Source organism: Kogia breviceps, chromosome 10 (assembly GCF_026419965.1).
Source record: "Kogia breviceps isolate mKogBre1 chromosome 10, mKogBre1 haplotype 1, whole genome shotgun sequence".
In the NCBI taxonomy this organism is placed as follows: Eukaryota; Metazoa; Chordata; class Mammalia; order Artiodactyla; family Physeteridae; genus Kogia; species Kogia breviceps.
In genome coordinates this window covers 4,060,583-4,304,272 of record NC_081319.1, presented here as the reverse complement: position 1 = coordinate 4,304,272, position 243,690 = coordinate 4,060,583, and the positions used below count along the sequence as shown (strand labels likewise).

At 48.7% G+C, this 243,690-nt stretch overlaps 3 protein-coding genes, 1 long non-coding RNA gene and 1 other non-coding gene across 10 annotated transcripts; 3 read left to right on the top strand and 2 right to left on the bottom strand.

Moving 5' to 3' along the window:
• The first annotated feature begins 6,516 nt into the window (after positions 1-6,516).
• MRPS25 (mitochondrial ribosomal protein S25) lies at positions 6,517-29,290 on the top strand. Its single transcript, XM_059076897.2, has 4 exons — positions 6,517-6,791; positions 12,600-12,706; positions 28,296-28,383; positions 29,026-29,290. The coding sequence occupies exons 1-4, from the start codon at positions 6,658-6,660 to the stop codon at positions 29,216-29,218; spliced, it is 522 nt and encodes a 173-aa protein (XP_058932880.1). The 5' UTR covers positions 6,517-6,657; the 3' UTR covers positions 29,219-29,290.
• Positions 29,291-30,976: 1,686 nt separating this feature from the next.
• On the top strand, positions 30,977-32,709 carry LOC136794964 (uncharacterized). The gene is made up of 2 exons (XR_010842457.1): positions 30,977-31,371; positions 32,532-32,709. It is a non-coding gene; the product is annotated as an uncharacterized lncRNA (long non-coding RNA).
• A 4,547-nt stretch (positions 32,710-37,256) lies between these two features.
• NR2C2 (nuclear receptor subfamily 2 group C member 2) lies at positions 37,257-113,446 on the bottom strand. 4 transcript variants are annotated; one of them, XM_059076892.2, is made up of 15 exons: positions 113,093-113,442; positions 99,573-99,656; positions 63,756-63,866; positions 56,358-56,558; positions 54,169-54,271; positions 51,558-51,737; positions 50,526-50,673; positions 49,681-49,774; positions 46,565-46,698; positions 45,434-45,611; positions 44,230-44,351; positions 43,407-43,546; positions 41,997-42,134; positions 40,519-40,624; positions 37,257-37,521 (listed from the first exon to the last, which is right to left on the bottom strand). In XM_059076892.2, exons 2-15 carry the CDS (start codon positions 99,630-99,632, stop codon positions 37,347-37,349), a joined length of 1,890 nt encoding a protein of 629 aa, XP_058932875.1. In that variant the 5' UTR covers positions 99,633-99,656; positions 113,093-113,442; the 3' UTR covers positions 37,257-37,346. The 4 variants fall into 4 exon arrangements, with proteins under 4 accessions (XP_058932875.1, XP_066899472.1, XP_066899473.1 ...); XM_067043371.1 differs by lacking the exon at positions 113,093-113,442 and adding an exon at positions 80,121-80,206 and having other exon boundaries at positions 99,573-99,632; XM_067043372.1 differs by lacking the exon at positions 99,573-99,656 and having other exon boundaries at positions 113,093-113,446.
• Positions 113,447-125,201: 11,755 nt separating this feature from the next.
• Positions 125,202-243,101, bottom strand: FGD5 (FYVE, RhoGEF and PH domain containing 5). Of its 3 annotated transcripts, none has more exons than XR_010842461.1 (21): positions 242,973-243,061; positions 231,629-234,332; positions 192,070-192,202; positions 176,238-176,296; positions 176,095-176,125; positions 157,590-157,750; positions 157,177-157,333; positions 156,469-156,556; positions 154,797-154,847; positions 154,153-154,211; positions 147,229-147,300; positions 145,897-145,965; positions 142,287-142,370; positions 140,695-140,774; positions 138,358-138,470; positions 137,896-138,033; positions 136,511-136,640; positions 135,637-135,767; positions 132,971-133,099; positions 127,240-127,394; positions 125,202-126,400 (listed from the first exon to the last, which is right to left on the bottom strand). XR_010842461.1 is itself a non-coding variant. In XM_059076853.2 (21 exons), exons 1-21 carry the CDS (start codon positions 242,983-242,985, stop codon positions 126,364-126,366), a joined length of 4,581 nt encoding a protein of 1,526 aa, XP_058932836.1. In that variant the 5' UTR covers positions 242,986-243,101; the 3' UTR covers positions 125,202-126,363. The 3 variants fall into 3 exon arrangements, 2 of the variants coding, with proteins under 2 accessions (XP_058932836.1, XP_066899509.1); XM_059076853.2 differs by having other exon boundaries at positions 138,358-138,457; positions 242,973-243,101; XM_067043408.1 differs by having other exon boundaries at positions 138,358-138,457; positions 156,469-156,553.
• Positions 128,462-128,568, top strand: LOC131764733 (U6 spliceosomal RNA). Its single transcript, XR_009337934.1, has one exon. It is a non-coding gene; the product is annotated as a U6 spliceosomal RNA (small nuclear RNA).
• Positions 243,102-243,690: the final 589 nt, after the last annotated feature.

Genomic DNA, 243,690 nt, shown 5'->3' with positions numbered 1-243,690 from the left:
AAATTTTACTCGGCTCTGGAGGAAGTCTGTCCCCATTAGGGTATTATGTTCCTTTTACCTGGGACTTCCATTGCCCTACTGGACACATTCTGCCTCTGCAATGGGAGGGGGGAGGTTTTGCTATGGAGGCAATAGTTTAGACGCAGGAAAGCCCAGCACCTCTTCTTAAGAGTGGGTAATGGTGGTGAGGAAACAGACTCACCAGAGTCTGTTTCCCTCTTTGACTTCTTGTTTGTCTCTTTCAGGAAGTTAAACTCCCAGTGCAGGGGTGTCACTGTGAGTCTGATCATGAGCTTTTTACAAAACAGGACTGGGTAACGTTTTGGTTGATGGAGGTCGTATAATTTGGGAGAAGAATCTGTATCCAGGTGTGGCTCTGTGGAACTGAATGACCGCTGGGACAATTGTCTGTCCCCAGGGAAAGCTTCCTCTAGAGCTTTGGCAAAATAACTCTGAGCTGGGCTTTTTCAGACTTTTTCATAGTTTAGGAATTGGTGACCAGGAAGCTCTCGTGGAACATTGTCAGAAGAGTTAAAGCTCCCCTGAGTCAGAAGGTCAGTTAAAATAACCTACGAGGCTAGTTGATGAGCCGTCTTCCCTTTTGGTTCATCTTGTGCTGATCGTGGGCACTGGTGAGATATTTTTTTACCAATGTTTAGTATTAAGAAACTGAAGTGGGGAATTCCCTGATGGTTCAGTGGTTAGGACTCAGCGCTTTCATTGCTGAGGGCATGGCTTCAATCCCTGATCAGGGAACTAAGATCCTGCACAGTGTGCCGCATGGCTGGGAAAAAAGAAAAAAAGAAACTGAAATGTTTGAAAGAGGCACAACCCAGGGTCATTTTGGTAGAATTGCAGTACTTGAACTCTTCACCAATTAAGGGCAAAAAGGGAAATTGTTAATTTAGCTCTGGTGCTTAGGTTTACAGGAACATAACCCTTAACTGACATCTGCCGTCTTGATACCCAAGTGTGCTCAGCTCTGGGTAGAGTTCCTGCAATTATGCTTGTTAACTACTGAACAATAACTGACCACTAGTCACTTTATACCCCTTAACTAACTCTGGGTCATACTCTCAATGGTTAATGGTGTGAGAGTTGAAATTCACTTTGTTACATTCTGGGAAGACCTCTCTTGATCTTGGGAAGGTCTGAAAAACGTTGTGGTGTAAAGGTAATCTGTTTTTGTATTGACACTATTCATATTTCTTTAGCACCTGCTGGATCTTTGGGCTGAATGAGGAGGTCCTGTACGGGGGCATGGGAATGGGGAGTGGGTGGGTAGAGGGTGTGTGCAGGACCCCTCGAGTTTGGGTTCTCTTCACAAAGGAATGTGAGTGGGTTTGAGGTCAGCCAGTTACCAACCTTGCTGATTGTCATAGTTTTGGGAAGTTGGCCGTCAAGCATATAAAATGTTGCCTAGTACAGGCGTTTTTTCTTCCTCAAGGTCATTGCCCTTCATACTGTTACTCTGGAGGGATTTATGGATGGCTGCATGCTCCTCCCTGCTCAGTCTGTCTTTTCTCTTTGACTGAAGAGGAGGAAGGTCTTTGTGCCGAAAAGCAGGTAGTTCCAAAAGCTAAATGCTGCTCTCCCTCATGATTACTTTTCTAATGAGAATATATCTCTTTTAGTTACCTGGTGGTTTCAATTAAGACTAGTTTACCAAACATACCCTTTCTCTGAAATCAATTGCAGGTGGCAATCTATAAGTAACTAAGAGCATTGAGAGCCACTATTATAAGAAACATGTTTTTAAGCTAAAAAAAAAAAAGAAAAAAATATTTTTTAACTGAATATACTAAATCAAACTAAAACGCTCTGATGTGATTGAATTCTTCCACGACTGTATTTTTCCATTTAATTCTTCCATGGCTATATTCTCCTATAATCACAGACGTGACCGGAGTTAGAATTCTCTATCCCTCGGAATTCACATGGGCACGAAGTTGGATCTACAGGGATGGGTTAACGTCAGGGAAGAGATGGCCTATGAATTGCAACCACAACTTCAGGTTTTTACCTCGTGTGAATTCCCGTTCCCCCATCCTGCAGTCCTTCATCCCAAACAGTCCATCTCATCGGAAAATGGGCAAGTCCTTGATACGGCGTTGGCAGATGTCCCTAGACACAGATCCTGTATGCAAGAGACTTTGCGGATTCAGGCATCACATGAAGCTGGCTTTTCCCTTTTATGCCTTGTCTGTATTTTCCCTTGTCTAATACACTAAGGATGCTCACTGCTCAATGTGTCTCTTCTGTTCAGATACTAAAATGTACCTGAATCAATCAAGAGCCATGTGGTAGGTAGGTTGGACGTTGGCATAGGTGATGGGACTCAAGGTGAGAAACTGGTCTCTTTACCACGTCACAGACTGTGGTAGTAGTAGATTGTGCTGGTCATCTGACAGTGACAGTTTGAAGGTCATTGATTTGCATGCACTACTCTGAGGCCTTGTACTGGAACCTTTTTTAAAAAAATAAAATAACATGTTAGTGGTTGGGTGTGTGTGTGAGTATGTGCACACATGTTGCGAGTGAGAATTACCAGGTAACATCTCTCCCCTCCTTTCTTAATAACTTCTGAGTATCAGAAGACAGCCCAGCTCCTGTGTTACCTGTGTGGTTAAGGCCTCCGGACAAAATCAAGGTCACTGGTCTCTGAACAGGGGATAAGTATGGGTTCAAGTTCTGTCCTTATCTTTAGTTATTCCTGCAGTGTTGATTAAATGAACTTAGACAGGTGTCGTGCAAAACCCTTTGAGGTGGTTAATCAGGTGTTCAGCTGACAGATGAAGAAACTGGTTGAGAGAGGTGAGCCTGGCTGGAGTCACAAAGCCAGTCAGTGGTGGAAGGAGGATTTAAAGCCCAGTCTGCCTCACTCACTTGCCCTAAGTAGCAAGGAGGGTTCCACGTGGGTCAGGTAGGGTGGGAGCGCTCAAGCAAGGTTTGTGGCCCACAGGTAGCAGAAGTGGGCAACAGGGAAAGAGATTGGAAGCTGCTGAGTGGATCTCTGATATTGCCATCACTTGGACCTTTGAGACCTCCCAGGACTAACCCAGGAGGAGGTAATATTTAGCGCTCACTGTGGGTCAGACAGAATGCCAAGTATTATGTATGCATGTGCCTCATTTAATCCTCCCGACAGCTCCAGTTTACAGATGAAAAAATGAGTGTGGTGAGGCTAAGCCTGCTCAGGGTTACCCCGCTGGGATTCCAGCCCAGGTCTGTCTGCCTCCAAAACCCAAGCTTCCCTGGCCTGCTTCGTGCATGGACACTCAGGTTTCTCACGTGAGGTAGGCTATTTCATCCATAGGAAGCACCTCCTCTGAACTTTAAGGTCAAAAGCTCTTCTGCCTAAAACTCATCAGTAGCCTAGCATAGTTTTAAAAAATACTTCAGAAAGGACTTCTGGCTTCAGCTCAGGCATACAAAGAGTTTGGCAGTTGTCACTCCTGTCCTTACCACAAGGAAAAGCTGGGCAAACTGAAAGTCACTGACTCTTTGGATCCATCAGAGAACTGAGTTTGCAGGGCCTACTGCCACCTAGAAATGTGGAGAGGTGAGTGCAGAGTCGCAGCCAAGATCTGCTTACCTGAAGCAGAAGCTACTGGAGCCAGAGCTGCTAGGAATACTTGCTGAATTGCTGGCGGCGGAGTGTGGACAAGCATGGGAGTGAGAAACCCCTGGGGGTCGGCGTAAAGACACCCCACACTCTCAGGGGTTTTAGGTCCAGGAACCCCACCTGGTTTTCATAGCTAATTGCTTTGGCAGGGTAAGGGGGAAGAGTTACCTTTGTAAAATAAACTCAGAGCATTCTCCATAACAAAGGCCTCTTGGGGGGCTGGGAGGTTTACCAGAGTCTAACCCCACCTGGGGAAGGGCATTTCACACCAGTCCCCTCTAGCCGTCCTGTCTCATCCAAGTGTGGGGAGGGTAGAATTGAAAACTCATGTTTTTCTATACATTCTACTCACACACTCTTCTGACACTAAATATGGGGTGGGGGTGGGGGGTTCCACACTGACCGATTCTCCAACACCAGCTGGGCGTCAGACAATTCAATTCCATTCTGACACTGTTTACCTGGAGTTACCATCAGATCCCACACGTTAAGGGCGTCGTCCACCAAGACTGCCGCAGCACTTCAGACGCCAGCCACACGTGCGGGCCTCTGGTACTTCTGACCGGCTGTGAATCAGGGGTTTCTACAACTCCTTGGTTTCGAGAATTTGCTGTAATGGCTCACAGAACTCAGGGAGACAGTTCACTTACTGGATTATTGGTTTATTGTAGAAAGACAATTTAGGAACAGCCAAGACGGAAGAGATGCATAGGGCAAGGTATGGGAAGGGGTGTGGAGCTCCCATGCCCCCCTCTGGGCACATCACTCTCCAGCACCATGGTGTGTTCACCAACTCGGAAGCTCTCCAACTCCCTAAATTAGGGTTTTTATAATGAAGGCTTTATTACATAGGCGTGATTGATTGAGTCTTCAACTCTTAGCCCCTGTTACCTTCCTGGAGGTCAGAGGTTGAAAGGGCCTTGTTATGAATAACAAAAGCTACTCCTCTCACCTTCATCATTCCAGAGCTATTTCAGGAACGGGGACAAAAATTAGATATGACAAAAGAAGCTCCTAAAAAAAAAAAAAAAAAAAAAAGAAGCTCCTATCACTGTTTTTTTTTTTTTTTAAAAGCATCGGCACGCGGACTCTCAACCACTGCGCCACCAGGGAAGCCCCCTATCACTCTTATCATTAAGGAAATTACAAAAGAGTTTTAGGAGCTCTGGCCAGGAGCTGGGAACAAAGACCAAACATATTTCTTATTCAGTATCACAGAGGGGGATTAAGAAACAGGAAGGTCACAGCCCAAGGACACAGGCCCACTAAAATACTGAAATTTCACCATAAAATTACAGAATACTTCCCTGCTGCCACACGTTACCACCACACCTACAGGACTCCAGTATAAGGATGCATTACAGCTAAAAGAGCTACAAAGCAGACTCTAGGGAAGCCTAAAGTCAAGAGAGACAAAAACAGACACTAGAGGAATTTGAAGCCTACAGCTACAGCAAACAAACACAGCTCTACTTCTAGCCAGAATAACATAACCCCTCGTAGTAGAGGCTTATTTGCCTCAGTTCCTATTACCTAATACAGCCAATAATGTGTCACTTTCAACAAAAATTTTTAAGTGTGCTAAAAAAGGTAAGGGAAAACCCCACAGTCAGATAAGACAAAGCACATATCAGAACCAGATTCAGATATTACAGAGATGTTGGTGTTATCAGATAGGAAACTTAAATGATTAATATGTTAAAGAGTTTAGTGGTAAAAGTAAATAATATGCAAAAACAGATGGGTAATGTCAGCAGAGATAAGGAAACTCTAAGAAAGATTGAAGAAATGCTAGAAATAAAAAAGATTAACAAACAGTGCCTCTGATGAGCTCATCAGTTGACACAGCCAAGGAAAGAATCAGTGAGTCTGGAGATAGGTCAATAGAAACTTCCCTACTGCAAAGCAGAGGGAAAAAAGAATGAAAAACAACAAAAACACTGAATAGAACATCCAAGAACTATGGGACAATTTCAGAAGAGGTAAAACATGCATAATTGGAATACCAGAAGGAGAAAAAAAATGAGAGAATAAAGAAAAATATTTGAAGTAATAATGGTCAAGGACTTTCCAAAATTAATGACAGTCACTACACTACAGGTCCAGGAAGCTCAGAGAACACCAAGCAGGATAAATACCAAAAATATACACCTAGGTATATATCTTATTCAAACTCTATAAACCAAAGACAAAGAGAAAATCTTGAAAGAAACCAGAAGAAAGAACCATCTTACCTATAGTGGAAAAAAGAGAGCTGACTACTCATCAGAAACCATGCAAGAGGAGAGTGAAGTGAAATAAAGTGTTGAAAGATAACTCCCAACCTAGAATTCTATATCTGGCAAAATTATCCTTCAAAAGTGAAGGAGAACGTTCTCAGATCAATAGGAAATGCATCTCATCCACCTTTTGCTTTTCAAGAAATTGAGGTCCGGAGCTCTCCAGTGGCTAAACTAGAAAGGAGTAGATCCCAAAATCTATTTTTTCCCCCTTTTGCAAGTCAGGTTTTTAATTTTTTTTAAGTCAATGTTAGAAATTGCGCAGTTCTAACCCTTCACTTTAAAACTAGAGAAGTTGAGAGAGCAAAACTGACATTTGAGGTTGAACAGAAAGTTACTAGCCGACTTGGTGTTCAAAGTCAGCTCTCCTGAATTATTTCCTACTGTAAGTTTGTTGTCTGAATGATTGAGTTTGAGCCTATATAAAATATTTTCCCTTGGCGGAGAGGAGAAAGACTTGATTCATAAATCGTGAAAACCTTAAATTTCCAACAGGAGCTTTAACGCTTAGGCGTCTGTGCTGGCTCCCACCGCCGCCTAAGGAAAACTCTGCCAGCCAGTACTACAAGTCCCAGGCTGCTCCGCGGTGTGCGCGCTGCCCGCCGGGAGGCGTCTGCTGTGAGTCTGCGCGGGAAGTGGAAACCGCCGCCGAGAAGAAGCGGCGAGAAGGCCGCTCGGGCGGCTTCAGCTTAGCTGGTTTCTCCGCGCTGGTGGGCTCGCGGCCGGCGGGCCGGCCCCTCCGCCGCAGCCGCCATGTCCATGAAGGGCCGCTTCCCGATACGCCGCACCCTGCAGTACCTGGGCCAGGGGGACGTAGTGTTCAAGGAGTCGGTGAAGGTCATGACGGTGAACTACAACACGCACGGGGAGCTGGGCGAGGGCGCCAGGTCAGTCCGAGCCGCCGGGTCCCACCAATAACTTGCGAGTCGTTGAGACCTGGCGCTGCGCTGGCGCCTGAGACCCTACTGCACGGACGGGCAGCTTGCCCCGGGTTCCACAGCAGAAGAGGACCTCAGGGCCGCGTCGCGCCGGGTGGGGGCCGCGCTGACGGGGAGGCCGAAGCCTCCTCAGCCACCCGTGCCCCGCGGGCGGCGCGCGGTCCGGGTGGAGCCCAGCCCGGGGCGACCGACCCTTTGGGGTCCGGGCTCTTCCACCTGCTGGCTTTGGGAGAGTTGCTTTTCCTCAGTGTTGCGACCGGCGGGATACCTATGTCCCAGGGCCGACATGGGGCTGCAGTGGGAGGGGTAACAGCTGCTGGCATTTATTGAGTCCTCGTACGTGCAGCGCGTTTCTGAGTGCTCCTCGTGCACTAGCTCGTTTGATTTCTACAGAAACCCCACTGCTCTCTTCACTCCAGGTATGAAGGAACGCAGGAGGTTAAGGAACTTGCTTGTCCAGGGTACCATAGTCAGCTGGTGAGCGGGCGGTTCTGAAAGGGGGCTTCGTTCTCGAAGGGACTGTCTCTGAGCTGCGCAGCGGCCCCCGTCCCAACTCCTTAATGCTTTTCAGCCCGCCGCAGAGTCGGGACTCATTGAATGGAACTTGAAAGTGAAAGGTTTGAACTGAACCTTGAGGCAGCAGCAGTGCTTTGGGCTTTTCAGGTGTTAGGCATAAATTTACTGAGTGCCTGCTCATGCGGGGCCCCGTGCTGTGGCTGGGAATTCAAGTCCTGTCTTTCAGAAACTTTGGGATTGGGTGTGTGGGATGGATCAGAGTGAGACTGGAGAGCCCTCTCCCTTGGAGGGTGGTCCCCCCATGGCGGGGCCTTCAGTGCAAGGCTGTTCAGGAGAGCCAGCAGCTACCCTCTAGCCGTATGCTTTCCACAGGTCAACGCAAGAACTTGGACCTACTTGCGTGGGGTCAGCTGGGATGAGGGCTTCCTAGAAGACTCAGTCATAGGGCTGAATGGGCACCCAGATACTCCTGCATAACCAACTTTGCACCCATCCATCCATCCATCCATCCATCCGCACCAGGAGTCACGGCAGAGGCCAGGCAGGTACAGACAAAGGAGGGAGAGTCTGGATGGGCCTGCAGTAAACTGAAAACGTCCGCTGCCTCACGGGGCCATTCACTGCTTGGCTACGTCTTAGCTATTTGGGCTCCATGGAGAATTTCTGACTTGTCAAGGAGCCAGAAATTCAGATTTTTATGTAAATCTCTGGTTTTTAAATGGTCAGCCAATCAAAATAGGCCTGCACATACTCGCATGCTCAAGTATTTTGATACTCTCTGAGTAAATAGGAGCCAAACAGCCATTCTGTGTTTCATTGTTCCTAGTGATAAGGACTTGGCTGTCCCACCGGTGCCCTTTGGGTTTGAGCCTGTCAGACTTGCTCTTTGTAGCCCCACCGGCCTTTCTTTGCTTGTTCATGTGCCCTCAGCACTTCATCTGGCCCTCCATTCCAAGTGCCAGTGGCCAGTACAGCACTGGGCTAGCAAGTCTTAGGGTATTTGCTGGGTGTGTGGGGAGCTGCCTTATTCAGAGTCTGACAGCTAAGTTCCTTCTCACCTCTGCCAGGTGTTCTTGCCCTTAAGATGTAATGGGAGAAGTAACAGCTGCTGGAATTTGAGTTCTGTGTCCAGCCTTGCACCTCAGGATCCAGGTGAATTTGATAGTGATGGAGCCCAATGCTCACAGCCCTGATACTTTGACTTACTGGTCATGTGACCCAGGGCAGTTTACTTTTCTGACCGTTTTTTTAAAAAAATTAATTAAATTTATTTATTTTTGGCTGCGTTAGGTCTTGGTAGCTGCACATGGGCTTTCTCTAGTTGTGAAGCCCTGCATGTGTCTTTTTGAATTATGGTTTTCTCTTGGTATATGCCCAGTAGTGGGATTGCTGGGTCATATGGTAATTATTTTTAGTTTTTTAAGGAACCTCCATACTGTTCTCCATAGTGGCTGTATCAATTTACATTCCCACCAACAGTGCAAGAGGGTTCCCTTTTCTCCACACCCTCTCCAGCATTTATTGTTTGTAGATTTTTTGATGATGCCCATTCTAACCCGTGTGAGGTGATACCTCATTGTTTTTTAAAAATTTATTTATTTATTTTTGGCTACGTTGGGTCTTCGTTGCTGTGCGTGGGCTTTCTCTAGCTCTGGGGAGCGGGGGCTACTCTCCGTTGCGGTGCGCGGGCTTCTCACTGCGGTGGCTTCTCTTGTTGCGGAGCACGGGCTCTAGGCGCGCAGACTCAGTAGTTGTGGTTCGCGGGCTCTAGAGCGCAGGCTCAGTAGTTGTGGTGCACAGGCTTAGTTGCTCTGCGGCATGTGGGATCTTCCAGGGCGTGGGATCTTCCCGGGCTCGAATCCGTGTCGCCTGCTTTGGCAGGTGGATTCTTAACCACTGTGCCGTCAGGGGAAGCCCCCTCATCGTAGTTTTGATTTGCATTTCTTTAATAATTAGTGATGTTGAGTATCTTTTCGTGTGCTTCTTGGCCATCTGTATGTCGTCTTTGGAGAAATGTCTACTTAGGTCTTTTGCCCATTCTTTGATTGTTTTTTTTTTTTTCCTTAATATATTGAGCTGCATGAGCTGTTTGTCTGTTTTGGAGATGAATCCTTTGTCCATTGATTCGTTTGCAAATATTTTCTCCCATTCTGAGGGTTTTCTTTTCGTCTTGTTTATGGTTTCCTTTGCTGTGCAAAAGCTTTTAAGTTTTATTAGGTCCCATTTGTTTTTATTTCCATTTCTCTAGGAGGTGTGTCAAAAAAGATCTTGCTGTGTTTTATGTCCAAGAGTGTTCTTCCTATGTTTTCCTCTAAGAGTTTTATAGTGCCTAGTCTTACATTTAGGTCTTTAATCCATTTGGAATTTATTTTTGTGTATGGTGTTAGGGAGTGTTCTAATTTCATTCTTTTTTAATATATAAATTTATTTATTTTAAATTTTTGGCTGCGTTGGGTCTTCGTTGCAGCACGTGGGCTTTCTCTGGTTGTGGTGAGCGGGGGCTACTCTCCGTTGCTGTGCACCGGCTTCTCGTTGCAGTGGCTTCTCTTGTTGTGGAGCATGGGCTCTAGGCACACGGGCTTCAGTAGTTGTGGCACGCGGGCTCAGTAGTTGTGGTACGTGAGCTCTAGAGCGCAGGCTCAGTAGTTGTGGTGCACGGGCTTAGTTGCTCCGCGGCATGCGGGAATCTTCCCGGGTCAGGGCTCGAACCCGTGTCCCCTGCATTGGCAGGCAGATTCTTAACCACTGCGCTACCTGGGAATCCCTAATTTCATTCTTTTACATGTAGCTGTCCAGTTTTCCCAGCACCACTTATTGAAGAGGCTTTCTTTTCTCCATTGTATATCCTCCAGAGGCAACAACTTTCAACTTTAACCATTTGATTAGAGTTTTACTCCCATATAGTTAAATACCATAGTTAGAGAGCTCCTCCTTACTTTCTTAGCTTTAGGCTTTATCTGTTGACTTGCCACTGTGGAAGGCAAGGATTTAGCTCTTCCAGAAGCATTGCCGTTCCCTACCGCAGCACATGCGTACTACTCGACCCCCCCCCATCCTCCCAATTTAGTCATTTAAGAATTTTGGATAAATCAGTATTCACTGTTAAATTATGACTTTGTAAACACTGTACACAGTTGAGTCAAACATTTTGATTATTTTTCCTTTTTGTTTTTGCAGTTTTTTGTTTTCCCTGGGGTTATTGTCATTGCTTTTGTTTTAACTGCAGATTCTGCCCCAATTATGGATGTCTCCCCAAGCAAATGTCACACAATCAGACCTTCTGTTGATCCTGTCTTTTTCTTCTTGAGAATAAACTACAAGCTGCTATCTGGACTGGTTGTCCTGCATTGCCATCATGTTGGCATAAACACTGAGGCACACAGCAGTAACTTGCTCTGGGTCATACACAGCTGGGAAGTGGTGAAGCCAGGCAACCACGCTTTTACCCGTGTACCCCTTGCACCTTTCCATCGTCTGGTGTGGGGAGCAGGGTCGCAGCAGGAAGCAGAGAATGCATTTAAATTCGGGTCATTGGGGGGGCTTTAATCAAGAGACTAATTGCAAAGGTGTGGCAAGGATGGGAAAAGAAACCACAAGGAACAGTGCAAGACCCCGGGTCTAGGCTGCAGAAGTGAGGAGGAGAATGTTTGTTGGGACCTGGAGATGAAGAGGGCTGCCTGACAGGATCCTGTGGAGCTGGGACTGAGCCTGGGGTCGAGCCAGGGAGATAAATACCTTGACTCTCCTCCTCCTTCATTCTTTTGCCAGTGCTCCCTGTGGGCTGAAGCCAACACAAAGCCAGAGGGCAGGAAAGCCCATTTCCTAGCCCATATCTGTTAGCTACTCTGGATGGAGAGCAGGTGGAGAGGGATCCAGGCATACAGCTGTGTCATAGTTTATATAATCAGGCATTTGTTTCTGTTCCTTTGCTGTAACAAATAATGCTGCAGTAAACCTCACATATGTCTTTGTATTCAAGTGTGAAAATACCTAAGGCAGAGGTGAAAACATCGAGTCAAGATCTGTGCTAGTTCCAAACTGACCTCCAAGGAGGTTAGACCAATTAATATATTTAAGGAAACATTTCCTCACTTATAACTTAAAACTATTTATTTTAGCAATCTAAGAGGTAAAAAAGGACTATTTTAATTTATGACTTTGTTGGGAAGATACTGAGGATCCTTCCTTTGATAGGCCATGTGGGTTTCTGCCTGTCTGTGGCCTTTGCCTCTAGTGTTGGATTATAAATGGTGTTAATGATGTGCAGAACTCTGTATCAAGGGAATTAACCTTTAGTTTTGTGTTTTGCAAACATTTTTCTTGTTTGGCAAATGTTGATTTTGTTTTTGGTAAAGTTTGCCTCGTAGAGGTTTTATTTATTTATTTATGGCTGCGTTGGGTCTTTGTTGCTGCGCGCGGGCTTTCTCTAGTTGCAGCGAGCGGGGGCTACTCTGTTGTGGTGCGTGGGCTTCTCATTGCAGTGGCTTCTCTTGTTGCAGCACACAGGCTCTAGGCGCATGGGCTCAGTAGTTGTGGCTCGCGGGCTCTAGAACGCAGGCTCAGTAGTTGTGGCTCGCGGGCTCTAGAACGCAGGCTCAGTAGTTGTGGTGCACGGGCTTAATTGCTTCGCGGCATGTGGGATCTTTCCCGAGCAGGGCTCAAACCCGTGTCCCCTGCAGTGGCAGGCAGAATCTTAACCACTACACCACCAGGGAAGTCCCTTGCAAAGGTTTTAATGTAATCAAATTTATCTGTGTTTTAAACCTTCTGAGTTTAGAGGTTTCTCCACTCCTATACTGTAAAAGTATTCCCCATGTTTGTTTTTATGGTTTCATTTATTTTAAAATTGTGGTATAATTTACATAAAGTGCTCACCTGTAGACACACAGCTTCTCATATGAGTACACGGTGCAGCTGTCACACCAGTCAGGACTGAGGACATTTCATGGTTTCATTTTTATATTTATACTTCTGTTTTGGTGAGTTTTAGGCTAACATGCAACGTGAGGTAGGGGTATAGATTTCTTTTCCCTAAAATGACAAACCAAGTGTCCCAACACCCACATTCAGACAACACGTTAGTGGATTCCTGAGACCTGCTTTTCCTACCTCCACTTTTTCGCGGGGGACAGGGTCCTCTTAGAGTCTGATGAGAGTTCTGGACTTTCTCTTTAGAAGAATACACAGGTGCATACAATTTTAGGTTAAAAACTCATGGGTTTAATTTCTTCTGTTTTGCAGGAAATTTGTGTTTTTCAACATACCTCAGATCCAGTACAAGAACCCCTGGGTACAGATCATGATGTTTAAGAACATGACGCCAACACCCTTCCTGCGGTTCTATTTAGGTGAGTGCAGGGCCCTCTGCCGTGGCCCAGGCCTGACTTTCCTCCCGTGTTCTTCCCGTGTGGCAGTCAGCGGGGGCTGAGATGGGACCGCTTGTAAACCTACGATGGTCCTGTCACCTTGGCTCCTATACCTGGCACACAATGACCGCACAGATCTGGTCTTTCCTTCTCCAGCCGCATCTCCTGTTGCTGCCACATCTCCTACATATGCCTCATGTCATATGGGCTAGTCTTTCCAAATTCCCTTGCCGCACTGTGCTTTGATGCCTTTGCTCATGTCGGTTCCTTTGCTGGAAATCCCCTTTCTACTTTTCTTTGCTTAATTAAAAAATAAATCCTTTGGGACTCAGCTTGGGCACCATTTAACTCAGGAAACCTTACCTGCACTTTATTTTTTTATTTTTATTTTTTTTTGCGATACGCGGGCCTCTCACCGTTGTGGCCTCTCCCATTGCGGAGCACTGGCTCCGGACGTGCAGGCTCAGCGGCCATGGCTCACGAGCCCAGCCGCTCCGCGGCATGTGGGATCTTCCCGGACCGGGGCACGAACCCATGTCCCCTGCATCGGCAGGCGGACTCTCAACCACTGCGCCACCAGGGAAGCCCGCTTACCTGCACTTTAGATTGGCCTCTCCCTTCTCTCAGGGCACGTCTCTCAGTGCTGGCCACATTCTCTTGAACAGTGTATGTGTTTGCATGTGTCCTCTATGGACCATATGCATTTATGTGATGCCCTCCTGTCCCTGCGAGGAGCAAACATGAAGATTTATTCAGTTAAATTGGGCTCAGTGCCTGGAAGTCAGAAGACCATATGTTCTAACCCAACTCTCTACTCAGTCATTCTGATCCTGAGTGAGTAATGTTCCCACTTAACATATTTCTAGGGGAAGGCAAAACATCTTTCTTACACGGTTACGAGAATCAAATGAAGTATAGACTGGGAAATTTGTCAGGAAAGAAAATGATTGTTGTTTTTTCATTCATTCAGCAAATATGTATCAAGTTCCTGTTAGGACACAGGCACTGTTCCAGGTGCTTGGGGTGTCAGGGAGCCATACAAACAGAGATCTCTAGCCTTGTAGAGATGATATTCCAGCAGGAGGAGATAGAATGAACAAGAAGCTCAATAACATGGTTCGTTAGAAGATGAGTGCTATGGAGAAAAGAAAAATAGAGCAAGGTGGAGGTGAGGAGAATGGTGGTGGTTGGCAATTTCGTGTATGTATTTCGTGTTGGTGTTTTAAAAAATTAACTTTATTGAGGTATAATTTACCCATAATAAAATGGACAGGTCTTACGTGCATGGAGTGATGAGTTCTGATAGATGTGACGGGTCTGTGTCACTGTTTCCCAGTGAAGACCCAAAAAGTCTCCCGGTACTGCTTTCCAGTTACCAATTCCCACTCCCAAGAGGGGCAACCACTTGTTAGCAGTTCTTTTTTTTTTTTTTTTTTTTTTTTTTTTGGCCGCACTGTACAGCTTGTGGAATCTTAGTTCCCCGACCAGGGATCAAACCCGGGCCCTCAGCAGTGGGCACAGAGTCCTAACCACTGGGGCCGCCAGGGAATTCCCTCTGTTAGCAGTTCTTTCACCATAGACTAGTTAGTTTTATTTGTTTCAGAACCTAATATAGAATCTCACAGTATGTTCTTTTGTGTCTGGTTTTCACTTGTCTTTTTGAGATTCATTCACGTTATGTGTATCAGTAGCTTATTCATTTTTACTGCTGCACTGTGCTCCATTATCAGAACATACCACAGTTTATCCATTCCCTTGTTGATGAACATTTGGGTTTTCTGTAGATGCCAAGACAGAGTTACAAGTATGAGGTTTATTGGAGATGGGGGCAGGCAGGGAGAGTCACCAGATGGCAAAGCACGTTTGACATCTCTGGAAGGAGGTCTGGCCGGGAGATGCCTCAGATGAGAAAGTCGGGGCCAGTCGGTAGGAAGCTCTGGCTGCGTGTTGGAAGCGGCAGGTCCTGCACGGGGACCTGGGAGAGCCGGGTGGGCTTGGCTCTGCCGCTGCAGCGGGTCCCAGAGACTCCTCCAAGGAGGGTCTCGCTCGAGGCGGGTGTTAGCGGCTGCCTGCCGAGGGTGGTTTGGGAAGGTGCACGTCTCTGTGGACCCAGGTGTTCGGTTCTCCTGGGCACAGGCTCAGGATGGGCTTGCTGGGCCACAGAATAGGCATGTGACCCTCTTAGAAACCACCCAGACAGGCCTCCAAAATGGTTATGCCATTTGTCCCTGCAGTCCGCAGGGTGAGGGGTCCTGCTGGCCCCCCATCCTCACCCAAACTGGTCCTATTGCTCATCTGCATTTCCTGTGGCTGCTATAAGATCACCACGAGGTTGGTGGCTTAAAGCAATACAGATTTCTCATCTTAGTTTTGTAGGTTTGAAGTCCAACATGGGCTAAAATCAAGGTGTTTGCGGGGCCTTCCTTCCTGGAGGAGCTAGGGGTGCCTTTTCCAGCTTCTAGAGGCCCCCACATTCTTTCTTTATTTTTAAATTCTTTCTTTCTTTCTGTTTTATTTTTGGCTGTGTTGGGTCTAAGTTGCTGCCCGTGGGCTTTCTCTAGTTCCGGCGAGTGGGGGCTGCTTTTCTTTGCGGTGCGCGGGCTTCTCATTGTGGTAGTTTCTCTTGTTGCAGAGCACGGGCTCTAGGCGTGCGGGCTTCAGTAGTTGTGGCTCGCGGGCTGTAGAGCGTAGGCTCAGTAGTTGTGGTGCATGGGCTTAGTTGCTCCGCGGCATGTGGGATCTTCCTGGACCAGGGCTTCAACCTGTGTCCCCTGCACTGGCAGGCGGATCCTTAATCCCTGTGCCACTAGGGAAGCCCGAGACCCCCACATTCTTTGGCTCGTGGTCCCTTCCTCCATCCTTGAAGCCAGCTGTGTTCATTTCTGGCCCTCTCCAACAGTCACACGTCCCTCTGACCACAACCCAGGAGGGTCTCCAACTTTAAGGACCTTGTGATTAATGGGGCTGCCAGATTATCCAGGAGAATCTCCCCATTTCTGGGTCCTTAGGTTTAATTTCATCTGCAGAGGCCCCTTGGCCACGTCAGGTGTCATATTCATAAGTTCTGGGGGACTAGGAGTGGGCATCTTTGGGCGCCATTCTTCTCATCACATAAGTCTTTTCAGCCATTCCAGTGCCTGTATATCTCCTTGACATTTTAATATGCATTTCCCTGTATCTTTCCATGTGCTTATTGGCCATTCATTTCTTTCTTTCTTTCTTTTTTTTTTTTTTTAATAAATTTTATTTATTTATTTATTTTTAGCTGTGTTGGGTCTTTGTTTCTGTGCAAGGGCTTTCTCCAGTTGTGGCAAGCGGGGGCCACTCTTCATCACTGTGCATGAGCCTCTCACTACCGCGCCTCTCTTGTGGCGGAGCACAGGCTCCAGACGCGCAGGCTCAGTAATTGTGGCTCATGGGCCCAGTTGCTCCGCGGCATGTGGGATCTTCCCAGACCAGGGCTCGAACCCGTGTCCCTTGCATTGGCAGGTGGATTCTCAGCCACTGCGTCACCAGGGAAGCCCCCATTAATTTTTTTGGAAAGAGTCTGGATCTTTTGTCCATTAAAAAAAAAAGTGGGGGCTCTTTTCTTCTTGAGTTGTTTATATATTCTGTATTCAGTTCCTTTGTCAGATGTATTGTGAATATTTTTTGTCTGTGGCTCCCTTTTCATTTTCTTAATGGTGTCTTTTGAAGAGCAGAAGTTTTAATTTTGATGAATTCCAGCTTATCAGTTGTTTTATGTTTAGTACTTTTTGTGCCCTGTCCAAGAAATCTCTGCCTACACCAAAATCAAAAAGATTTTTCTCCTGTGTTTCAAAACTGGGAGAGTCCTAGATTTACATTTAGGTCTGTGATCTCGTTATTTGTGTTTTAAGTGAGATAAGGATTGAGGTTCATTTTAGGTTTTTTAGATTTGGGATATAGCACCATTTGTTGAAAGACAATCCTTTCCCTTATTTAATTTCCTTGGCATCTTTGTCAAAAAAATCGACCATGAATGGATAAACGAAATCCGTATATTCATCCAGTGGAATATTATTCAGCCGTGAAAAGGAATGAAGTACTGGCATATGCTACAACACGGATGAACCTTGAAAACATGCCAATGGAAAGAAGGCAGATGCAAAAGGCCACATAGTGTGTGACTCCATTTGTGTGAGGTGTCCAGAACAGACAAAGCCATAGGGACAGGAAGTGGTTGTCAGGGGCTGGGGCTGGGGTGGTGTGGGGAATAGGGAGTGACTGCTTAATGGGTACAGGGTTTCTGTTTGGGGTCATGAGAAAGTGCTGGAACCTAGATAGTGGTGATGGATGCACAACATTGTGAAGGCACTAAAAACCACCAAATTTTACACTTTAAGCTGGTTAAAATGGGAGAATTCCCTTGAGGTCCAGTGGTTAGGATTCCGTGCTTTCACTGCCAAGGGAGCGGGGTTTTTAAAAATTTTTTTTTAAACATCTTTATTTGAGTATAACTGTTTTACAATAGTGTGTTAGTTTCTCCTTTACAACAAAGTGAATCAGTTATAAATATACATATGTTCCCATATCTCTTCCCTCTTGCATCACCCTCCCTCCCACCCTCCCTATCCCACCCCTCTCGGTGGTCACAAAGCACAGAGGTGAACTCCCTGTGCTATGCAGCAGCTTCCCACTAGCTATCTAATTTACATTTGGTAGTGTGTATATGTCCCTGCCACTCTCTTACATCGTCACCGCTTACCCTTCCCCCTCCCCATATCCTCAAGTCCATGCTCTAGTAGGTCTGTGTTTTATTCCTGTCCTAACCACTAATCTCTTCATGACATTTCTTTTTTCTCAGATTCCATATATATGTGTTAGCATACGGTATTTGTTTTTCTCTTTCTGGCTCACTTCACTCTGTATGACAGACTCCAGGTCCATCCACCTCATTACAAATAACTCAGTTTCATTTCTTTTTATGGCTGAGTAATATTCCATTGTATATTATATATGTGCCACATCTTCTTTATCTATTCATCTGTTGATGGACATTTAGGTTGCTTCCATGTCCTGGCTATCGTAAATAGAGCTGCAATAAACATTTTGGTACATGACTCTTTTTGAATTATGGTTTTCTCAGGGTATATGCCTAGTAGTGGGATTATGGGGTCATATGGTAGTTCTATTTGTAGTTTTTTAAGGAACCTCCATACTGTTCTCCATAGTGGCTGTATCAATTTACATTCCCACCAGCAGTGCAAGAGTGTTCCCTTTTCTCCACACCCTCTCCAGCATTTATTGTTTCTAGAGTTTTTGATGATGGCCAATCTGACCGGTGTGAGATGATAATCTCATTGTAGTTTTGATTTGCATTTCTCTAATGATTAATGATGTTGAGCATTCTTTCATGTGTTTGTTGGCAATCTGTATATCTTCTTTGGAGAAATGTCTATTTAGTTCTTCTGCCTATTTTTGGATTGGGTTGTTTGTTTTTTTGTTATTGAGCTGCCTGAGTTGCTTATAAATTTTGGAGATTAATCCTTTGTCAGTTGCTTCATTTGCAACTATTTTCTCCCATTCTGAGGGTTGTCTTTTGGTCTTGTTATGGTATCCTTTGCTGTGCAAAAGCTTTTAAGTTTCATTAGATCCCATTTGTTTATTTTTGTTTTTATTTCCATTTCTCTAGGAGATGGGTCAAAAAGGATCTTGCTGTGATTTATGTCATAGAATGTTTTGCCTATGTTTTCCTCTAAGAGTTTGATAGTGTCTGGCCTTACATTTAGGTCTTTAACCCATTTTGAGTTTATTTTTGTGTGTGGTGTTAGGGAGTGTTCTAATTTCATACTTTTACAGGTAGCTGTCCAGTTTTCCCAGCACCACTTATTGAAGAGGCTGTCTTTTCTCCACTGTATATCCTTCCCTCCTTTATCAAAGATAAGGTGACCATATGTGTGTGAGTTTATCTCTGGGCTTTCTTTCCTGTTCCATTGATCTATATTTCTGTTTTTGTGCCAGAACCATACTGTCTTGATTACTGTAGCCTTGTAGTAGAGTCTGAAGTCAGGGAGCCTGATTCCTCCAGCTCCATTTTTCGGTCTCAAGATTGCTTTGGCTATTCGGGGTCTTTTGTGTTTCCATACAAATTGTGAAATTTTTTGTTCTAGTTCTGTAAAAAATGCCAGTGGTAATTTGATAGGGATTGCATTGAATCTGTAGATTGCTTTGGGTAATAGAGTCATTTTCACAATGTTGATTCTTCCAATCCAAGAACATGGTATATCTCTCCATCTATTTGTATCATCTTAATTTCTTTCATTAGTGTCTTATAGTTTTCTGCATACAGGTCTTTTGTCTCCTTAGGTAGGTTTATTCCTAGATATTTTATTCTTTTTGTTGCAATGGTAAATGGGAGTGTTTTCTTAATTTCACTGTCAGATTTTTCATCATTAGTGTATAAGAATGCCAGAGATTTCTGTGCATTAATTTTGTATCCTGCTACTTTACCAAATTCATTGATTAGTTCTAGTAGTTTTCTGGTAGCATCCTTAGTATTCTCTATGTATAGTATCATGTCATCTGCAAACAGTGACAGCTTTACTTCTTCTTTTCCTATTTGGATTCCTTTTATTTCTTTCTTTTCTCTGATTGCTGTGGCTAGAACTTCCAAAACTAGGTTGAATAAGAGTGGTGAGAGTGGGCAACCTTGTCTTGTTCCTGATCTTAGTGGAAATGGTTTCAGTTTTTCACCATTGAGAACAATGCTGGCTGTGGGTTTGTCATATATGGCCTTTATTATGTTGAGGAAAGTTCCCTCGATGCCTACTTTCTGCAGGGTTTTTATCATAAATGGGTGTTGAATTTTGTCAAAAGCTTTCTCTGCATCTATTGAGATGATCATATGGTTTTTCTCCTTCAGTTTGTTGATATGGTGTATCACGTTGATTGATATGCGTATATTGAAGAATCCTTGCATTCCTGGGTTAAACCCCACTTGATCGTGGTGTATGATCCTTTTAATGTGCTGTTTGATTCTGTTTGCTAGTATTTTGTTGAGGATTTTTGCATCTATGTTCATCAGTGATATTGGCCTGTAGTTTTCTTTCTTTGTGACGTCTTTGTCTGGTTTTGGTATCAGGGTGATGGTGGCCTCATAGAATGAGTTTGGGAGTGTTCCTCCCTCTGCTATGTTTTGGAAGAGTTTGAGAAGGATAGGTGTTAGCGCTTCTCTAAATATTTGATAGAATTCACCTGTGAAGCCATCTGGTCCTGGGCTTTTGTTTGTTGGAAGATTTTTAATCACAGTTTCAATTTCAGTGCTTGTGATTGGTCTGTTCATATTTTCTATTTCTTCCTGGTTCAGTCTCGGCATCTTGTGCATTTCTAAGAATTTGTTCATTTCTTCCAGGTTGTCCATTTTATTGGCATACAGTTGCTTGAGTAATCTCTAATAATCTTTTGTATTTCTGCAGTGTCAGTTGTTACATCTCCTTTTTCATTTCTAATTCTACTGATTTGAGTCTTCTCCCTTTTTTTCTTGATGAGTCTGGCTAATGGTTTATCAATTTTATTTATCTTCTCAAAAAACCAGCTTTTACTTTTATTGATCTTTGCTATTGTTTCCTTCATTTCTTTTTCATTTATTTCTGATCTGATCTTTATGATTTCTTTCCTTCTGCTAAATTTGGGGTTTTTTTGTTCTTCCTTCTCTAATTGCTTTAGGTGCAAAGTTAGGTTGTTTATTCTAGATGTTTCCTGTTTCTTAAGGTATGATTGTATTGCTATAAACTTCCCTCTTAGAACTGCTTTTACTGTATCCCATAGGTTTTGGGTCGTCGTGTCTCCATTGTCATTTGTTTCTAAGTACTTTTTGATTTCCTCTTTGATTTCTTCAGTGATCACTTCGTTATTAAGTAGTGTATTGTTTAGCCTCCATGTGTTTGTATTTTTTACAGATCTTTTACTGTAATTGATATCTAGTCTCATAGCGTTGTGGTCAGAAAAGATACTTGATACGATTTCAATTTTCTTAAATTTGCCAAGGCTAGATTTGTGACCCAAGATATGATCTATCCTGGAGAATGTTCCATGAGCACTTGAGAAAAATGTGTATTCTGTTGTTTTTGGGTGGAATGTCCTATAAATATCAAGTAAATCTATCTTTTGCATTGTATCATTTAAAGCTTGTGTTTCCTTATTTATTTTCATTTTGGATGATCTGTCCATTGGTGACAGTGGGGTGTTAAAGTCCCCTACTATGATTGTGTTACTGTCGATTTCCCCTTTTATGGCTGTTAGTATTTGCCTTATGTATTGAGGTGCTCCTATGTTGGGTGCATAAATATTTACAATTGTTATATCTTCTTCATGGATCAATCCCTTGATCATTATGTAGTGTCCTTCTTTGTCTCTTGTAATAGTTTTTATTTTAAAGTCTATTTTGTCTGATATGAGAATTGCTACTCCAGCTTTCTTCTGATTTCCATTTGCATGGAATATCTTTTTCCATCCCCTCACTTTCAGTCTGTAAGTGTCCCTAGGTCTGAAGTGGATCTCTTGTAGACAGTGTATATATGGGTCCTGTTTTTGTAGCCATTCAGCCAGTCTGTGTCTTTTGGTGGGAGCATTTAATCCATTTACATTTAAGGAAATTATTGATATGTATGTTCCTATTACCATTTACTTAATTGTTTCGGGTTGTTCTTGTAGGTCTTTTCCTTCTCTTGTGTTTCTTGCTTAGAGAAGTCCCTTTAGCATTTGTTGTAAAGCTGGTTTGGTGGTGCTGAACTCTCTCAGCTTTTGCTTGTCTGTAAAGGTTTAAATTTCTCCATCAAATCTGAATGAGATCCTTGCTGGGTAGAGTAATCTTGGTTGTAGGTTTTTTTCCTTCATCACTTTAAATATGTCCTGCCACTCCCTTCTGGCTTGTGTAGTTTCTGCTGAAAGATCAGATGTTAACCTTATGGGGATTCCTTTGTGTGTTATTTGTTGTTTTTCCCTTGCTGCTTTTAATGTTTTCTTTGTATTTAATTTTTGACAGTTTGATTATTATGTGTCTTGGTGTGTTTATCCTTGGGTTTATCCTGTATGGGACTCTCTGTGCTTCCTGGACTTGATTGAGTATTTCCTTTCCTATATTAGGGAAGTTTTCAACTATAATCTCTTCAAATATTTTCTCAGTCCCTTTCTTTTTCTCTTCTTCTTCTGGGACCCCTATAATTCGAATGTTGGTGCGTTTAATGTTGTCCCAGAGGTCTCTGAGACTGTCCTCAGTTCTTTTCATTCTTTTTTCTTTCTTCTGCTCTGCAGTAGTTATTTCCACTATTTTATCTTCCAGGTCACTTACCCGTCCTTCTGCCTCAGTTATTCTATTGATCCCATCTAGAGTATTTTTCATTTCATTTATTGTGTTGCTCATTGTTACTTGCTTCCTCTTTATTTCTTCTAGGTCCTTGTTAACTGTTTCTTGGAATTTGTCTATTCTATTTCCAAGATTTTGAATCATCTTTACTATCATTATTCTGAATTCTTTTTCAGGTAGACTGGCTATTACCTCTTCATTTGTTAGGTCTGGTGTGTTTTTATCTTGCTCCTTCATCTGCTGTGTGTTTTTCTGTCTTCTCATTTTGCTTATCTTACTGTGTTTGGGGTCTCCTTTTTGCAGGCTGCAGGTTCGTAGTTCCCTCTTTTTGGTGGCTGTCCCCAGTGGCTGAGGTTGGTTCAGTGGGTTGAGCAGGTTTCCTGGTTGGGGGGACTAGTGCCTCTGTTCTGGTGGATGAGGCTGGATCTTGTCTTTCTGGTGGGCAGGTCCACATCTGGTGGTTTGTTTGGGGATGTTGGTAGCCTTATTATGATTTTAGGCAGCCTCTCTGCTAATGGATGGGGCTGTAGACCTGTCTTGCTCTTTGTTGGGCATAGGGTGTCCAGCACTGTTCGTTGCTGGTCGTTGAATGAAGCTGGGTCTTGGTGTTGAGATGGAGCTCCCTCTGGGAGATTTTCGCCATTTGATATTACGTGGAGTTGGGAGGTCTCTTGTGGACCAGTGTCCTGAGGTTGGTTCTCCCACCTCAGAGACACAGCCTTGACACCTGGCTGGAGTGCCAAGAGCCTTTAATCCACACAGCTCAAAATAAAAGGGAGAAAAAAATAGAAAGGAAAGAAAGGAAGGAAGGAAGAAAGGAAGGGAGGGAGGAAGAAAAGAAGGGAGGAAGGAAGGAACGAAGGAGGGAAGTAGGAAAAAAGGAGGGAAGAAAGGAAGAAAGAAAGGGAGAAGACAAAATAAAGTAGGATAAAATATAGTTATTAAAATAAAAAATAATTATTAAGAAGAAAAATTTCTATTAAAGAAAAAACAAAAAAAACAAAAACAAAAACAACCAGGTCGGTCTAACCCTACGACAAATGGTGAAAACAAAGCTATACAGACAAAATCTCACACAGCAGCACCCACATACACACTCACAAAAAGAAAAAAGGGGAAAATAATAGTATATCTTGCTCCCAAAGTCCACCTCCTCAACTTGGGATATTTTGCTGTCTATTCAGGTTTTCCACAGATGCAGGGCACTTCAAGTTGACTGTGGAGCTTTAATCCGCTGCTTTTGAGGCTGCTGGGAGAGACCTCCCCCTCTCTTTGTTCGCACAGCTCCTGGGGCTCAGCCCTGGACCTGGCCCCGCCTCTGCGCGCAGGTCGTCCGAGGGCGTCTGCCCTTCGCTCAGACAGGACGATGTTAAAGGAGCAGTTGATTCGGGGGCTCCGGCTCACTCAGGCCAGGGGGAGGGAGGGGCACAGGTGCGGGGCAAGTCCACGATGTCAGAGGCCGGCGTGACGCTGCACCGGCCCGAGGTGCACCGTGCGTTTTCCCGGGGAAGCTGTCCCAGGATCCCAGGACCCTGGCGGTGGCGGGCTGCACAGGCTCCCGGGAGGGGCGGTGTGGAGAGTGACCTGCGCTCCCACACAGACCTCTTGGTGGCTGCGGTAGCAACCCTAGCGTCCCACACCCGTCTCTGTTGTCTGTGCGGACAGCCGCGGCTCGCGCCCGTTTCTGGAGCTCCTTTACGCGGTGCCCTTAATACCCTCTCCTCGCGCCCCAGGAAGCGAAGATGCAAGAAAAAGTCTCTTGTCTCTTCGGCAGCTCCGCGCCCGTTTCTGGGGCTCCTTTAAGCGGTGCGCTTAGTCCCCTCTCCTCGCGCCCAGGAAGCAAAGAGGGAAGAAAAGGTCTCTTGTCTCTTCGGCAGCTCCAGACTTTTCCTGGACTCCCTCCCGGCCAGCTGTGGTGCACTAACCGCTTCAGGCTGTTTTCACTCTGCCAACTCCAGACCTTTCCATGGGATCCGCCCGAGGCTCAGCTCCCAGCCCCGCCCGCCCCGGCAGGTGAGCAGACAAGGCTCTCGGGCTGGTGAGTGCTGGTCGGCAATGATCCTCTGCGGAATCTCTCTGCTTTGCCCTCCGCACCCTGTTGGTCTGCTCTCCTCCGCGGCTCCAAAGCTTCCCCCTCTGCCACCCGCAGTCTCTGCCCGCGAAGGGGCTCCTAGTGTGTGGGAACCTTTCCTCCTTCACGGCTCCCTCCCACTGGTGCAGGTCCCGTCCCTATTCTTTTGTCTCTGTTTATTCTTTTTTCTTTTGCCCTACCCAGGTACGTGGGGGAGTTTCTTGCCTTTTGGGAGGTCTGAGGTCTTCTGCCAGCGTTCGGTGGGTGTTCTATAGGAGAAGTTCCACGTGTAGATGTATTTCTGGTGTATCTGTGAGGAGGAAGGTGATCCCCGCGTCTTACTCTTCTGCCGTCTTATCGCTCCCTGGGAGCTAAGATCCTGCAAGTCACATGGCACAGTAAAAAAAAAAGTATAATTGATGTACAGTAATAGTATGTAAGTTACAGGTGTACAATATAGTGATTCACAATTTTTAAAGGTTATACTCCATTTATAGTTATAAAATATTGGCTGTATTCCCTGTGTTGTACAGTATATCTTTGTAATTTATTTTATATATATTAGTTTGTACCTCTTACTCCCCTACCCCTATGTTGCTCCTCCCTCCTTCCCTCTCCCCACTGGTAACCACTAGTTCTATCTGTGAGTCTGCTTCTTTTTTGTTATATTCACCAGTCTGTTGTATTTTTTAGATTCCACAAATAAGTGCTGTCATACAGTATTTGTCTTTCTCTGTCTGACTTAATTTCACTTAGCATAATGCCCTCCAAGTCCATCTATGTTGCTGCAGATGGCAAAATTTCATTCTTTTTTATGGCTAAGTAATATCCCATTGTGTGTGTGTGTATAGTACATCTTTATCCATTCATCTGTTGATGGGCATTTAGAATGCTTCCATATCTTGGCAATTATAAATAATGCTGCTATAAATATTGGGGTGCATGTATCTTTTTCAATTAGTGTAGTTTTTTTTTCGGGTATATACTCAGGAGTGGAATTGCCGGGTCATGTGGTGGTTCTATTTTTAGTTTTTTGAGAAACCTCCATACTGTTTTCCATAGTAGCTGTACTGTTTTACATTCCCACCAACAGTGTACAAGGGTCCCCTTTTCTCCTTATTTATGGTCTTTTTGATGAATGCCATTCTGACAGGTGTGAGGTGATATGTCATTGTGGTTTTGAGTTGCATTTCCCTGATGATTAGGTATTTTGAGCATGTTTTAATGTGCTTGTTGGCCATCTGCATTTCCTTTTGGAAAAATGTCTGTGCGGTTCTTCTGCCCGTTTTTTAATCAGGTTAAGTATTTATTTTTTACTTGGCTGTGCTGGGTGTTTGTTGCCACATGCGGGATCTTTTAGTTGTGGCATACGAACTCTTAGTTGCAGCATGTGGGATCTAGTTCCCTGAGTAGGGATCGATTCTGGGCCCCCTGCATTGGGAGTGCAGAGTCTTAATCACTGGACCACCAGGGAAGTCCCTCATTTTGTTTTATGTTTTCCTTTGCTGTACAGAAGCTTTTAAATTTAATTAGGTCCCATTTGTTTATTTTTGCTTTCATTTCCTTTGTTTTAGGAGACAGATCCCCCAAAAATATTGCTACAATTTATTTCAACGAGTGTTCTATGTTTTTTCTAAGAATTTTATGGTAGCTAGTGTTTATATTTAGGTCTTTAATCCATATTAAGTTTATTTTTGTAGATGGTGTTAGAAAATGTTTTAATTTCATTCTTTTACATGTAGGTGTCCAGTTTTCTCAGCACCACTTATTGAAGAGAGTGTCTTTTCTCCATTGTATAGTCTCGCCTCCTTTCTGGTAGATTAACTGACCATAAATGTGTGGGTTTATTTCTAGGCTCCCTGTTCTGTTCCACTGGTCTATGTGTCGGTTTTTTTTGTTGTTGTTCTGTTTTTTTTTTTTGCGGTACACAGGCCTCTCCCGTTGCAGAGCACAGGCTCTGGATGCGCAGGCTCAGCAGCCATGGCTCACGGGCCCAGCTGCTCCGCGGCACGTGGGATCCTCCCGGACCGGAGCACGAACCCGTGTCCCCTGCATCGGCAGGTGGACTCTCAACCACTGCGCCACCAGGGAAGCCCTATGTGTCTGTTTTTTTGTGCCAGTACTTTGCAGTTTTGAATACTGTAGCTTTCTGGTGTAGTCTGAAGTCAGCATGATTCCTCCAGCTCTGTTCTTGTTTCTTAAGATTGTTTTGGCTATTCGAGTTTATTTCTGAACTCATCCTCTTTAACTGATCTATATGTCTGTCCTTATGCTAATAGCACACTGTCTTGGTTTTTGTAATTCATAGTATATCTTAAGATCAGGAAGTGTAAATCCAACTTTGTTCCCCCCCCCTTTTTTTTCCCAAGATTAATTTGGCCCTTGTAGGTTCTTTGCATTTCCATATTGACTTTAAAATCTGCTTGCCAGTTTCTAGAAAAAAAGCTTGCTGGGATTTTGTTCGGAATTATAGATCACTGAGAATAATGAACGTTAAAAAAATTTATTTATTTTTGGCTGCATTGGGTCTTTGTTGCTGTGCGCTGGCTTTCTCTAGTTGCGGCGAGAGGGGGCTACTCCTTGTTGCGGTGCGTGGGCTTCTCATTGCAGTGGCTTCTCTTGTTGGCGGAGCATGGGCTCTAGGTGCGCAGGCTCAGTAGTTGTGGTGCACAGGCTTAGTTGCTCTGTGGCATGTGGGATCTTCCTGGACCAGGGCTCGAACCTGTGTCCCCTGCATTGGCAGGTGGATTCTTAATCACTGCGCTGCCAGGGAAGTCCCTGGACATTTTAATAATATTGAGTATGTTTTGTGACTGTTGTATAGGTATTTTTAAAATTTTCATTTTTCAGTTCTTTGGTTAGCACCAAACAACTTTGTAGAAGTACAGCTGATTTTGTACATGGGCCTTATGTCTTGCAATCTTGGTAATTCATATTTCTAGAAGTCTTTATTTTCTGAATTCCTTAGGATTTTCTACATACACAATCATTACATCTGCAAATAAAGTTCTTCCTTTCCAATCATTTAGTTTCTTTTTTGTGTGTCTTAATTCACTAGCTGATGTGGCTGTAAGATTGTGCATTTTTACCAGTAATTTAGGAAAGTTCCAGTTACTCTGCATCCTCACTAGCACTTGGTATTGTGTTTAAAAAATTTTTAGCCACCTTAATATCTCACTGTAGTTTTATTTTGTATCTAATGGCTGATGATAGAGTATCTTTTCATGTGCTTATTATTATCCATTTTTGTTGTTGTTAAATGTTTATTCAGATATTTTGCCCAGTTTTTCTTTGGATTGTCTTTTTTTTTTTTTTTTTTTTTGCGGTACGCAGGCCTCTCACTGTTGTGGCCTCTCCCGTTGCGGAGCACAGGCTCCGGATGCGCAGGCTCAGCGGCCATGGTTCATGGGCCCAGCCACTCCGCGGCATGTGGGATCTTCCGGGACCCATGCATGAACCCGTGTCCCCTGCATCGGCAGGCGGACTCTCAACCAGTGCGCCACTAGGGAAGCCCTGGATTGTCTTTTTGACATTGAATTGTGAGAGTTCTTTAGTCAGGATACAAGTCCTTTATCAGATATATGCTCTTCTTCCTGAGTTGTCTTGTCATCTTTGCTGAAAATAAGTTGACCATAAATTTAATAAGAGTTTATTTCTAGACTCAGTTCAGTTCCATTTCTATAGGCTGTTCTTTTGCTCAGTACCACAGTGACTTGATTACTGTAGCCTGTGGTAAAATTGAAATTGGAAAGTGAATGTTCTCCCATTTTCTTGTTTGTCAAGGTGGTTTTGGCTGTTTTGGGTCCTCTGCATGAATTTTAGGCTTAATTTTTCAGTTTCTACCAAAACACCTGCTAGGATTTTTGATAGGGATTGACTGAATCCATAGACTGATTTGGGGAGGATTGCCATCTTAACAATACTAAATCTTTCTATCCGTGAACATGGAGTTTCTATTTAAAATAGTATGTATGCTTTTGTACATACCTAAAGTTTATGTGTGCTCACATCTAAAGAAATACGGAAAAGGGGCAGCATAATGGTTTACATAAACACTTATTTGACCGTTAAAATGTTTCTCCTCTAAAAGCAAATCCCAGATCACCACCATTTGAGGCCAGGGAGTGCCTTGCTGTGTTCTCAGCTTTCTTCCCCCCTTTTCCTCTTGTTTCCAGATTCTGGGGAGCAAGTCCTTGTGGACGTGGAGACCAAGAGCAATAAGGAGATCATGGAGCACATCAAAAAGATTCTGGGCAAGAATGAGTGAGTTCTTGGGCTTGACCTGGAGGGGTGCAGATGTCTTGGCCCAGAGATTTGAGAGGGAGGAGGTGGGCGTGCTGGGAGGGGGCGGTGTTGAGAGGGCAGACTCTGGCAGGAGACTCGGATGCTGACCAGAGAGTGGGCGGAGTCTGTGCGCCTGAACCTCTGAGCTGCAGCTCCCTGCACCGTGAAGATAAAGATGGTCCTTTCCTCCTGGGTCCATGGGAGGCTGAGAGGCATCTGAAATGCATGCCCTTGTGGCTGTGACCATGTCCCTCTTGGGGAATCTCAGCTTGGAGCTAGTGGGTGACCAACCCCAGGGCCTGCTGTGACACATTCCTTTTCTTCCCATGAATGGAGGGAGGGAGGGAGGGAGGGGAAGGAGGGAAGATGGGAAAGTCGGTCTTGAGAAAGCGCACGAAGGCACTTCCAGGCCCCTTGGTCCCGATTGCCTATCCTCAGAGCTGGGGTCACCTCTTGCTACCCTGCACCGGGCCCCAGCCCCGGAGGCCCGGGGGGAGTAGGGAGCAGCGTAGGAGGTCTCCCTGGCAGATGCTGGGGCTCACTCGGCTGAGCAGTCCCCCACTTCCCAGCGGCTTGGAGCCGTGTCACCCACACCTTGTTGCTGTCTGTGTTCTTTGGCAGGGAAACCCTCAAGAAAGAGGAGCAGGAGAAAAAACAGCTTTCTCACCCAGCCCACTTCGGCCCCCGAAAGTATTGCCTGCGGGAGTGCATCTGTGAGGTGGAGGGGCAGGTGCCCTGCCCGGGCCTGGTGCCGTTGCCCAGGGAAATGACAGGGAAGTACAAAGCAGCTCTGAAAGCCAGTGCCCAAGACTGAGGCCCCAGAAAAGCCCCTGCTCCTATTCCCCGAGAGACTGAAAATCTCTTTGCAATAAAAGGGTCTCCTTTACACACTTGTGTAAAAGTGCATGGGGGGAGGGGAGGAGGTGGGCTGCAGCCAAGCTGCGCAGCGAGCACCCTGCGCCGTCAGGGCAAGAAATGCTTCAGAATCACGGAGCAGTGCGGCGTGAATCCGGCCTGATAGGCCTTTGTAGGCATAGGGCTTCGGGGTCGGGAAGGTGTACGGCCGCAGCCTGGTGACATCTCGTGTCAGTCCTGCGGCCCTTTCCTGGTCTCTGCTAGCTTTGACTCTTCTTCCAGGCCTTGCTCTGGAGAATAATGAAGAACGGCTGCGTGGGGGTCTGGCCGGAGCTGTCTAGCTGGTGGTATAGACGTCCTCTCCAGTCAGGCTTTTTGGGATTTTTCAGAAATCCCAGGGCAAGCCTGTGTGCAGCACTTGCTTTTTCAACTAAAGCCAACTGACCACTGGAGCGAGGCTGTGCCAGAGGCCAAGAGGTCCCAGTAGAGGCCCAGACCTGCCTCCCTGGTAAGGAGAGGGCGCCCCCTGGTGGAGGGCACTACCCTCTGGCTCGGTCGGCCTTCACTTACTGAGGTTTGGAAGAGGGTGTGGGGTGTGACTGGGGGTCTGCCTGGGAGCTCTTTCCTCACAGGACACGGATGTTGCTGTCACTTCGGTTGTGTTGGTTTCAGTCCTCAGGAGACACCAGGGCCCTCTAGGGTCACCTTAAGATTAGGTTTACTTGGTCAAGAGTGAAGGACTGGGGCTGAAGCCGAAAGCTCCCTGTGAGATGGGAAGAAAGGCGGTCCTTATCCCAATGTGCGACTGGGATGTTTTATATAAATGTTGCAGATCACCTCAGTAAGTTGCGGGAAGTTTGGCTCCTTTCACATACGGTGTTCAGGTTATGGTTTACTGTGACTTTGTACCAGACCTGTGTTCAGGGTGATGGTGTAAAACGTCAGGGTTGGGGGGAGGTGGGCATGTGGGTCTGATGTGTAATGGGTAGCTGTCCTGAGTGACCACAGGCTTATGAGGGTTGTTTACCTGAAATTCAACACTTTGGTGCTCTCTCCCCCATCACCATTTCTGAGGGTGGCTAGAAAAACCTGTCCCCCATTCTAATCCCTCCCTGGGAGCTGGTCTCAGTTCCTGCCATGTTTCTGATACTGCTCCCCGTTGGTGGCAGCTGTGGCCTTCACAGTGGCTGACGGGGCTTTTCAGAAAGAGTTGCTTCCTCTGGCCTTGTCTCCAGAGCTAGTGAGACAGAAGGACTTACGGAAGTGGCCCTTCCCTCCGTGGTCCACAGGGGCGCCCCCAGGGTTGCGAAGTAGGAGGCTCGCCCTAAACTAAGCTCGTTTTTGACCCCCCTTTAGAGAGAGAATAAATGTCCAGTGCGTGACACGATGGTGCTGCGGTTACTCTTGGCGTGGACTATTTTATAGGTAGCAGGTGACATGCATGGAGATAAGCACCACTGGCGGGCATTATTCCTTTGTCATCTATTTCCTACTTTATCAGTGGTGAAAAGATGGGAAGAAATTAGTAGAGAAGACTGCTGTGAGGATCTTTTTTTTGGAATTTTATTTTTTTATACAGCAGGTTATTAGTTACCATTTTATATATATTAGTGTCTATGTCAATCCCAATCCTCTCATATGAGCATCTTGTAATTGACACATTTTCTTAATTTTATCTGCATAAGCAGTGTTCACCAGATGGTTTTTGGCCTTGGCCTTGGCCTTGTTCTACTGAAGTGACCAATTTTCTTCTCATTTTGAGTTCTACTTGGCAAAGCCACTTAAAGCTATCTGGCTGCCTGCTGGTTCTGCCATGAATCTGACTTTGGACCTTAGAATCCTCATCAGATGACATAATGAGCAAGTTCTAAACTTCTGAAACTTTAAGAAGACATTTTTACCCTGGATAGCAAATATCCTTACAGGAAGCATCTGCTGGTTCGAGGCCTGGCTCTGTGCACGTCTGCCTGTGCCAGTGATCTGTGTGTCCGGTGGCCCAAGCTGTGCTCTGCTCCGCTCCAGAAAAGTCTGCGTGGCTTCTGGACACCACACCAAGGAGTGGCTCCACGGGAGGATGCGGAGGGGATGGTCCCGCCAACGTTTTCGTTGAAGGTATTTACAATCCAGCGGACCATCAAATGGACCATCAAGGGCTAAGTCACTTTGGGGCAAGGCTAAGGTGGGGTGCGAGCTGTAGGGGTCTGACGACCAGGGTGCCTCCTTGCCACCTACCTGGGGTTCAGGTAGAGCATTCTGGGTGCCTCTGGGGGTCAGGCATTACCGATGTTACTATTACGAGAAGTGAGGAGCAGGATGCACATTATTAGTTTTTAATTCACTTTAATAGTATAAACCTCTTTTAGGTAGTAGTATTAAGCCACAACAATAATGCCACATTGAAACAGCATTTAATAAAATGCATAAAGCTAATTCATGCACTGCAATACTCTATATACAAACACAACAATGCAAATTCTTCGAGACTGAAGACATTGATTAGATATAAAATTCAGTTTAAAAAGAACATGCTGTTTTTTAAATGCCATCGCATAAACAAAGCTGATTTCAAGCTATACGGCTTTCAACAGATTTTAAACCTGTAATTAAAATGTGATGGCATAAACAATATTTTCTATATTGTGAAGGGCAGAGGTTACAGAACGGTCCCAAAAATCTAACACCCAAATTTTCCTTTAACACACTTTTTTTAAAAGGGCTGGTAGTGCAGCTACATTTTAACAGACAGCTCCAAACTACAGGTAAAAACTATGGTTTGTACTATGAAAAATGTGCAGTTTTCAGTTATAAAACTAGTCGAACACCGGTTACAAGATAAATGGGAGACGGAGAGAGTGTAGAAAAATACTCCAGCACTTGAGTTGTGTGTGGCAGCAGCATTTGAATCCATGAGTGACTACACTTTCCTAAAGAAAAGCAATTTTTAAATGTAAAGACTACCATTTTCTAAATGTTATCCAAGTGTTAAGCTTTATCACAGTCTGTCAATCGATAAATATTGCTGAGCCTTTTTTCCCAGCATTTCAGAGTATTGGCTTCTTAACTGAAAGTATAGCTGGGCATTAAAAATATCTCAGACATTCCTCACCCCCAAGATACTTTCTTTAAACTCACAGTTTAATTATTCTTAGATTACAGTCAGTTAAGGTAAATAGCCCCAAAGGAAAACTTTTAAAGATTCATTTAGAGACTGTCAGGCTTCTACTTGTGTTTTAACTGGAGAGCCACGTTCAATAGTGTGATTGTCACGACAGGCAAGGACATGGGAAAGGTCGAACAATCACTGTGGGATGAGGCCACTGAAGTAGCAGGAGCTTTCATCACGTCAAAGCTATGGGAAGCTGAAGGCTAAACGACCCACCATCTCACAAAAGGCACCGAGTACTGTGGTCTCAATGAAGTATTTTCAAACATTTCAGTAAGCTTTTTTTTTTTTTTTTTTTAAAAAGTAACCTGTGGATTACGTTGAGTTTTTGCAGTTATCCAGTGATTTCTTTCAGCAGGCCAGCTTTCAACCTTCCCATCGTTCAGCTCTTTGCTTACCAGGTGCATGAGCAACTATTGCTGGGCTGGGCCCTGGCTCCTACGTGCTGTATCTCAGTTTAAAGCCCGATTAATGGGGAAAACTCCTCAGAATAGACCTGGACAAGGAAAATCTGGCATTTGTAGCTTTAAGGGTATACATCTGTATAAAAATGCAATTTTTATCTGAAATTAAAAATTTTTAGAATCAATTTATAGAAAGGAATAAGGTCAGTAGATTTCATTCACAGGCTATATACAGTTAGAGAGATAATTTAAGATTTGTAATTTGTATACCATAGAAATCAGCTGTCAACATTCATGCTTCCTAGAGAATAGAAAGCAGTGTTATCCTGCCAGGGCCTTTCTGTCTGGAACTTGCCCTGGTGCAGAGTGGACATTGACCTCAGGGCCTTTCCCAGCCAGGCTCACCCAAAGGAAAATGGAGTTAAAAGTCTCAGCAAATCCATCCTGCTGAGGGACCATGGAACACCCACATCAATTTACTGTAGAAACTCTATCATAGATTCTCTGTAAAACAAAAGGAAAGTCTGGATACGTGGCTACATGTCTGTATACATAATATACATCTATGTACACATACGCTATATACACTGTACATATAGAGAAGATATAAACACATGTACATTCAGTCAGTCACACAAGCCTATAAATCTGCACACACACAAGGCCGCCGAAGGGACCCCAGGGCTGAACACAGAAGTGCCCGCTGGTGGGAGGCACAGGTGAGGAGGCCCAGGACTCTGTGTACAAAAGACTCATCCCACTCTGTCACGATGAGGGGCTAGCTTTGCAAATTTACCTCAAAGTTAAGACATTTTCCAAGAGCCGCACAAGCTACAGAGAATGGAAGTGGGACAGTGAAGGATGTGGGTGTGTGCCCTGCTTTCTCCCCGGCCTTTCCAGGCTTTGAAGGGCACCATCCTCCAAAATAAAGGTGAGCATCAGCAGATGCCGCCTTTCGTGACCTGGACTCAGAAGAACTGTAATGTCACCTTCAGCCCCATTGCACATAAGGTCACTTCCACTGGAAAGTGGGAAACGCGCTTCCAGGCTCTAATCTGATCAGGCCCTGGAACCTGGATCCCCATCCAAAGGCCACAGGCTGCTTGTCAGCCATAGGGCAGGGCTGGGAGCAAGGCCGCTCTGCTTGGTGTTCCCTCAAAGCATCAGGAGAAGAGCACTAGGTACACCGCGAGCCCTTCTCGTTCTTGGCTCCCTGCCGTGGCTACCCCCAATCGAGCGAGAGAGCCGCTATGCAGTGTGGCTACAGCCCCGTGCCCCAGCGAGGCTGCCGCTGCCACACTCATCGGGGAGCCTGTTGGTAGCGGTGTCCATTGCCACCACCTCGGGAGAGAGTCTGCATTTAATACTGACGCCGACAGGCTAGAAAACGATCCCTCTTAAGGGCAATTACATAACATCTTACAAGTGACTACACCTGAAATTAAATATAAAAACCCAAACAACAAAAGAACCCTGACCACAGCCTCATGGCAGAGGTTAGACAATAAATAAGGTAGCCTCCCCGCCCCCACCCCCAAACACACACACACACACACACACACATCAGAAAGGTGGTAACATACTTCCTTAAAAATACTTTCAAGGAATAACATGGAAAATATTTGCTTAAGTAATTTGGTCTTTTTCTACATCTCTTCCGGTCCTGTTTTATGATTATATGTAATGAACTCCACAAATTTCAATACATAACTGTCCCACATTATCTGAAATACTGATGGAAAAGAGCCCACTTCATCAAGAAGTGGTGTACGTCTGTCCCCACCTCCCTTAGGTACTCTCCTCACGGAGGGAGGGGTGGCTGGGCCAAGATTCTCGTGGCAGAGAATCCTGATCCTGGCTTATTTCACTCAGATGCAGACTACTCGGGGCTGGTCTCACTTCACTAAATCAGACTTTCACAAACTACTAACAAGGGTTAAAAGCCTGGTGAAAGTTGAGCCCAAATATTTACTTGCAATCTCTTTAAATAATTCTTGACTCTGGGCTGCTTTTAACCAATCTGACAAGAGAGAATGGACCTGCTGTCAAAAGCTTGAGATGATCTGGAGCAGTGAGAATTCAGGTAGTGTGGAGCTGATTTTTAAGGAAAAGGCCACTTCAAAGTAAGGCCAAGGGGATCTAGGAAACTAATGAGGAGTGTTCAAAGCCCAAAATGGTCCACTAGAATCAGCCATCAGCAGCGAAGGGACTCGGGGAGCAGGACCGGCTTAGAATTGGCTTTTCTCCCGGGCTGTCCTGCTGGAGTGGGGCATGTACTTATCCAGGTGTTCACTGTCTCCCTGCTGGTACCACCTTCTGTTCCCAGCATAGACTTCAGTCTAGGTCTTGGCTGAGTGTAAAAGCCTCACAGACACGGGACGCCCAGGGCCCAGGGCAGCCAGCCAGTGCGGACCTTTTCACCATCACCGAGAACTCAGACCTGAAAGATGTGACACAATACGTGTTCCCAGAGAGCTGCTACAGGATCAACAGACATGCTTACATCCAAAGTCAAAAGAACTGAGAAATAGGCAACTTGCTACGTAAGATGCACACAAGTGCTACAAAATGCCCTCTGCGAAAATCCTTAGCCACTAAATCACTTCAAAGTTAGAAAACCAAAAATTTAAGCTGTCAAAATTAAAGCCTTCCCATTATTTTATAACAGGTACCCCCGCTGTTCTCCAAAATTTGCTCCCAAGGCATGAACGATAAATGATATAATCAGATCCAAACAGGAATTTCCAAGTTGGAGACACTGTTCCCACTAATTCCCACTAATGACTTCCATAAGTTCCACCAACAACTTCGGAATAGAGTCCCGTCTTGCCGTGAGCCCGTGGTGGTGGCCCAGCACCCACGCGCAGCACACGAGGCACCCACCTTGCTCTCCTCAGCTTTACACGGCCGTGGATGCCTGGAGGCAGGGGAGTGAGTGCACTGGGGTCTTTTGGGGTATCATCTGATCAAAAGGTTCAAGAAATAAAAGTTTAGCCTCACACTGTATTTTCTTAATCTGGGCTACACAGAAAGAAAGTACAGGTACCTGATGCAGCTTTGCTACTTTTCCCAAATGGAAATGTGTGCTGCTTCTTCACAACCAGGGGAACTATGGGCGCTTTCCTCCGGCTAAACTTCCCAATAACCGCATTCTGTTCTCGTAAACGATGGTCGCTATCACGTGCAAGGAGAAAGAAGATGATACCTTTGGGGATTAAAGGTGGTTTTTAGGGAGCAGGCAGCCCGTTCCTGCAGCCATCGTGCAAAACACTCCAGGGTTCGTCTGCCGGCACGACCTGGGGGGCGCCAGGATCACCGAGAGACCAGCCGGCAGAGGTGCTGGGCCGGGAGACACTGAGAAACACGCCGCTCGGCTCCACCCCAGCTGCCGCCTGCGCAGGCAGCAAGGCCCGCACCACACAGTCCACCGCCCAATTCGGACCGAAGTGCAGGAACCCAGGCCCTTCCCAGGGGGCATCTGGGATGGAAACTGCTGAGAAGGGGGCCCTCGCACTCCTCCACCTGAACAGCGTGCGACCGCCCCACACTGTAGGCGGGAGGCCCCGGCAAGGGTTCAGAATGCTCACCTTGCACTTTTTGGTCAGAACGCTCCAACTGCTGTGAGTGGTGGAGGTGATTCGGGGATGTTTTCAGTTGCTGCAGGAACTGGCAGTTAAACATCTGACTGGTTTAATCCAATTCTGAGAACCAGTCATCAGAAGAGCCCCGAGTTCCGAGTAGCCTGCAGATGCCCGTCACAGACCAGGACCAGAGGTCAGGGTACCCGACAAGCATCAGCTCTGGCTGAGGAAGCTTCGAATTCGGGTCACCACGATTGTGCCACCACACTCCCCCTGACTGCGCGTACAGATAAGCTGCGTCTTCATTCATTCCCGGGAATTTAGCTCTACACCAGCAATATGTGCGTACAGTTAGGAATGACACCTTCCTTCCTTAAGCATAAATGATTGTCTCCTGTAACCCTATTGCATTTTCACAGAAATCATTAGCATTTCGGCAAAAGACATACACAGTTTTCCATTTGCCCTGCACATAGGCAAGATGTTGCTAACATTACACATTGATAAGAAGTGCTTAGAAAGTGCTAATATCATTACCCTGGTAATTAGTAGCTATTAATTCCAAGGACATTTTTAATATATACACACATACTGTTTGTTCTCTTAGGTTCTTTTAGTTTTCTTTAGTCTCTGACATTATAAAACTTTGCTTTTGTTTTTTGCCCTTTGAGAATTTCTAAATAAAAACTGAGTTAAAAGATTGTTCCAAAATCCGCTGCTTCATCAAAAGGCATTAAAACATTTCTTACGGCAGGAAAGGATCCTACTAGTCTTTTAGTTGCTACTGTCTGGGATTAGCAGATAAGAAGAAACCAGGTAGGAAATAGCTAAGAAGATACTGAAAATATCTGCACATACCAAAATACCACTACTTTATTCTCTTTGTATTGGAGCGGTCCTGGGCAGACCCTGTGCTCCTCGGCAGGTGTGAGGTGTGAGCTATAGGCTGGCTCCGGTGATCTGGCCGTTATACTCTGCCGTCTCCATCTTGAGGATGTAGGGGATTATGCTGTCTATTGAAACATTGCCAATGAGACCAGTAAAAAAAAGTTCTTCTGTTATGTTGGAGCTCATCAGCCTGAGTGCTGGCAGGCGGACGAGAATCCGGGCCAACCTGTAAAAGGGAAGGGTCATTAGAGAAAGGGGGGTTCGCTGCACTTCAGACTTCACCCCGCATAGGCTCCCAAGGGCCCTGTCTGCACTGCTCAGAACTGAACTGAACCAAACAAACACATTCACTGTCCACCCTTGCTTTTCTGATTTCAACAGTTCCTCTTGTAGGAGTTTATCGTGAGTGCAAAGATTATGTATTGATATGTTCCCTTCATTGTTTATAACAACTCTCCTCAGCCCCACCAAAAAGAAAAATCTGGAAACGTGTCAGCGGAGGGTAGGTTAAAATAAAGTATGGTGTCTCCATATAATGAATCACTACATACTCATTAAAGAGGATAATAAAGGTCTATATTCATCGATAGGAATTCCATGACATATAGCTGAATAAAAACTTAAAAGGAGGATGTGAGGGCTTCCCTGGTGGCTCAGCGGTTAAGAATCCACCTGCCAACGCAGGGGACATGGGTTCGAGCCCTGGTCCGGGAAGCTCCCACATGCTGCAAAGCAACTAAGCCCGTGAGCCACAACTTCTGAGCCCACGTGCCACAACTACTGAAGCCGGCGCACCTAGAGCCTGTGCTCTGCAACAAGAGAGGTCACCGCAATGAGAAGCCTGCGCACCATAACAAAGGGTAGCCTCTGCTCGCCGCAACTAGAGAAAGCCGGCGCGCAACGAAGACCCAACGCAGCCAAAAAAAAAAAGAGGATGTGAAACAGCAAGTACACCGTGACCTCACTTGCGTATGTATATTCATTTGTACGTATGTGTGTAAATAAAGTACTTGGAAGGATGGCCACCAGAATGCTAATGGTTGACCTCTGGGTATTGGGATTTGAAGTGATTATATCAATTAAAACTTTTTCTATATTGCTCTAATATCCATTGTTCTTTTAGCATTGTAATTAAAAATAAAGCAATAAGATTTTTACTTGGAAGGAACCCCAGGAGGGCACACCATGACCCTGTCCTGGCAGGTCGCTGGACACTATCTGAAGCATCTCGTGGATGGGCCACTTCCACAGCCAGCACCCAGAGCGGTGGGCACCAGGACGCAAACTGCAGGGCCAGCCCAGTCTTGAAACGACTGACATTTTCCTAAGTAGGGAAATGATGAAATTATGGCATCTCCTTAGCCATGGAAAATGATTTAGAAGAATGTATACATGCTCACTGAATATTAAGTGAAAAAAAGGTCACAAAACCTTATTTTCTATTTTCTGATTCCAATTGCACATACTAAGAAATTACTGGAAGTAAATACATAAAATGTTAACAGGTATCCCTGGGAAGTGGTATTTACAAAGAGCTAAAAAGTTTTCTTTTTGCTTTCTAGAATGTTCTAATTTTTTTGTACAGTGAACATTATTTTTAAAAGGGGAAGATATATTTGTATTATGAAAGCAGTATTCCAGCACCATCACCCATTTGCCCAGCCACGATGTCTGGCAGGGCTCCCAAAGGTGCCAAGGGGCCAACAGGCTGAAGGGTCTCGGGAAGTCGGCAAAGACCAGTCAGGGAGGACATCTAGCTGGGCCTTAGACGCCGGCTAAGTTCTTATCAGCAGAGATGCAAAGGATGGGAGAGGATTTCAGGAGGAACAAACAGCATGAGAAAAGGCCTAAGGATGGGACAGACTAAAGCAATTACTGTATAAACAGGACACAACCATTCTAGGGCCTTTTCTTTGGGAACTGAGTGTTTCTGAGTGCTATGAGAGAGCCCCCCTGCTCTCATTTCTGGCCCCAAATCACCTACCTGGCTTGCCCTCTTCTCCCCTAGGGTCCCTGACTAGACCAGTAGTGACTCAGGATTTTTTCAGAAACATGTGCTTTCAAAGGCCAGAGAGCTGCCATCATCAAGGCCATTCTAGTGCAGCCCCAGAGGAGCCTTTTCAGCCTCTTCTGGCCACAGGCTCCGTATGGATTGGGCCCAGAACCTCCTCAGGGGACAGCACACCCACACACCTGGCTGTACGTGTGAGCTCTGTTGTGGGTGTGTTACTTGACAGTCCCACTTTGTACGCGTTGAGGCTGAAGCCATTCGGGATTCATTGTGAGGTCTTCAGTGACTCCAGTAGAAAATGGATCCTGCTTTGGCAAAAGCTGTGTCTGGCCATGGCGGTGTGCCTAAAGCAGAGGCAGGCTCTCTGCCAGCAGGGCCCGCCACAGGCCCCGAGTCACACCAGAGAAACTGTCCCCCTGGGGCTGGGGCACTCAGGCCCACAGGGCACCTACTGACTGAGGTCTGTCTGTGCAGAGGCTATGATCGGGGGAAAGTGGGGAGGGAAACAATATGCTTGACAGGCCCCAGAAGTTCACATAGCCTCCAGTGGGTTAGAAGCGATCACGAGGAAAGAGCTCTTGCACTCCTCAGCTGGAGGGAAAGCCTGCCAGCACATCCTGCCCTATTTCAGAACAACTTTCCTGGTCAAAGCTGCATGAGAAAGGCATACAGATAACAATTTTTTCCTGCTGCCCAAACGTAAATTTTCACCCAAATAAAGGAACCTGAAAAAATCAGTTTATGTGACGATTAAATTACTAGTTTGTCCAACCCAGTCACTCTTTCTAGGGGTCAGATTTGGCTTCTGTCAAGGAAACCCTTTTGTCTAGCACCGTCTCCTCAGTGAATGCGGGGCAGAAGGGCAGAGCTGCCGACTGTTCTGGACAAGCGGAGACTCCGTGAGAACTCATCTCACACACAACATCAGCCCCAAAGGAGATCACGGCTCCCAACCTCTCAAATTAAAGGGCAACAACCCAAGGTCTCAACCAGTCGACTACCCAGCAACACTGGGATGGCCTGGGACTCCTGACGCCCCCCCCACCCGTCCCCCAGCCCCACGCCGCACTCCATTATCAGCTGTAAAATGCAAGAATCAAAGTGTGGTCACATGGAGGCTCTACCAGGCTGCGAGCAATGGGAAGAGGCCAGTGTAACTGATACCTGCAGCTACAGGTCCAGCCCCGCCCCCATCCTGCTCGTGTGCCTCACCGGTAGGTGTCTTCTGAGTAGGTTTTCTGAACATAGTCCTGCAACTCCATCTGTGCCTTTTCTTGGAATTTTTCAATCTGGCTTGTGCTGGTCAAACCTGGATGATCTGAAAAAATAAAAGTACCCCAAATTGTCTTCTGTATTTGGAAAGCCTCATTTGCAGACTTCTCAGTACTTATTTTTAGTAAAGCTGCTGACAAATTTCTCAAGTGCGATAGGTTGGGCTCTGAAGGCTGGTCTAGTTTGGATACTCTGGCTAGGACACTGGCTCTTCCTCTGTGCTCTGCCATGAGCTGAAGGTTCCCAGCAGAGGTGCGGCCCCTGGGTGCTCACACCAGCCTCAGCAGCCCCACTGGGGCTGGTTCTAGACCTGTGGCTTCCTTCCTTACTCCAGACAACATACACCACATGAAATTAGAAATTATCATCTGCTCTCTAGATATTTAATCAGATAGTGTCTCCCACTTTTATTAGCTATTTTGTTATTCATGAGTAGGGGGCCGGGGCAGTGGGACAGAGAGGTTAAGCTGGGTCCACCCCTGCTGTCGAGGACAACAGTCACCAAGTGGCCTCTCAGGAGGCTCAGAGAGAACAGCTGACGGGGAGTGAGCGAGGCCAGCCCGGTCGACTCTTACTTTCCACCAGCAGTCCCGCTGCCTCTCCTTCACCTGCTGTGACCACACCTTTTGGCGTGCCCTGCGGCTGCTGCTGCTGCCCTACAGAGACTGTGGGTAAACTTGTGCAGTTTCAATCTGTACTGGATTATAAGTGCTAACATACCTAAAAATTAGCAAAGAGCAAAACAGAACAAATCAAAACAAAAAAAGGACACTGGGTGGTAGTACAGTCATCCCTCGGTATCTACAGGGGATGGGTTCTAGGAACACACCATGGATACCAGATCCACTGATGCTCGTGTCCTTTACGTTGTTAAATGGTATAGTATTTGCATATAACCTACACATATCTTTCTGTATACTTTTAAATCACCTCTAGATTACTTGTAATACCTAATACATTATAAATGCTATGTAAATAGTTGTACCTAGTTGCTGGTGCATGGCAAAATAAATTTTGCCTTTTGGAACTCCTGGAATATATTTTCCCTTGAATATTTTTGATTCACAGTTGGCTGAATCCACTGATACGGAACCCGTGGATACAGAGGGCCAAATGTGTACTCAGTTCTGTTTGCCATAGTCTTATTTAGCCAATGGCTTAGTTAGGATACAGATGATATCTGTATAGCATATGAAGTCATCCGGCACTACAGCATATTTCTTTGGGAATATAAAGACAGGACTTTAGAAGAATGTATGTATGTATGTTAGCTAGCAAAGCACACGTTCAGTCACACGCACTGTGGCAGGGCTCTCTCTACACTGCTGACAACCTGACAAACACGCTCAGGTTCAGAAATATCAGTAGACACAGGGGGAAAACCGTCGCTGACAGACCGTGACCACTGCATATCTTACCGGGGCTAAAGAGAACTATAGCTTTAAGGTATGCATACTCATAGCCGTCTATATCCAGCTTCGCCATACTGTTACAGAACTCCTGAAGCTTCCAGATGTGCTCCATGACTTGCTTTATCCGGTCGCCAGAAAGTTTATCTAGAAATCGACATCACAGATCCTCTGAGAAAGGCTAATGAGAGCAATAACATGAGCTTCTTTGAGGGGCCACAGATTGAAAAAAATGAGAGAATAATTTCACTTCTAAATGAAAAACCAGTTATCTCAAGAGCCTCATTTTCCAGTTACAGGTGAAGTGATGACAACAGGCACCCAGATTCCACTCTGTTAACATCCTGCCTCGGTAACGACCTCCGAGACCAGTGATCCTCCCCGGCCGCACCCTGGGCAGCACCTTTGGCCTGCAGGTGCTGAAGGCCCACATGCCAGTTCTTATCATCAAGGTCAATTCTTTCCAAGTCTCTGCAGGCACTGAATAAATATTTGCCAACCTGAACACGCTGGCATTTTTTAGTTGTCAAAATAATTTTATCCGTTGTCTGATTTAGTGTTCATGACAGTATCTTGCTGAAGACAGTATTATTATATTCAGTTAAAAATAAAACTAAAGCTCATTTGCAAACAAACCTAAAATTCAATAAAGCGTTACAGGGTTTTTAAAATCACCTTTATATAACTATTATTCCAAAGGAATAACTAGAAAAACGAAGGTGTGACTAGGTGACTCCCACTCCTAGGTCTCAAACACTGGGATGCCTGATTAAAAGAGCAATTCAACTCCACCTCGGAATCAAGTGTGATCTGCAGGGATCGTCTAGACCCTGGGCAGCATGGGCTCCCTTGACAGTGTCTCCAGTGTGCCGGGCACGTGCAGCTTGTGGAGACCTCCCTGGCTACTCCCCAGTCCTGACACGGCTGGGACCTGACCACCCGATGTCAGGTGGTTGCACAGACCTCGTATTAAGAGACTCACTTGTTCACTCACGCCCTGGACTAGGGGGTCACATGACCCAGGCCTGTGCCCCTGTCCCCAGCTCTTCCACTTGCTGCTTGATCCGGGCCAGCCGGGGACCTTCCTGGGTGGGACCTGGCCTTCCCATGTGTAACCCTGACATAACAGTTTCTACTTTACAGGGTTGTGAGGATTTATGAGATACCTGACAGGGCAACCTGTCAATGAAGTTGAAAACGGAAGCTGTGACTATTCTGAAAACATCACTCAATGTCTGTATGTCGGAAATCAGCACTTTTTCCCAATTATTTTTTTCCTTTCCCCTTCACTGTATGAAAAGAAGGCAGTCGGGTAGAAATTTAAGCATTCTGACGGGTAAAGGGCGCTGTGGGACACAGGCTGGCTAAGCGGCGGGTCAGCCGAGCCCGAGCCGTCCTCGCCCGCAGCCCCCGCCCTACCTTCCTGGATGCTGTTCTGCAGGTGGTTGACGATGGCGGCCAGGATGGTGGAGAGGCTCATGACCTGGGCGCACTGGGCCAGGCCGAGGGTGAAGAGCTCGTTCCAGCAGGCCCGCACCAGGCTGGTGTTGCAGTCCTGCCTGGGGACACAGAGGCGTGGTGGGTGTGGGGGCCAGTGGCACTCCTCCAAGCCCCCGCGTGTCCCAAACAAGTCGCGTCACCACGTATTCGCCGAAGGCCTACGGAACGCCCAGGATTGTTCTCCACAAACACCACTGTCCGTGACTGCCTTAACTCAAGTCCCTCTGAGGAGAAACTATTCCCTTAACAGCCCTGGTGTGGTTCTGTCACAAGAGGCTGCAGCGATCAAGGACTGAGAGCCGAGGGTGGGCTCCGAAAGGGAGAGAGACACACCCAGCCTGCCAGGGAGGAGCTAGGGCTGCAGCAGGGAGGAGGGGGGAATCTACACTCAGGACGGCACGGCTGATGCACCTTGAAACAACCTGTCTTCATCTCAGAAGCCCCCAGACGCAGTACCCGCTATTTGTCTCAAGGCCACAGGACGGCTCCTGTCTTCCATTGCACTCCATCCCCTGTTCCTAGCACCAAGTCCAAGGCACATGGAGAAGGCACGATAAAGGTCTGAGGAACATGGCAGCCTTGGCCACCAAGGTTGTCCCCTTGCTACCAGTCCACCAACTGTATTTAACAAGCAAATCGGGCCAAAGGAACAAACTGGAAGGGCCCTCAGAGATCTTCCAGGCCATTCCTAGAGCAGGGAAGGCCCTGCCCAAGGATACACACAGAGAAAAAAGCCACTTACCCAAGTGCCTGAAAGGCCGGGATGGACCTGGCCCAGTGCATGGAGAGGAAGAGCAGGCGGGACGCGGACTCGCAGATGTAGTGCACGTTGAGGTACTCGGGCATCGGGCTGGGCATCGTGAGCTGGGAGTGAGAGCACATGGCACGGGGGTGACCAAGTGACGGGGGGAGCTTGTCAACACCAGTCTCTTGACACTGAAGCCCCCGTGCAGAGCATCCTTGTGAAGCATGCGTCCTCTGCAGGGGGGCCGGCACCGACTCCCTGCGGGGTCCTGCCCAGCGAACTAGGGTCTGATGGCCCCTACAATGTGGGAGGACGGGGACCTCCCAGCTCATCCACACAAAGACATACATCTCAACTCTGCTTCAACTACACTGGTACTTGTTCTAAGGCAATTCCATTGTGAGCCATAGGTTCAAGTCTAACTCAGACTCGGGGATGGGTCAGCTCCACAGGCTAGCAGGGATTTGGCAGGTGGCCTCAGGGAACAGTGAATGAGAGCTGAGCAGGGGCCCAGATGGCAGGAGGAGGACACACCACCACCAGGATGTCGGGCTGGGTTCCGGGAGCCCCACTGTCTAGAAGAGGCTTGAATGCCTCTGAAGCTGGAATCCCACTGGTGACCTGGGTTCTTGGCACCCTTGGACAACGACGGGCAGGGACCCAGTCTTCCGAGGTGAGTGGCCAGACCTCTCTAGCGGAGAATGCGAGGGGCGCTGAAGACTCAGTCTGCAGACCTAGAGACCAGGGGCTCAGGGAGCCAGGCAGGGTCCTGGAGAAGTGAGGCCGGGGAGGTGCGTGCAGGGAAGACCGTGAGGACCTGACCAGTCTTCAAGTATATCTGAGATGTACTTTCTGTGGCTCTAGAGGGCACGAGGTCAGGCCCAATGGCTGGGAACACCTGCTGGAACAGACAGAGGGCCTGCCTGAGCCTATGCTGAAGCCAGGTCATCATGGGAAGGCGGGCTGCATCAGCCTGTCTTGGCAGTGACAGGTGGCCACGCCTGCTTCAGGGCTACCGGCAGAGCCAAACAGCCAAGTGAGCAAAAGACAGTGAACATGCTTCATAATGGGAACATGGTTCTGGAACATAAGATCCTGATCAAACACAACCGTATGAAAAACGAGCTCACTTCAAGGTTTGATTTTTTTTAATCGAGACCAGCCTGGGCACAGAGCTCCTCTCCCAGCTGCACACACTCACCTTAAATGTGACGTGGGTGTCTGAAAGGAGGGGGCCTTCGACCTCAATGATGGGTGTGGACTGGTCTCTGCTGATGACGTGGATGCTCCCTCCTCCACTGCCGTCTATCCCGTCCGCCAGGCTTGGAGGCGAGGAGCTGTCTGTGGTGTTAAGTGCTTTAGCTAAGGTATCGAATGCCCTGCGAGCAAAAACGTAGCAAGCAAGTGTTGTGAGTCCACAGCTGCTATGAGAAGAGCTCTAGCTGAGACGTAAGTTAGGGAACAACACGTGGGGGAAAAGACAATTAACTCTGACTTGCTGAGAGGAGGGGCGGTGGCTTCCACATGCTGGCTCCACGGCGCCGTGGGTGCTAAGCTAGATATTCATTTTCACGTGTAATTTCTATTTTTCACAACTACTCTCCAAGGTAGAATTCTCTCCATCGTACAGATGTGAAAGCTAACTTTTCCAAGACCACCCAACTAGTAAGTGGTAGAACCAGAATTCGACCTAACTCGAACCCCATCCTCCTTCCAAAGGATCCAGCTTTTAATTTTCTACCACACCACAAGTGAACGTGAGGACTGGTGCACCCGAGTGCCGCCGGCCACGCACCTGCCTGGCCTGGCAAGAGGGGCAGGAGTGGCCGGTCCAATAGGAAAGGCGCAAACCTAGCAGCCCAGCTGCAAAGAGAACACACCCTTGGCAGCGGGCACAGGTGTCGGGACCAGCTGGTGCCATCTAACAGCTAATCATCTCTGTCTACCCTGATGAATCAATTTAAGCTCTAAACTCAATACCTCGAAACAAGATACATAAGGTAAACAGAAGTGGGAAAGGGGATGCACTACGGATGTTTAGGCACCATAAGTAGTGACCAATACAAGTAACACCTCTTCCCCTGCTTCCACTGAGTTACTCAATTTCGTTTATTATCTGGAATGAAAAGAGTTTTTAGACTGTTTTATATTGTGTATTAACATGGGTCCACGTTCCCATAGTTAAAATTTGAAAGAAGACAGACATGCAGGGGCACTGGGACAATTTTGCAATCCTTGATTAAATACAGGGTGGGTGTCAAAATGCTGCCACCCACCCTCACAACGCTGCACCTGTGTGTCGGGAGGGGCCTCCACCCTCATGGGTTCGTACCGAGTAATCTCACTTGCAGACTGGTCCTCTGGCTGCATTTCTGAAGTGTCACCATTGTTAAGGGATTCACTTAGGTTGGCAAGGGAAGTCACTACATTTGCCAGTGTGCCCAGGGCTCCCTGGCTTGTTTCAGCCTGTTAATCAGAAAATAATCATGTTAAAGATGAACACACATATAAGACTCTCAGGGCAATGAAGGTTTAATGTTGCTTTAAAAACAGCTTCTATGGGGGTACGGCTATGATGGGGCAGTGAGAGGAAGAGCTTTTTGGTGATGAAACAGTTCTGAATCTTGACTGTGATGGTAGTTACACAAACCTACACATGCGATAAAATGACAGAACAAAAAAAGATAAGCTGGATGTCACCAAAATTTAAACTTTTGTGTTTCAAAAGACATTATCAAGAAAGTAAAAAGACAATCTCTCTCTCCCCACACACAAAACACAACCCAGAGAATGGAAGGAAATTTTTGCAGATTATACAGCTGATAATGGTTTAGTAGACAGAATATCTAAAGAACTCTTACAGCTTAATAAGAAAAAGACAAATAAGCTAGTTAAAAATGCAAATAAAAACCACAATGAGATATCACTTCATACCCACTAGGATGGTCACAGTCAAAAAGACAGATAACAACAAGTGTTGGCGAGGATGTGGAAAAATTGGAACTCTCATACACTGCTGGAGGGAAAGTAAAATGGTGCAGGTGCTGTGGAAAACAGTCTGGCGATTCTTCAAAAGTTTAAACGTAGAGTTGTTATACGACAACAGCAATTCCATTCCTAGGTACATATGTACGAGAAATTAAAACGTATGTGCACAAAAAAACTTGTACACAATGTTCATAGCAGCATTATTCCTAATAGGAAAAAAGTAGAAACAATTCAAATGCTCATCAGCTGATGAATGGATAAATAACACATGATACAGCTATTCAATGGCATATTATTTGGCAATAAAAAGGAATGAAGTACTGATACAGGCCACAACGGGGATGAACCTTGAAAAAATTACGATAAGAGAAAGAAGCCAGTCACAAAAGGCTACATAGTGTATGATTCCCCTTATATAAAATGTCCAGAATTGACAAAACCATAGTCAGAAAGTGAGTGGCTGGCAGGGGTTGGGAGTGGGAAGAAGGGGCAGTGACTGCTTAATGGGTTCAGGGTTTCTTTTTGGGGTGATGAAAATGCTCTGGAATTAGGTAGTGGACTTAGATAGTGGGGATGGTTGTAACAATCTTGCGAATATACTGAAAACCACTGAACAGTACACTAAAAGGGTAAATCTTTTGGTATGGGAATTACATCTCAACTAAAAAAAAAAAAGCCAAAGATATACTCAAACAAATAAACCAAGATACGCATACAAACATGTCTGCTGTATCTTGATTATAAAAATGAAAAACTAGAATCAGTAGAAAAGACCATAAACAGAGATGTAGTTAATAAATCACAGAACCACCACACAGCAGAATATCATGCAGCTGGTGAAAGATGTAGGTCATCATGATAGATATGTTGAAGGGAAAAAGCTGATGGGTGAAAAAAAGAAAAAGAACGATACCCACCCCTGTCCTCACATCCTGCCCTGGTCCTGATCCTGTGCTACGGCTCTGCAAGACACGGCCTCCAGGAGAGTGACTGGGTGAAGGGAGCATGCAGCACTGTGGTATCTCTGTCTTTACTCAAAGTAAATGATTTTCAATGTATAACTGTTTTGTAGTAAAAAGTTTAAAGATCAGCTCCTGAAAATAGCTACCTTTAAGGGGCTCTGTGTATGTTCTATTATTCATGACAATCTTCTGGGGCGGGTCCTGTCGCTTCCACACTCCGGGAGAGGGGCGGGCAGGGCCTGGCTGTGACTCGGCGGCGGCGGCGGCCGGCTTCACTGCGCTTCACGCACTACTGCACAGCTTTGTGCTCCTTCTCCTCCATGTGGCGCGACCACAACAAACTCCTAGCGGTTGGCGTTTACGGAGCGGGCCCTGCACGCTTCATCAAATTAACTTACTCAGGTTTCCCAACACCCCTGCCTGGTGGGCGCTGGCGTGGGGACGGGAGGGCACGGGTGGCCGGCTCTGTACCAGCCTCTGTGCAGGTAGCACGCGGGACAGGGGCTGCGCAACCCCCTGCCGTCAGGAGTTCAGGGTGCTCAGGCCTTACTTTCAGGCTTATGGTGTGTCCACCCCACCAGGTGGTCAGTCACTGTCCTGCACGTCTGCCGGGTTAAGGCAACGAGCCAGGCATGGTTCGTCACCACCGCGCGAGGACAACAGGCTCAAAGCCCAGCCAGGGACTGCTGGGTGGAGGGCAGCTGTCCATCGGCTCTCATTTTTGCCTTTCCCTTCCCAGAAGAGGACGTTCCTTAATGTGCCACACGTGCATGAGAGCAGATGAGAGGGGAGCCTGCAGGCCCAGCTCCGGCTCTGAGGGCGGCAGCAACGCCAGCGCTGTTCTAAGTCGCTGCTTCCAGAGCAGAGACTATGGGGCTCAGCGGGGCTGCCGCCACTTCATCGTTGCTCGAGTTACATCAGGGACGATAAGGTGAGAGAAGCAATGGGCTCCCTTGCCTGGATAAAACCCCCTCTCCTCAGGTATCTCCACGGGAGGCAGCCAACTGTCTCTTTCTTAGGGTGACAAACATCTCTGTCCGCAAGCTGGATTCCCTGTAGCTGACTCGCTCTGTCCAGGTTAGAGCTGCCAGAATCCTGGCTGGACTTCTTCCTGCAGGTCATCTAATAAAAAGGAACTAGGGACTCCTGCAAAAGGCCATCTTAGGATAGGGAGCTCTTCCTCAGCCTGCCCGTAGTTTGCCAATGTGCGTCACTAGGGGGGAAAATCTTAGAAGTGAACCACACAATTTTCACCAAATTGAACTCTAGACCCTGACATGTTAAGTGACCATGACCAGCCAGCTCTGACTGAGTTGCCAAAAAGCCATTGGCATCCCTGAAGCAAATCACAGCACGGCTGTATCAGAAGTAAATGGAGATGCAGAAGGCCATGGCCTCGACATAGTCTCAAGGCCAAGAAGAAGGTGGGTGCACACATTCAGAGAAGCGGCCTGCACTGAGACATCAAAGTGGAGAAGGCATGAGGAGAGAACATCACCTTGGAATCTGTGGCCAGGAGAACCGTACCATCCTCACGTATCAAAGGTTGCTGGATGTTCACAAGCATCCCTGGATCAAGAAGACCTGTTTGTCTATTTAAGACATAAAGAAACCCAGAGTAGCTTCCAACATTTAATGCACATTTAATGATCAGGCTGCGTTTACCTGTCCCGTCCACATCTGCAAGTCTGAGCAACAGAAAAGCTAACTAGGCTCAGCCACCGAGTGACTCACCAACCCCCTTCTCTCTACAATGAGATGTGCAGAGCCAGGTCTGCAGCCTGAGACAGGATGACACAGACCGCACATCCCCCCGGGCTTCCACGTCCATTGCTGTGCCAGTAATGTTAACCTGATCTCAGAGTATCACCAGGGCATTCCCAACTCTAGCGCTTGCCATGATACATTTTGGATTTCTTGTTTCCCTCTTTCTGTTCCTTTAAGTTTGATAGATTACATTTAAAAAAACATACAAATTGACTTGTGGCACCATCCAGACCACACCTGGGTCTTAGGCCTTTTATCTTTACTGCAAAAAAGCCCCAATCCTGAATCATGGAACAACTGTTTTCCTGCAAGAATGATGCCTGAACTACAGCACATAATCCCAGCGCCTGAGATAGGAGAAATTCTGACCCCATCCTAAATCTACCATCCTCAGGCCTGGACAGCGGTGTGACTAGAGTGGCTCAAAAAAGGGTGGGATAAGGCAAGACAAGACTCAAGGCTGTGGCCCGCAGGTGGGGAGCCACATAAGCACCCTTTCCAAGGAATATCTGTGCTTCCCCTAATCAGCTCCAAAGGCTGATTACAGTGTCGCCCTTTGTTAACACAGGGACTGACCTTGCTCCATCTTTATCTGCCACAAATGTTGGTGTGGCTATCAGAGGACTTCTCAGGTCCTTCCGGATATAGATTTTCTCTGTTGAAGCAGCACAATTGCTTGGTTTCTCCCGCTGCACATCAAAGGGCTTCCGTTCACTCTGCACAGCTTAAATCACAACAGAAATACCCATGTTTAAAAACCACATCCTTCACACGAGAGGCAGGAGTGCTCTGAACTAAGCCCACTGCTCCCGGGATAAGCTCGCTGCTAGACACGCCCGGCTCAACTTCCACAGTGGACTTTGCAGCCAAAGGAGAGAACGGCTCAAAGCCAAAGTGTTGTCAAATATAAAGGAGCTCAAGATGGCGGGTGCTATGGCCGAGAAAGGACCGAGTGGCGTTTGTGTGGGTATCGTTCTGTCACTTCCTGCTGCTCACAGGACTCTCTCCAGGAGGAGAAACACCCCCTCAGGTGGGCCCTGAACAGAGAGCTGCCCATGCCCCACGTGGAAAAGGAAGCATCCTAATGCCCAACTCGAGCTGGACAGCTTCTGCTAACTGTCAGTGGGGCTCCATTTTACGTGACACCAGTGACCTCTTCCTTCAGCATCTGGTACAAGAGCAAGAACACATGCCAGAAATAAATGAAGAAAACAGACCTTTGCAGAACAAAGAAAAGAGGACCCCAGACGCATCAGGTAAGGAAGGCCAGGGTGCTATTTCATGGATGGGGACCTGAGGCTCAGAGGCCACATGACTTCCCAAGGCCTCCCGGCTCCTGGGGGCAGGGCTGGAGCTGACATGGTATCAGCTTTACCCCAAAGCCTGTGTTCATCCCACTCCACATGAGGCCTCCCAAATTATCTGGACTAGGTTCCCACGTGGAAACCAACCAACCCCAGTGGTACCAGCGCCGCATCACTGAGCTGACGCTGAAGGCGAACCAAAATGAAGCCTCAGCAGATACTGTTAGAGTATTTTAAGGCCAGGCATGGAAACCTCACTTTCACCCTCCTTATTAACTCACATGGCTCTTTAATAGTTACTCACATTCCATCTTCATGCCCATCTCCAAGCATTTTTTCAGCCGGCAAAACTGACAGCGGTTCCGGTGGTGTTTATTGATGATGCAGTCTTGATTGCTCCGGCAGCTGTACGTCAAATTTTTCCTTACGCTCCTTTTGAAGAAACCTTTGCAACCTTCACAACTGACAGCCCCATAGTGACGGCCTGAAAGAGAAAGGTAAGTCTATCTGGGACTGGTGTGCAGGGTCAGACGCCAGCAGCCACGGGCCAACCACAGGCCTGAGCACTAAGCATTGCACCCAGGGCCTTCACATTTTTCTACCATCTTTAAAGCAGCCCTGTGAGGTCTTGACGGACAAACGGAAGCTCAGACAGGTTACACGGCCGCTGGTAAATGGCATGACCTCGGTGCTCCCAGTGCACAGGAGGAGCTTGCGGATCATGGCTGGGCTGCACCGTCCGCTGTACTCACCAGGCCTGGCTCTGCAGACCTGCCTGGTGAAGGCCCTCAGCTCCCCTGTCCCGTCAAGACTGTCAGAGAGCAAACACAAGCTCGTGTTTTGTTAGCCCAAAGGGTCTCATCCTGCATTTACTCCCTGTGTGTCACGTCCTGGGCCCCAGACTGACCCGGGGTGGCGGGCGTGACCGTGTGAGCCCAGGCCAAAGGAAGGCCGCCAGTTCTTTTTACTAAGCTTGTTTACTTTGGGGGTCTCTAAGTTCTAATTCCCTCCCACATTAAAAAGAGCCGCACGTGAGTTTACCCTTCCTCATGTTCCCAAGCTGGGACCACCCTCGCGTATGCTCTCCTGGTTTGGTCCCATGTAACCCAGGGTCATAACTACACTGCAGGGTCAGAGTTCACAGGGTCACTGTGGATGGCGGCTGCAGAGCAACCCGTGGCCCTAAGCTTTGGCGCGTGGAGCTGTTCTCCAACTCTGCACTTAGAGGATCTCAACTGTGTGCCTTTAAGAAGAGTCATGCTGAAATGACTCTGTGGACATCATTTTTCCTTCGTTGCAGTGGATTTCCTTGGGCTCTCTAGACCTTAGAGTGATCTCTAATATCTGCAGGCAATGGCACTGCAAGCCTGTCATGAGCTTTAAGCCCAGAAGGGAAAGCCAAGCAGATTCTGTGGCCTCTGCTATGCTCATGCTTCATTCACTTGTTCGAAAGTTTGCAGAATGTCTCTCCTTGCTGAGCAACAAGAGGGGGATATAGAGATGAAGGGGTCAGACACGGTTCCTGCTCTAAAAAAAAGAGCACATTCTGGAGGGGAAGACAGACCTGTAAGGAAGCAACTAGAAAAGAACACATCCAGTGCCCAGAGATCTGAGCAAAAGGGCGATGAGGACAGAGGCAGCGCTGGCCCCTGCCTGCTGGGGCAGATGAGGGCTTCAGAGAAGGGGCGAGAGCACAGCACCTGAGGCATGAGCGGGCAGGGCTGGAGCTTCCGGCCTTCCGTTGGTGCTTGCCTGGGCTTGTCTTCCTCTTAAGAGGCTTTGTGGCTCAGCAATTTTTTTTTTTTTTTTAAACCAGGACCACAAAGTATCTGAAGTTCCTACGAATGTAGTGACCACAGAATAAAGCAGAACCAAGTGGTCATCTCAGAACTCGGGTCAGTGTCCCTAGCATCACTTACCGTCTAGGGCTCCCACTGTGAGCAGGCTGAAGTCTGAGCTTTTGGGCCACACATCTTTAGTCTCCTTGTACCCACCTCCTAACCGTGGAGGCCCAGGAGACATGGTGGATATGGATGTTAAACTATCCAGGCCCTGGTCCTGCCAGCTGGAATACCCTTCTGCTTTACCTGACAGCACACACTCAACCACCAAGGTCACCAATGTGACTTCAGGCCTTTCCTGACCCTGGGACTCCAGCCAGAATCACATACCCCCTCCTGTTTATCACACTGGGTTATAGTGAGGGCATGACAGAGGCAGCTACAGTTAGGACGAGGAAAGGATAGACAACAAACATATCTTGTGAAACAGCAAAGAACTGAGCAGATATTACCCAGACTAATGAAATGATTGCTCTTTTTTTTTTTTTTTTTTTTTTTTGCCGGGTGGGGGCGGTGCGTGGCATGTGGGATCTTGGTTCCCTGACCAGGGATTGAACCCTCATCCCCTGCAGTGGAAGCGTGGAGTCTTAACTACTGGACCACCAGGGAAATCCCAATTTCTTTCTTACTAGTACATAAATAATTGACACCCAACCAAGATTTACAAATCACAGAAATAGTTTCTTGATTTTTCCTTTTCATGCTTATAATCTGAGAAACTGATTTGCTTATTTACATCACCACCCCAATAAGAAGAGTGGAGGAGTTCATGTTTTGTTTTTTGTGGTACGCGGGCCTCTCACCGCTGTGGCCTCTCCCGCTGCGGAGCACAGGCTCCGGACGCGCAGGCTCAGCGGCCATGGCTCACGAGCCCAGCCGCTCTGCGGCATGTGGGATCTTCCCCGACCGGGGCTCGAACCCGCGTCCCCTGCATCGGCAGGCGGACTCTCAACCACTGCACCACCAGGGAAGCCCTGGAGTTCATGTTTTGAAACCTACAACCCTCCCCTGCCCCGAATTTGGTGCATGATGTTGGCCCCTGATGTGCGCCCAGCATGGCCTTTGGTTACTCACCCGAGGCTTTGTCGCCACACACCACACAGTACTCTACCACCTGCGGCCGCTGGACGTCGGCCTTCCCCAGAAGACGCTCCACAGAAGCAGAGTCCGTGACGATCTAAGAAGAATCAGGAAATAAGCAGACTGCTGGTGAAAAACCAGAGCACTAAGCAAAGTCATGTTGAACTGTGAATTCCTCATCTCGGGTTTCTAAGAACTCTGGGCAGAACTGGGAAAATGCCACGTGACAACAATCTGCCACCAGGAATGGCGTGGCTGCTCATCTGGACCAAGCCCCTTCACCGGTGGTGGGTGGCAGTGGGCTTGTCCAGGGTCGGACACTGGTTTTCAGGGACCTACCCTCCTATCTGGCCACCCCAACCACCTAGGACTAGGGGCCGGGTGGGGACTCGCAGGCAGATGCTCCAACATGAAGATACTCAAGGTCTTTTTGGTTGCTTCTCTAGTCTCATGAAACAGCTTGAAAGTACACAGAGAGGTTTACTTGGCAGAAAAGTAATTAAGCTTTGTTGACTAAATAACTAGCTCTCTCATGAGGCAGCTGGGAGGGGAGGGACTAGGATAGGTGGCCGCTGAAACCTGCTATTTCCCCTTCATTTGTAGGTGACTTTCTAGGTGACCCACAGTGCTGCTCGTTTGGAAGAGTAATGTAACTGGTTTCAACAAGAAAAAGTGAAAAATAGCTGTTATTAAATCATGTACTAACAATAAGCCTTAAAATGATTTACGTACAGTGAGAATATATACAGAAATCATTATGTGCAATGACCTCTTAGAAGACATGCAACAGAATCACCAGCCATCCTTTCACAAACAAGTAATCGAAGCAAGCAGGGAGGAACTCTGATTCTAGATGATCAGAATGTACACTGGGAAAGAAAGGATGAGGAAGTATTTGCTAATGGCATTATGAGGTGTCTCAAAAGTACAGCTCTAGAAGCTGAACATAGTGGTGTTCTGAACCCAGCTCCAGTGGAAGGAAAAAAACCCTTTCCTTCCTGAATTTTCTCCATAGTAGAAATCTCCCTGCAAAACACATGGATTCTTAGCAGCATTATTCACAGTAAAGGTCGAAGCAACCCAAGTGTCCAGACAGATGAATGGAAAAACCAAGCGTGGTCTATACATACAGTGGAATATTATTCAGCCTCTAAAATGAAGGAAATTCTGACACATAAGACGAAACACAGATGAACCTTGAGGACATTGTGCTCAGTGAAATTAACCAGTCACAAAAGGGGAAATATTACAGGATGCGACTTATGTGAGGTCCCTAGAGTAGGCAGACCCATAGGAAGTGGGACAGTGGTAGCCAGGGGCTGAGAGGTGGGGAACGGGAGTTGTTCAGTGGGGACAGTTTCAGTTTGGGAAGATGAAGAGTTCTGGGGATGGGTGGTGGTGACGGCTGCACAACAGTGTACATGTCCTTAATGCCCCTAAACTGGACACCTAAAAACTATAAAGATAGTAAATTTTATGTTACCACAAATTTTTAAAAAACTTAAAAACCAGAACCAAACAAGACCATGGATTGCACCTGACCTGGACTAAACATGCTCCATGCTTGGCCACCATGGGACACTGGCCTTGAGTCCCTGCTTCTCTGAGTGCTGGACTTGGAAGTTCAATGCTTCCCAATAACGCTGCTCTTCTTCCAGCCCTTGCTCTCCTCCTTCCTGTACCTGCCCCAACCCCATCCCACCTTCCAGAGGAGGGAAAACCAGGGCAGAACGGAGGGGCCCACAGGCAGCAGTTCACAGCAACAAGATCAGAATAAAGAGCCGGGCCAGTCCGAAGTAAGAGTTAGAACAAGTCGGTCCTCATCTGACTGTGCTCAGCCCTTGGTGGTGCCCCTAAAGCGTCACAGGCCAAGGGCTGCCAACCACGTGGCCTTGGTTGAGAACAAGTCTCCAGTGGCTCATGCCAACTGCTCAGGTCAGTCTCCTGTGTGGCCGCTGATTTGCTGGCTCAAATTCCATTCCATCTGAGCACTGCAGCGGCTGCCTTCCGGGCCTTGCCACTCATTTGCTGGTTTTTTACTTTAGCCGAGGCAGCAACCCACCATGTTTGCAGGTCCCCAAAGGACCTTCTAGAGATGGATTTGGCCTCCATCGTAGAGGTAAGAGTCAAGAACAAGTGCAGTAGCAGAAGTGCTGAAACAAACACCTGTCAACAGGTCTTACTTGGATCCTGCCAGGGACGAGGTTGTCCGAGGTGGTGAATATGAGCTGCTTGGCACTGGAGGTCTCCGGGGAAGCCAGGATCACCTTCCCAGTTCCAGCTCCATCTGGGCTGGTCAGGATGAACTGCTGCTTGGGGGATCCGGAGGCGTCCACTGCGGTGACTATCTGGATCTTCTGTCCTGTCTGCTGGTCTGTCACGATCTACAAGACACAACACGGAGGCTGCTCTCACGGAGCATGTGCAGTGGCTGCCAACGCTGGCCCGGAGTCAGTGCTGGTCCAGGACAGTCTCACCAGTGCCCGTGAAATGGGAAAGAGAAAACAACAGGGAGCTTTTCAGAAACTGGTTTTCATACAGCTAATTTTATTCAAGGATGATATCATCCCTCCTACTTTTAGAATTAAAATGCCCTTTGGAAGTGGAGGGAAGGGAAACTGTATGAAGGTGGTCAACTTGAAGTTGTCCGGAGAGTAAATCCTTAGAGTTCTCATCACAAGGAAAACAACCCACTTTTTTCCTTTTTCTTTTTTCTATATATATAGAGAGATGGAGAATGTTAACTAAACTTGTGGCAATCGTTTCACAATATATGTAAATCAAGTTATTATCTTCTATACCTGAAACATAGTGCTGCATATCAATTACAGTTCAATAAAACTGGACAAAGAAAGGCCCTTTCTGTTATGAAATGAAGACAGTAATAAATAGTAGATGATAGGTTTAACTAAAAAAAAAGAAAAAAAATCCTTGTCCTAGGCATAATAAGAGATGTGGGCAACCCTAACTATTTTTTTTTGCTGGGTGGGGGGCACACTGCATGGCGTGAGGGATCTTAGTTCCCTGACCAGGGACCGAATCCAGGCCCGCTGCAGTGCAAGCGTGGAGCCCCAACCACTGGACCGCCAGGGAATTCCCTACCCTAACTTTTTGAAACCCCAAAACCCGAGAGTTGCTGCTTTAAAGGGCTATTTCTGAAGGGAAGGTCCTATGAAGAATCCTGCCTTGGAGTGACAGAATGCAGAGAGTCCCGTGCTGACACACATCCAACTTCTCCCAGCTCTTGACTCTGAGGTCTCTAAGCATAGAGATAACACCTGTTTCAGGGCTGCATCCCCAGGGCTAGCACAGGGCCTGGCACATGGAGAGAAGATGTGAATAGAAGACTGTGGAAGCCCTGGAGGCAGTGGGTGCTGACTCCGGAGAAGACCTGAGCCTCATTTCTCCAGGGACGTCCACCACTCATAAGCCCCAATGCCATAGCTCACCTCTTCCCTTCATCCCTGCCTAAGTGCATCAGTCACAATTAAGAAAGCTGCTACGTAAGAGTGACTTCTCTTATTCCTGCTCGCGAAATTCTCTGAAGATGTTCTAGCCCGTTCCTGTCTCTCTTCCAGGCCAAGTGCCCAACTTGGAGCACGGGGCCACCTTTTCCCTGAGGACCCCAGCAGGCCCTCACTGCAGACAGGACTCTTGGGGTGCGTGCGCCGGGCCTTGGGCAGGGGAGACATACTGTGTCTCTGGTTGGACCCCAGCTCCTACAGCACATTTATGGACAGCATGTCTGGAATCTGCGCCACCTCTTGATAGAACTGCTTTGGGACATGGCATCCCAAGGTTCAGACAGCAAACTCACACAGAGTCCTAGAGCTTTGCCAACAGTCCAATACGGAAAATCCAACGATGCTGGTAGGTTCAAAAGCAAATGACACAAGCAACGAAAGAGTCAATTACTTAACATGTGTTTACTGGGCACCCACTAGGTGACCAGCACTATTTTCGGTACTAGAGATGGAAGGGTGAACACGGTGGGGAGCTCGCCTGCTAGAGGAAAGACAGACTGCACACCCTGCCATGAAGAGTTCAGTCAGTGCCCAAGCGCCATAGAGGAAACCAAAAAGCAGGGTAATGGACAGAACACAACATGAGGAAGGAGGCAGCGGGGCAGTTTCAAGAGGAAAGACCTCTCTGAAGAAGTGACGGTGGACAAAGACCCAAATGAGGCAAGAGAGGAAGCTGTGCAGAGCTGTGACAGAGTGGGTTGCAGGCTGAGGGCCCAATGAGTGCAAGACAGAGAGCCACAGGCTGGACACGAGTCCCAGCACATCATCACTTCCAAGTGAATGGCCAAAAGACCTTTAAGGGGATTCCCTGGTGGCGCAGTGGTTAAGAATCTGCCTGCCAATGCAGGGGACATAGGTTCGAGCCCTGGTTCAGGAAGCTCCCACATGCCACAGGGCAACTAAGCCCGTGCGCCACAACAACTGAGCCTGTGCACCACAACTACTGAAGCCTGTGCGCCTAGAGCCCGTGCTCCACACAGGAGAAGCCACCACAATGAGAAGCCCGCGCACCGCAATGAAGAGTAGCCCCCGCTCGCCGCAACTAGAGAAAGCCCGTGCGCAGCAAAGAAGACCCAGCCATAAATAAATAAATAAATAAAATTAAAAAAACCAAACTGATAGGACTGCCGAACAGAAGTAATCAACCATTATAGTTGGAGTTATCATCACTCCTCTGTCAGCAACTGACAGATCAAGCAGGCAGAAAATCAATAAGGATATAGTTGACCTGAGAAGCAGTATCAACCCCCTTGATAGAACTGACATTTATAAAATCATCCATCTAGCAACAGCAGAATATACATTCTTTTCAAGCCTGCACGGAACATTCACTAAGACAGACCACATTCTGGGCCACAAATATATGTATCAAACACACATATATATATCAAAATATACAGCTGAGTGTGTAAGGAAACAGGCTGGTGGGAGTATAAGTTGGTGGAACCTCTTTGGAAGGCAGTCTGGCAACTACTGTCAAAACTACACATAAGGGACTTCTCTGGCGGCAAGATGATTCTGAGTCCGCCTGCCAGTGCAGGGGACATGGGTTCGAGCCCTCTTCTGGGAAGATTCCACATGCCGTGGAGCAGCTGAGCACGTGCATCACAACTACTGAGCCTGCGCTCTAGAGCCCGTGAGCCACAACTACTGAGCCTGCGCGCCTAGAGCCCGTGCTCCGCAACAAGAGGCCACCAGGATGAGACGCCCGCACACCGCGGTGAGGAGTGGCCCCTGGCTCTCTATGGCTAGACGGGGCCCGTGCAGCAACGAAGACCCAACGCAGCCAAAACTAACTAACTAAATAAAAGATAACACTCCGTCTTAAATAAAAAACAAACAAAAAAAACAAACTACACATGACACAATCTTCCAGCAATCCTACTTTGAGGAACTGATCCTACAGAAATACGCTCACATGTCCTAAATTAAGCAGGTAAAAGGTTATTTATTGCAGCATCCAAAAAATAGGATATCATACTGCCACTCAAGAGAAAGAGGCAGCTTATTTGTACCACAGGGAAACAGCTCCAAAAGAGAGCGAAGTGCAGAGCAGTGTGGGCAGAATGTGGACAGTGTAAAAATATGCTGTATTGCTTACATGTACGCTTGCAGGTATAGACGCAGAGCCCATCTCTGAAAAAACGAATATGCAATGCGGTAACAGTGGCTTTTCTTGGGAGAGACATGGGTGACTCCACGAAGGAGGAGGGAGGGAGACTCGTCTTTTACTCTGTATGGTGTGACTTTGTTACAGTGTGCAACTACTACCCAGTGAGCACATACAAACAAACAACTCCTATGAGTACCTGAGAGGGGCCACTAGAGTATCAGAGCAAGAAAGGAAATACGAGATGGTTGCGGATGGAGAAAGGACAGAGAACAGGTACTGGCTGCTCGAGGAGGATGTGCAGGAATAAAGAGCTGGTGGAAGAGAGACCCAGGGAAGGAGGATGCTATAAGAGCCCAAGATGCAGTCCCCTGGGGAATGTAATAAGGATTTCAAACTTTTAAAAAACATATAAACAGCAGAAGTCTTTTCTAGTAACATGTGAAACCTCAAAAAATAAAGTAGACAAAAAAGCACTGTATTATATAAATGTATTTTATAAGCTCAAATTTAAACACTTCCTTCAGTCAAACAATGAGTATAATTATGATCTCCTGAAAACATAAATATGAAATGGGGAGTGTGGAGGAATAGCTCTGGAAAACCTTAAAATCCACGGAGATGGCAAAAGAAGGTTTAAGCCAAGATCTGCCCCAAAGAGAATGAACATGGATTACAAGTGAGTGCACCAGTGACCTCCAGCATGTCAAATTTGGTATATGACATGTTCAAGTGTATTTTTCTTTTAATCTACTTTGACTGCTTTGAAAGCTGGACTAAAAAATGAAATTTGAACGTAATGTTTGTGTAATCCGGGAAACAGTAAAGAACACAGTGTGAAAACCACTGGCCTAAAAAGACTACATATGATGAAAACCCATGAAATTTACTGAGAAGCTAGATTTTGTGATGGCATGGCTCTGATTAAGCCTCATTTTCAGACAAGCAGGTGTTCTCCTACAGCTTTTCTTATCTCCACCTCCTTCCTCCCAGTTTCTGCCCTAGACCTCTGTACCCCAAAAAACAACAGCTCTCAACCCCAGTCACAAGGCTACCTCCCCTGCTCTGAGGACCACCACCCTTCACACTTGGCCCCAAAGCCCTTTTGCAGCCATTAGGATGACGTGACACTGATGAACACAAGTACAGCATCAGATCAGCCCTCTGTTGCTCTGCACAACTAGATACGTTGGGCTTGCGTTGACTGACACCTTAATTTTTGCTATCATTATTAAAAACAATAAAAATAAATCCTGGAATGGGAAAAAATAGTTATAAAGGATTTAATTGGGAAAACTGATGAAATTTTAGAATATGGACTATGGACTAGATAATGGCATGTTTCAATATTAAATTTACCGATTTTGATAACTGTATTGTAATTATGTAATAAGAGAAAATACATGCTGCAGTATCCAGGGCAAAGAGGCATGATGTCTCCACTTTATTCTCAAATGATTCAGAAAAAACACATCATACATACATTCAGAATGTTACAGCAAACAACTGGTGAATCTGTGTAAAGGGGACACAGGATTTATATGTATTATTTTCCTTAAGTTTGAACTTATATGAAAATAAAACATTAAAAAATTATAACACAGATGCTAACATTTATTGACGTCTACTTCCTACAGTTTTATAGGCAGTATCTCTTAATCCTTTTACAATCCTATAAAACAGGTACTATTACTGCTGTCACTTTACAATTATAGATGTTACAGAAACGTTTCCCAGGGTCACAGTGCTGAGTGGAAACAAGATTTGACCCTAAAATCTGTTCCATTAACAGCCAAAGCTCCTAAATGTTGCATAGCTTCCCATCCTTATTGAATAATCTTTCCCTCCCAACCGTATCACACAAGCCACTATTTGGGTTCAGAGCACTGTTATTCATTAAAATATCAGAAAATGTATTCTGCCTCCAGTCCTCAGGGGATGAGAGATTCATCACTGAAGTCAGGGCTAGAAATGAAAACTTCATCAAAGCCATCAGCATCAACATGAAGAACCCAGAAACCAACCTATGACCAATAACTTTCCTTTAAAAAACCAAACCTTGAAAAACAGTCAGTTCTGTTGCACCAAGTTAGGTCCCCCCCCTTATTTTCTGCCCCACAGCACAGCAAGCAGGATCTTAGCTCCCCAACCAAGGATCGAACTCGTGTCCCCTGCAGTGGAAGCACGGAGTCTTAACCATTGGACTGCCAGGGAAGTCCCGAGGTATGTCTAATTTTATTGACAGTACACAATGAAAAGATTTTCAACTATAATTACTTTACATAAAACTCACGCTAATGGGTTATCTTCCCTAGAGAAACTGAAAGCTCAACACCAAAAAGCTCTTCTACAAGACTCTGCTGCTCAAGAATCTTACTGCATTCTAGCCAGGACAGTGGTGGAACCATGGGCCAAGCACCAGGGCGTGGGAAAAGCCCCACTGTACGGAATGGGATGCCTGAATACCCCTCAGGAAAACAGGAAGATCCTTCTTATACCAATACAGGGGGCTGTATACCCTCTCTTGAAACACAAACTAGCTACCGAAGGAGTTTTCTGGAAAAACTTTCTATGTTCTCATCTGCCCTCAGATGGTTGTGAAACCATACTATAACATCCATGGTTAAATGTACAAAGTTAGTTCCTAGTTAGAGTTGGGAGAGTTATGTAGGCAGGATCCTAACACCTGCTACATAAAACTATAAAGGACTCATTTTCAAGTCACAATCAGCAAATAAGAACAAAGCAAAAGAGAAAAAAATAACTTAGCTATATCAAGTTTCTAATTCTGAGGAATAGTAAAATCTCATTAACGCTGGACCAATTACTTCTGAATTTGTAGACACTCAGATATGTGTTTCCTACTTGGTGTGAAGTTAAGAAAAGAAGTATATAAACTGGTATTTATGATAAAATATGATATAACACAGACACGATGGAAATATAATTTTTAACAACTCATTTCACTTTACTTATTAGAACTCTTCTATGCTTAGTTTATAACAATCCATAAAATCACTTTTAAGGATGGGTGAACACTATGGAAGTCATCTAGTTATTACAGCATACTACTCACTTATACTGAGTTTTAAAATAAAGAAACTGCAAATGAAAGCAATCCTTTACTTATTCACTCAAATACCTGTCCACCTGCTATTCTCTCAAACTTACGTTACATAACTAGAGTTTTTTCTACCGTTCATTTCTGTTCATGTGTTTTGGTTTGGCCTTTTGATTCAGCCTTTTGAGATAACTATGAAACTTTAATGTATGTGTGCCATCGATAATTTTCCCTTCTTCTTGCTTGTTGATCATGATTTCGACACATGTACCTTTCTCTTTGTTCAGTGGGAAAGAGGCACGTTCAGAGCCCTGGGAAGACTAAACTTCCCATGAGTGAGTATCATCAGTTAGTTGACAATAACAACAATGCTAGCAATAATAGTTATTATAGATAATTAGTACAGGCCGAATGTTATGTGCCAAGCACTGTTTCAAGCATTTTACAAGCAATATTCACTGATTCTTCCTAATAACCTTATGAGGTAAGTACTTCTTTTATGTACATTTTCTGAATGAGAAAAGTGAGACATTAGCAAAGCTATAAAATGGGGCATTGGATTTGACTTCAAGTGGAGGTCCACACTCTTGACGACTAAGACATACTACCTCTCAAGTTTGAAGCACATAAGTAATAAATGGTACTTCATTCCAATAGTTTGAAGTGACAGTTCAGACTTTTAGATTAAAAGTAAGTCAGCTTAGTAAATGTAAAATCTTTCTTCTTTTATCTTTTAAAAAATAAATGAGATTGTACTATACTTGATGCCTAAGAAGCACAGCTCCTTAGTGAAACCCTTAGCCAGGTTTGTTTTCGGAAACGATTCAGGGACGGCAGGTCTGCCCTCAGCCAGGTGGCTGGGACCAAGTGGGACTGCTGCAGGTACCTGAATGCGCTGAGGTGAGGCTACCGCAGAATCAGTGGAGATTATCTGGATGCGCGGGGAGGGGCTGGTCATCCCTGGAGATTCCGGCCGAGAAGTCTGTGTACGTGGTACCTGTGGGTGAGAAGCGGGCTGGATCACAAGGGGGCTCAGAAAGATGCCGAGTGGTGGTTTGAGGACCATGCCTCTTGCTTCCACTGTGGCTTTGAGTGATAAAATTGTATAGTTTTCGATGACAAAGGAATCAATGAGATATTTCCACAGAATGATCCTGAGAAACAGCTGTTTCTAATGTTGAAAATGCAAGAAAAAAATGAAAGGTATTTGCAGGTCCGCTCTGCACAGCATCAATAAAATAAAAAGCTACCAAAATAACTTCTTAGAGATCTTTGAATTTTTTTCACTGTCTCTAAAGCCAGCTATAAAGCACTCCTTTAGGATGACAGTTCCCAGAAGACAGGCTCTCACAATACTGTTGAGGATGGCAAACAACCAGAATTACACTGGAAACTACTGGGATTAATACTTGTGAAAGAGTCTGGCAACCTCCCATCCTCACTGGGATAAAATCGGAAAAAGCTCATCAATCACACAAGGTCAATACCCACTAAAGTCAAGGTTCAAGGTTCTAAATGGTCACTTGGGCACCTGAAGTGAGCAGATATTATTTTTCCTTGAATAAAAGTATATCATGAACCAATGCTTTTCAAACTTCAAAAACAAAAAAACAAAAAAAACAAACAAAGGAAAAAGAAGGAGAAGAGGAAGAGGAAGCAACACCTCCCAATTCATTCTCTGAGGCCAGTATTACCTGATACCAAAACCAGACACACATCACAAGAAAACTACAGATCAATATTCCTTATGAATATAAATGCAACAATCTGCAACAAAACCCTAGCAAAATGAATCCAGAAGCATATAAAGAATCATACACTATGACTGAATGGGATTTATCCCAGGAATGTAAGGTTGGTTCAGCATATGAATCAAACAATGTAACACACCCAAGAACAGAGGACAAAAGCCAAATGATCATCTCAATGTACAGAGGAAGCATCTGACAAAATTCAACACTCTTTCATGATAAAAACACTCAACAAGGGCTTCCCTGGTGGCGCAGTGGTTGCGAGTCCTCCTGCCAATGCAGGGAATGCAGGTTCGTGCCCCGGTCCGGGAAGATCCCACATGCCACGGAGCAGCTGGGCCCGTGAGCCATGGCTGCTGAGCCTGCACGTCCGGAGCCTATGTTCCACAATGGGAGAGGCCACGACAGTGAGAAGCCCGCGTACCGCAAACAACAACAACAACAACAACAAAACACTCAACAAAATAAGAACAGAAATACTGGGCTTCCCTGGTGGCGCAGTGGGTAAGAATCCGCCTGCCAATGCAGGAGACACGGGTTCGAGCCCTGGTCTGGGAAGATCCCACATGCTGAGGAGCAACTAAGCCTATGCACCACAACTATTGAGCCTGCACACCACAGCTATTGAAGCCCGCATGCCTAGAGCCTGTGCTCTGCAACAAGAGAAGCCACTGAAATGAGAAGCCTGTGCACGGCAACGAAGAGTAGCCCCAGCTCACCGCAACTAGAGGAAGCCTGCTTGCAGCAGCAAAGACCCAATGCAACCAAAAATAAATAAAATATTTTTTAAAAGAATAGAAGTACTGATATTCTATCAATCTGATAACGAGTATCTATAAAATATAGCTAACATAATACTTAGTGATGGAAGACTGAAAGCTTTCTCCTAAGATCAGGAACAAGACAAAGATGTTTGCTTTCACCATGTCTACTTGACACTGTACTGGAAGTTTTAGACAGGGCAATTAGGAAAGAAAAAGAAACAAAAGCAGCCAGATTTGGAAAGAAGGAAAACTCTCTATTTGCAGATGATACGATCCTGTACACAGAAAATCTGAAAGAATCCACAGAAAAACTATTAGCGCTAGTAAATGAGTTTCAAGGTTGCAGAATACAAGATCAACATATAAAAATAAGTTATCTTTCTATAAGTTAGCAAAGAGCAATCAGAAAAGAAAATTAAAGGAACAATCCCACTGACCACAGCATCAAACACAAGAAAATACTTAGGAATAAATTTAACAAAAGTGTAGTATTTGTATACTGAAAACTACGAAACACTGTTGAAAGAAATTAAAGAAGACCTAGATGACATCTGTGTTCATGGATCAGAAGATTTAATATTGTTAAGATGACAATACTACACAAATTGATCAACAGATTTAATATAGTTGCTATCAAAGTTCTAGCTGCCTACATTGCATAAATTGACAAGCTCATCCTAAAATTCATGGAAATGCAAGGGACCCAGAATAGCCAAACAATCTTGAAAAAGAACGAAGTTGGAGGACTCACACTTCCTGGCTTCAAAACTTATTATAAAGCTACAGTAATCAAAACTGTTGGCAATGGCATAAAAACAGACACAATGACCAACAAAACAACAAAGAACCCAGAAATAAACCCTCCCATATGTGGTCAGATGATTTTTGACACAAGTGGAGTGGCAATTCAATGGGGAAAGGACAGTATTTTCAACAAATGGTGATGGAACAACTGGACACAACATCGAAGAATGAAACTGGACCCCTCCCCTCCTACTGTATGGAAAACAATTAACTCAAGAGAGAGAATTCTGGGAAGATGGTGGAGTAGGAAGCACCAGGAATCTCTTTCCCTACCTAGACCACAACTGCACTGGTGGAATCTGTCTGATGTAACTATTTTAGAACTCAAAGTCTACTGGAGGCTTGCAATTTCCAAGGGAAGCCTTGGACCATAAATTGCAGTTAATTTTGGTCAACTCCAGCTCCTAGCACAGTAGCAGCAGCTACCCAGTCCCCATATCTACCCTATAACAGGCAGCTGTGCACATGTTCCAGAAGCAGCTTGCACACAGCTTGTGGGAGCCAGGATGGGCAAAAAGGGCCCTTGTCCTCCAAATACCGGGGATCTGTGCTCCAATCACTGATTGCTTCCTCTGATCCCAGAGGTGCAGACAAAGGGGTATCCATGGTCTTTGTACTTCCTCCTACTGTTGCAAGCCCCTCCATTTCTGCTGAAGTGATTTCCAGGAGACTTAAGAGACTGGATTGCTTCCCCGCCCCCCATTTTTCTCTTTATCCTCTATTGGGAACCAGACATTAAAGACAAGGACATTCAAAACTAACTGCATATACAGGGACAATCAGAAAGTAAATACACATGCTCAGAGAAAGGCACAGGTTTAGAAAAGACCCTAGAAAAGACCTTAAAAGTTTACATGTCAGGATTCTCCTTGGAAGAGAAAAAGCTTACAACAAAAACAACAAAGTAACAAAACACAGTAAATATTTGGAAAGGGAGAGAATCTGATTTCCAGAGTTACCATATTATTAGATTTAAACGTCCAGATTCAAATGTTGTTTCAACAACAACAACAAAACCACATGGCATACAAAGAAACAAGAAATTATGATCCATTCAAAGGAAAAAAAAAAAAAAATCAACATAAGTTATCCCTGAAAAAGATCTCATGTCAAATGTATTAGACAAAGACTGAACTAAAGTAAGACGTGGAAAACTCAGAAAACGATGTAAGAACAAAATGGAAATACCAATAAACAGATAGAAAACCTAGAAAGAAACCAAAAACATTTTTTTGGAGCTGAAAACTACAATAACTGAAATGAAAAATTCACTAAAAGGATTCAAAGGAAGATTTGAACAAGCAGAAGAATCAGTTACCTTGATGGAAATTACTGAGTCTGAGGAACAGAAAGAAAAAAGATTGAAGAAAACTGACCAGTGCCTATGAGGCCTACAGGATACCAAAAAGTAGACCAACAAAGCACTGTGGGAGTCTGGAGGACAAAAAGGGGAGTGAGGAAAGAATATATGAAGAAATAATGTCTGAAAACTTCCCAAATGCGATCAAAGACATGAACATAAACATCCAAGCTCACCAAACTCCAAGTAATAAGAACTCAAAGAGACCGAAATCAAGACATTATAATCAAACTTTCGAAAGAAGAGAACACCTTGAAAACAGTAAAAGAGAAGCAAATTATCACATATGAAGGACCTGCAATTAGATTATCTGCAGATTTCTCATGAGAAACTTTGGAGGCCAGAAGGCAGTTGGCCAATACAGTTAAAGTGCTCAAAGAAAAGAAACCTGTCAACCCAAAATACTATACCTGGAGAAACTGTCCTTCAAAAGTGAGGGAGATTATAATTAAAATGGCAAAAGTTAAAGATAAAGAGAGGGGGGGCTTCCCTGGTGGCGCAGTGGTTGAGAGTCTGCCTCCCGATGCAGGGGACATGGGTTTGTGCCCTGGTCCGGGAAGATCCCACATGCCACAGAGCAGTTAGGCCTGTGAGCCGTGGCCGCTGAGCCTGCGCATCCAGAGCCTGTGCTCTGCAACGGGAGAGGCCACAACAGTGAGAGGCCCTCGTACAGAAAAAAAAAAAAAAAAAAAAAGATAAAAGATAAAGAGAGGATTCTAAAGGCAGCAAGAGAAAAACAAAGAGTTAATTTTATAAGGGAACCCCCATAAGGCTATCTGCTGATTTCTCTACAGAACTGCTGCAGGCCAGAAGGGAGTGGCAAGATAAATTCAAAGTCCTAAAAGGGAAAAACCTGCAACCTAGGATACTCTACACAGCAAGATTATCATTAGAATAGAAGAAGAGTCAAAGAATTTCTCAGACAAGCAAAAACTTAAAGAATACAGCAATACTAAACTTTTAACCTAAAGAAATATTAAAAAGTCTTCTCTAAATAAGAAAGAAGGAAAAAAAAAAAAAAAAGCAGCAGCAGCAAGAATCTATAGGAAAGAAAAAAAAAACAACAACCACCCACAATTGGAGCCTTCCCTGGTGGCCCAGTGGTTAAGAATCCGCTTGCCAATGCAGGGAACAGGGGTTTGAGCCTGGTCCGGGAAGATCCCATATGCTGCAGAGCAACTAGGCCTGTGTGCCACAACTACTGAGCCTGTGCTCTAGAGTCTGCATGCCACAACTACTAAAGTCCACGTGCCTAGAGCCCATGCTCCTTAACAAGAGAAGCCACCACAATAAGCCCACGCACTGCAACGAAGAGCACCCCCCACTTACTGCAACTAGAGAAAGCCCATCTACAGCAATGAAGACCCAACACAGCCAAAAATAGATAGACAGATAGATAGATAAATAAATAAATAACTTAAAAAAAAACATAATCGGAAAGTAGATCACTTAAATAAGCCAGTACGCAGATTAAAAAATTAAAAAAAAATTTTGGGGGGTGAAAGTGATAACTACAATGAACAGCAAAAGCATAAACATGAAGATATAAAAGAGGACATAAAAATCATAAAATGTGGGGAAGGGAGTAAGAAATTGTAGATTTTTTTTTTTTAGAATGTATTTGGAGCCTATATGACAACCAGTCTAAAGCAAGTAGATAACAGTAATAGGATAGCATACCTGAAAAACAGGGTAACCACAAATCAAAAACATTATTCACAAAAACCAAAAAGAAGAAAACACAAGCATAATATAAAAGAAAACCATCAAACCACAAAAGGGAAAACCAAAAAAATGAACAAAGAAGAAATATAAAATGAACTGGAAAACATTTACAATGGCAATTATATATATATATATATATATATATATATATATATATATATATATATTTTTTTTTTTTTTTTTTTTTTTTTTTTTTGCGGTATGTGGGCCTCTCACTGTTGTGGCCTTTCCTGATGCGGAGCACAGGCTCCAGACGTGCAGGCTCAGTGGCCATGGCTCACGGGCCCAGCCGCTCCACGGCATGTGGGATCTTCCCGGACCGGGGCACGAACCCGTGTCCCCTGCATCGGCAGGTGGACTCTCAACCACTGCGTCACCAGGGAAGCCCAAGAGCTGGGTTTTTGAAAGGGTAAACAAAATCTACAAACCTCTGGCCAGGTTCACCATAAAGAAAAGAGAGAGGACCCAATAAAATAAATGAAAGAGGACGAGTAAAAACTGATACCACAGAAATACAAAAAAACCATAAAAGAATACAACTATATGCCAACAAATTGGACAACCTAGAAGAAATGGACAAGTTTCTAGAAACATACAGCCTACCAAAACTGAATCGAGAAGAAATAACTTGAACAGACTGATTACTAGACATGAAATAGAATCTGTAATTGAAAAAACTCCCTGCAAACAAAAGTCCAAGACCAGATGGCTTCACTGGGGAATTCTTCAAAACATTAAAAGAACTTACACCAATCATTCTCAAACTCTTCCAAAACAGCAAAGAGGAGGGAACACTCCCAATGTCATTCTAGAAAGCCACCTCACCGTGATGCCAAAACCAGACAAAGACACCATCAAAAAAGAAAATTACAGGCCAATATCTTTGATGAATACAGATGCAAAAATTCTCAACAAAATATTAGCAAACTGAACCCAACAATACATAAAAAAGATCATACACCACAACCAAGTTGGATTCATCCCAGGGTCACAAGAATGGTTCAACATACACAAATGAATCAATGTGATACACCACATCAACAAAAGAAAAGACAAAACCACATGATCATCTCAACAGATGCAGAAAAGGCATGTGATAAAATTCAACATCCACTGATAATAAAAACTCTTGCCAAAGTAGGTACAGAGGGAACATAACAACATAATAAAAGCTACTTATGACAAACCCACAGCCGACATAATACTCAATGGTGAAAAGCTGAAAGCCTTTCTGCTAAAATCTGGAATAAGGCAGGGATTCCCACTCTTACCACTTCTATTCAACAAGTTTTGGAAGTCCTAGCCACAACAATCAGACAAGAAAAAACAAAAAAAAGGTATCCAAACTGGAAGAGGTAAAATTGTCATCATATGCAGATGACATGATACTAAGATACTGAAGACCCTCAAGACTCCACATAAAAACTACTAGAAGTGATAAGTGAATTCAGCAAGGTAGCAGGATACAAGGTTAACATACATAAATCAGTTGTATTTCTTTACACTAGCAATGAAATATTAGAAAGGGAAAGTAAAAAAAAAAACAAAAAACCTTTAAAAATCACATTAAAAAGTAAAATACTTAGGAATAAACCTGACCAAGGAGGTGAAAGACTTACATGCTGATAACTATAAAACACTGATAAAGGAATTTGAAGATAATACAAAGAAATGGAAAGATATTCCACGTTCTTAGATTGGAAGAATTAATATTGTTAAAATGGCCACACTACCCAAAGCAATCCACAGATTTAATGCAATCCTTATCAAATTACCTATGACATTTTTCACAAAACTAGAACAAATACTCCTGTAATTTTTATGGAACCATAAAAGACCCAGAACTGCCAAAGCAATCCTGAGGAAAAAAGAATAAAGCTGGAAGCATAACCCTCCCAGATTTCAGCCAATACTACAAAGCTACAGTAATCAAAATCTCATATTGGCACAAATAAAGACATATGGATCAACCAGAAATAAACCCACACACCTATGTTCAATTAATCTTCGACAAAGGAGGCAAGAATACACAATGAAGAAAGGACTCTCTTCAGCAAGTGGTGTTGGAAAAGCTGGGCAGCCGCATGTAAGTCAACAAAGTTAGAACAACCCTCACACCCTACACAAAAATAAACTCAAAATGGCTTAAAGACATATATAAGACATGACACCATAAAACTCCTAGAAAAGAACATAGGCAAAACATTCTCTGACATAAATCATAGCAATGTTTTCTTAGGTCAGTCTCCCAAGACAATAGAAATAAAAACAAAAATAAAACTTATAAGCTTTTGCACAGCAAAGTATACCATAAACAAAACAGAAAGACAACCTGCGGACTGGGAGAAAATACTTGCAAATGATGTGACTGACAAGGGCTTAATTTGCAAAATATACAAACAGCTCATACAACTCAATAACAGAAAAAGGCAAACAACCCAGTCAAAAAATGGGCAGAAGACCTAAATAGATATTTCTCCAAAGAAGACCATACAGTTGGCCAATAGGCACATGAAAAGATGCTCAACATTGCTAATTATTAGAGAAATGCGAATCAAAACTATAATGAGGTATCACCTCACACTAGTCAGAATGGTCATCATTAAAACGTCTACAAATAGGGCTTCCCTGGTGGCACAGTGGTTAAGAATCCTCCTGCCAATGCAGGGGACATGGGTTCGAGGCCTGGTCCGGGAAGATCCCACATGCCTTGGAGCAACTAAGCCTGTGTGCCACAACTACTGAGCCTGTGCTCTAGAGTCTGCAAGCCACAACTGCTGAGCCCATGTGCCTAGAGCCCGTGCTCCACAAGAGAAGCCACCACAATGAGAAGCCCATGCACCTCAATGAAGAGTAGCCCCCGCTCGCCACAACTAGAGAAATTCCCTGTGCAGCAACAAAGACCCAACGCAACCAAAAATAAAAATAAATTTTAAAAAATGTTATTAAAGTCTACAAATAATAAATGCTGGAGAGGGTGTGGAGAAAAGAGAACCCGCCTACACTGCTGGTGGGAATGTAAACTGGTGCAGCTACTGTGGAAAACAGCATGGAGGTTTGCTAAAAAACTAAAATAAAGAGTTGCCATATGATCCAGCAACCGCACTCCTGGGCACGTATCTGGTGAAAACTCTTAATTTGAAAAGAAACATCACCCCAATGTTCACAGCAACACTATTTACAATAGCCAAGACATGGAAGCAACCTAAATGTATATCGACAGATGAATGGATAAAGAAGATGCATATATATATATATATATATATATATAGAGAGAGAGAGAGAGAGAGAGAGAGAGAGAGAGAGAGAGAAAGAGAGAGAGGGGAATACAACTCAGCCATAAAAAAGACTGAAATAGGGCTTCCCTGGTGGCGCAGTGGTTGAGAGTCCGCCTGCCGATGCAGGGGACGCGGGTTCGTGCCCCGGTCCGGGAAGATCCCACATGCCGCGGAGCGGCTGGGCCCGTGAGCCATGGCCGCTGAGCCTATGCATCCGGAGCCTGCGCTCCGCAATGGGGGAGGCCACAACAGTGAGAGGCCCGCAAACTGCAAAAAAAAAAAAAAAAAAAAAAAGACTGAAATAATGCCATTTGCAGCAACATGGATGGACCTAGAGATTATCATACTAAGTGAAGTAAGTGAGAAAGAGAAAGAGAAAGAGAAATAACATATGATACCACTTATATGTGGAATCTTTAAAAAAATGATACAAATGAACTTATTTACAAAACAGAAGCAGACTCACAGACATAGAAGACAGACTTATGGTTACCAAAGGGGAAAGGGATAAATGAGGAGTTTGGGATTAGCAGATACAAGTATCAATGAAAATAATCAATAAAGAATCTATAGTCAGAAGAGTTTTATTTGAGCCAAACTAAGGACAAGCCCAGAAACCAGCTTCCCAGATTAGTCAGAGAAGCTCCTCTGGAGAAGCATGGTTTCCAGCACAGTTTTATATCTTGTCAGAACAAAGAACATTACATTTCTTCAAGGTTTAAAAACAAAAAACCCCACAAAGATCAGAGATCAGTAAGTCAGCATGGCCTTGGCACCTGGGAAGGGAGTTTTATCATCAAAGAAGGCCCAGCATTGGCGCCTCAGGAGACAGGAATCTTTATTTTTAACATGGACATTCTTTACTTCTGGTCAATGTGCCCTTTTCTTTAATAATTAAAGCAGATGTACAATGTAAGTTTGATAGGCCACAAACAGGCTATTTTAGTTAGCATAAAATTCAAGTTAACTCATGCATAAGCCAGAATGACTTCCCTGTATCTCAATACGTGAAAATTTCTTTTATCGCAAACTACACACACACACACACACACACACACACACACTACATATATTTACATATAGAAAATAGATAAACAGGTCCTTTTGTATAGCACAGGAAGCTACATTCAATATCCTGTAATAAACCATAATGGAAAAGAATATGAAAAAGAATATATATACAAAAAACTGAATCACTCTGCTGTACGCCAGAAACACAACATTGTAAATCAACTATACCTCAATTAAAATAAATAGATAAATAAATAAATATTTTTAAAACTGAGGGAGAAACCAAGACATTTTCAGATAAACAAAAGGTAAGGGAATCTGTGATCACTAGCCTTGCTTTGCAAGAAATGCTCAAGGGAGTCCTGCAAGGTGAGAGGAAAAAACACTAGGACATTGGAGAAATAAAGATTTCAATACAGGTAAATATGTGGGCCATTATAAAAGCTAGTATTATTGTAGTGATGGTTTACAACTATACTTTTTATTTTCTACAAATACATTTAAAGAAAAAAAAACCCTCTATTATCAGTGTAAAAGCTAGTATTGTTGTGACTTTAACTCTTTTTTTTACATAGGAGACTAATGTATTTAAAAGAATTATTAGCTTATGTTTTTGGGCACACAATGCATAAAGATGTAACCTGTGACAACAACTGAAAGGGGTGGGGACAGAACTGTAAAGCAAGAATGTTCTTCTATGTGATTGAAGTTAAGCTGGTATAAATTCAAACTAGAGTGAATCTGTAATTTTAGGATGTTATATGTAATCCCCATGGTAACCATGAAGAAAATAGCTATAGAATATATACAAAAAAATGAGAAATGATTTAAACATTTCAATACCAAAAAATCAACTAAACATAAAAGAAGACAGAAATGCAGGAAATGAAGGATAGAAAAAGCTGTAAGGCATATATAAAATGAAGAGCAAAATGACAGAAGTCCCTCCTCATCAGTAAATATTTAAATGCAAATGGATTAAACTCTCTAATCAAGAGATAACGGGAGAATATTATAGAGAAACTCTGTTCCAACTGTATCTGCCTATAAGAGACTCACTTTAGAACCAAAGATACAAATAGACTGAAAATGAAAGGAAAAAGACCATGCGAATAGAAACCAAAAAACAGCAGAGGTAGCTGTACTAAAATCAAACAAAACAGACTTTAAATTTTAAAAGGCTGTAAAAGACAAAGAAGGATACTAATAAGAGGATCAACACAGCAAGAAGATATAACAATCACAAACATTTACACACCTAATAACCAGAAAAATATGTGAAGCCCAAATTGATAAAACTTAAGGAAGAAATGGACAGTTCTGCAATAATAACTGGAGACTTCAATAGCCCAATCTCAGTAATGGACAGAACCACTACACAGAAGATATATGAGGAAATAGAAGACTTAACACAATAGAAACTAACTAGATTGAACACACCATACAGAACACTCTACTCAGAAACAACAAAGACACATTCTTCTCTAGTACACATGGGACACTCTCCAGGACAGATCATAAGTTCAGCCACAAATTAAATCTCAACGAACTTTAAAAGACAGATATCATACAAAGTGTCTTCTCCGACCATATCAGGATGAAGTTAGAAATCACCAACAGAAGGAAACTGCAAAAATCGCAAATCTGTGGAAATTAAACAACACATTCTTAAACAGCCAATGGATCAAAGAGGAAATCACGAGGGTAATTATAAAAAACTTAGAGATGAATGGAAACGAAAGCACAACATACCAAAACTTAGGGGACATTGCAAAAGTGGTGTTAAGTGGGAAATTTATGAGCTATAAGTACCTACATTAAAAAAAAAAAAAATGTCAAATGAGCAACCTAACTCTTACAACTAGAATAAAAAGAGAACAAACTGAATCCAAAGCTGGCAGGAGAAAGGATACAATAAAGATTATAGAAGAGAAAAAAGAAATATAGAAAACAGAAAATCAATGAAACTAAAAACTGATTCTTTGAAAAGATCAACAAAATTGACAAATCTTTAGCTAGGTAGACTAGAAAAAAAAAGAGAAGACTCAAATTACTGAAAACATTATAAGAATAATGAATTTTATGTCAACAAATTGGATAACCTAGACAAAATGAAAAAACTCCAAAAAACAAAACATACCACAAGTAAATCATGAAGAAACAGAAAACATGAAGAGACCTATAACTACTAAGGAGACTGAATCAATAGTTACAAAAAAAAATCTTCCCATAAAGGAACCCCCTGGACCCGAAGGCTTCACTGGTCATTTCTTCCAAACATTTTAAGAAGCATTCTCAAACTATTCCAAAATACTGAAGAGTAAGGACCACTTCCAAACTCATTTGAGGCCAGCATTACCCTGATACCAAAGCCAGGCAAACACACTATAAGAAAACAACAGACCAATATCCCTCATGAACTCTGATACAAGAATCCTCAGCAAAATACTAGCAAACTTGTATCAGCAGCATATTAAAAAGACTATACTCCATGACCAAGTGGGAGTTACTCCTGAAATGCAAGGATGAATCAACACATAAAAATCTACCACTGTAATACACTGCATTAACAGAATGAAGGAAAAAACCCCACCATATCATCTCAATAGAAGGAGAAAAGGCATTTGACAAAATTTATCACCCTTTCATGATAAAAACACTCAAGGAATTAGGAGACTATCTCAACATAATAAAAGCCATGTATGGGGTTTCCCTGGTGGCGCAGTGGTTGAGAGTCTGCCTGCCGATGTGGGGGACACGGGTTCGTGCCCCGGTCCGGGAAGATCCCACGTGCCGCGGAGCGGCTGGGCCCGTGAGCCATGGCCGCCGAGCCTGCACGTCCAGAGCCTGTGCTCCACAACGGGAGAGGCCACAACAGTGAGAGGCCTGCGTACCGCAAAAAAAATAAAAAAATAGAAAAAATAAAAAAAATAAAAATAAATAAAAGCCATGTATGAAAAACCCACAGTGAACATCATAGTCAATGGTGAAAGACTGAAAGCCTTTCCTCTAAGATAAGGAACAAAAGCAAGGATGCCTGCTTTCACCACCTCTACTCAACAATGTACTAGAAGTTCTAGACAGAGGAATTAGGCAAGCAAAAGAAAGAAAAGGCATCCAAACTAGAAAAGAAGTAAAAGGGAAAAGAGTTGTACCTTAAAAACTACAAAACATTGCTGAGAGGAATTAAAGAATAAATGGAAACCTTTTCCGTGTTCATGGGATTGGAAGACTTAATATTGCTAGGATGTCAATATTTCCCAAAGTGATTTATAGATTCAATGCAATTCCTATCAAAATTTCAATGATTTTTTTTTTCAGAAATAGAAAAATCCACCCAGAAAAATCCACCCTGAACTTCGTGTGGAATCTCAAGGGATCCCTAATAGACAAAACCACCTTGATAAAGAACAAAGCTGGAGGACTCACACTTCCTGATTTCAAGACGAGCTACAAAGCTACAGACACAAAACTGTGGTACTGGCATAAAGACAGACATATAGACCAAAGGAAAAAAGACTCCAGAAATAAATCACTGCATATAAGGTTATGATTTTTTGACAAGGGAGCCAAGACCATTCAATGGGGAAAAGACATTCTTTTCAATAAACGGTACTAGGAAAACTGGATATTCACATGCAAAAGAATGAAGCTGGACTCTTACCTCACACCATACATAAAAATTAACTCAAAATGGATCAAAGACCTAAATGTAAGACCTAAAACTATAAAACTCTCAGAAGAAAACATAGGAGAAAAGTATCACACACTGGATTTGGCAATGATTTCATAAATATGACACAAAAGACACGGGCAACAAAAGAAAAAACACACACAACTTGAACTTCATAAAAACTTAAAATTTGCACATCGAAAGACAATATCAACAGAGTAAAAAAGCAAACTACAGAATGAGAAAAAACATTTGCAAATCATGTATCTGATAAGGCATTAATTTCCAAATTATCTAAAGAACTTCTAAAACTCAACAATAAAAAAAACTCAACCTAAAAAAATGGGCAAAAGATTTGAATAGACATTTCTCCAAAGAAAATACACAAATGGTCAATAAGTACATGAAAGCCTGTTCAACATCACTAATCACTGGGGAAATAAAAATCAAAACTACGAGATACCATCTCATACCCATTAGGATGGCTACTATCAAAAAACAAACAAAAACAAAAAAAACAAAACCAAAAAAACACACCCCAGAAAATAACAAGTGTTGGTGAGGATGCAGAGAAATTGGAACCCTTGTGCACTGCTGGTGGGAATATAAAATGGCACAGCTGCTATGAAAAACAGGATTGTGGTTCCTTAAAAAATTAAACTTGAATTACCATATGATCCAGCAATTCCACTTCTGGGGATATACAGAAAAGAGTTGAAAGCAGTGCCTCAAAGAGAGATTTGTACACACATTTACAGCAGCATTGTTCATAATACTCAAGGGGTGGAAAGCAACCCAAGTGTCCATGTACGGATGAATGGATAAGCAAAATGTGGTATATGCATTCAATGGAATATTATTCAGCTTTTTAAAACGAGGAAATTCTGGCACATGCTACAACACAGATGAACTTTGAGGACATTATGCTAAGTAAAATAAGCCAGTCAGGGCTTCCCTGGTGGCGCAGTGGTTGAGAATCCGCCTGCCGATGCAGGAGACACGGGTTCGTGCCCTGGTCCAGGAAGATCCCACATGCCGCGGAGCAACTAAGTCCGTGAGCCATGGCCGCTAGGCCTGCGCGTCCGGAGCCTGTGCTCCGCAACGGGAGAGGCCACAACAGTGAGAGGCCCGCATACCACAAAGAAAATAAATAAATAAATAAATAAGCCAGTCACAAAAAGACGACTATTGTATGATTTCACTTATATGAAGTATTGAGAGTAGTCAAATACACAGAGATAGAAAGTAGAGTGGTGGTTCCTAGGTACTAGGAAAAGTGGGCAATGGGAATTAGCGTTTACTGGGTACAGAGTTTCAGTTTTACAAGATGACGTTATGGAGATGGATAGTGGTGAAAGTTGCACAACATTATGAGTGTACTTAATACCACTGACCTGTATACTTAAAAATAGTTAAAATGGTAAATTTTATATGTATTTTATTACAATTAAAAAATGGAAAAAAATTAACTGAAAATGGATCAAAGATTTAAATGTAAGAGCTAAAACTATAAAACTCTTAGAAGAAAATATAGGTATAACTCTTTGTGAACTTGAATTAGGTGATGGCTTCCTAGATATGATATCAAAGCATAAGTAACAAAAGAAAAATTAGATGAAGTGGCCATCATCAAAATTAAAAAGTTTTGTGTTTCAAAGGACATCATTTAGAAAGTGGAAAGACACCCTACAAAATGGGAGAAAAATTTTGCAAATCATGTATCTGATACATGGACATACACATATAGACTATAAAGAACTATTATAAGTTAATATTTTTAAAAAACCAAAGAGGCAAAGGAATTGAATAGAAATTTCTCCCAAGAGGATATACAAATGACCAGTAGCACAGGAGATGCTCAACATCATTAGTTATTAAGGAAATTCAATTTAAGCCCACAATGAGATACCACTTCACACCCACTAGGATGACTACAATCAAAAAGATAAGACTATAACAAGTGTTGGCAAGGATGTGGAAAAACTGGAACTCAAATACACTGCTGGAGGGAATACAGAATGGTACAGCATCTTTGGAAAACAGTGTGGTCAATTCTCAAAGGTTAAACAGAGTTACCATATAAGCCAACAATTCCACTCCTAGGTACATACCCAAGAGAAAGACAAACATATGTCTACAAAAATCTTGTGTAGAAATGTTCACATCAGCATTATTGTAATAGCCCCAAAGTAAAAACAAATATCTATAGACTGATGAATGAATAAAGAAAATGTGGTATGTCTATGCAATGGAATATTATTTGGCAATAAAAAGGAATGAAGTACCGATACATGCTACAACATGGATGAAATCAGTCACAAAAGACCATATATTGTATGATTTCATTTACATAACATGCCCAGAACCGGCAATCCATAGGGATAGAAGGTAATTACTGGGTGCCAGGGACTGAAGGGATGGGGGAAAGGGGAGATAACTGCTAATAGATATAGAGTTTCCTTCTTTTTTTTGCGGTCGCACCGTGTGGCTTGTGGGATCTTAGTTCCCTGACCAGGGATCAAACCCACACCCTCACAGTGAAAGCATGGAGGGAATTCCCTGGAGTTTCTTTCTGAAATGATGAAAATGTTCTAGAATTAGACAGTGGTGATGACTGTACAGCCTTGTGAAACTACTAAACTGTACACTTTAAAAGGGTGAATTTTATGGTAAGTGAATTGTATCTCAATTTTATAAAGCACAGCATGATTAATTATTGCGGTAGTTGAAAAAAAATTTTTTTTCATGAGCATTAATTTTACCAACAAAAATTCACCATAAAAAGACAACAGAATGCAATATTCTCAAAGTGACTTTTAGTTTACAAAATGCTTTGTATGTATTAGTTTTCTCTCAGTTAAGAGATACACAGAATAGGCACAAACCATTTTAGAGAGGGTGTGATGAGGCTCAAATATTGCAGAATATATCTCCCAGCATCCATGTACATATATTTCTTAGCTCTGTTTATCTGTAATTAAGAAGAAAAGGCTGGCCAGTCACTTTATCAGTGCATAGGCATTAAATCCTTCTTTAGTAATGAACATTTAGAATTCTGGTTGAGTCTATAATTACTCTGCAAGTTAATTCCACCCATTTCAGATATTCTGAATTCTTAACTGATAGAATAATATTTTGCCTTTCTGACTTACTTTACTTTTTAGAAGTTTTAAAGCAATCAACATTATTTGAGTACCCATAGGCTATGGAATCAGATAGACCTAGGCTCTGAAACACATACTGTCACGCTGAGAAAGTCACTTAAACCCTCTAAACTTCGGTTTCCTCAAATTCAACATAGACATATTGTTACTACTTCATGGGATTAATGAGAGGATTAGTAAATAATATGTTAAGTATTAATTCTATTCAGCACATAGTTACTATTAATACTATTACAAACTTCTGAAAATTTTTTCTAAAGCCTGAGTTATAAACAGTGTATAAATATCTTTGTTACACATGATTAACTGTACTAGTGAGATGCTTCTTGAATGGAAAATTCTTCTTATTTTCTTTTTATAAGAAAATATACCTCACATTATACACAAAAATTAGAAAACATAGGTGTAAATCTTTATGACCTTGCCTTAGGGAATGATTTTTTAGCTATTACACTTAAAGCAGAATAAAGAAGTGAAAGATAAAACGAACTTTGTCAAAATTAAAAATTTTTGGGACTTCCCTGGTGGTCCAGTGGGTAAGACTCCGCACTCCCAATGCAGCGGGCCCAGGTTCGATCTCTGGTCGGGGAACTAGATCCCACATGCATGCTGCAACTAACATCCCACGTGCCGCAACTAAGACCCGATGGAGCCAATATAAATAAATTAATTAATTTAAAAAAATGACAGAGGTTACTTTTAGGGAGCAGAGTGGGGGCAGTGATTGGGAGAGGACAGGAAATTCTATTCTGTTCTTAACCTGTGTGGTGGTTACAGGGGAATGTTCCCTCTATGATAATTTATTGTGTTACACACTTATGAATTGTGAACATATGTATGTTATACAATAAAAACTTTATTTGAAAGAGTAACAGTATTCAAAAAGTATTTCACAGGGACTGAGAAAAGCTTTCTAAGTCAGTAGGCCAGTGACCCTCGTCCATGCTTCACTGGAACCTGCTAAGCACTGACCCTGCGCCACCGTGGGGCTGCACACTGGGTGTGCACAGCAACCAGAAGTGGCCCTGCCTTCCAGCACCTGCGGTGGTGGGTGGACAGCTACAGGGGAGGAAGTGCGGATTGGGTGCCAAGAATCTGCCAGCTTTCAGACACTGCCTGAGCTCTGGTTTAAACCCCCTGGACTCTGGTTCCCCCCTGTTAAGGAATACGCTTGCAATTTTTATGATTCCTTTTTTTTTTTTTGCGCTATGCGGGCCTCTCACTGTTGTGGCCTCTCCCGTTGCGGAGCACAGGCTCCAGACGCACAAGCTCAGCGGCCATAGCTCATGGGCCCAGCCGTTCCGAGGCATGTGGGATCTTCCCAGACCGGGGCACGAACCCACGTCCCCCGCATCGGCAGGCGGACTCTCCACCATTGCGCCACCAGGGAAGCCCTATGATTCCTTTTATATGAGAATCTCAAAGACCTCCACAGATTTGCTGAGAGGGGGCAAGGGTCATGCTGGCGATGGCCTCAGTAATAAATTTATATATTTTAAAAATATTTATTTATTTATTTAGGCTGCACCAGGTCTTAGTTGAGGCACGCACACTTCTTAATTGTGGCATGTGAACTCTTAGTTGCGGCATGCATGCGGGATCTAGTTCCTCAACCAGGGATGCAACCCGGGCCCCCTGCAGTGGGAGCACCGAGTCTCACCCACTGGACCACCAGGGAAGTCCCTCAGTAATAAATTTAGATTGGGTGAACAGTCTTAAATATCCCTGGGATTCAAGGGAAGGATGCTTAACTCCAGAAGAGACAGGTAAATGGGAAAATACTTGGGTTCCCCTACTCCTGTGGCCTTTAGAAAGAAGGTGTGTTCTACTGGCACCAGGGGCAGCTTAGATATGATCTGGCTTGAAGGCAAAGTGATGTCTTGATGGGATCTCCCAGAAATTCTTGCAGCTGTGTGAACTTCGAGCCTAATATTATGAACAGATATCAAAGCAGGAAGTCCACTTTTTTTCCTGAAGCATTCTGTTGTATATCATTTAGCACAATGATAAAAAGTCGGTATAGAAATATTAGATGCATTTCTGACCGGTAGAAGCATCTCCTTTCCATCCTTTCCTGCTTACCTTTTCAGTACCTGAAGTAAGCCTTGGCCCTCTGCCTTAGCTTACTTTCTACCCCTTCAATCTGCTCCAGCTGCGAAGGACACGCTCATTTAGTTCACAGTGAAGTGTAAATGCCCAGCAACACCCAGGTGTGTATTATACCTGGCCAGAGCACTTGCACTTTGACACGGAAACAGCTAGTCCAAAGGACTCAATTAAACCATGAGCAAGCAGGGTGTGAAAGTACATTTGGATACAGGTCTTCCAGGGCATGGTGTCTGACTCACACTTAAAGGGTAAAATTGGCACTTCCATTTCACATCCTTTCTAAAGTTAACCATGCTTTACCCAACACACAAATGTTTACTGTCTAAAGAGTTCATGAAAGCCCAGCTCCTCTGGTCAGCTGTCTCTGACCCCCCGGATTGGTGCACAAGTCCTGCTTTGGGCTCCCAGAGTGCCTGTATCTTAGCACTCTCCACAAGGCCCTCATAGTACCTGCTCAAGTCTACCTCAGAGGGCAGGAAGGAACAGTTCCTTTTACTCCTAAGGCCAGGTACATATCAGGCCCACAATGACTGGTTAGAGAATGAGTACTTTTTAACTTCAAGAATAAAGAAGTCGTCTTTTTTACAGTCCTGATGCTGGGACTCTGCCTAGACCTCTCTTTGTTTTACTCCACTCTTGTATCTATCTGCTACTTAAACATCCTGCAGGTATGCAGGACACCTGCCTTGGCAGTTTACCATATAAATAAACCAAGGGATATTGCCTCCACTGACACACAAGTATATGTGGCTGATGGGAAAGTACATACCTTTTTAACCTGGAGTGAGAACCTTCTCTATTTCACCATAACAAGACATTGCCTTGGCAGCATTTTTGGGGAAATAATTTTTAGGAAAAATGTCTGTGTTAACATGCAGTCATTCGGTAAAGGATGAACATCTAGGTTGAACAGAATGTCCAAAGCATTCAGCTAATAAGCAAAAATTAAGTTTCTAAATCTATAATTTATTCTGATCCTGATTTTTGGCTGCAACATTCCCATGGGTTATTAATAGGGCAACAAAGTTCACACCCTGTGGGGGGGAAAAAAAATAACAGATCCTGCAGACTCAACATGTTATGATCTCAATCAGGAACTTCCACTTCTCCTTAACATTCCTAGTGAAATAATGAACAATGTAAACAACTGCCTAAGTGGGTAAAGGGCTTCAGGCAGGGGACACCTCCAGCCTGAACTGAAATGTACCACATCCTCCTTTTATTTTTATTTCAAAGGACCATCAAATAATAAGTGTGGTGAAGGGTCAATAAGTGTGGTGAAGAGTTAATCTCTCCTTGTGCAGCAACTTGTACCACAGAGGGAGGAAGCCAGAGGAGGCTGCTGGTCGTGAAAGTGCTGGCCGCCCACCTCATACAAAGGACCAGAACCTTATACTGCCAGTGTCCATGTTCTAAAGAGTTACTCCTGTTGCGTGGCAAGGGCAGCTCTTCGTTACACTAAAGCCGGTGGAAGAATCAAACCTCAATGTTAATGAATCAAACCTCAATGTTAATAAATCCACCTCACTGAAATCAGAACTGATTACCCAGTTTGAAAATGTTCAAGTTGACAGTATGTTTAAAAGGATAAAACTACAGCCCTAAATTTCTTGGCACAAAACAAAGATCCAAAATCAATGACTGCTACCCCCAATTATATAAAACAAAGAGGTACTTAAGAACAGGTTCACATACTCTGTTCAGAGGCAGGTTAACCTACTGAACACCACCACCACCACAAACAAACAGCTCTTGCTCCACTTGGGTCTACCCAGCACACTCAAATACAAGTTCCCATGAAGAATAATTTGCTAGGTGCTAAGCATAGCAGTAGACACTAAATTGATTTCCTTCAAATACATATTAGGCATCTAAATCCACTGATTTTTACCACCTGCTATAAAAACAACTGCCTATGAAATATACTGCATTACAAGGAGACTTGCCTCTAGAAACAGAGAGAACGAGAAAAGGCTTCAAGAGAACGAGAAAAGGCTTCAAAATTAGTCTTATTTTTTCTGCAGAACAATGCACTTACCATGCCAATGGCTCTCTGCAGCTTTATTTACATTTTTTCTCAGCAACCTCCCCAGCCAGAGAGTCCAACCAAAACAGCCAGGGTTGGTGGGGGAACGCATCCGCCTGTGCTTTCAAACTGCCAGTGCAGATTCCATTCACCAAAACCAGACAGAGCTGTTTAAAGATGCCCTCTCTGTGACCCTGCTCTGCTGAAGGTCAAGTACACTATCACTCCCTGTAACTAAGGAAGCAAAATTGACATGTTCCTGCTGTTTCACCAGCTGCTGAGGCAGTTTGTCTAATAATATGATTAGACATCTTTCTAGGGAAGATGTAACTTTGCTTTACTAAGTTCTCCCTTCACCTAGATTGTTGCCTTTACTAAATGCTGGCCCCTACCCCAGACCACCTTTCCTGAACTGAGAGCTCAGGAGAACGTTTCAAAACAGTTTTAAAACTATAAGGAGTAAAAAGGGAAGATTTGGAGAACTCAGAAATACCACATTCTGCATATAGCATTTTCAAGTTCACAGTACATTAAGTCAATATTTTTAAAGACATGGGGTCTTGGCAAGTTCCTCCTTCATTGAAAGGGAAGGTAACATCATAACCATCTGCATTACATATAAAAACACCCATAAGAATAACAGCACCGGGCTCCTTTAACAAACATTTTACTACATCCACCCAACACGTAACAGGCATGTGAATACAGGTCAGAACTCTAGCCTCCAAAGCCTCCTATTCTGGTGAGAAGATAAACACGTATAGTCAGGGCAAATGAGAGACTGTGGAATGGCTTCAAATCTAAGCCTCCCCCTTTCCCCAAGGCCACAGAGGAAAGGGAGCTCCTGGGGGAGGTCACAGAGAGGTGGGGCTGGGTGATAAGAGCACTTGCTTCCTGTATGACATGGAGTGAATGCTGGTCAATCACCCTAAACCACAGAAAACAAATGAAAGCCTGGCGGAAGAGTAGGAAGAAATATATGGATATTTACTTTTATGTAGGATGGGAGGAGGGGATTGAAAGAGGAAGGAAATTAAAAAGAAATAAGTTCACACTGTCATAAATAATGAATTTCCACTCCACCAATTTGTATGTGGAGTGGAAACTTAAAACAATCTAAGTTAAAAGAATATGCCATCCATTTTTCAGGTTCCAGCACAAACCTAGGCACCCCAACCAAAAGGGGAAAAATTAATCAAGAGTAAAAAAGATGATTATCCTTTTTTAAAGCAGTGACTAAAAGTCCTTCCACTTCAACAACTATTTAAAGTCCTAAGAAACATTAACACTCTATTCACTAAGTACAGCCAGTAAAAGACATGTTAAAGGAAAGATTAATCCAAGGAAGCAAAAAGCTCCAAGGCCCAACTGTTGAGGTCAACAGGTCTGCTCCTCTCATCAAAAAAATTTGTTCATGCCCTCTGGCCTGGTAATTCTACTTTCAGGAAACCACCTTACACAAACTATCCTAAATACAGAAATGGCTTTAACAGTGTATAATCCTAAATTATTTTTCTAGGGAATATGGAATTTCCTCTCTCAGGGGTTCAGATAAGGCAGAGCCCATCTCCAACTGTAGAGGCAGAAAATGCCAGATACTTGCAGTTCTGGCCTCCCTTGGAGGAGGGCAGGGGGTCGATCAGATGCGGAGACTTTGCACTAGCAGCAGGAGCCCCATGTCTGGCCTTGGCGGTGTGGTATGCAGCCACAGCTTCAGACCAGCTCTTCAGTGAGATCTGGGTGCAGGGCCTAGATGCAAAGCTAGTTCTCCAGCTCTCCTGATAACTCTGTCAAGTAAGTTATCTATCCATCCATCCATTCATCCTCACATATATTTTAAGTCAATGTTTTTTAAGAATCTCATTTCTCTTTAAATCAGAAACAGTGGGTTTCTGATGTTATTTGCTATTAGATTCCTTGACTGGTAAAGCATGGATATATTTATCAGTGTTAATCTAGGAGATGGGTTAGTAAATTACGCTATGCTCCCTTGATACAAAATTATGTAGCTATGAAAAACGATGGTCACTGTAGGCTATGTAGTAACCTGTGGAACGGATGATGACGTTTAGTCTGTGAAATTAACATTCTGTGAAATCAAAAGATACAAAGTTGTATGCACAGGATGATTACAACTGGATGAAACACATGTGAAAAAAAAGACCCAAAAAGAACAGGTTTATTCATGTAATAAAGAAATGTTGGTGGGCTTCCCTGGTGGCGCAGTGGTTAAGAATCCGCCTGCCAACGCAGGGAACACGGGTTTGAGCCCTGGTCTGGGAAGATCCCACATGCCACGGAGCAACTAAGCCCATGCGTCACAACTACTGAGCCTGTGCTCTACAGCCCGCGAACCACAACTACTGAGCCTGCAAGCCTAGAGCCTGTGCACCGCAACTACTGAGCCCACATGTTGCAACTACTGAAGCCCACACTCCTAGAGCCTGTGCTCCACAACAAGAGAAGCCACCGCAGTGAGAAGCCCAACCACCACAACAAAGAGTAGCCCCCACTTGCCGCAACTAGAGAAAAGCCCGCATGCAGCAACAAAGACCCAATGCAGCCAAAAATAAATAAAATTAATTAAAAAAGAAAAAGAATGTAGCAATATATACATAGGTGGGAAAGTCATAGACAAAAGGAAATGGCTCCATAAAATTCAGGACATGGCCACACACTGTTACTTCAGAATAGATTTCACTTCACCCTTCAAAGAGAAACTAAGACAAAACACTGGAGCTAATTCAAGCCCTCTCCCTCTGTTCCTGACTTTCCCCCTCTCCACAGCACCTTCCCCATCCAAAACAAATCCATGTGCATATCTGAGAGCCATGGGCTTGAATCCCAAGAGATAACTTATTCAATTTCATAGGGAAAATGAGTCAAATTAATCTACTTACTGAAAACTGAAGTTTATATCCCCAAAATGGGACATGCCAGATACATATCAAATAGAATTGGGAGGGTTTGGGTGCTTTTGTCAGTGAATGGTTACAAATGACACTCAAACTTGCTCAAGTGAAAGGGGAAATTCGTTGGAAGGACACTCTCAGAACCCGGTCTCAGGGTGTATGACTGTGCTATTTGGGAAGGGGAGAGCTGTGAGGCAGCTTCTCTATCTCTTTCTCAGGCCACCTGCTCACTCCCCTTTGCTTTTTTCTGAGAGTCACTCTCCGGCTTCTCTCTGAGGACCACCTTTCTCTGCTTCTACGTTCTGCAACAACTTGGGCTTATACATGGCATCATCTCAAGCCCTGACACTGTATGATCTTTTAACTCCAGGGTCTAGTGTCACCTTTTACTGACCATATGCCAGTAGACACATTATTTAACCCTCTCCTGTGCCTTAGCTTCCTTAACTATGAAAAGTGAGAGCAACACTTCACAGGCATTATGTTAAGATTAAGCAAGATGATACAGAGCTTATGTGCAGTACCTGGCACACAGTAAGGGTTCAACAGGTATCATTGTTAGCAAAGTATGTTCTGTTGCAAGGTTATTTCTGTAATGTGATTTTGATTCTACAAAATTGTAAACAGAGAAATGATGGCAGTATAACACTTGAAATCACACTGATTTACAAGTGACTGGTCCCAATTCTTTAATGCTTTGTATCACAGTGTAGAGCCACAGAATGCAAAGCACATCGGCATCTAAGCTAACAGGAATTCGGTGTCACGCACGATGCCTATTCATACCAGGTTCATCCTCTTGTCTCATTCTGGCCACGTGTTCTGTGTCTTGGAGAAGCTCATTGCACGGTTCTCCCTAACCTTTATGCATTTATTCAATAATTCACCATCTTTAACCCCTCCTTATATCCTCTTCCATAAAGCTACTTTCACCTTGTTTTTAAGACAAAAACCTATACTTACTCTAATGTTTGATTATTAGGAATTTAACATGTCTTTTTAATTATACTAGCATTTTTATTAGGATTGTTATTATCTTTATTAGTGCTCTGGGCCACCCTGAATGCTATTTTTCCATTAGCTCTGTTATTTTTTAAAAATTTTATTTATTTTATTTACTTTTATTTTTGGCTGTGCTGTGTCTTCGTTGCTGCACACGGGCTTTCTCTAGTTGCGACGAGTGGGGGCTGCTCTTCATTGCGGTGCACGGGCTTCTCATTGCGGTGGCTTCTCTTGTTGCGGAGCACGGGCTCTAGGCGTGCGGGCTCAGTAGTTGTGGCTCGTGGACTCTAAAGCACAGGCTCGGTAGTTGTGGTGCACAGGCTTAGTTGCTCCATGGCACATGGGATCTTCCAAGACCAGTGCTTGAACCCATGTTCCCCGCACTGGCAGGCAGATTCTTAACCACTGCACCACCAGGGAAGCCCAGCTCTGTTATTTTGTGTGTAGAACACAAGGTTTTCCAGAACCGCATATTTTGTGTAAAAACAAAAATGCTTGTTTTCCAATTCTTAAGAGTAGGAATCTTATCAGCTCAATCAGTCCATCAGGGATACAGGTTGGCTGAATCACCTGTAGACCAAGGAGACCAGGGGTAATGTGCTATGGATGTGGCCACGCAGGTAAATGCCACAGCAGGGACTATGGGTAGCCATGGTTTAAAACCAGGAAGTACCTCAAACTGCCCACCTTCAATGAAGAGAGTATGGTCTGTCAGGTCAGGGTCTGAGTGCAGCAATTTGCACAATCAGCAGGCTCCTAGTTCAACCCTCAAAGACAGGCCAATCTCCTGTTCAAACTCTCCAATGGCTACCCAACGTACATAGAATAAAATATAAATTCCTGACCATAGCCTATATAATCCAAGAAGACCTGGCCCTACCTATCCCCCTGACCTCATCTCCCACCACGTTCTCCCTCGCCTCCTGCACTCCTGCCACACAGGTCTCTTCATGGTTCCTCTACTGTGCCAAGCACGCTCCCCTCTCCCCTACCTGAAATGTTACCCCATGCCCTGATACTCATATCTGAATCACTCTCTTACTTCATTCAGGTCTCCATTTAAATGTCACCTTCTGGGACTTCCCTGGTGGTCCAGTGGTAAAGAATCCGCCTTACAATGCATGCCACGGGGCAACTAAGCCCACAGGCCACAACTACTGAGCTCGTGCACCTCAACTAGAGAGCCCGTGTGCTGCAAACTACAGAGCGCATGCACTCTGGAACCCGCGCACCACAACTACAGAGCCCACACCCCCTGGAGCCTGCGCGCCACAACTAGAGAGAAGCCCGTGTGCCTCAACGAAATATCCCGCATGCCTCAACGAAGATCCCACGTGCCACAAATAAGAGCTGACACAGCCAAAAATAAATAAATTTTTAGAAATGATAATTTTTAAAAAAAATTTATGTCACCTTCTAAGAAGTCTTCCCTGAATGTGCTTAGATAGTACTCTCATCACTTTCTATCTCTTCACTTTTCTTTATAGCACTTACTCCTCTCTTGACATTTTTCATTTGTTTAGACGTTGGCTGTTTCCCAATAGGATAGAAGCTTCACGAGAGCAGAGTATCTTAAAAACTAGACCAACGCCTAGCACACGGCACACAGTAAGCCCTCCTTAAATATTCGTTGAATGGATAAATGCATACCTATGAAGCACCTTGAAGTCTATCAGTGAACAACTTTAATTTGCTTTACTAGTAATACTTTCCCTTACTTCCAGTTAAATATAGCAAATACATGCATTTATTATCCCTATTCCTTTAACAAATCACATTTAAGCATGAGTAAAGGATTAAGAAAATGTACAGATCCACAAGGACAAAAAGAATAGTCGAGGAGATGACAGTGGATCACAAATACTAACAAACTCTAGGAACAGGGAAAGTAGTTGGTGGAGGGCAAACTGACTCAGCAGGATGAACAAAGCTGAACTCCAAATGGCTATAGAGGGGAATACTAATGAGAAACAAGCCAATTCCCACCCCAGAACCCTGGAAGGGCTCAGTACTAGATCCCTCAGTTCCACAGAAAGCTGGGTTAAGAAATAGTGTGAAAACCAGGGGCTGGATGTGACTCATCACATGACCACCACTTTCTCATTCCCCTGCAGGGAAAGTGCAGCGTACCAGGCCCCAGACCAGAGACATCAAAACATCTTCACAGCGAGGAGGGAGCCACCCTTCTTCAGTTTGCAAAGAGTAGATTAAATATTGAACCTCAAACCCTCACTCTGTGCCATAACTTTAAAATCAACAACAATAAAAATACTGGAGAGAAGGCATAAATCACCCCCACCCGCAAAGAATTCTTGCCTCCCAAAACTGAATGGCCCCAGAAAAGAAACCTATGGATAGTGACACCTGGGGCACCCTCCAAACAAAATGTGTGGCTGCCTATCTAATCACCCCAAAGTAAAATCAAACCAAAAGTTGACAAGCCTTGCTCCTGCACAAAAAACATTTGTTTTTGTTTTCAGTTTTAACTGCTTCATTTTAAAATGTGAACCAACAATAAGGATCATTAGCTACTTGAGAAAAGCTTCCTTATGAAATAAAGGAACTAAAGGAAACAAGAAAGAACTTGGATAAGACAGCACCTATGGAAGCAGCAAAAGAAAACTAAAAAGAGCAAAAACTGCAATTATCACACTCACAAAAAGAGGACAAACTACTGCATACACGAGACAACAAAAAGTTGCCACATGGCTTGGTCTGGTTCTCCCACCGCTCCACGTCAGGCTGCAAGGCCTGGGCGGAAGAGGGCAGGAAGGGACAGCGCAGAGGGCCCAGTTCCTCGGGGATCTGGAGCGGCCCAGGCTCCACCCAAAGGAAGGGCAGCTCTCCCCAAGGGGTGGGGATAGAGGTACCCAAGAGATGGATGGGCAAGGTTATCAGCTAAACCTGCTCCTGCAAAAGTGGAAACAAAGCCAAAAAGGGAAACGAGAACAGGGGAGCAAAGGGAAAACAGGCCGAAGTGGCTCAAGAACCAAGAAACTAAAGAAGGTTTACTTGCAGAAAATAGAAAACTGAAAGGGGGAGAGTCCAGCCTCTGAAGAAGCAAGAGAGAAAGAAGCCAAGTCTGATGAATATCACACACCAAGTCTTACCAGTGGACCCTGTCTCACTTCTTGTACAACTCGGAGGAATAACGTTATCAACTATTTTGTAAACACAAGGTTTTTTTTAAAAGTATATCTAGGGGTTTCCCCGGTGGCGCAGTGGTTGAGAGTCCGCCTGCCGATGCAGGGAACACGGGTTCGTGCCCCGGTCCGGGAGGATCCCGCGTGCCGCGGAGCGGCTGGGCCCGTGAGCCATGGCCGCTGGGCCTGCACGTCCGGAGCCTGTGCTCCGCAACGGAAGAGGCCACAGCAGTGAGAGGCCCGCGTACCGCAAAAAAAAAAAAAAAAAAAAAAAAAAAGTATATCTAGAAACATTTCTAACAAGGAGGAAATGCCACCACATCCAAGTTGTCAAGACTAAATTTTGTTTTTTGAGAGGTGAATCATTTGCTGTTGCTTATTTTTCAATACAACCAGAAAATAGTGGGGTATTGAGTACAGGAGGCTTTGATTGTCTTAGGTGTTCAGCTTAACATGCCATGGATGGGGGTATTTTTCATTTCCTATTACATAAATCGTACTAAATGACAACTTGGAGTCCTAATCGTGCATTTAATACGCCTTGAACATTTAAAATTACTTTTGTTCTCATGTTGTTTTCAGTAAAATTGTTTCCTAAAGAAAACCACCCCTTGATCTTGGCCCCTGCGTGTTAGAACTGCCTGCTCTCTGCAATATCTTTCATCATGCTAGTCCATTTTCCTAGTAACTTTGTTAATGTGCTGTGAAAGACTGAAAATTGGAGTATGTATATGATATTCAAAATTGTGAATTAGTGGGACTTACAATGTAACAGTTTATCAACACTTGAAGATACTGGTACTTGATATCCTCTTACAGAAAAATTTGCTGCCAACTTTCAAGCTGGAATAACTTTAGGAAAGATAACTACATGGTTTTTTTAGATGTTTGGTACATACGTTACAAATTGTGTACAAACTGAAATGTCTGTGTACTCATGCTCAAAACCACCAATAAAATTTCAGTTAAGAAAGGAAAATAAAAGAAAAAAGAAAAAGTTGCTATAAAAGAAAATTAATAAGTTCCTATAATGAAAAATAAGATAGCAAAGACGAAAACAATGTTGAAGAAACAGCAGCAGCAGCAGCAGCTGGGCAGTGGCTATTTGCCACACTGTATTATTATTACTATGTGACATGCTTTAGACACACTAACTGAATTCTCACAATAATCCTCTACAATAAGTATAATCATTAACCCCATTTGATAGTTGGGGACACTGGCACAGCAAGGTTAAATAATATGCTCAAGGGCTTCCCTGGTGGCGCAGTGGTTGAGAATCCGCCTGCCGATGCAGGGGACGCGGGTTCGTGCCCCGGTCCGGGAAGATCCCACGTGCCGCGGAGCGGCTGGGCCCGTGAGCCATGGCCGCTGAGCCTGCGCGTCCGGAGCCTGTGCTCCGCAAAGGGAGAGGCCACAGCAGTGAGAGGCCCGCGTAACGCAAAAAAAAAAAAAAAACTATGCTCAAGCAACTGGTAAGACCTGAAGACAGATCTAAGTTGGAAATCTCCCTGAAAGTAGAAGCAGCAGAAAGAGCTAGAAACAGGAGAGAAGAAATGATTAGTTCAAGACCTCCAGTATCCAGTTAATTAGGAGTTCTGGAAAGAGACTGGAAAAACACTGAGGGAAGATATTATCAGAGAACTACTGTAAAACACTTTCGTAGAACAGGAAGTCGTGAGTTTCTAGATTGAAAGGACCCTCTGAGTGCTCAGTATAATGTATAAAAGAAAAACTACACTAAGAGACATTACTATAAAATTTCAGAACAACAGGGATGAAGAAAAGATCTTAACAATGAAGGTAGGGGACAGAAAAGGCAAGAGAGAAAGAGGGAGAGAGACACCTATGAGAATCAAGAATGTAAATGGCCTTCTCAAAGCTGGAAGACAATAAAATGATGCCTTGAAATTCTGAGGTAAAATTATTATTTTCAACTTAGATTTATATCCCCAGTCAAACTATCACTCAAGCATGTGGGTGTAAATAAAGACACATTCAGATATGCAAGATCTAAAAACAATTCATCTCCGATGCACTCTTTCTTAGGAAGTTTTTGGAGCACGTTATTTACATTTTTTTTAAAAAAAGGAAAAAAACCCATGAATTCAAGGCAAGAATCCCAAACAAGAGACAAATAAAGGATGACAGCTGTGCAGCAGGCTTAAAAAGCAATCAGTAGGGACTGGAGCAGGAGGTCAGAGGACTTTAGGAGGAATGTTTTCACAGGAAAATAAAGGAAACTGAAAATTCCTCTGATGTATTTGTATGAAGAATAGTATTCAGAGGGTTCTACAACTTTATTGGAGATACTAGGAAGTATATGTGATAATGTCATAGTTAGGTAACAAAACATTAATTTATGCAAAGAGGATACACTTTTATTGGGAGAATGAAGGGAAGATCTGTGCGTGTGAGGCACTGAATGAAAACTAAAGTTTATTTATATAGTAAGTCAAAAAATGTCTAATACCAGAAATGAAAGCAGAAACTTATTACTGATTTTGCAGAAATAAAGAGGATTTTAAGAGAGTACTATGAACAACTGTATACCAACAAACTGGATAACTGAGATGAAATGGACAAATTCCTAGAAACATACAACCTACCAAGACTGAATCATGAAGAAATAGAAATTCTGAGTAGACCTATAACTAGTAAGAAGACTGAATCAGTAACGAAGCCTTCCCCACCCCTCAAAAAGCCCTGGACCAGCCTTAGTGAATTATACCAAACATTTAAAGTAGAATTAACACCATCCATCTCAAACTCTTCCAAAAAACTGAAGAAGAGGGAACACTCCCAAACTCATTCTATGAAGCCAGCATTGCCCTGATACCAGTCAGGCAAAGACACTGCAAGAAAAGAATACTGCAGATCAATATCCGTTATGAATACCAATGCAAAATTCCTCAAGAAAATATGAGCAAACTGTTATCAGCAGCATATTAAAAAGATTATACACATGACCAAGTGGGGTTTATTCCTGACAAAATTCAACACCTTTTCACAATAAAAACATCCAACATGGTCTTCCCTGGTGGCGCAGTGGTTGAGAGTCCGCCTGCTGATGCAGGGGACACGGGTTCGTGCCCTGGTCTGGGAGGATCCCACATGCCGCGGAGCGGCTGGTCCCGTGAGCCATGGCCGCTGAGCCTGCGCGTCCGGAGCCTGCGCTCCGCGACGGGAGAGGCCGCGACAGTGAGAGGCCCTCGTACCGCAAAAAAAAGAAAACAACAAAAAAACATCCAACAAACTAGAAACAGAAGGAAACTATCTCCACATAATGAAGGTCATATGTGAAAAACCCACAGCTAACATCACATTTTGTGATGAAAGACTGAAAAATTTTCCTTTAAGATCAGGAAGCCAAGGATGACTGCTTTCACCTCTTCTACTCAATATACTAGAAGTTCCAACCAGAATGATTAAGCAAGAAAAATGAGTACAAGGCATCCAAGTTCGGAAAGAAGTAAAATTATCTTTATTCACAGATGACATGATGTTCCACAGAGGAAAATTTAAAGATGTCACACACACACACTAGAATAAACAAATTCAGCGAAGTTGCAGGATACAGAATCAACACAAAAATCAGCTGCAGTTATCAATGATGCTTAAAAAAAAATTAAGTAAACAATTCCATTTACAATAGCCTCGAAAAGAATAAAATACTGCCGGGGTAGAGGGGAGGAGGGAATGGATGTTAGTGTTTAAAGGGTACAGAGTTTCAGTTTGGGGAGATGAAAAGTTCTGAAGATGGGTAGTGGTGATGGTTACAGAATAATGTAGTTAATGCCATAGAACTATATGCTTAAAAATGGTTATAATGGTAAATTTTATATTTTACCACAATTAAAACTAAAACAACACCTCTCTCCCAAAAAAGGGCAATGTCTAACACTGATTAAAGAAAAAACTGGAGAAAAAATGTTTTTAATAAAATAAAAAATGAACTGTGTAGTGTAAAAGTCTAGGCTCTGAAGTCACTCAGATATGGCAAAGTAATCTCTCTACCTCTCAGTTTCCCCCACTTAAAGTGGGGAAAATAATAATACTTTCCTTATAGTGTTAATGGAAGTATTAAATGAGGTGATGAGCTGAGCATAACACCTGGCACACTATTATGCAGCTACAGATACATGTGAGAAATAAATACCTTACAAAACTGCAATCAAACTGTATATACTGCATATGTAATCATGCTTTATTGTTCTAGAAAGTATATAATTCTAATTAAAAAGTAGAAGTCACAAATCCCTCTAGTTTTTTTTTTTTACCATTTCTTTTTGTTCTTTTATTTTGGAAAATACCTCCTAATTTTGGTAGTGGCATCTGGTTGCTGTTATGTATTGTTTTTAAAAAACACTTTTATTGACCTATAATTCACCTATCATACATTCTACCCATTTGAAGTGTATAATTCAATGGTTTTTTAGTATATACACACATATGTGCAACCATCACCACAGTAAATTTTAGAAAAATCTCATCCCCTCAAAAAGAAACCCTGTACTCTTTAGGTATCACTTCCAATATCCAGCCCTAGGCAACCACTATATCCTATTTTCTATCTCTACAGAGTTCTCTGTTCTGGACATTTCATATGAATGGAATAATATAATGTGTTGTCTTTTGTGACTAGTTTCTTTCACTTAGTATAATGCTGTCAAGGTTCATCCATGCTGTAGCATGCATCAGTAATTCATTCCTTTTTACAGCTGAATAATATTCTACTGTCTGGATATACCACATTTTGTTATTCATTTGTCAGTTGATGGACATTTGACTATTTCTACCTTTTGGCTATTTTGAATAATACTACTATCAACATTGGTGCACAAGTTTTTGTGTGGACGTATGTTTTCATTTCTTTTGGGTATATAGCTTGGAATGGAATTGCTGGGTCATGTGTTAACTTCATATTTAACTTTTTGAAGAACTGCCAGACTGTTTTCCAAAGTGGCTGCACCATTTTACACTACCAGTAATGTAGGAAGTTTCCAACTTCTCCACATCCTCACCAACACGAGTGGAAATTAATGAAACAGAGAATACAAAAACAATAGAGAAAAATCAATGAAAAGGCAGTTCTTTGAAAAGGTCAACAAATTGACAAATTTTTAGCTAGACTGACCAAGAAAAAGATTCAAATTACTAAACAGAATCAGAAATAAATGAGAAATTGGTACTGACCTTAACAGAAATAAAAAGGATAAAAGAATACCATGAACAACTGTTTTGACAATAAATTAGATGACTTAGATGAAACGAACAAATTCTCAAAAAGACAGAGACTACTGAAACTGACTCAAGAAGAAAAAGACAATATGAACAGACCTATAACAAGTGATGAGACTAAATTTGGAAATAAAAAACTACCTGCAAAGAAAAGACCAAGCCCACATGGCTTCACTGCTGAATTTTACCAGACATTTAAAGAAGAATTAATATTAGCTCTTCATAAACAATTCCAAAAAATAGAGAGGTCACACAGTTTGCAAGTGGCAGGATCAGGATTTAAACCAGGCAATCTGGCTCCAGAGTCTATACTCTTGACCACTATATTAAACTGTCTCTGTGAATAACTGAATAAATCGGAGCACATTATAGGACATCAAGTTGTTCGTCTGTATGATCCAAGTTTTGTAGTTTATTTTGGTAATGTGACTTATCTGGTCCATAGGGAAGAAGGTTGTTCTGGGGACTTGAGAGAAAATCATTTACACTATTGACAATGTTGCTGTATCTCATTTATGGAGCAAAAGCGTGGGACCTGCTAAAGCTCCTTATATGTTTTTATTTCAATGACTTCTCACAACAATCCCATGAGATAATAGGTTCTACTACTACTCCCATTTTCTAGATGAGAAAACTGAGGAACAAGGCAGTCACCCACATAGCAAATGGCAGGACCTGGATTTAAACCCCAATCGGTCTGATCCCTAGAGAGCCCCCTTTCCACCATAGAGAGCCTGTCCTCTGATGTAGCCTGTCTCATGCCTGATCCCTGCAACACAGAGCTCTGGTGAGCCTATCTCCAGTCCTATTACTCACCTGCGTGTGCTTCTGGCAAACAGGCAGGGAAGAGGTATGTTCCTTAACTGTCTGCTGATTCAATAAACTGTCCCCAAATGACTGCTAATAACCCCTAATTTAAAAACTTCATTCCCACTCAATTATTGTTTAGCACCAACATGATGAACTGTAGGCTCTCTTACTCATTTGGCTGATCTAATATTATATATAGCTACCACATGTAGTTTAAAGTCATTAAGCTTGAAATTTCAAAATAATAGCATGGAAATCTAGGGAATATTTTAAATAGGAAGATTGCTTTTGTTCTCCAAATTAATAATGCCTCCTACTATTTTGAATGTCTCCTCAAAATGTGCTTTTTGCCATGGGAAACAACAGTTGCACTAAATTAATACATGAAATTCCATTTCTTGATGGAAGTAAGGCATCTGACAGAAAATTTTACCCAGCAAATTTTCTGAATACATACATAAAACTTGTATTATCCTATAAATTACTATCGGTCGGTACTACAGGTTACTACACTAACCTCTTCTAAAGCATTAGTGATGACTTCTTAAGGCAGTGATGCACATACTAGTCTCCAAGTCAGTCTCAACTGGAAACTGTATTAAATGCAAAATAACCTAAATATCTGAAAAGCCAACAATGATTTTCAGGGTAATTGTTCCTAAGGCAAACTAAAGCAACATATAAACACAAGCATTTTAACCCCAATACTTTCACAGCTCTTTAGCTCTTCCTAAAATATAGTATTTAAAAATTTGTAAAATCTATCTGCTTTCATCCTCAGTTAACATTAACCCTTATTTGCTGGGTGAAAGGGATGATTATTATACTGCTGCCTTAAAGTCAATGGTTGATCTAAAATCTGAAAAGTCTGCTCACCAATTTTACTGGTATAAACTGGCATTCGTGTACTTATTTATTTTAAAAAATCCTTTCGTTAAATGTCCATCCTTTGATAAATCTGTGTCTTTACCTTAGAAATACGATATTGGTTCAAAAACACAAATCTGAATCCTTCTAATGGCTCCTGTTTGCAGCACGATGCATGGTTTATTGGAGGAGCTCTGGAAGAAGTGAAACAGAACTGGGTCAGTGTGCCCTCGGCCAGTTACTTGTCCCTGAGCCTTGGTTTCCTCACCTATTAAATGGGAACAGAGATCACACCAAACCTAAAAAGGTTGTTGAGGACTGAAGCCCTTGCAGAGGGCCTGGTACAGACTGAAAAGATCTGGCCCTACTTCCCTCCTTTACACCTCGAGTTGCCTGACATTCCAACCTACTTCATGCCTCTGTCCTGTCTTTGCATAGGTTTCTGACTTAGGATACCCTCCTCAGCATCTGCCAGTTTCCCACCCTGCTTCTTTACATCTGTCTATCAAGATTATTTGCAACGCAAGACCCATCTCCAGGATTACCTTCCTCACATGGAGTTTTACGTCTTGCCATTTTATAATTACTCCTTAACTAGGCCCAGAGAACACTAAAGGAAGGACCAATGGCTCATTCGCCTCCATATTTCTTAGCACTTAGCAAAATCCCCAGCACGTGGAAGGTCAACAATGACTGCAGAATGCACAGAATCCGCTTTCCACCATACACAGTATTAACAGAGTACCAAATGTGCAAGAAACTAAGAGCCTTTGACTTAAAACACCCACAAGTTTGACAAACATCATTAGACTCTTAGTTTTTGTTCAAAGTAACATTTTTAAAGTCACCTCATCCTATGCAGCTAGGCCACCCTATTCATGCAAAGAAACTTTAGGAGCAAATGTTCTTGACATTTTCATTTTTCTTCAATGGCAGCATCCTGCTTTGGATTTGGCTCACATGCTGACTTCACTGGGACTGTTTTGAAAGAACAGTGCACACTGATGTACTTTTCCTTTTAAAAGCAAGGGTGCCAGCTATTTTGCTAGCCCCTGTCACTCACCTCAGCCACCTGCTGGGTCCCCACTCTGTGCTGAACCAGCCCCTCCATATTTGTAGCCATGGTGAAGCAAGATCATTAGAGAACCTGTTTGGAAAGATGTAGCAACTTCTATCAGGTGGAGAGAAACCAGCCTACTTGAAAAACATCAGTAATCAAAATTCTTCTTTGGTACCATGTGGTGCAGATTTTGCCCTCCACAGACAACGAGCTATCAGACTAAGCATATCTGGATAGGCTGCACCAGCTTCTTCGATTACAGGTACTAATATTAATCAGTACTAACATTTCAATTGGGAAACAAGACTTGCCCCAGTAAATACAGACAAGGTGAATTTGGAACTTTATCAGTTCTCTTGGGTTGTAACAGCTCGGTTCACCTCTCAGGCAGGTGGGAATCGCACCTTTTTGGATAGCTCCTTGTCACAGTGTGCTAATAAGAAGGTGGCTATCTGAGAAAGGTGTTAAGATCAACTTCAATACAGAGCATTAGATTGCTATCAGCAACTGTACTTCTGTTACTAGTGACCAAACAAGGAGCAAAACCCTGCCCAGGTGCTAACACACCTCACTCACGGGTTTAAAGGCAAACACTATCACTAACAAAGTAAGAAAAGAAGTAAGGAGACTGCATTACTGAAGTGGGCTAAGAACACGGTACTCATAAATTTATCAATTTATATTTTTAAGTCCTCAGTAAATTAGAAACCCAGATAATTCAGCTTTATATTATTAGAAAAGTTATGCCATCATTTGCCTTAAATTGAGGAAGATCATCTAAAGTCCAAAAAGCATGCTAGTCTACTGGGTCAGGATCACTTGAGTGCAAGCAGTGTTGATGAAACAGACCCCCTGGTCTCTTTAGGTCATGACATAAAGATCCCCTGAATACTCCCTAAACCCTTTCCAATTAACTCTACCACAAAGAATTCAGGATAAAGGGATTCCACTTTGGACCTAATTCCTGGACAAAGCAAAGACTTCATTATGGACTGCACAGATCCTATGGTTAATAGGAGTTTAAAGCTCTTGTATAATTTATTTTCAGCATTTATACATAAAATCTATATAGTCCTACCAAGTGTGTAACACATAAAATGCACACACAGTTCATTTGCTTGCCCCTCCTCAATCACAAACTGGACTATTCTGCAGTGCAACTTCACAAAACACTTTCCTATAGTTCTCACCTAAAGTATTATATTTATAAGCGCTGATGTCTATAAACTTTTTCACTCTCTGGTAACTTTTTACATTATTCTATCCACTATTAGACAGCCACTTCTATTATCCTCATTCCCCTTCAGATTATTTTATTGGCAAAATGGTAATGAGAGAGAAATGGGAGCATGAAACCATGAGTGACAAATAAAAAAGAAATCGGCCCTGCCTTCAAGGATCAATATCCTCTAAGAGTACATACTGCATCAACTGCTATAACGATACCAAGTCAGTGAATCATCTTCACAGAACAGGATTAGGTCCAAGACTGGGGAGGCAGTGTTTCTGGTTATTTATTCTTTTAATAAGTATTCAAGACTTTTAATTTTTGCTTACTTTTCTTTGTTTCTAGAAGAAGAAGCACAGAGAAACACTGGTCTTTTCCCCTACTCACAGTTTGATTCCAACGAATAAGACATAGAGGAAAAAAGCATCACTTCACATGTACCAGAAAAGTCAATCAACTGTTGTTAAAAACACAACTCATGCATGTGAAAAGTCTAGAGTTCTAATCTTTTTTTCTCAAAACAGTAAATAAGAGCTCTCTAAAGAATCAAATGGATAAAGATAGCAAATAGATTAAGAAATAAAACCCAAATATGCAGCTGTTGACTATTAATTTTATCACTTTTAGGTGTTATTAGCATTTCTATTGCTGTTAACTGCAGTTTTATGCAAGAAATACATGAACTTGAGTATTACAAAAATATTATTAGGGAAATATTACTGAGTATTAGAGTACAGAAATAACAAAGTATTAGAAAGGCATATCTTTCTATTGGGTCTCCCTAAAAGAGGTGCCTGATCCTCCAAGTTTTAAAAGGTATCACAATGTAAGAAGTAAGTAAAACAACATCCTCTGGTGATGTTAAGAAGTGAGGGAAAACATTTAACAAAGACTATGGATGTCAGGGAGTAAGACTCAACTGACAGCCTGTTTTACTGGCTACCGCAGCCATAGGCTGAGACACATAGTGAGAGGGAAGGGTAAAGCTTTGGAAAGGGTACTGGGAGGTGGTTATCAATGAGGGGGTGTCCATCAAGAATGAAAACCTCCAGGGAACAGCGGGTCATGTCTACATATTCACTAGCACAATATAATTTTGTATTTGAAATTTGAAAAACAAAAAAATCCTATTGCTTCGCCAGTACAAACTAGACAAAGCACTTCAAAACAGCCTTGCTGGTAGAGCTAAGCAGGCTAATGTAAATAGTAACTAACACTTACTGAGTGGTTACTATACCCCAGGCACTGTATTCTTAAGTACTCTGGACTGAACACTAAAGTAGCTCTTGGAACAGAAACATGAGTCTTCAAACGCTGGCGCTTGACCCACTCAGCTCCTAACCCTGAAGGACTGCCCCCAACCACCACAATGTTTCCCAATTCATTAACCAAAGAGCTATAAAACCAAGTACCTTAAGTTAAAACAAAAACAAAACAACAACAACAAACACTACAGAATATGCTCCTATGGTGGTTTTAAACTAATCAAGTTCAACCACCATCAACCCTTTAAAAATAACTAGGCAGTAAGTGGACCGCTGAGAATTATTAACAACAATAAGAGGAAGAGGAGGAGAAAGTCCTTGTCCTTGAAGAACTTAACAAGGAAACTACTAAGAGCTGTGCCATGTAGATGCTACAGAGTGTCCGAAGAAAGAAGCACCTCTGAGAGCAATGACAGTTTCACAGGAGAGGAGCCATTTAGACTGGTCTTGAAGGAAAGTGGGAATTTAGCAAGCGAACAGAGGGCGGATGGGAGGGAATTCTAAGCAGAGCTCAAACTGCAGGTTATGAGGAGAATGACACAGTAGAGGAACAGCAGGCAATCTGGTGGGGATTGTTGGAGAGGTCAGGGGAGGAGAGAGGCTGACACTGTAGACAATGAGAACTATCAGAAGTTTGGTAGGGAAACGTACTGATCACATCTGGATCTTCAGAAAAAAAAGAATCATTTGGGGGACAGTGTGGAGATGATAGAAAAGGACGGTCTATGGGAGGCCAGTTAGAAAGTGGTGGCAACAAAGACTATGGATGCAGGCAGACTCTTATAAACTTAGCCTGAACTAGTAAGTCTTTCCTGTATAGCACAGAAATGACAACAGGGCACACTATATAAAAACTGTCATACAGACCACAGAATGGCGGAAGTAAAACTATTATTGCTTGGCCTCATGTGGCAGTAGGTTTTATAACATAAACTCTTTCAAATACAAGTAGATCAATATCACTCTTAACAGCAAAGATACAGAGAACACAATGGTGACTTTAATCAACTCTTCCAGACTTAGGAAAAGTGTACAGCTGACCAAACTTTGCAACCAGAGGGTCTTTGGTTTCAGTGGAGGGCTACAAACCCCACTGCAGTGAAAGCTGGGCTCGGACCGGGAGCACCTGAATCCAGTGAGTTAGAAAACAGCCCAGCTATGCTCTCCACAGGGGCAGGCTGAGAGGCCAATGTCTCAAATAACAATAAACAAATCCCGGGACAAGGAAACTCTGTTTTCACTGACAGGGATGGGTGAGCCTACCTTTCCCTTCACAATCAACTGATTCACATCATCCTTATTTATGTATTACGTGGCCCATAATCATACAGCATTCAAAATATTTACTGCCTTGGTAGTTTCTCTTCTGAACAAATATACTGGGTTTAGAGGCTCTGGCAGGCACTAAGCTAATTTCTCTGATACTGAACTGCATGAGGTTATCATTAAGAATAGATCTTAATACATGGAGCTTCCCTGGTGGCGCAGTGGTTAAGAATCCACCTGCCAATGCAGGGGACATGGGTTCGAGCCCTAGTCCGGGAAGATCCCACATGCCGCGGAGCAACTAAGCCCGTGTACCACAACTACTGAGCCTGCGCTCCAGAGTCCACACGCCACAACTACTGAAGCCCGAGCGCCTGGAGCTTGTGCTCCACAACAGGTCACAATATATAAAAACTGTCATACGGACCAGAGGATGGCGGAAGTAAAACTATTATTGCTTGGTCTCATGTGGCAGTAGGTTTTATAACATAAACTCTTTCAAATACAAAGCCACCGCAATGAGAAGTCCATGCACCTCAATGAAGAGTAGCCCCCACTCGCTGCAACTAGAGAAAGCCTGTGTGCAGCAACAAAGACCCAATGCAGCCAAAAATAGATAAATAAAATAAATAAATTAATAAGGAAAAAAAAAGAATAGATCTTAATACAGTGTAAAGGGCCTGACACTGTGCCTGGCACACAGCAGGCATGCAATGCATGGGAGCTACTACTAGCACAAATTTCAAAGAAATTTGAAAGCAACAACAAACTGTAAAATGCATATTATAATTAGGAATATGTCTGTCATTTTGACATAAGATCCACATGAAATTTAACTACATATGTATATGCATTATATGCTCATACAGCATTTATAACTGATTCTATTAAACTGCACAACTGAGTGAAATGAAATGGCTGAATCAGGATAAATCTCAAAAATATTTAAAAATAAACCAATACCGAATAACTATTTGCAAAATACTACTGGGTACAGAACTTCTTGATAGGCATAAGGTATTCAGTGTAAGTTTTACTATGCTAAGATTGTCAGAAGTCTCTTTATACTCATGGGAAAATAAAAACAAAAATATAAATAGCCTGAGAATTAAAAAAATGAGAAATACATAGCTCAAGACTTGAAATCATAGACCAAGACTTGAAAACAGGAAATGGAAATCAAGTGACAGATTTAGTATAATTTAGTAGATGTTCATCAACATAAAAGATGCTTACGGGGATGCCTCTAAGGTCAAGTTGAGATATACATCCTGTCAGAAACCCTGACACTAGTTAGACTCAAAGATTACTTACCTTTTGGGTAAGGTGATTTCCTGCCCCCACAGGAAACTCGTTTCTTCCATATTACAAGTCTGGGCTACCAGAAAGGGGCAGCGATGGTATGTGTGTGCTGGGGCTGGGGAGATGCGTGAGCAGTGACTTGCAGGGAAGAGAAGTGGCTCTTATGTACACGGAGTTCCTAGCTACCAGAGCAGTGCTACAGGTCTCTGTGTAGAGACCTTTCCGAAAATATCACTGTACAGTGTGGGTGGCTTTCCTCGTTTTACCAAGGGCCCAAGTGTAAGGGTGAAACGCATCTTCTTTGTTTCTATTAGTGTGACCCAGGGGTAGACGGATGGAAGGAAAGCAGGACAGATTTTCTGAGAACCTACAACGTGCCTTATATCAAACTAGGCATCATTTAATCCTTAACATACCTTCTGAGTAGGTATTATTAGCTGCACCAATGCAGACAGAAAAAAAATGGAGACTCAGAAGTTTAATGAACTTGTTCCAAGTCATCCAGCTGGAAAGAGGTAAACCTGGGATTCTAACTCAGGTCTCTTTGACTCTAAAACCTCTGCACCAGGAACTTCCCTGGTGGTCCAGTTTTTAAGACTCTGTGCTCCCAATGCAGGGGACCCAGGTTCGATCCCTGGTCAGGGAACTAGATCCTGCATGCCGCAACTAAAGATCCCACACACCGCAACTAAAAGATCCCGCGTGTCGCAATGAAGAACCCCCGTGCCGCAAATAAGACCCGGCACAGTCAAATGAATGAATGAATGAATGTTTTTAAAAATAAAATAAAACCTCTGCACCACAGCACCCTTCAAAATAGTTTCCCAGAAGAGGAAGTCAAAAGAAGAGAATTTTAAAGAGTGACAGGAGACCAATTAATTATCCAAAGGAACAAACTGCTTATATCAATAAGCTTGATCATTTAATAACTCATTTATATAACCACTAATTCCTAAATATATGACTGATGTTTCACTATTACTCACAGAAATTTCTGACCTAGCTCCACCGGGACAGTAACATGACAGTTCCTTTAGAACTTGAACACACCTTGCCCTTACAATTTTACCTACATAATAGTCATACTGATTCATTTTTAAAGTAAAATTTTTTACTGAAGTATAACATGCAAATACGTAAGTGCACAAATCATAAATGAAACAGCTCAATGAATTTTCATTCAGAGAACACAAACATGCGAATACCACTCACATCAGAAAACAGAACATTACTAGCACCTTAAAAGGCTCCCTTGTACCCCCTCAGAGTCCCTTACTTCCCTTCTCTCCTGACTTTCACTATCATGGATTCATTTTGCTTGTTTTTGAGCTCTATGTTAATATATTTTTTGTGTCTGGCTTCTTTTCCTCATTATTGTGATAACCACGAGTAGTTAGTGCATTTTCATCCCTGTATAGCATTCCAACATATGACTGTGCCACAATTTACTTATCCATTCTATAGGTGATGAACATTTAGATTGTTTCTAGTCTGGAGCTCTTATGACTGGTGCTCCTATGAACACTCCTGTGCCGATGGTCCCTGACTTAGGGTGGCTTGACTTAGATTTTTCAACTTTATCATGGTGTGAAAGTGATATGCCTTCAGTAGAAATTGTACTTTGATTTTTGAATTTTGGTCTCTTCCCGGGCTAGCAGTATAAAGTTATGATCCTCTCTCACGATGCTGGGCAGTGCCAGCTACAGCTCCCAGTCAGCGACGTGATCAAACAACCGCTACACTTACAACTGTTCTGTTTTTCACTTTCAGTATAAATTACTGGAGATATTCAATACTTAATTATAAGGCAGACTTTCTGTTAGATGATTTTGCCCAACTGCAGGCTAATGTAAGTGTTCTGAGAACGTTTAAGGTAGACAAGGCTAAGTTACGATGTTTGGTAGGTTAGGTGTATCAAATGCAGTTTCGAATATATTTTCTTTTCAAATTAATTAATGGCTGCGTTGGGTCTTGTTGTTGCGCGTGGGCTTTCTCTAGTTGCGGCAAGTGGGGGCTACTCTTCGTTACGGTATGCAGGCTTGTCCTTGCGGTGGCTTGTTGTAGAGCACAGGTTCTAGGCGCATGAGCTTCAGCAGCTGTGGCACGCGGGCTTCAGCAGTTGTGGCTTGTGGGCTCCAAAGAGCAGGTTCAGCAGTTGTGGTGCACGGGCGCAGCCGCTCCGCGGCATGTGGGATCCTCCCAGACCAGGGCTCGAACCCGTGTCCCCTGCATTGGCAGGCGGACTCCTAACCACTGCGCCACCAGGGAAGTCCCCTCGACATATATTTTCAACTTACAAATAACCCCATCATAAGTCAAGGAAGATCTGTACATGCCTTTTGATGTAATGCTACTTTTTCTTCACTTGAAAATTTTTCTACTTTAAAAAATTGACTGGGGGCTTCCCTAGTGGCACAGTGGTTGGGAGTCCGCCTGCCGATGCGGCGGACACGGATTCGTACCCAGGTCCGGGAGGATCCCACATGCCGCGGAGCGGCTGGGACCGTGAGTCATGGCCGCTGAGCCTGCGCATCCGGAGCCTGTGCTCGGCAGCGCAGCAGGAGCGGCCACAACAGTGAGAGGCCCGCATACCGCAAAATAAATAAATAAATAAATAAATAAATAAAATATATATATATATATATATTTTTAATTGACTGTCTTATCTCTTCAGAAAAGAGACGTATCTTATAAATTTAAAATTTCTTTAAAAACTTCTGTACTGTATTAATTATGTCATCAAACATATTCTAATTATCACTCTTTTCAGCCAAAGGCTGACATGCACTTTGAGATACGTGCTTTTAATCTTGGTAAAAGGTGATTTTTCAGTAATTCCAGGCTTATTCACCTCATCAACCTAGTAGAAGGAAGCATTATTGCAGAAGCAATGGAGGAGTGGAGAGAAAGAGAATGAAGGCAGTACAAATGACATTTCTGAAATGTTCTACAAATAATATATAATCAGATTCACTGTACAATAAATACCACCAGGGGACATGCATCCTGAAGCCTGCTGGTATTGTTTAACTTCTTAAGAGTCATCCAATTTCAGCTGTCTATCCTTCTCAGTGGAGACCTGCCTGCCACACAGAGGTAGGCAGTTATTGGACTTTTTATTGGAGGTACATGTGTGGACAGCCAGGTAAGAAACTTTTCTTTTTTTTGTGGCATAGCTTCTATTCAAAGATGAACAATAAAGGAAAGTAAAGTGGCTCCTAGGAAAACCATAAAGCCTTCAAGTTTGTGTCTGGCCCTGCCAGCCTCTCATTTCTCTACCCACTCTTTGAATAGCATTCACTTCATTTTCCAGGCCCCAACACCTTCTCTCATACCTTCCACTAATCCAAAGAGAGAATGATATGCTCTTCTATTGTTGGCAGAAATTCCCCTCATCAATATGTTAACACTTCCAGGGATTAGAATCATCAGGGTTACTGTCGATAATTTTGGAATGAAAGGTTTCACCTCCTGTTATGGACTTCAGGCCTCATTAGAGTGGAAGAGGTATCACACTCTGTCCCTGAGGCTGGCTTTCATGATTATAGGCTACCTGGAGCCCAGGGGTAATCAGAAAGATAGATGAGCATCTGAGCTAGCCTATTCCTTTCCCATCCTTAACAATTCCCTTCCCACCCCTCTGCTCCAAGACTCCCAGATGCTGGGGTATGAATCTGCTCTTTCTGTCCCCCTAACAGTGTCCTATGCCAATGCCCTGATCTGGACTTTTGTGTCTTCTATCCACTCCCCCCACCAACACTGTGAGCTATGCTAGCTGACTGTTCCCAGGGAGTCTTGCCTTTTTGTACAGAGCCCCTGCTACTTAAAGCTCTAGCACTCAGGGCACCTGAAGAAAAGATGGGAAGCAAGTAACAGCAGTATGTGACAAGGGATATGGGGAAGGAATGGCAGGATGGGACAGAGGCACAAAAAGAATCTCAGCCCCCAGGCCTATTAGGTTGAGGCAAGTGAAACTCCAATAGGTAAGAGCGTATCTTTTACAACGTGTGACAGATTAGGTTAAAGATGATAATCATACGTGGAGGGAAAAAGTCTACATCTAAGCTCCTCATAACCAGCAATAAAGTGAAAATAGATACACTAACCTCTGACAGGTGAGTTTTGCATCAGGTGTGAGGCTAGACTTGATGAGCCTTAAGACGGATTCCTTCCCAAATTCCCCCTATGCAGTACTGATTAAGGGGGACTAGTACCTGCTCTAGGAGGTGCTTTGGGATTAAAGGAGCATGTGGCACATAGGTAAGCAGACTTAAGGATAAAAATCCCAAATGAAAGCCCTTAATATGTGGAGACAGTCAGGCAGCTGGACACATGAGGCCAGCGTTCAGGGCCAACGTTGAAGGTGGGCTGATCCACACAGGCCCACCTGCCTTGCTCTCTATGCCATCTGGATAACAAGTGGTCCCTGTTTCTGACCCAAATCTCAGTGTTGGCTCCCCGCCTCCCCATTTTACAAATGGGGAATGTATAAGCCTCAGAGAGGCTACCCACTCAAGGTTCCAGAGACAGGCGATGCACTGTCACTTGACTCCTTGGAGACAGATGCTAAAACTTCCCAGAAGTCCTCATGAAGGGACATTATTACACATAAGGTTTTTCTCCTTTCTGCTAAGGCATGTTCATGAAAACAAAACTTCAAGGTCACCGTAAATACAACTGTTGAAAGCAATAAGTAAGTAACTGAATGTTGTAAGATAATACACACACACACACACACACACACACACACACACACACACATATATATATATATATATATATATATATATATTTAGCTTTTTCATTAAACTATCAGTTCTTTGGTTACCCTGAATTAGGTAGGTAGTTCAAGGAATCAAAAGTGTTAGATTGAACAAGTGATACCAAAAAATCCTTGAACAGGATAAAAAAGAAACATCCAAAAATAAATAAATAAAAGGGTGGCTGTTGTTTTAAAAATACCACAACACTTTATTTGTAAAATCTGTATTATATAAGTCAACAAAAATTTTCTATTTACCACGCTTTTAGGCAGAAGCTTGATGTATACCTGGCAAAATGTGCTTTTAAACCTGGTAAAGCAGTTACAAGGTGATTTTCAATAATTCCATTACATGAATCAATTTATCTTTGGAAAGATAACTATTTTAAATTAATGGCTACAGAGGCTGAACTCCCAACTCTCTGCAAACCCATTAAGTCTTCTTCTCTGTTCTTTGATCCCCTGTGATAGAATAAGACCAGCATTTTTTATTTCAAGAAAATCACACTGGTGCTTTGATTCTTCAGTTAAAGTAAATGGCATGATTACATTTGGCTGTTTATTAATGAATTCCATGTGAACTCATTAACTTTCATGTAATTTACCTTGTAATACAACTAATTATTAAATTATCTATTTCTCATCTCAAAAAGACCCCCCCATAAATCAACACATTAAGTGTGTAAAAAAGGATTTACGCGGGTTATCTTACCCATATTCAAGTCTGCAGGCAGTGCCGTATCTGTGAGGAACCACTTCTTGAATTCATCCAAAAACCATAACAGATATTTATTTTATTGCTGGCACTGCTAATAAGCCCACATAAAAAGGCACCATCGATGAGCAGCAACTTAGTTAGCAGTGATATCATAAATTATAAACAATTCATTCACTCAACAAGTAGTGCCAGGCACTCTGCTAAGTGCTGGAAGTACAATGGTGCCCAAAATGATTCCTGTTCTCATAAGGTAAGGGGAACAGGTATCAATCAATCAATCACATTGTGGAGTGTAACTATGAAATGAGATAAATGTTAAAAAGGAAAAGAACACAATGTAAAGTAGAAGAATCTGATCTAGACTGGCACTGGGCATCAGAAAGGGATTCCCTGAGGAAGCGATGCTTAAGCTGACATCTGCAGGCCTAAGGGGTACGGGGGGCGGGGAGGCAGGGAGCAAATGAGGATTTCAGGCTGAGGGAACATCATCTGAAAGGGCCTGGGGTAAAGGTAAGCCACACTTTCAAGAAAACTGAAGGCAGGCCAGTGTGTTTTGTGCACAGGGAGCTAGGGATACATGGATAAGAAAATGATGTAAAGTCTTAGAAAGGTTTTAAAATAGGAAGCAGGCAAAGGACCTCTACCATTATATCCTGCTAGGGTTTTAAAACTATAACGCCTGTAAGAGAATTCTGTCAATTGTAAAGCACCCCACATTTTTGTTAATAGTATTAGTTACACTACTGTGTTTTCTAAATAAACTTTTGGTCTGGATGCCAAGTGACTAGCTGAAAGCAGAAGAGCCAAAACCAGTTACCCCAGTGTTCCAATGCAGTGTTTTGCCCCTACACCACACTGCCTAAAAATCTCATTGTCTGTATCGCTTAACCAGTCCAATGTCTTTACCAGACAGCTAGTGCTTCATGACAATAACTCCAATTGTGAGCATTTACTTATACGTCACTTTTCTAAGCTCCTTATTTACATTAAACTCATTTAATCCTCAATTCTAGAAGGAAGGTTCTATTTACGGTCCAGATGAGGACAATGAGCCTCAGAAAAGTTAAATAACTGACTCAAAGTCACAGGGCTAGTAAATATTGGCACTGTTAACCACAACACTATTTAGCTTCTGCCTACAACATTTTGTGTGGGTGTGTGTATGTATGCAGATACATTAGGGAACGAGGGAGAGAACAGAACTCAGGTTGTTGGAACCATATTCACATACTTGACACCCACCAATGTCTTACTCAACTAGCGCCTGGGTAACACGGGGGCTCAGCAAATATTAGAGGAATTGAGGATGAACACAAGGGAATGACAAAGGATTTGAATCTGGAAGTAAAGCGATTTTCTGAGGCTTTCCACCAAGTCATGTATTCAACAGCTATTCATTTCATGGCTATATTTTCCTTGACTCTCTCATTGATTATTAAATTAAAGATTTATTCTCCACTACCTCTGTCATATTTCACAGACCTCCGCCTGGAGGTAGACGGGAATAATGGACGGGACAACGAACTAGTTCTCCAGCCTCACTCACACCAAACGCCTTCCCTCCTGGGGTTTTGCATTTGCTGTTTTCTCTCTCACGCCATTCCTTCCTCGGGTGCCTCCATTCCAACATCACGTCCTCACGGAGGCCTTTCCCGACCATACAATCGCAGCTGCGTCGGGCCTTCAACACATCCAGTTTCACTTCACTTCCTTCACAGGATTTACCACTCTCCGAAATCACCTCTTAATTGTCTATTCACCCTACCCCCAATTATAGGAGGGCAGGGACCTGGTCTAGCTGGTTCTCTAGATGTATCCCCAGTGCCCCAGACTAGGCAAATACGTATGTAATCAACGAATGATAAGAGAACACTCCAGATTCCCCTCTGTTCTCTCAAGCCCTCAATACCCTTAGGCTTTCCACTTCGGGTGGCTCCACACTCCATTTTCAACAACAACACCATTTTTCCATTACTCTGAGGTTCGGAAAGTAGCCTGGACTCCATTTGCTGAGTTGAGCCCCTCAAACGATCTGAGAAGGGAGGTCCAGCCTGGCAAGAACGCCCATCCTCCCATTTCACAGTCGATGAAATTGAGCCTCAAGGGGAATATACGGGCAGGAGCCCAGATTCCAAAAAGCCCTTCCCACGAGCCAGCGCCCTGGATTCAAGATGCTTCATCACCTTTATTACTACTGTCCCACAGCACTCATTCTGGACGCGTTCCACGCGGAGGACGCGCCCGGGCCCTAACCACGCGCCCCACGCTCACCCGGCCGCGCCCCCGCCCCGCCCCCGGCGCCCTGGCCCCACGTCGTGCCCCGGCTTCTGCTCCCACCCGGCCAGGGCTCCTGCGACGCGCGGGATCCGCCCCGTACCGACAGAACCAGTCAGCAAAGCCTCGGGGGGCGGCGCCGCGGGGGCCCCGGCCCTCCTATCTGGGCGCCAACTGGCCCGCCCAGCTGTCGCTCACAAGCTCGAGCCCCACACCCGCCTTCCTCCCTTTCCTCCATCCTCCCCTTCAGGAAAAAACAGCGGTTGGGCCGCGGCGGTCGCCAACTGCGGGCGGGAAGCGGAGGGTAGAGGAGCCGGGGAGCGAGGGAAGGAGGGACTGCAGAAAGGAGGAGGCGATAAAGGAGGAGGAGGGGAGCCTGGCCCAGCAGGAGCCATCTCCGCCGAAAACAAAATGGCGGCGTTGGCGGAGGGCCAACTGTGAGGCGGGGCCGCGGCCGTCCCCTTCCGCCCCCACCCTCGTGCCGGCCGGGCCGGTCAGGGGTAGCCCGCTCGCTTCGCCGGCCGCGGGCGGGGAGGGGAGGGGAGCGGCCCGGCCCACTATGCAAAGCGGTTGGCGCCGGCGCCGCCGCCCCGTGGCAAAGGTAAAAGGGTCGGGTTCAGCCGCCGCCGCGGCGCCTCCATGTCCGCGCGCCAGGACCGCCCCCTCCGCCGCCGGCCCGAGCCCGCCCCGGCCTTTTTTCAATTTTACCTCAGGATTTGGCGCCAAAGCGACCTCGAAGCAGGTCCCGTGTCTGCGGCGGGCGGCCCCCGGCGCGGAGGGCAGGGCGCGGGGAGGCCGGTTTCCCGGCGTCGGTGGATGGCGGGAGCCCCGGGCTCGCAGGTCAGCGGGCGAGAAACGAGACGCCCAGGTGGGAGCGCGGCGGCGAGGGCGGGCCCGGAGGCGCCGCCGGGGTCGCGGGGAAGGAGGGGTTTGTTATTGTTTTTGTCAGTGAAAGGTCAGAGTTCGTGACCCCGGTGCCGCCGCCGCCGCCGCCGCCCGCGCGCTGGTAGGAGGAGGGCGAATGTTCTTCTTCCTCTTCCCAGAGCCAGCCTCGCCGCGGCCGCGGGGGGCGGGCGAGCACGCGATTGGCTGAGGCGCGCGCGCGCAACGGAAAGCGGCGGTCGCGCTGCTCTGTCCGGCCCCTTGGCGGCCCGGCCCTGGCGGCGGCGGGCGCAGGGCGCAGCGTGCCGCGCAGTCCGCCGCGGTGTCTGCTCGGGCTGGGCCCGTACCGCTGTAGGGCCAGTATGTAGGTTAAATGCCGGGGTCGTCGGGGTAAAGGGTTGGTTGGTCGTTTTCGAAGGCCAGGAACGCCGGGCACCGTTATTCGGGGGCCAGCCCGCCCCTCCCGGGGGCCCGCGAGCTCTTTGAGGCCGGGTAGGGGCTGTGTTCTCGCTCTGACGTCTTCCACCCCGGCCCCCGCCGAGCTGAAACCTCTGTGTTGATTGAGGAAGCAGTGACAGAGCGGAGAGCCTGTAGGTCGGAAGCGGGTGGTTTGTTCGGTGGGTATTGAACTGTTTGTGCCCTAACTCGGTATAGATGGTCCGAGGAGGCACCAGCTTCTGAGAGTATCAGGTCAAGTGCATAAAAAGTATCGCGATTTGAAACGAGTAAACCATGCTTAAGTGTGTATTTAAAAACTCTTTGCAGAATTGCTTAAATTACATAAATACAATTGCTTCTCTTTGAGCCTATGAATATTGGGTTGTAGCTTTTCATTAGCTACTTCTCTCTCTTAAGTTGTTTTGACTTGCTTTAGAAGGTGTGGACCACTGTTTTATCAGGGATGCCCTGAAGTGCTTAGGCCAGACTCCTTGATCACCATGCTTTCTCTGTAGGCCGAAGATCCTCTGCTAATTGATTTTTTCCCTGCACTTTTCGTCTTTATTATGAATACTGACTCCAAGGTGGGTCGTTTACGTTTTTTTCTTAAACACTGGCCATTTGGGCTTTTATCAGTGTGACCCCAAATTTGAGTATTTTGTCCATAATCTTGTAAAATTTTTGATAGGAAATGCTTTAAACACACCCATTTTCCTTCCTTGTTTTCACCTTGCAAGGAAGTAAGTGGAGAGAAGAGTTAAATTTATAATGTCATGGTGAACCACAGATCCTGAAGCTGGAAGGGGTCTCAGAAATGATATGGTCAAATCCTCTTCTGGCAGAAAGATTTTACAGGAGAGGCAGATGAGAGCAGAGAGGTCAAATGATATGCCTCAGGGAACACAGTACTTTGATGGTAAATCCTTGTAAACGTGGACTGCTTTGTAACTGTGTACTTTTTTCCCCCAAAATTGTTTCTAATGTTATATAATACTTCTAGATATAACTTTAAAATACACACTTATATTAGTTTTAAGGGTTTTTTTGGCAAACAAATTACAATTGTACTAGATTTTTGAAATGAATACTAAAAATAGTTTCTATGATGGCTTATAGTTTTCTTAATTTTCTCCATTTAATACTCGACAATTCTGTGACCAAGGCACTGTTATTTCATTTTACTAAGGTGCAGGAACTGACACCCAGATAAGTTAAGCGACCTTCCCAGTGCTACAGGTGCAGAAAGTGAAGCCAGGGCTCTGGTCTAGTGCTTTTCACCTTAAGGTTTACGTTGTAAACCATGCTGCATCAGTTTGCTGTTTGTAGTAGTATTCAGTAAAATTTCCAGTTAAAACAGGGGTCCTCAACCCCTGGGCCATGGACCAGTAGCGGTCAGTGGCCTGTTAGGAACCGGGCGCACAGCAGGTGAGCTGTGGCTGAGCAAGCGAAGCTTCATCTGCCGCTCCCCACCGCTCCCCATCGCTCCCCACCGCTCCGCACCACTCCCCATCTCTCTTCACCGCTCCCCACCGCTCTCCACTGCTCCCCATCTCTCTCCACCGCTCCCCACCGCTCTCCACCGCTCCCCATCTCTCTCCACCGCTCCCCATCGCTCCCCACCGCTCCCCATCTCTCTCCATCTCTCCCCACCGCTCTCCACCGCTCCCCACCGCTCCCCATCTCTCCCCACTGCTCTCCATCGCTCCCCACCGCTCCCCATCTCTCTCCACTGCTCCCCACCGCTCTCCATCGCTCCCCACCACTCCCCATCTCTCTCCATCATTCTCCATCGCTCCCCACCGCTCTCCATTGCTTGCGTTACTGCCTGAACCACCCCACACCCCTCCTGTAGAAAAATTGTCTTCCATGAAACCGGTCCCTGGTGCCAAAAAGTTTGGGGACCACTGAGTTAAAAGGTTAGTTCAATATTAAAAGTCATAGCAAAGTTCACAATCTTGATGGGCTTGAGCTCTTTTCTTCCCCTGAAGGACAGAAGCACATGTACATACACACACAGATTGCAAACAATATCAGCAGGTAAAAGGCTTCTGCAAGCTGAGGGCACCACTGCTATAGTGCTGTTTTTTGTTCCATTGTGTTTTTGGTAGAAGGTTTTAGTGAGAACTCTTAAATGGCTTTGTAACACTTGATGGACTTTATAATCACAAAAATACACATGTTGTGTTATACTAGCTATACTTTGTTTTTGACTGTTAATATGATGTATCCACATTTGCAGTAACAGTGCTTTTAACGTTTTATCAGCCTTTAAAATAAAGTGTTCTTAATTGCGGAGTGTACTTCAGAACTGCCAGGCCCCCCTTTGGGTCTGAAACTGTAAGCTTTGGGTGGTGCCTGGCATCAGCACTTTGACTGAGCATCACAGATCATTCTGATGCACCCTACAGGCCCACATCACTGATATAATTCCAAAAATGTGTGGCAGGAAAAAAAAGGCAAAACTTTTTGTTTAACCTTTTAAAAGAATCTTTTTTAACTCCTTAACTATGCCTGAAATCACTCACGGCCAGGGCCAGTGGCTCAGTGGGAATGATAATATGCAGCGGTACCCACAGCCCTTGTGTGTGCGTCGCCCCAGCACCTACCCGTACGGAGCCCTGCATCAAAGTGTGCTCGGCCCACAACGCAGTGCCTAGTACCGAAGTACAGAATGGGCGTGAAGTGGGCATTTCCTTTTTTTTTTTCCCGGCCGCACTGTGCAACATGTGAGTTCTTAGTTCCCTGACCAGGGACTAAACCCGCACCCCCTGTGTCGGAAGGTGGAGTCTTAACCACTGGACCACCAGGGAAGTCCTGCAGTGGGCATTTATTGAATGAATGCTTTTCACAGCAACAGTGTATGGTAAACAGTGTTCATATCATTATCCCATTTTTACAGATGAACTCAGTGTAAACAAGGTTTTGGTGACTTCCTGGAGCTGAGATATGAGCCTGGGGCTTCTAGCTCCATACACAGTACTTGTGAATGAGATCCAGGTGTTCCCTCCTCTGCCCTCTGGTCCTCTGGGCAGGTCTTTTTTCCCACAACACTTAAGCAGTCTGTTCTGCAATCATTAACCGAGAGCAGGAACTAGATCATGCGGTTTCATTTTGTACCTAACAGAGTAAATGTTTTTTGCCATCCAAGCTTATTTTGAATTTGCATTTAAATGATAAATGTTGAGTCAATGAAAATAAAGTTTTGACTAAACAATAGTTGTAGATGTGCTAAATTTTTAAAATTACTATTATCTAGCAGAGATTTTTTTTTTTTACCTATAAGGGTATGGCTTTTGTGATAGCGTAAATAATGTTTTTTTATTTTCATAGACTAGGAAGACAATAATTACCTTCGTAAGTACTTAGGTACGTCTATATGGCAATGTTTCTATAATAGCTTATGCTTTATTACTATATACAGTAATCAGTTTCTGATCTGTTTGTCATTTGTATAATTATGACATGTTTATAAAATGAACTTTTAAACCTCACGTAATTGTTGCTAGCCTTTTTTTTTTTAAGAATTTGGTATCTGAATAGACGTAATCATTGAATACCAGATTGCACATTCCTTACACTTACACATTATCCTGTTTAATCTTCATAATAACCCTGTGAACTAGATGGTATTATCTTTTTTCTCTTTTTTACAACTGAAGAGGCAGAGGCCTTTAACAGAGGAAGAATAACTTCTCCAAAGTCACCTGGCTAGCAAGTGGTGGAACGTTTATTAATAGTTATTTCTGCTTATTTCTTCTCTTTTGTCCTTGAGGACTTCGAAAGGAAGAAAACCTTCTGCCCAGCTCCATCATTCTGTCACAGTCGAGCTCTGTCACAGTAGAAGGTTACTTGCGGAGGTCTCAACCTCTGTATCAATGGCCCTTGTTCTTCCCAGGAAGAGAAAGACCGACCCTGCGGTGGATGGACGGTTCTGGAACACAGGAGCACTGCCAGCGTGTGTCCTGAGCCCCTCCAGAATGGCTTTTATTGAGAGTTACGACCATTTGGTTTCTGACCTGGGGCTTCCCATGCCTTAATAAGTTGTACTTGGCTCAAGTATCTTGGACACATGATGGAAAATCAGATTCTCCTCTCAGAAAAATGCACCTGCCCTTAGTCCCGCTTTAGAATATGCTCAGGAGGATGTGTTGTTTTTAAATGTCGTCTAATTGGGACTCTCAATCTTTAGGCCTGGAGTTCTTTACTAACCCAGCACCACCTCAAGAGCTAACGCACTTGGGACCACCAGCCTTTCACTGATGAAGTCTATAAGTTAAGTCGTAGCATTCCTTGAGTTTCTTAAAGAAATTATTTCCACCCCACAGCCTGTTCACTGCAGGCCAGGGAATGCACCTCGAAGCGGAGATTCCTTGGAAAAGCCTCTCCCTTAAGTGCTTTGCTTTGGATCCTGCCCTTTGCCTTGGGGATAGGTGGACGCTGCCTGAGGCTTCTGGCTTTCTGGAGACTCTGGGTACACTTAAGACTGAGGGTCTAAACAACAAATCCCCTTGGTTTTACCCTTAGGTTTGGCCCCTTCTCCACTGGTCCCTAGTTTAGGTCTTACCTTCATCTCGCTGCCGCTGTGTAGTTTCCTAGCCTTCCTAACCAGTCTAACTAGTTGCCTTCCTCATTCATTCATTCATTCTAACTAGCTGCCTTCCTCATTCATTCATTCATCCTTCCTTGCTCCCTTTGTGCTGCTGCTGAAACAGAGCCTCTCCTAGCCCTCTTCTATTTATGAAGGTCTTTAGTGGTTCTGCATTGCTTTGGGCTGAAGTAAAAACTCAAGAGGCCTCAGGTGGGGCCTTGGGGGAGGGTGTAGGAGTCTGGCAGACAATCTAAGGGAGGTTAATAAACTGATACAAACACAATTAGTATGTTAAATGGTGGTAGTGACACCTGGAGAGCTCAGTACCCACTTAAAGGCGTAGAGCCCCTCATCAGCTCCTGGAATGTGGTCCAGAGATGAAGCATCTCAGATTTCTCAAGAGAAACCAGAAATCCAGATTTGTAAACATAAAAATTTCTTAGCTTTAAAATGTTGGCAGTTTGCAAATGGTTTTTAAACTGTGCAGGCCAAGCAGCATCTCAAGCATGGTTCTGGGCCTCAGAACCAGTTTAGGACCTCGGACTAATCAGATAAAATCCCACCTCCTCAGGGCAAATGAAAGTCCTTCATAATGGGTCTTTTCAGCCACCTTCAGATTAGAGCAGTCATTCAGGGGTAGTCTCCCAACAAAAAAACTGTTGAACTCAAGAATTTTGATTCCTTCTATTGAGCACACATTTTCATCTCAAGGAGAGGGAACTTGGCAGGCAGGAAACAGAAGCCCCCCATTTAGAAGCTGAATCCAGGGACTTCCCTGGTGGCACAGTGGTTAAGAATTCGCCTGCCAGTGCAGGGGACAGATTCCTGGTCTGATCCCGGGGGTTTGATCCCTGGTCCAGGAAGATCCCACATGCCGCCGAGTAACTAAGCCCATGCGCCACAACTACTGAGCCTGCGCTCTAGAGCCCATGAGCCACAACTGCTGAGCCCGCACGCCACAACTACTGAAGCCCACGCATCTAGAGCCAGTGTACCAAAACGCAGAGTAGCCCCCACTCACTGCCAACTAGAGAAAGCCTGCATGCAGCAACAAAGACCCAGTGCAGTCAATAAATAAATTTTCAAAAGTTGAATCCAAAGGGTGTCTGTGTTTCCTGTCTCCTTCCAGGGCAGTCAGTTGTCTATAGGGTGGGGTCAGGGAATGAGGGTCTCATGACTCCTTACAGAGACTCCACTGGTGCCCCTGTTGAGTCCCACCATGGCCTTCCCAGATAACGGTGCCTCCGGCTTGCAAGCCTCTCCGGAGGCAGGGGCTGATATGTCTCACTGGCATCGTTTCCGGCGGGGGGGGCACTATGGTATTAGCTTTCTCCTCTGCCAAGTGAGCTGCCACTGTCCACGCGTGTTATATCTTCCAAAGATGAGCTGACCATTTCCATACCCCATGCCTCTTGGATTTTCTTTGTCCTTTAGGTTATATCTCGTTATTCATTTGCTGTCCTTTTAGTAGGTTTTGGGAGGAGCCAAGAAATGCATGTTTCCCGATTATCTAGGTGTTTCTTGAAGCTCAGGTTTCAACGTGAAATTTGACTTGTTCACAGACGTTTCAGAAATGACTTAGGTAAATCAGCATTTCTCTGTATTAGGAAAGTCATTGTTTATGAGCGTATCAGAGTTTCAATCAGCAAAGTCTGTCTTTTCACCACAGGATGTAAAGTCAGTTTCCAGAATAAGTGAAAGAATTTGGGTAGCTTTTCCATGAATTTTATATGTTCTCCTCTTTGCAATATTTTGAAGCATTCAAAAAATAAAACTGGAAGTGTAATTACATTTGAATATGTGTCTTTAATTCTGTTTTGGCTCATTATGTGTCTGACTGCAACTTTGTGCTCTTTATTTTTTTTTCCTTACCTGATACTCAGGCTAGTGGTTTAAAAGTTTTTTGACCATGATCTATAAGTATAAATACATTTTTAACAACAAGCAGCATATCACATATAGTATATACATACACGTATGATTGAAACAAAAATGTCATAAAATGGTACTTAAGGATGATGGAATATTCTGCTGCCTTCTCCTCTGCTCTTCGGTGTGTGGGGCAGGGGTTGGGTCCTGGTTGTGACTCATTGCATTGATTTCATAACTCACTTGGAACTTGGGGGATACTGTCCAGTTTGAAAAACAAGAATAAAAGAAACTCATTTATGGTGCTTTCTTCCTTTTTTCTTTTTCTTCCTTTTCTCTTTTGTCTTGTGCTTCCTTAATACAGATTTTCTCTTGTCCGTGCTTCTCTTTTGCTCTAGTTTAACAGCACCCTTGAAAGATGATCAAAGTAGAGAAGAGGCCCGTCGACATTCTGCTCTGTCAACACGGAATACGCTTCCCTGTAAGACATCGTCAATTCTCTGTGCACCGAAGAGACCCAGACCATGTAGAGAACTTGTCTGCAAAATCACTCCATGATCGCCAGGACATTGTGAGGGTGGCCACGGGGCCTTTAGCTTCTCCAGAGAGAGTTCTGGTGGAAGGGGATGTGATGCTGGGCACTGCCTCTGGAGTCTGGTGTCTGGCTCGGTTAGACTGGTTTCCCCTCAGATGTTCACTACCGTAGTCGTGTATTCTTCCTGATGACGTCTGGCACAGTGTAGAGTTCTAAAAGGTGCCTTGCAGTCCTGTCTGACGACACTAATGACAGCCCTTGTGCCTAAAACATCACTTCAGACACTCGGGGTCTCATGTTCTTCAGCTCAGGATCTGACTGTACACTGCAGATAAACCCTGTACACTGGTACCACAGACTCCAAGCCTGGCCACAAGCTGAGGTCACTGCCCGCAGACTCAGTTAAGTTTTTACTCTGAAAACCTTCCCAGACCCTCCCAACCCTGGACCCCCAACTCGCCTGTCCACACTTTCCTGAGGGCACTTGTAGACCTAGAGAGGGACACCCCAGGGGAGAGGGGTGGGCCACGGGAAGAGCCTGAAGCCACCCACACATGCACAGTGGGGCAGCCATCCCCAGGGCCAGCTCTCCCTCTGCTGTTCCCCGCTGCACCCCAAGGGGGGGGGCAGCCACGTTCTGGCTGCAGCTGCTTGTACATTTGTGGTCTGTCACCCCGACACACTGCTCTGGCTTCCCATGACCAACACACCCCGGGCTGTGCATTGCTTGCATTGGCTTGATTTCACGTCTGGAAATAGCCCCCTTCCCTTGGGGGTGCAACCCCCCCCCAGGACACAGAAGTGTTCTGTGAACACGTGCTCTCTTCCCCTTGGAACTGGTCTGGCAAGGATATGATGGCTTCCTTCCCCAAATAATACTTCTTGTCCATTCTTATAGGACACGTGTTCACTATAACATTCGGGCTTGTCTTTTCACCACAGGATGTACATTCATAAACGGCTTGAGAATAGCAAGTGATTGATCAATTTTTTAGGTTATTACTTATAAATCCATCATAAGAATTCTAAGCTGTTCCATCATGTGAGTGAGAGAAACGTGCTGAACCCCCAAGGTTACTTACCTTCAAAATCCCTCATATTTGAGCGCGCACCCTAACATGTCAGTTATTGAATAACACTAGAAATGTGAACTGTGAAATTATTTTTAAAGCATGTATACTTTCGGTTTTAAATATCCAGATCCCCATTTTAAATTGAAGTAAATCTTGTGCATATGATTGCAGAAAAACAGGACTGTATTCATTGTTGCAATTAGTATATTGAGATAACACTGGATTACGTACATGGATGGTACCTTACGTGACAACATCTGAGGACTCTGCTTGGAGAAAAAAATGCACAATGTTTCTCTGACTCAACATTGTGTTTGTTATAACGTTGGAGAAAAGGTCCTACTGATTGGTCCTGGGCGGTTAGAGATTTCTGTTGATTTTAGGAGGGACTTCATGTTGCAAGGGTCAGAAGGTTGCCTGAGTATCAGCTCACACGCATTCGAGGAAGGAACCGCAGGGGAGCAGTTACAAGCATGGGTTGCGAGTGTGTGACCCGGGGCAAGTGACCTAACATTTCTATTCCCCAGTTTCCTCACCTGCAAACTGGGGATAATAACAATCAGAAAAACAACTCACCGCAACAGGTCCTCGGGAGAATTAAACGGAGGAGCGGGGTTAAAGGTGCTTAGAGCCCTTCGAGCCGAGATGTTTGCTATCATTTGTTGTTAATCACACAAAGGTCTTCTACGAGCCCATGAGAGATCAGTGCTGTTTGGCTGCTGATTTAATAATTGTGTTTATTAGGGTCTTAAAATACCAATAACATCAAACCAGCCTCCCCAATGCCACTTACAGTAATATTCAGCAAATATACGATAGATGCCCCAATGATGGCTGTGTAAGTTACTCTCTCACAGAACATCCCCCAAATCCATGGCAAGGCCCAGCCCGTGCACTACACTAATCCAAACCATAGTCTCCTTTCCAGAAGATGTGGTCCAGAGCGTGGCCACTGTGGCCGAATGCCCCCAGCCGCCTCCGCCAGCTCCCTCTCCCCCAGCTGACGGGTCTCAGCCAGTCATAGCGGTGCCCTTTGCAGTGACAGCTCAGTAAGTGTGGTCCTGGAGCCGTGTGGAGGGTCTGCTGGGTGCTTCTAAGAAGCTACAGGGAGCTGAGCCCCCTCCTTGGGGGCTGTGAATAGGCCAGCAGGAGCTCCCATCACTGGGGGCGGTCACTGGTCAGCCTCTTGGGAACCAGCCCTGGAATCAAGCTGGCAGTGGACGACAGGTCAGTAACCCAAAGAGCTTGGGGCTTGGGGGATACTGTCCAGCCCTGAACCTGCCCTGCTTTCCCACTTCTTGCTGAGCTGATTTCCTAACTGTCTAAACCAGCGTTAGGTTGGTTTCCCTTTACTTGCTATTGGAAACAGACGTCTTAGTGCGGGTACATTTGTCCTCTTGACGGACAGTTAACACGTGGAAGCACAGAAGTTTCCCTGCTCCCAGCAGCCGCATATCACAGGCTGAATCCATGAGGGAAAGAATATTCCAGCATGTGGTTGACTGCCCCACAGCAGAAAGAAACTCGGAGGCTTCCCTGGTGGCACAGTGGTTAAGAGTCCGCCTGCCAATGCAGGGGACACAGATTCGAGCCCTGGTCTGGGAAGATCCCACGTGCCACAGAACGTCTAAGCCCGTGCGCCACGACTACTGAGCCTGCGCTCTAGAGCCCACGAGCCACAACTACCGAGCCCTCGTGCCACAACTACCGACCCGCGCGCCGAGAGCCCGTGCTCCGCAACAAGAGAAGCCACCCAGTGAGAAGCCCACGCATCCGCAACGAAGAGCAGCCCCCGTTCGCCACAACTAGAGAAAAGCCCGCGCGCAGCAGCGAAGACCCAACGCAGCCAAAAATAAAAATAAATTAATAAATTTAAAAAAAAAAAAAAGAAAGAAACTTGGGTTCCCTCTGCTCCTACCTCTCCCGGTCCAGGTGGCCTCAGTCCCCACGTAGGGCCTCAGTGTTCAGCGATGCCATTTACACTGAATCAAACGAGAGGCTGGACCAGATGGTGAAAGGACTCTGACCTGCTTCTGGGAATACAGCAGGGCCGTCGGGGTGGGGGGCACGCCAGCACACCACCTGGGCATCAGCCCCTCACTCCTCACCTGCCCGGGCTGCATCCAAAGGAGAACGAGTGGTCAGGGAATCTGTCAGCCTCGGCAGAACAACTCAGTGTATTTCTGACATGTCTTAATAGAAGACTTATTAGGACCCAGGAACTCAATGTGTCCCGGGACGCTACCATGTTCCAGTGTGCTCTGTGTTAGTGATAACGAGCAGAGTTCTTCCTGCTGATGAGGACCAGTCCAGACTGGAGAGACACATCCAGTCTCAGGAAAAAGCTGTGAAACCACCAGAGTGTAAAGTAAGTGCTACCTGCTTTCCAGCGTCACAGCCTTCGGTCCACTTCTACAAACGCCCGGTGTGCGCCGTGTCCCCTGATCTCTTTGGCAAGCTGGGAGGGTCTCCGGGTGAACAGGTAGAGGCACCGGGGCTCAGGGCTCCTGGAGTGTGTTCTGGTTTCTAAGCCACAGCACTGCTTCCTCTCTAGAAACACAGCCTCTGCTGGGGATGTGCCCAGGGGCTGCCCCGTGCCTGGCGAGCAGCGGGGCAAAGCAGGCATCGCGGGGCCTCGGGCAGCCACTCCTCCAGCCTCCGCGCCCGAGTCACTCTGGGCTCACCCAGTGGACAGACGGTGACGTGAACGTGTAAGACGAGCTGGACAGAGAGAAGGGCGGGGGAGGGACAGTGAGCCAAATCAACCAGTAGAAGTTGGCTGAAATGCGTCCACACAGAACCACGGGGAGGACGGGTGGAAAGAAGGCCCAGGTACCCAGGCAGATCCTTGCCCAGTCACACGCGAGCTGTGGAGGACCTCTGTGGCTACTTCCTTTGACAAAACCCAACCGGTATGTTTTAGCTACAACCCAGGTGTTTTTTATTAGCGTAACTATTCACCGAGGATAAAAGCCCTATCACATCTTCTTTACAGAGTATCAGAAATAGGATGTTATACAGTAAAAGAGGCCTTCCAGATGACTTCCGGCCATAATTCTACCCGGAGCTCAGAAACTGGCAGTGGGCAGTGGCACAGGCGGGTTGGAGGAGCGCCCACTTCCTCGTGCTGAAGTCTTGCTGTGCTTTCTAAAGGCTCAAAGGGTCTAGAAGGCCCATTTCAATATGTCTGATGATGAAAATGAAAGTCCTCAAAAATTAATAGGAAGGCCTCTATAATCACTTAGTTTGAATCGTTAATTAAATGTTTAACCAAACATTTTAAAAGAACTGCAAACTAGAAAAAAAAAAATTCCCCTAAAAATATATAATGTAAATACCTCCTGGAGACGGTGCTTTTTACAAAATGTTTGTCAGCAAATGCCTTTTTTAGGGGGCAGGGCAGCAGGAAGATGGGGACAGGACATCAGAAAATGTGATGATTGTTTTTTATTTCGATGAGAGTAACAAGGAGTCCCCCCACCACTCTGCTTTATGTAAAAACACATCCAGCATCGTGAGCAGCAGTCATCAGCGGGGAGGTGACCGAGCCCCAGGCGCCCAGAGAGGATCTTCAAGCCGCTATCTCTGTGCTCCCTCACTGTGTGTCCAGAGGCACTGGCCGAGACCACGAATTCACCTTCTGATTGCATCCTGTCTTCTCTCCTTTTATCTCTTTCAAGGCTTCAGGAATACAGCAGAAGGATCACCGAGTCGAAGACAAGAACAGTTCTCACAAGCGTAACGACGTCAGCTGTGCGGGGTAAACTCAGGAAGGCACACAATAAATTAAAGCAGACCCCTGTCTCTTCGGAGGGTCTGCAGTGACCTCCGGGGGCGGGGGCCGGATCTGCCAGCAGCAGAGCTTCCCGCACTACTCTGGTGTTGGGACCACCGTGGGGAGGACGGAGTATCTCCTTGCGGAAGCCCTGTCGGTCTGCAGATCGACTGGGCACTTGGAGGAGAGAGTCCTCCCCTTGCGCTCCAGTGCCACGTGGCCCTGCGCCCTCCGTGGTAAGGGAGACCCTCCTGGTGCCGCCTCCTTGCGCCACAGCCAGTACTGGTGGCAAATTAGTCCACAGGACTCCATCTACCATTTACTTAAGTAAATCCCTTGGAAAAAATAAAACTGGAGGTTGTTGCTCAGTAAAACAATAAAGTGCTTTTGATGAGAGTAGCTGTTATTTGCTGGTTGTTTCTCATTTCACCTGAGGCACTGACATCAACAACGGGAAAGGTCATCATGTTTACCAGGAGTAAAAATTGTAAAAGCTTGTTTCTACTAAAAAGCTTGCATTTCTAAAATGTACTTCTCTATCGGTTTCCACGTCTTCATGTGACTAAATTTTAACTCACTACTGGAAAAGGAAATCGTTTATGCCTGGGGTGGGGGTGGAAAACACGAACACAGAAAAGGTCCATAAATATCCCTAAGGGTTCCACTTGTGAAGGTGTGAGAGAGGGGTTACAGCAAACAAGGTCAGGCCCCATGCTGAATCGAGATGTGTGTCCGGATGAGTGGAGACACAGATTGGCTTCTGGAAGGGTCCACGCATCAACCGAAAAGTATACTCTGAGTCCACGGGCTTGATAACTGCTATAACACACTTGCGTCTTCCATGGCTTCAATCCACCTGCAATGCAGAAGAGAGGGGACACTTGGTGTTGAGGCTCTGCCTGGAACTCTGGTCATGGAACCCATGAATGATGAGACTACGTTATTATTAGCCTGAAGTCAGCAACCGTGTCCTACTACATTTGTTTCCCTAGCATTTAGCAAAACGCCTAGAGTACAGTGCAAAGGTTGCTGAATCAATGCACACCTGTATAAATGAGTCATAATACAGGCAGACCTCGTTCTACTGCGCTTTGCTTTACTGTGCTCAGAGGTACTACATTTCCTATAAATTGAAGGTTTGTGGAAACCCTATGTCCAGCAAGTCTAGCAGCACCACTTTTCCAACAGTATTTGCTCAGTTTGTGTCTCTGTATCATATTTTGGCACTGCTCACAATATTCCACACTTTTCCATTGTTACTGTATTTGTTATGGTGATGTGTGACCAGTGATTTTCGATGTTACTATTACAAAAACATCATGGCTTGTGGAAGGCTCGATGGTTAGCAATTTTTAGCAGTAAAGTTTTCTCAAATTAAGGTATGTACATTTTTTTTTTAGACATAATGCTATTGCAGAGGTAGCAGACTACAGTATAAACATAACTTTTTATGCACTGGCCAACCAGAAAGCTTGTGACTCGCTTTGCTTCAACGTTCGCTTTATTGCGGTGGTCTGGAACCAAACCCTCAATACTTCCGAGGTCTGCCTGTGAATTTAAATCTGCTGTTCTGCTGTGGCCCGAGGGGACTTGAAAGGACAGGATGGATGGAGAAGAACAAGCCAAAGCCCAGGGTGAGAGCTCATTCCCTTCTGAGAGAGAGGCAAGGAGACGCACGACTAGTTATTTTGGTACCTCTGAGCCGAATTGGTATCCTCTGCTTTGAAGCTATAAAATACAGTTTTCTTGTGGTAAAGGTGAAAAATAGGTCCTACTTCGCTGCTGCCCTCCTCCTTTTCTGGCGCAATGGTGAAACCTAGGAGGGGCATGCTCTCCAAGGCCACTGTGTCCTGCAGAGAGGCAGAGGGAAAAGGGATGTTAAACACGGCGAGATACCCAGTCAGCGGCTTAGCCATCGCTGATGCTTCCAATGTAACATGCATGACGAGCCCCTCTGTGTGGGGCACCTCTGGCAACGGTGCGATTATCACACACATACGCTTCGCTCCCACTTCCCCGCCAGCACCCGTCACGAGGAGGAAAAGAAACTTAACACTCTGTGACAGCATTTAAGGTCCAGGCACTTCCATTTTCACATTATCTTGCTTAATCTTCGTAACAATCATAGAAGGTGTCACCCCTATTCTAAAAAGAAACTGAGGCTCAAAGAAGGTAAATAACTGCCCAAGATCACACAGCGAGTAAGGGGCAGAGCCAGTGTTTGGACTCATGACCACTTTCTAAAACCCCACATTCTTTCCACTGACTCGATTTATCAGTGACTCAGATTTCCAGTGTTACCCTTGGTAACATATTCTGTGCTCATCCCCGCAGGCCCTCTTTCCCACAGTGCTGCAATACGGAGCACTCAGGGTGTTCGTGCTAGAGAGCTGCTAACAATTCAGTGAGATGTGCCCAGAGAACACAGATGGATCTTAAAATCACAGTGCTTAGTGGAAAAAGAAAGAGCTTTTTATATATAGATAAAGATATTTTTATACACATATATTTATGTAAAAATACATGTTCATAAAGAATACAGCTTTATATGGGCTTCCCTGGTGGCGCAGTGGCTGAGAGTCCGCCTGCCGACGTAGGGGACGCGGGTTCGTGCCCCGGTCCGGGAGGATCCCACGTGCCGCGGAGCGGCTGGGCCCGTGAGCCACGGCCGCTGAGCCTGCGCATCCGGAGCCTGTGCTCCGCAACGGGAGAGGCCACGACAGTGAGAGGCCCGCGTACCGCAAAAAAACCCCAAAACAATCAAAAACAAAAACAAACAAAAAAGAATACAGCTTTATAAAATCACACATAAACAAAGAGATATAATTAGTTAAGCACATTAGAATGATTGTGGGAGGAGGAGGGGGAGTAGAGTTTGTGTCTAAAAGGGAATCAATTTTCAAAGACTGCTAGATCAGTGCTCGCTTTGGCAGCATATATACTAAAATTGGAACGATACAGAGAAGATTAGCATGGCCTCTGAGCCAGGATGACACGCAAATTTGTGAAGCGTTCCATATTTTTATTATAGAGCAGAAACTAACATACCATTGTAAAGCAATTATACTCCAATAAAGATGTTTAAAAAAAAAAAAGGACTGCTAGATCAGAAAAAAACTTTTAACAAAATTCAACATCATTCATGATAAAAACTCACAGCAAACTAGGAATAGAAGGGAACTTCCTTAATCTGACAAAGGGCATCTATAAAATACCTACCAGTAACATCATACTTAAGAGCGAAATAGTGAATGCTTTTCCCTTAAGATTGAGACAAAGCAAGAGGATGCTCACCCTTACCAACTAAATTCACAATTGTACTGAAACCTCTAAAAAGAACAAAGTTGGAGGACTTAGACGACCTGACTTAAGGCTTACTATATAAAGTTATAGTAATAAGACAGACGGTATGGTATTGGCATAAGGTTTGGTAAATATATCAGTAAAACAGAATAGGGAGCCCAGAAATAGACCCACACTTAGTCATTTAATATTTAATAAAGACACCAAAATAATCCAGTAAGGAAAGGAAAGTCTTTTCAACCAATGGTGCTGGAACAACTGGATATCCACAGGGGGAAAAAATGAGCCTTGACCCCTATCTCACACCATACTCAAAAATTAATTTGAGATAGACCTAAATGTAAGAGCTAAAACAGTAAAGTTTTCAAAAGAAAATATGGGGAAAATAGCTTTGTGACTTAGAGTAGTTGGAAGTTTCTTAGGACATGAAAGCAATAGCCAAAAAAGAAAACATTAATTGACCTCACTGAAGTTATAAACTTCTGTTCACCAAAAGACTGACTGATTCATTCATTCATTTAAAAAAATGAACAGACAAGACACAGACTGGGAAAGAATATTCACAAAACATTTATCTGATAAAAGACTGGTAGCCAAGGTACAGAAAGAATTCCTGTAACTCAATAACAAACAACCTACTCTAAAAAATGGGCAAGAGATCCGAACAGACACTTCTCAAAGAGAAATATATATATAGCCAACAGACACACGAAAAATATCATTAGTCACTAGGGAAATCTAAATTAAAACCACATTAAGATACTACTACACCCTCACCAGAATGGCCAAATTAAAGACTGACAATACCAAGTGCTGACAAACACATGGAACAACCAGAACTCCCAAATTTACCTACACTGTTGCAGGGACTGTTAAATGCTACACCATTCTGGAAAAATGTCTGCTAATTTCTTAAAAGCCAAATATATACCCTTCTATGATCCAGAAATTCCAATCCTAGGTATTCACCCAAGGTGAAATAAAAACCTAGTTTCACACAAAAACCTGTACGCAAAAGTTTAAATTGGCTTTATTCATAACCACCTCAAATTGGAAACAACTTAAATGTCCTTCAACTGGTGAATGGACAAACGAACTGGTATATTCACAAAATGGAGTACTACTCAGTCATAAAAGAAATGACCTATGCAACATGAATAAATCTCAAAAACATGCTGAGTGGAAGAAGTCACACACACACGATTCCACCTGTATGAAGATCTAGAAGAGATAACTAATAGACGATAGGAAAAAAATCAAAACAGTGTGTTGCCTCTGGGGATAGGGGTGAGGTGGGGATTTACAGGGGTATTCATTAGTCAAAACTCAACAGATAGTATCCTTAAGATTTGTGTACTTCATTATATATAAATTGTGCCTGAAAAGAAAAAAAAAGTGGGAGGGAGGGAGATGCAAGAGGGAAGAGATATGGGAACATATGTATATGTATAACTGATTCACTTTGTCGTAAAGCAGAAACTAACACACCATTGTAAAGCAATTATACTCCAATAAAGATGTTTAAAAAAAAAAGAAAAAAAAATACAGAAATATTGAACTCTTAGGGGGAAGTATACTTGAAAAGCATCAAAAAGTAAGATGGATGAGAGATGAATAGATAGATATTTGTTCTAGGAAGTATAATAAAATGTTAATTGTGTAATCTAGTTGATGGTTATAAGACAGTTCGCTGTAAAATTCCTTCAACATTTCTTTATGTTTGAAATTTTAGAAACATAATAATACATATATTAACTAAATAATAAAATATTGGAAAGAATTTAAAAGATTCCTATATATTTCTGATAGTCACTCTCTCCAAGGACTGTTACTGAGAGCGAGTTACATCTGGCTCGGGTTTACCTCAGGGTACATGACGGGGTTCCTGGTAGTGTAGACGGTGAAAAGTGGCAATCCATTTTACCAAACTTTTTTCTTTGATGGAATTTGAAAGCTTGGTCCTGTCACTGGTTTAGGCTTATTGAGAATCTGTACAAGTTCCTCCCTCTGAAGAAGTGGCTTTGGAAGCATACTTAAATCCGTCTTTGAAAATCAACACACGCTCTCACTTCCATGACGACTGCTGCTCGGGACCTGGGGCCCCTGGGCTTTCCATTCTCCAGCAGGACCCACTCTCTTTGGTGGCTGGATAATTATCACTAGGCTCTGTTCATCTGTCTAAGCCAGCATTTCTTCCCCAAGTGTGTTTTCCATGAGATGCTCTGGGAGGAAGGGCCTGCTGTCAGGCCCCCCGGGACCCTCCACATCCCGAGGACCCACAACACGCCGTTGCTCAGCAGAGACTCAAAAGCACTGCTGCCGATGCAGGGGACACGGGTTCGTGCCCCGGTCCGGGAGGATCCCGCGTGCCGCGGGGTGGCTGGGCCCGTGGGCCATGGCCGCTGGGCCTGTGCGTCCGGAGCCTGTGCTCCGCAACGGGAGAGGCCACAACGGTGAGAGGCCCGCGTACCGCAAAAAAAAAAAAAAAAAAAAAAGCACTGCTGTGCGGAAGTCCCACAGACCGTGTACTCAGGCTTCTGTCAGAACCCGGTTCTCAGAGGGCCCCCGCGAGCGCCCTGTGGCATACCTACTTAGGAAGATGCCGCTCTGGGTTGCAGCACATTTCAGTTTGTTCCAGAAAGACGCACATTCTCCTCAGCATCTGTGGACCCGTAAGTGAAAGGCTCCCTCAGGGAGGGCTTGCCTCACACAGTGCCCGAGTCACTCAGGCCCACAGTGGGTCCCCTCTGTGTGTCTGTGTCCCTCCTGGCCTCTGGGATCCCTGAGGATGGGGCTGACTGCAGCTGGCGCAGCTGCAGGCCCCTCAAGAGGGAGGCTTTACGCCCAGAAGAAGGCAGGGCCTTCTGCCCGGATGCCAGCCTCTGCGGTTAGGGCAGAAGGGCCAGCCCTGTGCTGATGTACACGTCCTTGTGGGTAAAGCGCCGGCCCCGTGCAGCTGGGCAGAATGCATGTAAGTCCCATTTTCAAAGCGGATTTCGCCTGTGGAAGCCGTCAGATGGCGGGGCCTGGACAAGGAAATCTTTCACATTATCCCACAGGTTCAGCCTGGGCTAGGACCAGAGCGCCCCCTGCTGTACAGCCAAGCTCACACCTATCTACTCCAGAAGCAGGCTTGACCGAGGCCCTCTCTCCCACATTTTATTTTTTTATTTTTTATTTTTTATTGTTTTAAACATCTTTATTGGAGTATAACTGTTTTACAATAGTGTGTTAGTTTTTCCTTTACAACAAAGTGAATCAGTTATACATATACATATGTTCCCATATCTCTTCCCTCTTGCATCACCCTCTCTCCCACCCTCTCCCACATTTTAGTAGACGTAAATGTAAGACGTTCTATTTTATATATATTAACTTGAGTTTTACTTAGCAGAAGGGTTACCACGAGGCAATATAGTTCCCTGACAAATGCACAGACAAAAAGTAAAGAAGTGGGACTTCCCTGGTGGGTCCAGTGGTTAAGAATCCGCCTTCCAATGCAGGGGACACGGGTTCGATCCCTGGTTGGGGAACTAAGATTCCCACATGCCATGGGGCAACTGAGCCCGCGCACCACAGCTACTGAGCCCTCAACTCAGTAGCCTCAACTACAGAGCCCAAGCGCTCTGGAGCCCACGTGCCACAACTAGAGAGAAGCCCATGCGCCGCAACGAAGATCCTGCATGCCACAACTAAGACCCGATGCAACCATAAATAAATAAGTAAGTCAGTGTGGTAGCTTCCTCCAAGGTGCTGAATTTTGTCTCAAACAACTGAAGCGGAGAACAGAAAGGAGCTCTCCTTTAGGGAGTGCCGGCTTGTCCTGGATGCTGGGGCTGTGACATCCAAATGCTATGCTGCACAGGCCTGCCTGCTGTACCGCCTTAGCCCCACAAAGAAACGGTTAAGTTACTCAGATTGGAAATGGACGCATGGCTGCAGAGCCACATGGCGTCCCTGGGTAAACACCCGACCGACGTGAGAACTGACGGGGGAACCAGACGCAGGGCTCACACTGCCCTCTGGTGGGGCGCGGCGCACACCCCACATAGACGGCGTGAGGCACGAGCTTATTACCCCACGGGCCCGCACGGGAGAGGAGGGAAAGCAGGAACCACGCTACCTCACTGGCCATGTAGGTGTAGAGCACTTTGCCTTTGATGACAAACCAGAGCTTCTTCCAGTGCCTCTTCCCTTTCTTACAACGGCTGAGATAGCCGCTGATGGCGGAGCCCTCTCCGGAGGCGGCCACCTAGAGGGAAGCAGGGCGGTCAGGGCACCGGGTAGTAGACGCGGTTCACGCAGAGCCAAAAGGACACTGCGAGCCCGCCGGCAGGGTGTTTACACTGCTCTGGAATCTGAGACTCGGATGATCTCGGCATCCACCCAGCACCTCAAAGGCAGCAAAACGGTACCATGTCTGAGAGACAGGGTTTACCGACAGGATTTGCGGACCCCAGACACGGGAATCCAAAACTGCCTGCGGGAGTGCTGCCCCCTGGTGGAGATTCAGATTCCTGGTTCCCTGCCCTCAACCCCCAGGCCCCCCAATTAACAAAACTGCAGATATTTGGGGGAAAGTTTCCTCCTTCTAAAATTGATTCGTATACCTTTCAGCTTATTTCTTTCTTATATTTAAGAGGGGATCCCTGTTGTACTGTTTACCTGAAAGGTTGTATGATCTCTCCTGCCTAATGAGTTTGTTAACTCCTCTTAGTAGCAGTGGTTGTGGTCTGTTGAACAGGCTTCATATGGGGGCTAAGAACACAGGCTTGGAGTAGGACAAATCTAGGGCTCCAGCAAAGGCTCTACCGGCTACTAGAAGGGAAATGTCAGGCCCCTTACTTCCTCTAAGTCTCAGTGTCCTTACTAGTAAAACAGGAAATAAGTGACATAAGATGGGTACCTGTCAGGTACAGTGCCTGACCCACAGTAAGTCCATAAATATTCACCTTACTGTGAGAGCAATAAAGCCAGGTTTTGAAATAAGTTCATCTGACTTTCTCATTTTACAGGTGGGGAAACTGAGGCCCAGAGGAACGGAGGGATCCACCAACGGTCAAATCCTGACTTCGCAGAAGACAGGGTAAGAACTCAGATCTCTCAGCAAATGTTCTGAAGGTCAGCTAACTTCAGTGTAGGGAGAGGAAGCTACAACCAGCCGGGTGTTTTGAGAAGTACCAGGAAAGGAACCTGCCCCTCTCCGGGTCCCAGGACTCCTAACACCAGACTCGACTTCTCTCCCCACACTTGACCTGCTGGAGCAGCTCCCAGAGTGAGAAAGGACAGAACACAGAGTCAGGGAAACCGACTCTGTGATCCCCCTCCCTGACAGATGCTCCAGGGGCAGCATTCCTGCAGACCTTCCCATGGGAAGCAGATCTCACTGCTGAGGTGGAGCTCCTGGGGGAAGAGGAGAGGGCGGAGGGAGAAGGGCGCCCATTTCTTCTGGGGCTACTGCAGAGCCCACGGTGTAGACTTCCCTGAATGACAAAAAGGTGGTCACTTTGGGCAAAAACTGCCCACCTGGCTGGGGCAGATCCACACGGCACCAGGATCATAGTGCCTTGATGCCCAAAGAGTGAGAACGGTTCTCGAACTCTGCACCCACAGAACACTCAGGTTCTATGAGCTCAGCTCATGCAGACACCACGGTGTGAGTGACAGGGTGACCTTTTCTCAGTTTGTGGAAAGGGACTAGTTAAATAAACGATGAGACAGCCACACGATGCAATAAGTGTGAGATTTATGTGTATGAACTACTGTGAAATAATAATATTGAAGATAAATTAACTGGAAGAAATGTACAGAGGACCCAGTATATCATCTTTTGGGTAAAAAAAAGGATCTATGATGGTCTATCTTTATTATGTATACGCACAAAATTTTCTGGAAGGGTCCATAAGAAACCTGACGGTGGTCACCTTTGAGGGGTGGGACTGAAGGAGTCTGGGTAGGGAGAGAAACTCACTTTTTATCATATAGTCTTCTGTGTTGTGAAAAAACGTTTATCACATATGTGTTATTTACAAGATTTTTAAAATGCAAAAGGAATTAAGTGAATGGACAGAACTGTACTCATTTAAAATGTGCATCCCTGACACTTTTTTAAGCCCTTACCACCTGCTCCTCAATAATGAATATTAATGAAAAAACTTGGAAATAGCTGATCACTCTTCTTTTGACAGCATGTATATTCATGGCACACATTTGTTTGTGGTTGTGATTAGAATACAGACATGTAATCTGGTCCTGTCTCCAGAATGGAATTGAGTTTAGCTAGTTGTGAGGTTTCCTGCAAAGAACCCCACGACCTTTAGGAGGCTCACCACCTGAGCCCATATGGGACCCCCAGGGTGTGAGAATGGTGCAAAGCTCGGGGGCGGGGGGCAGGGTCAGGGAAGGGCTGACGTGGGAGACCTGAGCCAGGATGAACGGTTTTAGACCCAAGTGCCCGGGCGATCTGTGTGGTAACCCTGGCAACTAGGTCTAGGCCGGGGGGACAGGTGCAGAGAAGGGTGGGAGACATGTCTCCTAGCACCACCTACAACCACTGGGGCTCCTGCCCTCTGCCACCGACAGGTGTCTTCTCGGCCACCCAGGAGACGGGCCTGTGCCTCAGGGCTGCCTTTGTTAGCGCGAGTCAGGACGCCTCCCATCAGGGATCCTCTCTGTCCTGAAGAGCCTGGTCCAGCTTGGGCGGGGGGGATGTCTGTCCCTGTCCACTGAGAAGGACCGACAAACTTCTCTATCCTCAGCCTCCCACGCAGGTAGCCCCACCTGCCGTACCTCGGTCAGTGCCGAAGGGACTTTCTTCTGCTTCTTGAAGGCTGAGGGGTTGATGCTCTGGAAGACGGACGAGAAGGCGCTACTCGAGAAGCGGGTGGAGGACAGGGGGAAGCTCATGCTCACGGGCCGCCCTGCAGCAAGACAAGCGCCGGAAGGGAGGTGAGCGTCCACGCGGATGGGCACGGAAGCCACGTGTCTGTAAAATCTGAGCTCCCGCCCCTCCCGAGATGGGACCCAGCCTCACTGGGGAGGTTCAGTGTGACCAGAAAGACGGGCACGGCCCCCTCTGCTAACACAAAGGCAGGGCTGGGGGCAGGCCTTCCCTGAGTGCTGGCTAGCCCCTCTTCTCCGAGTCTCCGCGAGGCTGGGCTGTCCTCTCCGATGGCCTCAGATGGCCCCGGGGGGTCGGGGAGAGGGAGTCTGGTTTTAGGCCCAGGATCCACCTGCTTTCCTTCCAGCTGACCCTGCTCTGCTGAAGCCTGTCCCCTGTGCACGGGCTCTCACGGGCCAGCTCAGCTGCCTCGGGCTCCTTTACTGGAGGACCCTCAGCTCCTCCGTGACCATGACGCCTCTGCTCTCCATCTCGTCATCCTTACTGCAAAAAGGCCCCACGGAACCCAGGCCTGCAGAGAGGGACGCTACACAGAGCAGACGTGAGCGCTGGCCAACCGTCCTCGCCACAGACGTGCGGACCCAGCGTTTCCCAAACTTAGCCGTCTGTGGAACCCCTCCTCTGGGTGCACCTGTGCACTTTCTACAGAACCACGTTTGGGGAAATGGCTTCCTCCTTGAGGGCTGCTTTTGTGCAGAGCCTCCCCAGGAAGGTGGTTGGGACAAGCGACGTGGGGAAGAAAGGGAGGGTGGTCCCCGGTACCTCTCATCAGGCCTGGGATGTCCCCGCCCCTCTTCTTCAGCTCCCCGTAGCAGCCGTCACACACCTTGGCCATGCGGTCCTTGAGGTACTTCAGAGGGTACTTGTTCCTTGAGCAGTTCCGGCAGACGATCTGGTGGGGGGGATGCGTGTCAGAGGGTCTCACCCTCCCAGCACGTGCACAGCGACGTGTCCGCGCCCCCTGCCCGCCCGCTCCCACCTCCTCCAGGGCCCCGTGCTCTGAGCACAGTCATTATGTGTCTGTGCAGGTGCTTGTCTGTTTTCCTTTTCTAAAAATTGAGACATAAGCGATACATGACGTCATTTTCGTTTCAGGTGTGCGATGTGATGATTCAATACACATGTATACAGCGGGCCCTGCATGTCTGTGGGTTCCACGTCCACGCATTCAACCAACTGTGGATCAAAACTATGAGAAATATTCCAGAAAGTTTCAAAAGCAAAATGTGAATCTGCCGTGCGCTGGCCACTGTTTACACGGAATTCATGCTGCATTGATAACTATTCATATTGTATTAAGCATTATAAGCGATCTGGAGATGATTTAAAGTATACGGGAGGATGTGTTTAGGTTCTATGCAACTACGACACCATTTCAGAAAAGGGGCTTGAGCATTCTCGGATTTCGGTAGCCACAGGGATCCTAGGATCCTAGATCAAATCCCCTGTGGACATCAACAGAGACTGTATGATGAAATGATCACCACAATGTCCACTTAGCATCCATCTACCACATACAGTTACAATTTTCTTTTCTTGCCATGAGAACTTTTTTTTTTTTTTTTTTTTTTTTGCGGTACGCGGGCCTCTCACTGTCGTGGCCTCTCCCGTTGCGGAGCACAGGCTCCGGACGCGCAGGCTCAGCCGCCATGGCTCACGGGCCCAGCTGCTCCGCGGCATGTGGGATCTTCCCGGACCGGGGCACGAACCCGCGTCCCCTGCATCGGCAGGCGGACTCTCAACCACTGCGCCACCAGGGAAGCCCCGTGAGAACTTTTAAGATCTACTCTCTTAGCAACTTTCCAATCTACACTACACTTTTGCTAACTCTCATCACCATGCTGTAAGCTGATCTGTTTTTCTGATGAGCCCGTGCCCTTAACCGTGACAGGATGCTTTTCGTCCCAGGATGACCACCACATCCGCTATGACTTCCTTTTGAGAGCTTGCCGGTGTAGTGGGATGAGCCTGGGATCGGGAGTCCTGGTGCAAGGGTATCAGTAAAAGGGGAATTAACTTCACGGGGCTGGTGTGAACATGCCCCACTCTGGGCCCGACACGCAGCAGCTGTTGGACGCCCCCCCCCCCATCTCCCGGTCCCCACCCGCCGCCGCCGCCGCGCCCACAGCCCCCCGACGGGGACTCACCTTGCCGCAGGCGTGGCAGTGGTGGCGCCTCAGGGTGAGAGAGAAGTCACAGCCGCAGTTCATGCACATCATCACGTGTGTGACGGGCACTAGGGTCGGGGGCCTCTCCCCCAGGCTGACCCCCAGCCTCTCCCGCATCTGGAGCAGCGGAATGGGGCAAGCAGTGGGGTCGGGAGACCAACTGGATGGGCGCCCCCCTACCCCGTCCCGTACGGGGTGTGTACGTGTGCGGGCGGGGCGGACTCCACTTCTACAGGCTCCCCTGCAACCAACCCCCAGGGAGCTGACCTCGGTGACGAATAGAGCCGTAGGTGCCAGGCTCTGGGCTGCACGGTGCTCACCCTGGGCCGGGCGCGGGGAGGACCCAGGGCCCCGAGGGAAGGAGGTGCGAGGCCTCGCGGGTGTGCAGGGGCCCCAGGGAAAGCCAGGTCTGCGAGACGGGTGCCCCAGAAGCCCGCTCACCTCCACGCTGTGCTGGAAGGCAGCCAGAGCCTGGGCCTTGTAGTCCTCAGGGACGGCTCTGCTCAGACAGCTGTGCCACTCGTCCCTCTCTGCACAGGAGCTGTGGGCAGGAGCTGCAGTGAGCGAGGGGTGCACAAGGGCTCTGCCTTCCGCCCTCTGGGGGCGGACCACGTCCTGGTGGCCCCCGCCCCTCCCCCTACGCCACAGCCTCTCGCCCCCATGCCTGAAACCTCACCGGCCAGCCCGGCCACCCGCCAGACGGGCCAAGGCTTGCACCGCGGCACCTCTGCTTCCGAGCAGGCGGCCCCAAACGTTACTTGTCTTCGGGCTCTGCCTGTAAGGGAACATCCAACACTGCTCCTCTAACTCCCAGGGCTGTTGTAGGGACCAAATGACACGTGTGGTGTGGAGGACTCTGTCGGAGGACACAGCGCCGTGAAAAAGCAAGGGGTCCCACGCTTTGGAGGGGCAGGCTGGCAGGGGGCTGAGGGCCGGGTACCACTGGCAGGGAGGGTGGATAAATGCTGGCAACGGTCACCGTCGCACTCTCTCCATCTTCCTCCTCAGTTTCCCACACAACTTCCCACTCGCTCATCCAAAATGCAGACTTCCCTTCCCGGCCCCGAGCCTGGCAGGGTCTCCTGAGTGGTGAGAGCCATACCTGGCCTGCGCTGCCCCGGAGCAGCTTCAGGGTGGAAATTCTCACAGAGGCCCCTGGATGTCATCCCCACCCCGTACTAAGTGCGTGGACTCAAATCAGAAGAAGGGACCAGTTCGGCCGGGGAGGGAGGGTGGTGGGCAGCCAGATGCCACGCCCCTAAAAGGAGATGCATGAGGCCCCTGGAAGCTTCAGCATGAGGTGTCTGGGGCTATCGGAGGAAGGCGACCGGCCTGACAGTGACAGTGGCTCCTTGAGGCCACTGGCCAAAGGGCAGTGTCCCTGCCTCGGAGAGATGCGCAGCCCCACCTGAAGGGCTGAGCGTGGCCTGTCAACTACCCTCACTTCACGGTTGCGCAAAAGAAAACCATACCCTGGGCCTCCTCATGCCCCTGATTTTACCTAGAGACAAGGAGAGGACGGCCATGGAAACCCACCCAGGCATCACCTCCTCCAGGAAGCCTTCCCTCACTTCCCCAGACGGAGGGGTCACTCCTTAGAATTTCCAAGGCTACTTCTACCCCCTCAGGCAGCAGATAGTAGTGGAGAAGTGCTCTGGCTCACACAGTCCTGCGTTTGAACACCAGTTCTGCCTCACATGGATGTGGAACCCCTCTCTAGGCCTGAACTGCCTGCACATGGGAGGAGCTGCAGGCCCCACCTCCAAGGGTGGTGCTGAGGATCCGAGGAGGCACCTGACACCTGGCAGGTCCCCAGTGCACGTCACCTTTGTCATCACTACTGTTACAGCAGTTATGCTCTGCTAGGTCATAACTTCCCAACCTGTAAAGTGGGTCCTTCTGAGCAAATCAAGGCTTGGACAGTTTGTATCCTCAGCACAGGACTGAGCACTGAGGACGGGAAAGCGCATCTATGAGAGAGCGTGTGCGTCAGGCCGGAAGTCCCATCCCACACCCAGAACCACGCCCACAAAGGGACCTGCTGCTGCCCGGTTCACACGCTGTCTGGGAGGGAGGACACCGTAACCTGGGGAACTCTGTACCCCTACTGTGCCCAGAGAGGCCCCTGGGCAGGAGCCCCCGCTCCCTGGTTTCTGAGCACCCCCCCTCCGCACCCCGGCTTGACCTGGCCTTGCCCTGAAAGGGGGAGGGGGGAGCCCTTTCTCTGCCAGAAGCCAGCGAGGAGGGGTCCCCGGGGCAGAGCTCGAGGGCCTAAAGAAAACAGCCATCTCTGATAGAAAGGCCTTACCCCCAAACAGGAAAAGTAAAATGATGAATGCTCACTCCTTAGTTTTCTCTCACTCTCCAGACCTGGAAGCCTAACCGCAGACCATTTTGTGAACTAAGGTGCACTTTGCACTTTTCACCGGCTGTAACTTTTCTTACTGCTGCAAAGACCCAATAATCCTTAGGGTTTTACAACGATGAGGTATTTTTATATTTAAGCAACGGGCTCTGAAAACCCCTGAGATTCTATGTAAAGTTTTATGTGTATGCTCATTTTTTTTTCTGGGGAGAGAAGCCATAGTTTTACCAGATTCTCCAAGAGGTCTGTGATCCAAAAAAGGACAAGAAATAACGAAAAGACAAAAGTCCTTTCCTCAAAAGGACACCGAAATAAAAATGACAACACTTCCAGCATCTGTTATTCCAAACGGTCCCACGAGCAAAATCCTGCCCCGTCTGCCCCAGACCCTCCCTCCTCTCCCCTCCTCCTACCTTGCAGATAGGGTCAGGCAGGACTCGGAAGTCTCGATCTTCAGGGCATAGGGCACTTTCTCCATCACAGGGCGGCTGACCTGGAAACCAAGAGCGGCCCCTCAGGATGGGGCGGGAGGGGTCCTGCCACTGGCCCACTCTGAGCCTGACTTTCCGCACTGTCGAGGGCAAACCTTTCTTATGTGGGAGATGGGGTGTGTGTGTGTGTGTGCGTGTGTGTGTGTGTGCGCGCGCGCGTGCGGTGAGGGCTCGGCTGCCGACTTCAACTCTGTGGCCACCAGCCCACGCCCAGGAAGGCCACAAGCATCCCTCTTAGAACCCATCGTTCTGGACAAGTTCCTGTCCAGTGGCCACCCTCCCTCCCGGCCTCTGTCACTGACTCCCGAGCAGGAGCTTCGGTTCGAAAAGGGAAGCCGCCTCCCAGCCGAACGAGGTGCTTCCCTTCCCCTTCTCCAGGTTGGGAGCCTCAGCAGCGGGAAAGCCCTTGCAGGGCCCCTACAGCTCTTCCTCCCTGCCGTCCCTCCGCCCTCCCAAGTGACAGCCCGTGCCCAGTTCCCCCACTTGAGGGCTCCCCTCTCTGACCCTGTCCCCACGCCGGGCTGGAATTAGCTTCCTAAAACTTCCTGCTCATTGGGAATCCCCATCAGCTCCCAACCAGCCCTGTACTCGGGACCCAAGTTACAGCAAGGGAGGTCACAGCTGTGTCGCCTTCCCTTCTCTCCAAGCTCACCCGTGAGACTGTCCAGCTGGGCTGGCATCTCTCTCACATTTAAGAAATATCTGCCACTTGAATAGGTATTTGCACTCCCATGTACATTATTCACAGCGGCCAAAAGGTGGAGGCAACCCAAGTGTCCACGGATGGATGATGGGTACACGAAGTCTGGTCTACACATACGATGGAGTATTATTCAGCCTTAAAAAGGAAGGAGATTCTGACACTTGCTACCACATAGATAAGCCTTGAGGACGTTATGCTCAGTGAACTAAGGCCAGTCACAAAAGGACAAATATCGCCTATGATTCCACTTATATGAGGTCCCTAGAGTAGCTAAATTCATAGAGACAAGAGAGTAGAATGGTGGCTCCCGGCGCCTAGGGGAGGGGGGAGGGGGAATTAGTGTTTAATGGGGACAGAGCTTCACACTGGAAAGATGAAAAGAGTTCTGGGGTGGATGGCAGCAGTGGCAGTACAGCAACGTGAACGTACTTGATGCTGGCAAATTGTAGACTTAAAAGTGGCTAAAATGGTTAATTTGTACGATGCATGTTTTACCACAATTGATAAAAAAACACCTGCTTGTTTCCTCCCTCCAAGCCTTTCCTTATGCATTGCCCTCCTCCTAGGACCCCTTCCTTCTCTCCCTTCCCTATTTGTGCAAATATTATCCACTCTAAGGGACTCAGCTCCCCCGCCCAGGAGGCCTCCCTCACCCTCACTCTCCCTGGACTACCTACAACAGAATCCTGCTGTAACTCACAACCCAGGCTCCCGCTTCTCCTCTGGTCTGTGAGCTCCACAAGCAGGGCTGTGTCTCCGCCTCCCCCGGGGTCCCCCCGCCCACCCCAGGGCACCCACCCCAGGTATCTACCTTCATGCTGGCCACCGCCAATGCGTTCTTCAGCCGGTACTTCCCATCCTTCTGGGGATACGTGTAGAGGAGCACATCACTCATCTGGGGAGAGGGGAACCCCATAAGACGTGTCTTGGCCCCAGAAGGCTGTGCTGGGTGTGTCCTGGAGCGTCTCTGAGCAGAGGCATCTTACATTCCCGGTGACCCACACAGGAGAGCAAAACCACTCTGGGCTGAAACGGGACACGCTTCCCCGCAATTCCACTCTGACACAGACACCCAGGAGGAACAAATGCAGACGCCCACAAAAAGTCAGGTATGGGAATGTTCCTAGACGCTTATTCATAACAGCCCCAAAGGAAAACAACCCAAACGTCCGTCAACAGGTGACTATAGGCACAGAAACTGTGGTTCATCCTCACCTCACAGCCACACAGTAACCACAGAGCAGACGGATACATGCCTGACAACAGCGCTCAACCTCCAACACATGCCAGGGAAAGAAGCCAGACTCTGGAGGACACGCTGCTTCACGACATTTATACGGAGCTCCAGAGCAGAAAACTAATCTAATACTGATGGAAACAAGGTCAGTGGTTGCCCGGGGTGGGGGTGGGGGAAGGTGCCTGACAAGGGGCACAGGGGAACTTTCTGGGGGCTGGATATGTTCTGTACCTTGACCCAGGTGGTGGTCACACGATGATATACAACTGTCAACACATACTAACACGTACACTTAAAATTGATGCATTTAACTCTATATAAATTAAGCCTCAGGGACTTCCCTGAGTGGTAACGAATCCACCTTCCAACGCAGGGGACACAGGTTCAACCCCTGTGCCGGGAATTAAGATCCCACATGCCGTGGGGAAACTAAGCCTGCGTACCACAACTACTCAGCCCACGTGCCTCGGCTAGAAAGAAGCCCGCGCAACTAGAGAGAAGCCCGCGCGCCACAACAAAGATCCCACGTGTCGCAACTAAGACCCAACACAGCCAAAGGTAAAAATAAATAAATAAAGTATTTTTAATTAATTAATTAATTAATTAATTAAGCCTCTACCAAGCAAAGTTAGGGAAGGAAGGGAGGGAAGGGGGAAGCTCCTTGGGGGACAGGGAGCTGGTGTGTTCTATTCACCGCCGTACCTCCAGCAACGTAGTAGGTGCTCAATTAATATTTGTTGAATGAACAACTGAAGCTTCCTGCCCCGAAGCAGGGCAGAGGGGAAGAAACATAAGGAAAGTCACTTCTCCTCTGGAGAGAGTGTTTCTGTTTGGCTAAAAGTTTACAGCTTGAAGAGCCGACATCACGCTCTGGGTGGGGCTGTGGGCCGTCAGTCCTGACCCTGCTCTGCAGCAGCTCTGTGACTATGGACAAGCCGTTGCCCTCTCTGAGCCTCAGCCTCCTCACCTGCCAAGCGGGGGACGTCCCCACCCCCACATCACTACAAACATTGAGAGTGGCCCCCAAGTGAACCCCTATGCGTGGGAGCCAAGGCAGACAAGGGGTGTCCTGAGGATAGAACGGGACAAGGCATCTTGGAGTCTGAAATGAAGCAAGAACTCAGGATTTACGCTCCTCTCCCTGCAGACGGAGTCTGCTGAGAGGACAGAACGGGTGAGTTTTCCTGCCACCAGCTCTCCTGGCGCTTCTGGCCAGGGCGGTGTGGGAGACCCGGCCTGGGCACTGAGCTGCTGTGTGACCTCAGGCAAACCCTTCCTCTCTCTGGGCCTCACTGTCTAAACAGAGTTGGAATAGACCAGCGTTGGCAACCTTTCTCGTAAAGGGCCAGATGGTAAATATTTCAGTTTTTGTGGGCCAGACGGTCTCTGTCGCAACTGCTCAACTCAGCTGCTGCTACAGCCTAAAAGCAGCCACCGACTATCATAAAAGAATGTGTGAGGCTGCGTTCCAACAGACCTTTCTGAACAAAACAGGAAGCAGGCCGACCCCTGGGTCAGAGGAACCTTCAAAGCCCCTTCTGGCTCTGTTCTTCTAACACTGACAAGAACTACTGGCCGTTCCACATGCACTCCCGGGCAGGCCAGGTGCCAGGCTAAGCCCCCGGAATGACCTCAATTCATCCCCCAGCAATTCCCTCACTCAGGCAGGTGCTGTTAGTATCATCCCCATTTCACAGAGGGAGAAACCGAGGCACAGACTGGCCAGACAACCTCCCAGGATCACAAAGCTCATCAGTGGAAGAACCAGGGTCACGAGTGAACGAGGGTGCCTCCAAGTGTGCAGGGCGGTGTGTTGGTGGTGGCCACAGCCCGCCCACCCTGGGGAACCCGCCTGCGTCGCTACCACGGCAGCTCCAGCCTTCCTGCGGCTGCCCCTCGAGCCCCTGCTGCCGTGGCAACGCCACGAGCACCCAGGGCTCTATGAGTGGCCCAGGACCACGCTGCCTGCCTTGCACTGCAGCACCAGCCAGCCAGAGGGAGGGCTTCTCACGGGAGGTGACAGGGGGCTGCGAGGAGGGGACGGAGGGAGAAGAGCCTCTAAGCTCGGCGCCCCTTGTGCTCTGTGAGGAGTGGAGTGACCCACTGAGGCCGGGCTGGGGCCTCGGGACACGTGCCACAGAGGCTCCCCAAACCCTGACGGGCAGCCGCAGACGTGCCGCTTCGGTCAGGCTCAGGAGTCCCCTGCTCAGGACCATGAGCCGTCTCTGGAATTCACTCCCCAAGTGGCAGAGGGTCTATGTGAGGCCTGGTGTAGACCCAGCTCATGCGTGGAAGACCCCATCTGCAGCCAGTGACTCCACGAGACTCACAGAGGTCCTCCAGACACACCACGCTCCTCCCGCCTCTACGTTTGCTTACGCCGTTCCCGCTCCTCCAGTGCCCTTCCTTCGTTGGCCTACACACTCTTCCTACACACTGACCCAGAGCCGCTCTCCTTTTACGCTGCGCACGATTGTAACAAAGTGTAAGGAGGCTGCTAGGGCGGCCACAACTGACGGTAACAAGGGGTGACAGCTAACAACGAAGGAGCAGAGAGAAAAACTACATGCAGCAGAGAGAAGAACTTAAAAGGCAAAACAACTTGCGGGGCGGGCGGTGGGGGGGCAGGTCTCAGGACTGGGGCAAAGAGCTGCTTGTAGCTCGGGAGCCACTGAGGTTGACGTTCCTGTACCCCAGACGTGGACATTCCCCGATGTGCCAGACTGTGGCGGTAAATCATTAAAAATGTTACGTATATCCCATCCTGTGCACAGTGGAGAAAAGGCTGGGCTCGGGTCAGCACCCCGGTTCCCTTCTGGACCTCTGCCACCGACCTGTCGGGAGATCCGGCCAAGTCAACCCTCCTTTCTGGATCTGTTTTCTCGCTTGTTAGATAAGGCAGTTGAACAGCTACTCCCGGTTTAAGAACTTCTTGGTTTTAGGATGGCCACCTGGGTAATTAAATGTTGGCAACATTCCCCTCAAAATCCTTCAAGTAATACACGAGGGATGGGTTGTAGAGCCCTCAGCTTTCTGGAAAGCTCGGCTATTCCGAATGATCCGCACCCTGAGGCTGAGGCTCTGGTCTAGTCTCCCCTTTGCTTCCAGCTGTCCTCGAGTACTGCCCCAGGACATTTTACAGAACTTGACAGTCCTGGGGCCTGGATGGGGGCCAGGTACTTACCAGAAACAGGTGTCGGGGGCGTCTGTTTTTCCCTGTTACTTTCATCAGTGTCCCTTCCTTCAGAAACTCCTGTGGGGAGAGAAGCAGACCTCCGTGGTCAGGCTGACAGCCCACTATGTCCTGGAGAAGGGTGGAGGGAGGCCCTTTAGTGGGAAACAAATTACGGTGCCTCCCAGAGTACCAGAGAGCAACTCGTGGGAGAATTCCCAGCTTAGGAGACATGCTCCGTGTTTGGTGGAGCAGCTCTGAGGACAGGCACCTGGCCTTTCAGGAGCATCCACCTTGAATTACACCAACCCCAGACACCGCTCTGGCCACAGAGTGGTCCAGACAATGACTCGCTTTCTGGTTCGCTACCACAAGGGGTCCAATTGGAACAGAGCCTTTGAAAGTTTGCTAAAACGGCTGAAGACCTGTGAACAGTTGCTGCAGCCCCCTCAATTCTGGAGGATACAAATAGATGTTTAATAAATATTCACTAAACTGACGACTCGGGCCAAAACATAAGGTGTGATTTTACGCCGCCTAAGTGCAATCTCTCTTTCCTTTGTTCCTTGTCCTTGATGGACTGGAATGGGTAATAAACACATTTTTGACTATTCTTGAGCTGAGTTTTATGTTTTCCATTTGGAAGCTTAAAAGTGGGTAAATTTGTCTCTTAAAAAACGTTATTTCTAAATTTATTTATTTTTGGCTGCACTGGGTCTTCGCTGATGTGCACGGGGTTTCTCTAGTTGCGGCGAGCGGGGTCTACTCTCCGTTGCGGTGCACGGTCTTCTCATTGTGGTGGCTTCTCTTGTTGCAGAGCATGGGCTCCAGGTGCGTGGGCTTCAGTAGTTGCAGCACGCGGGCTCGGTAGTTGTGGCACACAGGCTTAGTTGCTCCGTGGCCCGTGGCATCTTCCCAGACCCGGCCTTGAACCCGTGTCCCCTGCACAGGCAGGCGGATTCTTAACCGCTGTGCCACTGGGGAAATCCCCCAAAAATGTTACTTTTAAAATGCTTTGTTGAGGTTCCCGAGAGATGGTTTCCCCGATTTCCCAGCAACTGGACTAAACTAAGAATACTGGTGTCTCTTTTTCTCAGAGGGACACGGAACCCAAATGGCACTGTTTCTTTAAAGGCCCTGAAAGCGGAAAACCCCAGGGGAGGCAGCTGGGGGGCCTGGGGAGCCCAGCAGAGCCCTTGCCCTCCCCCCACCCTCCTGGGTGAACGGCACCTGCAGCCAGGCCTGCCTGGGGCCAGCCCAGCTGAACAATGGGGCTTATCAAGGCCTCTCCTGCCTGCCGGGCTGCCCCTTGCCCTTGCCCTTGGCAGCGGCGGTGGCACTCACCCTTCCTGGCTGGAGGAGATCCCCTTGGCCCCGAACGCTGTGCTCAATGTGGACCAGCTTCTGTAGGTTTTCCTGCGGGCGGGAGTAGGGCGAGGGGGAGATGGTCAGGAGGCCTCATCTCCTCTGTAAGGAGTGGCACTGTTTCTACTTCAAAGGAGGAAATGCAGCCCAGAAGGGACTTGCCCCCAACCTGACCTCCTGTCGGTGGCAGGACCGGGAGCTGAGCCTGGGTGTGCAGGATGCCACCTGTGTGGGCCGCCTACCAGCAGGCTAGTCCCTCTGGGCCTGGGGTCTGGCACTGCCATCTTTCTGCACGCCATGGAGATGGTCACGTGGCCCCGCTGTGCCGTCCGATACCCGTTTGTCTCCCGGCCTCTGCTCCTGCTCTAGCCTGTGTCCCCTGTAACGCCTGGAGCAGCCGGACCTCAATAACCCAGAGGTGACAGCTGCCCAAGGCCGGACTGGCTCTGTGGGCTTGCTCCCTTTGGCGGGGGGCGGGGGGCGGGCAGGGCCTGAGAGAGAATAACCGAAAAACCGTAGCACCTGTGGAGGAAATGCTCCGTGCGCCCTCAAGAAGAACAAGTGTGCCGGGAGCTCCCTGTCGGTCCCTCACTGGGAATCCACAACACGGAAGGTGACATGCCCCCCGGCCTATCTATGCAGCACAGCATCCCGTAAAATTAGAAATGACAAGCACCTAACCCGTGGGGCACGTGCCCCTTAACCTTTTGCAGGGTTGTTTCTAAAGTCAATGAACAAGGTGAAAGTTGTGCGTAGAGAAAATGTCCTGCATTTCAGGCCTTGACGCTGTCCCCAGTTTAGGGCATAAGATCCTACCCATTAGAAATGTATGTAAGCTGTTCCACTTCCGCTTATCACGTAGGAGCTGCAAGGAAACCACGCCCCCAACCTAACGGGGAGAAAAAGCCATATCGTCTGCAAAAGCATAACTCTTCTTATGCCTATGCGAGAGGTGGGGTCCCAAGGCCACTGGGTGAACTGAGTCCCAAAGACGGACCACAGCCCCGCCATGGCAACACAAGAGGAACGAGCTTTTCTGCCTTTGGCAACACATGGGGAGGGGGTGGCTGGCACAGAGAAGGGGAGAAGAAAGCAGCTAAAATGTTAACAGAGTCTTAAAGGTCAGGTGTGGGCTGGTGGGGCAGTTCAGAATCACAGGGAGTCCCAGACGCAAAGGGCATCTGCAGTCACTTGCAAGCTCTTCTCCAGGAGTTCCTGCCAGGTACTTACAAGGAAGACTGGGGCCAGAGAGAACCCCCTCTTGGTGGCGAAGGCAAGCAGGCTACCACTGGGGGCTGGAACAAAACCCTGCCCACTTCCACAGGCCCCTCTCTGGGACAAAACCCTTCAGCCACTGGGGGAGGTGGGGCAACCCTCCCCCTCCCAGAGCCCAGGCAAAGAGCAGCCCACTGCTTCCGGGGAAAGGGGCAGAAGCGAAAGATATCTGATCCAAGCGGAGGTGGGTGACCTCTCAGGCCCAGGATGGTGCAGAAACGTGTCAAAGACCGGCCACAGACACGCAGCAGTTTTGCCACCACGCAGAGGAGGGGCAGGAACGCTGACAGAGCCCGGCTCACAGGCCCGACTTAAGACTGAGGCTTGGCCAGGAGCGCTGCGACCTATGAGCCTAGCGCTGAGTAACAGGCAACAGCGCTCTGCCCCTGAGAAGGGGAAGGGGCAAGAGCAACGTGATCTCCAAGGATGGAGCAGGAACGTGAGAAAAACTCTCCAGCACCCCAGGCCCGACGGACAGCATCAGGTTAACGGCAGCCCCGTTCTGGAGGAGCATGAAGTCTGTGGGGCTCTGAAGGCGAGGACGGTGACAGCAAAACCCAAACCCAGCTCCACTACTGACTGCATTGATGCAACTCCCCCCCTCGACGTGAACGGCACGAGTGGAAAAGAAGCGTGTCTGCTTCTGGAGGTAGACGCTATTTCCCCCAGTCTCCACAGTTCTTCTACACACAACGTCTGGTATTCGATTAAACATTATGGGAAACAGAAAAAAAACAAGAACAAACCCCAACTCATTTTCAAGAGAGAAAGCATTCCAGAAAACCGGAATGTGAAGTGACACAGATGTTGGAGCCATCAGACAGGGACACTAGAATACCTACGATTAATACGGGAAAGGAGCTAGTGGAAAAGGTAGACAGCATATGCGTGAACAGGTGGAAATGTGAAAACTAAGAAACGTGGTGTCAGAAATGAAGAATTCCTTTGACAGGCTTAACAGCAAACTGAACACAGCTGAGGAAAGAATGAATGAACTTGGAGACAGGTAAGCTGAGATTCGCCAAACTGAAACACAAAGAGAAAATAGAGTGTTGGGGTGCGGAGGAAGAACAGGGCACCCAAGAGAATTTTCCAAAATTAATGAACAAAAACAACAAACCACAGGTCCAGGAAGTTTAAGAATCGCAACAGGATAAATGCCACACCTCTCCAAAACACACATACTTAGATATCATAGTCGAACGTCTAGAAGTCAAATGTAAAGAGAAGATCTTGAAGGCAGCTAGTAAAAAAGGGACACATTACATAAAGAGGAGATAAATATAAACATTGTAGCAGATTTCTTATCGGAAACTAGGCGAGCCACAAGACAGTGGCATGGCATCTTTAAAGTACTGAAAGAAAATATTGGTCAATCCAGATTTCTATACCCAGGAAAAATATTTTTCAAGAAGGAAGGTAAACAGATCAATTAAATAAGTGGATGTTGGATGGCGGGAGCCAGGTTTCTCCCTGTTGCCGTGGAAACTTACAGATAAGCTAGGGAAGGAGGCTGCAATGACCCATTTGGTAAGAATTAGAGTCGAAGACATCAGTAAGAACTCATATCTAGCTGAATACAGGTGGTTATATATAGAAGTAGCTATAGATACGAGTATATACGCAGGTTGGTATATACACATTTATTACTTTGCTCTATAGCTAAGAGAATCTAGAAGAAAGGATACCCCAATAGCAATGAGCAAACCTGGTGCCCAGATCTTGGTTTCTAATACCATTAACCAGCTAAAGGAACCAAGCCTCCTGGGAGAAATAGCTGATTCTAAGACTGGGGCAGGAAATATACAACAAGAACCTGGATCATCTTGTAGTCCCAGAAAGTAAGGAAGTGCTCACAAAATAAATAAACAAAATAAAGATTCCCCACCCAAACCCACATCGATGGGGGGATGTGAAAGAGGCACAGGGACCAGCTGGCCAGGTTCTCGATGGCCAAAGATGGAACAGTTTGAGAAATAAAATCAAGTCGATGGGATCAGGACTCAAGCATAAAATAAGTGTACGTGAATTCTTACTGATATAAATAATTTATTTAGAATTCGTGAATACATTAATAAATGAGGGAGAAGAGACAAATCTCCCTTGCAGAAGAATTCCAAATAATTTAGGTAGATACTCTGCTCTCGAGGAGATGGGGCATAATTCCCCATTCCTTAAATGTGGGCTGTGCATAGTGACTTTCCTCCAAAGAGTACGGACAGGGCAGGTGAGGGTGGAACTTTACAGGGAGAAATCCGACAGACACAGCCTTGGCCAGGTGACCACGGCCAACATCAACAGTCATACGACAGGCTGCCAGTATGTACCCTTCACATGATAAGATGGGAGTAGTACTTTCTGTGATCTTCTTCCGCCTAAACTACAAGCCTAGTCTAATCGTGAGAAAAACATCAGACAAATCCCAACAGAGGGCACCCCACACTATATCTGATTGGTATTCTTCAAAACTGTCAAAGTTACAAAAACAAGGAAAGCCTGAGAAACTGTCACAGTCAAAGGAGCCTAAGGAAACATGACATCTAAAAGTGATGCGATAAATATTTTAAAATCTTACACGTTCTGGTATAATAAGTCATGATTCTAGTTATTGCTTTAAAATGTCTATCTCAGAAATAACTAAATTTCCTCGTCAATTGCATTATTATGAACTTTCATCAAATCTTTAACTGCGGTCATTTTAAAGTCTTTTGTCATTTACAGGCAGCTCTGGGTGTACTCTGATGCTTTCGCGAAAATGTTCCTATAAAAGGGTTTCATCTTCAAGGAATTCATGGAAAGGACTCTGACAAGTACAGGTTTCTGGTAACTGACCGCACTGCTGAGCTGAATGAAGAAGCGTTTTCAGAACTCTAATGGAAAACTGATGAATTCATAAAAGTGCTAACGAAAGATCAAGACGAAAACAATTAATTACATGGGACTGAGTGAACTGATGAGGATGATTATAATTTTTGTGACTTTCTGTTTGAATAAAAAAAAAAAAATCCCACAAGGACTCAGAGGCAAAAAACACACAAATCAATTTTCACTGCAAAGTAAAGGAGCTGTGACAGTGGAGGATGACCGGACTCAATGTCAATACTATGACGTAGTATGAGTGTGTTTCGTGTTTGGTAATTGCAATCACTGTTGCTTTTGCTGTGCTCATCCATTTACAGTGCTTGGTGTCAGTTTGTTTATCTCTTGTAAAACATAAAATACAGTGCGTGTGTGTGTGTGAAAAAACACATGTGAACTTTCTGTATAAGCTTCTCAATGTTTTCTATACATTTAAAATTGTTCCCGAAAAAGCTCTACTCAGAAAGCAGAATGGTGGTAGCCAGGGGCTGGGGAGAAGTGGGGATGGGGGTGTTTCAGACTGTGTGTTGGATGGTACGTGGGTCCCATTTTGGATCGTCGGGGTGGTGGGATCTGGCTTTTCCTGGAAACCATACCTCCAGCTACGACCTGTGTGAGCAACTGTGGTAATGGTTCGATGTGAGCATAAACCCCAAACGAACGCTGCCCTCCTCCGAGTAGCCCTCCCTGGTCCTCACAACCAATGAGTACTTCCCAGATTCTACTGAAGGCCATCTGGATTCATGGAAGACTTTTTGCAAAAAGGGGTTCTGGCACCATCAAACATATTTTAATAGGATCACTCTGGCTGCCAGATGGAGAATGGAATGGCGGAGCTGGGAGGTGATGAGGCCTGAGCTGGGGAGGGGGGGACCAAGGGGGAGGAAGAGGCAGAGCCCCAGTCCATCTTTCAGGAACACTCACAGCCACTGAGCTCTGCGTCGGGGTTGGGTTATCTGGACCTGCCCGTCCATGGCTCAGGCAGAGTCCTAGCCCGATCCCAGCAGGCGTGAGGTGGAGGCCACTAGTCCAGAGCAGGCCTGGTGCAGTGTCCGCAGGCAGCTGGAGAGACAACGGCCAGCCTGCATCTTGGCGTAGCATCAAGCCTGGCCCTTGGAGAAAGCCAGGAGGGCGTTTGGCCGCGGGCTACTCCAGTTCCTCCTCCAGGCAGGGGCCGTGGACAGGAGCTCGCCACAGGAGGGAAGACACAGCCCTTCCTGACCTAGTTTTTCCTTTTGGAAGCAGAAGCATATCCCTCCTAAAGGGAAGTGTAGGCAGCCCAGCCCATCTGCTGCTACGTCACAATAGGGCGCCGACTCCAAAGCACCTCTGTTTTTTGGCTACTGTGAGGGAAATATCACTGAATGTACAAAATGCCAAAGAGCAGGGAGCCCACGGACACCGGAGGCGGGGGCCTGATGACAACAGCGTGTCTGACCCACTGGATTTCGCACCCAGCTGTCTTCAGCCTCCACACTTGCACACGCCTCCACCAGCCACCCTGACTTCTGCCCTCAGACTCTTTTCCGACCGCACCTACGCTGTTCCCATCTTCCAGCCACGCTGGGTGACCCTCTGAACTCTGACACTTCCGGCACTTTCCCACCTCCATGCCTGTGCCCAGGCAAGGCCCTCTTCCTGGACCACCCTCGCTCCCTCTGCCTTCATGGCACACGAACAGTCCTCGCTGTGTGGGCTCCTCCTGTATCATTGCTTCCCAGTGATCTCCCTGCTGGAGAGATGAATCCCTTCTCTGAACCTTGTAGCACTTTCTCTCTCTCCCTCACGATGTTTATCATGGTTCTTCATGTCCACGTACTTACTGCTCCACTAAGCTGTGATTTCCTCAAGGGCTGGGATTCACGTCTTAGCTCTGCATCTCCAGACCCCAATATAAGACCTGACATGCAGCAGGGGTACAAGAGACGTTATTTCCTTTCCCCTATTTCTATCTGCTGATGACTCATTATATGGATGCTCTGCACACCTGCCACAGCAAAGCTGAGCAACAGCTCGGCATACATACCACCATCACTCCCACCTCTGCCTGTGGAAGACATCACTAACCGATCACTGAACTCTTTCCCACTGGTCTAGGACTCGGCCTCAGAATCGTTCTTAACACACAGCTCTAGCATATTTACAGCTCAGAGGAGCAGAAAATATGTGGACACAAGTAACCGTGGTAACCACTGGAACAGAGTTGGGAGGTGGGGTAAAACTGGCCATCCTGGACAGAAACACAGTAAGCATCTGATCAGTATCTCCCGAATGCGGAGTTATACACTGTCAGAACCAGGCGCGTGCTTAGAGCTCACAGGTTCTCTTGGATGAATGGCTCTCAAACTTTTGTGGGCCATTTACCTGGGGTGCTTGTTAAAAATGCCTATCCCCGAACCCTATCCCAGAAGCTCCAACTGGGAAGACCTAAGGTGTGCCTAGGAATCTGTAGCTTACAGACCACTCCAGGTGCTAATGCAAATGTTCTCAGACCACAGTCTGGGCACTACTTATCAGGTCTGTGCAAGTCTGCAGCCTCCCTCACTATTCAAATAAATGGTGAACTGGAGACCCAGAGAGGGACACACAGTACCTGAGGTCACACAGCAAATGTCAGGGCCAGAACCCATGGCTCTTTGCAAGATCCCATGAGATAAATGGTTGCCTGAACCCCCCACCACGAAGTGGGGTATCACAAGGCAGACCTGTGCAGGGTGGAGGAGCTCCTGGAAGCTGCACCCAGTGGAAGCTGCCCAGGGCCGGACTTACCCCTTGCTCCATGCTGTCGTTGGCGCGGTCTGTGACCTTGGAGATGAGGGTCAGCGCACCTACAGAAAGAAGCAGAGCCGAGCGCTGGGCCTCCTGGGGTGGGTCGGGCTAGCTGCCACCTCATCGCCTCTCCCCACGCAGGTCCCCCTGCAGGGCCTTGTGTATGGGTGGCACCAATTCTTCCCGTGGCCGCCTCAGGTCACTGGCCCAAGCCCAGCTTGGCCACTACCGCCTAAGTGACCTTGACAGTCACGTGACCGCCCCGTGCCTCAGTGGCCTTGGCTGTAACTAGAATATGTTAAAATAGGGACTGCCCCGGCAGGTCGTATGCAGGGACAGCCACACAGAACTGGGAGGAAACAGGGAGTCTGGGTGAGATTTTTAGACCTGGCACTACCTCCTATCACTGAATTCTGGTCACCTCCTTCTCCTCCTCTGACTGGACGTCAGCCCATCCCAGGGGGTCCCCATGGTTGAGGTGAAGCGGAGTCTCTTGGCAGCCCCGGAGGCCTCACGTCCCCTGCACACCCAGCTGGTGGGAGGGGTCTGTGTTGTGTGCCTGGGATCTGGTGTAGAGTCCAGAGCTGGGGAGAGGGACCAAAACAGGAATGTATCCCCTTCCTCTGGGTCGACACCGGACTTACCCTGCGTGTTATCGTACTCAGCCGAGTCCGGGCAAAGGTTATTTAAATAGTCTGCAGACAGAACAAGAGCCAGGAGTCAGTTTGCCCTGGTGAGGCCAGCCCCTCGTGTCCACAACAGGAGCCCCTCTGCCTCCAGAGACGGAATGAGACTTCCAGACGAATGAGGTGTGCCCACCCTCCCTTCTGTCAGCCCATCACAAGAACACACTGGCACAAAACTGGGCCCCCCCAGTCACCACCAGCATCACGCCCACCACCGCTAGTCATTCATTCACGCGTTCCACAAATATCTGTTCAGCACCTGCCGTGTGCCTGGCACTGTGCTGCGCCAAGGAAGCGCACAGTCGGCTGGGCGGGACAGATGTGACCACCAACATGGTAGAGTGGGATGTGTCAGATCCTTAACACATTTACACCCGTAAGGCTCGACACAGGCTGGTCTTGCTCCAGCTACCTCTCCATGCCTCTTGTTTAGTGGGGCAATGTAGGCATTCTTGCTATTTCTTGAACATGCCAAGCTTGCTCAGACCCCAGGGCCTTTGCACTCACTATTTCCTCCATCTGGTACTCTCTTCTTCCAGATCTTCATATCGCTCATGTCCTCACTTCACTGATATCTCTGTTCAATGTTACCTCCTCAGACAGGTCTTCCCTGAGGGATGGATCTAATACAGCATCCCTGTTCCCCTGAATGTCCTTAATCTGCTTTATTTTTCTGTAAAGCTCTTATCACGGACATATTATACTTTTATTTCCTTATTTGTTTGTTCGAGTATAAGCTCCACAGCATCACAGAGTCTGACTGTTTAATTCACTTCTACCTTTCCAGCATCTAGCACAGAGCCTGGTACATAGTAGGTGCTTAATAAATACCGGTTGAATTCGATGAATAAATCCTCCATCTCCTGTGGCCCTAATGTCTTTTCTTACAGCCTGGTTGGTCCCTGAGGTTACACACCTATCTCTATGTGTGTAGTTCCATCTCCCCCACCAGACTCCTGAGCCAGGGGTCTCTGTCCATTTAGAAGGCAGTTGCTCAGAACAGAGGTAAGGGTGTTTCCGGCAGGCAGAGGTAGGGGAGGGGATGACATTCCTGGGGGAAGTTTGTACAGAGGGAAGAAACGAGGACCTGGGGCAGAGCCCCAAGAATCACTGACATTTACGGGGCCGTGGAGAGTGGCCAGCAGAGATGGAGAGGGAACGGTCAGAGGGAGGCAGGGAGAGAGTCTACCACAGAAGCCCCAGGAGGAAAGGGCTTCGAGAAGCAGGAAGTGGTCAGCGGCAAAGCCACAGAGAGGGCCCGCAGGTCCAAGGGGGAAACATCCGCTGATTCAAGAGGGCTTTGGTGATAAGACAGCTTTAGGGAAATGAGACCCAGGGGAAGGTGTGAGTTCCTGTGTGTTAGGGCGGGAGAGGCTTAAGGGAGACGTAGCAGGTGGCCACTCGGGCAAGTTTCCACATGGCAGCAGGAGGTCCAAAGCTCAGCCGGGGGGAAGGTGGTGGCTGGGCCTGGCACCTCCGCAGGGGGTGACGGCATCCTCCCTCCCACCCCTTCCTGCTGCAGTGGGAGGGGAGGTCTCATTGCAAAGCTTGCCAGGCCTCCCTCACCCCTCTGCAGGTGCTTCCCCTCCCCGCACCAGCTCGGTGCACCTTGACCTCCCGTGGGGCCCACCTGTGAGGAGCACTTGGTACTGGAACAGGCGCTGAACCACCCTCAGCAGCCGGTGCTTCACGTTCTGGCCACCTCCTTGCTGACTCTGCTGCTCCCAAGAGACAGGGGAACAAAGCTCCATCAGAGACCCCTGCCTGGGGTCTCTGGGCCTACGGCGTCCCACACGAGCCCATCCACACGTGTTCCCTCCACGCCTTCTCCTGGCCAGGCTGAGCATCCCCCCAAAACCAGGTTCCCCTCCGCCAGGGTGTCCTGCCAGATTAGCACCGCCCCACTCTGACAGGTCATTCTTTCAGGCTCACAGACTATGCTACACCCAGTTAGGCGTCGCTCCCAGACCCTGCTTTGCATCTAACGCTAGTGGTAGAAGAAAGTCCCCGATTTTGCTGCCCAGTAACTGGTTCCCCAGCCGGTGGTCATTTGTTGGTCACTCCAGTGGCTCAGGTCCCCAGCTGGCCTTGCGCTTCTCTCCTGGACAGGGAAACAGCTACTAAAACTCTCCCCACGGCTGATGCTCATGGAGTTGTCATCGATGGCCCAGGAGGGGATGTTCTCGCTTTTCCCTCCTGCTGGGTCACCCTCTCCTCCCCACCCCCAGGTCTGCCCGTCTGCCCCACTAAGAAGCCCCACTGATTTGCATTAAGCCCTTCCACGCCCACCGCCACCCCTGCATCCTTAGAGCGGGTTCTTGCGCTACCGACGACCCACCTCGAATTCTCGGACGGCAGCTGCTAGCCGGGGGGCATGGAGGCAGTTCTCACCCAGCAGACTCAGGTACCTATCAAACTGCTGGATGTGAGCGGCGTGGTGCTCAAACTCCTGCTCCCGGGCCAGGAAGACATCAGCCACCTTCTGCCGGCTCTCCCTGCAGCCAGGGAGGGGCGCACAGGACAGCGAGAGCTCAGCCTTGTGACCACACGGTGTTGGACGGGGCATCCCCGGTGGGGATCCCAGGTCGACTCTGCCACGGTTGTTTTCCTTTGGGTGAACGACCTACCACCTCCGTGTCTCCGCTTCCCCACCAGTCAAACGGAGACACCATTTCACATGGTGGGGTTTTTGCCCCACCTCCTCGATTCCCCATGGCAACGAGGTGGGGGTGGGGGTCCGGGGCCACTCACCACTGTGACAGCCTCTCCTCCAGCTCCTCCAGGATCCCCTGGTGAAGGTCGCGGATGGGTGGGAGCTCACGCAGGCCACGTCGCAGCTCTTCTCTGGCCAACGTGTCCTTGCCCTCTTGGTCCATCTCATCCAAGGCCACGATGACAGCTCCATGGAAATCCTGAAACCCCGAGAGGCCTGTTATGCGTGAGTCGACGGGGCTGAGCACAGTCCCCCAGGCAGCTCCTCCGCGGCTTTGGAGCCCCGGGTACGTACTGACGGGACCTCACACCAGTGTCTCAGATCCTGTGAAGTGGGGGTGACGACACGCACCTGGTGATCACAGGTAACTGATGCCCAAAGAGCCCCCCACAGCTCCCAGTACGGAGTGGGTTTAAAGCACGCTCTTTCCTCCCCTTCCTCGTGGGAACCTGGGCGCACACTCTTCTTTTACAAGATGGGTAAGAAGTTGGGTAATTCCTTCTCTGAAGAAATATACAGCTCTTGATTTACAATTATCCATCTCTGAAGAGGTTCGTGGGCTGTTCCTTCAAAACCAAGTCTAAAGAAACTATAGGCATCTGCTCCCTAGTGTAAAAATGGTGAAGATGATGATTACGTAGAAACATTCACGCGTAGTGCTAAATCAGGAAGGGGTACAAAGCTGTCTTCCCACCCTAACACAGCTGGATAAAAAATGAATAAAGGAAAAAGCTGAAAGGGAATGAAACGTAAACAATTACAGTGTCAGGGGTATGAAATTAGGGAGGATTATTTTCCTTTCTTGCCTCTGTTTTCTAAAAGTTCTGTATCATGATTATGTACTTGAACAATTAAAGTAAATTTAGGGAGTCCCCTGGTGGCGCAGTGGATGAGACTCTGCGTTCCCAATGCAGGAGGCCTGGGTTCGATCCCTGCTCAGGGAACGAGATCCCACATGCATGCCGCAACTAAGACTTTGCATGCCACAACTAAGGAGCCCACGTGCTGCAACTAAGGAGGCTGCAAGCTGCAACTAAGAAGCCCACCTGCCACAACTCAGGAGGTCACATGTTACGACTAAGGAGCTGGCGAGCCGCAACTAAGGAGCCCAAGAGCTGCAGTTAAGGAGCCTGCCTGCCACGACTAAGACCCAGTGCAACCAAATAAATATTTTTAAAAAATTAAAGTAAATTTAATAAACACGAAGATTACAAAGAATATAGGACTTCTTTCTCACAACAAAAATGTCTGATCTTCAAATACACATGCTCTTACATGAAGCCCAGCACTATGGTTTTAAATACACAGACTATCCTGAAACCACCTTGAATCCTGAAGCAATTCACATCAGGTGAATCTCAGCATCAGCAACCACGCTCCAGCCCAAATCCAGAAGGTGAAGTCACCTTGTCAACATTCAGGAAGGATGGCCACCCTGCCTCGTTCAGCTGCCTCCCTGATGGGGAACTCATTACGGGCAAGACGGTTAATCCCACTGCTGAACGGTTTTTACTGTTGGAAAAGCTTCTCTACGTGGAGCTCTGAAAAGGGAAAGTGCCTGAGACGCAGGGAGGTGGATGGGGCAGAGATGGAGGCAGAGGAGGAGAGGGAACGAAGAGAGCCAAGAAAGCAGAGGGAGGGGTGCTGATGGAGAGAGCGAGACAGAGAACGGGCGGGCCAGAGACCCGGGGAGACTCTCTGGCTGCCCCGGAACATCTGTAAAGAGGCCACTGTGCTCCAGGAAGGGCAGCAGATGCGGAGGTTACAAAGGGCCCCACTTCCTCAACACCTCGCCCCGTCCTGCGTCCGGGAATGGCAGGGGGGACACGGGGAGGGGGGACACGGGGAGGGCGGCCACCCTGGCTTGCGGTCCCAAGGAGGGGGGATGAGTTGGTCCTGCCTGAGGCCGGCCCTCGCCAGCCCCATCACTCAGGTCGGAAACTGGGTGGAGAGAATGTGTGTCCTTAAGTGGAGGCCACACGCTTGAGCCATAATCAGAAGCCAAATCGCACTGTACCTGAGCTACCAGAGCCTTTCCTGAGAGCAAGTTTAGGAGGGTGGAGAAAGCATGAATGACAGTGAGAGGGACGCTAGATGGGGACGGCAGCCAGCAGGTGGTGCTACTGAATGCGTATTCCTGCCCACAGCTGGCTCTGGGACACTAGGGGGTCATCCTGAACCTGGAGGGGAGGTTTCTCTGTTGACCTGGCACGGGAGGGCCCACGGGAGGGCCCCCTCCCACCCACTCCTCCCTTTGGAGCCTCTGTGTTCACTAGGACCCAGTCTCCAGCCCTGCAGGATCTTCTCAGCCATGGCATCCCACAGAGAGAAAACGTGCTTGATGAAGCTGATAACCCCTCCTGCCTGGCAGCTGGTGGACAGAGGACTTTAACGCACCCCCTTAGCAGCTCAGGGCCAGGTTCCAGCCCAGCTACCCCAGAAGTGATCCCAGGCAAGCTGTCAACCTATCTGAGCCTCAGTTTCCTCACCTGGAAAATGGGGATAACAGTACCACCAAGTATATACAAAGTGAGGCTCCGGAGGGGCTCATCCTGATGTTTGAAACTGCTTTGTAAACTATAAAGCACTATTCCTGCGGCACCAATGGTTCAATTTTAGATATGACATCTTCAGAGCAGGGCCACATCTGTTGGTTTCCTCCCATGCTTCTGAAGTCCAGCAAAGCATGCCACACAGAGGTGTTTTATAATACTTGCTGATGGATGCACTGCAGCGCCCTTATTTACCAGAAAAGGAGAATGAGTCACGGGGGAGCCAAGACCCGAAAAGGGTCACCCTGATACGCAGACCAAAGTACACAGAAGCGGGTGGAGAGGGAGAGGGAGTGGAGCTCGCGAAGGACAAGCAAAGACAAGGCTGATGGTTGCATTTGCATCACACTCCAGGGAGCTTAAATATTAATGGCTTTGCAAGCTGGTTTCTCATCTGTAATTAATTCTCACTCAATTGACTCAGTCCCAACGGGCAGGACGGCCACCAACAGCATGACTCATTCCTTGAACTGGATCACAATCGGAATCGTACAGACATCCGTTCTGCCAACTCGCATCGGCTGGAAGCGCGAGGGCCCGCCGCCCCATCCAGTGCTCCCTGAACGGCTTCTGCCATCACCGCACCTGGGGGCCTGGCAGCCACCACAGAGAGAGGAAGGGGGTAGAGGATCCGTGGTCCTCATCTCCTTATCGCTCAACAAATATCCCGAGCGCCTGCTCTGCCCCAAGCCCTGAGGGGACAGTGGGAACGGGAGAGAAAGAGTTTGCAATCTAGGGGAAAAGCAGTGAGCAAAACGATGACGTCAACACAGGGGTGTAACTGCTGTGATGGGAAAAGCACAGGGGCTGTGCAGACCACGGGAAGGAGACCCGGCTGAGCTCCAGGCAGGCAACGCCCACACTGAGACAGGAGGGGGAGTGTGGGGACAGCACGTGCAAAGGCCCTGAGGTGGAGGAGGAACTGAGTTGGGTGTGGTTTGCGTGCAGTGGGTGTGTGCACGTGTGTGTGCACACGCGCACGCTGCATGCAGGACTGGAGCATGATGATGCTGGAGGGTCAGACAGGACCCACCTCAAAGGGCCCTGCAGCAGGCTTCTTAAGGGACTTGGGTTTCATCCTGGGGTGGTGGGGAATAACTGAAGGTGCTAAGCAGGGGAGCAAAGTGACCAGGTTATCTGTCTTTAAAAGTTCACTTTGTTGGGAGAACAAACTGGAGATGGCTAGAGTGGGAAACCAGTGAGAAGGCCATTCCAGTCGTCCGGAACAGAGGAGAGGCCAGGACCCAATGGTGCCATCGTGGGAGAGAGTGCACGGACCAGAGTCAGTAAAGAGTACGAAGTGACTGGTCCCCACGCTTGCAGGGTCCAGCCCACCCCCCGGGGCACCGGAGGCCTTCCTGGCTCGGTCTACCCTCTCACATACGCGCCTCCCCAGCGCTGTGTGGAGTTCCTGCCCCAACCTTCGAGGGCTCTAGAGAACGAGGACGAGCCCTTGTCTATCTAGACGGTTGCCTCCATGTGACCTGGGGCCAGTCACTCCATCACCATGGACCTCAATCTCCCCCTCTGCTAAATGGGGACACACGTACCTTCTGCACAGGGTTTGTGCAGACCTCCTTCTGCCATGTTTTAGGAAGATTCGTTTCTGGGCCTTGCTTCTCCCCTAGACTGGGTGGTACTTATCTCTGTGCCCCAAGCACCCAGCCCAGGGAAGGCGCTCAACGAACAGCAACGCCGATGGTTACTGAACGCTTGCATTATTATTATTTCCATTTTACCCATAAGGGAATCAGGCCCAGAAGGATTAAGTAACTCTCCCAAGGCCCCCAGATGGCGAGATCTGAGCCCAACTCAGCCTGACTCCAGAACCCTAGCTCTTGCAGCTGCTCCACGCCAACTCCTCCTTTTATGACTGGCCCAGACACGTGGGTGACTTGCTCAGGTCAAGGAGGGAGACTGGAGCTCAGATCTCCAGAATCCTGGCCAGGGCTCTGCCCAACCTCAGAGACCCTGGGGCAGCCTGGCAGCGAGGCAAGGACGGCCTCTGCCTCTGGAGCCCCGATGAGCCTCCTGGGAGCTCACGGGGTTCCCAGGACCCTGCTCTGGACCTGCCTGCAGTGGATGCAGGGATCTCACATTCAGGGGGCCTGGTCCCCTGGCTCCTTTCCCCTTCTCCAAACCACTCATCGCATTTTCTGGGTGACATGGCACCTCCATTCTCTGGGCTGAACAGTTAGTGGGTGGCCAGAATGTCCCGCTCCTTGCAAGTGGTCAAAACACTGATGGCGCTGCCAGAAGTCAAGTGGACTGACTGGAATCCCATGAGGCCAAACGTACACCGACATCCACCTTGACCCGCCTACGTCACAACTGTGCCCTGGCAGAGGCCGTGAGCTGTCCAGGGCACATGGCTTCGTCTGGCCTGGCCAAGCACCAGAGGATACTTCGGAACCCTGAACATGTTTCTGTGGGGCACGCAGAGACTTTTTAAACCGTATACAAAAAGTACTGACCGTACAGAAAAAAACTATTAAATTGGACTTCACGTTAGGAGATGAATATGGATAAATGGAATTTGGTTGCTCTGTGTACTACTCCTAATCTTGTTACTCTTCTATAGATTTTGCTTTTCATTTCATTTTATTTTATGCCATACCACGAGGCATGCGGGATCTCAGTTCCCCAACCAGGGATTGAACCGGTGCCCCCTGCGGCGGAAAGACACAGAACCTTAATCAGTGGGCCACCAGGGAAGTCCCTTGAATTATTTTAAAATAAAAGGCTAAGAATAATTTTAAAAGTAAATAAGATGAGAAAGAATAAAATGCTTAGGAATAAATTTAACAAAAGAGGCAAAGAACATGTACTCTGAAAACAACAAAACATCATTGAAAGAAACTAAAGAAGACCTAGGTAAATGGAAAGGTGTCGCATGTTCACAACTTAATATTGTTAACAGGTCAGCACTCCCGAGCTGAAAGACAGATTCACATCAACCCCCATCAAGACCCAAGCTGCCTTTTTTACAGAAATTGACAAGCTGACCCTAAAATTCATATGGAGATGCAATAGCCCAAACAACCTTAAAAAAAGAACAAAGTTGGAACACTCACACTTCCTGATTTCAAAACTTCCTATGTGGCTACCAGAATCAAGACTGTGTGGTAATGATGGAAGGACAGACATTTATATTAATGGAATAGAAACTGAGAATCCAGAAATAAACCCTCACATTTATGGTCAATTGTTTTTTGACAAGGGTGCCAAGAAAATTCAATGGAAAAATAATCTTTTCAACAAATGGTGCTGAGATATTTGAATATCCATACGCAAAAGAATGAATTTGGATTCCTTCTTTAGATTGTACACAAAAATTCACTCAAAATCAAAGATTAAAGGTAAGAGCTAATACTATAAGGGACTTCTCTGGAGGTCCAGCTATTAAGACTACGCCTTCCAGTACAGGGGGTGTGGGTTCGATCCCTGATCGGAGAGCTAAGATCCCACATGCCTTGTGGCCAAAAAACATAAAACAAGCAGTATTGTAACAAATTTAATAAAGACTTTAAAAATGGTCCACATCAAAAAAGTCTTTTAAAAAAAGAGCTAATATTATAAAACTCTTAAAAAAATGAGAGTAAATCTCTGTGATTTGGGGCTAGGCAAAACTTTCTTAACTATGACACCAAAAGCACAAGCAATGAGAGAAAAAATAGATCAATTAGAGTTCATCAAAATTTAAAACTTTTATGCTTCAAAGGATACTATCAAGAGGGTGAAAAGACAACCTACAGAATAGGAGGATATATCTGCAAATCGTGTATCCGATAAGGGACTTGTATACGGAATTACAATAAAAAGACAACCTATTGAAAGACGGGCAAAGGATTGGAAAAGACATTTCTCCAAACAACATATACAAATGACCAAGAAGCACATGAAAGGATGCCTAACCTCATTAGTCGTCAGGGAAATGAAAAATCCAAGTCACGATGAGATACCATTTTGCACCCACCAGGACGGTTATAATTAAAAAGACATATAACAACAAGCGCTGCAAGGAAGTGGAGAAATTGGAACCATCACACTACAATGGTGGGAATGTAAAATGATGCGGCTAACTTTGGAAAACAGACTGGCAGTTCCTCAGAAGGTTAAACAAAGGTTACCATATGATCCAGCATACACGCCGAAGTATATACCCGAGAGAATGGAAAAGGTGTTCATGCAGGAGTTTGTACACGGACGTTCACAGCAGCATTTTCATAACAGTCAAAAAGTGGAAAGAACCCCAATGTCCATCAACTGACGAACGGATAAACAAAAATGTGGTATATCCGCTCAATGAAATTTTACTTAGCCATGAGAAGGAATGAGTCAATGACACACGCTCCAACATGCATGAACCTTGAAAACATTACGGTAGATGACAGAAGCCAGTGTCAAAAGACCAAAAATTGTACGATTCCGTCTATAGAAGATGTCCAGAATAGGCAAATCTACAGGGACAGAACTGGACTGGTGGGCGCCTAGGGCTGAGGGGGGTGGTAACTCAGGGGTATGGAGTTTCTTTGGGCTGCTAAGAATGTGCTAAAACTGACTGTGGTGATGACTGTATAACTCTGAACATATTCAAAAACATTGCATTTTATGCTTTAAACGGATGAATTGTATGGTTATGAGATTTACATCTGAATTAAGCTGTTGAAAAAAACTGAACAGGGAAGCCACAGACTGGGAGACTATTCACAGTACACATATCCGAACATGGACTTGTGTCCAGGATACTGAAATAACTCCTACAAATCAAAAAGAAAGAGACAGACAACCCAATCAAAAAATAAGCCTAGGGACATTTTTCAGAAGGGGGTTTCCAAATGGCTAGTAAACAGAGGAAAGACACTCAATTTCATTAATCATCAGGGAAACGCACATTGGGACCGCACGAGAAACCACGACAGGCTCAGCGGGATGGCCGTGAGGACTGACCGTGCGGGTACGCCGGCCAGCGCGCGGAGACAGCGCCAGTGCCACACACATCGGGAGCCGGGGTATATACTGCCCCGACCACGCTACAAACCTATTTGGCCGCTTCTAATAAAGCCAGATCTATGCTCACCCTAAGGCCCGACAATTCTACTCCTAGGTAAATAGTGAGGAGAAATGAGTTCCCTAGAACATTCATAGCAGCTTCATAACAGCCTCAACTGGAAATAACCCAAACGATCTTTTAACAGGAGGACAGACAGACCAACTGTGAGAGGTCCATATGAAAGAACACTGATACACCGAAAACGGGGATGTATCTCACATTCCGTTGAGCTAAAAAAGCCAGAGACAAAAGGAATACACAATTCACGATCCCATTCAGATGAGGTTCGGGAACAGGCTAAACCAACCGAATGTGATGGAAAGTAAAATCGCGGTACCCTCTGGGGGGGGTGACGTCGACTAGGGCGGGGCACAAGGTACCTTCCGGGATGATGGGGATGGTCTACCCGGGTGGTGGTTACAAGTGTGCGCACACAGGCGCCTATTAAAAATTTGAGCCCCTTGGGCTTCCCTGGTGGTGCAGTGGTTGAGAGTCCGCCTGCCGATGCAGGAGACACGGGTTCGTGCCCTGGTCCGGGAAGATCCCACATGCCACGGAGCAACTAAGCCCGTGAGCCATGGCCGCTGAGCCTGTGCGTCTGGAGCCTGTGCTCCGCGACGGGAGAGGCCACGACGGGAGAGGCCACAACGGTGAGAGGCCCGTATACCGCAAAAAAAAAAAAAAAAAAAAATTTGAGCCCCACCCTCGAGACGTGTGCACTTACCTGCAGGTAAGTTACAAGACATTGTTTTAAAAAGCAAAACGGTTCCCTGAGGCCCCTGGGAGGGTGAGGACACGCAAGTGCTCCCCATGCTTTCGCGCTCCTCCAAACCCCTCGCGGCCTCTCCTGCCCTCACAGCCAAGTTAGTCTGCTTGGCCGGTCGCTGACGGCCCTCCAGGAGCTGGCCGCGCTGGCCTCTGCAGCTGACGCTCATTCCTTTACACCAGTGGGGCTCCAAGCAGAGTGTGCCTCCAAATCTCCCGCCGGGCTTATTCAAACCCAACTTGCTGGGCCCCAGCCCCGGAGTCTCCATTCAGCGGGTCGGGCGTGGGGTTGGATGAGTTACATTTCTTCCACGTTCCCTGATGTCGCTGCTGCTGCTGCTGCTGCTGGACCCGGGGCCACACTTTGAGAACTGCTGCTTTATAAGAATCCTCGTTCCCAGCCTCTGTGTGTTTGTTCTGTGCCTTCAGCATCTGATCCATATCTTGCTCATCTTTCTTTCTTTCTTTAATAGACCTTTATTGGAGTATAATTGCTTCACGATACTGTGTTAGTTTCGGTTACACAAAGCTGCTTCCAAACGCCACCTCCATCATGAGGCCTTCCTGGGTTACTTCAGCAATCAGTCTAAGGGACTCTCAAGTGTCCTAGGGCCTCCAGAAATCCGGGGTCACAGCCTGAAGGGAGCCACCCCGATCTCAGAATGCCTCTGAAGTCTCCTATTTTAGCTTAAAAACGAATGCATATTTTACATTATTCTCCAAAATATATCCAATTTAATTTATTTAAAATTTCGCATCTAGAGCAAAGCGGAGGCTCTTAATAAATGTGCCATGTTTATCCCGTGGCCTCAACTATTCCCCAGGCACCTACTGTATACCTGGGGCAGTGTAACATGTATCCCAGCCTGAAAAGTAATGGCTTTACAAGATTTTGCATTGTCAGGCTATTTACCTGCTCTGCATGTTTCTGTTATCTTCCCTCCAATTAAGCGGACAGCAGATTGCGTCTACTCATTTTTTGTTTCACCCTCGGATTGGCCCGGCTTTGTTCACAACTGTGCTGAATGGATGTTTGCTACTTTCCCACTAGGTTCTCAGTTTCAGGTGCAAATTGCAATCACCTAGAGAGCGTTTCCACTCCGATGACCAGGCCGCACTCCAGACCAATTAAACACAAATCTCTTAAGGGTGGAACCCAAGCATCCATATTTTTTAAAGCTGCCGGGCCTGTGCTGAGGGAACATACAGGATCACCTATCTTTGTGTCTTAGATGTTGGTACTGCCTGGAGGGTTCTGAAAACACAGCTGGCCAGGCCCCACCCCCAGAGTTTCTGACTTAGCAGGTCTGATGGGGGATCTAAGACTGTGCATTTCCCACAAGTTCGCAGGTGCTGCTGGTTCGGGGACCACACTTTGAGGACCACTGATACAGATGAGTCTTTCACACACTGTACTCCGTGGAGACCCAGGGCCAAGGAAGGTGGAGTCAGAGCCGCCTTTGGCCTCCACCTGCCTCTGAACAGAAGTGCCTCCGCTTTCATCCACTCTTCCTACTGGCATTCTGAGTGAAATTCCTCTGAAAACAAGCTTCCATGGCTAAAAATGTCTGAGTCCCCATCAGCCATCTCAGGGTGAGGCATCAAGGAGAAAGAGACTTTCCAAGGTCACACAGCAATGTCTTTTCCTGAACTGAATGAAAATACAGAGGGAAGAGCCACACGCCTAGCACAGGAAACTCCTCTGCTGAGATGCCCTCAACAGCTACCACAGTCAGACCTCCCAAAGTGGGGAGCTCACCGACCCCCCTGGAACTTCCGGGGGAAAGCGAGCACATTTTCTCACACGCAACTAAAATCTGCTTCTCTCTGCTTCTCCCAAAGATCAATGTGCTCTCTCTGCCCTGGAAAAGTCCCGCAAAGACTGAGAAACAGAACCCCCCCAACCCCCACCAACTTGATTAAAAATTATTTCTTAATGGGCAGGGGCTGCAAAAATAAGTAAGAGACAACCTCGTTCCTGCCCCTGAAAAACAGAAAATCTTTCTGGCTATACATCAACTTCCCTAGCATGAGGCCGTCTGGGGGCTTAGTCTGGGTTAAACTTGTGGTCTCACAGCATCGCCCCCTCCCACCAAACCCACCACACCAACCTCCCCTACAACTCCCTCACTACATCTGCCCTGCTGCAGTCCTCAGGGCTCCCAAATTCCTACGTCTCCTTTTTGAAACACGATGCATCCTGGCATTCAGGCTCTGCCTGAGACCAGCTCTCCAGACTCTTCCTGTACACCCTACACTCCCCAAGCCCTCCCCTCTGTGCACTTGTTTCTGTGGCTCCTACCTGCCAACAGGCCTGCTTCTACTTCCTGTCCATCCATGTCCATCTCAACACCTCCTCTTCCAGGAAGCCTTCCTTGACTTCATTCCTCCCACTCACACTGACTCCTCCCTCCTCAGGCTCCTTGCCACCTCACTGGACTGTTCCACGTTTACTTGTCTCCTCCCCCTTCTCAGGGCTCTGGAGTCAAACAGCCCTGGCTCCACTTCTCACTGGCTGTGTGACTTTGGGTAAGTCACTCACCTTCTCTGGGACTCAGTTCTGGACCCATCCAACCATGTGAGAAATATTTACTGAGCACAAACTATGTGCGACTAAATGAGCTAATGTATGTAAATTGCTAAGCACGTATAGGAGCTCAACAAATGCTCTATGGCTGGGTGAGGAAAGAGGGGACTGGGGGGGGGGGGCAAACTGACAGCACACCAATTTCGTTAAATAAACTCAGAAAGTCGCTGAGAAGTCCCTCTAGATCCTGTGTTTGCCCCAGTCATGTCAGCACCGAGGCTGCAGCCAAATTAAACTCCTACGTGCTGATTTAAGGGAGGGCTTCTGAATGACTCTCCTCTTTCTCTGAGAAGTCTGAGAAGTCGGGCTGCGTCCTGGGGTGCTCCTTACGCCCCGCCACCCTTTCCGGCGGTCACCACCGCTGAGAAGAGCGGGCGGTGCTGTCAGCGGGAGGGGCCCAGGGAGGATCCGTGAGCCTCTCCCTGCCCTTCTCTACCGTGTCCGCCTAATGCCCCTCCCAAAGTCCTTTCACCCCTGCATAAAAGCCTGCCAATCGGCAGGCTCACCGCCTCCAGGGCACCTCCTTCCTCCCAGGGTCCCCGAGAGCCCTCTCCTGACACTGCACCCTCCCTCGGGGAAATCTGAGCCTCTCCTGCAGCTTCGGTTCACTTCTCTACACCTGACCGCTTCTGGTGCACATCCCGCAACCAGCTGACCACTAGCACGTCCTTCCCCAAGCCTCCCTCCCCCGACTTAACCCATCATCTGCCCCCAAGCCTAGCCTGACCCCCTACAGCACTTGCTGTCTTAGCAAGTCAGCAAGCCAGAAACCTGGCGTCAGCCTGGAGCCTGCCCTCCCCCTCCCGCACTCGATGGCCCATCAGTCCCATGCACACAGTCCTCAAATCTGCCTGCAGCACCGGAGCCCACCCTCACTCTTGCTAGAATCACCCAACGGCCTCCCACGGACCTTCAGCGGATAAACCCGAACCCCAAGCACGCCTCGCGGGCTCTCCGGGCTCTGCCCCGGCTGTGCTGCCTCGGTGCTCACCGCCCTATCACTCCCAATGCTCCAGCCAGGCTGAACTTCTTTCCGTTCCCAATCACACCATTTTCCAACTGACCTCTGGGCCTTTGTACATGCCGATCCCTTTGCCAGGTGCAAACCTTCCTCACTGCTCCCCACCCAGCTAACTCATCCCCATCCTTCAAGTCTCAGCTTAGACGTGTTTCCTCTGGGAATCCTTCCTGGACCCCCAGACGCCTGGGGCGGGTACCTTCCCTGAGCCCCCGCAGCCTTTGGGTGCCCCCCACCACGGTATTAATATTGTTTCCTTCATGCCCGCTTCCCTCCTGGACTGTCAGTTCCTGGAGGGCAGGGCCCTCCAGCTTGTCATTCCTCCATAAGTCCCCCATACCCACCCCACAGGAAGTTCTCAGGAAATATTTTTGATTGAAGAAATGCTAAGATTGTTGGAAGAACTGACCCTGCCATCATTTATTCATCAGGCATTTGCTGAGCGCCGACAGCATCCCAGGCACCACAGACCACTGGGCACGAGATCTGACAAGCGCTTGGCCCTCAAGCAGCTCCAAGTTTAGTGAGAGAGGCAGACAATAAGCAAACACCTAAAAACAGCCCCGCAATGCACGAAGCGAAGCAGACAGAACGGAAGGGAGAGATGGAGGACTCAACACTCACAGTTGGAGACTTCCAATATCCCACTCTCGGGGACGGATGGAAAACGAGACAGAGAATCACAGGGTGCAGAAGACTCGAAAAGCACTACCATCACCCTGACCTCAGTGACCTCTACAAAACACCCGCGCACACATCCTTCTCAAGTACACACGGAACATTCTCCAGGATGTACTATATGTCAGGCCATAAGACAAGTCTCAGTAAATTTAAAAGGGCTGAAACCATACAAAGCACATTCTCCAACCACAACGGAATTAGAAATCAGAAGCAGAAGGAAACTTGGGAAATTCACAAATATTTGGACACTAAATAATTTTAAATAACCCACGGGTCAACGAAGAAAGCACAAAGGGAATTAGAAAGTATGTGAAACTGAATGAAAAGAAAAACACAACGTGACAAGTAAACAAACAGATAAATTCGATCATTTTAGATAGTAAAAGGTGCAGTAAAGAAAAGAAAATGAAGCAGGAGGGAGCACAGAAGACAGGAGAGCTGTGGTTCCTCGCCCTCCCTGCATCCCCACCCTTGCCACGGCCTCATCGCGGGGGAGGGCACATCCCCGTCCCTTGCCTCTGGGCCCGGCCACGACACTTGCTCTGTCTAAGGAGCAAAGGGAAAAAGCGACCATGCGCCAGTTGTGAGCGTGAATCTTAGGAGCCCTCTGGTGTTCCTACTTGCTCTCCCTCCATCACCCTGGGAACAGTCTCCCCCGGGTACCTGCTGTACCTTCAGACTGGGCCCCAGAATAAACACACAAGAAATACAGCCGCTGACTTGAACCCAACTTTGACCCAATGACTCCCAGTTGACCCAGCTTCCCCTGCAACTAGGAGTGCCCAATGAGATGAAAGCAGAAGTTGTCCAGCGAGGCTTTCAGGAAATTGGTCTCAAGTAGACGAACTCAGCCAGGAGCATAACCTTTTGATTCCCCCCATTTCCTTCTTCCTGCCTGGGACACAGATGTGATGGCTAGAATACGGCAGCCATCCTGTATTCATGATACTCCTCCCACTGAACGGTGAAGACTAGGCTCCCTCCCCTTGAGCGAAGGCGGACTTTTGTGACCGCCTCGGCTAACAGAGTGTGGTAGTGGTGGTGCTCCTTTTATGACCCGGCTTTGTCCAAGGCTACATCATAAAAATGTCACGTACTTCCTCCTGGCTCCCTCTTGGGACACTCACTCTTGGAATCGAACCACCATGCTGTGAGGAAGCCAAAACCTGCCCATGCAGAGAGACTACCAGTAAGTGTTCTGGCCACCAGCCCGGCTGAGGTCCCAGACAATAGCCAGCACCGAGCAGCAGCCGTCGGTGTGAAGGCACCTCTGGTTGATTCCAGCCCCTGGCCATCAAGTCACTCCTTGATTTTAGTCTTCTCCAGACATCATGGAGCACAGACACACTCTCCCCACCTTGCCCTGTCCGAATTCCTGGCCCGGAAAATCTGTGAACGTCATAACGTGGTTGTTTTACGCCACTAGGTTTTGGGCACCACTTCTTTGAGAAGGTGACACTTGAACTGAGACCGGGATGAGAACAAAGAACTTGGCTGTGAGAAGAGCAGGGGCAGGACACGCCAGTGGAGGAAAGGACAAGTGCGAAACCCACGCAGCATGACTGCGTCTGTAGCACCTGGAGGACAGCAGGAAGGCCAGTGAGGCCGGGGCGCGGGGAGGAGAAAGTGGTCAGAGGAGAGGGCGCAGGCGTGGATGAGGATCAGATCGCACAGGGCCTCTTGAGTGGGGGACCTCCTCCTGGGGTCTCAGACGGTGACGGATTCCAGAGTCACCTCTCCCACTCAGCAGACTGGCACACGTGCAGGGCCTACAATGCTTCGGCCCAAAGGAGGGACCCGTGGTAGGAATTTTCTGCAACCGCTAGGGAAACGGAGCAGGACCCTATGGTCCCTGCCCGCCCCCTACCCCATGTCCCCAGTCTGCATTTTGTCTGTGGAAAAATTCTGGCCAAAGAATAAGTTTCATCAGAGAAATGAGAAAATGCAGAAACAAAGGAAAACGGTCAAAGGAGACCAAATAATAATAGTTTAGTCATTAAACATAGTCAAGGACCTTTAGCTCCTCCTTAAGGGCTATAGATAATATCCTGAGCCATATCCTGTGAGCTGTCTTACAGATACTACAACGCCCATCAGGTGGAAGAAGTGAGCGACGTGATGACCAGGCTGGAGCCATGACATCAGCTGCCACAATTCCGAGAACTGGCCCAAAGAAATGGAAACAAACCGAACCTGGAACTGAAGATGAACTGTACCGAAAACAATCGAGATGACGCTGGTCAGACCACTGAAGACCAATTTCAATGAGACGGTCACAGCTGCCTGTGCTGCCTCCGCCTGGAGCCCCCTCCGTCTGTCTGTAAAAGCTCCTGCCCCCGACTGTCGGTGGTGGGGAGTCGGCCTTTGGATAGGCGCCCGCACTTTGCCACACTCCCACCCCGGTTGCCAGCATCCAAAATAAAGCAAACTTGCCTTTCCATCAGCGTGGCCTCTTTACTGGCTTTTGAGTGGCGGGCAGCCAGACCCCACTTTCGGTTACACTAGGAGAGGGATTTGTTTCAGATGAGAAAACAGAGACTTAAAGGTGTCTAGGGGCCACATCAGTTTAAAATCTCCCACGACTCATTATATGCAAGGAAAAACAGGAGGTTTCTAGCTTGGCATTTTAGGTACATCTCAGTTTGGTCCTAACCTTGGTTTTGGACCCATCACTTGACCCACTTGGAAACCTGCCTTTCCAAACGTATCCATGTTCTAACGACGTGTGATGGTGCCCTGTTCTCCACACATATCACGTTCCTTTAGGCCTGTGAGTGTTCTTATGCTGACGACCTGCCCTCCTCCACCACCTTGGCCTGGTGGCTCGCTCAAAGTCTATGTCAGTGGCATCTCTTCTGCCAAGTGTCCTGGATACCCCAAAGGGGAATAAGCCTCTCTGCCCCCCATGCTTGTGCAGACTTTTGCACAAATTATACTTACCACAGAGTAGCACGACCGTCCACATATAGAGTTCTCCTCCCCACCTCCAACCTTTCCCTCAACAGAAAAAGGAGACCTAATCAAGGGCAGGTTGAGGGCCTTTTCCCTCTTTGGGGATCCAAGGCCTATCTCACTGTCTATGGTGTTACAAACATCCCGTGACGTTTCATCCAGAAGGAGCGGGTAAGTCAGATGGATGGATGGATGGATGGATGGACGGACGGACGGGTGGATGGATGGACGGATGGATGGACGGATGGATGGATGGACAGACGGACGGGTGGATGGATGGATGGATGGACGGATGGATGGACGGACAGACGGACGGGTGGATGGATGGATGGACGGATGGATGGATGGACAGACGGACGGGTGGATGGATGGATGGATGGATGGATGGACGGACGGACGGATGGATGGACGGACGGATGGATGGATGGACAGACGGACGGATGGATGGATGGACGGATGGATGGACGGATGGATGGATGGGTGGACGGGGAGTTTGATGAATGACTGGCTGGCTGGATGGGTGGATGGACATATCATGAGGGGCATGGACAGATGGAAGGACAGATGAGTGGGTGAGAGACTGATCATACACACAGGTGGGCAGGTGGACGAATACATTTATGACTGGGTTCATGAAAGGACAGAGCAAGTCTTTAAACCAGAAGTCAGCAAAATTTCCTGTAAAGACATGATAAATATTTCAGGCTTTGTCAGCCACATATGGTCTCAGTCAGATACTCTTCTTTGCCTTTTTTTCACAAGTGTTTAAAATATGTAAAATCCATTCTTAGTTAATAGGCTGTCGAGAAACAAGATCTTGACCATGAGAATTCACTTCTGGATGACCAGAAATTTTATTAATCCCTGAGGTAGCGCTATCTACCATTTGACAAACACAAAGTTGAATCGCTAACACAGAAGGCCAGAGATGGAGTCGAGGACTGTTCTAGCTGGGGAGGTTTGAAACGCACAGTTTGGCCCTTCCCACCACCAGGCAGCCTTGGGATTTCAAAAGCAGCGGATCTCCGCAGAGAAATTCTGAGAGTACCTGCCAACCTTAGCAGTCAGACACAGACCCAGGGAGGGGAGCGGTGGAGAACGTCCCAAAGTCTGTGGTCTCCTTTGGACCAGTGTCCCTGGCTAGGACTTGGAGTCACATTGGGGCGTATCTGCCACTTCTAAACCCATAAACACTAACATCACAATGTAGCTCCAGGTCACAATTTCCCACAACTAGCTTCTGAGTTGTGATTTTTTTTTTTTTATGGGCTCTTTTTTTCCCCTCCTCAGGATATTATTATGGATTACCAGCGGCTTCAGCATCTTTCCAACTGGCAGGAAGCAGTGCAAACAGAGAGGGAAGTTTCCCAGTTAGAACCCTCTTAACAAAGTCATAAAACAAAAAGGCGCAGCCCCTCTGTCAAGCTGCCAGCTCAGAAGCAAGTGAGAAGCATTACACAAGGGAGAGTGATGCTTCCTGCTGTGCTGGGGCGGCTGCGCTTCACACCTGAGTGCTTTTGGGTTTAATCACCCACACAAAGTTCTCAGCCTGAAGGGCAAAAGCGAGGGGCTGGGAGTGCAGGGCCAGAGCAGTGCTCTATCCCCCCTCTCCCAGGGACCTGGGTGCCTCTGTTCACATGGCAACATGACACCACGGTGATGTCACCGAGAGGGACCTCAGCAGGATTCGACCAAAGACCTGGCTTGGTGCCGGTGCGCTCTGCTGCCGGCAGGAAGGCCCCTGCCCCGAACAGCTCCGAAGGCGGAGGGGACACGTTACTAACATAGGATGGCAGTGCATCAGGAGTCAGGAGACCCGGGGCTTCCTCCTGGCTCAGTCACCGGGGGGCAGTGGCCTCTGCATCACCACCGACAAAATGCTCAGGATGGACATTCCCAGCTCTGACATTCTTGGAAAGACACAAAGACGAATCAAAGCAGCACGGGATCAGGTGCCAGCCTACGAGGAGACTGCAGATGGCTTAGAGAGCCCAGCCGATCAGGGAGCGGTCACGAGGGCCTTTATGGGACAGATGCTCTCACTTCCCACATCTTTGCTGCATCCTCTTCCCTTGCCCTTCCTTATGACTCAGCCCCAAAGTCACCCCCTCCGGGAAGCCTGCCTAGATTCCCTGAGGTTGTCAGTCACTCCCTTTGGCTCCGGATAATTACTCATTCACCAATCTGTCTCCTTCGCTGGCCAGATTGTCCCTGCAGAAGGGACCTGTCTGATCTGACTTTCCATCCCCAGCTCTGGTCACACAGCAAGTGTCCAAAAACCGTTCGCTGAACTGAATTGAACAGACTGCATAGGGAGACCTTCCAGGCAGTCTGGCAGGTTGTGAAGGGTGGCAGTGCCAGAAATCCACGCAGTCCCCAGTCTGGCCTCTTTTCCTCTGAAAATCCAGAGGATTCCCCCGACTCCACCAGCTCAGGTGTTACCGTCCCAATACCAGGGTGACCGAGAAAGCCTCTTGATACCCCAGCTGCCTGGTCCTTGTGCGAACACATCACCTTCTCCACACAGACCTAAACATACAACGAGCGCACACACCTGTACACACACACACACACGCACATGCATGCCCCCACCCCACACACCTGAACTTGCACACACAGCTAAGACCCAGAACTACATCTGTCCTCCTTCTGTCTTCTTCAATGAGAGGGTCGAGGAGACCGCAAACATCCTTCCAGAAACCTCAGCACGTCCCCTATGTACCCTCCACGCAGGCAGAGGGTAGCTCCGTGGAAAGAATGTGCTCTTCGCCCCCTGAAGCACATGAAGCAGGAGACAGACTTCCCTGAAAAGCTTCGGTGAACAGGTGCCTCTGCTTGTGGAAAGCACCTCCGTCTCCTCATTGCTTGTCTGCCCCTTATATCACAGCCTTGTAAAAGGGCGATTAGTTTTGGACAATTAAAATGATTAACTCACCAGATGTAGGTGCTGGAGCATCTCCACGTATCTGCAGGGGGAAAGAGGTTGGAGTGTGCATTAATTCTCATTCTGCAGAAGCCAGGGAGGGGTGATGTTCTGTTAACAAGCTCAAGGCCACAGGCAGCTGCCTGGGGACTCACGCTTTCTCTGAAGACAGCAGTTCCTGTGCTATGACGTGGGCTCTGGACTGTCCGTCCACCTGTGGGAGGAAACAGAGCCATCAGGAGGGACGGTACCCGTGCGGGCAGCAGACGGGAAATCCCAGCTCCACAAGCATCAGTCAGGCTTATAAAAGGGCCGTCATGCTGCCGGAGGTGAACTCCACAGGCCTCTCAGGCCTCCCCGGCACTCACTACCTGTGTGATCTGCAGCCTCGCCGCACCTCGGCTGCCTCATCTGTAATGTGGACGTTATCGGCATCTAGTTGCTCAGCCCAGTGCCTGCTGCGGCCTGCATGCTCGCGGAGCAGCCGCCCTCACACCCACGCTGACTCTGCCCACAGCCCAGCAGGTTTTGAACAACCTGTGGTTCTCTGTGCCAAGCGAGCTCTCTCTTTTTGCTTTTTTACATGCTGTCACCTCCGTGTACTCTTCCTTTCTCTGCCTGGCCACCTCCCGGTTATCCTTGGAGACTTAGCCATGGCGGCCATCACTTCCTCCAAGGAGCACTCCTGATCCCCGCCCCGAACAGGCTGGATTAGCTGTCCTTTCTGGGCAGCCCCCTCTCAGGATACCGAGGACATCTGCCCCTGGAGGCAGGCACCGGGAAGTGCACCTCTGCAGGACAGTGCCCGGCCTGGGGTTGGTCCTCTTTTGTTACGGAAAGAATGAGTGAGTGAGTGAATGAATGAATGAATGAATGAATGTTCATACCATTTGGGAAGCACTGAGTCTCCTGGTTAAGCTCAGAAGGTGAGCCATATAACCCATCTGAACCCCAGCCTCCACACCTGTGAGAAGCGACAATGACTGAGATTTTGTCTATCAACAGGAAGGATGAGTGGCGGCGAGGCAGAGGCCCGGGCCTTCTGCCGCGAGCACCCCTTGTGGCCCCAAACCTGCCGGATATCAGACACACTGCGGCGGATCCGGAAGAGCAGAGACACCGTGGGGCGATGACAGGACAGATGGGGAAAGACACTGGGCCTGTGCAGGCGAGCCTGGGCGGGGTAGCCGCCGCGGAGCAGAGGGCACCGACGGGACGCGTGGCTCCTGGTTTCCGGTCTCCTGCCACCTTCCTGTGCAACCCTGCAGAAGTCACCTTCCGAGGTCGGGCCTTAGCTCCCCATGCGTGAGTAAAGTGACCTCCGAAGGCCGCTCTCTGCTGAACCTGTGTGTTATTAAACTTGAGATGCGATGATCTACTCCGGTGACCAGAAACGCACTGTCCGTTGAGGGAGCAGCTGCGCGGGGCTGTGGCTAAGAGCACGGACTCCGGAACCAGGCAGTCTGGGCTCAAATCCTGCTTCTCCCTTGTGCTAGTTAAACAAGTCCTTTAACCTTTCTGTACCTCAGTTTCCTTATCTGTAAGATGGGCACAGCAGGATAATGGTATCTCACACACATGCATACTGTGAAGGTTAAATGAGTGCGTGTGTATATATACAGAGAGAGACCTCTCTGTAACTGTATCCGTATCTGCATCTCACACTTGGAACAGTGTCTGGCACACGGTAAACACGACACAACTAACTGCTATCATTATGCTTGTGCTTTTTTTACCCTGAGGAACAGAACCAGGTGCCCAGGGATGGAAGAAGAACAAATAATTTGCAGGGTCAAGTAGGGAAAGGCCTCAACTGCAGAGCAGAGGCTGAGCCACTCCTCTGATAGCAGCAGTCGAGGCAGAGGGCAGCAAACGGACCGTGGAACCCAGCACACACCTAAGTACCAGTCCTGCCTCCAGCGTCGTGTAATCGTGTCACGGCTGGCAAACCACAACCTCTGAGCCTCAGCTTTTTCACCTGAAATACGTGGAGATTGACCAACCCGGTCTCACACACTGGCGTCTGGGCTGACGCACTCTTAACTCGGGCTTCGCGTTTGCTCTTCTCTCCGCCTGTAATGCTCTTGCCCGGATCGTCTTCTCATTCTTACTTTCTGACTTTTTCAGGTCTCTGCTCAAAACTCCCATCCTCAGCGTGGCCATCCATGACCATCCGACCCAGAGAACTCCCAGAGTCACTCTCACTCCGCGGTTCTCTCAGCCTTGGCACCACTGACATTTCGGGCCACACGGCTTTCGCTGCAGGACTGTTAACAGCATCTACGGCCTCTAGCCGCTGGGTGACAGCTGTAGCCCCACTCCAAGCTGTGACAACTGAATGTGTCTCCAGACATCGCCAAATGTCCCCTGGGGGGCAAGAACTCACCTCGGGTGAGAACCTCTGCTCAAACCCTGTTTCTTGCTGTACTTTTCTTTTTTTTTCTTTTTTTTTTTTGCAGTACGCGGGCCTCTCACTGCTGTGGTCTCTCCCGTTGCGGAGTGCAGGCTCCGGACACGCAGGCTCAGAGGCCATGGCTCACGGGCCCAGCTGCTCCGTGGCACGTGGGATCTTCCCGGACCGGGGCACGAACCCACGTCCCCTGCATCGGCAGGCGGACTCTCAACCACTGCGCCACCAGGGAAGCCCTGTACTTTTCTTTATAGCAGTCACACTACCTAATGTTACCCTTGTACACGGGAGATGTTCAAGAAATGTTTGAATAAACGGATGGAATTGAGACACAGGGCCCAGCACATAGTAGGTGCTCAATAAATGAGTTCCCTTCCCTAGCTGCTGTGTCCCTAATAGCTTCTTGGCTAAGAGCACAGTGTTTTGGAGATTTCAGTCTCTCTAAGGCCACCCAAATCCAGCAGAACTTGGGCCTACGGTCAGTCTTCCTCCTGCCTCTCACTGCCGCCTCTGTGGTGGGTGACGCTGTTACACCATCCACAGAGCAAGAGGGAAACTTGTGAGGCCTGCAGAGGCCTCCAGCCTCACCTGGCCTCCCGCCCTCCCACGGGTGCCGTATCAGGACTCCCGGTCTGCCTTGTGCATCCACAGGGCTGGCGTGGGGCTCTGCGGGCAAGGGCAGCTCACTTCCCAAGCAGGGGCTCCTGCTGAGTCCCACACGCAAAAAGACTTCGTAAACAAAACCCTCACAACGGAAACGTATTCTGCCAGGACAGGACGCAACAGTTAAGAAAAGCCTGTGGTCAAGCTCCCGTAAAGAGAATTACTTTGTAGAAATAGGACTGGGGTCAGGAGATCGGCCCTATAAGATGAAGACGAGACTCAAGATGACGTCCAATCTTCCAGGGGCCTGTGAGTCAACTCTCGTTTGTCATCCAGCTTGATGCTGAGACCTGTGCTCTGGGGTCGGAAAGCCTGGGTTCAAGTCCTGGGCTCCACCCCTTCCTACGCCTATGCGCCCTTGGACAAGTTATTTCTCTTCTGAGCTCCCTCCGTAAAACATGGATGATGATGATAATAATAATAATAATAATACCTACCTAATAATATACGAGCTAGCATTTATTGACTTAGTTTGTGCTAAGTACGGCTCTAGGATTTTCACATGTATTAGCTCACTGAATCGTCCCAACAACCTAGGTGGTAGATGCTATTACTATGATCTCCATTTTACAGACGAGGAAACTGAGCAACAAGTGAGTCCTACCCTCTGCCCAGAGTCACTGCTAGTAAGTGGCAGAGCCAAGATTCCAAGCCAGGTAGTCAGCTCCAACCTTGAAGCACTTGGCAGCGTGCCTGGCACTCGGCGAGTGCTCGGGAAATCGTGTCTCTGCTCACTGGAGGAGGTGGGCTTCCAAGCCGGGAGACACCTACCCTTTACCTGCACTGTGACGGTGGCAGCAGGGGACCAGCGCTCCAGGGCGCCCGGGCTAGTCCTCCCGCCACAGCCCTTTCTGATTCCCAGCCCGCAGAGCAGCACCCACGGAGGCACACAGCAACGGGAGCAGCGCCGGCAAGCGAGGACGCCGGATCCACGCCCCAGCCAAGGCCCCGGGCACCTATCTGACGAGGGCAAGCCCTCCTCCGACGCCTGGCTTCTCCTCGGGAAGGTGGGGTCAGTGTTCCCCCACTGCAAGGACCAGATGACGAGACGATGGCTGCAGTGTCCCCGCCCCACCCCTCCGAACTTCTGGAGTTGTCCTGGTTACCACTGTCACCATCTTGAAGCTGCTGGGAGGGACCTCTGGGCACGGGCCACTCTGCACGTCCCTCCCAGGCCCTCCGGCCACACGGGCGGACTCTGGGTGGGAGGCACAGGCCGTCCTGCTTTAGTGACTCTGCTGATGATGGATGTGTCTTCGCCAGCCAGAGAAGAAGGCCTGGCGGGCCATGTGCCCGGGGCTCTCCTCAGAAGCTGCTCCCGGGCGTTGCCCAGCCAGGCCATTTAATATAGATGTTTGTTTAACCAGGAAATGAACTCCGCGGGTTGACGGCAGTGTCCAGGGACAGACTTCTGGGAACAGGGTTCCTCCCCGGCGCACGTGGGGGCTGGGCCCGTGCTATCGCGTTTCTCAGGCTGGCGCTGTGAGGGTTACATCAGGTAGCCGCCCTTCTGCCCGAGGTCCAGGCGGCTTATCTCCCCCGTTCCCCTGGGCCGCCCAGCCGCACTTCCTCCCCAGGCCCCAGGCAAACCTGCCGGCTCAGTGCTGGCTATTCTGGGACCAGCGCAGGGCGGGAGGAACGGTCCTCCTTTAGGGGCCCTCCTGGCTAAACAGACCCAGAAAGAGTTGGGAGTCCTGGGCCCCTGCCTGGGACTTAGTTTCTCCAGCTGTAAGATGGGGGTTCCTAGGCCCCTTCTAGAACAGCGGTTCCCCAAGTCTGGTCTGAGGAGTCCCAGGGTTCTGTCTCCCCTTCCCAGCTACGTTATCTGTGTGAGCCTGGATTTTCACTAAACTTGACCAAGAACAGCATTTTCAACAGACGGAACCCAAGGAGAATCCAGTCGTCTCCTATGAAGCCAGACGTTAACATTGCTTGCAAAAATGTAAAACCTGGTCACTCTTCTCACTAAATATTTTGCAAAACAACTATTTTTCATAATAAGTGCTATCTATGTTAACATATAATGGTCTATTGTTGTTATTTTTAAATGAATTAAAAGACAGATGTTTTAAGTTTTTCTCAGCGTTACTTTCTCATGTGGTAACTATGGATAGCTATAACTTACAGAAATAAAAACTCTTAGGGGTCCTCAATCATTTTTATGAGGAGAGAGGGGTCTCAGACCAAAAGGTGTTGAGAACCACTGTTTTAGAGGCTGTCACCCTGATCATGTAGCATTGTGGACGGAAAAGCTCTTCATTCTCAGTGAAGGTCTAAAGAGGAGGCATCACTGCCACTGTATTATAATAACAATCACCGTGGCTGTTATTGTGAGAAGTAGGGTAAGAAGCCCCAGGCAGCCTGGCCTCAGCATGGCCCCGCGTATTCCCTGGGGGTCACACCATCTCTCCACAGCGTCCTGTCCTGCAGAAGAGGAAGAAACCACCTCCAAAGCTCCCGTTTTGTCACCTCTCTCCCTGCCTGCAGGCCTCCTGGGTTGATACCTGCTCTGCCTTTAAACAGCTGCCTCTTTCCTTTCACCCTCGTCTCTGCCAGCTCCGGGCCAAGCCCCATGTCCTGGCGTCTCGGTGCCTGGCTCAGCGCCTCCTCCCTAGTTCACGCCTGTGGTCACCTGGGAACTCCACCCTCCACGCCGTAACCCTCAGCCTCTCACCTCCTTGAGACTCCCTTCCTTCTCAGATGACTTTCACCTACTTCTATGTCTGCTCCACACACCTGGGCCTTGTCCCCGCTCAGAACTGCCCTGCTCTGAGGTGGTGGGGACCTAAGCTCCCGAGCGCCCCTCCACCCTCAGCTGAAATCCCCTCTTAGCTCACGAGAGCTGCAGCCTTGGATCTATTCCAATCCACACAAGGTTGTGGGGACTGCCTTCTGCTGTCACCTGCAGTCCCAAGTGGCTCCCCAGGACTTACAGAAAGAACTTGTCATCCAGCTTGATGCTGAGACCTGCGCTCGGGGGTCAGAAGACCTGGGTTCAAGTCCTGGGCTCCAGCCTTTCCTAAACCTATGCCCTTGGACAAGTTATTTCTCTTCTCTGAGCTCCATCGGTAAAAGAGGGATAATAACAATACCCACTTAATAATATAACAGCTAGTGTTTCTTGACCACTTAGTATGTGCTAAATATGGCTCTGAGCTTTTTACACGAATTATCTCACTGAATCTTCCCAAAAAACTATGAGGAGCTATTATTATTACCTCCATTTCACAGATGGGGAAACTGAGGCACAAATAAGTCCTACCCTGCACCTGTGACTCCGCCTAAAGACCCTTTCCAGGTACCGTACCCGCATCCCTCGGGGCTTTCTGGCTCACACAGGTGCCTGTGTCCAGAACTTCCCTATGATCGAATAAGTGTCTGTCTGTAGGTTACACGCTTAACCCCAGTGAGGCAGAGCTCCAAGGCAGGCCCCCGATGCTCCACGTCTGCCAGCTGAAAATCCCGTGGGCGGGGCGGGGGCGGGGCACAACCGCAAAGAGGGAAGGGGCTGCCGTCCAGGGCTGTTTCAAGCCCTGGGGAAGTATTCCTAATGAGTCCTTGCTGCTTTGAGGGTCCCAGCGAGGGGCCTTGCTGGGGTCTCCCGAGGCCACAGCTGGAGCAGGGAACGTACTCAGGGAGCCACACTCATGGGGCGGCAGGGACCCCAGGAGAACAATTGTCTCCGCGGCCCCTCGGGGCACCACCTGCACGGACAGCGGCCACCTCCCCCTTGGAATGCAGACCGGGGCTCCCAGCACGGCCTTCAGCGGCCGCTGGAAAACTCAGACAGGCGCTCAGGGAGACACGGCTCATCCCTCATCCCAGCTGATGCCTCTGCTCCCACAGGTGGCAGAGGAGGGATGAGGAGGGCAAAGGAGCCGCAACACCTGCAGGACACGGCGGGGCGGGGGGGGGGGGGGGAAGAAGGAGGGACCAAACACAGCCCCTCCTCCCCTCCTCCCCCGGGGCCAAGTGGTAGCCTTCGCTTCCTGCTGACGTCCAGCCTTATTCTAGTTCCTGAGCACAGGCTGGTGTGAGTCTGCGTTTGGCCCAGACGCTCTGGAACACTTTCGGTCGCAAAGAATCTTTGGTTCCGGATGCAGCGTGTGATAGAGGACAGCACGCTATCTTGGAACACCCCGACCGAGGCGTCCGGAGGCCTGGCGCCTGCTCCTGGCTCTGCCGCTAACACCCTCCAGGAGCCGCAGTCCTCCCTCCCGCGAGACGAAGGGATCTCGCGCACACGGACCCCACACCCAGTCCCTCCGCGCCCGGCCCCCAGCGCCGCCATGCTGCTCTCCGCTTCTCCGACGGTCTTCGGTCTCTCCTGCAAGTGGCACACGGCGCAGGCTTGTCCTTCCGCGACTCCCTTGCGTCGCTGAGCACCACGTCCTCCAGGTTGGTCCGAGCTGTACCACGTGACGGGATTTCCTTCCTTTTAGAGGCCGAATAACATGCCATTGTACGTGGAGACCTTACTTTGTTTATCCATCCATCCCTCGACGGACACTGAGAGGGCAGGTTTCATGCGCAGCGTTGTCACCACGATGAAACAATCAAACGAAGTGACCTCTAAATGCCTCTGTCAGCTCCCCCAGCTTACAGGAGCCTGAGTGCGGTGGTGACCGTGCCCGGGCCAGCGCTCACTGGAAAGGCCAGCACACGGCTCGCGCGAGACACACAGCCTTCCGGTCCTCAGCATCTCACTTCAGTTCCGGAAAGGACCGACCACGAGTCAAGAAGCCAGTCAGTGGCCGGGCTCCGTGCCTCCGTGCTGTCTGCTCTGGCCTCCTGTGTACCCCCCCTCTCTGCCTTCTACTCAGCCGCGTCCTACTCTCCTTCACGGAGCACGTGCGCCTCACCTCCTCCCGGAAACCTCCCTGACTGTCCTGCCGTTTAGGACTTGGGACAGTCACAGTGTTCGGGGTGGAGGTCACAAAGCTGAGGCCGCCACGGCTGCCCCATAACGGTTCCACCTCACGAGCAGCCTTTGCCTCGTAAAACACTGTCAGACGTGACCCTCATAAAAGTGTATATACAATGTAAAGTTTAGAGATTATCACATGCGGAGCTTTCTCATTCTCCAGCCTGACAGTAAGTCCCCACGGTCAGGCACCCCACCAGCTTCTTTTCCGGCGCCTCAGGGAGCTGGGGGCACTGTGGGTGCTCCAGACAGACTGGACGGCTGACATACAGACCCGAGTTCAAGCCTGAGTGAGCATACGAGCCACCGTGGGAGGGGTGGCGGATATTGTAAACATGCAGATCCTGATTGGACAAATGTAGGGGGGCTGGGGGTGCTGCTGGTCCTCATGTCCAACTCTGAGCAGCAGGGCTGCAGACCAGGCACAGAGAGCGACCGTCACAGAGCTGGGAAGGAGGAAGTGGGGGCGAGTGTGACCCTGTGGCCCGAATTCTAAACGGGTCAAAGGGGCACGTCTGAGGGCTTCCCTGGTGGCGCAGTGGTTGGGAGTCCGCCTGCCGATGCCGGGGACGCGGGTTCGAGCCCCGGTCCGGGGAGATCCCACGTGCCGCGGAGCAGCTGGGTCCGTGAGCCACAACTACTGAGCCTGCGCGTCCGGAGCCTGTGCTCCGCAACAAGAGAGGCCGCGACGGTGAGAGGCCCGCGCGCCGTGATGAAGAGTGGCCCCCGCTCGCCGCAACCAGAGGAAGCCCACGCACAGAAACGAAGACCCAACACAGCCAAACATAAATAAATCAATAAATTTTTTTTTTTTTTTTTTAAAGGGGGATGTCTGAGACTTGGCAGAGAGGAAAACCAGCCACAGAATAAGCTCTCACGGGACCAGGGGATCCTAACAGCCCTCATCCCCAGCTTCTGGGCTCCTGACAGCCTGCAAGCCCTCCAGGGCCCTGAACAAGGGGTGTGAGACAGGCAGGTGCTCAGGATGCCTCCCGGACCTCTGAGCTCCTGTTCTCTCCCTTCCCCTCTGGGTTCTGCGAGCCTGCACCCTCATCCTCCTCCGCTCACCACTGCCTGAAAATGTCTCTGCGTTACTCTGCTGAGTTGCTGTGCCCTCTGCGTGGCTGCTGTGGGGCCGGTGAGAGGCAGGCTTGGCTCCCCACCCCATCCCCTGCTGTGCGCTGTAAACTGTACAGGACCAAACGAGTGCTTTTGTTTATTAAACTGTAGTTCGTCGAAGTTTGTTTTCCTTACCTAAACGCATGAACTGAGTCTAATGCATTCACTTACTTATTCGTTTTTTGGAGGATATTTACTCAATACTATTTTATGTGCCAGGCATCAGGGACGTAACTGTGAATAGGACAATCATGGTCTCTGCCTTCCTGGAGCTACTCTGAGAGGGGAAGGCAAACAATATGCAAATAAGCAGAAAAATAAAGAACATAATCACAGCTTGAGAGAAGCCACGAGGAACGAAGTGACAGGAATGAGCAGAGTGAGCAGGGGAGGCCTCTTTGAGGAGGTGACACCTCACCTGAGACCTGCAGCCAGCAGGGCAAAGGGCAGGAAGAAGAGTATCTAGAGTGGAAGCGAGTGCAAGTGCAAAGGCCCTGGGGTGGGTTTACAGAACAGACTGACTCGTTCTGTAGCCTTCGAGGCTGAATTTCATTTGATCCATAATTAAGACATGGCAACAGAAGATGAAATGCCAGGGATTTAAAATCTTTCAAATCTGGTGCCAACCTCCAGAACAGCAAACTCAAGTGGAGAAGCAGGCGGGCGGCAGGCGGGCGGGTGGGGGGGGGGCATGGGAAAATGGCGAGTTCAGCTTGGGATGTGTGCAGTGTGAGGTGTCTGCAGGGCTTCCAAGAAGGGCCCCCCAAAGCAGCTGGCGGATGGAGTGCGGGGTCGCAGGGAGGGGTGGGGCAGAAGGTCAGCTCTGGGAACACACCTGAGGAGGGTTGGCCACTGGCCCGGAAGGGGCTGCCTGAGCAGAGGACACAGGAGGACAGCGGGGCTGGAGGGACCCAGGCCCTGGGACGTCAACGCCTCACGTGGAGGCGTGGGCAGAGAGGATGGTCAGGGGAGTAGGGCGAGAACAAGGAGAGAACGGAGCCAGAGAAGCCGAGGCAGCTCCCAGGGCTGGGAGACCAGCAGAGCGGAGGCTTGGGATCTGAGGCGGGCAGCGTGCAGAGAGAATGACTGCAGCAAGGGGGGCAGGAGAGCAGGGGAGAACAGGCCTGTGGGCGGGGCCAAGTCCTGCAGAACCCGTCCAGCCCACCCCCTTCTCCTCTGCTCCTCCCACGCTGGCCTCGGCTGTATAGGCTCATTCCCACCTCCCGGCCCGGAGGGCTCTGTCCCTCGACCTTCCCGTTTCCTCCTCCCTCACAACGTTCAGCTCCCTGCTCGAGGGGTGCCTCCTCATCACAAAGGCCTTCTCTGGGAAACTGGAACCCGCCTGCATCTCTGGAGGGAAAGTCAAATGGGGCAGCTGTAAAATGGTATGGCAGTGCCCCCCCCAGATTAAAAACAGAATGACTATGTGATCTAGCAATTCTACTACTGGGTACATAGACAGAAGAATTGAAAGCTATGTCTTAAAGAGATATATCTGTACAGCCATGTTCACAGCAGCCTGATTCAGAATAGTGGAAAAGTGGAGGCAACCCAAGCATCCATCGGTGGATGAACTGACAAACAACATGTGATACGTACATATAATGGAGTATTATTCAGCTTTGAAAAGGAAGGAAATCCCGACACCTGGGACGACATGGATGAACCGTGAGGAGGTTCTGCTAATCAGTGAAAAATAAGCCAGAGACACAGAAAGACAAATACTGTGTGAGTCCACGCATATGAGAGCAGTCAACATCACAGAAGCAGAGAGCAGGACGCTAGGTGCCGGGAGGGCTGTGGTGAGGAGGTGCTGTCTAAGGGACACTGAGCTTCAGTTTGGGAAGATGAAAAAGTTCTGGAGATGGGTGGTGAAGATGGTTGCACAATAAGGTGAATGTTTTGTTTTTCTTTTTTAAAATGTAAGTTCACTGTTCTCTCTCTCTCGTTTTTTCCCCAATTTATTTATTTACTTATTTATTTGGACCTGTTGGGTCTTCGTTGCTGCGCGCGGGCTTTCTCTAGTTGCGGCGAGCGGGGGCTACTCTTTCTTCTTTGCGGTGCGCGGGCTTCTCACTGCGGTGGCTTCTCCTGTTGCGGAGCAGGGGCTCTAGGCGCAAGGGCTTCAGCAGTTGTGGCACACGGGCTAAGCGGCTGTGGGACGTGGGCTTAGTTGCTCCATGGCATACGACATCTTCCCGGACCGGGGATTGAACCCACGTCCCCTGCACTGGCAGGCAGATTCTTAACCACTGCGCCACCAGGGAAGTCCCAACGTGAATGTTAAGGCCGCTGAACTGTATCCTTAAAAATGGTCAAGATGGGGCTTCCCTGGTGGCACAGTGGTTGAGAGTCCGCCTGCCGATGCAGGAGACACGGGTTCGTGCCCTGGTCCGGGAAGATCCCACGTGCCGCGGAGCAACTAAGCCCATGAGCCATGGCCGCTAGGCCTGTGCGTCCGGAGCCTGTGCTCCGCAACGGGAGAGGCCACAACAGTGAGAGGCCCGCATACCGCAAAAAAAAAAAAAAAAAAAAAAAAAAGGTCAAGATGGAAGATTTTATGTTACATGTATTTTCACAAAATTTTTTAAAATGAAAAAAAGAAAAGAACAGCCTTCTCCAGCCTCCCTGTCTAAGTTTCCTCCCTCTCCTCAACCCCAGTGCTCTGTCCTCCACCACCGTGGTTTGTTTTGTTTGCTTGTTGTTTATGGCACTTTCACCACCTAAACCCACCCTGGGAGTTTTCTGGATGATTGTGCATCCCCTTCTAGAATGCAGACTCTAGCAGAGCCGGCAGACACCTGCTCTGACTTGTGGCTGCTATATCTTCAGCCCTTAGAAGGGTGCCTGGCACATAGTAGGTGCTCAGTAAGTACTCGGTAAATAAATAAAATTCTGTTGAAGAAGAGGAGGGACGGGTGAAACTGGGTGAGGACACAGAGAGAAGAGGTGCAGGTGGGAGGGAGTTCACATCGACAGGAGAGTGTTTTCTGGGAAGGAGAACAGGTTGCAGGAGAGGAAGCTGCAGCAGGTTTGGAATGGCCTCCCCGGGGCCCGGAGAAGCGCGTGTCTGCGGTGGAGCCAACGCGCAGCCAGACCTGGGGTTCAGGGTCTCCAGCGTGGAGAAGGCACAGTGTGACACTTAACACAGGCCGGGGACTCGCCTAGTGGAAATGACCAGGGTTCAAGTGGATCCTGTTTTTTTGTTTGGTTTGGTTTTTGGCCGTGCCACGCAGCCTGTGGAATCTTAGTTCCCTGACCAGGGACCGAACCTTCACCCTCGGCAGTGAAAGCACAGAGTCCTAACCATTGGACCGCCAGGGAATTCCCCACGCAGATCCTTTAACCCAGGCAGATGGTCAGGCAAGGCCACAGGTGCGAGGCTAGGGGCACGAGGTCAACAAGGAGGCCCGGGCCAGGCCGCCAGGACCTTGGGTGCAGCCAGGGAGGGGACGTCCTGAGTGGGCGGGGACCAGGGAGGGCGTGAAGGCAGGATGGGTCTGCTCCAGGGGACAGGGCTGGGCTCAGGCGTGGACCCGGCCAGGAAACAACATCCATAGTGACAGCGGGAGCCCGGCCAGGGAGGAGGTAGCCGGGAGGGGCTGCCAACTCCTGGGCTGGTCTCAGGGGAGCTGGTATCTCGCCTGAAAAGCCCCCATTAGCCTGAAAACCGGGCGCACTGTCGGGGAGGGGCAACTCGCCAGCCCGCCTTTGAATGTCTCCTTTCATTGCTAGATCTATTTTTAGGTCCCCTCTTGATTCTCCTTTTTTTGCCCCCTCTTTCCTTCAGCCCACACCCTTTGTACGTCTGCGAGTGGGAGAGAGGTCAGACAGGTGGGTGGACCAGCTGGGCTCAGCATCCTGTCCTGCTCCAAAATCCTCTGCCCTCCTGACTCAGTCACCCCCAAAACATCTGGGAAGGGTGGGGCTCACCACTTTTTATTTATTGTTACATAAACCATATCACACTGTAAGAAGGGTGGGGCTCGCCACCACACCCCCAAACATGCCTCCCAAGGCCCCGGGGAGGCCATTCTATGATCACGCACACTTGGTCCAGGTCTGCCCCTTTGAGACGGCTGGAGATGGTGATGTGGGTCCCACTTCCCCCAGGACAAGACGGAGGCGAGGTCTGAGGTCTGCCTTTTAGAGAAACAGAATTTTCAGAGAGAATGGAAGACAAAAGAATAAGGAGTAAATTCTCCTCCTCCCTACCCCTGCCCCAGCAAACCGTCTGCAGCAAAAAGGAGCCAGGAAAGATTGCTCAGCCTGGAAAGCTCCCAGGGATCTGGGAGCCCTTCCACCCTGAAGGCTGCAGGGAGTGCGTGTAACAGACTGGGGCAGGGGATTTAGCAGCAGGTGTGAAGACTGAGTGAAACTGCCAGTGCTCTCGGATCCAAGCCCTCCTGGGATCCACCCTCGGCGGAAACGTGTGTGTAAGGAGGGGTACGAACAGGTGCCCCGCAGCGCTGTCCAGTGAGCAAAAGAAAGAGACGTTGTAAATGTCCCTCAGCAGGGGGAGGGCAAAATAAATGACAGCACATCCAGACACTGGAATACTATACGGCAGGAAAAAATGAAGTTAGAGCTCCCTGTCCCAGTGTGGGAAGATCTCTAAGATACTAGTGAATGAACCCAACCAAGTTACCCCTCCACCCCCGTTTCTTATAGTTTGATGTGGTTTACGGAAAAAAAAAAATCAACTCCACAAACAATACCATCCATCTCCCACGCATAATGATGATATATGTAGGTGAATACAGGGAAAAAGTTCTGGAAGGATAGACACCAAACTGCATACCGGTTACCTCCATAAAGGGCACAAGGACCAGGAATGAGTGTTCCAGGGCACTTGACCCTCACCCGTGATGACATCATACATGATGAGGACCATCTAGCAGAGCACGCTTCGGGCAATTAGAACCAGATTTCTAAAGGCCGTTTTACCTCGGCTACATCATGAAGGCCTCATAAGGAGGAAGAGAGCACGGCGCAGGGCGGGGGGTGGCAGTCAGTCCTCTGGACTGACCTGCCGTGGGGAGTCTGGACTCACACTTCTCCCGCTGTGCTCTCAGGACGACAGGACCGTCCTTCTCAGGATGGGAAGTGACCAGCCAGTGGTAACACAGCTGGAGGCGGGGAGATGCAGGTGGTCCCAGAAGAAGGTTTAACAGAGAACTCCGTGACTGGTCAGAAATCATCACCAGGTACAGAAAGTTGCACACGGGCCCCCCTGCCCTCTCAGCTCTTCCACTCTTCTGGGCCTGGGATGCAGCCCCAGCTCCCAGCTTCAGAGAAACGACCAAATCCCCGAAGACAGCTATGTCTTTCTGCTCCCAGGCCCCATGACCCCAGGGATGCCCAGAAAAGCCAAAATCATCTCTAAAGGGGCACCACTCACTCAAAGCTTGCCTCCCTTGTCACCCTCTCCCCACGCCAGGAGCCAACAGCTTCTTCTTGGGCGAGGGGAAGAAGTGGAGAGAGAAAGAGGAGGCCACCGGGACCGCAGCGGAAAAACAAACAAACAAGACTGGGTTTGGAGTCAGGCCCGTTTTCAAGTGCAACCCCTTTAACCACTAGCAGTGTGGCCCCGGGCAAGTTACTTAACGTCTCTGAACCTCCGTGTCCTCGACTGCAAAACAAGACAACGGTACTGGCTTCAAGGTGGCCGTAAGGGGTGAAAGAGCAGACGAGGAAGCGCGCAGTGCCCAGCAGACAGCTCGCCGTCTAGAGAGGGAAGGGGCAGGGGGCGCGGACGAGCCAGTGTGAACGCCTCCCACAGCACTGGGTACGTGGGCAGACAGGAGAGTGGATTTCTAAAAGAAACTGAGTGTACGAAACGAAACCAAAGACACGCCCGTTTATCAAATGCTTGGTAGGGGCCAGGCACCTGTACCAAGGGCTCCCACAGGAAGAGTCTGTAATCAGAGGGGCCCGCCTCACCTAGGCTGGGAGGGGAAGACGCCCAGAGTAGAAGACAGACAGGAACAGGGACCCGAGGGCACGTCCTCTGCAGCCCCGGCCCCTCCCTGGCAGATGGCAGACGGGAGCGGGCCCGCGAGATGGGGGAGGGGGAGACCTTCGGGCTGGCCTCAACCTTCCGTGCAGCTAGGGTGTCCCCCTGGGCTGCATTCCTGGCCCCCAGCACCTTGTGCTGTCTCCTGGGGTGCACTAGTAGCAGCCATGTGGAACTGGGCAAGCTCTTCGGCTCTGACAGTTTCTGCAAACAGGAAACACGGGAGACAGCCCGTGCCTTCTGGAAGGGGTACGGAAGGACGGGATCGGCCGAGCAGAGGTAACCACGTCACACCCAATGCCCGACGCCCAGTGAGAAGGTCTGGGCCTCCACTGTGACTTGGGCCCCAACTCGCCATCCGCCTCCAGAGAAGTTAACAGCCCTTCTCTCAGCCCTGCCCCCCTCAGCGTCACTGCAGGGAACGGGGACACCAGCTCTCATTCTGAAGTTTTCACTTCACGAAACTTGCTCATAACCCTGAATGCTCATCTTACCCTCACAATTCCCACTTCACAGATGAAGGTAACGGAGGCTGCTCAGGGGACCAAGGTCACTGGAATCCAGCCCTGTCTGGATTCAAATCAGGCGGCTCTATTCCACTTCATCCCCAGGCTTCCTGGGACCCAGGAGGACGTCAGCAGTCACCCCTGCAGCATCAGCGCCCCCGTCTCCGCCATGTGCCTTCAGGCTGCAGCCCCAGCCGCCCTGTGACACAGCCTCTGCAGCCAGCTTGGGGTCAGCTGTTTGAAAACAGCTCCCTCCGCATGGAGAAGGGAAGGAGTGGACCCTCTCCCCACCTTCGCACCTCTGACGCCCACATCCCACCGGCCCCCGGCCTGGGGTGGGGAGCCCTACCTTGTGGGTGAGGCTGGGGTCTCTTGGATCATTGTCCTCCTCCTCCGAGCTTCCCCGCTCTTCATCCGACGTGAGGTCCTCCTTGGGGGCCACTGCCGAGATGGGACAGACCTTATAGGGCTCTGTGTAGGCGCTGGGGTCAGAGCAGAGGAGAGAGAGGGTTAGAGCTCCCTGTCCAACAAAGGGAAAGCAAACAGGCCAGGGGCTCTACTGATGCCATGAGCCGTTAATGAGTTCTCTGTGCTTCCATGAGGACCCGGAAGTGCATAAGACGAGGCACGAACCTCCTTCCTGCCCTCACTCCAGCCAGTCTGTTCTCCTACTAGTTCCTTGAACATTCCAAGCTCTTTGCTGCCTCAGTACCTTTACACATGATGTTCAGGACAGACTTGTCTCCCTTAGACACGAGGTGGGCTGTGGTGCTGAAGGAAGGTACAAATAATAACTATGAGGGCAAGAGCTGTTCGTTGTGATCGGCAGTCTGGGCTGGCCTGGCTGGGCAGCAGGGTCAGTCCTCAAGGTGGCCGTGTCCTCTGGGCCTGAAGAAGGGATGCAATGACGTGGCAGACAGAGTCTGGGACGTGCATTCTAGCCCCTCGCCCGAGCCCTGCCGCCAGCCAGATCATGGACAAGACACAGCTCGGGGTATCAGTTTCCACCTAGGCTACTCTGGAATAATGATTCCTATTCTCATTTTCTTGGCAGATGCTGTGAGGATCAATATGTAGAAGGCTTATTCAGGTGTGATAATCTCATATCTATATAACTAGGACTATTATGTAGGCATTGTCATTAACTGATTAAATAATACATTCATTCAATAAGTATTTATTGACTGCCTGCTTTATGCCCGGCGCAGAGCTAGGCAGTGGGTAAAACACCGGTGAATAAAGCAGATATGGTCTCTGTCCTCAAAAAGGGAAAAGCTAATATACGATCATAAATTGTGACGCGTGAAGGAGAAGGGTGTGCTCTCATAGAGAGTAACGAGGAGGGGGGCTGTTTAGATAGGTCAGGGAAGGCATCTCAGAGGCTGAGACCAGAAGGAGGAGAAGCAGCCTTGTGATAGGAGGGGAAGTGTTCCAGGCAGGAAGCAGCATGTGTAAAGGCACCGAGGCAGCAAAGAGCCTGGCGTGTGACGTAAGCCGACCTGGAGCAAAGAACCCTCCTTTCTCTGCCTTCTAAACCTTCCTCACAGGGGATGCTCTGGCCCCATCACAACAGCCTCCTTGCTCTGCTCCTTGCTCCCAGCCTCCCTCTCCACACAACAAAGTGATGGTTCTACAACAGAAATTGGGCCACGTCCCCCTCCTACTCAAGAACCTTCAACGGCTCCCTCCTGCCTTTGGCAATGTGGTCCCAGACAACGTCTCACAAAACTTCTCTTCATGCTAAAAATTCAGCCATCTTGTCTTATTAAACTCTTATCACATACTGATTCCTGCCCTCTGGGAATGATGGATGGACGGATGGATGGATGGATGGGTGGACAGGTGGAGGAGGGGTGGCGAGGAGGGAGCCTCCATCCTCTGGAGTGGCCCTGCCAACTCTAGCCCAGGCCTTTGGCGGACAGGTGCAGGGCCCTTGCCTCAGGTCTGGTCCAGGCAGCGTGAAGCATGGCCGGGGTGGGTACATCAGGAGAGGAGAAACTGAGCCTTAGGTTGCAGTGCAAGTAGAGGCCCTTCTTGGAGCTCCTTCCTGACTATCAAAGGAGCCAGACCATGGACACCTCTCTCCAGAACACCTGGAGCCCAGGAAACAAGGGTCTGCCTGGAGCAGGACGGGCGTCCCCTGGTCCACACACTGGCAAAGAGGCTAGAAAGATCAGCAGCCTGTTCCTGCCTGGGCTCTTGCTGAGCGCGCACGCGTGTGTGTGTGTGTGTGTGTGTGTGTGTGTGTGTGTGAGTGTGTGCGCACGTGCGTGTGACTTTGAGTGTGTGTGAGTGCGTACGTGAGTGTGCGTGTGAGTGCGTGTGTGAGTGCGTGCGTGCGTGTGTGCGTACGTGAGAGTGGTGAGGGCCTGGAGCTGTGCGCTTGTCCGCGGAGGCACAGCCCTGACCCAAGCTGAGCCACAACCCGCTCTGCCATCCAACTGCACACCCTTCTGGCTACTCCTCTTTCGTCCTCTTTTTCAAGATTTACTTTGTCCTTTTCTTTCAAACTATGAGAGCAAACAAGTACTTTGCAACAAGCCATATACCACGGAGGTGTACAAAGCCATATGCGAGAGCCTCCCCTCCTGCTGGGGCCCCCAGGTGCCTCCTCTAAGGAGCTGTCCCCTGGCCCAAAGGTCAGGAATGCTGTACCCGCTGAGGCAGCTCAGAACCGTGCTCAAGGCAGTGATGGCGTGGACAGTCTCACCGAGCCACAGCGCCCCTCCCTCCCAAGCTATGCGTGTCCTCAGACAGGAAGCAGAGCCCTGCTCTCCCTCCATGAGGACCGGCCCCGCATTAGGCCCCAGCAGGAGCCCATTAGGCCCTGTGAAGGACGGCCAGTAATGGTGAGGCGTGGAGCAGTTAACCGGGTGCCCCGGGGCCACTCCTCCTCCTCACCAGGGAAAAGCTAGTATTCGGCAGGCCCCTCCTAGAACGTGCTGTGAAGGAGGAAAGGATTCCCAGCCAAGCCTCCCGCTGGGTAAACGGTGTCTCCATCCCCCCAGGCAGCAAGCTGGAAACCCGAGCATCTTCTGCACAGCCAGCCGCTGCTCGAACATTAAACCTCTGCCAAATTCACCTTCAAATCTTCCCCGGCTCCGCTGGCATCTCTATGACAGCCTTGTGGTCCAAGCCATCTCGTGCCGGGACATCTGTAACACTTGCTTCCTACTGGCTCCCATTCCCCCCGACTGCCCTCCGATCTGTTCACCCGGCAGCCAGAGGGACCCTCTCAAATCCAATCTGACCCTGTCACCCTTGTCCTCAAACTGTTCGGGGATATTCCAGTGCTCTTGGGATTTGGCCCCAACCGCCCAGCCTGCCAGGCAAGGCTCCACGCAACCTGGGGCTGGGGAAGGTGGGCATCCTCGGGCCTTGAAGTCTACTTGCGGCCATGAAGTCTGCCCAGCATCAGACTCTACCAGGCATCCGGGGGCTCTGCCTCAAATCAGGCAAAAGGGCTGGATTCCTCGGAGCAGAGCCACGGGTGACACCGGGGGGGGGAGAGCTCATAGACACCAAACCTCCAGAGAGGCGGAGAGGCTGGCTCAAGGTCACGTGGCAAATCTGGCCCAACACCCATCGCTTCTGAAGACGCCCCTGCCTACGCTTGCCCCCACTTTAGAGACATGAGAACAGAGGCCCAGTCGGGTTCCCTCGGTGCACTGATGTGTGGGCTTGGGTCTCAGGTTGCAAGGGCAAAAGGAGCTTTGCTTTTGCTGTCTGTGCTCTTCTTTGATTTCCTTTCTGAGAGGCAGCGGAGTGCAGCGATTCGAGCTCACTCTTGGGTGGGACTGCCTGGGGTTCAAACCCTGGCTCGGCCATTTAATGGTCCTGTTTAACCTCCCTAAGCCTCAGCAGTGCCCAGTTCACTGAGCTGCTGGGAGGATTCAACGAATTAAATAATGCAAGACACTCAGAACAGTTCCCAACGCTTAATAACGCAATAAACGTGAGCTCTCCTCCTTACCTGCTTGGCCTGGCTGTGCACGGCTGTTCCACTATTGACCGACTGTCGTCTAATGTCAGCTCGTTTTTAACATCTGACCTATTCTGACCTCATCCCGAGTGATAATACCCATGAAGTCACAGTGCGTATTCTTCTAACACTTTAAGATGAACCATACAGTGATTAACCTATAACATGCTTGGCTAAAATGATCTTGCCCTCCGTTGAAGATGCACAGACCTTAGAGACAAACGTGGTGACTGCTGACCCACCAACCACCTGTCCTCAATCCAACCTTAGCTTCTGGCTAGAAATGTGGCTCAGGCTCTTTTTATTCTTCTTCTTCCTCTCACTTCTCTTTTCTAGCAAGATCTAAAAGGGAAGTCAGGAGACAAGGGTTTGGGTTCTCTGATGATATCCTGGCTCATTTATTTCACTGTCCTGCTGAGGGATTGTGAGCACAGCAGACGGGGACAGACTGCCATTAAAAACATGCTTTCACGGCATAGAAGAGCAAGTAAAATCCGAGGCCTTAACAGATTCAGTGGAAGCTGTAGTGACTGACCTTATATTGGACCGAAGTCGTTTGTTAAACAAGCAACTTGTTGTTAAACAACAAGTCTATAGAACCCTGATGTTTGCTACCAGGCTGCTCTTCAAACACAGGGGAAGAGAAACACCTCCAAATGTTTTCCTAATAACTTCTACTCAAACGCTCTGACAGGCCCTGGAGAACTCGTGTCCTGGGTGAGTAACCACCTCCTCCCTTGGAGGACAGACTGGGGACCCTCACATAGGAACCCTCCCATAGCCCATCCATTACCCCAGTCCGTCAACATAAATCTGTGAGCTGGGTCCTCTACACAGCATGCCCTAAGGAAGGCGGCGAGGTCTGTACTTTCAGCTCTCGGGTTCCTATCTGCTTGCTTTTTGGTCATTAAGACTCTGTACTGTAGGTACTGGTAATACAGTGGTGAACACATATTGTCAGTTCTACGGCCCCTCTAGTCAAAATGCCCATTATAATCATAACTGGGTGAGGTGTTGTCTCTAGACACCTCCTTTTTTTCTTTTTTAACACCTTTATTGGAGTATAATTGCTTTACAATGGTGTGTTAGTTTCTGCTGTACAACAAACGGAATCAGCTATACGTATACATATATCCCCATATCCCTTACCTCTTGTGTCTCCCTCCCACCCTCTCACCCTCCCTATGGTCACAGAGCACCGAGCTGATCTCCCTGTGCTACGCGGCTGCTTCCCACTAGCCATCCACTTTACATTTGGTAGCGTATATATGTCGATGCTACTCTCTCACTTCGTCCCAGTTTACCCTTCCCCCTCCCCGTGTCCTCAAGCCCATTCTCTACGTCTGCGTGTTTAGACACCTTCTTTGAACATACCAGTAGATTACACGTGAGAAAGCCCTCTGACCCAAACACCTACCCGTCTACTCACTCACCCATCCGTACACTTTTTCATCCACTCGCCCATTTAGCCCCTCCTCCTTACCGCCCTCCTTTCCATCCACTCCTCTACCCACTCGTCGATCCAATCACCCATCTACTTAGCCATCCGTCGCTGCATCCATTCATCCACGCACCTATCTGGCCACCCTTCTATCCATCCACTCACCTATCCAGCTACCCAATCGTCCTTCCTTCCATCCATCCACTCCCTCACTCACTCAACAAACACAAATTAGCACCTCCTGCAAAGTGCAAACACACGGAGGCCTCAGAGATGACTAAAGCACCCCCCTGGCCTCACAGAAAGCACAGCGCAAAGCATTAGTTAAGAGGATGAGCTCAGAAGTCAGAATACTTGGTTTGAATCCCAGCTCTACCACTTCGAGCAAGTTACTTCAACTTTCCATGGCTCACTTATTATCATTATTTTTTAATCTGTAAATCAAGAGGAACGACACAGGCTGGGAGAACAGACAAAATGCCACGTGGTCAGCACTGTGGGTTTAGAGACCAAGTGGTATAAAACGTTGGCATCAGATCCAGGAGAGTCACCGGGTGACCTTCGGCAAGTCACCCACCATCTCTGTTTCTCATCTGTCAAGTGGGGATGACGGTAGAGGTTCATCGTGGGCTTTAATAAGAACGTGACAGTAAAGGCAGCCATGGCCTAGAACACGGTAGGTGCTTTTCGGCCAGCCTGCAGGGGGGCCAAGTGCTAAAGCCCTAGACCAGTCTTCACAGAGCTGGTCTCCCTCCCTCCGGGTTGACTTGGGCTTTAAAGGGAACATAAATTACAGCCGCCCAGAGCTCGTGACCTTAAACGACCCTCCAGATGAGCACAGTCCTTTCCAGCAGCCTAGAGTCATAAAAGGACATGTGCACCCACACGGGGGGGACGAGAACTCTGTAACCCGGTCCAGGGCTGTCCGGCTCTGCCCATTAAATGCCGTCGCACGTGACACTCACTGGGGGCCATAACTCTGAGCACAGCCGAAATGGCCTCATAACTCAGAAAGAGGGAACGCTTTCCTCACTGGGAGCCTTTCAGTGGGCGCTCTGGCCCCCCGCTCCACCCCTGCTGGTGCAGTGACATATGCATGGAGGAGGCCAGACTGCAGATGTAACGTCCTCTGGCTCCTCTGAGACAGGCTGGGGCCTACCCGGAGCTCGCCAGCTTGGCGGGAGGGGCGGGGGGGCCTCGGGGCTGTGATCTCGGGGAGCTGGAAAGTTTGAGGCGGAGGAGACGGGAGGACGGACTTGGTGAATATGACTGTCCTGATTAATTAGCAGGGCAGCTGGAAGAGCTTGGAAGTGGACGGAGGAGAGCGCTGGGTGCGAAATCAGGGATTTCCAAATCCTCAGACATCTCATCTCGTCCTGTGTCTCCTCCCCCATCCCCTCAGCACCTGCGGAGGTCACCCAAACGTCCCTCCAGACCTTCCCCAGGTGGCATCTTCTGCCCTGATATTTCCTTGTCACTCAAAACTGACCCCCCTCACAGGTCCCCCTCCTTCAAAGGCACGTGAGATTTTCTTGGATACCACCCGCACTGTAACTGGGAACTTCCAACCTCAGACAGTGGCAACTGCCCAAGAAGATGGGGGTCAGAGATGGGGGAGTCCTGCATCCACTGCTAACCCACTGCACGATCCTCCTGGTGGGCCTCCACACCTGTAAAATGGAGGTGGAGAACGAGACAGCCACAGACGTGAAGCCGCGTGTTGAGACCGGACCACATGCGTCCGATGGCCCGGGGGCCGGGCTCTGAGAGCAGCTGCTGCCCGGAGTCTTCTCCACTCTGCTTCATTCCTTCTTGGAGGGAACGCATCCTACACCCAGGGTCAGCCAAGGGATAGTGCTTGTAATGCTTCCCAGAAACATGACTGAAGGAGAGGCTTTTTTAAAAATTCAATTTCCATTTTTCACTAAGTAAAAACAGAAGTGCATCCCTGCTCTCTGTCCTGTGACATCCACGCCCCTCTTCGTAAAGCACAGCCTCAACGGTTTTTTTACAGGGATCTGTTTTCTTGTTGTAACAGCTTTACTGATATATAATTCATATACCGTAAAATTTACCCTTTCAAAGTGTACAATCCAGAGCTTTTTAGTATAGTCACAGAGCTGTGCAACCGTCACCACTATCTAATTTAGAGCATTTTCGTCACCCCCAAATGAAACCATGTACCATTTAGCAATCAATCACATTCCTCCCTCTCCCCAGTCCCTGGCAACCAGTAATTTACTTTATATCTCTATGGATTTGCCTACTCTCGACATTTCACATTGACGGAATCACACACCGCTTGTCCCTTTGTGTCTGGCTTCTCTCGCTCGGTGCAATGTTTCCAGGCGCACCCGTGTTCTAGCGTGTGTATCAGTACTGCATGCCATTCAACGGCCAAATAATATTCCACTGCACGGCTGCGTCACGTCTTGTTCATCCGTCCATCTCTTGACGGACACTTGGACTGTTTCCACTTTGGGGCTTGAATGAGCAGGGCTCCTAGGAGTATTCATGTACAAGTGTTTGGGGGGGACACACGTCTTCATTTCTCTTGGCCCAGCCGGGTGTGGAATGGCTGCGTCATGGGGTGACTCTACGTCTAGCATTTGGAAGAAGTGCCAGGCCATTTTCAGCTGCACCGTTTTGCATTCCCACCGGCAGTGGTGAGGGTTCTGACTTCTCCACATCCTCATCAACACCTGCTATTGTCTGGCTTTGTTATTTTAGCCTTCCTAGTGGGTCTGAAGTGGTTCTGCGGGGATTATCAAGGAATTTTGTTCTCCTGGATGACAATTCAGCCTCCTCCCGCCCCAAACAAACACTACCGTGTTTCCTGTTCAGAGAGAAACATACCTATGGCTATGAAGGCTTTCTTTTCAGAAAATCGATTGAGGTTCAGAGGTCCCGGGAGAAAAAATTAATACTTTCGGGAGATCTGCAGAAGCCTCATGAAATGACAGACTAATATAAAGAGGTAACATACGAGAGAAAAACCGTAAGCCACAGGCCCAGTCTCTCCAGTGTAATGGCCTCTCTGACCCCGGCTTCGGTGACAGTATCTGCCTCATGCAACCCGGGCCACCAGTGAGGACAGTGGAGGAAGAGTGCTGAGCTTCTGGCCCTTAGCAGCAGCCACGCTGTTGGCACATGGCCCTGGCCCCGCTCTGACCACTGCCCCCAGCACTGTGGCCCTCAACGGGGCCACAGGAGAGGATAACGGTAAAGGGCACAGGGTCAGAATGCCACCTCCTGAAGTCAGGACCCAGCTCTTCCACCATCAGCCCAACGACCCAAGGTCAGCTGCTTAACCTGCCTCGGTTTCCTCATCTGTCCAATGGAGATGATACAGCGCTTACCTGCCCAGCGCTTATAAGACGGTGTGTATGAGAGAGGCGGGTGGACTGCTTAGCACAGTGCCTGGTGGGTGGATTTAATACAATCAGTGTGAGCTACAGGCCAGAGCCGAATTAATCAGCCCCAGCTCCTCGAGGTCTTACAGAGCTGGGTTCTAATCCCACCTCCGCCACCAGCTTGCTGTTGACCCTGTGTGGGCCCTCTCCTCTCTCTGGGCCTCAGTTTCCTCATGTGTAAAACCAGGGAGTTGGAGGACTTCTGAAGGCCCCGTTCCACCGTGATGTTCTGTGAGTCTGTGTCCAAAGGGGTCCCCGGCAAACCTGAGGAATTCCGTCCCGGCGATTCCCGCCACATATCTGCTGCTGTCAGCCGTCACATGTGGCCGAACCACCACCTGCCTGACCCTCACACACCTTTGTACCTCCCCATCTCTGTGCCTCCTGCAAGGCTCCAGCAGGATGGGGCTCCCGTCACCACTTACACGTTGAGGCTGCAGAAATCTGTGTCCCTGTATCAGCTCCCCCGTCAGCCACCAGTTCTCCGAGGGCAGGAATCAGGCGCTCGCTATGCGTTTCCATGCATTCCATGAATGGCATATAGTAGGTACGTGACGTGCACGTGTTGAGTGACCGTCCTATGCAGCTATTCTCCTGACTTCCGTCAGCCTGTCCGCGAGGCCCCCTTCCACCTCCGCACATCCGGCGGGAGCCTGGCGCCCAGCAGGCGCTCACACCTCTGGGGGAAACGGCACCACCGAGGATGCTGTGGCGTGGAGTCAATGGATAGATGAGCTTTTTTGCTAGTTAGGCCGTCACTTCATATTGCTTCAAATACGGCTGAAGGAGGGGGTTGCGGGAGGCACCCCCACGAGCTGAATGTGGTTCACCCCCAGGTTCAACGGATTCTATGCGTTCAGTTTCCTCATCTGTAAGATGGGCTCCACAGCCCTCGCTCCTGAGCAACAGCCCAAAGCAAGAGGAAACGGGGACACATCCTCCTCCTGTCCTCTCTGCTCCGGGATTCAGAGGCCAGAGCACAGGGGAGGTGAGAAGGGCTGGGGAAGCACGGCTGCACCCCCAGCAGCTGGAGATTCATGAGGGGCGCTATAATTCTACAGTGGCACACCACACCTGAAGCTGCCAGCAGCTAGGAGGGAGGGCGTCTGCAGCTTGTGTGCGTGGTGGTCTGAGAAACAAACAAGCCCCCTTTCCCACCCTTCCCTGCCACACGGACACAGCCAGCCAGTAACAGCAGCAGCAGCAACAGGAGGAGAGGCAGAAGCCGGAGATCTTGAGCGCTGACGGCGTGACCGGCACTGGACAAATTCTTCTCAATCACTGTATCCTGTAGGTATTACGGTGCCCGTTTTACAGATGAAGAAGTAAGCAGGGACACGACATGTGCAGAGCTGGGATCTGATCTGAACACAGGGACCTCGGCCTCAGAGCCTGCCCGTGTAACCACTCAGCTGCACTGCTTCCACCAGCAGGAGCAGCTAACATGCGTCGGGCTCGGAGCTGCACGTGCCTCGGGGATCCTCCCTGGTGACCCTCTCAGCCACTTAGTGGGACAAGCCCCGCTACCACCCCCATCCCGCAACTGGGGAAACGGAGGCTCCGCGAGGCTGAAGGACTCGCCCCAGCCCGCTCTGCTCTGCTCCTCGCTCAGCTTCTCCCGCACGGAACCACCAACAGGCGATCTGCACCCAGGCCCACTCACGAGACACGTTCACTCATCTGGTTCACTGCTGCCCCCTCTGTGCTGGGGAGGCAGACGTGAAAACGTGCGAGACGTGCCCAGACACACTGGGGGTCCGCAGTGCAGTCGGCACCGGGCGGGGCCTTCCTGACACGTGAGCAAGCGGGTCACGTGGGAACAAAGGGGGACGCCTGGATGGGGGACGCGGGGTGCAGACAGACGGACCCCCCAAGACTGAGACCCGGAAGGGAAGGTGACACAGGCGAGGGCAACAGGCCTGGACCCAGACATCCAACATCGCACATACTCTTGTCACATGGCTCGTCTGCGGTCATGCCCACTCCACCAGCCTCCTTTCCCCCAAACAGGGAAGAAACATTTCCAGAGAAATGCCATCCTTTGCCACAGGCCTGTAAGAGCCTATGAATCCACGCTGCTTCTCCAGGGCAGGGCTGCCGGCCGAGAACAGATGCCTGGGAGACGCCCAGGGTCTCCAGGCCGATAGGTTCGCCCCAGACCCAGCTCCGACCTCACCTCCTACTCCAGGAAGCCTTCCCTGACCACTGAGGCAGGTCTGCCATGAACTAGTGAGGCTTCAGCTTCAGGTCCCACACCTGCATGGGTCCCTCTCAAGGCTCTGCAGGTTATTTTCTATCCTTTGTTGTACACTCTTCATCTTAAAGAGACTCCCCAGATTACATAAGCTTCAGAATCTGCCCCTGCTTGGTCACGCCTCCCCGCAGAGGGTCTGCTCCCCTCTACACGGACCTGTACCCAGGGGCTCCCCTCGCCTGGCTGTGGTCTTAGCTCTGCACGTGTTTCCTCTCCCTCAGCAGCCCCCAGGGCTGAACTCTGCACACAGCAGGTGCTCAACTAACCTGCTGGTTTCAACAGACTCCTGGGGAAGCACCTCCAGCCAGATCCGTGTGTGCTTCTGTGAATAGACACGGAGGTGGGGCACCCCCCGGTCAGAGCCGCCCCCAAGCACAGACACGGCAATTTCCCGCAGATGGAGTGCCTGCTGCCTGCGCCGTCTTGCCCGATACACCTCACACGTGCCGACCGTCCACCCCACGCCTGAGCGGGGGACACAGAGAGCGAGGAGACACCCCTTCTCTGCCCGGGGCATCCCAAGCCCAGCGGGAACGCAGACGGACAAGCAGCGGACAAGAAGGGTGGTGAGGGCTACGAGCACAGGAGGGGGTCCCTGAACTTGTGCGTGTGGGGGGGGGGAGGGGCACGTTCCAGGCCAGGGGAGACCTGAGACAGTCTGAAGGTTGAACACGAGACAGACAGGAAACAGAACGTTAGGGGAGAGCTCTCGGGCAAGTCCGTGCAAAGGCACAGAAGGGAGAGACGTTGGGGTCTGCGTGCTGTGGGGTGAGGAGGGCTGGGACAAGGGGCTGGCCAGGCAGCGGGCTCTCAAATGCCCCTGGACTGTGTATCCCGGGCGGGATGGGGGCCAGCGAAGGTTCTAGCCAGGGGAAGGAGCCGAGCAGCTGTGCTCCCTGGAGAGTTCACCCTGGCCACCTGGGAGGAGCGGCAGGAGGAAACACGCCGGGGCAGGGAGACCAGAGGAGGCCGCCTGGCTGGGGCGGGGGGTAGGGCGAGGCGTGGCTCAGGCAAGTCCGTGGGCCCGAGAGGGAGGTGTGGCAAACAGTAAACTCTTATCCTCATTTCACAGATGAGAAAACTGAGGCTCTGAGATGCTGGGGGATCTGCTCAGGGTGACGCAGTGAGCAAGAGGCAGTCAGTCCCAAGGCTTCAATTCAGGTCTTCCTGCCCCAGATACAACCCCTGTCTCTCAAAGGGTGAAATCGGGGACGTAAAAGCAACAAAAACAGTGCCTGAAACCTGGCACGGACTCAGTGAATGCTAGTCTCCTTTCCAATTCTTATTCAGGCTTTTAAACATAACCCATGTGGGACTTCCCTGGTGGCCCAGTGGTTAAGAATCCATCTGCCAATGCAGGGGACACAGGTTCCATCCCTGGTCCGGGAAGACCCCACATGCCGCGGAGCGACTAAGCCTGCGAGCCACAACTACTGAGCCCGCGAACCACAACTACTGAGCCCGCGAGCCACAACTACTGAGCCCGTGAACCACAACTACTGAGCCCACGAGCCACAACTACTGAAGCCCGCGCGCCTAGAGCGCATGCTCCGCAACAAGAGAAGCCACCGCAACGAGAAGCCCGCGCACCGCAATGAAGAGTAGCCCCCGCTCGCCGCAACCAGAGAAAGCCTGTGCACAGCAACGAAGACCCAATACAACCCTCCCCACACACAAAATAATAATCCATGCTTCCAGTTTAATCAACCCAGGGCCCATTTTCACAAAATTTCAATTCACACACACTTCTCAGGCACATTTCTGTGGCATAAGTGAGGCCACTCTGTACTTGCTGGGTCACAGGGCCGAGTGGGGCTGGCCTGCCCTTCCCTCCTCTCACAGCTGGGTCGCGGGCTACACCAGGGCAGTGAGTGTTGCTATGCCTTTGTAAGGGTGGCAGCAACTCACCCATTTAACAGGTGGGGAGACTGAGTCCAAAGCAGAAGGACTAGGGGCAGATCTCCTGTCGCACAGCTCAGTGCTCTTTCCACGCTCCCAGGAGCCTCCCTTGGGAGGAGGGGTCGGCTGGCCAGGGATTTGGAGGCTTGCAGGGTGTGGCGTCCTGGAGGAAAAAGGCAGGGGAGGGGCAGGACTGCCTGGGAAGTGGGACCTTTCCCTTCAACAGCAACCAAAGGCCTTGTCCTTGGGGTGGGAAGAGGGGCACCCGCCCTCAGCCCCACTGCCAGGCCAAGACACATCTTCCACTCCTCCTCCACCCACCTCCCAGGCCTTGTCCTGCATTTCCTGTAAACACCGGCACTTCCTCTGGCGGGGCAGGGATGGGGGGTGGGGGGTGCGGTCTGGCAGTGCTGGGGCCACGCCCGGTGGCCTGCCAGCCCCGCACACAATGGCTGGCCCGGGGCTCTGGCTGGCCACTCCACACCCCAGGCCTTCCCTGGGACCCGGAGAAATGCCATCCATGGCTAGAGCTGGACAGTCCAATGCTCCCCTGCCGCTGGCGGGCAGAGGAAAGCTAGGGGTGGTGGTTGCCCCTGGCCGCACAGCAAGTCTGCAGGGCAATGCAGGGGCACCTTGCTCATCTCTACACCAGTGCCTTCTACCCTCACTGCCACGTGTTCAGTCCTAGAACTGAGGAAGCTGGTTAGGAGCACAGACTCTGGAGCCAGCCTGTCTGGGTTTCCAAAACCTGGGTCTCTGCCACTTACCAGCCTTGCAACCTCAAGCAAGTTTTCTGTGCCTCAGTTTTCTCATCTGTGAAATGGGGGAGAATAATCGTACCGATGTCATTGTGTTTTTGAGAGGATTTAGTGAGTTGACATATATATAAAAAAGCACCCAAGACAGTGCCTGGGACGTAGTAGCTATGTTACTGTTGCTGTTTTTAAGTGTTTACTGAACAGTCCAACCAGGGCAGACCCACGTCTCCAGGCTACAGCCCACCACGGACACATTTTGGGGTCAGATTTCCAACTTCAACACAGTTCGAAGTTAGAAGGGCGATTCTGGGAGTCAGGAGACTCTTGTCCTGCCGGAAACTCACTCTGTGACCCCAGGGAAAGCCACTTCCCTCCACTGCGCTTTCGTTTTCTCACCTTGAAAAATTAAAAATCCTTGCTCTGCCCGCCTCCTGGATTGCTGGGAGATCAAATGAGACATCAGGCAGGAAACCAAACTGACATGTGTTCGGTGTATAACACAGAAGCCGGCATTCCCAAGCAAATCGTTCCCAAATCTCATCTTTGAGGATAAACTCTGAAAACTCTTTCTGGGCAGAGTTAACGTACGGCTACAGCGGGAGCTTCCTGCACACCAGGACGCGGCTGAGCATCTACCCCGCGTGATCTCCCACTGACTCCCCAAGACGGGCCTCTGAGTGGCTGTTATCATGCCACGTCACGGATGACAAGACTGAGGCTTCAACCGAACACCCTATGCCGACAAATGGGCTGCGCGGGACTCGTTCGCAGCCCAGCTAAGATGCACATAGCACTTTACAGTCTACAAACACCTCCGCATCTTTCACCTCAGTGGACTCTCCCCACAAACCTGTAAGGTAGGCATCATCACCTCCAACTAAGAGAGGAGAAAAGGAGGACCAGAGAGGCCCAGTGACCTGCCCAGGGCCCCACAGTAGAGAGCAGAAACGGAGACTAGAACGTGTGCCTGGCCCAGGCTGAGAAAGGTCTCCCCCATGCATGGCAATGCCTGTTCCCCGGATGCAGTGGTGGTTCCCGACACTGAACCAGCCCCAGAGCCCCCGGGTACCGTGTGGGCAGTTTTAGAGGCTTGTGGCCGGGTGTCTGCAAGTATTTATGAACCATGCAGCTAAGCTTGCTCTGTGTGTGCGTGGAGTGTGTGTGTGTGTGTGTGTGTATGTGGTGTGCGTGTGTGTATGTGGTATGTGTGTGGGGTGTGTGGTGTGTGTGTGTGTGGTGTGGGGGGGCTGTGTGTGTGTGGTGTGTGTGGTGTGTGTGTGTGTGGTGTGTGTGTGTGGAGTGTGTGTGGGGGTGTGGGGTGTGGGGGGTGTGTGGTGTGTGTGTGGAGTGTGTGTGTGTGTGGAGTGTGTGTGTGTGTGTGTGTATGTGGTGTGTGTGTGGGGTGTGTGTGTGATGTGTGTGTGTGGTGTGTGTGTGTGTGGTGGTGTGGGGGGGGCTGTGTGTGTGGGGTGTGTGTGGGGGGTGTGTGTGTGTGGAGTGTGTGTGGGGGCTGTGGTGTGTGTGTGGGGGGTGTGGTGTGTGTGTGAAGTGTGTGTGTGTGTGTGTGTGTGTGTGTGTGTGTAACTGGTCTGAAATACGGGTTCCGAGATTTGCGCTCGACCCCAGCTGGCACAGCCTTGCCCTCACACGCCAAGGACAGAGACTACGACAGTGCAAGGCTGGGGAAACCACCGTCCCACAGGCCATTCTGGCGCGGGATGAAAGAAAGGGCCGGGAAAGAGGCAATGAGCTGGAAGTCAGAACCCTTGAGGAAGGCATGGCACGGTGCCCTCCTCCCTCAGCCCCATCCCCGCGAATCGGTCTTTCGTCCTCTGTGAGGGGCCCTGAGCTCCCAGGCCAGCTGAAACATACTCGTCCACGTGAAGGTCACACTGCACACCCAGGTTCAATGGTGAGTTTGCCCCTAGTTAGTGATTCAGGTGAAAAGTCTTATGTGAAATGAGCTCGAAGTACCATCGACCAGGAAAGAGTTTTCCAAAGAGAGTCGGTCGCCTTCACCTAAAGAAACCACAGGGCCTGGGGGCTGAGTCCTCAACAGATAGTCCTCGGTATCTGTCGCGGCCCCAAACCCAACCTCCTTATCCCCTCATCCTTTCGCTCTACCTGCTGCACCACCTGGCTGCCACCTTCAGTCTTAGCCTCTCTCCAGATTCTGCATTCATTCCGCCACTAGTCAGGGAGGTGCTGGGGAACTTCATTCAGTTCCACGGGATCTGAACATAAAGCGCATCAAGGCAGGGTTCCTACCGTAGAGTCTGTAAGAGCAGGCTGGGTGACAGCCATCCCACGGTCTTCCTCGACCATGCTGCTTCTGATACGAAGCCCGCCTTGTAACCCCACTCCAGGGTCTGGGAACCCACTGTGATAAACCCTCTCACATTCCAGCCTCAGGAGTCCTGCTACCTTCATGCCACCTGCATCCCTTGTTCCCGGACTCCCCGGTTCCGGGAAACGTCCCGAACCTCTGAGAGCAGGAAGCGAACCAACAGATAGAAGTGCGAGGTTGCCACAGCCTTGTGCAGGGGACGAGAACCCTGTTCCTGGAGGTACTCAAACACCAGCTTGTTGAGAACAGAAGCGTCCAGTGAGCAGCAGGGCATCTGCATCTTGAAAGTCCTTTCCAGCCCCAAACTGATTAACTTCGTTAGTTTTAATTCAAACTTCCCAGAGTAAAATAAGTTAGGGGTTGATGTGGCTGGCAAGTTGACGTCTGCCTTCAGAATGCAGCTGGATGAAACCTTTCCTGCAGTCCACCCCATTCCACACGGTGGAGGAGGAGAGTTGACGTCTGCCTCCGGAACACTTACCATGGAAAGGACCTGGGGTGGGATGAGGGGAATCAGGAGGGGTTTGTTGACATGTACAGGTGACAGAAAAGGAACCCCCCCACCCCCCAAAAAAGTTCTAGGCATCTTCTGAGCTAAGGCAGGATTTCTGTTGGAACCTAGGCTGAGGTAGACACCTGTCTTTCCCCAGCTACTCCAAAACTCAGGCGTGGGGACTTCCTTGAACGCCTTAGGAGGTAATGAGACACCAGGCACGGGCTATTGCATCTGACCAGACCAGCAGTATCTAGTTGAGAGGACAGATGAGGGAAGGACTTTCCAGGAAGGAAAAACAGCACAAACAAAGGCATGGAGACAGGAATGTGGCCTGTTGAGGAGATTTTGTATGCAAGCACAACACTGTGCTAGCCCTTCAGAGACACTGTCATTTAGTTCCCTCAGCAAGTCCGTGCAGCAGGGCTAGCAGCTCTGAGGCACAGAGACATGAAACCACTAACCTCAGACCACACGGCTGTGAAACGGTGTAGCCAGAGTTTTAAACCAAGTCCGTCCGATGGAAAGGCAAGATGTTCAGGCACTGCGACCTGCATCTACCTGTCCAGGCCGGCCCTCCCGAAGGGACCCTTCCTCTGTCCCTTCCTTTACATACGTACAGGAGTGTCAGCCAGGTCCCAAGCCTGCCTGCCCTCAGGAGTGGACCTGACGGAGGGAGAGGAGACTTCTTTGTGCAGCTAGTTAAGGAGAAGGCAGATGGTTAGCGGAGTGTTTCTCTAAGGTGCACTGGGGTACCTGGGGGAGGGTCTATCATACATGCAGATCCCTTGGCCACACCCCATACCCTGTGGATCAGAATCTCAGGGTGCAGGTCCTGGAAACCTGCATTTTTAATATATATTTCTTTCCAAGGCACAGTAAGAGTTGAGACATGCTACAGCTAAAAGGCTCAGGAGACTCTGGTTCAAATCCCAGCTCCCTTAGCTGCGCGACCCCGGACAAGCCACTTCTGTTTCCTGAGCCTCAGTTTCTCCATCTGTCAGGTGGGAATCCCTTCCTTCCAACCCAGAGGGTTGCTGTGAGGATCAAAGGACGTTAGAAAAGTTTTCTGGGTATGCACAGGTGTGGACCCCAAGAGACCCGTGCCCCTTCCAGCCACCCGACTGGTACTTTGTCCTGATGGGGAGGGGCTGGCTGTGACCTCATCAACGGGGAGGTTGGGGGTGGCAGGGTGGACCAGGCACATCCCCAGTCAGGGCGGGCGAGCTGCTTGGCATCCACATAGCGCTCTGCATGCAATGCCTGCTGCAGAGCCCTGGGGTGGAGGGCTGTCTGCGGCCAGGTCTGACTCAGCCCTCAAGAGAGCGTCTACAGAGGAAAGGGGGAGCCCAGTCCCAGCCTCCAAGGCCAAGAAGAAAAGACCACAGCAGGGAGGAATTCTGGCACAGCACATCAGCCTCACTCTCCTCCCCGCTCAAACGCCCTTGTAGCACATGCAGGGGATGGTCTCTTGGGGTCTGCAGAGACCCCAAGAGTTCCCTGGTTCTCCAGCATAGTACAACTCAGTTCACCTTTGTGCAGTTCACATTTACAGAGACGCTGCTGTGTGCCAGGTGCTGTGCTAAGTTCCGGACAGGGACCCTCCCTTTCATAGAGAGCCACAGTCTGAAAAGAAAATAAATAAATCAAGCAAAACGTCAAACGTGAGAAAAAGGCAACTTGATTTAGATTCTTGTTTTCTTGAAGAAATATCAAGTACTCAATTCTCAGGATTTTTAAATTAAGAATAAGAAACATAAGACTGCATTTGATAAATATAACTAACTCTTAAAAACAGAATTCTTTAAAAAAAATTTTAATAGTGGGGAGGAAGACAGAGGGGAGAAAGAACAGCGCAGAGGTCTTGGGGGCGATCCGTCTTGGACAAGGTGACACCATGGACGACGGGACCCGTGTTTGACACCCAGCCTCCTACCAAGTACCCACCCATCTGTCTGCCCACCCAGCGCCCACCCATCTTCGCATCCACACACGGTACTGCACACGCCAGATCCCTGACAGACACGGGACGAGGAGGAGAAGCGCCTGCTCGCCAGGAGTTTGTGGGGTAGGGGGGCTACAGCCAGTAACAGGCACACAGCTCCAAAACAGGGAAGGCGGCAGAAAGTTCTAGGAGCCACAAGAGAAGGAGGGAGAAACTACGGGGAAAATTCGGATGACATCAGAGATACCACTAATTGCCAAAAGATACAACGAAGGCTTCAAGCCGAGGGTGGTACTTAAAACAGGCTGAACCGTGCCCTTGGGAAGGATGTGAGCCTGCAGCAAGAGTGACAGAGCAGCTGCGCGAAAAGCAACAGCGCGGGCAAGGGCTCCGCGTATGTAATGGGACGAGACGGAATTCCGACTGAGGGATGGAGCAGAGAGATGCTGGGAGAAATGGGTCCCGACAAGTGTGCGGGGGCCTTGAGGGGGCTCCGGGCCGCTGGGAAGAGCCGGGTGGAAGAAAGAGAGGCGGGCCTCCCAAGCCTCACGGCTGGTGCACGTGGCCAGCCTCTGAGACCGCCATAGCCGCGCTCTGGCGATGGGGAGGAGGCCACTCCTAAAATGCCTGGCCCTCCAGGAAAGCGCTTCCCGGCCCCAGGGAGCAGCAGGCCTCCAGGTGACAGGTGAGGGCTTCCTGTGATGCTGAGGCCGGAGGTCAAAGGAGAAGCTCCCTGGGGCCCCCTGTGGGGAAACTGGCGGCGGGGCTGCTGCGAGCACTGCTCCAGGGTCGAGGACAACTTGGGTTCACAACGTGGAGATATTCCTCTGGATCCCGGAAAGCTGCAGCTGCCCGAGCCAGACGCCTCTCCAGGAAAAAAGCTCACCCGACTTAACTGTGAGGCTGAGCTGCGCCAAGCAGAGATGGAAGCCAAACGCCCAGAGTTTAGCAACTGCCTGCGAGTCCTCTTGGGGGAAAAGGACTGCGGAAAGCCAGGGTCTGGGACCCTAACAGACTGTGGGGGTCGGTGGGGGGGACGTGTGGGACCCTGGCACACTGCAGGGGTAGGTGAGGGAGGGGTTCTAAAGCCGCAGGAACAGCACACTCAGGTGACAGAACTGTGGGAAGCCGGCAGGGGAGGGCTGTTTGGGGGGCAGGTACCCCTTAATCTTCCCCATGAGGTCAACACTGTCTGGTGCCTGGTGACAGTGCTTCCTTTCACACCCAGATCCATGGGAGAGGGTTTGGGGGCCCCCATCCCCCCACCCCTTGTCCTCTGGATAACGGGGAAAGGACAGTTGTGGGTTACAACCATGCCCTCTGGTGCCTGACTTTTCCTCTATCTTTTCTGAAATCTTATCTTAAAAAAATGCGTCTTCTCCTTAACTAAGCCCGTCCATCTCCTTCCTCCCTCCAGCAGCCCCTTCTGAGTCTCAGAATCCTGAATGATTCACACCGACCCCGTAATTCGATTCCAGCCAGGGCAGAGCGGCGTTTAACCCAGCCACCTGGGCGCTCGGTAGCAGAGGCCGCCACCCCTCCTGCACGCGCGGCACCTCCCACCCAGCTCGCACTGTCTCGCTTTTATTAACCATCATCACAGTCACCCCTCAGCTCCCGTCTTAGATGGGACCAACGGGGCAGGCCCAGGCGACCGCCGGCACAGCCCCCTGGACAGCACCGAGGCAACACAGCACACCCGCTCCCCGACCGTCTCTCCTACGCAAGTAACCCCAAACGCCAAAAAAGCTTTCATCACAAATACGTTCACCTGAGCGTGCAGTACAACGCAGCAAGATATCACCCAGGCCCTAAACGGAGCTCCAAACGGAGCATGTGTGCAATCGCTTGGTACTACTGTATCCGCAAAGCCCAACAGACCGTCTCCTCGCCCGTTTTGGTACTTCAGTAAGTTATTTAATAATGTGGGCAAATACTCACAATATGCAGTTAAATAAAATAAGCAAGATAAGAGAGTTTACGCACAACATGAGTACATCCACGTTGAATGTTAGATATAGTCACATAAGTCAAGGACAAAATACAACCCAATGCTAGGAGGGATTATGTCAGTACCGGGAGATGGTCTTTTTAAAATTTTTTTTTTTTAAACCTTCACGTATGTTTGTAAAAGTGTGCACATGTGTACGTAAAGCTGTTAGCTGTAGTATTTTCCGAGGCGTATAAGACTGGAAACAACCTAGCTATCCATCAACAGGCGACCAGATATTGGAGCTCCGTGCAGTCACCGAAAAGAACGGGGGCAGGTGTATGTGCCTTGATAGGGAACAAAGTCTAAAGTAACAAAGCAGGGTCGGGAAGAGGGTGTTCAATACACTTCCACTTACGTCTAGAAGTCAAGGATGGGGGAGGGTGTGCGTGCGTGCGTGCCCCTCAATGCACACCATAAAGCGTCTGGGGAGGGGCTGGAGAACAGGTTCAGTGGTGTGGGATTTGATCTTTTGCTGAAGATCTGAATTTTTTAAGTGCACGTCACCTTCTGCAAAACATTTTCCAAGTGGTGTTTGAACCAAAATGAACCGGTCAAATTTCTCTCCCACTGGAATACCCCAAGAGCACAACTTCCTCCTTGTGGCCAGAATTCCGGCCACTGTAGTGACCTCCGCGACCCTGCACTGAGCCATCCAAGGTGGGATCCTGCACCTCTGAACACCGGTCAATTAATCAGATCGGCATGTGGTGGGGAGGCGGGTACTCCAAATGAGGAGAAGGTCCGTGCGGTCTAACCTCGCTGCGACAGGGGTCCAGGGGCACAGCAGGGCCCAGACCGCAAACACAGCTACTATTTGCAAACAGTTCCAAGTCTACAGAACACTTTTCACGTACTATTCCCACTGGACCTTCACAGCGAGTCTGTGGGGTGCATGGTCACAGCTCCACTTCACAGCGGAGGAGACTAAGGCGCACAGAGGTGAAATGAATGTCCTCATCCTACTCAGCGAGAAGGGGGCAGACCTAATGTGAGCATCTGTACGTTTCCCACTTCCTGGTGTTGAGGGAAGGGAAGGGGGAGTGCTGGAAACGCATGTTAACAAACCTTCTCATAGCAAACATCACTCAAGTCCTACCTAAATCTTTTTTGCTGCATTTCCACTAAATTCCCTATTGCTTCTAACCAACTGACACAAAGCTGTGCAAATGTACTCTCCCATCATCCCGAAGACAGGGCCAAAATACAGTCAGCCACCGCAGAGGTGAGGGTGTGGGTCTGGGAGGCTGGCGCTGTTGTGGTTTTCCCCATAGATTCTGGAGACGGATATGAGGTTCCCTGGAATGTCAGATGATTCCATTTTCCATTTTCTCCCTGTTTGAACGGGAATATCTATAACTGGTCCCATCGTTGTTTTAGGGGAGCAGATAACTTCTTAAGTTTCCTAAGTTCACAAATGGAGAGGAATTATTCCCCAGGATGGACGATACCCAGAGCCTCACCCACACCCAGTGAGAGGATTTAGATGGTGAGGTCTGGGATTTCTGAGCTGATGAGATTCAGACGAGATTTGATGAGCTGATGCTGCCATGGGATGAGATCTTTGGGGGCCTTGGGATGGAGTGAACTTTGCATTTGCGGCGGACACAAATCTTTGGGGGTCAGAGGGTAGACTGTCATAGGCAGAATTACGGCCCTCAAAAAAAATGTCCAACTCCGAATCCTGGGACCTATGGATATTTTGCATTGCATGGCAAAAGAGACTCTGCAGATGTATTTAAGATTACAGGCATTTTAATAGGGAAATTATCCTGGGTTATCTGGCTGGCCCAATCTAATCACATCAGTCCTTAAAGCAGAGAACTTTCTGTGCTGGAGTCAGAGATCCAAAGTGTGAGAAAGGGTCAACCAACTGCTCCTGGAGGGGCTCCACGGAAAGCATGAGAAAGAAAGCAGGCCACCTCCAGGAGCAAAAACAAGCCCCAGCCGACAGCCAGCAGGGAATAGGGACCTCGGTCCTATGTGGATCTGAGGTCAGCCAACAACCTGAGTGCCCTTGGAAGTAAATTCTCTCCCACAGCCTCCAGGTAAAAGCCCAGGGCAGCTGACACCTCGGTTTCGGCCTTGTGAGACCCTAAGGGGAGTACCCAGCCCAGTGTACTAGACTTCCGACCTACAGAACTGTGAGATTTTAAAAATGGGCATTGTTTTAAGCCAGTAGATGTGTGGTAAACTGTGATGGCAGCTAGAAATAGAAAACTATGTATGTCATCTCAGAAGGCACTTCGCCATAACCTTCATGTTTGCAAATAGGGAAACTGAGGCCCAGAGAGCAGAAAGCAACAAAGGGTTACACAGCTAGAGGCAGAGAGCCAAAGAGCCCAGATATCCTGGGCTGGCTCTGGTTCTCAGAGGGAGAGATGCAGGACTCTATGCCCCCAAACCAAACTGTGGACCACGTGAACAATGCTGTGGAAAACCGTATCAACCACATCAACCACTTCTGACGTGATGATTCACAGACAGCCCCCAGCGGTCCCGGCCTGCCTCCACCTCTGTGGGAGGAGAGTCCACCCAGGCTGGACTTCATTTATACAAGACCCACCTGCTCCTCAGGCCAAAGAGACAGGGATGGGACGGGGCAGAGGTCGACTCAGAGACCAGGATTCTGAAAAGCCACAATCTAGAGAAGGCTGGTCCTCGGGGGAAAGCCACCTATTTTTTCCCACAGTGATTAGCTCCAACTGGCCTATTCAAAGGACACTAATTCATGCCTGTCGGCAGGGCGCCATGGATTGGAAGCAACTTGAGAATGAAGCCCCTGTGGGCCGAGTAGTGGCCCCTCCGGGGATAAGGGGGAGGCAGACCCAGCCTCCAAAAGACATTGCTACATCTATCCCCTCCCCTGCTCCAACTGCAGGGGGAGGAGAGTCTCATCTAATCCCAGGTGATTTCCGTGGAGGCTGGAAAAGGCCAGAGATGGTGTGATGAAGGCAGGCAGGGCAGGGAGATCCCAGGCTGGGAGACCCACCCGCCCCCATCCTGCACTCAGCCTCTGCGTCTACCTGCTGCCCTTCAGAACCTCGAGCCTTCAGTCACTCCCTGCCGCAGACAGTCCGGCCACCGTGCCCGTGTCCTGTCTTTGGACACTCCAGGCCCTTTCTGACTGTGTGCCTTTGCACATGCCGTGCCTTCTTTGGGATGCCCTTCCCACATTTCCTCACCTGGCAAACGCTTACTCTTCAAGCCCAGCTCAAACGCCCAATTTGAACCGTGCAAACCCCTCCGGGAAGCCTTTTCTTCAACGCACTTGGCCGTTCCTTCTGTGCCGCCAGAACACTGTTCATTTGCCTACTGCACTTATAATCGCATTCAGGCAGCTGTTTACACACCTGCATCCCGCTGGCCCCCTCACCCTGAGGCCACAGTCGAAGCTGCACCTGTGACCCCCAGCTCCCAATCCTGCAGGGGCTGGCAAGTAGTAGATGCCCAGTGGATGTTCCTTAAACTGATGAATATTTCTCTCCAGGCATGAGGCTGACAAATGTTTCCTAAGGTCAGAATGACACGTACTAGGGACTTCCCTGGTGGCGCGGTGGTTAAGAATCCGCCTGCCAATGCAGGGGACACAGGGTCATGCCCTGGTCGGGAAAGATCCCACATGCCGCGGAGCAACAAAGCCCGTGCGCCACAACTACTGAGCCTGTGCTCGAGAGCCCGTCAGCCACAGCTACTGAGCCCACGTGCCACAACTACTGAAGCCTGTACGCCTAGAGCCCTTGCTCCGCAAAAAAAGAAGCCACCGCAATGAGAAGCCCACGCGCTGCAATGAAGGGTAGCCCCCGCTCGCCGCAACTAGAGAAAGCCTGTGCACAGCAACGAAGACCCAACGCAGCCAATAATAAATTCATTCATTAATAAATAAATGAATTAATTAATTTTTAAAAATATATGCAGTAAAATCCCAGACTCAGGAGCCTGAGAAAGTTGGTTACCTGATCCCCTGGTTGTACAATGGAGGGAACAGAGACCTGGATCACACAGGTGATGCCAGGACAGATGAGATGCAGAGCACATGCGAAGAGGAAGGAGCCAGCAGCGGGGCAGGGGGGGAGGTGGGTTCCCAGGTGCGGGAAGGGAGCAGAGCAGTGTGTGTGCCCCGGCCAGCCTCCCCGTGGGAAGTGAGGGCTCGGGGCCAGCACACTGTGACGTCACCGCGGCCAGCTGGAGCACCCTCGCTCAGAGCAGAGCCAGCAGGAGAAAGGGTAAGGGCTCTGGGGTTAGACGGACCTGCAGGCAAACCCCAGCTTCTCCTCTTGATACCCCCGTGGCCTCAGGCAAGTAAGGCTCCTGCTCTGAGCCACAGTTTTCTCACCTGTAAAACGGGCAAATGACCTTCCTCACGGGACCCTCCCGACCCCCTCCCTCTATCAACGTCCTCTATCGAGCTAATTCCTCATCAGAGCTCAGGACTCACAAGCCCCAGTCTCATTTTCTCAGAGGTCTTCTCCAGCCACAGAGACATCGGGGCACCTGTCAGAAGCTCTCCGAATTGCCTGCACTTCTTTGGAGCGCTCAGAACAGTTGCATTTAAGTCATGAACTGCGCAGTCAGGCATTTCCTGTCTGAGTCCCCAAGCTGTCAGCCAGCCTTGTCTCTCCTGTTGTCCCAGCACCCAGGGCACTGACGGGGCTCAGGAAGAATCTGTGGGAAGTCGGATCTGGTGGCGTCCCTCGGAGATAACAGTGTCCTTCAGCCTCCAGAAGACGTCCCTTTACTTAACATATTTACTGAGCATCATCTGGGTACCCAGCTCTATGCCAAGTGCCAGGGACACAGGGATGAGCTGTGGTGGTGATGCCCTGGAGGGGCCCACAGTCTCGTGAAGGAGACCGTTCCATAGTCAACACAGGTGGGCAGACTCCACAAAGAGGCACAGCAGAGAAAGCGACCAGCCCTGGGGAGGGCAGGGACGGAGGGCAGTGCTTACCTGCTGGGGTTTGGGGAACACCAAGGAGGATTTCTGTTCCAGAACCTGCTCCAAGCACGTAATACAGCGTCTGAAATTCCCTCATCATAGTGTCAGGTCCTTCCTCCACGCCCTCACTGTCCTCCTTTCCACCATCACCTTATGCATTTACGCGGGGGGCAGCTTATCCACTGGAAGGAGGAATGGAGGAACCAAGTCCCCTCTCTGGGCCTCGGCTTCCCCCTCTGTAAGGCGAGGTGGTATCGCGGACCTCCCTCCCCAACGCTGGGAACAGGGGAGGGTAAACGAAAGACCAGAAATTGGCGCAAAGGCTGCAACACACAAATGTCTCTTCAGCACCGTGCTGCTGGTCGGCCTTGGATGAGACCTCGGGACCTCCTGGGGTCTGAGACCGGGTTTGGAGAGGAAGAGGCTCCTTATCCCAGAGGCTGAGCAGCTGCCTAAATTCTGGTCTCTGCTAAGCCACTGACTCTCTCCATGGCTCTAAACCCAGCCTTGACCTCTGGCCTCAGGCCGGCAAGGAAACTTGGGTTTGGACTAAGGACCTCCCTGGAAATCAGATGTAGCGTCTGCAAGGAGCTTCCTGGGAGGGGAGTGCGGGCCCAGAACAATCCCTAGCCCATGACACCACCTCCTTCCTCCTGTCATCACCCAGAGCAGCTCCAGGTGCACCCAGGACCTGACACTGCCTGTCCTGGGTCCGTCCTAGGACCAGCCTTGCTCAGCTCAATTCATCACAGAACACGTGGCCAGCAGCTTCGCAGCAGGTACCCCTGAGCCTTATGGCTGGGCTCTGCCACCTACCAGCTACGTGACCTTGTACAATACGCTTCCAGCCTCCAGCTCCTTTTCTACTCTTTCCTGGCATTTTCCAAACCCTCGGTCTTACAGGGACCTTCTTCTCTTCCTGCCTTTCCTCAGATCCCTTCTTCATATTCAGTACAATCATAATAATCACCATAATTACATTCACTGAGAACCAACTTCATGCCAGGCCCTGCAACAAGCACTCGGTGTGGGTTACTCTCAACCATCAGATACCTGTCACTCCACTGTCCCCATTTTTCAGTTGAGGATCCTGGGAAACATTCCAGGAAAAGGGCTAACCGCAAGCCCCACAAAGAAAGCAACTCTGCCCGACTACCTTCTGTCCTCCTTCAGGTCTTTGATTGAATTTTGCTTTTAGGGGCTTCCCTGGTGGCGCAGTGGTTGAGAGTCCACCTGCCGATGCGGGAGATGCGGGTTCGTGCCCCGGTCCGGGAGGATCCCACATGCCACGGAGCGGCTGGGCCCGTGAGCCACGGCCACTGAGCCTGCGCGTCCGGAGCCTGTGCTCCGCAACGGGAGAGGCCACAGCAGTGAGAGGCCCGCATATCACACACACACACAAAAAAAAAATTTTGCTTTTAATCGGTGTCTTGCCTACTCCAGATAGAGGTTGTTGGAAGAATCGATGGAGCTAACAGGCATGGTAAAGCTTTGTAAACTGTAAAGTGCAGTGCACACGTATGTGGCTGCCACATCGAGGTTTCATGACTTTCTGAACGTCCAGCTTTCTGACCTACAAAAGGAATCCGCAGGACAGCCTCTCTGGCAGGGGCTCATCCAGCCCCTCTGCACGCACACACCCACAGTGAGGGCAAATCAGTCCCCTAACGTGGGCGCAACTCTTGCCAGAAGCAAGCACTGCTCAGTGGAGCTGGGACCCCCTCCGTGTGCCCACCCTGTGGGTCCCAGCTCTGTGCTCTGCATTCTCAGACTCTGTCTGTCTCCTCTGCCACATGATGTCTGGGCACCTCAGTTTTCTCACCTGTAAAATGGGGCCAATAATCAATGAGATAATGTGTCTAAAGCAGAAGGGTGCACAGAGGTATGTGAAGTATTGGCAGACAGTGGAACCCCCTGGGGGTTGCCTCCTTTCCCCACTCACATCATTAATTTCACTTCCATTCTTGTAAACCAGACAGTGAGGGGGTTATTATAATCCAGGAGTTTATGATCCAATAGTTGTTTACCCCTAAACTGCTTCTCAAACTGCTACACCACCTTCCCTTCAACGAAACGAAAGCCCTGCTTTTGAAAGGTGGGCAGAAACCACCATTTCTCCACCTCCCCTGCACAAGGGTCTGTAAACCGCTGATCAAATTCTCAGTGAATATGACTTATAACTATGTATATTCAACAGATAGCACTTACTAAAAGAAGCCTGCCCAGTGTATCTGGGATGAGGTGGGGTTTTCAAACTGCATCGCTCAGAAACCCTAAGCCCTTTTTGGCAAGGATTCACAAATATCTGCTTGGAATTTCATGGGTACAGACACTGCTAGAGTATCAACGGCTAGCGTGCACTGAGGACTTCCAAGGACCAGGCTCTAGCTAAAGTCTTTGCAAGTGTTAACTTACTCAAACCCTGAGTCAACCACTTGAGGTAGGCAGTACCACCTTCCCTGGTTTTACAGATGAAGCCGCTAAGGCACAGAGAGGTTAAGTAATCTGCCCAAGGATACACAGCTAGTACCTTGTCGATTAGGGATTTGAACCCAGCCATCTGCCCTAGAAAACACATTCTACACCCACGATACCCCACTTTGCACAAACAACACCCCTCAATAGGCCATAAGAGCAGCACTGTAATCCATAATTCCCAATTTCCAAGATTTCTATTCATTACGACACTCTTGTTAACTTCCTACGAAGTATTAAAAATTTTGAACTTGTGAAGGAGAATTATAATAATAAAGCTTTGCCTTCTATGCCAGGGTTCTGAGTAAGATTTCATTTAAAAAAGGATCCTGCTGCAACAGAAAGTTTGAAAACCACTGAGGTGAAGTGTGAGTGTGTGAGGGAGCCCCCCGCAAAGGGCACCAAATAACCAACCTTCCCATCTGCTTCAATGCAGCTGGGCCCTTGACTCCAAGAGGGGGCCTTTTGCCTTCCCCTGAGGCAGGCCATACCCCAAGGGCTACCAGCCGCCACGTACTGCCTCTTCAGCGTTTCAGGGGGTTCGGGGACGCAGTGGGCACGCGGCATGAAAAACGAGTTTGTCCGTAACAGGAGGTGCCTTCTGGAACCAGGCTCAGAGCTGCTACTGAGTCTTCCTATAATCTTCTGGGGCCTCTCCAGCCCCGGGGCCTGGACACCTCTTAGAAGCTGCTTCCTTGGGACTCTACCTGCCCAGCCAAAAATGACCCCCAGAGTTCAGATTTCCTGGCCTGTGTAAGTTGTGATCGATTCCTGTATCCTTTCCACTGATGCTTAATTACTGGCCATGATGAAGGCTCACGACCCCACAGGACAACGGTGCTGGACACCTCTTTTAAGTGCAGGAAACTCTCACCCTAACAGTACGGCAGACCTTAAGGTCTCTGAGCAGATTCTGCTTCTGTTTGGTTGGGTGTTTTTTTTTTTGGGGGGGGGGGGTGGTACGTATATGTGTGTATCTTGTCTTCTTTATTAAAATCAGGCAAGCAAGCCTGAAATGTCAAGTTCTCAGATCGTGCCCTGACCTAGAGAAACTTCTTTGGGGCCCTACTCAGGGCTCCAGATCAACCCCACGCATGTAGAGAATGGGTCTGTTTACAGAGAGACCAGCCGCATCATCCCCCAAAACAATCTCAACCCTAAGACATTCGTTTTACAGAAAAACAGCCAAAGACAGAGGCCTCTCCAAGAGGGGGAAACACTGCAATTCTCAGCTGCAAGCTCAGAAGTCCCCGTACACAGCTGAGCGGCTGCCTTCATCTCTGGGAGGCTGGACAGTCTTGGGACATTCTCAAGGAGCCTGATGAAACATTAATTCATCACTCAGAAACTATTATCCGTCTTTTGTCCTGTTCACCTGGAGTTCCGTGAGCACGGACGATGAATTCCCCAAGGGCCCTTCCTGAGCCCAGCCAGGCAATCTAAGGAAGCGGTAACCTTCTGCACAATATCACCCTTTGACCACTAAGGCCACAGTGTGCACTACTCTCTTTATATATAGTCTTTACGTCATCCCCTGGCCATGTGGATCTAAGCAAGGGGACAGTCATTATACTGTCCATTCTGAATACCTACACTAAGGACATTTCCGTTCTAAAGAGTCATACCCCATCGTGCGTCCTCACCTTTGACATCTGGAGGGTCGACTCCAGCTGGGAAGTTCTCAAAGCGGGTGAATCAGAAAAAGGGAAGAATGTATACCTAAAGATACCTTCCTTCCCGTACTGGCTCCACCACTTACTGGCTTACAAGTCACGTTACCACTCTGAACCTCAGTCTCCTCTTCTATTAAAAAAAGTAAAATTGGGGCTTCCCTGGTGGCGCAGTGGTTGAGAATCCGCCTGCCGATGCAGGGGATACGGGTTCGTGCCCCGGTGTGGGAAGATCCCACATGCTGCGGAGCGGCTGGGCCCGTGAGCCATGGCCGCTGAGCCTGCGCATCCGGAGCCTGTGCCCCGCAACAGGAGAGGCCACAACAGTGAGAGGCCCGCATATCACAAAAAAAAAAAAAAAAAAGTAAAATTGGATAACTACCCCCAAAGGGACATTTAACAAATTAAATGTAGTGATACACACAAAGTGAGAGGGAATCTCACAGCATAGTTGAAAGCAGCGTTGCTGGAAATTGCCTGGGTTAAAATTCTGGCTCTGCTGCTGACCAGCTGTATGACCTTGGGCCCCTTATTGAACTTCTTTGAACCTTAGTTTCCTCATCTGCTGAGTGTAGCTTTTTTTAAAAAAAAGTATCTGTGTGGCAAGTGGGTTTTCCAGATTAACCGAGTCAACACATGTAAAGGGTCTGAGACAGTGTCTGGCATCTAGTGAACGCACAACAAAGCCTCATCAGCTGTGGTGCACACAGCTCCCAGCGGCAAAGGCCAAGGCTGATGGTATTAGTTTCGAATACCTCAGAAAGCCCTTGTGTGACTGTATCTCACACAAGGAGTCAGAGATCACCTGACTCCTCAGGACAGCTCAGTGATGAAGGGGCCATCACACCGCTGGCACCGGTGAGAAGACAGGCTCGGACGGGACAGGGGCAGAGCCGGACTCGACCTCATTCTCTTCCGGCCCTGCTGCTGCCTCTCTGGTCCTGTCAGCTGTGTTGCCTACGTGCCATCGGGCACCCCGAGACCCCCACGCTGGGGAGATGCGGGCAGCCAGAGCCCTGGGTCACTGCTCTGAGTGACAGTGCAGTCGGCTGCAGGGCGAGGCCTATCTTCATGCCTCGATCCCTCGATATTTAGACACCGTAGTGGTGGGGCTTCTCTTCCCCCATCCCACCCCTCATGGCTGACCATAACTGCGCTAGAGCACTGGCTGAGGACACTCCCTTACGCTAAAACCTTCAATAGCTCCCTATGGCTCACAGATCAAATTAGTTCACGCAGAGAGCACAAGTCCAAATGTGGCGCATTCCTTTTCAGGAAATTTTCCCAGCCTATCACCTCTCGGCCTCCCTCTGCTGGGCGTGTGTCCTCTCGGCTCCCTGGACCACCATCATTTTCTGTAAAGAGCACTCAGATGCAGACTCAGAACCGCTGGCTCCAAGCCGGTCCAGAGCAATCACAGGTGGGACAGAGACCTGAGACCCAGATGCTCAAAAATCACCTAGCCAGGGGCAGAGCTGGGACCCAAATTCAACCCTCCTTATACTCCCAGAGCCGTTCTCAATAGCAAACATGCTTTGCTGCATTTTCAAATTATTTGCTGATGGCTGTAAACATACAAGTCTTAAAGAATTCAGCTAACTCCAACATTTTGGACCCTAACACTCCCTTCCGATGGCATCTCATTAAAGTAAGATCCAAATCTTTTACAAAGGCCCCTGCCCACCCATCCCTGGCCACCCTCCCCACTGAGTTCTGCTCTCCAGCCACGCTGGACTCCTGGCCTCTCCACAAACCCCCAAGGGCCTCCGGCCTCAGGACCTTTGCCCCTGGTGTTCCTGTGCCTGGAACGCCCTTCCCCCTGATGAGGCCTGATCACCATTCAGGTTTCACTCCATGTCACCTCCTCAGAGAAGCCCTCCCGGACCACCCTGTCTAAACCATCCCTTCCACCGGTCACTTTCCATCACTCTGCTCTTTTTTCTTCTTTTTCACAAAAGAATAACCTCACTTGATATGAATTCAGTGAAGAAATGCACGAACTACAGAGACGACTTTTGCTCTCTGGCTGTATCCTCTGCATGGTACGCTTATCCCCAGTCCACGGGCCGGAAGACTGAGGCCCCATGTGTCAGCACCGTCCACACTCAGGCCGGAACAAAGACTCCATGCCTCCTCTGGGGCTCAGCTGGTCAAGGAGACCAGCTGCTGACATTTCACCAAAGAACCCATGCAATAAGGCTGTCTGCTATTAGTGAGAATTATTCTCACACCTCCCACAGAGGGAAAGCCTGACTTTATGAAGGTAAAAGCACATTGTGATTAACACTTAATCAGGATTTCGTCTGCATTATAGCTCTGCGAGGGGAAAAAAAAAAAATAGCTGGGGCTTTCATCTCACGCTAATAAATGTTCCACAAACAGTGTGTTCCTGACACAATTTTCTTATTAGGGTCCTTCCATGTAAATTTTATTGCGTTTAATCAAAAATTATTGCTAAAAGAAACAGCTGCAGATGGTCTTATTTTAAGGCAGAAAATTAAAAACTGAATATTCTCATCAGTCAATTTCAACAAGAAGCACAGCCGCAGCATTAGGAATGTGATGGTTTTGAGACTGTAATAATTTTTATGGCATTTCCAGGTCCTTTCAATGAAGCTTAATGAAAGCTCTGCATGAGTTCATTTGTCAAAAACATAATAATAATAGGAAAGCTCCCAGCTTGCAGACCGATAGAAAGATACCAAGGCACGCCACTGCTGGGCTGTGCCCAAAGCCCGGCCACGCAGCTCTCAGCACCGATGCGATCAGCCAGCAGGAGGCCTGGTTGCAACTCTGCCATATGCCCACTCGAGGATGTGTAGCTGAGGCCATAAATCACCTCTGTTTTACAAGGATGCGTATTTTTGTTGCTGCAGTACTGTCTACGGTTGTAAAAAAAATAAGTCAGCTTTCGCTGTCTCAGGGGATCAGCTCACCGAAACATCTACTGCATTCTAAAGATGCCGGGGGCCAGGGAGGCGAGAAGGAGGGGCCCTCACGCTACAGTCTGTGCTGGATTTCAGAATTTTTTTTTTTTTTTTTTTTTTTTTTGCGGTATGCGGGCCTCTCACTGTTGTGGCCTCTCCTGTTGCAGAGCACAGGCTCCGGACGCGCAGGCTCAGCGGCCATGGCTCACGGGCTTAGTTGCTCCACGGCATGTGGGATCTTCCCGGACCAGGGCACGAACCCGTGTCCCCTGCATCGGCAGGCGGATTCTCAACCACTGCGCCACCAGGGAAGCCCTGGATTTCAGAATTTTAATTGCAGCCGCTGTCTTTGGTCTGGACGGTCCGTACAATTACCTCCCCCACCTTTGGTACTCGGCTTGTATCCTTTAACTTGTATTTTAGGGACTAAATTCTTATGATTTCTTGCTATGCCTTTGATTGGAAACTAGCGCCAGTCTTTCATCTACTTGGGACCAGACAGATAAACAACAGATTGAGAAGAGAAAGGCAAAGGCAGACACAGCTAGCCCTGGAGTGAACTGACGCTGGAGGACCGGGCTGCCGTGTGCATTCCAGAGACGGACACCACACCCCACGTCCCACTCCCTGCCACGGCCCCGCGGGGGCTTCGTTTCCTCTGCAGGGGCCGGCGCGACGGCCTCCTGGCCAATGGCCCTGCTTCCCGCTGCTTCAGCCCCTCCACTCTCGTATCCTGCCAGCAAGGCGTCCAGTCCAATGCAGCACCCCTACGACGGCCCTGCCCTGCTGAAAACCAGCCAGGGTCTGCCCGCTGCCCTGGGGTATCGGACAGGCTCATGGAGCCGAAATGCAAGGCACTCCTCGGCTGGGCCCCAGGCTGCCTTCCCAAGTCCGTCTCGCAGGCGTGGACACTGAGGTCCGACTGAACACACTTCATGGTCTTCTCTTACCCCCGACTCCTGCCCGGGCTTGAGTTCCCCCCGGACCCCGTGTCTCCATCGTGAACCCCTTGCTGTGCCTCTGGCAATACCCGCGGGTACCCCAGACAGTGGGGGCTCCCCGCTGCCCCTCCTCAGAGCTGTCTGGGTGGACCTCTCACAGGACCTTTATTACACTAGGTTCTAAGGACCTGGGTCTGCCTTTCTCCCCAGCCAGACGGAAACACCCTGAGGGCGGGAACCGTCACCCTCCAGTGCTAAGAACAGCAGCCCACGTTTAGTGGCTGGCCGGTGAGGGAATCGGCTAGGCCAGTGCAATGTCCTACCACCAACTGGGAACGAGAGAAAGGTGGCGTGAGTTTAGCACTTAAGGCTTTCAACCCAGTCCCCCCGACCTAGTCTCCGTGTCTGCAGATGATGGGAACTGTTTTTTCCAGAATAAAGATATCGAAGGACGCGCTGAACTAAGGTTAGGTTATTGTCACTGCAGCTTCGCCTGCTAAAAACCAGTCCCGCGCGGGTCTGTCTGTGCTCATACCTTCCTCCACCTCCGTGTGTGGAAACCCTACTTTTCCTTCAGTGCCTGTTCAAACGTCCCCTTTTCCACGAAGCTGTCCCACCCTCCGCTAGACTCCTACTCTTTGGGTTCTGGGCATCTCCGATCTTGCATTTCAGGGACTTGGGTCTAAGTCCTCTTCCAACCACCCAACTGGACGTGCGCCGAGGCCGGTGACGGTACCGGGTCCCCCTCTCCACCTCCTTCCACACGTCATTCAGCACAGTTCCTATTCGGAATTACTCATGTCTCGGATGGCCGTCGTCATCGGTGAGGCAAAATATTCAACCCCCTGGATGCTCCCACGCCTGATCCTTATCTTGCGCTGTACCAGGGGCCAATCCACAAACTCCTAAGCTTGTAATTCGAGCTGCGTTCCGCCAAGGAACAGCTCTGGAGGAGAGCCTGAAATGCTGGGCCTCGGCCCATCCACAGCTCTCTTGTAAGGCACTGCTGCTCGGGGCTGAGTCGTCTGAAGCTCCCCTAATGAGCGGTACAGACAGCTGCTCTAACCCAGAGCTCCTCCTGGCTGCTCCGCGGGCACCGGGGGCCACGGGATGGCCAGGGGCCCCCCGAGGCCCCGAGGGAGGGAAAGACATCTGAGCACCTCATTAGCAAGTCCCAGGAGAGGCTGTCAGTCTTCTTTTTTTTTTTTTTTTTTTTGCGGTATGCGGGCCTCTCACTGTTGTGGCCTCTCCCATTGCGGAGCACAGGCTCCGGACGCGCAGGCTCAGCGGCCACGGCTCACGGGCTTAGTTGCTCCGCGGCATGTGGGATCTTCCCGGACCAGGGCACGAACCCGTGTCTCCTGCATCTGCAGGCGGATTCTCAACCACTGCGCCACCAGGGAAGCCCTGTCAGTCTTCTTGATGAGTTGCCAAGAGAGAAGTAAACCCACCAGCCGTGAGAAAAGAGAGTGTCCTTCCGCTTCTCCTCCGGACCAACAAGCAAGGCCCACCAGCCTCACTCCTGCAAGCAAAGACACTTCACAGCCGTTGGATGGAGACCACCAGCTAACGTGGCACTTCTCAACCAAAGAAAACAGGACGTGGAAAGAGCATTAGGTCGAGAGGCAGAAAGACTGGGGTTTGAACCTTGGCTTGGCTACTTACTAGCTGTGTGACAGAGGACGGTTTATACCACTTCCCTGGGCCTCAGTTTTCTCATCTGGAAAACAGGAACTGGAAATTCCTAAGGTGCCTAACTAATCGTGAGTTACAAGGGAAATAATAGCGACAGTCAGAGTCACAGAGTAGGCACCTCTGCTAGCGAGATTACGGAATCAAAAAAGCCCTGGTCCTGGGTCCAAATCAAGGCTGCTTAGGCTGTTGCCTGCAGCCCCAACTCCATCTCACGCAGAAGGCAGAGGCAGTGCTGACACCACGTGTCACCACCGAAGCTCACGAGTTCACGCCTGGTCCTGGTTTATGGATGTGAGGTCCTGAACACTGAGTCAAACACACGCAGAACAGTCGCATGAGAGAGAGACAGAGAGATACTCCCTCAGTGAAAGGGACCCGCTTCTCCACCTGCATCCACTGCTGTGTGACCTTGATCATGTCACTTGATAACAGCTAGTGCCTGGTGAACATTTCACTCTGTGCTGCACGAATTCATTTTGTCTTAATGACATTGTGAGGCCAGTGCTACTATCACCGCCTTTTACAGGTAAAGAAACTGCGGCACAGAGAGCTAAGTCACGGCAAGTGGTGGAGGGCAGACTGAAAGCCAGGCGGCCGGGCAGGAGCCTGCACGCTTAGCCACCGTGCTCTCACAGGCTCTCCCTGGGCTGCCGCGTCCTCATCCGTAAACACAAAAAGCCACCGGAAATGCATCAGCAACAATACTCATCAAGAGTCGGAGAGGGTGCTGGGAAGGGATGAGAAAAAGCCAGCGCAGCCGTACGTTCATGTAAAATCTAGGAGGTGGGCGTATGGACCCTCACTGTTAAACTCTTTCTACTTTCCTGTAAGCGTGAAAGTTTTCACGATGAAATGGGGAAAAGGAGCCTCGGGGATCTGTGTCGGGGTATAACACTGGGTGACTAAAGGAGGCTTCATCGTGCAAAAAGCAGACTTACGATTACGGGCATCTAAATGAGACACTCACGACAAACCAGCGTGTGGTGTTTTGCATCAAACGGATAGTTAATAAGCGTATACAAAGCACCCCAAACTGTGTTTCAGAGTGTACTTAATAAATGATAGCTCTTTCCCCCAGTGAAGCTCAAAATCACCAACTCGTCGACGTGCATTTATTAAGCTCCTAGTGCATAACCAACATACTGAGGTCCTGTGGGATACCCAGAAGTCAAGACTGGGTTCCCCAACCCTTAAGAGTCCTGACTGAGGACATAAAACACCCTATTTGAAAAGGATGAGTGTTGGACTCAAAACATTTTTTGGGCGTATGAGAGTCAATTCAGGAAAAAATAGAATGCTTTGGGGATACACTTTCAACCAAAGGATAACGAAACCTCTTTCACATACAGGGGTGGGGGAGCGAGGACTGTACGTAGGTAGCAATGTACACACTTTTATTTTACAAGATAGAAAACGGTTAATAAGAATATTGTTGTAGCTTCGAAAATGCTACTATCTGTGTATACAAATCTCAAAGGAAGTAACTGCATAGAAGAAACTTTATAATCATCCATCAGACCCGGAGCTGCTGCTCTGATTTAGGGATCTATCTCTAAGGGTTCTCGGAATTCTATTACATGCTCAAAACATTTCTTGAAGGGAGGCACTGTCAGTGGAAAACGGACTTGGATTTAAGTAACATTGAATCACACGACGAGAGAGTTATTCCCTTTGCGGTCCGCCTGAATCCTTCTGCTTATGCCAAGCAGAAAGTCTCCGCGTGGTGCCAGGATGCTTTAAACACCTCTCCCTGTTAAACAAAGGGACCAACCTCCCACTCGCAGCCTTGGCAACTAATAACCTCGAGCTCGACTTTACCCGTGCTATTTTAACTTCCCTTTGTACCCTACTTTTACAGTTGCCTTCTATTTATGACACCTAATACCGCTTTTCCATTTCCCAACAGTGGCATAAAATTTCCTTTTTAAATATGTTTTAAGTAAAAAACATGGACTGAAGTTAAAGAAAAGCAGTGAGTGACAGCACAGGTGGTTGAGAAGTACAGATGGGCTCCAATCCTACCGTCTTACAGAGGGGCAACCGGGGCCCCGCCTCCTCCAGGCGCCCACAGCAAGTCAGTGACGGGCTGGGCTCTGAACCCGCGCGTCCTGCAGCACTGTTCTGAGCTCCTTCGGGACTGTCAGCATTTCTTTTGGCTCCTGCCTCTGACCTTCACACTGAAGCAAGGTCTGGGGCGGGACGGGCCGCGGAAGGAGGAAGGAACTGTCTCCCACCCTCTCGCCCTGTCCTGTCCAACCCCAAGCACCCCTGGGCACGTGTCTCAGGTCAGCGGCAGCCCTCCGCTCGGCTCTCAAAGCCCCTATTCAGGCGAAGAAGCAGGGGCTCCCTGCCCCGTGGCAGTTCCCCCTGCCTCTCAATTTCGTGTGTCTGAAGCTGCCCTTGCCCAGACGTGTTCCCACCCAGAGCGGGGATGTCTCTCTCCCTCTGCTTCCATCTGTTTCATGCAGGGAAGCGGAAGAGAGGTTTGCTCACTGACTGATGTCCAAGAGGATGTGGTTCCGGCACGGGAGATTCATCCCAGTGCCTTCAGGGAAATAAATTCAGAGTGGGGCAACAGTGCTTTTGAAATTCGGAGTCTGACAGACAGTTGAGTCAGGATACTCAACCAAGACCCTAGGCTGTAGCACCAAACGTGAGATAATACAAAGAAAGCACCTAGCACGGTGCCTGGCACAGTAAGCAGTCAGGATACGGTAAGTATTCGCATTTTCTTGGGTATTTTATTCCCTTAATGTCATTATAGTTTGGATGAAGGGAGTTTTTTTGTTTTTCTGGACTAAGTACAGATCAAGGCAACAAGGCCTTTGCATATGGCCAAGTAGCCTGTGCAGTGTACAACCCCAGGGGCACCATATTAGACTAAAAGGTGAGTGGGACCCTGGGGTTGTGCAGTGGGCAGCCTGAACAACCAGACCTGGCATCCTTCAGCGTAACGCACTACAAATTCCTGAACCAAGAGTCTGGAAATCTGAGTCCTGACACTGATGTCTCCACTAAATTGCTTAGAGATTTTAGGCAAGTCTCTTTCCCTCTCTGTGCCTCAGTTTCCTCCTCTGTAACAGGACCAAATGTTGTCTGAAGTTCCCTTCCAGCTATGAAATTCTGTGATTCAAAAGAAGCAGGTTTCAATTTCCGAAGGACAGTCATACGAAAAGAGGAAATGAGCTCAGATGCCTGGCTTGAGCCAGCATGAGTGGGGTAGGGGTATTAGAGAGAATAGCTTCTGCCTCAGTGGGACAGGGACATTAGGGAGAGAGAGCTTTTGCCTCAGGCAGAAAGAAAAACTTAATTAGAGTACCCAGAAACAGATGAGGCACCTCTGGGAGGTGGTGAGTTCCCTGTGGCTTGAGGAATTCAAGCACAGACCCAGTTAAGAGAGGGACCTATTAGACATGGGAGGTTTGACCGTACGCTCTTTGAGGTCCTTCCCAGCGTGGAGATTTCATGGTTCCAAAGCCTGGTTCTATTTTCATTAGTGCTGGAGGCATTCAGCCAGGGTTGGGTCTTATCAAACCCCGCTGATAACTATTAACGCAATGAACTTGCCTGCTCTCCCGCTCCCACCCTCTTAAAGTTCGCACGCATCCACATTCTCCAAATTAAACCGGATCCCTCCGGTGGCACTGATGTCTACCTTCACTCTGACAAACAAACCTAGAAAGAACCAGTTCATAGCCTTACCCAGACTTGGGGCAGGGAGAAAGATGGAGCCACGGTGGGGAACCACATGAAAAATTCAGGAGAATAAACCACACAAACACTTCTAGTGTCTACACTCCAGAGAGAGCTAATGCTAATTGCAAATCATTCGTATCTGTTCATTACTGCAGGTCCCCTGGGAATTGCGAGCAGCAACAGCTGTACGGACCTGAGATGGGTTACTGCACACGCGGGCAAAGAATCAGGGCTTCCTTTAAAATCACCACCATTCTGACCTTTCATTAATTCAGATCAGGGGTCCCCAAGCGTGTAAATGGTTGAGGCTGAATCGCAGTGCCTTTAAGTTGCATCCGCGGTGCATAAGAAACAGCAAGATTTGGCAATTATCCGCCTGGGATGATCAATAGGACATTCAGTCAGTCTCGGGAAGGTGGGGTCAGAAAACCGCCACTGCTGTCAGTAATTGCAGTGTTTCACGCTCACTTCCAAGGTGACTGAGTCCAAAAAAAAAAAAAAAAAAATCAGCTTGGATGTACCTCTCAAAGACCTCTATTCAGAAATTTAGCTCAGGGCACCCTTAGCTCTTTAAACAATTTAAGTAAATTGTCTTTTCTAGTTCCTTTGAACAGAGTATATATTGACACAATAAAAAGGTCTCAATCTCAGTTTAGGGTATTTTCCTGATGGTGAAAGATATTTAGTTTGACAAGATTCCAGAACCTTCTCTTTTGGGGACTTTCCCAGAACAGACTGGCAAAGCCATCTACCTAGGAGATGAGAAACGTACTCCAGACAAGAGAAATACACAACACTCACGTGGGCGCTATATTTGGCATCTTAGCCAATACTTTCAAACAGATGAGGTGCTCTCATCTTTTCAAACACTCTGCCTAGAGGTCGCACAAATCCCTTTCCCAGATGAAGTAACTGAAGCCACAAAGCTAGAGAGAAACAGAGCCTGAGGCTAAAAAGCAAGTCCGTTCTGTCCCCTACGCCTAAGCTTGCCTCTCGGAGAGTTACACCCGGCCAACAGCAAAGGAAATGTCATTTCACGGTACCTTTCTGCCTCCTGGTCTGCGCTCTGCTGTTTGCTCTCGAAGGCGTTGAAGCTGCTCATGTCCACGTAGCCGTCGTTCTCGTTTGCTGTGGACAGGGCTCTGCTCTGATCTTCAAACAGCTTCGTAAACGTCCCGGCCCTCGGGGGCCTCCGAGGAGGAATCTGGATGTTTTCATAGTCCGAGTTCATGGCCGGGATGTTCTCGTAGTCCGAAGTGTCGGCGTTGGGGAACGAGATGGAGCGCGGCTTGGTCAGGGGCAGGGGCAGAAAGGGAGGCCGGGAGCGGTCCTCGAAGGACTCCACCCTGGACACCGTCCTGCTGAAGGGGACGCCCTTCCTCTTGCCGTCCCTGTAGAAGATGAGGGAGGAGGGCGAGTCGCAAGCCCGGAGCTTGCCGGCCCTCGCTTTGAGCTGGGGGGAGCTGCTGAGGCTCCTGCGGTCCATCTCCAGGAGCCGCGCCGGCCCGTGGTAGCTGGACTCTGAGGAGGACCTGGACGAAGACACGTTGACGTCCACGTGCACCTTGCTCTCGGTCTTCTTCTTAAACGTCAGTGCCAGGAACCGCTTAAAGGAGGGCTTCTTCTTCTTGGCGTGCTTGTCTGGGGGCTCACTCTCCACCAGCAGCGAGGGGGAGCTCTTCGTGATGGGCTTTTTGGTGATGCAGGCCAGGTCAAAGGGGGGCGGAATGTCAACCACGGAAGACGGGGTGGAGGTGCCGCTGGACGGGAGGTGGCCCCTCTGAGAGAAGCTGCCAGAGGAGCCAATCACGCAGGGCAGGGAGAGGTTGTCGTCCTTCCTCTTGATCCCGTGGCTGTCTAGGCCACACGCCTCGGGCTCCCGGCACAGGGACACGGGGATCTCTCGGCCTTCCACGGAGAACGATCGCGGGTACAGGGCGATGGCTCTGGGCTTTGCCGGCAAGGCCCGGCCGACGTCCAGCGGCTTCCCCTCCAATGACAGGACCGCCTTCCTCGCCTCCTTGGTGGCAGCCCCCACGCCAATGGCTGATGAGCCAGCTTCCGGTCCCGTTTCTTCCGGGACAGTTTCTGGGACGTAGCCAGCCATCTTCCCGGAGTGGGGCCTGGCCCTCGTGGTGACATTCTTCCTGTCGACGGGGACCAGGCCGCCCTCCGCATCAGAGCTCACCTCCTCCTTCAACCCACAGCCACTCGTGGTGTCCGAGGCCGCCTGGGCCTCAGGCTTCTCCCCCTCCCCAGGGTCCGCCCCGCACGCCGGGCCGACCCCCATCTCGTAGGGGTTGGCGAGCGCGCCATCCGCGGCCTCCTCCCCCTCTGGCACGACCACCACGTCAGGGACAGAGGGTCCCTCCCCGGCGCCGCCCTGCGGGGAGCCACGGCGGCCACCTCCAGGCCCGGGCACGGGGTCCTGCTCCGCACGCTCCCCCGGCCGCGGCTCCTGCTCTGCCTCTAAGCTTTGGGCTGACTCGGAATGAGGAGAGCAGCTCTCGCTGCAGAAAGAGGTGCTCTCGCTTGGGAAGAACTCGTAGGGGCGCCCTGAGAGAGGAGCCACGAAGTCGTCCGCACAGTCTCTCTCGAAAGGAATGATCTGGCAGCTCTCCTCAGCTCCTTCATCCTGCACGGGGTCCTCACCTTCTGGAGGGTCCCCTCCCGCCTCCTGGGTGACCACTGCTGTTTCTTCTGGGCCAGTCTCCTCCTTCCGGCCAGCTGGCGCATCCTGACCGTCCTGGCCGCCGCCACCTCCTGGGGCTTCTCCACACGCCTCCGGGGAGATGTCAGGGCTGTCTGTGGCCGCCTCCGCCTCCGCGACACCGGGGGCCCACCCCTCGTTCTCCGGGGGCTCCTCGCCGCCATCGGCAGCGTCCCACTCAGCGGGCCCGTCGGAGCCCACCCAGGCGTCTGGTGCCTCCAGCCCTGTGTTGGTGCGGCCTTCCTCACCGTCCTCCTCTGACCCCCCGGGGGTCACAGGCGGCCCGGGCTCCTCGCCGCGAGCCGCTGGGTCCTCGGCATCGAGGTGAGTTAGGATGATGTCGCTCGGAAGGAGCGCCTCTCCGTCCCCGGGACCCCCGTCCTCCAGGCCGCGCACGCTGTGTTCTTCCACCGGCTTCTCCTCCTCCTCCTCCTCCTCCTCCTCCCTTGCGAACTTCCGCTCCTCCGCCCCCAGGGCACAGGCGCGGTCCTCCACCTCCACGTTCTCAGGACTGGGGCTCACGCCTCCATCGTCCTCTCCACCCAGCACCGCTTCAGCCGGGGCTGCCCAGTCCTCTGCAGCTGCTGCCCCTTCCTGCTCACACTCCGCGCCTCTCTCCTGGCACTGCTCCCCGCCGCCGGCCTCCGGAGGCACGGTGACTGCGTTCTCCACGGAGCCCCCATCCCTGGGTCCGTCCTCTGCTGGCGGAGCCCCGGGGGCCGCGGTGTAATCCTCGTCTGCCTCGGGCTCGGAGCATTCCGGGGTGGACCGGTGCTCGTCGTAGAGCCCCCTGTCTACGCAGGGCAGCTTCCCATTGCTGCATTGGTTCAAGCTGTTGATCATGTAGATGCTGGCCCTCCACTCACCGGGGGTAGCCAGCCTGGGCTTCGGGGCGATGGGGGGTTTCGGCCCCCTGGACATGGAGTTGGGACTGTGAAGACTCTCAGGCCGGGGTGACGAGGGGAATTTGGGCGCCGTCACTGGCGTGAGGGGACCGGCAGCCTTCGGCTTGGGAGCAACTGGTGGTTTGGGTGAATCTAAAGGATGGAGATAAGCAAAGGAGAGAGAAAAAGTACAGTTACCAATATTTCCTTCCACTCAGAGTCTCCTACTTACCATTCACAAGAGAACACTGACGGTGGTTTCCCAACCCACATGAACCCAATCTACCATGTTCCGTCAGCTTTACACCCTCCACCAACATCTTTAAAATCCCTCGATCTGGGCTTCCCTGGTGGCGCAGTGGTTGAGAGTCTGCCTGCCGATGCAGGAGACACGGGTTCGTGCCCCGGTCCGGGAGGATCCCACGTGCCGCGGAGCAGCTGGGCCCGTGAGCCGTGGCCGCTGAGCCTGCACGTCCGGAGCCTGTGCTCCGCAACGGGAGAGGCCACGACAGTGAGAGGCCCGCGTACGGCAAAAAAAAAAAAAAAAAAAAAAAAATCCCTCGACCTTCCAATAAAGATTCATTCTGTTAACAAGGTGAAGAGATCTTTTTCTTTTATGCACAGTCCAGCTCACAGAACCCAAGTGAATGAATGACACCCTGTGCTCCTCACATAAAGGTGTCCACGTCGCTGCACTCATTCACTCAACAACTATGTAGTCAATGCTTTCGCCGTGCACGGGCCCATGAGACAATGTTGACCCGAACAGTCAGCATCCCTGCTGCCCTCACGGAGCCCAGTCATTCCACCATTAATTCATTCTTCTATCTATATACACAGCACTGCAGATGGCAGAGGCTTCTAGGGCCAAGAAGGGAAGAACGCCTGTGCTGAGGACTCACAATTGAATGAGGGAGGCAGGACTCACAGAACGATTGGAGGACCGAGCCACAGACCCTTGGAATATGATGACTGAATGTCTCCCTCCCTCCAGAGTGATACAGCACAGGCTTGGGATGGTCGCATATGATTCTTCTGAGGGCCACCTCTGAATTCTACATGCTTCAAGGCTGGTTTCCAGCTAACTGCCCTGCCTCCAAATTTCACAGGAGAAGTGATATGGTATTTTCCAACATGGATATTTGCAAAAGGCCTTATCCCCTGTGGATGCTGAGGCCCTATCAGCCACGGTAGAATAAAAGATGTAGCGCAACGTGCACGTGTGACAGGAGTTAGGGAAGCAAGAGTTGCCACGGCTAGGGAAGACCTCTCGGAGGAGGTGAAATTTCAGCTCACTTTTGCAGGACTGGAGGGACCTGGACAAGCGGAAGGGTCAAGGGAGGAGTCGCCCACTTCCAAGTTCAGCATCTCTCCTGCCACGGCCAGCCCATGCCTTCACACCTCGTGCCGTGCCTCCGAGCCCCTGTCCTCACTGCGGGCAGGGTGAGGAATGCAGATTTTCATGAGATGCGACTCCATCCTGCCAACTTCGCTTCAAAAGCACTGCCTGGCTCTTCACGGCCCGGGTTTAGGATGTACAGGTCCCCCCTTCAGTCCAGCCTCAACTCCCAGTTCCATCCCCACTAAGCCTTGCGTGTGACACACAGCAGCCTCAGCATATGCCAGCCCGGCTTGCGACAGAAGGGAGACTGAGCAGAGGGCCTGGAGGTCTGTCAGCAAACTCTCCTCCTCCCCACACGTTCGACGCCCAGCTCAATCCCTGCAGCATCTAACCCTGGTCATCTCTCATCTAGGGCTGCCTGACAAATATGATGTGAGCCCCATTTATCACCACAGACGTAATTTTTAATGTTCTCATAGCCACATTAAAGTCTAAAAGACACAGGTGCAATTAATTTTAACAGTACATTTTTCAACTCAACATATCCCAAATACTATCATTTTGGACATTATCATGCAATCAATGCATCATGTTTGGATCAACATGTAATCAATACACAAAAGTTATTAACAAGACACCTGACACTCTGTGCTAAGTCCTCGAAATCTAAGGTATATTTCACACTCGCAGCACATCACGGCTCGGACCAGCCACACTGCAGGGGCTCAGCAGACACGTGAGGGTGGCGGCTGTGGTGCCAGCTAGCACGGCTCTAACTGATTTTAACCCATCTCCACAGGACTGTCCCACTGGCCTCTCAATTTCAGTGTATCTGAGGCCAAAGTCAATATCATCTCCCCCAGACTGGCGCAGCTATGCAAAATTCAGCTGAGGAGCCCCAGAGGAAATAAAAAAGGCCCAGGACAGCAATAATATCGGGATGTAAAGCCCATGCACTCTGTTCCTGGAAGGGCCTGATTCCAGAGCCTCTGTACATTGCTCATGCATCTAATGAACTTAGTTGTATGGTTTCCCAGGACACAGCTATTTAGTGGGGAGTGGGGCGCAGTGACAGCAGCAACACCGCCAGTTGTGAGACGTGGTAGCCGACAGCGAGAAATGGAGAGAAGAGGCACAGCTGTCAAGACTTTAAAGGCTAACGCAACCACGGCATCAACGCCCTAACCCACACCTACATTCCTCCGCACCAACACCCAGGCCAGCCACTGGCACCCAGATAATAACCCAGAGTTTTCAAGATACAAGAAGTGACTTTCCAACTTCCTGTTTCCATATGCGATCAAATATATCCTAATTTAGAAACATTTCTGTCCAATTTAGTTTAAAAAAGCTCGAATATTTGGAGCTTAAAGAGCTACCTGTCAATGTGGAGTAACAGGGTAATAATAAGCCTTTGGAGCCTGGTGATCTGGGTTCAAATTCTACCGTTGCCACTTATAAGCTATGAAACTGACTCTCAGGTTCCTCATCTGTAAAATGGGTTCAATAGTAACAGCTACTGTGAAGAGGTTGTCATGAAGATTAGAAGATATATATTAGCACGCCTTTGCACAGACAGGTGTTCTCAATAAGCAGTAGCTAATATTGTTCTAATAAAGTCAGTCTTTCCCTACCCCACATCTTCCCCTGGTGTGAGTCTTGCTCTACACAGATATATGACGTAATACGAGCCTCACGCTCTCAACATCAGGTGTCAGGCACTGGCATGAAATTATTCCTTGGGGGTGGGGACTCTCACTTCTCATCCTCAACAGGTGGTATTTCACATGGGCACCACGACACCTGACAGAGGTCATGAAAAATGACCATCACCTAGGCTGCATCGCTCCCCCCCCCCCCCCCCCGCATCCTTCATCCAATCAAGCTATTGATCTGTGGGCGCCGTCTCCTCGGAAAAGGTTATGGTGGGTGTCTGAGGAGTGATCCTGCAAGAAGATGCCTTCCCCACAGGAGCCCCTAAGGAGTGACAGGTACACAGTGTCCATGCCCTGCTCCCAGCTCTAGAGCTCAGGGCGTTTCATCCACATCCCCTCCGAGATCAAAGGATGCCAGAGTCAGAAAGGCCTCGTCTGACCCCTCATTGAAAGATGAGGAAGCTGAGGCACAGAAAGGGTGGGTGACTGGCCTGGAATACTCAGCGAGTCCAGAGCAGGGCCCCAGTAGAATAGTTTGTTTTTTTTTTAACAATAGGATTTTAAAAATATATATTTATTTATTTGGCTGCGCCGGGTCTTAGTTGCAGCATGCGAGATCTTCTTTGTGGCATGTGGGATCTTTAGTTGCGGCATGTGGGATCTAGTTCCCGACCAGGGATCGAACCCGGGCCCCCTGCACTGGCAGCGTGGAGTCCTAGCCACTGGACCGCCAGGGAAGTCCCAGAATGGGGGTTTCTTGCTTCCTGGTCCAGCCCCTTGAACCTCTGCCTTCACCTTTCTGCCACTGGGCATTTCTTCTACCGTGCAGACTCAGGGCTCCCAGCGGAGAAGGGCAAAATGCAGGAAAACTGAGGCCAGGGAGACCAGGGACCGCTAACCAGGTGAGAAAGTCACATAAGACTGAGTTAGACGGACTGTGACCACAAAGTGAATGACTGGCTTTCCTTCACTCCTGTCCAGTTTTCTTTAACCCAATTCCATTAAATAGGTATTTATCGAGCCCCTACTATGTGCCAGACCCTCATCTAGACTCCTTAGATACATCGATCAACAAAACAAAGACTGTGTAGGTGCTGCTTAGCCTTGAGCAGCAGGCCATGCACACTCCAGCTAGTGTGATGAACAAGCTAGAAGTGGTGAGGGTGGAAGGAGGGAGAGCAGGGAGGAGGCGCCTGCGATAATCCAGGCCAGAGAAGATGGAGGCCGGGACCAGGCTGTAGTAGTGGAATTGGATTAAAAAAAAAAAAAGAAAGAAAGAAAGAAAGAAAGAAAAGGTCAGATTCCAAATATGAAGGTAGAGCTGGTGGGATTTACAGACAGTTTGGATTTGGGGTGTAAGAGAAAGAATAATCAAGGACAACACGAAGGTTTTGAGTCACAGCAACCGGAAAAGTAAATTTGTTACCAACTGAACTGGGGAAGGCTGCAGGTGCAAGGGGAGGAGACCAGAATTTCGATTGGCACGTGTTACATCTGAGTTGCCTATCACAGCCCCGGGAGGAACTGTCAGTGGGCTCTCGGATGGACCAGCTGGGTTCCCGGGAGAGGCCTGGAGGCAGCCATCACAGAGACGGGGTCAAGGAATGAGCCGGGTGGGCCCACCAAGTGACTGAGTGGGGGCAGAGACAAGAGCAGGGCCCAGGAGGGAGCCCCGGTGGCCCAAAGGTTAGGAGAAGGAGCCAGCAAGACAGAAGAGGGAGGAGAGAAAATGAAGAGTGTGAGAGCTTCCAGGTCTGCTCCCTCCCTGCTTCCCTCACAAAGAGGAACCACATAGAGCCCTTGCCCTCAGTACAAGGGTCTCAGACTGGTTCTGCCCAGAGAAGACCCAGGGGACAGATAAGCACCAGGGTGCATGCTGAAGGACAGGGAGGATTTTAATAATCAAAAAGGAGGTTGTATATGATCCAGCAATCCCACTTCCTCGGCATATATCCAGAGAAAACCTAATTCGAAAAGATACATGCACCCCAACGTTCACTGCAGCACTATTTATAATAGCCAAAACATGGAAGCAGCCAAAATGTCCACCGACAGAGGAGTGGATAAAGAAGGTGTGGTGGGCTTCCCTGGTGGCGCAGTGGTTGAGAGTCCGCCTGCCGATGCAGGGGACGTGGGTTCGTGCCCTGGTCCAGGAGGATCCCACATGCCACGGAGCGGCTGGGTCCGTGAGCCACGGCTGCTGAGCCTGCACGTTTGGAGCGTGCGCGTCTGGAGCCTGTGCTCCTCAACGGGAGAGGACACAACAGTGAGAGGCCTGCGTACCACAAAAAAAAAAAAAAAGAAGATGTGGTACATGTATACAATGGACTATTACTCAGCCATGAAAAAGAATGAAATAATGCCATTTGCAGCAACATGGATGGACCTAGACATGATCATACCAAGTGAAGTAAGTAGGACAGGGAAAGACAAATATTGTATGATATCACTTATATGTGGAATCTAAAAAAAATGATACAAATGAACTTATTTACAAAACAGAAACAGACTCACAGACTTAGAAAACAAACTTAAGGTTATTAAAGGGTAAAGGTGGGGGAAAGAATAAATTAGGAGTTTGGGATTAGCATATACACACTACTATATATAAAATACATAATCAACAAGGACCTAATGTATAGCACAGGAAACTCTACTCAATATTCTGTAATAACCTATATGGGAAAAGAATCTGGAAAAGAATAAATACATATATATATCACTGAACTGCCTTGCTGTACACCTGAAACTAACACAACACTGTAAATCAACTATACTCCAATACAAAATAACAATTAAATTAAAAACATCTTAATACAAGAGGTTGAGTGTTCCAGGCAGAAGGAACAGAATGTGCAGAGGCCCAGAGGCAGTTAGATGCCAACCCTTTGGGAGTAAAGAGTCCAGTTTGGCTAAGCTTTACAGAATGGCAGGGATGGGGCAATTACAGGATAAATCAGAGCAGGGGTTTTCTCCTCTGGGCTAAGCTTAACTTTCTGACTGTCCAGAACCCAGCATGGACGGAACTGCTGGACGCTCTGCTGCCTCCTGAGTCCCCTCTGGCTGCTGCATGAACCTCCTCTCTCTCTGTAACACAGAGCCCGGGGGGGCACACCCTCCCCTCCCCGAGGTACCAACTCCCAAAACCTACTGGCAATTTGCTACACCTGAGGAGGACTCGAATGCAGAACACCCTTTGAGCCAAGAGGCCAAGAGTTAACTGGGGGTGGGGAGTCACAGGGACAGGACGAAGAGATTTTTAAGAGCTTCTGGTGATAGAAATCATCCCCAGCCAGCCCCCTGGTACCAGTTTATATTTGCTCTCTCTATTTTAATTAAATATCTGCCACTCACACATCCATGTTGCTGCCCCCTTGCCAGCTCTGCAGAGTTTAAATTAGAAGAGGTACTGGGAGGAGCACTGGACTGGGAGTCGGAGCTCTGATCTCCACTCCTGGCTCTGCCTTTAACTGAAGGGGAGACCTTGGGCAAGTCCCCTCCCCTCTTTGAGCCTCAGTTTCCACGTGTGCAGAGTGAGGGGACTGCACCAACCAGTCAGTAAGCGCCTGCTGCTTGCTCTGGCAAGCCTTTAAAACTCATGGCTTTTCTGATGACGTCCCCTGACATTCCCATCTTCAGCCCCTGTGTCTGTTTCAACTGCAGTTCACCATACTCCCCCTGGAACTCTCATAACCGTATGTTCCAAGAGTAATTATCTTCCAATTTCACCTTCCAATTGCATCTTAATTTAACTTTCATTGCTGGGTGGCTGCTGGAATGTCCCAGCGAAGCCTGATGATTTCTAATTAGGCTGCTGTTAGGCTATAGTCCAGTGATCCACCACAGAGCAGGAAGAGCAGGTCCCCGGCTCAGACAGACCTGGACTCCAACCCCAGCTATGCCACACACTGGCTGTGTCACAATGACCAAGGGGATGGTGGTTACGAGATTCAGTCCCATGGAGTCTATGAACCACTAGGCTGCATGATCGGGAACTTCAGAGCCTGGCACACAGAAATCATTCTGTGAGGTCTATGACTGCCCTCACAGTGAAAAAGTAACCAGGTTTATGATGGAGGCAAATGACTGGATGGCAGAGTTCCTGGGACCAAACCTGCCTTTACGTGGATTCCGGCTCACTCCATCCCCCAGATTCTCAGAGAAGGGAGGGCTCGCCCAAGCCTCGTGCAGGGAAACGTGGGAATACTGGACCGGCTCTCACCATTGTTTTAAGCGAGTTTTATTAGCAGTGTAGGAAAGAGCTAGCCTGGCTCTGTCCAGGCTGTGCCAGATCAGGCAGCAGTCCACCTCCTTCCTACAAGGAGTGGCTGGCTGGGCGCTGGGACCCTGCCCCAGCCTTTTCCACTCTTCAAAAGGGGCATCCCTGCTCCCACTCCCACCCCCTACTCTGCGACCAACACTCGCTCACTAACCAGGTGCGTACACGCCCAGCAAAACAGGGCGTGGACACAGGGAGGCGGCTGCCAGCACTCCCAGGCCCCCAAGTCTCTCCTTTGTCAGATCAATCCAGCCAAACGTCTCCCATCTGCATCTCACTCCTAAGACAATGACTTTTTTCATCAAAAAGATTTTTAAAAAGAAAAAGCCCACAACACACACACACACACACACACACACTTTTTACACATACTCAGGGCAGCAGGATATGGTTCTAAGACAGCCAAAATGGTGGCTTCCTGTTTCTTCAGGGATGTGTGTTTTGGAGTACGGATTCGGACAAGGGTGTTGGTCGGAGAGGGAGCTGCCTTCTGCTAAATTCTAAGGGAAAAATATTAAAAGAGCAGTAAACGCTCCTTGTCAGGCAAATGAAGTTAGCTGGGGCTGCTACCTTGCAAACGCCTCTAGGAGGGAACTTTCTGCCCTCCCCGCAGAGGAGTCAGGAACCCGAGAACTGGGTTCCAGGCACCGCCCATCTCTGACTCTCAGTTAATAGATCTGTTAAATGGCACTGCTCTGGAGGGATCACTATCTACTGTCAAACGCATTCTGGATTTCACGGAATCCCTGGCCTGGCAAAGGCAGATGTGGAGGGCAGAGAAGCAGGGCTTGGGAGGGAACGCGGGGAGTGCGGCTCAGCCTTGGCGTCCCCTAGGCGTTCGGTCCCCTGGGGGAGGCACAAAGAAGGCCCCGGGCCACGGCACTGCAGCGGGCTGGGGTGCGCTGCGGGGTGTGTGTGTGTGTGTGTGATAATTTTAGGGCTTTTTAGTTCCATGGAGAGCGAGCTCCAAGACTGGGCGTCTAGAAGAGAGAAGGGAGCAAGAATCCGCTAAGGGCGCGCCTCGGAGTAGCGAGAGACCAGAAATAGACCCCGCAGTGGGGAAGACCTCAGACGGTTCCCGTGGGCCAGGAGGGGCCTCTGAGGGGCCAGCGAGGGCCTGGCGGGGACCCCGAGGAGCAGGAGTGAGGATTTAGGGGCGCGACCAAGTCGCCTTTGCGAAGGGAGCGTCGTTCCCCGCTGCGAGGGAACCCTCAATACCGGGACCGCGGTGGGAGCGGGATACGGCCGTACGTGGCCAGGGTGCGGCCTCGCCGAGACCGAGGGGGCGTCCCCGAGGCTGGGTGTCTCGGACAGGGGCAGCGGCCCCCGATGTTCTCGTCCTCCTCGGCGAGGGCACTCGTGACCCACCCATACCTCGGCCGAGGCAGAGCAGAGTGGGAAGGTCGGGGGTTTCTCGGCAGCTCGCTCCCGGCGCCCCGCGGGCTACAACTTGGAGCGCCTAGCGGGGGCCCCTCGCGCGCGTCCCTCGGCGTCTGAGGTCGCGCGGAGCCTCCTACCTGCTCTGTTCATCTTCCAGCGCGCGGAGCCAGGGGCCGCCCGTCGGTGCGTCCGTCCTTCCGAGCACGAGTCCGCGCGCCGCCTCACTCCATGGCCGCCCCGCGGGGCCCGCACCCCCTGGCGCCTGCCCCGCCCCCGGCGCGCGCCGGACTTCGCGCAGCGCGCAGGGCAAGTGGGGGCTTGGGGGGTGCGAGCCTCCGGGGCTGGGCGGGGCTGGGCGGGGGCTGGGCGGGGGCTGGGCGGGGGCAGGGAGGGGAAGGGGCGCGAACGCGGGGCGCGCGGCGTCGCGTTCACTCAGGACTCCGCGCGGCGCGCAGGGCCAGGGGGGTGCAGGGCGCGAGCCTCCGGGGGCGGGGCCGGGGGGCAGCGGCCGGGACAGCGCGCGGTGTCGCGTCCGCTCCCGACTCCCAGCTCCGCGCGCGCTGCGCTCTGGCCGCCGCGCCGCTGCCCGTGCCGCCGCTGCCGCCGCTGCCCCTCCGCCCCCTCCTAGACGTTTCCTCCCGCTCCCGGAGAGGAAGCCTTTTTTTTTTTTTTTTTTTTTTTTTCTCCCCTTTCTGCTCTGTCAGGGATTGAGGGAGCCGAGGGGCGAGGCGTCCCTGCGCACATTTAAAGGGGCCATGGCCGTGGGGACTCGGGGAGCTGCGCGAGGTTCAAGGCACTAGGATGGGAGGGGCGGGGTGAAGCTGGCGAGTTGGGCTTCTGGGGACTTCCTGGTCC

Excerpts from the sequence above, each read along its gene's own strand:
- MRPS25 (XM_059076897.2), top strand. The coding sequence starts at position 6,658 with ATGTCCATGAAGGGCCGCTTCCCGATACGCCGCACCCTGCAGTACCTG. Across the intron at positions 6,792-12,599 it reads GAGCTGGGCGAGGGCGCCAG|GAAATTTGTGTTTTTCAACA; the intron begins GTCAGTCCGAGC and ends TCTGTTTTGCAG. Across the intron at positions 12,707-28,295 it reads CTTCCTGCGGTTCTATTTAG|ATTCTGGGGAGCAAGTCCTT; the intron begins GTGAGTGCAGGG and ends TCTTGTTTCCAG.
- NR2C2 (XM_059076892.2), bottom strand. The coding sequence starts at position 99,632 with ATGGCTACAAATATGGAGGGGCTGGTTCAGCACAGAGTGGGGACCCAG. Across the intron at positions 42,135-43,406 it reads GCAGAACAGCATCCAGGAAG|ATAAACTTTCTGGCGACCGG; the intron begins GTAGGGCGGGGG and ends GTCGATTTCTAG. Across the intron at positions 40,625-41,996 it reads TATAGTTCTCTTTAGCCCCG|ATCATCCAGGTTTGACCAGC; the intron begins GTAAGATATGCA and ends TTATTTTTTCAG.
- FGD5 (XM_059076853.2), bottom strand. Across the intron at positions 176,126-176,237 it reads CTGCTGTCTTCAGAGAAAGC|ATACGTGGAGATGCTCCAGC; the intron begins GTGAGTCCCCAG and ends TTCCCCCTGCAG. Across the intron at positions 157,751-176,094 it reads TGCTCCAGCACCTACATCTG|GATTTCCATGGAGCTGTCAT; the intron begins GTGAGTTAATCA and ends TCGGGGTTTCAG.